The sequence below is a fragment of the Moschus berezovskii genome, chromosome X (assembly GCF_049115385.1).
Source record: "Moschus berezovskii isolate FMDL1 chromosome X, NW_MosBer_1.0, whole genome shotgun sequence".
Classification (NCBI taxonomy): Eukaryota; Metazoa; Chordata; class Mammalia; order Artiodactyla; family Moschidae; genus Moschus; species Moschus berezovskii.
The window spans coordinates 65,444,979-65,733,336 of NC_142488.1; the positions used below are offsets into that span (position 1 = coordinate 65,444,979).

The window sequence follows — 288,358 nt, forward strand, 5'->3', positions numbered from 1 at the left end:
AATCACAGCACGCCAGGCCTCCCTGTCCATCACCAACTCACGGAGTTCACTCAAACTCATGTCCACAGAGTCGGTGATGCCATCCAGCCATCTCATTCTCGGTCGTCCCCTTCTCCTCCCGCCCCCAACCTTTCCCAGCATCAGAGTCTTTTCCAGTGAGTCAACTCGTCACATGAGATGGCCAAAGTATTGCAGTTTATAAATATTGAAATCATACCAAGTATCTTTTCCAGCCACAGTAGAATATAACTAGAAATCAGTAACAGTAAGAAATGGAAAAATTCATGAATATTTGGAAGCTAAATGACATACTCTTAAAGAACCACTGGGTCAAGTAGGAAATCAAAAGGTTAAAAATGATTTTGAGACAAAAATAAAAATGCAGGATACCAACATGTATAGGATGCAGCAAAAGCAGTACAAAGGGGGAATTTTATGGTGAAAAATGCCTACATTAAAAAAGAAGAAAGACTCCTCTAGTAGTCCAGTGGTTTGGACTTTTCCTTCCAAATGCAGGGGCTGCAGGTTTGATCCTGAGTCAGGGAGCTAAGAACCCACTCGCTTTGCAGTCAAAAAACCAAAACATAGAGCAGAAGCAATATTGTTACAAATTCAATAATGACTTTAAAAATGGTCCACATTTTAAAAAACGAATGTAGGTGGAAAAGTTCTCAATAAAATACTAGCAAACTAAATTCAACAGCCCATCAAAAAATACCAAGTAGGATTTAACCCTGAGATACAAGGTTGGTTTAACATATGCAAACCAGTCAATAAGATTCACTACATTAATGGAATCAAAACAACATGATCATCTCAATAGGTTCAGCAAAATCATTTGACAAATTTCAATATCCATTCATGATAAAAGCTCACACACAAAAAAATAGGTATGGAAGGAACTTACCTCAATACAATAAAAGCCATTTTTGAAAACCTCACATCATAATCAGGGAAAATCAGAAAGCAAAGATGCCCACTCTCCATTCAATATAGTACTGAAAGTACTAGCAAGAGCAATCAGACAAGAAAAAGAAATAAAAGGCATCAAAATTGGAAAAGAAGAAGGAAAATTATCTGTTTGCAGATGACATAATCCTATATATATATAAAACCCTAAAGACTCCATTAAAAACTCTTAAAACTAAGAAACTGGGGGGAATGATAGAAGATGGTGGAGGAATAGGACGGGGCGACCACTTTCTCCCCAATAAAATCAGCAAAAGAACATTTGAACGCTGAGTAAATCACACAAAACAACTTCTGAATGCCAGCAGAGGACATCAGGCACCCAGAAAAGCAGCCCATTGTCTTCGAAAGGAGGTAGGAAATAGTATAAAAGATAAAAAGAGAGACAAAAGAGGGAGGGACGGAGCTCCATCCCAGGAAGGGAGGGCTAAAAAAAAAAATAAGAGAGAGAGAGAGAGAAGTTTCCAAACACCTGGAAACACTCACGGATGAGTCTGTGGTGAGCCTTAGAACCTCACAGGGCCACATAACCGGGAAATAAAATAAAATAAATAATTAAATCCCACAGACTAAATGCCCAGAGGAAATTCTCAGCAGAGAAGCGGCGCAAGCGGGGGTTGGGCAGGGAGGTGTGGGTGGTAGCGCTGAGAGAAAGGACCGGGCCTGAATGCCCTGAGGGCAATCTGAGGGCGCTAATGGGAGATAGCTAAGCAGACTGTGCAGCTTAAAGGCGAAAAGCTTGTGAAAAGGCGAAAAGCCCCAACCTAAGACTCCGCCAGCCCTGCTCACAGAACAAAGGACTGAGCAGAGTGAGCCGGCTGTGGGCGGTCCATTCCTCCATCCCCCGCCGCGACAGGCAAGGAGGGCAGCCAGAGCCGGAAGGGGTAACTGCGGCCCCAGAGAGGCTTCCCATACCAAGCTGCAGGCAGGCTTCATTGCTAACCAAGATTTCTTGGGTTCGGGCCAGTCAATTCTGCCTGAGCAGGTGTGCCGGTTGGACACCCAGAAAACCGATTGGCAGGGACCGGGGAGGCGATAAGTCTCAGCGACCATGCTCGCCAAACGCCTGGTCACCTGAGCTGCTCGGACCAGGGAAGGCACAAAACCCAGGCCCAACCAAGTCTGCGCCTTTGTGGAATACCCAAGTACCTGAACCTGAGTCACTCAGACCTGGGAAGTGCATGCAACCCAGTGCCGGCTGCGGACAACTCCTGGCAGAGCAACCTAGAGCCTGAGCAACATAAACAGGGAAAGCACACACGCGGTGAGCGGGAGCAATCCCAGTGTAGCCAAAACACTGTGAGCACTCCCCAAAGACGCCAGGGATATTTGTTAGCAGCGTTCCTCCCTCCCCACAGCAGGACTGAATAGGTGAGCCGAAAAAAAGTGTCCACCACCGCCCCCTGGTGTCAGGATGGGAATTAGACACTGAGGAGACCAGCAAACAGAAAAGTTTAATAGAAGGAATTGCCTTGGAAGTAACAGATGGAGAAGTCTTGAGCCTACTGCAAGAATAAGACTGAAAACCAGAGGCAGAGGCTTAAGTCCAAATCCTGAGAACACCAGAGATCTCCTGTTCCAGGAAACATTAACTGATAGGTGCTCATCAAATGCCTCCATACATACACTGAAACCAGGCACGACCCAAGGGTCAACAAGTTTCAGAGAAAGACATACCACGAAAATTCTCCAGAAACACAGGAGAGTAGCACTGAGCTTCAATATACAGGCTGCCCAAAGCCACTCCAAATCCAGTGACATCTCAAATTCAATACTGGACACTTCATTGCACTCCAGAGAGAAGAAATCCAGCTCCACCCTCCAGAACACCGACACAAGCTTCCCTAACTAGGGAACCTTGACAAGTCACCCGTCCAAACCCACACAGAGCGAGGAAAATACATAATAAAGAGAACTCCACAAACTGTCAGAAGACGGAAAGGCCATCCCAAGCACAGCAATATAAGCAAGATGAAGAGGCAGAGAAATACCCAGCAAGTAAAGGAACAGGATAAATGCCCACCAACACAAACAAAAGAGGAAAATATAGGGAACCTACCTGATAAAGAATTTCGAATTTTAATTGTGAAAATGATACAAAACCTTGAAAGTAAAATGGAGTTACAGATAAATAAACTGGAGAAAAGGATTGAGAAGATTCAAGAAATATTTAATAAGGAATTAGAGGAAATAAAAAAGACTCAAAATACAATGAATAATGCAATAGATGAGATCAGAAACACTCTCAAGGGAACAAACAGTAGAATAACGGAGGCAGAAGACAGGATAAGTGAGCTAGAAGATAGAATTCTAGAAATAAATGAAACAGAGACGGAAAAAGAAAAACGAATTAAAAGAAATGAGGACAATATTAGAGACCTCTGGCACAATGGGAAACGCACCAAAATTCAAATCATAGGAGTCCCAGAAGAAGAAGACAAAAAAAAAAGACCGTGAGAGAATACTTGAGGAGATAATAGTTGAGAATTTCTCTACAATGGGGAAGGAAATAATCACCCAAGTCCAAGAAACACAGAGAGTCCCTAATACGATAAACCCAAGGCGAAATACTCCAAGACGCATATTAATCAAATTAACAAAGATCAAACACAAAGAACAAATATTAAAAGCAACAAGGGAAAAGCAACAAATAACACACAAGGGGATTCCCATAAGGATAACAGCTTATCTTTCAACAGAAACTCTTCAGGCCAGGAGGGAATGGCAAGCCATACTTAAAGTGATGAAAGAAAGTAACCTACAGCCCAGATTACTATACCCAGCAAGGATCTCATTCAAATATGAAGGAGAAATCAAAAGTATCCAGAACAGTTCAGTTCAGTCGCTCAGTCGTGTCTGACTCTTTGCGACCCCATGAATCATAGCACGCTAGGCCTCCCTGTCCATCACCAACTCCCGGAGTTCACTCAAACTCATGTCCATCGAGTCGGGGATGCCATCCAGCCATCTCATTCTCTGTCGTCCCCGTCTCCTCCCACCCCCAATCCCTCCTAGCATCAGAGTCTTTTCCAGTGAGGCAACACATCGCATGAGGTGGCCAAAGTATTGGAGTTTCAGCTTTATCATCAGTCCTTCCAATGAACACACAGGATTGATCTCCTTTAGAATGGACTGGTTGTATCTCCTTGCAGTCCAAGGGACTCTCAAGAGTCTTCTCCAGCACCACAATTCAAAAGCATCAATTCTTCAGCGATCAGCTTTCTTCACAGTACAACTATCACATCCATACATGACCATGGGAAAAACTATAGCCTTGATTAGACGGACCTTGTTTGGCAAAGTAATGTCTCTGCTTTTTAATATGCCATCTAGGTTGGTCATAAGTTTCCTTCCAAGGAGTAAGTGTCTTTTAATTTCCTGGCTGCAATCACCATCTGCAGTGATTTTGGAGCCCAAAAAATAAAGTCTGACACTGTTTCCACTGTTTTCCCATCTATTTCCCATTAAGTGATGGGACCAGATGCCATGATCTTCGTTTTCTGAATGCTGAGCTTCGAGCAAACGTTTTCACTCTCCTCTTTCATTTTCATCAAGAGGCCTTTGAGTTTCTCTTCACTTTCTGCCATAAGGGTGGTGTCATCTGCACATCTGAGGTGATTGATATTTCTCCCGGCAATCTCGATTCCAGCTTGTGCTTCTTCCAGCCCAGCGTTCCTCATGATGTACCCTGCATATAAGTTAAATAAGCAGGGTGACAATATACAACCTTGACTTACTCCTTTTCTTATTTGGAACCAGTCTGTTCCACGTCCAGTTCTAACTGTTGCTTCCTTACCTGCATACAGGTTTCTCAAGAGGCAGGTCAGGTGGTCTGGTATTCCCATCTCTTTCAGAATGTTCTTGGTCCCAGTCTCCTGTACAGAGACAAAGATCATGCCCATGGAAAAGAAATGCAAAAAAGCAAAATGGCTGTCTGAGGAGGCCTTACAAATAGCTGTGAAAAGAAGAGAAGCGAAAAGCAAAGGAGAAAAGGAAAGATATAAGCATCTGAATGCAGAGTTCCAAAGAATAGCAAGGAGAGATCTTCTTCAGTGATCAATGCAAAGAAATAGAGGAAAACAACAGAATAGGAAAAACAAGAGATCTTTTCAAGAAAATTAGAGCTATCAAGGGAATATTTCATGAAAAGATGGGCTCGATAAAGGACTGAAATGGTATGGACCTAACAGAAGCAGAAGAGATTAAGAAGAGGTGGCAAGAATACACAGAAGAACTGTACAAAAAAGATCTTCACGACGAAGATAATCACGATGGCGTGATCACTCACCTGGAGCCAGACATCTTGGAATGTGAAGTCAAGTGGGCCTTAGAGAGCATCACTACGAACAAAGCTAATGGAGGTGATGGAATTCCAATTGAGCTATTTCAAATCCTGAAAAATGATGCTGTGAAAGTGCTGCACTCAATATGCCAGCAAATTTGGAAAACTCAGCAGTGGCCACAGGACTGGAAAAGGTCAGTCTTCATTCCAATCCCAAAGAAAGGCAATGCCAAAGAATGCTCAAACTACCGCACAATTGCACTCATCTCACAGGCTAGTAAAGTCATGCTCAAAATTCTCCACGCCAGGCTTCAGCAGTATGTGAACCGTGAACTTCCAAATGTTCAAGCAGGTTTTAGAGAAGGCAGAGACACCAGATATCAAATTGCCAACATCCGCTGGATCATGGAGAAAGCAAGAGAGTTCCAGAAAAAACATCTATTTCTGCTTCATTGACTATGACAAAGCCTTTGACTGTGTGGATCACAATAAACTGTGGAACATTCTGAAAGAGATGGGAATACCAGACCACATGACCTGCCTCTTGAGAAACCTGTATGCAGGTCAGGAAGCAAAAGTTAGAACTGGACATGGAACAACAGACTGATTCCAAATAGGAAAAGGAGCATGTCAATGTTGTATATTGTGACGCTGGTTATTTAACTTATATGCAGATTACATCATGAGGAACGCTGGGCTGGAAGAAGCACAAGCTGGAAACAAGATTGCTGGGAGAAATATCAATAACCTCAGATATGCAGATGACACCACCCGTATAGCAGAAAGAGAAGAGGAACTACAAAACGTCTTGATGAAAGTGAAAGAGGAGAGTGAAAAGGTTGGCTTGAAGCTCAACATTCAGAAAACAAAGATAATGGCATCTGGTCCCATCACTTCATGGGAAATAGATGGAGAAACAGTGGAAACAGTGTCAGACTTTATTTTTTTGGGCTCCAAATTCACTGCAGATGCTGATTGCAGCCATAAAATCAAAAGACGATTACTCCTTGGAAGGAAAGTTATGACCAACCTTGATAGTATATTAAAAAGCAGGGACATTACTTTGCCAACAAAGGTCTGTCTAGTCAAGGCTATGGTTTTTCCCGTGGTCACGTATGGATGTGAGAGTTGGACTGTGAAGAAAGCTGATCACCGAAGAATTGATGCTTTTGAACTGTGGTGTTGGAGAAGACTCTTGAGAGTCCCTTGGACTGCAAGGAGATCCAACCAGTCCATTCTAAAGGAGATCAATCCTGGGTGTTCATTGGCAGGACTGATGCTGAAGCTGAAACTCCAATACTTTGGCCACCTCATGCGTCGAGCTGACTCACTGGAAAAGAGTCTAATGCTAGGAAGAATTGGGGGTGGAAGGAGACAGGGACCACAGAAAATGAGATGGCTGGATGGCATCCCCGACTTGATGGACATGAGTTTGAGTGAACTCCGGGAGTTGGTGATGGACAGGGAGGCCTGGTGTGCTGTGATTCATGGGATCACAAAGAGTCGGACACGACTGAGCGACTGATTGAACCCAAAACCTCTGGGACACTTTAAAAGCAGTGCTAAGGTGAAGGTTCATAGCAATAGAGGCATACGTCAAGAAACAAGAAAAAAGTCAACTAAATAACCTAACTCTACATCTAAAGCAACTAGAAAAGGAAGAGATGAAGAACCCCAGGGTCAGTAGAAGGAAAGAAATCTTAAAAATTAGGGGAGGAATAAATGCAAAAGAAACAAAGGAGACCATAGCAAAAATCAACAAAGGCTAAAGCTTTTTCTTTCAGAAGGTAAATAAAATTGACAAACCACTAGCCAGACTCATCAAGAAAGAAAGGGAGAAGAACCATATCAATAAAATTAGAAATGAAAATGGAGAGATCACAACCGACAACACAGAAATACAAAGGATTTTTAGAGAATACTATGAGCAATTGTATGGCAATAAAATGAATGACTTGGAAGAAATGGACAAATTCTTAGAAAAGTACAACTTTCCAAAAGTGAGCGATGAAGAAATAGAAATTCTTAACAGACCCATCACAAGCATGGAAATAGAAGCTGTAATCAGAAAACTTCCAGCAAACAAAAGCCCAGGTTCAAACGGCTTCACAGCTGAATTCTACCAAAAATTTAGAGAAGAGCTAACACCCATTCTACTCAAACTCTTCCAGAAAATTGCTGAGGAAGGGGAACATCCAAACTCATTCTATGAGGCCGCCATCACCCTAATCCCAAAACCTGGTAAAGATCCCACAAAAAAAAGAAAACTACAGGCCAAATGAACAAAGATGCAAAAATCCTTAACAAAATTCTAGCAATCAGAATCCAACAACACATTAAGAAGGTCATACATCATGACCAAGTGGGCTTTATCCCAGGAATGCAAGGATTCTTCAATATCCACAAATCAATCTTTGTAATACACCACATTAACAAACTGAAATATAAAAATCATGATTATCTCAAATGATGCAGAGAAAGCCTTCAACAAAATTCAACATCCATTTATGATAAAAACCCTCCAGAAAGTGGGAATAGAAGGGACATACCTCAACATAATAAAAGCTATATATGACAAACCCACAGCAAACATTATCCTCAATGGTGAAAAACTGAAAGCATTTCCTCTAAAGTCAGGAACAAGACAAGGGTGCCCACTCTCACAACTACTATTCAACATAGTTCTGGAAGCTTTGGCTACAGCAATCAGAGCAGAAAAAGACATAAAAGGAATCCAAATTGGAAAAGAAGAAGTAAAACTTTCACTGTTTGCTGATGACATGATCCTCTACACAGAAAACCCTAAAGACTCTACCAGAAAACCACTAGAGCTAAACAGTGCATACAGTAAAGTTGCAGGATATAAAATCAACAGACAGAAATCCCTTGTATTTCTATACACTAATAATGAGAAAATAGAGAAATTAAGGAAACTATTCCATTCACTGTTGCAACGAAAAGAATTAAATACTTAGGAATATATATACCTAAGGAAACAAAAGACCTGTACATAGAAAACTATAAAACACTGGTGAAAGTAATCAAAGAGGACACTGATAGATGGAGAAATATACCGTGTTCGTGGATTGGAATAATAAATATTGTGAAAATGAGTATACTACCCAAAGTAATTTATACATTCAATGCAATCCCTATCAAGCTACCAACGATATTTTTCACAGAACTAGAACAAATAATCTCACAATTTGTATGGAAATACAAAAAAACCTTGAATAGCCAAAGCAATCTTGAGGAAGAAGAATGGAACTGGAGGAATTAACCTGCCAGACTTCAGGCTCTACTATAAAGCCACAGTCATAAAGACAGTATGGTACTGGCATAAAGACAGAAATATAGATCAATGGAACAAAATAGAAAGCCCAGAAATAAATCCATGCACCTATGGACAACTTATCTTTGACAAAGGAGGCAAGAATATAAAATGGACAAAAGACAGTCTCTTTAACAAGTGGTGCTGGGAAAACTGGTCAGCCACTTGTAAAAAATGAAACTAGAATACTTCCTAACACCATACGCCAAAATAAACTCAAAATGGATTAAAGATCTAAATGTAAGACCAGAAAGTATAAAACTCCTAGAGGAGAACGTAGGCAAAACACTCTCCGACATCAATCACAGCAGGATCCTCCAAGACCCATCTCCCAGAATATTGGAAATAAAAGCAAAAATAAACAAATGGGACCTAATTAAAATCAAAAGCTTCTGCACAGCAAAGGAAACTATAAGCAAGGTGAAAAGACAGCCTTCTGAATGGGAGAAAATAATAGCAAATGAAACAACTGACAAAGAATTAATCTCCAAAATATACAAGCAGCTTCTTCAGCTCAATTCCAGAAAAATAAACGACCCAACCAAAAAATGGGTCAAAGAACTAAACAGACATTTCGCCAAAGAAGACATAAAGATGGCTAACAAACACAGGAAAAAATGCTCAACATCCCTCATAAATAGAGAAGTGCAGATCAAAATCACAATGCGATACCATTTCACACCAGTCAGAATGACTGCTATCCAAAAGTCTACATGCAATAAATGTTGAGAGGGTGTGGAGAAAAGGGAACCCTCTTACACTGTTGGTGGGAATGCAAACTAGTACAGCCACTATGGAGAACAGTGTGGAGATTCCTCAAAAAACTGGAAATAGAACTGCCATATGATCCAGCAATCGCATTCCTGGGCATACACACCAAGGAAACCAGAATTGAAAGAAACACATGTACAATGTTCATTGCAGCACTGTTTATAATAGCGGGGACAAGGAAGCAACCTAGATGTCCATCTGCAGACGAATGGATAAGAAAGCTTTGGTACATATACACAATGGAGTATTATTCAGCCATCAAAAAGAATACATTTGAATCAGTTCTAATGAGATGGATGAAATTGGAGCCTATTATACAGAGTGAAGTAAGCCAGAAAGAAAAACACCAATACAGTATACTAACGCATATATATGGAATTTAGAAAAATGGTAACTTTAACCCTGTATACGAGACAGCAAAAGAAAAATAGGTGTATAGAACAGGTTTTGGGACTCTGTGGGAGAGGGTGAGGGTGGGATGATTTGGGAGAATGGCATTGAAGCATGTATATTATCATATGTGAAATGAATCACCAGTCCAGGTTCGATGCATGATACAGGATGCTCAGGGCTGGTGCACGGGGATGACCCAGAGGGAGGATATGGGGAGGAGGGAGGTGGGAGGTGGGTTCAAGAAGGGGAACACATGTACCCCTGGGGCAGATTCATGTCAATGTATGGCAAAACCAACCAATATAATATTGTAAAGTCATTCCGTTCCGTTCCGTCGCTCAGTCGTGTCCGACTCTTTGCGACCCCATGGACTGTAGCCTACCAGGCTTCTCCGTCCATGTGATTCTCCAGGCAAGAATACTGGAGTGGGTTACCGTTTCCTTCTCCAGGGGATCTTCCCGACCCAGGGATCAAACCCGGGTCTCCCACATTGGAGGCGGCGCAGACGCTTTAACCTCTGAGCCACCAGGGAAGCCCATAAAGCCTCCAATAAAAAAAAAAAAAACTAAGAAACCAATTCAGTAAAGTCATAGGATAAAAAGTCAACATATAAAAATCAGTTGGATTTCTTTAACCCAACAGTGATCAATCTGAAAAGGAAGAAAATCCCATTTAAATAGCATCAAGAAAATAAAAAGCTTAGGAATAAATTTAACTAAGCAGGTGAAATATCTGTTCACTCTCAACAAAAAAACACTGGTGACAAAACTGAAGAAGGCACAAATAAATGTAAAGGTTTCTGTTTTCAGGCACTAGAAGAATTAATATTGTTAAAATGTCCATAGCAATCTACAGATACAATGTAATCCCTAACAAATTCTTACAGCACTTTTCACAGAAATAGAACAATCCTAAAATTTTTGTGGGTCCACGAAAGACCCTGAATAGCAAAAACAATTGAGAAAGAATAAGGCTGGGAAAACTGGACAGCCACATGGAAGAAATCATTGCCAAGACCAATGTGAAGAAGATTTTTCCTTATGTTATCTTTTAAGAGTTTTATGATTTCAGGTCTTACACTTAAGTATTTGTTCCATTTTGGAGTTATTATTGTGTATGGTGTAAGATATGGGTCTAATTTCATTCTTTTGCATGTGGCTATCCAGTTTTCCCAGCTCCATTTATTAACATTAAAGAGAGTGTTCTTTCTTCATGGTGTACTCTTACCATCCTTGTTGAAAATCAGTTGATCATATATGCTTGGGTATGTTTCTGGGCTTTGTATTATGTTCCATTGGTCTATGTGTTTGTTTTTATTCTAGTAACACACTATTTTGATAGATTTCCAATGTGATTTAAAATCAGGAAAAGCCTCCAGATTTATTCTTTCTCAATTGTTTTTGCTATTCAGGGTATTTTGTGGACCCAAACAAATTTTAGCATCATTCTACTTCTGTGAAAAATCTCTAGTTAATTTTGCAGTATGATGCTTTCTGAATGTACCGAAAACAGAATTCCCCAGTGGTTTCTGCTCATACTTTGGCCCCGTCCTTGGAAATTCTCACCCATTTATCCTAGGTTCTTCAGATATATATCCAGGATTGAAGGAGTTGAGAACTACTCCTTGACTCCAACATAATTGAATAGCCTTTGTGGATCATTTGATGTGGATTACTTTGTCAACAAAGGTCCGTCTAGTCAAGGCTATGGTTTTTCCAGTAGTCACGTATGGATGTGAGAGTTGGACTATAAAGAAAGCTGAGTGCCGAAGAATTAATGTTTTTGAACTGTGGTGTTGGAGAAGACTCTTGAGAGTCCCTTGGACTGCAAGGAGATCCAACCAGCCCATCCTAAAGGAGATCAGTCCTGGGTGTTCATTGGAAGGACTGATGCTGAAGCAGAAACTCCAATACTTTGGCCACCTGATGTGAAGAGCTGACTCATTTGAGAAGACCCTTACACTTGGAAAGGTTGAGGGCAGGAGGAGAAGGGGACGACAGAGGATGAGATGGTTGGATGGCATCATTGACTCAATGGACATGGGTTTGGGTAGACTCTGGCAGTTGGTGATGGATAGGGAGGCCTGGCGTGCTGCGGTTCATGGGGTCAACTGAGCGACTGAAATGAACTGAACTGATGTGGAGCAGATTCTAGCTCTGCTTGGCTAACTCTGGGCTTGTTGCTCAGTGATTCAAGATCTCAAATTCATCATAGTTCTGGAGGCTTGATGTCCAAAACCAAGGTGTTAGCAGTGTCATGGTCCTTCCCAAGCCTCTGGGGGAGGATTCTGTCTTGCCTCTTCCAGTGTCTGGTAGCCTTGGGCATTCCTTGGCATGCAGATGCCATCACTCTAATCTCTGCCTCTCATCAAATGGCTATGTTCTTGTTTCTGTCCTCATGTTTTCACATTTTTCTGCCATATTTACTGAATGAGTGATATTCACACAAACCCTATTTATCAGGGCCTGAAAACTTTTCACTGTTAACCAGGAGAAGTTCATTAAAAAACTTTACCACACTTGTGTTAGAGCTGGTCATGTTAATCATCTTAGAACATTAACTATAATTTTAAAGATTAAATTAGGATGGCTACACAAATGGATGCAGAGACCACACAAACAAGATGTATTCTGAGCTAGAAGTTAAATGATACACTAATAGATTTCATGTGATCTTAAAATATGAAGAATAGTGTTAATACCTCTGAGACCTTACAGAGGGCATGACCACTTGAAATTATTATGAAAGCTTCACTTGATATTATTACACTTTTCATTTTTTTCTTTTTTTAAAATGCAGATAGAAATGGCAGGATGTTAGGGAAACCAAAATCCTGTAGTGAAATATTATTTTTGAAAAGGACACTCAGCAACAAGTCTAGAAAGTTTTTCTTTTCATTCTGCGTGTTCTGCTTACAAAAGCCTTAACACCAGAGTTTTAACAGGAAGGGAAGTCAGTTTGGAGAACAACTGGCTCAACCAAGTACTCACTTAGTTAATTCCTAATAATTCCATAGCTTAAAATTTTATTCTCAGATTATCAATGCCTAAACTTTCTTCTTCCTTTGTGTATTAGACCTTTGGTCATTTTGTCATTCCTCCCCCATTATCACTAGGCTAAAGTGAGATAAAAGAAAGGATAAGCAACTGATTTTCATATGTTAATAAATCTGGTGGTGGATAGTAAATTGAAATAGGAGTTAACATTTTTTATGAATTTCATGTATTTATGACAATTCCTGATCACCAGGAAGTTCACTGTTCTAGTGGCAGGTATTTACTGTTGTACAAATGAGTGATGTGTTGCATTAAAAGAAAAATAAACACAAGGAGGGAACATATAAGGCTAGAAAACCTACAAACTAAATTAAGGGAGTCAAACATGGGAAAAATCAGAAAATTTCAGGAGTGTGGAGTATTTAGATACTGCCTTTACAGGAAAAGTTTGCTGAACCCTGGACTAAACCACCTGAGATTTCTTCAAATTCTGATCATCTGTATAACTATGAGACTATTAATTTTGAAAGTATTAACTATAATTGCATCCTGTTTTTAAACTTGCAGCATCTAATTTATGCAGTGGCTTTTCTTTATAGACAACCTGGCATATAATATTACTGGTGGGAGAAGGGTTTGTTTTTCATGCTTCATGAGTACTGTTAAAGGCAGCATCTTGTAGAGGCTTTTTTTTTTTTTTTTAATATCACCAATATTTTAAGTAGGTAAATGAACCTTTGGAAATGGCAGTTGAAGATTCCTATAATTGAGACCAGAAGAAAAACTGAGGCTACTGATTTCTTACTTCAATGCACCTCTTGAAATACAGAAGTAACACACTAGCAACATACTACAGTGTCAGCATATATACAAAACACATCTGTGTCATGAACCACACAACACAGGCTATAGTCAATACACTTATCCTGTATCCATTATCAGTAACTTCCCATCTGCCCCCCCACCACACTATTTCTATGCAACTACTAATCTACCTTCTATCTTTATAGATTTGCATGTTCTAGAATGAAAGCACACAATATGTGGGAAACATCCATAAGTAACACAGATTTGTTCTTTTTCATGACAATAAAAATATTCCATGGTTTGGATAGAAAAGATTTTATTTACCATTCATCAATTGGTATATATTTGAGTTGTTTACATTTTTGGTAGTTTTTGTGTAAACATATATTTTCAGTTCTCTTGGGTAATATATCTAGAACTTCTGGGTCATACAGTAACTCTATGTTTAAGTTATTAAGGAACTGTCAGACTATTTTCCATAGCAGCCACACCATTTTACATTCCTACTAGCAATGTATGAGAGTTTCAGTTTCTCCACATTTTTGCAACATTATTATTTTCTTTTTGATTATAGTCAGTGTGAAATCGTATCTCTTTGTGGTTTTGATATGCATTTCTCTAATGACAATGTTTTCATGTTTTTATTTGATATTTGTATATCTTCTTTGGAAACTTTCTATCCGGCTCTTCTGCTCATTTTTAATTGGGTTATTGGATTTTCAAATTATTGAGTTGTAATTATATTCTCTATATATTCTGGATACAGCCTCTTATCAGATATGATTTGTAAATATTATGTCCCATTCTAAGGGTCTGTTTCTTCATGGTATCATTTGAAGCACAAAAGTTGAGTTGTTGAGTTGCTGATTTGATGATGCTCAATTCATCTATTTTCTCTTATATTACTTGTGCTGTTTAGGTCTCATCTAAGAAACAATTGCTTAATCCAAGGTTATGAAGATTTATTATGTTTTCTTCTATGAGTTTTAGTTTTCTTACATTTAGGTTTATGATCTACTTTTGACTTAATTTTTATATATCTGTAAAGGAGTTTACGTTCATTGTTTTGCATGTGGATACCCAGTTGTTGAAGCTCCATTTGTTGAAGAGAATGTTCAGTCTTTATTGAATCATCTTGGCACCCTTTGTCAGAAATCAGTTGGCCGTAAATGTAATGGCTTATTTCTGGACTCTCAGTTCTACTCCACTTGTATTTCTAGCCTTAGGTTAGTACTATATACATCTTAATTACTGTAGCTTTGGAGTAAGTTTTACAATTTGGAAGTTGAGTCCTCTAGCTTTGTTTTTATTACCTAATTGCCCTGACTAGAACCTCCAGTGCAACAGTGAATAGAAGTGGAAAGACCAAACATTCTTGTCTTATTCCTGATGTTAGGAGGACAGCATTCAGTCTTTCACTATTAAGTATAATGTTAACTGTTTTTCATAGATGGTCTTTATTAGGTTGACAAAGTTTCCTTGTAGCTAGTTTATCAAGCATTTTTGTCATGAGAGGGTATTGAATTTTTTCAAATGCTTTTTCTGCATCTAATGAGATGATCATATAGTTTTTGCTCTTTATTATGATGGTGTATTATGTTGATTTGTGGAAGTTTTATTAATCTTGTATGCCTACGGTAACTCCCACTTGGCTATGTTGTACAGTTGTTGAATTGTTTACCACTATTTTTTGAGGATTTTAGTATCTATACACATAAGGGATACTGTTCTCTAGTTTTCTTGTGATGTCTTTTATTTTGGTATCAGGATGATACAAGTCTCACAGAATGAGTTCAAAAGAATTCCCTCCCCTAATTTTTTTTTTGGGGGGCGGTGTTTATGAGGTATCGGTATTAATCTTTTCTTAACTCTCTGGCAGAATTCAGTGATGAAGAAATCTGGGCCCAGGCTTTTCCATTAGTTTTGGATTAGTAATTTAATCTCTTTACTGCTTATAGATCTATTCAGCTTGGCTATTTCTTCTTCAGTCAGTTTAAGAATTTGCACATTTCCTCTAAGTTATGTACTTTGCTGTCATACAATTTTTCATAGTCGTTTACAGTCTTTTTTATTTCTGTAAGATCAGTAGTGATATCTGCTCTTTCATTTTTTTACTATTAAGAATCTTCAGTATTTCTTACTGGTCAGTCTAGTTAAAAGAGTTAACAATTGTGTTGATCTTTCCAAAGAACAAGCTTGTGATTTTGTTAATTTTCCCTATTAATTTTATATTATTTCATTTCTTCTCCCTTTAGGTTCAGTTTGGTCTTCTTTTACTGGTTTAAGGCAGAAGTGTATTGATTTGAGATGTTCTTTTTAAAAAAATATAGATATTTACAGCAATAAACTGATCTCTAACAAAAATTTTAGCTGCATCCCATGTTTTTGTTTTCATTTTCATTCATCTCAAAGTATTTTCTAATTTCCCTTGTAATTTTTTGACGCATATTTAAAGTGTCTGATTGCCTTCTAAAGTCCCCAAGTTTTTTTCCTTTATTACTGATTTCTAATATACTGTGGTCAAGGAACACTCTTTATATGATTTCAATCTTTTAAAACTCATTGAAGCTTGATTTACGGCACAGCATATGGTCTGAGACTGTTCCATGTACACTTCAGCAAATTGCATTTTTCACTTTTATTTCCTTTTTGATCTTCTCTCTAGTTGTTCTATCCATTATTAAGTGGGGTCTTGAAATCTTCCACTATAATTGTTGAGTTGTCTATTTCTCTTTCTAAGTCTGTCAGGCTTTTGTTTCATCCATTTTGACAGGTTCTTAGGTGCATACATGTTTAAAATTGTTTTATCTTCCTGACAGACTGAATCTTTACTCATTGTGAAATATCCATTTTTATCTTTCAGTTCAGTTCAGTCACTCAGTCACGTCCGACTCTTTGTGACCCCATGGACTGCAGCATGTCAGGCTTCCCTGTCAATCATCAACTCCCAGAGTGATGCCATCCAACCATCTCATCCTGTTGTCCCCTTCTCCCACCTTCAATCTTTCCCAGCCCCAGGGTCTTTTCCAATGAGTTGGTTCTTCGCATCAGGTGGCCAAAGTATTTTTATCTTTAATAACATTTATTTAAGGTTTATTCCACCTGATATTAGTATAGACACTCTAAAATTTTCTTGACCTGTTTGTATCTTTATGGAGTATTTCTCCTATAGATAGCATATTTGAACAAATTTGACTTATGAATGTGCTCTTGGAATGGAATTTGTTCATATGTAGGAGACATACTGCATTGAGCTCCTCTAGTAAATTTCTTATTGTACTTCTCAACTTCATAATTTCCAGTTGGTGTTTTTTCCTATTTATTGACAAATCTTTGCTACATCCCACCATCTGGGTCCTTTCTAAGGCAACGTTTATTGCCTGCTCCCTGGTCCCTCCTCCCTTGTGCAAATGGGTGACTTTCTTGTTTCCTTTGCATAGAACTGGACATTTTATATAGTATCTTGTAATATCTGTAGATAATGATCCACCTCCTCTGGGGGACTATTTGCTTGGTTATTTTCCCTGCAGTGTGCAGTCTGATATTATCTTTCTCTTTAAGTCTAGGTACCCAAGGGTTGCCCCTGGGTTGGCATAAAGCAATTAGTGGTCAATAAGATTTTTACCTTTTACCATTGGATGTGTGTCCGCTTGGAGGGTGCTACCATAGTTTACTTTTGACCTATGTTCAGCCAGGGGCTAGTACTTTAAGGTTCCTTTTCTGTTCTGAGTGGGCACAGTCTTGGACATACAGTGTTTCAGATTGCCAGGAATGCGTGTGGTTTTATTTTTAAGCCTGCGTTCCTAGGTGTCATATCTGGGTGAGAGCAACTTTTTGCTCAGTCAGTATTTTCTCTAGTTCCATGTGCCAGTCAAACTTCTCCCATGTGCTGATGGTCTGCACGTATTGCAAAATACTTTTAAGTCTGTCCCATGTTCCATTCTGACTGTCCTGAGTGAGTGCAGCCCAGCACATGCACTCAGACTTTTCAATTCTCAAAGTTGCCTGTGTCCCCAGGAGGCACTTCGGGGCTCCCTCTGGTTTAACTTCTGGCTGCTCTACTGATTTGCTTGCACCAGTTCCTCCGAGTAGCTCTCCAGCAAGATCTCCATTGTTTTTGACATTGCCCTTAGGGATGGAGTTCTCCATGCTGTTTCAATAAAGTCAGTACCCTCAGGTAGACCTGTGGAACTTTTTGTATTCATTGAATGCCTTCCCCTTTGGAAAGAACCTCTGCATCAATGAACCAGAGCTGGGGGCAGGGGGCCCTGAGTGAAACCACCACTCTATGAAAAGGCACCAGGAGATGGTGGCAGTCCATGGTACTCTTGGTTTTTTGCTCCTTGAGTGAAACCTCTGAGTTAGTTGAGGTGGAAAAAATAAGGGTCCCAGTATTCTCAATCTGTGCATGGAGTGCTTCCACCCTAAGAGTGGGAGTTGGGTGGTAGAAAGGATCTCCAGTCCTCTTGTTTGTGCTTGCCTGGAATACATTTTTTGCAACACAGGGTTGGGGATTGAGAAATGCAGGAAGTTACCTTGCAGGGTGAAACTGTAGCCCCACAGTAGGAGTTGGGGAAAGAGGAGTCCTATCTCTCCCTAACATCTTCACCACACTTGAAAAGAATAGAGCACTGATGGAAGAGCTTCTGTAACAAAGACCTGGTGGAGAGTATGTGGGTAATTCCTCAAATGCCAGACTCTTGCTGTTCTTACTGAGACCTAATAGGTTTCTCAAATGAATGTTTCTCTGTTTGCTTTATGCCCTTTGGATAATTTCTAGATACTTCAAATGATTTTTTAAAAAATAATTTTTACCAGTTAAGTTGTTATTTTGTTGAAAAGGGTCTGGATGTCTCAATCTCAATATATTTTTGAACATAACTTCTGGGTGGAAATATGGTTCCGCAAAAAGCATCGAAGGTTGATGCTTTTGAACTGTGGTGTTGGAAAAGACTACTGAGAGTCCCTTGGACTGCAAGGAGATCAAACCAATCAATCCTAAAGGGAATCAACCCTGAATATTCACTGGGAAGACTGATGCTGAAGCTGAAGTTCCAATACTTTGGCCACCTGATGCGAAGAGCCGACTCATTAGAAAAAATCTTGATACTGGGAAAGATTGAAGGCAGGAGGAGAAGGGGATAACAGAGCACGAGACGGTTGGATGGTATCACCGACTAAATGGACATGAGTTTGAGCAAACTCCAGGAGCAGTCCATGGGGTCACAAACAGTTGCACACAACTGAGCGACTGAACAACAAAGAAATGGACCGAATGTCAGGACCCAGAATTTTCATCAACTTGGCTAATAGTAAGTTCAGTGACTTCTCCTGAAATACAGTTTCCTCATATTAAGAATGAAGAAATTTTATTAAAGGACCTCTGGGGGTCGCGGAGAGTCGGACATGACTGAGCGACTGAACTGAACTGAACTGAAACTCCTTCCAGCTCTAAAATCCAATGATATTATAAAACAGAAAGTCATCAGTGAAAAACATTCTACTGTAGCTGTGTGAGAACAGGAAATATGCAAACAACCCATTGCCTTTGTTTTAAACCAAAAATGTTCCAACCTGTTTCTAATTAAAGTTAGTACATTTCCAAATCTACCTAGCTAATCAAAATACTAAATTTAATCCACGGTTTGCAGTTAAGGCATTTTTCTACCCTAAAGGTTTCCTTCTTAGTCATTAGAACTGAGAAACTGGGGGCAATAGAAAGTTGCCTTTCACTGACTGGTCATTAAAAGTATGACAGCTTAATGCTAAGTGAATGCACTATAATTTGCTACCATTTTGCCCATATTATGAGCACTGGAAACAATTACTTTCTCTTTGAGATAATTTCAAGTTTTCACTTTTTGCATAAGGCTGTAAGGCCATACTCCCAGAGTGTCTATTAAATATGTACTTATTTGGAGTGTGTGAATAGCAAAATATTAATTCTCCCTATGCACTGCAAAAGAGTTGCTTCAATGGGACACCCATTTCGAGCCACAAAGACATAGTTTATTTAGTACTGATTATCTGCACAGATTGTTACAACAAAAAATCTGTGGTAAATAAGCTTCTGCATTGAGTTATTTTATCTTAACCAACTTTAACCAGCTGATTTGACTTCATACTGTCATTTATTATACAGTTTACATTCAAAATCTATATACTCAAAGCAGGAGAGAAGGGACCTTTCTATAAGAAAGCTGCCTTTGTAAACATATTTAAATGCTTTCAACTACCAATACACAGTAGAATATCCTATGATGAAGTTACAAGGTAAGACAATTATGAGTATCTACTGGTCAAAGTTGCATTTCCTGAGACATCCAGCAATAAAGAAGGATAGGAGCAAGATGGCAGTGTGTGCAAAGTGATCCAGAAATAAGGAATTATATTAATTTTAAATATCTTGCCTTTAAAAGCAAAACATATTTTTCAACTAACCATCTTCACAAACTGAGCTCTGTCAGCATCTAAGGGAAAAGGCAAAATATTTAACCAAAGGTATAGAAAAGGTTCAAATCCCCGCAGAGGAAAAGTAAATGCATATTTTGAGTTTATCCAAATGCTAAGGCCTCTTTCTGATTTTTACAAGTGACCATCAGACTTGAGCTGTTCAAAAATTTCCAAAGGAGCCCATCTCCTCACCAAAATATTTCTATGTTAAAACCTTCAGGAAGGCATCTGGCCCAGTTTTTATGATCCCAAATTATCTTGGTTTCAATGTAATCTTTGTAAACTGGGATTCCCTTAGGAAAAAGTAAAATTTTCAATCTTAAAAATAAAGGGATATTAAGAAACAAAACCCTATCCCCTGCTCCATTTTCAGAGCCCATATGCCAAAATTGTAGCTTATTCATCCCAAGACATTTTAAAAAATATTATTTTGTGATGTTAACTTTGAAATTTGTACTTTTGTGTGTAATATTTTAATGTAAAATTAGTACATTATGATAAATGTCCCTTTCTTGGAAGTCCCTCTGAGTGAACCATCCTAGGAAGCTCTTCTTTCATTTTGTCTATTATGTCAGTGTATAGAACCACCTTAACAAGATGGAGTTAAGAGAAAAAAATTTAAGACTTAGTTGTAGCCCCTACAGTAACTGCGTTTTTCAGGTAATTTAAGTTTTTATTAGCTGAAAATACTGGTTAATGACCACAGTGACCCAGTGGTCTAGAGACCACCTCCAATCACATGAAAGTACTTTCAAATTTCTTAGTGGGGAAATTATCTCCACCCTAAAAACATTCCTGTCCTTCTTTGACTATATGTTTCCCATATCACAGAATCACTTACTTTGAATACCACTATTCACATTCAAAATGAATATTACTAATGATTATTTCAATTTTACCTGCTTGATTATGCAACAAAGTTAAACATTTTCTATCAGCAACATTAAAAATATACAGAAGGAATTAACAGAAGCAGGATTTCTATCTAGACTAACCATTATTTCTAGTAATGCAGCTGGGTTATTCAAAGGACATGTTTTTTTGGTTGTTGTTCCTCAGAAAATCACATCTATTGTTTTAGAGAAAAAATGTCCTAAACCTTCCCTCATATTGCAGCTGATTAAGCATCTGTGTTAACTTCAACTCCAAAAGCAAGATCCTACCACTTGCTCTGGTATCAAAGACTAACCATAAAATACTAGCTTCAAGCTACTTATTTAATCACCTTTATATAAAAAAACTGGAGACTAGACTTAGATAAGCTTAGATATCTACCTACTAATGACAACAATATAAATCAGAAAAAAAATTAGTCATCCATACCAAATTATCATTTAAAACACAAAACCATAGACGAATAAAATAAATATTTTAACACCTTTTCTGAGAAATAAAGCCTCATTATATACAGTTATATGGCTGTTCATGAGATACACAATTTTTTCAAGCTGAATGAATACTACCAAACAAATTAAAGCAAATTCAAGTTGGAAAAGGAAAGGAACTTTCTAAGTGAATACATACCAACATTTTATTAACTATTTCTAGCCAGTAAAACTTAATTATCTTGTTTGGGCTCCTCCTTGTTATTTCAAGCTTAAACTCATTAAACTACTGAAAAAGGAAGGGAAGATCTGGTAATAAAGTAATTCTGAAGTATCAACACAGATTAGAGGCTTGATCATCTAAATATTTTTGTAATCCTCTATTTGTCTAAAGGTTATTAATAATTGCTAAATAGATTTTGTTTTATACACGTGTGTGTGTGTGCACACATCCCATTTGGTTGTTTCTTTGTATAACTTCAGATAGCAAAAGCAGTGCATTTAAGATGGAAACAGAACTCAATTAACATCCTAAGCTTTTTAGATCATTCCCAGCATAGTCTCAAATTATATCAAGGTTTGTAAGTCTTTAAAGACAAATTATGAATTTTTGTCCAAAACAAAAGCTACAATATCATTTGGTGGAAAAATAAAACTCCTGGAACTAGATGACAGTTAAAATGCTGGTTAATGATGAACATTCTATATACCAACATGAGAATCAAGGTTTTTCCTCTTAAAGATATATGGTGGCAAATATTTCTAAAAATTTAAGTATTGTTATCTATCATTCAAGTATTTCAATGGAGAAAGAAAATCTACACTTTTTAAAAAAGAAATAGATACTTTTCATCTAAATTGTCAGGATAAAGGAGGTATATGGCAAAATCAATACAGTAACGTAAAGTAATTAGCCTCCAATTAAAATAAATAAATAAAAAAAATGTTTGGAAACCAATCTGATTTATCTGGTTATGGCTATCAAACGACTGTCAGGCCTCAAAAATGGAAGTGGGGTAAAGTCAAGTAGTAATAACAATTATGTTTTGACCACAATTAAGGCAGTAACAAGAAAATAATTAGGAGATAAATATAGATGCCACATCAAATAGATTGTGAAAGATGTAAAACTCAATTCCTTTCTCAAATAAATCTTATCTAAAAGAAGGACTATAGAAAATGGGAATGTCAGATTTTTTTTTTTTAATAAAACAATTCTGCTTCAGTGCAAATTTGTAGGCAAGGTAAAAAGAGGAAGGAAGGAAGGAAAGAAGGGAGAGAGGGAGTGAGTGAGTGAGTAAGGGAAGGACAAAGGAAGAAAGGAAGAAAAAGAAGAAAAGAAAATGTTTCATGGGACTTAGCAGGAACAGTTTCCACAGCCTTTGACACTGTTGACAATTTCTTCTTGTAGTCTCTTCCTTTCTTCCTCTTTGGACACATTTTCTTTCTTTGCATCCCATTTGGGGTTATCATGGTTCTGCACACGGCTGCTCTGTGTATGCCACATCTCTGAATAGATACTGCTAGTGTTAGCAAGCAAATCATGGTGGGTACCACGTTCAGCTACCTTACCCTAATAAGCAAAAATAAGATAAACATAGACAAAGTCATATAACTAGCATAATACTTGAAAACACATAATACTTTCCAAGTAAGAATTTTGAAAGACTGCATTCATTAAAACACTTTTCCCAGTTTTTTAATTACAGTATATGTGGGAAAAATCAAGGTAGGAATGCCTTCATTACTGTTGAGCTACCAGTATGATAAAAAAACAAAAAGCTATGAAATTCTATATAACATAAAGTTTTTTACTTAAAGAAAACAAAGTCTGAATGTTTTATTTTTCATTTTGAAGAGCAGAAAAGAAAGGTGAAGATTTTCTAAAGGTGGTATTTTCTGTAATCAGTAAATCAAATTTAAATCAAAAGCACTGTTATACAGAGATTTAAAGGATTTAAAAATAATATGCCAAAACCCTATGTGTACTTTGAAATAAACAAGATTTCTCCATGATGTTTATTTCTTCCAGTAGCTATTTTTCTTAACAATAGCTATTAAACTTAACACTGCATAGATTTGGTATTGATGCCAAACTCTTATATCTACAATTAATTTGTTTCTTGAGAGCTACTGTTAAACATACTGGAAGACAAAAGTAATTTTATCACTTTCAGTGGTGCTCCTGGTGATACGACCTTTAAAAATATAACCTTAAGCTAAATAACTGAAATCTGTATGTGCCCACTTCTGAGTGGTTAAACATCTCCTTGATTTCTGGCTGGAGAGTCAGAATTATTTTGCTCTGCTATTTGAATTCCTCTGGATCCTGCATGTAGTCCTCAACCCCAAGGTGTGTAGACAACTTAATTGGCATAAAAGTCCCCATGGTTATATATTTTATACTTTTTTATTTACCACTGTAATAAAACAAAATAAAATTCTCAATGCACAGATACAGAAAACAAATTTATGGTCACTAAAGGGGACATGGAGGGGAAAAGGACAGTAGGATTATGGAGTTAGTAGATACAAACTACTATATATAAAATAGATAAGCAAAAAGGATTTACTTAATAGCACAGGGACTTTGCTGGTGGCTCAGACAGTAAAGAATCCACCAGTAGTGCACGAGACTCAGCTTCAATTCCTGGGTTGAGAAGATCCCCTGGAGAATGGAATGGCTACCCACTCCAGTATTCTTGCCTGGAGAATTCCATGGACAGAGGAGCCTGGGAGGCTACATTCCATGGGGTCACAAAGAGTCAGACATGATTGAGCAACTAACACTTTCCTTTCACTCACAGGGAATTGTATTCAATATCTTATAGTAACTTACAATGGAATATAATCTGAAAAAATAACCTGAATCACTAAGACAACATTGTACATCAATTATACATCAATTAAAAAAATTTTCTATGAAAGCTGCATCAAAAAGTATTAGAAAGAATGGAACTATTTTTGCAGAAAACTAATGAAATAAATTACAAAAATTTATCCTGTAGTAAAAATGTGTCATTTAAATTATTTTTACTTATATTAAAGCATAAATGTACATAGCTTAAAAATTACAAAGCTGATAAAAGTACATTCTTTTGTCTCTTCCTTCTCTACCGTTGAATACCTCCTTCTTATCCCCCAATTTGTAGCTATTTAGTCTGGCATTTACACACACAGATACATATTAATGAGGTCCAGCACTTTCAACTATTCCACTTCCCCTGTCTCAAATTCACTCTCCTAATTACATTGGCTATATCATAAATATTATTTAATATACAATGTTTGCTTTATCATAACTATATAAGTATTACCTGTTGTCAGGTACTAGAACTTTATATATATTTTCTCCTAATTTCTTATTCTTCCTGGACTTAGTAATTGCCTTGTTTTTTCATTTGCTTAGTTTTTTATGTCACTATTGGTAATTCGCTCTAAACTTTAAGTTTGTCTGAACAGTGTTTTTCTCATTATCAATTATGCTATGTAATCTATTATTTAGCACCCCCCACTGGAAGATATTTCTCTCACAGCTTTTAAGCTGTTTTCCTTAACCTCAATTCTGAAATTTTATAATAATTTGTGTATTCTTTTTCCTCCCTCTGTTTATTGTGGTGGGTGCTTGCTAGGCCCTTTTAATCTGAAAACTCATGCTCTGAAGTTCTGGACATTTGGGGGATATTAGTCTTTGGTTATATCCTTCCTTTTTCTGACTCCCTTTTTCTAGAACCACCGTTAAGTCAAATGTTGGACCTCTTAGACTAATTTTTTTAAAGAGATTTCCTTGACTTTATTTCAGCAATGACAGTTTTGATTTCCAAAATCTCTTGTTCTCCAATTGTTTCTTACTTATTTACCACCCCATTTCAAATTTGAAATGATGCAAGAATGGTAAAAATGAACAACTATATATGCTTCTCCTGGGTTAGCAACTGTTACTTTTTCCTCATTTGCTTTCTCTCATTTGATCCTATCTCTAAATTTATACTACTTTTTGCTAAATTATTTGAGAATGAATTGTGGACATCATAACATTTCACCCCTAAGTATTTTATTAGCATGTATCTCCTGTAAGGGCTTCCCAGGTGGCACTAGTGGTAAAGAGTCCTCCTGCCAATGCAAGAGATGAAAGGTTTGATCCTTGGGTCGGGAAGATCCCCTGAAGAAGGAAATGGCAACTTGCTCCAGTATTCTTGCCTGGAAAATTCCATGGACAGAGGAGCCTGGTGGGCTGCAGTCCATGGGGTCACAAAGAGTTGGACACTACTGAGCATGTACACACACACACCTGAAAACAAGGACATTCTCCTATATGACTAGAATACAACTATATCAGACCCAAGAAATTCATTTGATTTATAGTCCATATTCAGATTTTACCAATGATCCAAATAATATTCTTTATATATATATATATTTTTTTCCATCCAGGATCCAATCAGGATCAACATTTTGAATATATAAGTTTTCTATCTGTGTATGACAATAACATTTCTAAAATACCAGGCTTATTTTCTAAAGAATGCACTTCAAGTTGTATTTCTCAAGTTTTTCCTGATTCTTAGATCTAGGCTAAACATTTTTGTTGAAATACAATATAGGTGATGATATGTCCTCAGTGTATCATATTAGGAGATATATAATGTCAGTTTCCTCCATAATTAATGATATTAAGTTTGATCATTTGGTTAAGGCAGTGTCTACCAGATTTCTCGATTTTAAAGGTATTTTTTCTTTGTAATAGAAAAGTAATCTACGGGTTAAGTGGCTATTCTATTCCCCAGTAGTTTTGCACCATATGGTTTTAGCAAACAATGATATTTATCTAAATCTTTTACTACAATGGTGGCTGTAAAATGATTTTCTAAACGTATCATTCTTTATATGTGTGTTAACATTCTTTTATTTTTATTGAGTTACAATTACCATACAATATTGGGTGGGATGGAGGGCCATGAAGGAGAGGATATATGTATACATACAGCTAATTCACTTTGTTGTACAACTTTGTAAAGCAACTACACCCCAATTAAAACAAAAGAAAGCATACAAGTTTCAGATGTATAACACAGTGATTGTTTTTATATATTATGAAATGATCACCTAAGTTCAGTTACCATCTGTCACCATACAAAGTTATTATATTACTGACTATATTCCTTATGTGTAAATTACATCCCTATGACTTAGTTTGTACCTCTTAATACCCTTCACCTATTACATCTATCTCCCTACTCTCTCCCCTCTGGCAATCACCAGTATGTTCTCTGTATCTATGGGTCTGTTTCTGTTGTTTGTTCATTTGCTCAGTTTTTTTTAGACTCTACATGTGAGTAAAATCATATGGTATATATTTTTCTCTGATGTATTTTCATTTGGCTTGGCATAATACCCTCCAGGTCCATTAATGTTGCTGTAAGTGGCAAGATTTCATTTTTAAAGAAGAGTTTTCTCTAAGCATTACTATAGATTTACTTTTTATTCAGTGTGTTGTAATTCACAAGTATCATTTTTTTAATGTTCAAATTATCCCACATTTGGCCAGTGGGAATCCACTCAAAATGCTCCTTGATTCTTTTCGTTGAAGAATAGCATTTTGTGTAAGATCTAGGTGCTAGTTATACTCATTACTACTGGGATTTCATTGCTTCTAGACATTTTCCCCGAACAGAGTTAGGAACATTTTTTTCATCATAAACTAATATTGATAGTTCTGTTCCAATATAACATCACAAGGTTCTTCCTCCCGTTCTCCTATTCCATATCTCTTTCTTCTCCCAAGTAAGACCTTTATTTCTCAGCAACATCAATATATTAACTCATATGCTCAGCCTTACAATATACAGAAAATAGTTTTAAAATAGCTACTCCCATACTACCAACAACAAACTAAGTTCAAATCTGAGTTATCTTTATCCTTATATTCTACTAAGGCTAAAAAATAAGAGTAATGTGTTCAAAAGTTATTATTTGGGTTAGTTCTGCATGCTATTTTTCTTCTGGATGGTTATGTTATCGATTCTCTATACAGATAGTTTTACTTCTTTCCGTTTGCTTTAAATTCATATTTTTTTTTAAATTCAGTTTTTTTCACTCTCCTCTTTCACCCTCATCAAGAGTTTGAACTGTGGTGCTGCAGAAGACTCTTGAGAGTCCCTTGGACTGCAAGGAGATCTAACCAGTCCATTCTAAAGGAGATCAATCCTGGGTGTTCATTGGAAGGAATGATGCTAAAGCTGAAACTGCAATACTTTGGCCACCTCATGCGACGAGTTGACTCGAAAAGACTCTGATGCTAGGAGGGATTGGGGGTGGGAAGAGACAGGGACGACAGAGAATGAGATGGCTGGATGGCATCACCGACTCGATGGGCATGAGTTTGAGTGAACTCCAGGAGTTGGTGATGGACAGGGAGGCCTGGCGTGCTGTGATTCATGGGGTCGCAAAGAGTCGGACACGACTGAGCGACTGAACTGAACTGAACTGAACTGAAGAGGCTCTTTAGTCCCTCTTCACTTTCTGCCATTAGAGTGGTATCATATGCATATTTGAGGGTGTTGATATTTTTCCTGACAGTCTTGATTCAAGCTTGTGATTTATCCAGCCTGTCATTTCTCCTGATGTACTCTGCATATAAGTTAAATAAACAGGGTGACAATATACAGCCTGTCATACTCCTTTCCAAATTTTGAACCAGTCAGTTGTTCCATGTCTTGTATGCTTCTTGACCCACATACAGGTTTATCAGGAGACAGGTAAGGTGGTCTGGTATTCCTATCACTTTAAGAATTTTCCAGTTTTCTGTGATCCACATAGTCAAAGACTTTAGTGTAGTCAATGAAGCAGAGGTCAATGTTTTTCTATAACTCCCTTGCCTTCTGCATGATTCAGTGAATATTGGCAATTTGATCTCTGGTTCCTCTGCCTTTTCTAAATGAAGCTTGCACATCTGAAAGTTCTCGGTTCACATACTGCTGAGACGTAGCTTGAAAGATGTTGCGTATAACCTTACTAGCACGTGAAATGAGCTCAACTGTACAGCAGTTTAACAATCTTTGGCACTAGAATGAAAACTGACATTTTCCAGTCCTATGGCTTATACTTGTCAAGGTACTTTTAATGCTTTATATTTAGAAGAAAAGGGTCTATGTACATGACGGCATACAATTGAAAAGTTTAGTAACAAGCACAAGAGCAGATTTTACTTCAGATGCTTAAACATCAATGAGATAATAAAGCATATTTATAAAACTTCGCATTTGAGACATTCTGGACAATCATACTGAAAAAAATCATTTACTCTAATCGAGTGAATATTAGCATTTTTGAGCAAGTGGTAAGATAAAAAAGAAATAATATACATATCACGGAAGTAAACATCCTATAAGAAATTTTAGTGATGCAAAAAATTGTCTGTCAGTACAGAATGTAGGGGAGAATGCTTCTGCTCTCAACTCCCAGTACTTATGCTTTCAAAATGATAAAGAATTGAAGGTTTACTTGTTAGATGGTAAAAATAAACACAGAGAACATCATTAGAAATAATCAAGTACAAAGGTGGGTGGAGATAAAATATCCCGACAGAGAGGGGAAAAATAAAACTATTACAATTTTCAAATCTACCAATTGCAATAGTGGCACTCTGATCTGTTCAGAATATTTAGAGAGTACACTCTTATAGTAATTCCCTCAGAGAAATAAAGTAGGCTGTCGTTTTCCTTACTTTCCTCATAAGGAAAAATAAAAAATAAAAATGGCCATGTTTGAAAATGACCACTTTATTTTATGGTAATTTTCTTTTAAACATCAAGGGTGTATGCAGGTATTAGGAAAATGAAAATATGAAATACACTGAAGACATTAAGCAAATATTCTGTACAGAGCAAACGTGAATGCAGAAAAATTGTTTTAAATACAACATCTTTAAAACTGTTTCTAACATACTAGGATTTAAAACTTTCCTCAACTAACTTTGCTTTTAAAATGTTAATAAAGTGTGAATTAAGCTCCTCAACCCTCCTCCTCCTCCTTCCACTCCCTTCACAGCCTCCACCTCCACCTCCCTGTACCCTCTGAGGAGCTCTGGCAATAAGAGTGGTGGTGGTGGTGGTGGCAGCAGTGGTGGTGGCAGCAGCACCCGCAGCTCCAGCTCAGGTCCATCTCACTCTGCAGCGGCCATTAGACCCCTGCACTCCAGCTCGATGGGCTGGGAGCCACTTGCTCTGCTTGGCCACAGCGACAGCGCCCTCCCTTGGTGCTCCTCCCAGAGGAGCTGAGTTTGCGCCCGGCCTGCCTACCCACCTGGTGCTGCCCCGGCCCTCTCAGCCCACGTGAGGCTGCCCATGCCTGCCCCGCTGCCATGGGCTGTCTTGAAAACAGAAAGACTGAGGACCAGCACAATGAGGAGGAGGAGCAACATGAGCCCAACAAGATCAAGAAGCAGCTGCAGAAGGACAAGCAGGTCTATTGGACCATGCACCATCCGCTGCTGCTGGTGAATCTGGTAAAAGCACCATTGTGAAGCAAATGAGGATCCTGCATGTTAATGGGCTTAATGGAAAGGGCAGTGAAGAGGACCCGCAGGCTGCAAGGAGCAACAGGGATGGACTATATAATCCCTAGATGATGGCTTCAATTTCTCATCTTCCTGGCTATGTCCTATCACACTTCACATGCTGGAATTGCCAGTCTTAGGAACTTCTAATAAGAATACTATTCTGTTGTTGGTGGATGGGCCCCAACACCTAACCTCTAAAGATAACGGAAAAAAAATTTTTAAAACAAACAAAAAACAACAACAAAAGTAATCCCTAATTGAAAAATATGTAGTGTATCAACCAACCAAAGCATCTAAATAAACAGTGACTGACAGCTTACTGTACCAAAAGTTGGCATTTGAGAGCTATGACCCCTCTCTATTGAATCACCTTCCTATTGAACCACCTCCTGTGCACTTCCTAGATGCTATGCTAGATCCCTGACTGAACCCTACTAATACCTACTAACAGCCTGCTCATCTATTGGTGACTCTGTTCTACAAGTAAAACTTAAGTATTAACAAATGTGATAAATAAAAATTCACTGCATGTCTCAGCAAAAAAAAAGAGTGAATTAATATATTTTATTCATTTTTGTAAGTGGCGTAGGTTGTTCCTATCAATGGAGGTAAAAATGGTATCCTGCTGCTAAATCACTTCAGTCGTGTCCGACTCTGTGCGACCCCAGAGACGGAAGCCCACCAGGCTCCCCTGTCCCTGGGATTCTCCAGGCAAGAACACTGGAGTGGGTTGCCATTTCCTTCTCCAATGTGTGAAAGTGAAGTCGCTCAGTCGTGTCCGACCCCTAGCGACCCCATGGACTCCATCCATCGGATTTTCTAGGCAATAGTACTGGAGTGGCTTGCCATTGTCTTCTCCGAAAAATGGTATCCTATCAGGATTCAATCTTATTCAAAGAACACAAATTCTAAAAATTTCTTTAGAAACAATGTAAGTTGCTTGTGTTTGCAACAGTTTCTAATGTACTTCAAACACTGAACTTTAAAGTTAAATATCTTACCTGGTTCAAGACAATAATTTCATCTGCATCAACCACTGTTGACAATCTGTGTGCAATGAAAATAGAAGTTCTATGTTTCACTGCATCCCTCATGGCACCAAGAATAGTCTGCAAGTTTGACAATAAGAACAGTAAGGGGCAGAGGAGATTTATCTATTAGGTAAATGTAAATTAAAAGAACCATATATTTCTTAAAAGAACATATAAAATGCCAGTTAATTTTGTTATATAAACTTTATACCACTACCAAATATTCTACCCAATCTAACAGTTACGGAGAAGAGAACTAATCAATCAAAGAGGGATGGCAAATATGACCACATTATCATGAAAAAGTTAGCTTTAAGATAGGCAACCACTTCTTTAAATTAGTTTGGCATAAATAAGGTGGATATTTCCAATACTTAAAAACAAACAAATAAAATGAATCCACTGATGGCAGGAGCATAGCCAGATACGATGTTTATCTGGCCAATGAGAGCAAAAACAAAATAAGGAGGCAACCGAGTGATAGGATGCAGAGAAGTTAAAAAATAAAAATCAAGAAAAGACAGAAGACTCAAAGAGCACAGGAGCATTTGCTTTTCCTTTGTTCTAACTCAGAGGACAGAAAGATTGACAAGGACAACTGTTCATGTTTAACTTGAAGAAACTTCTTTTTCAGAAGTATTCTGACTTCTTAAGGTATTCTGGAAAATACACTTTTTTTTTTTGCTTACTGTCTGTAAAATGTAAGAGAGGGCTTCCCTGCTGGCTCAGTGGTAAATAATCCACCAGCAAGGCAGGAGACACAGGTCTGACACCTGGGTTGGCACAATTCCCTGGAGAAATAAATGGTAACCCACTCCAGAATTCGTGCCTGGGAAATCCCTTGAACAGAAGAGCCTGATGGGCTATAGTCCACAGGGTCACAAAAGAGACACGACTTAGCCACTAAACAAAAATAACAAAAAAGTAAGGCAGCTGTATATATATTCAGCTATACTTGGAAACCTGGGTCTAAGTACAACTAGCTAGATGGAAATAGCAATGTGGGGGATGGGGATAGGACCAACGTCTTCCTATAGGTATCTCCAATCACTATGTTTATTAAAGGAATAAAATTACCTGAGTAGATTGTTACCCAGGAAAAGAAGACCTTAAACTTTACCATGGCAGACTGAAAATCAAGTGCAGACTGAAAATCTTCTAAGAAAAACTATGATGCTTGAGGCAACTCCTCTATCTTACACTCAAGAACTTAAACTGCATCCTGATGATGCTCTGGACCTTTTTAAAAGGTCAATTCAAATTTACTAAATCTTCTGATAACTCATTCCCTCTTCTCTGCTGGCAATTAATGGATTATGCTCCTTGAGATAATAAAGGTATGTGACTCAAATAATGACTGTTGTGGGGACTGCGAATTTGCGATAAATGTGGATGACACATTTTTAAAGTTCTTGTAAGCAGATTCCTAGTCTGCTCATGAATGGGGTCTAATGCAGCTTAAGGTTCTCTTTAAATATAACAAATTGTCAGATTAGCTCAAGATGGCAGAGTAGAAAGACATGAGCTCACTCTTACATAAACACCAAAATCACAACGAACTGCTAAACAACCAAAGGCTAAATAAATAAATAAATAAATAAAAGCTTGAACCTAGCAAAAAAGATACCCTACATCCAAAGGCAAAGAAGACACAACAAGATGGTAGGAGGGGCACAACATGATAAAAATTATACCACAGAAGTTCTTCCACAGGAGTGAAAGTTCTAAGTTTCACGTCAGGCTTCCCAGCCTAGTTCCAAAGAGATGGAGAAAGCAGAAATGCCACTCTTGGAGGACAGACACAAGGTTGTGTGTGCACCAGGACCCAGGATAAAAAAGCAGTGACTCCATAAGCTACTATGCAAGACCTATCTGCTAATACTAGAGGGTCTTCTGCATAGGCAGGTGGCAGCTGTGGTTCACTATGGGGATAAAGACACTGGCAGAGGCAGATCTGTGGAGTACTCATTGATGTGAGCCTACCAGGAGGTCACCATTAACCCCACCCCACCACAGGCAAGTGGCTTGAAGTCTCCATGAGCATGGCCCTGCCCACCAGAGGGACAAGACCCAGATCCACTCACCACAAAGCAGGAACCAGCCCCTCCCATCAGGAAGCCTACACAAGCTCCTTAGAAAGCAGCATCCACCAGAGAGCAGACAACAGAAGCAAGATGAACTACAATTCTGAAGCCTGCAGAACAGAAACTACAATCACAGAAAATTAGATAAAATGAGATGACAGAGGAATATGTCCTAGATGAGAGAACAAGATAAACCCCAGAAGAAAAACTAAGTGGAGATAGAAACCTATTGGAAAAATAACTCAGAAATGATAGTGAAGATGATCTTGAGAGGAAAAAAAAAAATCAAAGATTGAGAAAATGCAAGAAAGGTTTAACAAAGACCTAAAGGAACTAAAGAACAGAGATGAATAATACAATAACTGAAATGAAAAATACACTGGAATGAATCAACAGCAGAATAACTGAGGCAGAAGAAGAGATAAGTGACCAGAAAGACAGAATGGTAGAAATCACTGATGTGGAACAGAATAAAGAAAAAAAAAATGAAAAGAAATGAAGTCAGTCTAAGAGACTTCTGGGCCAATATTAAATGTAACAATATTTACATTATAGGAGTCCCAGAAGGACAAGAGAGAAAAAGGATGTGAGAAAACATTTTGAAGAGACAAAAGCTGAAAACTTCCCTGGCATGGGAAAGGAAACAGTCATCCAAGTCCAGGAAGCACAGGGAGCCCTAGGGAGGATAAACCAAGGAGGGATATACCGAGACACATAGTATTCAACATGACAAAAATTAAAGACGAAAAAAAATACTAAAAGTAACAAATAAAATACAAGGGAACTCTTTAAGGTTATCAGCTTATTTCTCAACAGAAACTCTGCAGGTCAGAAGGGATTGGCACAATATATTTAAAGTGATGAAAGGGAATAACCTACAACCAAGAATACTCTATCCAGCAAGGTTCTCATTCACATTTGATGGACAAATCAAAAGCTTTGCAGAAAAGTTAAAGCTAAGAGATTTCAATAACACTAGACTGGCTTTGCAACAATTACTTAAGTTACCTCTCTAAGCAGAAAAGAAAAGGCCACAAATAGAAACAGGAAAATTATGAATGGAAAAAATCACTGGTAAAGGCAAATATACATTAAAGGAAGGAAACAATCTACACAAAAATATGATATCAAAGCCAGCAACTGTGAGGAGAGGAAAGCACAAATGCAGGGTATTGGGAACAAATTTGCAATTAAAAGACCCACAACTTAAAACAATCTTGCTAATATAAAGACTGCTTTATCAAAACCGGGCTTCCCTGGTGGCGCAGCAGCAAAGAATCCATCTATAATGCATGAGACACAAGAGACTTGGGCTCAATCCCTGGACTGGAAAGATCCCCTGGAGAAGGAAATGGCAACCCACTCCAGTATTTCTGCATGGAGAATCCCATGGGCAGAGGAGTCTAGTGGGCTACAGTCCATGGGATCACAAAAAGTTGGATATGACGGAAGCAACTGAGCATGACACATACCAAAACCTCATGGTAACTGCATATCACAAATCTAAAACATTAACAAATACACATACGAAAAAAAGGAATCCAAACACAATGCTAAAGTTAGTCACAAGAGAACAAAAGAGGAAGAAAAGAAAAAAAAACCTACAAAAAAAATCCAAAACAATCAAAACAGTGAATGAATGGCAATAAGGATATATATATATTGACAATTACCTCAAATATGAATGGATTAAATGCTCCAACCAAAAGACACAGACTGCCTAAATAGATACAAAAATAAGACCACTCCATATGCTGTTTATGAGAGACCAATTTCAGACCTAGAAACACATACAGACTGAAAGTGAGGGGATGGAAAAAGGTATTCCATGCAAATAATAATCAAAAGAAAGCTGGAGTAGCCATACTCCTATCAGAAGATGCAGACTGTAAAATAAAGACTTTTACAAGAGACAAAGAAGGACGCTACATAGTGATCAAGGAATCAATCCAAGAAGAATATATAATAATTATAAATATATATGCATCCAATATAGGAGCACCACAATATATAAGGCAAATACTAAGAGCCATAAAAAGGACAAATCACCAGTAACACAATAATAGTGGGGGGACTTTAACATCCCACTCTCATCAGTGGACAGAACATCCAGACAGAAAATTAATAAGAAAATACAAGCTTCAAGATGGACTTAACTGAGATTTACATGACATACCATCTGAAAGCAGCAGAAAATACCTTCTTCTTAAGTGCACAAGGAACATTCTTCAGGATAGATCACATTTTGGGCCACAAATCAAGCCTCAGTAAATTTAAGAAAACTGAAATCATATCAAGCATCTTTTCTGACCACACTATGAGATTAGAAATCAATTACAAAAAGAAAAACTGTAAAAAAACAAAAACACCCACAGGCTAAAATACATGTTACTAAATAACCAAGAGGTCACTGAAGAAATCAAAAAGGAAACCAATCAATATCTAGAAACAAATGACAATGAAGACATGATGACCCAAAACCTTTGGGATACAGCAAAAGCAGTTCAGAGAGAGATTTACACAGCAATTCAATCTTACCTCAAGACACAAGAAAAATATCAAATAAACAACCTTACCTTCCACCTAAAGCAACTAAAGAAAGAAGAACAAAAAACCCTTAAATAGTAGAAGGAAAGAAATCATAAAGATCAGAGCAGAAATAAATGAAATAGAAATGAAGAAAACAGTAACAAAGATCAATGAAACTAAAAGTTAGCTCTTTGAGTAGATCAACAAAATTGATAAACTGATAAAAGCCAGGAAAAAAAAGGGAGAAGATTTGAATCAATAACATAAGAAATGAAAAAGAAGTTACAACACTACAGAAACACAAAGGACCATAAGAAACTACTACAAACAACTATATGCCAATAAAATGGACAACATGGAAGAAATGAACAAATTCTTAGAAAAGTATAACCTTCCAAGACTGAACCAGGAAAAAATAGAAAATATGAACAGACCAATCACAAGCACTGAAATTTAAACTGTGATTAAACATATTCTAACAAACAAAAGTCCAGGGCCAGATGGATTCACAGGCTAATTCTATCAAATATTTAGAGAAAAGCTAACATCTATCCTTCTCAAAATCTTCCAAAAAAATTGCAGACGGAGGAACACCCCCAAGCTCATTCTACAAGGCACCATCATTCTGATATCAAAACCAGACAAACATATCACACAAAAAAAGAAAAGTACAGGCCAGTATCACTGATAAAAATATATCCATACATTCCCAACAAAATACTAGCAAACCTAATCCAACAACATATTGAAAGGATCATACAACATGATCGAGTTGAATTTATCTCAGTGATTTAAGGATTCCTCAATATATACAAATCAACCACTGTGATACACCATATTAACAAACTGAAGAATAAAAACCATATGGTCATCTCAATAGATGCACATAAAGATTTTCACAAAATTCAACACCCATTTATGATTTAAAAAAAAAAAACTCTCCAAAAAATGAGCATAGAGGGAACATAACCTCAACACAATAAAAGCCATATATGACAAACTCAGAGCAAATATCATTCTCAATGGTGAAAAACTGAAAGCATTTCTGTTAAGATCATGAACAAGACAAAGGTGTCCACATTCACCATTATTATTTAATAATTACTGAATTACTCCATTATTTGGAAGTCTAAGTCATGGCAATCAGAGAAGAAAAATAAATAAAAGGAAACCAAATGGAAAAAGAAGTAAAACTGTCACTGTTTGCAGATAACATGATTTTGTACATTGAAAAGCCTAAAGATGCAATCAGAAAACTACTAGAGCTAATCAATGAATTTAGTCAAGTTGCCGGAAACAGAAGTCTCTTGCATTCCTGTATACTAACAATGAAAGATCAGAAAAACAAATTAAGGTGGCAATCCCATTTACCACTGTAAAAAAAGAATACCCAGGAATAAACATACCTAAGAAGGCAAAAGACCTATACGCAGAAAACTATAATGATGAAGGAAATCAAAGATGACAAAAACAGATGGAGAGGTATCAAGTTCTTGAATTGAACGAATATTTTCAAAATGATTATACTATCCAAGGCAATCTAGAGATTCAGTGCAAGCCCTATCAAATTATCAATGGCATTTTTCAGAGAATTAGACAAAAAAAAATCTTAAAATTTGTACAGAGCCACAAAAAACCCTGAACAGACTAAGCTAACTTGAGAAAGAAAAACGGAACTGGAGGAACTGAGCTCCCTGGCTTCAGACTATACTACAAAGCTACAGTCATCAAAACAGTTATGGTACTGGCACAAAAACAGAAATATAGACCAATGGAACAAGACACAGAACCCAGAGATAAATCCATGCATCTGTGGGTACCTTATTTTTGCCAAAGGAGGCAAGAACTTACAATGGGGCAAAGATAGCCTCTTCAATAAGTGGTGCTGGGAAAATTGGACAGCTATATGTAAAAAAATGAAATTAGAACATTCTTTAACACCATACATAAAAATAAACTCAAAATGGATTAAAGACCCAAATTTAAGATCAGATACTATAAAACTCTTAGAGGAAAATATAAGCAGAACACACTGACACAAATTGCAGCAATCTCTCTTTTGATCCATCTCACAGAGTAACAGAAAAAACAAAAATAAATGAGACCTAACTAAACACAAAAGCTTTTGCACAACAAAGGAAACTATAAACAAAATGAAAAGACAACACATAGAAGAGAGAAAATATTTGCAAATGATGTTACTGACAAGGGATTAGTCTCCAAAATTTACAAACAACTCATGCAGCTCAATATCAAAAAACAAACAACTGAATCAAAAAATGGGCAGAACACATAAAGAGACATTTCTACAAAGGAGACACACTGATGGCTAAGAGGCACATGAAAAGATTCTTGACATCACTAATTATGCAAATCAAAACTACAATGAGATATCACCTCACAATAGTTAGAATGGCCATCATCAAAAAGTCTAGAAACAATAAATGCTGGAGAGGGTGTGGTGAAAGGAGAATCTTCCTACACTGCTGGTAGGAATGTAAAATGGTACAGCCACTATGGTCAACAGTATAGATGTTCCCTCAAAACCTAAAAACAGAGCTACAATATGATCCAGCCTACAGTCTGGAAAACAAAATGGTTCAAAATGATATATGCAGCCCAGTGTTCATTATGGCACTGCTTACACAACAGTCATGGCCTGAAACAGCCTAAATGTCTATTGACAGATGAATGGATAAAGAAGATATGGTATATACACACAATGGAATATCATTCAGCCACTAAAAAGAATGAAATAGTGCCATTTTCAGCAAAGTGGATGAACCTGAAGATTATCATACTAAGTGAAGTAAGTCAGAGAAACATAAACATAATATGATATTTATATGCGGAATGGGGGGAGGGTTAGGTTGGGAGTTTGGGATTGACATGTACACAATGCCATATTTAAAATAAAATGTCAGACATCCCTGGTGGTACAGTGAATAGGAATTTGCCTGCCAAAGAAGGAGACATTGGTTTGATCCCTGGTCCGGGAAGATTTCACATGCCATGGAGCAGCTAAGCCTGTGCACTACAACTACTGAGCCTGCATGCCACAAGTACTGAGCTCTAGGGCCTGTGAGCTGCAATTACCGAGCCCATGTGCCTAGAGCCTATGCTCCACAATAAGAGAAGCCTGAGCACCACACTGAAGAGCAGCCCCTGCTTGACACAACTAGTGAAAGCCTGCACATCACAACAAAGACCCAGTGCAGCCAAAAATAATTAATCTTTAGAAAAGTCATTCCATTAAAAAATATATAAATAAAATTTCAAATTTTTAAAATAAATAAATAGAACAAATCCTCATGTTAAACAACTGACTTGGAAACTAAGCTGTTTTAAACATATGGCAGAACAACTAGTATCCCCTGACCCTTAACTCCATATGCAAATATCAATATATGTCATACACGTTGTGAAGCTGAATTCATCCCAACCCTTCAACAACATGGTTTTACTACATATTCAAGTAAAATGTAAGTGAATGGAGGGAACTGACAAATTACATCACTCTTATCTTCAGTACTTGGAGAAGGAAATGGCAACCCACTCCAGTATTCTTCCTTGGGAAATCCCATGGACACAATCTTCAGTTCAAGATTAAGGGGATTCACTTATGATATTATGATTGCTGTCAAGTCTTTAGTCTAATACAAAGATGTTATGAAGTCTACTGTGGTTTCTGGGTAGTACCATGGCATCAATTTCATAACATCTTAGAGCTTCACAATACTTGTTGTAAAATGAACATAAATTGATACCAGCACTGTAGGCTGTGTGTGCCAAGTCTGCACCTTAGTGAGTTGCTCCATGATAAGTGAAAGTTTTTCTAGTATATACTGTGTCAGAACCATTTACATGACTTGTTTCAATGTGTGTTATGTGGCAGATTAGGTGATTCCCAGAGCTTTGCAAGATGCAAGCATTATACAATAAGAACAAAAGGTGCCACACAGTTTCAAAAGGAGATATATTTGCAAACAGACTTAAAATATGTGATAATATAATGCAACCTGGCATTCTTACTATGAACACTTCCTTTATCGGAGAAAAGGGCTAAGCACCTCCTTTTGAAGCTCGTTCAAAATACGAAAAAATGTAGCTACTTACTGAAATTTCCATGGAAAAAAGTTAAGCAATGAGAATTGAAGTTTTATGATTTCACCATCATTTACCTCTTCAGTAATTGAATCTAATGATGAAGTAGCTTCATCATAGAGAATGACTGGGGGGTTCTTCAAAATGGCTCTTGCAATTGCTACTCTTTGCTTTTCTCCTCCTGGTAAAAAAAATGTAAGAGAGTATAACATAAAGACATATTTTATATTTCTAGTATTTCCATTAATCATAACCACCAAGTAATACCTTCAATATTTACTTTTACTTTTGATTATTGTTCATTTTCCCAAGAGGCAGGTCAGATGGTCTGGTATTCCCATCCCTTTCAGAATTTTCCACAGTTTATTGTGATGCACACAGTCAAAGGCTTTGGCATAGTCAATGAAGCAGAAATAGATATTTTTCTGGAACTCTCTTGCTTTCTCCATGATCCAGCGGATGTTGGAAATTTGATCTCTGGTGCCTCTGCCTTTTCTAGAACCTGCTTGAACATCTGAGAGTTCACGGTTCACATATTGCTGAAGCCTGGCTTGGAGAATTTTGAGCATGACTTTACTAGCGTGTGAGATGAGTGCAATTGGGCGGCAGTTTGAGCATTCTTTGGCATTTCCTTTCTTTGGGATTGGAATGAAGACTGACCTTTTCCAGTCCTGTGGCCACTGCTGAGTTTTCCAAATTTGCTGGCATGCTGAGTGCAGCACTTTCACAGCATCATTTTTCAGGATTTGAAATAGCTCAACTGGAATTCCATCACCTCCACTAGCTTTGTTCGTAGTGATGCTCTCTAAGGCCCACTTGACTTCACATTCCAAGATGTCTGGCTCCAGGTGAGTGATCACGCCATCGTGATTATCTTGGTCGTGAAGATCTTTTTTGTACAGTTCTTCTGTGTATTCTTGCCACCTCTTCTTAATATCTTCTGCTTCTGTTAGGTCCATACCATTTCTGTCCTTTATCGAGCCCATCTTTGCATGAAATGTTTCCTTAGTATCTCTAATTTTCTTGAAGAGATCTCTTGTTTTTCCTATTCTGTTGCTTTCCTCTATTTCTTTGCATTGATTGCTGAGGAAGGCTTTCTTATCTCTCCTTGCTATTCTTTGGAACTCTGCATTCAGATGCTTATATCTTTCCTTTTCTCCTTTGCTTTTCGCTTCTCTTCTTTTCACAGCTATTTGTAAGGCCTCCTCAGACAGCCATTTTGCTTTTTTGCATTTCTTTTCCATGGGGATAGTCTTGGTCCCAGTCTCCTGTACAATGTCACGAACCTCCATCCATAGTTCATCAGGCACTCTATCAGATCTAGTCCCTTAAATCTATTTCTCACTTCCACTGTATAATCATAAGGGATTTGATTTAGGTCATATCTGAATGGTCTAGTGGTTTTCCCTACTTTCTTCACCTGACCTGCATCTTGAGAAACCTGTATGCAGGTCAGGAAGCAACAGTTAGAACTGGACATGGAACAACAGACTGGTTCCAAATAGGAAAAGGAGTACGTCAAGCTTGTATATGGTCACCTGCTTATTTAACTTATATGCAGAATGCATCATGAGGAATGCTGGGCTGGAAGAAGCACAAGCTGAAATCAAGATTGCCAGGAGAAATATCAATAATCTCAAATACGCAGATGACACCACCCTTATGGCAGAAAGTGAAGAGGAACTCAAAAGCCTCTTGATGAAAGTGAAAGAGGAGAGTGAAAAAGTTGGCTTGAAGCTCAACATTCAGAAGACAAAGATCATGGCATCTGGTCCCATTACTTCATGGGAAATAGATGGGGAAACAGTGGAAACAGTGTCAGACTTTATTTTTTTGGGCTCCAAAATCACTGTGGATGCTGATGGCAGCCATGAAATTAAAAGACGCTTACTCCTTGGAAGGAAAGCTATGACCAACCTAGATAGTATATTAAAAAGCAGAGACATTACTTTGCCAACCAAGGTCTGTCTAGTCAAGGCTATGGTTTTTCCCGTGGTCATGTATGGATGTGAGAGTTGGACTGTGAAGAAAGCTGATCACCGAAGAATTGATGCTTTTGAACTGTGGTGCTGGAGAAGACTCTTGAGAGTCCCTTGGACTGCAAGGAGATCCAACCAGTCCATTCTAAAGGAGATCAATCCTGGGTGTTCATTGGAAGGACTGATGCTAAAGCTGAAACTGCAATACTTTGGCCACCTCATGCGACGAGTTGACTCACTGGAAAAGATTCTGATGCTGGGAGGGATTGCGGGCAGGAGGAGAATGGGACGACAGAGGATGAGATGGCTGGATGGCATCACCGACTCGATGGACATGAGTTTGAGTGAACTCCGGGAGTTGGTGATGGACAGGGAGGCCTGGCGTGCTGTAATTCATGGGGTCACAAAGAGTCGGACACAACTGAGCAACTGAAATGAACTGATTGTTCATTTTACTCAGTTATCAGAGTCTGTGTTCACATATAATATCCCTTGACAAACTATATTCCCTGGAACATTAATGTAATTCTGGATTCTGACTTCATGGCAGGAGAAAAGAACAAAGAGGGGAGGTGACAATTTTGATTCTAGAATTACTTCTCTCACCAAAAATATGCTCATGACATACATTATTTTATATGTACTTTATATTACTTCCCAATGAACAGTGACTTCAGAAAGAAAATTTCCAATATGACAGAATACACAAAGCCAAAAACAAATCCAATATATGAAGTCTGAAAACTTAAAGACATGAAACTATGAATATCTAAATTTATTTCTTAATATAACAAAGCACCATTCAGCCAGTATTCCGAAAGACTTTTTTTTTTACAGAAAGCTATTATTTTCAAAGCACTCTTCATTGTTAAGGCTGTATCCTAGGACCTCTTATTTCACATAAGTTCTTTGCTAGAGGACTCTAGCACAGCAGAATTTTTAAACAGAAAGACTACAGGGGCCCAGAAAAGTTAAGTGATTTGCTTGAGGTCACAGAGCAAGTTCTGGCAGAATCTGAACAAGACTTGACTAATTCCCAGTCCAATGCTTTTTATTTCACAATGTACGAACCCACAATTATTCCTAAATATACTCTAAAGAAAATAAAGCAACCTTTCTTTCTTCATTGGGACTCTCATAGGTCTAAGGCCATCAATCTTACATAAAACTTTGGTTGGAAGTATAAAAGATTCCCTGGTGGCTCAGACAGTAAAGAATTTGCCTGCCATGCAGGAGACCAGCATTCGATCCCTGAGTTATGAAGCTCCCCTGAAGAAGTGAATGGCTACCCACTCCAGTATTCTTGCAAGCTGCTTGCACAGAGTATGTACCTAGTCAATGTTGTGATGCCAGTTTATAATGAGAAATAAGATCCATTAAAATTCATGTAGATATTCTTCATTCTTTTTTCTTACCCTCATCCCTAATCTATAAAGCTCCCCCCCAAACTAAACTAGAATGAAGAGTAAATGCAAAGAGTGTAGCATGTTTATATGAGTTACATTAATACTTTCAGGCACTAGATATCACCATACTTTCAGAATTCAAATAATTCAGGGCAAAGAATCATTTTTATGAATCCTCAATAAAATTCATTTTAGAATAATCCATTATAAAACTTAATAATCATCTCATAATTAAACACTTAAAATGCAGAAGCCCTAAAATTTACTTGGTCACTGAACCAACAAAGACAGGAAAACGAAGCTGGCTATCAGGATGTATACCAAGTATAAGGAAGTCTCAAGTATCGAAAACATCCCATAATAATCTAAGAAATTATGAGGAGATACACTGTGCTGTGCTTAGTTGCTCAGTCGTGTCCAGCTCTTTGCAGCCCCATGGCCTGTACCACGCCAGGCTCCTCTGTCCATGGGCATTCTCCTTGCAAGAATACTGCAGTGGGTTGCCATGCCCTCCTCCAAGATCCTCCCAACCCAGGGATCAAATCCAGGTCTTCCACACTGCAGGCGGATTCTTTACCATCTGAGTCACCAGGGAAGCCCATGAACACTGGAGTGGGCAAGGAATTGAACTGGGGTCTCCTGCATCACAGGAAGATTCTTTACCAGCTGAGCTATGAGAAGGTACACTGCTGCTGCTGCTAAGTCACTTCAGTCGTGTCCGACTCTGTGTGACCCCATAGACGGAAGCCCACCAGGCTCCCCTGTCCCTGGGATTCTCCAGGCAAGAACACTGGAGTGGGTTGCCATTTCCTTCTCCAATGTGTGAAAGTGAAACGTGAAAGTGAAGTCGCTCAGTCGTGTCCGACCCTTAGCGACCCCATGGACTGCAGCCTACCAGGTTCCTCCGTCCATGGGATTTTCTAGGCAAGAGTACTGGAGTGGCTTGCCATTGCCTTCTCCGGAAGATACACTATTTACTATCAAATTACTTGTCTCTACTCTTACTTCTTTCTCATGTGAATAATGATCGTGGCTTTCCTTTAAGATAATAAGTTAACACTGATCTCACCATCTATCAGTAACTTACTATTAAGCACTTACAGTGTTTGCAGCTGTGAGTGAAAAAAAAAGAGACCTGCATGATTTTGGAACAGTTACTTCTAGCACGTTGAACTGCTTACAGTGATAGACAGGAAACTGGGAACTTTGCCAAAAGAGACTAGATAAGCATTAGGTTTGTACTCTATCATTATATTTTCTAGTAAATGGTTCTGACAAATTAAAAGTTTGAAGGGTGAATATAAGTGGGGGCCAGGTCTAAAATCTTTGATTACCTGAAAGCTTGAGTCCTCGTTCCCCTACTTGGGTGTCATATCCATGTGGCATTCGAAGAATTGCATCATGGAGTCCAGCTAATTTTGCCACTGCATATACTTCCTCGGGTGAAGCACTGATGTTTCCATATAAGAGGTTGTAGTAAATGGTATTATGGAAGAGGACAGCATCCTGGACGTAGATTTATATATATACACACATAGATATGCATGTTTCATATTTTAAAAATTCAAACAATAGTAAAGACATAAAGAGTAAAATGTGATAAAAGGGGTCTTTTATTAATATCATCCCTCATGCCTGATCCATTTCCCTTCCCAGAGCTAATCACATATGAACCATTTGTTGTATATCATTCCAAACTTTTTCTGATACATTTATATGGTTAAACATACACCTTTTTTTTTTCCAACAAAAGTGGGGCCATACTATATAAGTTGCTTTATTCACTTCATGTCAATAACAGAAACCTACCTCATTCTTTTTATCAGTTCTAAGATACTAAGGATGTATCATATTTATCTCATCCATTCCTATACTGATGGATATTAATTAAAACTTTTGCTGATATTAATTAAAACTGTAAATAATGTTGAAATAAAATATCATTGTATAATGACTTATACACACCCATGTATTTCTGTAAGGATTCCCAGAAGCAGACTGATGGGTTACAAGCATACATTTACCCTTGGATAGTATGACCCAACTGTCTTCCAAAAATGCTCCAACAGCATATATTCCAACCAACAATGTATGAGGGTGCCAGGACCCATATCCTCAAGAACCCTGGATATTAATAAGTTTTCATTGTTGCAGCTTTTAAGGGTAAAATGTGGTTTAAGGGTAAAATGTGGTTTTTGTTTAAATTGGCATTTCTCTTATTACTAATGAAATTGAATATATTTTCATATATTAATATCTCAGAAGCTTTTAAATTGGACTTGAAACACAGAAAGCAAAGAATTTATGCATTATAGATTTTTGGGGGGAGAAAGTTCACTACACGCATTCATTTGATATTTCAATTTAATCTGACATGGCACTCTAAAGCTAATTTACTTAATGCGAGTATCTACATCGCACTTTTCTTTCAGTATCCAATGGTTGTAAGGCAATAGTTAGTAAGATGAAACAATATGACTCTATTGATTAACATTAACCAGTACACTCAATTAATTAAGATCTTCTTTAATATCATAATCAGCCCTAGAATTACAGATATTATTTCAAGTCATATTTTAATAACTTTTACACCTAATAATAATATAAACTTTTCTTGTATGGAGGTGGTAGTTCAATCCAATGAGTTTAAAGTTCTGCAAAGACAAAATACTTATTTTTAAATATTTAGAAAAAAAATAAAATAAATGCTAACTGGATGTGTTAAAAACACAAAATGTATGGTAACGTAAAAGTTAATTAAATAATCCATAATCCCACCAACTAGCAATAACTACTATTAACAGGCTGGTGTATTTTCTCAAATTTTTTTCTGTTACATGTATTTATTTAATATTATAAAATGGAGATATTACATTTTGTTTGGAAATTCTTTTTCAACAAACTTTGTATCTGAGTATTTTTCCATGATACTCAATACTCTTTACAAACATGATATTTATATTGTTCCTAACTTCTGCTATTATAAACAAACTATAATGAACAGCTTAGCATATAAAAATCTGTTCACTTCTGTTTATTTCCTTACTAAAACTTCCTAGAGGAAGAATTACTGTAATAAAGACTAAATATTTTTCAGACTCTTGTTATATACTGCCAATTTGCTCACCAGGAAAGCTGTAAGATTCCTCCAGCAAGAGACTGGCCATTTCACATAGCCTTACCCAAACTAGACATCATGAATTTTTAAATCTTTACCGGTCTGATAGGTGAAAAGTGGTATACCATTGTTGATTTAATTACTAAGATTTCTAATAAGGATGAGCATCTTTTCTTTCATTTATTGACCACGTATATTTTTCCTTAGTGAATAAAATGCTTTATTTTTCAAAATAATTCAACATATAGTCTACAAATCACCTAAATCAAAATCACGTAGGAGGCATATTCACAAATGCAGGTTTCTGGGGCCCACACTGCCCTCATAAAGAGTGTGTGAAAGGGAGTTGGAATTTCAATAATCTCCCTAGGTGACTCATGCACTCCAAATTTGGGATTCTCAGGAAAAGGGAGGACAGGGCAGAGTGGCATGCATCAGATCACTTGAGGACCGTTTACAAGCTACAAAACATGGATAGAGAAGCCTGGCAGGCTACAGTCCATGGGGTCACAAAGAGTTGAACACGACTTAGCAACTAAACCACCTATGCTACAACCAAGTCCCAGGTTTCTCTATTGGCTTTCAGCATAAGAAAAACTTATAACCTATAAGGCTATCTCCTTATTTCCTCAGAGCTTACTCTGAACTTGTTTCCCCCTACAGTCACTCAGCAAATACTTGTTAAATGCTCACTATGGGTCAGGCACTGTGCTTGTTACTTGGGGACAAGGCATACCAACTTGAAGTTGGCAGCCAAACTGTTTTATAATTTTTATATATTTACTATGTCAAAAACTGCTCAAATGATAGTTTACATTTACTGAACAGTTACGTGAGGGACATCGTACTTGGTGCTTTACACATATATCTCTAATCCATATTAATTCTGTCCTATAAGAAAAATGGTATCCTACAGATGAGGAAACTGAGGTCCACAACTATACAACATATAAGAGTTAAAGCTGGGCTTAGAATCCAATTCTGTCTAACTCCAGTCTGAGCTCTTTCCTCTATGTTATGTTTTCTTCCTAAGGCTTAAAAAAAATCTTCCCATCATGAAGATTTTTAAATTCATGTTTTTTTGGTAACAGAATATGGCCTGTAGGGCCTAATGCTTCCAACTTAATTAACATATACTGACTCCTTGGATCCAAATTATTCTAGTAAAAGATCCAGCAACCCAACAGATCTTCCCCCAAATAGGTTTTTTCCTTTTTTAAATACCTGAGGTACCACTCCCACTGCCCTCCGAAGGCTTTCCAGGCTCACATCTTGTATATTTTGACCAGCAAGGTAAATGTTACCCTTTTGAGGCTCATAGAAGCGAAACAATAGCCTCACTATTGTGCTTTTCCTGAAACAGAAAACAAGGAAAGGTTATATAGCTCCAACTGGCATTAAGGAACCCCTATTTTAAACTACAGTAATCATTTTATTAAGATAAAGAAAAAATATTACATTGGGAATCATCAATCAGTGATGTAAGATTTTATAAACAACTAAATTACCCACCCTGACCCACTACCTCCTACAATGGCCACTTTCTTTCCTGCAGGGACTTCAAAAGATATTCCATTAAGGACTTTCTGCCCCTCAATGTATTCAAAATGCACATTATCAAAGGCCACCGTAGCTGTCTGTGGTGTGATCTGAAGGGGAGATGCCATCGCTTTGTCCTAGCAGGGAAGGAAAAAAAAAGGCACTTTATACACCGCTTAGAGTATTGCTATGCAGATAATTTTCTAATTCAGAGAGATAAAAAGGAAAACAATGGGAAAGGAGAAAAAGTTTATAAGTGGAGTTAGACCACTTCTATGCATGCTTTTAAAGATCTGTTTTTCCCCTTACTGCTAAGGGCAAAAATCCTGAATGCTCTGATTTCTGATCAGTTTGTTTTGGGGAGGAAGAGAGATGGTGGGCAGGGGAAAGGAGGTTGAGAATATAAGGAGCGGCAACAACATTTTGTATCATTATTAGCAAAAGTAAATCAAGTGCAAGTAAAAATAATTGAAGTTAACAAGGTATAATATTCTTTGCTAATGTTGTTAAGGGTTCTAAACATAGAAGTAAAAGCTATAACAGCCTTTTAATACACATATAGCCCCAATTCCTGCAAAATACAAATTAGTTTGCTAACATGGTGATATAAGACTGTTATCCCAGAATAATACCATTATGGGATGATGCTTATATGCTTTTAAAAAGGTATTAAATACATTACTTACTTTAATTCGGGTGTCTACCTTGAGTAGAGTAAACAAGGTGTTCATATCTATAAGAGCTTGTCTAGTCTCTCTGTATACAGTTCCCAGAAAGTTAAGAGGTAATGAAAGCTGAAAAAGCAGTCCATTCACCATTACTAAATCTCCAACAGTAAGGGTACCTTAATATGCAGTTGGTAGAGAAAAAAAATACTTTAGATGTCATAACTTTCCAGTTTAAGATAGAGAAGTTTACAGTTTATTACTGTGGAATACAGTTCAAAATATACATAATCAGCAACGGTAAGGCCTACTCTAATTCCAAAACATTTTAACCCATGATTTAGGAATATATAGGGAACTAGATATGTGCTAAGTGGAATGGGAAAAGCCTACCCATACACTACACATGATATATAAGAAAAAAGAATGGTTTAAAAAATCAGAAAGAATGGTTTAAAAATGCAGACAGAAATGGAAAGCTGAAAATCTTTTCTTTCTTCCTAAGATACTAGCATAATATAAAATAGAATTTTTTAAAAGTATAAATTAAAACATTGGAGGAAATGGATATCATGATTGGGAATGATAAACCATATATTAAGGTCATAGTGAATGAAAGAATCCTAACTGAGCAAGCAAGTTACAGAAAGGAGGCAAGGATATTATTTATTTTTGAAATGTTTTACAAATGAACAGCTAATAGATAAAAGGGTTACTAGCAATAAGACTGCTCGCACTTTAGTCCTTTGGACTAAACACTAAGTTAATTACACTTCTTTCCAGGTCCACAAGAGAAATTAGAAATATTAGATGATACAAAGCATGTTACTCCTAAAAGAATCAGATTGTAGCCCCACAAACAGCAATCCCAATCAATGAGAAAATGAGTGCTAAATTTGTAGCGTTAAACAAAAGAAAACAACATACCATCAAGAAAACATATTGTGATACAAAAATGAAAGTACTCCAAAGATGTTATAATACCTTGTTAAATATGCTTTATATTTAAGACTAAAATACATATTCCTTTCATTAATATTTTTTATAAAGGTTAAGTAAAACACTGACGTGTTCACAAACGTGAAAACCACAGATCTATTACCTGCCACAATTCCCTGACTGGCGAGCACCATTATGGCTGTTAAGCCAACACTGAAAATAGCACTTTGACCAAAGTTCAGCATAGCCAGAGTAGAGGTACTTTTCAATGAAGCAGCTTCATATGTCTTCAAAAATCCATCATATCTTTGTGCTTCATAATTTTCATTATTAAAATACTACAAAATACATAAAAATAGTAATTACATACAAGTATAATTGGAATCAGACTTCATCTATGGATACAATTTTGTACTGCACAGGAAATCTTAAAAACTTAACTTTCAATGCATTGGACTATGGTACGCCTACAGTTTTCCACAATGGACAGTATTTTAAAAGTCCATAAAATTCATCCCCAAAATATTTAAAGAATGCCTAGTTAATTTAAATCCAGATCTATAAAAGCTGTCAAGGGACTTCCTTCACAAAGCCTTCCCTTGATCCCCTGAGACTATCTGAATTCACAATTTCATTGCTCCCATCACATTATGCCTTCTTGTGTCATCACTTGCATACTTTAACTCTCCCAATGCTTAGCAAATTCTGGGAGGGTAAGGATTAAACAGCAATCATTGATTTTACTGTCCTCCTCATTACAGGACTTAGCATAGTGTGTTGCACACAACAGGCATTCAGTAATATTTGTTAAATGGAAAAATGAACAAATAAATGAAAGAATTAGTGAAAAGCACTATGCTAGCTAGGCACTATGACGGATAGAGTCAAAACTCAGTGTGCCTATTATAAACAGTGCTGCAATGAACATTGGAGTATATGTGTCTCTTTCAATTCTGGTTTCCTTGGTGTGTATGCCCAGGAGTGTGATTGAATCAAATGCTAACTATACTGTCACTACCACTTATAAGTGAATTTAGAAGGTAAAGTTCTGATGGTGCCACACAAAAAATGAGGTAGAAAGAAAGGGCAATGCCTAAATAAAAGAAAAACAATAAAGTACTATTATTTCATCATACCAAGAGATCCTATCCTAATCCGCAGCTCTAACTTACAGCACCTATAATATTAAACGGCAGAACAAATCTTGGTGCAGTGTGAAAGGAAGAAAAAGTCAAATTAAACATATTACCTTCACAGTTTCATAATTCAGCAGCGAGTCTATGGCAGCATTGCCTGCATCATTATCTGCTTTGTTCATTTCTATTCTAAATTTAGTTCTGTAAGACAAAGATGTGCATAGGTATGGAATGTCTGCTATAGAAGCACAACTAATTTCTTCACCTTGACTGACCTCTGGGGAATACCTTACCTCCACTGTGTGATGGCAACTGTGAATGCTGTGTATGCACCAAGTGTCCCAAGGGTCACCAATGCAAACTGGGCACCACATCTATAATACTGGAAAAGGCAAAAAAAGAAATGAGCTTAGACATTATTCCTGTCAAATAGTTTATAATATATAATAGCAAACTTCAAAGATTCTAATTAAAAATATGTTGGTATAAAGTTGTATATATGAAAAACTAAGTAAGAAATACCTTAGAAAACCAACTTTAAATTATACACATACTTTTAATTATAAAATATGAAACGGTGAATCATTATGCCTAAAATGTTATGAATGGTGAATAGCAAGAAACCTAGATATTCTGAGCATACCAGTCCAAAGTCATATACCATAATATCTGCTAACAACAAAGAAACTGCAAGCATTAGCTAAATGACTGATCTATGTGTAGAACTGAACAACTCTTTACAATAACAACATAACAAAAGACTTTAGATACAGTCCCTTGAAGCTTGTGGTAAAATAATTAAACTGCATAATCCTTCTGGCATCATGGAATTTTGCTTTAAAATCATCAGCATGCAACAGTACAAAAGCTTGAAGTACTAAACATCTACTAACAAGAATGTATGATAAAAGGTTGTCATGAAAAATGTTTTACTTACCAAAACACCACTGACAAGAGTCACCTCAAACATGATGGGAAGAAGATTAAATACTAAAGCACTCAGGACAAAACTGATACCCCTTGTCCCTCTGTCAATAGCCTTTGATAAAGCTCCTGTCTGTCTGCTCAGGTGGAAAGCCAGATCCAGGTTGTGAAGATGGAGAAAGACATTTTTGGCGATTCTTCGGATTGAATTTTGGGCTACCTTGCCAAATACTGCATTTCGAACTTCATTAAAAAAGGCAGCTCCCGCTCTTGATACACCATCTAACAGTACATTCAAGAAAAAATGGGGTGCAAAAACATTAGAATTGTTGCAGTGCAAAAAACAGCAAGGGCTCAGAAAATGTTTGTACAATGAATGAGCATATCACAGAATACTTACACTAAAAGAAACCTAGAAAACATTTAGCCTAGTATTAAGTATTCCACCACTATGAAAATCTTTCATTGTTATTTACCTCCATAAGCTTCCAGATGTTAAAAGATTTTTTCCAAGTAAATACTTTTACTAAATAGCAACCCAAAAGACCCTGATGCTGGGAAAGATTGAAGGAAGGAGGAGAAGGGGATAACAGAGGATGAGATGGTTGGATGGCATCACCGACTCAATGGACATGAGTTTGAGTAGGCTCTGGGAGTTGGTGATGGACAGGGAGGCCTGGTGTGCTGCAGTCCATGGGGTTGCAAAGAGTTGGACATGACTGAGCAACTGAACTGAACTGAACTGAGCCCATAAGGTCTTATTATAGATAAATGCACAGTATCTGTTGAGGTTTTATGATCTAATTCAATTCCCCCAAGAAATAAATGATAAAATTGATATCCTGAAAAATCCAAGTGCTTTGACTAAGCATGCTCCAACTCAGGTCTGAATCTCACAGAGCATCCTTTCTATGGCATGGGGACACAAAGCATTATAGTCTTCATAATAATGTCTTAACTCATGCTATTGCCTTCTAGAACTTAGAAACTTTTATTATATTAATTTTTGGAAAGTATATCATACAAAGAACATTTAAAAATCACATATCAAAAAAAAATTGCACATAGCACAAATATCCAAAATGCTAAGTTGTGTTTGTGGTAAAAGGTCATATGCTCAAGTATGATGAAACCCTCCTGAAGAAAGTCAACACCTGTAGACAGATTAAAGAACCACACATACAACCAATCAGAACTGCTGTTGCCATGGTTGCAACTGTATTTGGTGCATCACTCAGGTTCAGCATGTTTCCCGACATCTGGTTGAGGCTGTCTACAGCATATTTAAACATGAAGGGAACCACAATATTCATGGCCTAAAAACATAAAAGTAGCAATTAGCCATCATATACAAATTATTTTTTTACAAAAGTACAAATATTTACCTTAAACTAGCATTTATGGGTATGTTTAGATATTAACCATTTACCATGGAATCATTTTTCCCAGTTTATAAAGATAAAATCTTTGGCAGTGGGAGAGCTGTCATTTCAGGATTCCTACCTTACACTGACTGTCATGTTAATATTCATTTACAAGCTATGTGCATTAATCAAATGCTCCCGCCTCCATGAAATCACCCCTGATCATCCATTCAAAAATGCTTTCTTTGTTATCTAAAATCCTACAGAGCCCATGGCATATACAGCAAATTGCCTTATGTTATAGTTACTTGTAAGAGTCGGACACGACTGAGTGACTTCACTTTCACTTTTCACTTTCATGCACTGGAGAAGGCAATGGCAATCCACTCCAGTATTCTTGCCTGGAGAATCCCAGGGACGGGAGCCTGGTGGGCTGCCGTCTATGGGGTCGCATAGAGTCGGATACGACTGACGTGAGTTAGCAGCAGCATAGTTACTTGTATATATATTTTTCTTTTCTACCAGATTCTTGACAGTCTGTATCATAGTCCTCTTTCTGTCCCACTTATATTGAGTACAATGCTTTGTAGGTAGAAGGTATTCAATAAATATGTGTAAAATTATTTATTCACCAAAATAATGGTAAAACTGAAATTACACAGCAAAAAGGATCTCAAAAGCAGATAAATTGTAAGCATCTGTGTTTGATTCATTCACCACTGGCAGGGGAAAAAGAAACAACACTGATACATACATTTGGCCCAGAAAATATCCCTTTACTCTAATACCATATAAAACAAAACCCAATGAATACCAAACTAAGGTTTCAAACACCAACCTATATTTCCATGAGAATACACCAAAGGAAAAAAAAATGAGGAGTATAATGCTTTCATATATTCAAGATAAGTTAGTCAATCACTCACATTTCACATTTTCTATAAAGTTATTATACTGTTAAAAACACTAACCATCATTTAGAAAAAGGAAGTTGGTAAAGCTGGCCGTTTTCTTTGAAGAAATTAAATTCATATACATTAATAATGTGAATACAATTTTATAAGACTTAACAAAAACAATGAAATCCCAGTTCTTGTTAGTTCCATTATTATATCATTCATCTTTGATAAACAGAAAGAATATGGTCAGTAAACCTAAGATTAGCTACAACTGACAGGAACTACATAAATCTTACCAATCAAGATTTCAAATGTATAAAAATGTCTTAGCGACCAAGTAGGTACTGTAACATTTAATATCATTCAAATAGACAGCAGATGTTGGAATATTTTTAAAACTCAATGCTATGGAAAAAATTGCTTAAAACTTTAAGATTTATAACTTCCCAAATATAATCTAATAAATAGTTGATTTCAAGTAACATAAAAATTTATAAATTCTGATTCCCATATAATCATATATTCTTAGGCGTTTTGTTTCTACTTGAAATGGTCTCCCTGCTCAATGTAACTCTCCTCTTTGTTCTTCAAAACCCACTTTGAATCTCGTTCCCATCATGACGCCTTCTCTAAAATCTGCAGCCCTTTTGGCACTTTCTATTTTCTAACCTTTCTATTTTTATAGTTTAAAGTACAGCATTTAAAATTTTTATCATATATTTATCACTCACTTTATCTCCAGGTACATGTATAGATAACTCAGTGGAAACCTTTTGCAACAAACAAACATTTTGTAAAAATAGCTATACGAGTCAGCAATGGTGCCTAGGTACCTATCAAAGGTGAGAGCTGAATGAAATGGTTATTACCTCTAAAATTGAGAAAACTCAGGTTCTATGATTTTTAATGACTTTTTTAGTAAGCAGCGGGGCTGGAATTAAAATCCAGATCTACTTTGAAATTCAGAATTTTTTCCAGTATACCATAACCATATCAGCAGCTTATAAGGCAGGGCCAAAAGTATTTAATTACTTTTGTACCCTAAAATGGCTGGAGAAGGAAATGGCAACCTACTCCAATATTCTTGCCTGGAGAATCCCATGGACAGAGGAGCCTGGCAGGCTACAATCCGTGGGGTTGCAAGAGTCGGACACTATTTAGTGACAAAACCACCACCACCACCACCCTAAATGGATACTCTTAAGTGTAATACTTAAAACAGTTACAGCTGGTAACAGCTGAAAAGTATTTAAATAAATTTGTACAAGTAATTTAAATAAACCTGAACAGATTCCAGGTTTTCTGTATAATAAGGCTAAATCCCCTCACTTGCATTCCAGTATACCAGGGACTCTTTGGTGGTTCAATGATAAAGAATCTGCCTGCAATGCAGGAGACATGGGTTCAATCCCTGTGTCAGGAACTTCCCCTGGAGAAGAAAATGGCAACCTACTCCAGCATTCTTGCCTGAGAAATCAAATGGACAGTGGAGCCTGGCAGGCTACAGTTCATGGGGTTTTAAGAATCAGTCACAACTTAGCAACTAAAACACCACCACACTTTTGAGTGCAAGAAAAGGTGATAGTTACAGCTAGCATGCAATTCTCACAATGCATAGCCCATTATATCTTTGCCATACTTAAGAGTAAATTGTCACTGAAACTAATGTATCACCAAGAAAATTGTGCAATTTTATTTTTTTTGAAAATGTATTTGCATTTGGTCAAATTGGGAGCATCCTTATAAGCATGTAAATAATTTGAATGTCATCTGTCTGTAGTTAGCACAGTGCTAAGAACATACACTACCTGTAATGATAACTGTTAATTACTGTCAGTTTCCCCATAAAAGCAATTTTTAAAAGGAAAACCACCAAAGAAATGGAAAAGATTACATGCAGATGTTATCTACATGTAGACCATTAGTATACCATTACATGTGGTTTCCACTGATCTTGTGATATCTTGAGAATGTGTTCAGTTGCTCAGTCATGTCTGACTCTTTGTGGCCCCATGGACTGTACCCTGCCAGGGTCCTCTGTACATGGAATTTTCCAGGCAGGAATACTGGAGTGGATTGCCATTCCCTACACTGGGGGTTTTCCTGACCCAGGGATCAAATCCATGTCTCACTGGGGGTGGTGGTGGTGGCAAATATTGATTTCCCCCTAATATTCTGCCTTCAGCAGAAGTAGACTTAAATCATCTCAGACAACTGTGATTTTTTAACTTTTCATTTTGAAATAATCATAGGCTGACAGGAAGTTGCAGAAGTAGTACAGAGACTCATAACCCTTCACCCAGCATCTCCTAATGATGGCATCTATTATATAGCTGTAGTTCAATATCAAAACCAAAAATGTACATTGGCACATTACTGTTAAGTAGGCTATAGAACTCATTCAGTTTTAATTTTTAAATGTGTATTAGTGTGTGTGTGGTTTGTATGTGTTATCTATATGGTTCTATGCAATTTTGTCCCATGTTCAGATCCATGTAATCATCACAACAATCAAGACACAGAACTGTTTCATCACTACAGAAGAACTTCCTTATGCTACTTATTTATATTCCTTCATCAAAGATGATGCATCTATCAATAGCTCATCTCTTTTTACTGCTGAGTATTAGTCCATGATGTAGAATAATTTATTCAACCACTCACTCATATCTGAAGGATATTATGGTTGTTTATAGTTTGGGGCTATTATTAATAAAGATGTTATGAACATTTTCATACAGGTGGTCATATGTTTTCATTTCTCTATGATAAATGCCCAAGTGGGTAATTGCTAAGTCATACGGTAAGCCTACACTGAACTTTTTAACAAACTGCCATACTCTTTCAAAGTGGCTGGTACCACTTTATATTACTACCAGTAAAGTATGAATGATCCAATTCCTGTGCATCCTCACCAACATTTGATATCATCACAGGTTTTTTTTTTTAATTTTGAAACTATTTTAACAGGTGTATAGTGATATTTCATTGTGGTTTTGTGTTTCCATAACAGCAAAGATGTTGAACATCTTTGCATGTACTCTCTGTTATTCATATATCCTCTCTGATAAAATGTTTGTGTCTTTTGTGCATTCTATATTCGGACTGTTTTTTGCTATTGAATTTTAGGAATTGTTTATATTCTAGATATAGCCCTCTGTTGGTTATGTGATTTATAAATACTTTCTTCCAGTACATAGCTTGTCTTTCATCCTACTGAGGCACCTGAATTTGTACCCCACCTAGAGTCATAAGGAGTCCCTTTCCCTAGGAAACAATGGAGGCCAAGGTAAGAACCAGGACTTTCAAACCCATTTGCAGAGCAGTGCCATGAGAGGCTTGCTAAACAGAAAGATTTAAATGAGATCCAGTCTCACAGTACCCCAAATGCCCAGGTTTTGATAAAAAAAGTCACTCATCATCCCAAGAATGCCTAAGATAGCAACTTGAATAAGAAAATGCAATAGACAGAAATATTAGAACTACCTGACTAGAATTTCAGAATAGCTATCATAAAAGTACTTCAAGAAACATTTGTAAACATGCTTAAATCAACAAAAATAGAATGTCTCAGCAAATAGAGATAAAAGAAGCAAACGAAAAATCTGAAACTGAAAAATATAACTGAAGTAAAAAAGCCTGAATGGATGGGATCCATGGCAGAATGAAGAGGACAAAGGAAAGAATATGTAAACTTGAAGATAGAACAATAGAAATTACCAAATATGAACAAGAGAGAGAAAACAGACTTAAAAAAAGAAACAAAACAGTAAACAAGTCCTAGAAACCTAAGGGACCATAAGAAAAGATCTAGCAATCCTTTTCAGAGTGCCAGAAGAATAAGAGAAAAAGTGTAAAACTGGAAAATGTATTCAAAGAAACAAAAACTCCTCTAATTTGGCAAAGACAAACCCAAGAATTCAAGAAGTTGAGCAACCATAAATAGGGATAAATCCAAAGAAATCGACACTTAGACACATCAAAATTAAACTTTTGAAAGTTAAAGACAAAAAGCTACTAAAAGAGTTCCGTTCCATTCCGTTGCTCAGTCGTGTCTGACTCTTCACGACCCCGTGGACTGTAGCCTACCAGGCTTCTCCGTCCATGGGATTCTCCAGGCAAGAATACTGGAGTGGGTTACCGTTTCCTTCTCCAGGGGATCTTCCCGACCCAGGGATCGAACCCGGGTCTCCCGCATTGGAGGCAGATGCTTTAACCTCTGAGCCACCAGGGAGTTAGACACAAACAATACATTAGGTATAAGAGAAAAACAATTTGAAGACAGAAGATTTCCAGGGAGGCTAGCAGGGAGTGGCATTTTTCAAGTGGTAAAAGAACTGTCAACCAAAATCCTATCACCACAAATTAGCCTTCAGAAATGAAGGGAATAGCAACACATTCTCAGAGTAAAGAAAACTAATAAGAATTAATTAACATCAGACCTGCTCTAAAAGAAATGCTAAAGGAAATTCTTCATACTCACGGGGAATGCTAATAGAAGCAGTATGAATCCCAGAACATTAGGATTGAAGGAAAAGTAACAGAAATGGTAAATATCTAAGCAAATATAGTAGCATATTCTTAAGTTCTATAAAATACATTTGATGGTTTAAAGCAAAACTTAAAACATTGACTGATGGGGTTTTCAATGTATACAGATATAACACATAAAATGATTTGTAAACATAAAAGGGGTCTTAGAGAGTGGTAACAATTTTACATTTCACTTGAAGCGATAATGTACTGATTCTAAGTAGACCATGAAAAGTATATTATAATTCCTAGTGAAGTGAAGTGAAGTTGCTTAGTCGTGTCCGACTCTTTGCAACCCCGTGGACTGTAGCCTACCAGGCTCCTCCGTCCGTGGGATTCTCCAGGCAAGAGTACTGGAGTTGGTTGCCATTGCAACTACTAAAAACTTATACAGAGATAGACCAAAAGGCATAAGAGATAAAATGGGATAGTAAAACCTGTTCAAATAATGCAAAATATGGTAGGAAAGGTGAAACAAAGCAACAAAATAAAGAGACAACTAGCAGAAAACATATAATAATATGGGAGACCACAATTTTCAATAGTTAGGACATGGAAGGAACCTAGTTGTTCATCGACAGATGAATGAATAAAGTAGTCATGGTACATATATGCAATGGAATATTACTCAGCCATAAAAAGGAACACATTTGAGTCAGTCCTAACGAAGTGGATGAACCTAGAGCCTATTTTACAGAGTGAAGTAATTCAGAAAGAGAAAAACAAATATCATATATTAATGCGTTGGTGATGGACAGGGAGGCCTGGCGTGCTGTGATTCATGGGGTCGCGGAGAGTCGGACACGACTGAGCGACTGATCTGATCTGATCTGATGGAATCTAGAAAAATGGTACTGATGAACCTATTTGCAGGGGAGTAATAGAGATGCAGACATAGAGAACAGATTTATGGACACAGTGGGGGAAGGAGAGGATAAGACAAATAGAGCAACATTGAAACATATGCATTACCACATGTAAAACAGATAGCTGGAGGGAATTCCCTGTTCCCAAGGAAGCAGTTCAAATCTGGTGCTCTCTGACTACTTGGGTGGGGGGAGGGGGGCTTAGGAGGATGGAGTGGGATGTGGGAGGGAGGTTTAAGAGGAAGGGAACATATGTATGCCTATGGCTGATTCATGTTGATATATGGCAGAAACCAACGCAATATTGTAAAGCAATTATTCTCCAATTAAAAATAAATTAAGATAAACAAACTCAACTCAGGTCAGCTCTCAAAAATAAAATGGTAGCCCAAACTCTGAATACATGAGTAATTACCAATACAATTATCATTCTAATGAGCAATATAAATAAACAATTATTAATGCATCAATAAACAAGCAATGAACAACTGGAAACCAAAATTTTTAAAAATTTACAACACCCCTCCCCACAAAAACAAATCCTTAAATATAAACCCAGGGTTTCTCAACCTTCAGCACTACTGACATTTAGATAATTTTTTCTTATAGGAGGGGCTGTTCTGTGTACTTCAGGATATTTACTGTCTAATCTTTACTGACCACAGGCTAGTAGCACTCCCCAGCACTATGCAAATGTGACCAATAAAATGCCTCTAAAGTGTTAAAGTGTCAGTCGCTCAGTTGTGTCCAACTATTCGTGACCCAAGGACTGTAGCCCACCAGTCTCCTCTGTTCATGGAATTCTCCAGGCAAAACACTGGTGTGGGTTGCCATTCCCTTCTCCAGGGGATCTTCCTGACCCAGGGCTTGAACCTGGGTCTCCTGCACTGCAGGCAGATTCTTTATTGTCTGAGCTACCAGGGAAGTCCTAGATACTGCCAAATGTCCCCTGAAGGGCAAGTTCAGTTCAGTTCAGTTCAGTTCAGTCGCTCAGTCGTGTCCGACTTTCCGCGACCCCATGAATCACAGCACGCCAGGCCTCCCTGTCCATCACCAACTCCCGGAGTTCACTCAAACTCATGTCCACAGAGTCGGTGATGCCATCCAGCCATCTCATTCTCCGTCGTCCCCTTCTCCTCCCGCCCCCAACCTTTCCCAGCATCAGAGTCTTTTCCAGTGAGTCAACTCGTCGCATGAGGTGGCCAAAGTATTGCAGTTTCAGCTTTAGCATCAGTCCCTCCAATGAACATCCAGGATTGATCTCCTTTAGAATGGACTGGTTGGATCTCCTTGCAGTATAAGGGACTCTCAAGAATCTTCTCCAACACCACAGTTCAAAAGCATCGATTCTTCGGCGATCAGCCTTCTTCACAGTCCAACTCTCACATCCATACATGACCACGGGAAAAACCATTGCCTTGACTAGACGGACCTTGGTTGGCAAAGTAATGTCTCTGCTTTTTAATATACTATCAAGGTTGGTCATAACTTTCCTTCCAAGGAGCAAGCGTCTTTTAATTTCATGGCTGCAATCAGCATCTGCAGTGATTTTGGAGCCCAAAAATACAAAGTCTGACACTGTTTCCACTGTTTTTCCATCTATTTCCCATGAAGTGATGGGACCAGATGCCATGATCTTTGTTTTCTGAATGTTGAGCTTCAAACCAACCTTTTCACTCTCCTCTTTCACTTTCATCAAGAGGCTTTTGAGTTCCTCTTCACTTTCTGCCATAAGGGTAGTGTCATCTGCATATCTGAGGTTATTGATATTTCTCCCAGCAATCTTGATTCCAGCTTGTGCTTCTTCCAGCCCAGCGTTCCTCATGATGTACTCTGCATATAAGTTAAATAAGCAAGGTGACAATATACAACCTTGACGTACACCTTTTCCTATTTGGAACCAGTCTGTTGTTCCATGTCCAGTTCTAACTGTTGCTTCCTGACCTGCATACAGGTTTCTCAAGAGGCAGGTCAGGTGGTCTGGGATTCCCATCTCTTTCAGAATGTTCCACAGTTTATTGTGATCCACACAGTCAAAGGCTTTGGCATAGTCAATGAAGCAGAAATAGATGTTTTTCTGAAACTCTCTTGCTTTCTCCATGATCCAGCGGATGTTGGCAATTTGATCTCTGGTGCCTCTGCCTTTTCTAAAACCTGCTTGAACATCTGGGAGTTCACGGTTTACATATTGTTGAAGCCTGGCTTGGAGAATTTTGAGCATGACTTTGCTAGCGTGTGAGGTGAGGGCAATTGTCCGGTAGTTTGAGCATTCTTTGGCATTGCCTTTCTTTGGGATTGGAATGAAGACTGACCTCTTCCAGTCCTGTGGCCACTGCTGAGTTTTCCAAATCTGCTGACATATTGAGTGCAGCACTTTCACAGCATCATCTTTCAAGACTTGTAATAGCTCAACTGGAATTCCATCACCTCCACTAGCTTTGTTAGTAGTGATGCTTTCTAAGGCCCACTTGACTTCACATTCCAAGATGTCTGGCTCTAGGTCAGTGATCACGTTATCGTGACTATCTTGGTCGTGAAGATCTTTTTTGTACAGTTCTTCTGTGTATTCTTGCCACCTCTTCTTAATATCTTCTGCTTCTGTTAGGTCCATACCATTTCTGTCCTTTATCGAGCCCATCTTTGCATGAAATGTCCCCTTGGAATCTCTAATTTTCTTGAAGAGGTCTCTTGTTTTTCCTATTCTGTTGTTTTCCTCTATTTCTTTGCATTGATCACTGAGGAAGTCTTTCTTATCTCTCCTTGCTATTCTTTGGAACTCTGCATTCAAATGCTTATATCTTTCCTTTTCTCCTTTGCTTTTCGCTTCTCTTCTTTTCACAGCTATTTGTAAGGCCTCCTCAGACAGCCATTTCGCTCTTTTGCATTTCTTTTCCATGGGGATGGTCTTGGTCCCTGTCTCCTGTACAATGTCACGAACCTCCGTCCAGAGTTCATCAGGCACTCTATCTATCAGATCTAGTCCCTTAAATCTATTTCTCACTTCCACTGTATAATCATAAGGGATTTGATTGAGGTCATACCTGAATGGTCTAGTGGTTTTCCCTACTTTCTTCAATTTAAGTCTGAACTTCGCAATAAGGAGTTCATGATCTGAGCCACAGTCAGCTCCTGGTCTTGTTTTTGCTAACTGTATACAGCTTCTCCATCTTTGGCTGCAAAGAATATAATCAATCTGATTTCGGTGTTGACCATCTGGTGATGTCCATGTCCCCGGCGGCGCAGACGCGACGCGAGAGACGCCGGCCCCGGCGGCGCAGACGCGACGCGAGAGACGCCGGCCCCGGCGGCGCAGACGCGACGCGAGAGACGCCGGCCCCGGCGGCGCAGACGCGACGCGAGAGACGCCGGCCCCGGCGGCGCAGACGCGACGCGAGAGACGCCGGCGCCGGCGCAATGAACCACACAAAGAAGTGCGGCCGTGAGGAGCTACCCCACGCCTGAGGCCAGGGCCGGCGGCCGAGAGGAGCTACCCCACGTCCAACAGGCGGTGGCTGCGCGGGCGCAGGAGGGCCGAGAGGAGCTACTCCACGTTCAAGGTCAGGAGGGGTGACCTTGAGGAGATACCCCTTGTCCAAGGTAAGGTACAGCAGCTGCACTTTGATGGGGCGGCTGTGAAGAGATTTTCCACGACCAAGGTAAGAGAAAACCAAATAAGACGGTAGGTATTGCTAGGGGGTACCAGAGGGCAGACAAACTGAAATCATAATCACAGGAAACTAGCCGATCTGATCACATGGACCACAGCCGAATGTGGTCCACTGGAGAAGGGAATGGCAAACCACTTCAGTATACTTGCCTTGAGAACCCCATGAACAGTGACAAAGGGCAAAATGATAGGATAATGAATGAGGAATTCCCCAGGTCGGTAGGTGCCCAGTATGCTACTGGAGCTCAGTGGAGAAATAACTATAGAAGGAATAAAGGGATGGAGCAAAAGCAAAACCAATACCCAGTTGTGGATGTGACCAGTGATAGAAGCAAGGTCCGGTGCTGTAAAGAGCAATATTGCATAGGAACCTGGAATGTTAGGTCCATGAATCAAGGCAAATTGGAAGTGGTCAAACAGGAGATGGCAAGAGTGAACGTCGACATTCTAGGAATCAGTGAATTAAAATGGACTGGAATGGGTGAATTTAACTCAGATGACCATTATATCTACTACTGTGGGCAGGAATCCCTTAGAAGAAATGGAGTAGCCATCATGGTCAACAAAAGAGTCCGAAATGCAGTACTTGGATGCAATCTTAAAAATGACAGGATGATTTCTGTTCGTTTCCAAGGCAAACCATTCAATATTACAGTAATCCAGGCCTATGCCCCAACCAGTAATGCTGAAGAAGCTGAAGTTAATCGGTTCTATGAAGACCTACAAGACCTTTTAGAACTAACACCCAAAAAAGATGTCCTTTTCATTATAGGGGATTGGAATGCAAAAGTAGGAAGTCAAGAAACACCTGGAGTAACTGGCAAATTTGGCCTTGGAGCACGGAATGAAGCAGGGCAAAGGCTAATAGAGTTTTGTCAAGAGAATGCACTGGTCATAGCAAACACCCTGAAGGGCAAAATCACCCCTAATTGGGAACCACTGATCTAATCAAATATGGACAGTATCTATATGCTGAAAGCCACAAATGTATATGAAATAAATTACAGAAGATCTAAATAAATGAGGAGACATACTGTGTTCATCAACTGTAAGAATCAACATAGTAGGGGGCATCAATTTTCCCCAAATTGGTCTAGAGATTTATTAAAATCCATTTAAGAGTCCCACCCAGCATGTTTATAGCAATGATTGAAGAAAAGAAATGCCAAAATAATTTTGGAAAAAAAATCAGAAGAACCATACTACCTCTCTTTAAGACACACTATAAAACTACAATACAGAAGGCATTGTGGCGTTGATGAATGGAGAGACACATATATCAAAGAAACAGAATTCAGAAAATGATGACATACAACTATCTATCTATTTGAGAAAGAATAATGGCTCCCTAAATATTTCCATGGACCAATATCCAGAACCTAGGAGATGATACTTTACCTGGTAAAATGGATTTTGCAGATGTGATTAAACTAAAGAATATGAGCTGGGGAGAGTATTCTGGATTATCTAGGTGGGCCACATATAATCAAAAAGGTCCTTATAAGTGGGAAGTAGGAGGGCCAAAGTAAAGAAAAAAACGATATGACTACAGAATCCAAGAGTTAAGAGTCAAGAAGACTGAAGATGCTGCTAGCTTAAAGAGAGGAAGGGGCCTCAAGCCAAACGATGCAGGTGACTTCTAGAAGCTGGAAATGAAAGTGAAAGTCGTTCAGTTGTGTCCAACTCTGGGACCACATGGACTATACAGTCTATGGAATTCTCCAGGCCAGAATACTGGAGTGGGTAGCCTTTCCCTTCTCCAGGGGATCGTACCAACCCAGGGATCAAAACCAGGTCTCCCACACTGCAGCGGATTCTTTACCAGCTGAGCTCCAAGGGAAGCCCCAAGAATACTTGAGTGGGTAGCCTATTCCTTCTCCAGCAGATCTTCCCAACCCAGGAATTGAATGGGGGTCTTCTGCATTGCAGGCAATGGATTGTTTACCAACTGAGCTATCAGGGAAGCCCAGAAGCTGAAAAAGGAAACTGATCCTCTCCCAAGAGACTCTGGAGGGAGCACAATCCTGCTAAATGCCTTTATTTTGATCTAGTGAAATCTAATTTTGGACTCCTGACTTTTAAAAACATAAGACAATAAATTTTTGTTATCTAAGTATTAAATTTTTGAAAAGTTGTTATAGCAGCAACAGGAAACAAAATTAAATGGGGAGAGGAGAGCCTTCATGTAGGAACAACCAGACAAAACCATGAAACTTCATTTAAATGTAAAACAATAATTAATGCAAAATGGAGCATAGATCTAAATGTAAATATAACTTTTAGACGAAAACACAGGGGAAAATCTTAATGACCTTAAGTTAGGCAAATAGTTCTTAGACATAACAACCAAATAATAATCCATAAAGAAAAAAATGAACTGAAATCTATTAAAATTTAAAACATTTATTCTATATAAGATACTATTAAGGGAACTGTAAAACAAGCTATACAATGGGAGAAAATATTTGCAAATTATATATCTGAGGAAGGTCTCATACAGAACATATAAATAACTCACTAATCTCAACAGTAGAAACAACAGTCCAAATAAAAAATGGAGAAAACATTTGCACAGACACTTCATCAAAGTGGACATATGGATGGCAACAAAGCACAAGCAAAGATATTCAACATCATTAGCCATTAGGGAAATGTATATTAAAGCCACAAGAAAGCACTAAGCCTGATGATACCAAGGGTAGTACTAGGTTTGTGCAAACGTAATCGTGGTTTTAGACCATGAACTTTAAATCATTATCAGTTCAGTTCAGTTCAGTTCAGTCGCTCAGTCGTGTCCGACTCTCCGCGTCTGCCAACATCCGCTGGATCATGGAGAAAGCAAGAGAGTTTCAGAAAAACATCTATTTCTGCTTCATTGACTATGCCAAAGCCTTTGACTTTGTGGATCACAATAAACTGTGGAACATTCTGAAAGAGATGGGAATCCCAGACCACCTGACCTGCCTCTTGAGAAACCTGTATGCAGGTCAGGAAGCAACAGTCAGAACTGGACATGGAACAACAGACTGGTTCCAAATAGGAAAAGGTGTACGTCAAGGTTGTATATTGTCACCTTGCTTATTTAACTTATATGCAGAGTACATCATGAGGAACGCTGGGCTGGAAGAAGCACAAGCTGGAATCAAGATTGCCGGGAGAAATATCAATAACCTCAGATATGCAGATGACACTACCCTTATGGCAGAAAGTGAAGAGGAACTCAAAGGCCTCTTGATGAAAGTGAAAGAGGAGAGTGAAAAGGTTGGCTTGAAGCTCAACATTCAGAAAACAAAGATCATGGCATCTGGTCCCATCACTTCATGGGAAATAGATGGAAAAACAGTGGAAACAGTGTCAGACTTTGTTTTTTTGGGCTCCAAAATCACTGCAGATGCTGATTGCAGCCATGAAATTAAATCATTATAATTAGGCTCAAATACATCTTTATTAATCAAAACAAGAACCACTACAATCAATATATTTTTGCCAATGAGAAATTAGTTTGTTTATTCTTATACCATAAAAATCTGTGCTTCAGGATTCAACAAACTTTTTGGAAAGTATTTTCTGCGCCTGCTGGTTATGGAATCATTTTCCCTGCAAAAATGGTGTCAAAATACTTGAAGAAGTGGTAATCAGTTGATGAGAGGTCAGGTGAATATGATGGATGAGGCAAAATTTCATAACCAAATTCATTCAACCTTTGAAGCACTGGTTGTGCAACGTGCAGTCAGACACTGTCATGGAGAAGACTTGGGCTCTTACTGTTGACCAATGCTGGCTGCAGGTATTGCAGTTTTTGGTGCATCTCACTGATTTGCTGAGCATACTTCTCAGATGTAATATTTTTGTCAGGATTCAGAAAGCTGTAGTGGATCAGACTAGCAGTAGAACACCAAACAGTGACCATGACCACATTTTGGTGCAAGTTTGGCATTGGGAAATGCTTTGGGGCTGCTTCTTGGTTCAACCGCTGAGCTGGTCATCATCAGTTGTCATATGAAATTCACTTTTCATCACGGGTCACAATCTGATCAAGATATGGTTCATTGTTGTTACACAGAATAAGAGAAGACGACACTGCAAAATGACAACTTTTTTTGATTTTTGGTCAGCTCATGAGGAATCCACTTATTGAGCTTTTTCACCTTTCCAATTTGCTTCAAATGCCAAACGACTGCAGAATGGTCAACACTGAGTTCTTCAGTAACTTCTCATGTAGTTGTAAGATGATCAGCTTCAATGACTGCTCTCAACTAGTCACTGTCAATTTTCAATGGCCAGCCACTATGCTCCTCATCTTCAAGGCTCTTGTTTCCTTTGCAAAAACTTCTTGAACCACCACTGCACTGTACATTCACTAGGTGTTCCTGGGCCAACGCGTTGCTGATGTTTTGAGTTCTCTCCGCTGCTTTACAACCCATTTTGAACTTGAATAAGAAAATAACTTGAATTTGATTTTTGTATCATTTCCATAGTTTAAAGTAAATATAAAATAAACAGCAAGTAATAAGTTATCAGCAAAAAACATAAAGTGAGAGATGTGCATTAATATGATGTATAACATAACCACATTTATCTAAGAATGTATTCCAATATCAAAGGTAAATTTCAACAATGCAAAAACCGCAGTTACTTTTGCACCAACCTAATGAACGACATCCCAGGTGGTGCCAGTGGTAATGAACCCCCTGCCAATGCAGGAGACATGAGTCTTTCAATCCCTGGGTCTGGAGGATGCCCTGGCAGAGGGCACGGCAACCAACTCCAGTTTTCTTGCTTAGAGAACGCAATAGACAGAATAGCCTGGGGGGCTAAAGTCCAAAGGGTTGCAAAGAGTCGAACAAGACTGAAGCGACTTAACATACACGCACGCACAATAAAAAGAAGTGAAGCAACTGAAACTCTAATATACTGCTAGTGGAAAGACAAACATAGCCACTTTAGAAAATAACCTGGCAGTTTCTTATAAAGTTAAAAATACACTTACCATAACCCAGCAATTCCACTCCTAGGTATTTATTCTGGAGAAATGAAAACTCAGATTCACACAAACACTTGTACTTGAATATTTACAGCAACTCTAGTTATAATTGCCAAAGAGTGTAGAAAGAAACAAAATATCCATCAGTGGGTAAATGGATCAATAAACTCTAGTATATCCATACTATGGAATACTGTTCATTAATAAAAGATAATGAACTAGTGATAGAATCAGCAACTTGCACGGATGACAAAGACATTACATTGAATTAGAGAAGCCAGCTCAAAAGCTTATATATTTTATCATTCCATTTATATGGTATTCTCAAAATTACAAAACTACAGTGACAGAGAACAAATGAGTGATAACTGGCAGTAAGGGGTCTAGAGAGCATATATCTACAAATGGGTTGCAAAAAGGAGATTTTTTGGAATGATAATACTTTTCTGGGCCATACTGTGACAGTAATTATACAAATATACACCTGTTAAAAATCATAGATCTATCTATAAATCAAACAGAGTATATTTTATTGCGTGTATACTAAAAATAAAGCCAGTATCACAGGTCACACTACATCCAGTTCGCTTAGGGGCTGGAATTATCTAAAAATAAAGCTAGATGATACTGTACTTCATAAAAAGTAACTCAATATGAACTTTCATATTAGGAAACTGGTTATTTTTACTAAATTATAACCATATGACAAATGAATATGGAATAACTAAAGTATCCATGAATTTAAGTTCAAGAGAAATAAAGGAACTTATTCTCACAAAACTTTTTTCTTTCCTAAATGAAAAACTTGAAGTTATATATATAAATAATCTGCTAAACTCCTGAATTTTCACAGAGACTGGTATATCATTAGGGAATTGAAATCATTTAATTTTAACATCCAAAGGTACAATTTGGGACATGGAAGAACAAAGTTAAGGAAAAAGTAAAGTCACCATAAACAATGGTCAAAGGTGCAATGTCAAAGATGACAGAATGATCTCTGTTCGTTTCCAAGGCAAACTATTCAATATCATGGTAATCCAACCCTGCCAAAACTACTAATGCCGAAGAAACTGAAGTTGAACAGTTCTATGAAGACCTACAACACCTTCTAGAACACCAAAAAAAGATGTCCTTTTCATCATAGGGGACTGGAATGCAAAAGCAGGAAGTCAAGAGATGCCTGGAGTAACAGCAAATTTAGCCTTGGAGTACAAAATGAAGCAGAGCAAAAGCTAACAGTTTTGCCAAGAGAACACACTGGTCACTGCAAACAACCTCTTCCAACAACACAAGAGACGACTCTACACATGGGCATCATCAGATGGTGAATACTAAAATCAGATTGATTATATTCTTTTCAGCCAAAGATAGAGAAGCTCTACACAGTCAGCAAAAACAAGACTGGGAGCTGACTGTGGCTCAGATCATGAGCTCCTTATTGCCAAATTCAGACCTAAATTGAAGAAAGTAGGGAAACCCACCAGGCCATTCAGGTATATCATAAATTATAGTAGAAGTGACAAATAGATTCAAGGGATTAGATCTGATATTCAGAGTGCCTGAAGAACTATGGATAGAGATTCATGTCATTGTACAGGAGGCAGTTATCAAAACCATTCCCAAGAAAAAGAAATGCAAATAGGCAAAATGGTTGTCTGAGGAAGCCCTACAAATAGCTGAGAAAAGAAGAGAAGCAAAAGGCAAAGGAGAAAAGGAAAGATAATACCTATCTGAATGCAGACTTCCAAAGAATAGCAAGGAGAGATGAGAAAGTCTTCTTAAGTGATCAATGTAAAGAAATATAGGGAAACAATAGAATGGAAAAGACTAGAGATCTCTTCAAGAAAATCAGAGATACCAAGAGAACATTTCATGCAAAGATGGGCACAATAAAGGACAGAAATAGTATGAACCTAACAGAAGCAGAAGATATTAAGAGGTGGCAAGATTACATAAAAGAACTATACAAAAAAGATCTTGTTGACCCAGATAACCACGATGGTGTGATCACTCACCTAGAGCCAGATATCCTGGAGTAAAAAATCAAGTGGCCCTTAGGAAGCATCACTAAGAACAAAGCTAGTGGAGGTGATGGAATTCAAGCTGAACTATTTAAAACCCGAAAAGATGATGCTGTGAAAGTGCTACACTCAATACACCAGCAAATTTGGAAAATGCAGCAGCAGCCATAGGACTGGAAGAAGTCAGTATTCATTCCAATCCCAAAGAGAGGCAATGCCAAAGAATGTTCAAACTACCGCACAACTGCAGTCATTTCACACACTAGCAAAGTAATGCTCAAAACTCTCCAAGTGAGGCTTCAATAGTACATGAACTGAGAACTCCCATATATTCAAGGTGGATTTATAAACGGCAGAGGAACCAGAGAACAAATTGCCAGCATCTACTGGATAATAGAAAAAGTAGGGGAATTCTAGAAAAACATTGATTTCTGCTTCACTGACTACACTAAAGCTTTTGACTCTGTGGATCAGAACAAATGATGGAAAATTCTTAAAGAGACAAGAATACCAGACCACCTTAACGGCCTCCTGAGAAACTGGTATGCAGGTCAAGAAGCAACAGTTTGAACCAGACCTGGAACAATAGACTGGTTCAAAATTGAGAAAGGAGTACATCAAGGCTGTATATTGTCACCCTGCTTATTTAACTTATATGCAGAGTACATCATGCAAAATGCCAGGCTGGATGAAGCACAAGCTGGAATCAAGATTGCTGGGAGAAATATCAATAACTTCAGAAATGCAGATGATACCACCCTTATGGCAGAAAGCAAAGAAGAACTAAATAGCCTCTTGATGAAAGTGAAAGAGGAGAGTGAAAAAGTTGGCTTAAAACGCAACATTCAGAAAACCAAGATTATGGCCTCTGGTCCTATCACTTCATGGCAAATAGATGGGGAAACAATGGAAACAGTGAGACACTTTACTTTGGGGGGCTCCAAAATCACCGCAGATGGTGACTGCAGCCATGAAATTAAAAGACGCTTGCTCCTTGGAAGAAAAGCTATGAGAAACCTAGACAGTGTATTAAACAGCAGAGACATTACTTTGCTGACATAGGTCCGTCTAGTAAAAGCTATGGTTTTTCCAGTAGTCATGTACAGTTGTGAGAGTTGAACCATAAAGAAGGCCGAGGGCCAAAGAACTGATGCTTTTGAACTATTGTGCTAGAGAAGACTTGGATTCCATGGACTGCAAGGAGATCAAACCAGTCTGTCCTAAAGGAAATCAACCTTGAATATTCATTGAAAGGACTGATGCTGAAGTTCCAATACTTTGACCACCTACTGCGAAGAGCTGACTCATTAGAAAAGACCCTGAAGTTGGAAAAGATTGAAGGCAGGAGGAGAAGGGGACCACAGAGGATGAGATTGTTGGATGGCATCAGCGACTCAATGGACATAAGTTTGAGCAAAACTCTGGGAGATAGTGAAGGAAGTGGAAGCCTGGCATGCTGCAGTCATCGGGTTGTAAAGAGTCAGACACGAATCAGAGACTGAACAACAAATGACTATTACTGTACCTAAAGATAATAGACTTTGCTGAGTTTAAAATCTGAATTAATTGAAAAGAGTTTTTCTTAAAAACCTGGTCATTATCCTAACTTTGCCTTATTAAAATGTGTTACTGCACAGTGATGAACTGAGGTGGCTTGTTGTTGTTCATTCGCTAAGTCGTGTCGAACTCTTTGCAACTCCATGGACTGAAGCACGCCAGGCTTCCCTTCACCATCTCATGGAGCTTGCTCAAACTTATGTCCATTGAGTTGGTGATGCCATGCAACCATCTCATCCTCTGTTTTCCTCTTCTCCTCTTGCCCTCGATCATTCCTTACATCAAGGTCTTGTGCCAGGCCTTTTTTAAGTTTTCCTATTTTTTTTCCTTTTCCCCCCTTCATGTAACACTGCTGTTTATCACTTATGACTATCAATGTACCTAAAATGGCTTCATCCTCTTTTCAATTTGCTAGGAACTGAGAACTAAGCTTACCAGAAATATGTATCAATAAGAGCCAAAGGACTCTGATGAGCTTCTTTTATAGTTTCTTTTGCTTTGTTACATCCAATGATCCTGCATCTTACATTGGTTTCAGGAGTGAATTCCATTAAGATGAGGCTGTTATAAGTCTGATCCATAGATAAATCAGACAGTATCATATAATTTTCTGCTGACTGCACAGAAGAGTTACATAAATTAGGGTCCTAAACGTTGAAAATACTACTCCAAAAGTGGCTTATATCAGCCTGAGTTTCATTATTAGAAAATTCAATGGTATTTCATAGCTATAGCAATAAACAAAACATAATTCTTATTCTTACCTTCGCTCCACCTAAAAATCCCAAGGAAATGGCAACTCTAGCTCGTAGATCTGGTCTGTCCTTGGGCCATACATAAGACAGCATTGCTTTTATGATTTTCTGAGTATCAACATCTTTTAACTGTTAGAAGAGAGAACAAAGCAGAGAGTGTAATATGCCATTCAAATATAAGTATAGTTTAGTAATATAGAATTATATAAATATTTGAGGAAAATACAAAAACATTACAAATATAACTTTTATTCTGAATCTAAGGTCAATATCCTTTAAACTGAAACTAATTCAATAAATTATAAAAAGCTACTTATTTCTCTTTATTTCTTACTTTTAGCTACAGCCATCCTCATATTGCCAAAAAGTTATTCATGTACTATACATTTATTTCTTATCTACTAAGCTATCAAAATATTATATAAAATTTAAGAAACATTTCTATATTTTCATCTTCATGGTCAAAATCTTACATATATATATATATATACACACACACACACACACACATACATACACACACACTCTTTATCTGTATGTTTATATAAAATATTTTGGAACCCTAAATCCAAATTCATGATACAGCAGAGTTACAATACAGTGTTTAGTAAAGTACGAGTCTTGGGATTGACTATATAGAACAGAAGTTGGGTTGCTGCTGCTGCTGCTGCTGAGTCGCTTCAGTTGTGTCCGACTCTGTGTGACCCCAGAGACAGCAGCCCACCAGGCTCCCCCATCCCTGGGATTCTCCAGGCAAGAACACTGGAGTGGGTTGCCATTTCCCTCTCCAGTGGGTCAGGGTTATTTAAAAAATTCAACAAAACCATATTTTTCCAGTCATACTTAATCTGACTTAAACCTACTCTACAGTTTTCTTTTTCCCAAGTTCCCAAGGCAACATTCCCATTAATAAATCTTTTTATTTTAGTTTCAGCATTTGGAAACAGAATATTAAGAATCAAAATCACACTTTCCAAAGCCAAAATAAGATCAGTGTGTGTGTATATACACACACGCACTCTCAAACTACTACATTATTTTAGTAAGTGAAATAATCCCCATTTTAAAACTTGAGGTATCTACTCAATTTCTCGAAAACATATTAAAAAAGAAAAGTAAGTTAATGCTCATTGTTGGTGAAAGCGTATGGAAATAGGTACTCTAATAAACTATTAATGGGAGAGTGCACTGAAATAATCTTTCTGCAAAGTAATTTGATATCTTCTATTAAGCTTTGAAAATAATTCTGCCCTTTATGTAAAGAATTCCACTTCTGGGAACTTAATGCTTTAAAAAAATATATGAATATTCTCCAAGTTGAATCAATCTTACTTCCTGAAAATCTCTTGAATTTGCCTGCTGCTGATGCTGCTAAGTTGCTTCAGTCGTGCCTGACTCTGTGCAACCCCATAGATGGCAGCTGACCAGGCTCCGCCATCCCTGGGATTCTCCAGGCAAGAACACCGGAGTGGGTTGCCATTTCCTTCTCCAATGTGTGAAAGTGAAAAGTGAAAGTGAAGTCGCTCAGTCGTGTCCAACTAGTAGCGACCCCATGGACTGCAGCCCACCAGGCTCCTCTGTCCATGAGATTTTTCTAGGCAAGAGTACTGGAGTGGCTTGCCATTGAGTTCTTTCTATTTCCACCACAAACGTAATCTATCACCATTTCTCACACAAACCACTGCAACAATCTCCTAACTGATCTCCTCCATCCACTCTGCTCCTTGTCCAATTAGTTCAGCCTGCAAAGAAATATTCTCAGTTTAAAACTCTTCAATGGCATCCTATCACTCTTAGGATTAAGATCAAAGTCCATAACATGGCTTTGGCCTGGCCCCTAGCTACCTCTTTAGTCATATCTTATACAACTAATTTCAGTGTTCATGCCACATTATACCTTTCTTTCAGCTCACAAAATAGACTATAATGTGTCCAGCCATGGGGCCTTTGCACAATATCTTTCAGTTTGTCTAGAATAATCTCTCTCTCTCTCTGTATTACCAACTTGCCCTCAACTCCTTCCAACTAGTTAAAACTGCCAGTTCAAGCAGCACTTCCTCAATGAGGTCTTCTTCCTTAATCCCAGTCAGGATCCTTGGCTCTATTCTCTCACAGAACAGTATTCCTTTTCTTTCAGAGAATCCATTTCAGTTATAAACTACATATATAGCAATGTGATTACCTGATTAACTGCTTTCCTGCTAGAATGTAAATTCCACGTGAGTAGTAACTTTGTGTTTTGTGCTCACTGTTGTTGTTCAGTCACTCAGTTGTGTCCAATTTTTTGTGACCCCATGGACTGCAGCACACCAGGCTTCCCTGTGCTTCACCATCTCCCAGAGTTTGCTCAAACTCATGTCCATTGACTCGATGACGCCACCCAACCATCTCATCATTTGTCACCCTCTTCTCCTCCTGCTCAGTGCTGTAACTCAATACTATATACAATGGCTGACACACAGTAGGAAGTCAGTGAATATTTATTGAATAAAGACATGAAAATTTAGCTATAAGGATATTTATTTCCATGCTGCTTTGATAGGGAAAAAATTGGGTTTAAACTAAATGATCACAATGGGGAATTATGTAAATAAGTCACAGTGAATGCATACAGCAAAATATCGCCATTCAGAAATATATACAGTGACACAGAAACATGTTACATGAAAAAAACAGAGAACAAAATGTATTTTCAGTGGAAAAAATGTTATATGAGTTTTACACATGCATACAAGTGGGTCTGGAAAGCAATACCCTTAAAGTGTTAACATTAGTAGCTTGAGTAGATGGAACCACTGATGATTTTTTATATTCTTTTTGCTTTCTTGTTTTCTGTAGTTCACATACAATAAGAAGAAAATGTAATTCATTTTGAGAGGGAAGAGTTAGATCATTTCAAGTAGATCTGCACAGCAAAGAATCAGGGGAAACTGTCAACATAAACCCAGGACAACATATTATACAGGGCAGTTTTTATATTGTAGTTATTTTATCCAAGGCTCAGTATACTATTTTTGTAGTCTCTTTTATTCAGTTTATGGAGTAAATAGTAAAAGAAACAAAACTGTCCATATTTATTGAAAACAAGACTACCTTCTTGAGCTGGTTTAAATAAACTGGATTACAAAGACAAGAAATGCTGAGAGTATAATTCTTAATGCTTTATTTTATACATGCATATAATCACAGATATGAGCTTTCATAACTGGTTGGGTATTTTTAAAAATGGAATAAGGCTGTAATTTCAAAATTCATGTTTCAAATTGAACTATTACTAAATAAAAATAATTTAATGTGTTACAACACAAAAGGGGATATTTCAACCACTCTCCCATTTCACAAGTTTCATCTGTCGTATTTTTCTTGCTGGAATAATGGAAAAAAGGCCTTGTTTCCACGTATCTTTAGAAACACTCTTTCCTGTTAAAAACCTTCTACAACACACCCCAAAATTTCTTCAATAAGGACACAGAGACGTTATGGTTAAGAGCAAGAAAATTATCCTAGTTGGCTTAATAGTGCATAAAATGTCACCACTTCATTCAACAAAATGGATTCTGAAGTTGTGTAATCATGCATTATGAGTCCATTAGGCTATAAGCACATGCCTTTCAGTTGCAGTGTAGATAATCGACTACAAAGTTTGGAAAATAATGCCTTTTTTTAAGGACAGGTCAATTCAAACAGTCATTTCAGAGGCTGAGGCACATTTTTAAAGTATTTTAAACCAATTTATTACTGCAGAACAAGAGTAAATAAAACTGAAGGCCTCAATATAGATCCTGAAATATACCACCTTTCAAAATTACCACAGTTAATTCATACTAGACACCCAATGGTAATCTTGAAAGACAAAAGATTATCTAAGCTAAAAAAAGACTAGTCACAGCTTAGAGACTGAATCAGATATAATCTTCACATCAACTAATCTTTTCACTTCAGTCTGAGCAACACAAATAGCATATACACCATTTTAAGATCACATTATTAAACAAAGGTAAAAATGTAGGAAATGGTCAAGAAGAATGACAAGAAACTGAATTATCTGAAAACACACCATGTGAGGAGTAATTATAGTATGGGGGAAAACCTCCAATTTTCTTAAGAAAAGAAAATTCTTTCTCAAGGGTCAAAATTCCTGAAGTAATCAATGTAGTTTCTCTTTAAGCCTTGTCTACACATAAACAGAAAATATGAAACTTTATGAAATTCTGTAACTTTTCTGTTTATAATTTTCACAATACAATTTAAAAGTCATTTTAAAAACATAACCATAACTATATATCATGACAAAAGTTCTCTAAAATGAACACTATAGAAATATCATTAAAAAGGCCTGTAAAAGTAGCAGTCAATCTGCTTTCCTACCCTGCTAATATATGCAACATGGCCTTCCTGCCATAGCTAGACAGCCTCAAATTCAAAACACGAACCTGATATTTTAAGCCCCATTAAACTAGACTACCATATTAGTATGAGGAACAAAAATTTTTAGAAAGGTCTCAACTATATACTGGAATTAGCTAGCCATAATAGAGGGAAACAATTAGATTCAGAATAAAACCACAAGAGTAACAAGGAATTCAAACTGGCTCACTAAGATCTCTGAATGGTAACAAAATTGTACTTATTTTTTTTCCCTAGAAAGCATTTTTGGAAGAAAAGGTTTGGAGACATCAAAAAGCTGTCAAAGAAGAGATGACAGTAAGTGAAAACAAGCTGGAAAAAAGAAAACAGCAGGTGTCAGAGAAAGAAGCTTAATTCATATTAGAAACAATGTCCATAAATATTTAATTAATGAATTAACTGTTCTTAAACACATGAGGACAAGTTCTAAGAGGAATACCTAAATGTATTCAATTTATCAATATACAGTTATCTTTAATATCTGAAAATTCTGAATACCTAAATGTTTGATTTATTAAGTTATCACAACTTTGTACAGATTTATAAATATTTACTTACTTGGTATTAATATACAGTTTAATAAGCTTTATGAGGCTGGGCAGATAAGAAAAATAATAAAAGGAATATCTACTTGTACAGAGGGAGCTGAAACTGCGATCATAGCATGGTAAGCCAAAAACAAACATGAAAGTAACATCAGAAGCACCTGACCCAATAGGGTATAACTACTGCTTACATGCAGCGGTGTTCAATTCAACAGGATGACCTGAGGGAAAGATACAGTTGCTCACAGTCATAAGTGTTGTAAGTGAATGTTCATGTGTGAAAGTTGCTCAGTCGTGTCCAACTCTTTGCGACCCCATGGACTACACAGTCCATGGCAATCTCCAGGCCAGAATACTGGAGTGGATATCCTTTCCCTTCCCTAGGGAATCTTCCCAACCCAGGGATCAAACCCAGGTCTCCTGCAATGCAGGCAGATTCTTTACCAGCTGAGCCACAAGGGAAGCCCAAGAATACTCCAGTGAGTAGACTATCCCTTCTCCAGCAGATCTTCCTGACCCAGGAACTGAACCAGGGTTTCCTGCATTGAAGCCAGATTCTTTACCAAATGACCTATCGGGGAAGCTCTTGTAAGTGAATACCTACAGCTAACAACCATGTAGACAGGACACAAAAAGAAAAATTAAAAAACAATTAAAACACGCCTAGAGTAGTTCACCTGGTAGAATTTTCAGATATTAAAGATAACCGTATATTGATAAATTGAATACATTTTGCTTCTCAAGTACGTAACTTATTTCTCACCAGAAAAGGCTGTCCAGCACTGAAGCAAGAGCATTTTTTTCTGCCAAAAGTCCATTCATTTAAAGGGAGTGGAGCAATCTGGTCTTTGATAGGAAAAAGTAAGAAAAGAGAAAATGATCTGTTGATAAAGATAGTAGAATCACCTTTTCTTGGGCTGATGAATTTATATACAAATTCTAGTTTTAGAGACATTCCTAAATTTCAATAGCAAGAAATGTTCTTACAGAATCCAGGGAATTTGTTCAGAAGGAAACTAGTTAGGGTAAACTTACGGAAAGGAAGAAAAATATACCAAAAAATTTTGGATGCTACTTGTTTTGTATAAATGTGGGTCATAGGCTGGATGTTTTCTCCCTAAAAACTAATTAAGGAGAGAATTTGGAAATGCCCACAATTTTGAGGATAAGCAAACGTTCCAAGTAACTGTCTTTTCAATCCAAGCTAAAGATAACTAACTCCAATTAAAGGAATAATTTTAACCACTACTTCAATAATCTCAGGGATAACAATAGCTTGATAAAAGTCAGGCAAAAGATAAGAAAATTTAGTAGATATTTAACAGAAAAAACTAGAAAGTATGTGGAAAACTTTCCCCACATTATTGGAGATATAAGTATAATGAAATTATGGGTGGAAGGGGAAAGATATATTAATTGCCAGGAAAAGCTTTGCAATTACTGTTAATTTCTCTATAACTCAAGGTTTGTTTTCTAGGCTCTGTTGGTCTGAAGCTGCAATGAAAAACTTATCTGGCAGCGAAAAGGCCCTAGGAAAAAAATGGCTTATTCTATGAGATAGAGTTGTACCCAAGACAATAGTTATAATTAAAAAAAAAAAAACTATGAAGTTGAATTATATTCGCAATGGCCACTCAGAGAAAACTCTATCCCAAAAGAAGGTCAAATCAAATAAAGATCACAAGGCTGCTTGATGATGGATGTTATCAGAGCTGCAAAACAGCCTCTCCATATCATCAAGGTATTCCTGTAAACTGGTCTGTGTGTCAACCCATTTTAACAAGTTTGAGGGCTGACTATTCCGTTCTGTCCCCAATCTTCAATTTTTTAATATTATACGTTGCTATTTCACTTGATTATACCAATATTTATATCAAAGCCTCTGACTGCTCTAGTAAATGCTCATCTCTCTCTTAATACTACTAGCTTCTGACAGAATTCAATCAATGAAGGTATCTTTACACTTAAAAATGAGCTAATGCTTTCACTGTTAGGGATAACAGTAGCTTGATAAAAAGCTAGGTCAAAAGATAAGAAAAAGGTGAGTAGATTTCTAATGGAAAAATTTACAAAGTAACTGGAAGACTTTTCCCACATTATTGGGGATAAAATGTCAAGGAAAATCTGGGAAGTAGCCCTTATATTAAGTTCTGCATTATTCATACATTTATTCAGTTCAGCTCAGTTTAGTCGATCAGCTGTGTCAGACCTTTGTGACCCCATGAACCAAAGCACGCCAGGCCTCCCTGTCCATCACCAACTCCCGGAGCTCACTCAAACTCATGCCCATTGAGTCGGTGATGCCATCCAACTGCTCTGTTGTCTCCTTTACTTCCCACCTTCAATCTTTCCCAGCATCAGGTTCTTTTCAAATGAGTCAGCTCCTCGCATCAGGTGGCCAAAGTATTGGAATTTCAGCTTCAACATCAGTACTTCCAATGAACACCCAGGACTGATCTCCTTTAGGATGGACTGGATGGATCTTATTGCAGTCCAAGGGACTCTCAAGAGTCTTCTCCAGCACCACAGTTCAAAAGCATCAATTCTTTGGCGCTCAGCTTTCTTTATAGTCTAACTCTCACATCCATACACGACCACTGGAAAAACTATAGCCTTGACTAGATGGACCTTGGTTGGCAAAGTAATGTCTCTGCTTTTTAATATGCCATCTAGGTTGGTCATAACTTTCCATCCAAGGAGTAAGCGTCTTTTAATTTCATGGCTGCAATCAGCATCTGCAGTGATTTTGGAGCCCTCCAAATATAAAGTCTGACACTGTTTCCACTGTTTTCCCATCTATTTCCCATGAAGTGATGGGACCAGATGCCATGATCTTTGTTTTCTGAATGTTGAGCTTCAAGCCAACATTTTCACTCTCCTCTTTCACGTTCATCAAGAGGCTCTTTAGTTCCTCTTCACTTTCTTCCATAAGGGTGGTGTCATCTGCATATCTTAGGTTATTGATATTTCTCCCGGCAATCTTGATTCCAGTGTGTGTTTCATCCAGCCCAGTGTTTCTCATGATGTACTCTGCACATAAGTTAAATAAGCATGGTGACAATATACAGCCTTGACGTACTCCTTTTCCTATTTGGAACCAGTCTGTTGTTCCATGTCCAGTTCTAACTGCTGCTTCCTGACCTGCATACACATTTCTCAAGAGGCAGGTCAGGTGGTCTGATACTCCCATCTCCTTCAGAATTGTGCAGTTTATTGTGATTCACAGAGTCAAAGACTTTCGTATAGTCAATAAAACAGAAATAGATATTTTTCTGGAACTCTCTTGCTTTCTCCATGATCCAGCGGATGTTGGCAATGTGAGCTCTGGTTCCTCTGCCTTTTCTAAAACCTGCTTGAACATCTGGGAGTTCACGGTTCACGTATTGCTGAAGCCTGGCTTGGAGAATTTTGAGCATGACTTTACTAGCGTGTGAGATGAGTGCAATTGTGCGGTAGTTTGAGCATTCTTTGGCATTGCCTTTCTTTGGGATTGGAATGAAAATAGAATTATCTAAATATACTAATATAAGTACTATCTAAATACACTAATAAGATTATCTAAATATACTAATAGATGCTTCTTTATAAGAGGGACATTAGAAAGTTTAAATGCAGAGGTAAAGTCCCAAAAACCCTTCAAAAATTTGAAGATTCTATTTTAAAACAAGCAATTCTTTAATTCATCTATTTTAAAAAGAGGAGCTTCCAAATAGTGAAACTGCCACTCTTTTTCTCACAAACCCTTCACTATAGCCACAATGGGTAAACAAATGATTTAAATGCATTCTGAGTAGAATTATTAATGCTTATTAAAAGTTGGGAACATACAAGTACAAATGCACAGAAAGTAAAGCGATAAAAATTTCAGTTGGTTATAAGGTAAAAACTATATTTTGTAGAGTGATAAAATTTCTATATGGTACTTTAGATATTCTGACATCTAAACTGTTAAGTTTCTGGGGATTTCCCTGGCGGTCCAGTGGTTAAGAATCCCCAGGGGATACAGGTTCAATCCCTAGTTCTACATGCTATGGCATAACTTAGCCTGTTTACAACAACTATTGAAGCCCACACACCCTATAAAGCCCATGTTCCACAACAAGAGAAGCCATTGCAATGAGAAGCCTATGCACCACAAGTGGAGAGTAGCCACCACTCATTGGAACCATAAAAAGACAGCAAGCAGCAACAAAGAGCCCATGCACCACAATGAAGACCCAGCACAGAGAAAAATAAATAAATAATAAATTAAAAAAGAAACTGTTAAGTTTCTCAATAGCAGGGACTATGTCTTGTTCATTATTGTATCTCCAGTTACTTAACATAGTTATGCACAAGATAGGTATTCAATAATACATAAATCTAAAATGAATGGATAATAGTAGAGTATAGGACTTATAATAATCTCACAGGAGGAGGGCTGAGAGGAGCCACTCTACGTTCAAGGTCAGGGGGCGGCCTTGAGGAGATACCCCTCGTCCAAGGTAAGGTGCAGCGGCTGCGCTTTCTTGGAGCAGCTGTGAAGAGATATCCCACGCCCAAGGTAAAAGAAACCCAAATAAGACGGTAGGTATTGTGAGGGGGCATCAGAGGGCAGACACACTGAAAACATAATCACAGGAAAATAGTCGATCTGATCACATGGACCACAGCCGAATGTGGTCCACTGGAGAAGGGAATGGCAAAACACTTCAGGATAATTGCCTTGAGAACCCCATGAACAGTATCAAAGGGCAAAATGATAGGATACTGAATGAAGAATTCCCCAGGTCGGTAGGTGCCCAGTATGTTACTGGAGATCAGTGGAGAAATAACTCTAGAAGGAATGAAGGGATGGAGCAAAGGCAAAACCAATACCCAGTTGTGGATGTGACTGATGATAGAAACAAGATCCGGTGCTGTAAAGAGCAATATTGCATAGGAACCTGGAATGTTAGGTCCATGAATCAAGGCAAATTGGAAGTGGTCAAACAGGAGATGGCAAGAGTGAACATCGACATTCTAGGAATCAGTGAATTAAAATGGACTGGAATGGGTGAATTTAATTCAGATGACCATTATATCTACTACTGTGGGCAGGAATCCCTTAGAAGAAATGGAGTAGCCATCATGGTCAACAAAAGAGTCCGAAATGCAGTACTTGGATGCAATCTTAAAAACGACAGAATGATTTCTGTTCGTTTCCTAGGCAAACCATTCAATATTACAGTAATCCAGGCCTATGTCCCAACCAGTAACGCTGAAGAAGCCAAAGTTGAATGGTTCTATGAGGACCTACAAGACCTTTTAGAATTAACACCCAAAAAAGATGTCCTTTTCATTATAGGGGACTGGAATGCAAAAGTAGGAAGTCAAGAAACACCTGGAGTAACAGGCAAATTTGGCCTTGGAGCACGGAATGAAGCAGGGCAAAGGCTAATAGAGTTTTTGTCAAGAGAACGCACTGGTCATAGCAAACACCCTCTTCCAACAACACAAGAGAAGACTTTACACATGGACATCACCAGATGGTCAACACCGAAATCAGACTGATTATATTCTTTGCAGCTAAAGATGGAGAAGCTGTATACAGTTAGCAAAAACAAGACCAGGAGCTGACTGTGGCTCAGATCATGAACTCTTTATTGCCAAATTCAGACTTCAATTGAAGAAAGTAGGGAAAACCACTAGACCATTCAGGTATGACCTAAATCAAATCCCTTATGATTATACAGTGGAAGTGAGAAATAGATTTAAGGGACTAGATCTGATAGATAGAGTGCCTGATAAACTCTGGACGGAGGTTCGTGACATTGTACAGGAGACAGGGATCAAGACCATCCCCATGGAAAAGAAATGCAAAAAAGCAAAATGGCTGTCTGAGGAGGCCTTACAAATAGCTGTGAAAAGAAGAGAAGCGAAAAGCAAAGGAGAAAAGGAAAGATATAAGCATCTGAATGCAGAGTTCCAAAGAATAGCAAGGAGAGATAAGAAAGCCTTCCTCAGTGATCAATGCAAAGAAATAGAGGAAAACAACAGAATAGGAAAAACAAGAGATCTCTTCAAGAAAATTAAAGATTCCAAGGGAACATTTCATGCAAAGATGGGCTTGATAAAGGACAGAAATGGTATGGACCTAACAGAGGCAGAAGATATTAAGAAGAGGTGGCAAGAATACACAGAAGAACTGTACAAAAAAGATCTTCACGACCAGGATAGTCATGATAATGTGATCACTGACCTAGAGCCAGACATCTTGGAATGTGAAGTCAAGTGGGCTTTAGAAAGTATCACTACGAACAAAGCTAGTGGAGGTGATGGAATTCCAGTTGACCTATTTCAAATCTTGAAAGATGATGATGTGAAAGTGCTGCACTCAATATGCCAGCAAATTTGGAAAACTCAGCAGTGGCCACAGGACTGGAAAAGGTCAGTCTTCATTCCAATCCCAAAGAAAGGCAATGCCAAAGAATGCTCAAACTACTGCACAATTGCACTCATCTCACACGCTAGTAAAGTCATGCTCAAAATTCTCCAAGCCAGGCTTCAGCAATATGTGAACCGTGAACTCCCAGATGTTCAAGCAGGTTTTAGAAAAGGCAGAGGAACCAGAGATCAAATTGCCAACATCCGCTGGATCATGGAGAAAGCAAGAGAGTTCCAGAAAAATATCTATTTCTGCTTCACTGATTATGCCAAAGCCTTTGACTGTGTGGATCACAATAAACTGTGGAACATTCTGAAAGAGATGGGAATACCAGGCCACCTGACCTGCCTCTTGAGAAACCTGTATGCAGGTCAGGAAGCAACAGTCAGAACGGTACATGGAACAACAGACTGGTTCCAAATAGGAAAAGGAGTATGTCAAGGCTGTATATTGTCACCTTGCTTATTTAACTTATATGCAGAGTACATCATGAGGAATGCTGGGCTGGAAGAAGCACAAGCTGGATTCAAGATTGCTGGGAGAAATATCAATCACCTCAGATATGCAGATGACACTACCCTTATGGTAGAAAGTGAAGAGGAACTCAAAAGCCTCTTGATGAAAGTGAGAGGAGAGTGAAAAAGTTGGCTTGAAGCTCAGCATTCAGAAATCAAAGATCATGGCATCTGGTCCCATCACTTCATGGGAAATAGATGGAAAAACAGTGGAAGCAGAATCAGACTTTATTGTTTTGGGCTCCAAAATCACTGCGGATGCTGACTGCAGCCATGAAATTAAAAGACGCTTACTCCTTGGAAGGAAAGTTATGACCAACCTTGATAGTATATTAAAAAGCAGAGACATTACTTTGCCAACCAAGGTCCGTCTAGTCAAGGCTCTGGTTTTTCCCGTGGTCATGTTTGGATGTGAGAGTTGGACTGTGAAGAAAGCTGATCGCCGAAGAATTGATGCTTTTGAACTGTGGCGCTGGAGAAGATTCTTGAGAGTCCCTTGGACTGCAAGGAGATCCAACTAGTCCATTCTAAAGGACATCAATCCTGGGTGTTCATTGGAAGGACTGATGCTAAAGCTGAAACTCCAATACTTTGGCCACCTCATGCGATGAGTTGACTCACTGGAAAAGACTCTGATGCTAGAAAAGTTTGGGGGTGGCAGGAGAAGGGGATGACAGAGAATGAGATGGCTGGATGGCATCACCGACTCTGTGGACATGAGTTTGAGTGAACTCCAGGAGTCGGTGATGGACAGGGAGGCCTGGCGTGCTGTGATTCATGGGATCGCGGAGAGTCAGACACGACTGAGCGACTGAACTGAACTGAACTGAATAATCTCACATTATAGTAAAAGCAGGTACTATTTACTGAACATTTCCCGTGACAGGCATTATTCAAGAGCTTTAAATGGTGTGAATCATTCAGATTCCCTTTGCTTTGTTATCATCCCCATTTTAAAGATGAAGAAACTGATACATACAGAGATTAAGTAACTTGCTCAAAGTCTTTCCAGTAGGAAGATTTGAGCCAAGATTCAAATCTAGGCAGTCTCCACAGTTCAGGCTCTTAAGTAAAACTCCCTACCGCCTCTTCCAACATGAGTTTGAACAAGCTCTGGGAGACAGTGAAGGACAGGGGAGCCTGTCGAGCTGCAGTCTATGGGGTTGCAGAGTCAGACACAACCTAGTGAATGATCAACAACAATATCACTGCCTCTTTTCTGGTGTGCCTTCATGCTTTATTGTTCTCTGATTACTTTTAGCTAATGAGGCTAAAGTAACACAAAGATGGCAGGGAACAGAGGAAAAAGAGACCAAATATAAAGATTGACAATGAGTTTTGCTTTGCTTTTATTTTATTGGAGAATAAAGAATCTATCTTGAAGTCTACATTGCTTGAGTCTAAGAGACATGACTGCTTTTCCTGCATTATTCAACATATTTTTGGTATGTTTAGAGCATTACTTATAAACTATCCTTAAGAGGCCTTGCTGACAATCCTGAAAGCTTCTATTTCATAATGTTCTAAAGACAATCAGGACAAATGTTAATATGTAAAAATGGGACAGAAACATGAATGTGATGTGTTTTAAATTCTGTGAGAGAAGCTACATGGGGGATTAAAGAAACAGGGAGAAAAGCACTGGAAAGGTTTCCTTACCAATCACCTCCCACCAAAAAAATGCTAAAATTTATTTACCTCTCTGAAATTTAGAGAACGCTTTTACATAAAATTTGTTCACTTGCCACTAACCCTGAAAATATCATTTCTCCTTAGAGATACCATGTATATACTTGTTGGATGAAGTTAGAGGAAGAAAATAAAGGCAAACTTAGAGAAAGAAGGTCAGATGGAGAATTGTATAACAGTACTCCAATGACAGTTCAACTCACTTAGAAAAAGCGTAGTCCAATTTCAATCTTTTGATTTCAGTGACCCTACTGTTTAATCTTGTCTGTATAATGATAATGATAAAGAATATGGATAATTAAATAAATGGATCTGGTAAATGGAGTATTTACCATGAAGCTAGGGGACATTATAGAATCTTTCTAAACCCAAGAATATAGAAGGGAAAATACTATCATTAACACACACACATACTACTTGTAAGAGCTAAACGTAATTTATCTCATAAGGATAGATGATGACAAATAACCTCAACAAATACTACTTAAAATAAAGAACTAAAATGTTTAGGTTGGTAACTAACTTTTTATTTTTTAGTCAATCATGACATTTTTTGTCTTAAGCCTGAGAAAAACTCATCTACATAACCATATGGTTTTGTATTAGAAAATCTGCATTACATGAGTCAATCAAAATATTCTGGAATATGACAATTATAGCTATCTTCCAATCAGCTATAAGAATTTTCAGGTACTTGTTATTGTCTCTTACCCCTTCTTTTGGATCTGTGTGGAGTCCTCCTCCTGCATGACCATGCCAACATGTCCTCTTTTCTATCAGTGGCCATGCCTGAAGAACCTAGTTGAAGATAATACCAAGCCATCTATTAGCTATTAAAGAATCTCAGATCGTTAAAAATTTGACTTAGGCAGTCTAATCTGATGAATGTCCCCCCAACAAATTCAGAGGCATAGCTTTGAGCCTAGCATAGTTAAGTAAAATACCTTCATAATAAGCTTACAGATACACTTACACAAAGAATATTGAGATATAACAAATTACTCATACAGAAGTTACTTTCTCTAAATAGTTTTTAATATTTAAAAGATTTAACTTGTAATGTATTTCTAGTTGATTTATACCAGCTTTCTTATTGTCATTTGCTACTAAGTACTGTGTAATTTTTAACTCATCACTAGCAAGTATATAATACAGTTAATTAACTATCCCACTTGCTTTCCGTGTGTATAACATTTTTACTTTATAATTCAATATAGTTGATTTTATATAACTCATTCTTATTATTTTGACTTGCATATATATATATATATAGAAACAAAGTATCTTTAACTATGTCACAGTCTATATTATGTTACAGTAATTTGTATAAATCTTTTGTTTTTACTCCTACATGGTAAATTTCTTAAGATTAGGGACAGTCTCTCACATCCTTGTATCTCCTATGGCCCATACCACCCTGTCTTGCAGATGGGCTTGTTGAATTAGTTTATAAAACAAAGCTACCTACAAATGTCTCAACTAGTCTTGAAAATACCCAAACATCTTACCTTTTATAATTTTTTAAAAAGTCCTAGATTACTACTCAGTTTAAATAAACAAAAATTAAATCATTTGGAAAATATATAATAGTTGAAAAGATAGTAAAGATTAAGCTTTTTAAAATTTTAGGCTTGCTAATTTGAAAGTGTTTCCTCAAAGAAATACTTAATAAAGTACATGGATACAATAATGCTTCTTCAGTAGCCATAATAATAATTAGTGAACAAGGGCATAGTTCTTTACAGTCACAACTGTGTATCAATACAGAATCCTAAGAGTATTTCATAGCTCAGGGCCAAGTTATGAAAGTGGAATTACAGAAATCAAAAGTACCTTCTTGTTCTCATCAGTTGAGACCTAAAAAGTAATTGCCATAAATGGGTCATTGATTTTTGGATCAACAATCGTAAAGCATTTTTAAAGGAAAAACATCAAAAAGTAATATTTACTGTGACAATGTCATTTTGTGACATTTTTTTCCCTTTAAAAGACTAATAAGTTATTTCAAGGGGTCTGGAAAATAACTCACAAGATAATGTGGTCATCAACAAAGCAAAATATTTTATATATTTATAAAATATAAATAAACAGTGGTGTCATAAACAATGAGAAGATGAAGCACATTCTCCCTTAACTTAAAACTTTAATAATGGAAAACCTAATTTATTTCTACAACTTCTACATAAATTAGAACAATGCCTTGTACCTTAATGGGAAATAACTGTTAAACAGAAAGAAAAAATAAAGGAAGTATAATACTCAGGAGGCAGACTGTCTTCTAATTTTCTTGTCTTTCTATCTTAAGAGATTTATTTGTCTCATTTTAAAGCACAGAATTTTTAAAAGTGTCTTTCACTTACATTAGCAATGAAAATCAACCCTCATTAACATGCAAACTCAGCATTACCTATCCCATGGACTCTAATAAGCTTAGAGTCCTTTGATATTCCGTTATGTGAACATTTTCTAAGGTAAAAAGAAACTTGACTCACTTAAAAAAATGTACAGCATTCCATACATCACATACAAATTACCAGGATAAATTTAAGCATCAACTAGCTGCCATTACATTTATAAAAGTTTTCTAAGGTGTACTAGGATGAACCAGAGGGATGGGATGGGGAGGGAGGTGGGAGAGGGGGTTCAAGATGGGGAACACATGTACACCCAGGGCAGATTCATGTCAATGTATGGCAAAACCAATACAACAATGTAATTAGCCTCCAATTAAAATAAATAAAAATTAAAAAATTTTTAAAAAATGTTCAAATATATCTCTCAGGGGTAGAAAAATAGCAAGATTTCTTTCTCCATTTCCAGTAGCAGAAGTATACCTTGTTATTCATCTTGCCAGTATTTAGAAAAAAAAATAAAAAGGAAAATTATTTGAAAAATATGTAATATAAATTAGAAAATGCTCAAAGGGCTTACACATTTTTCCTAGCTAGATGTAGAACAAATGTCTGCTTCATCTTACCCTTGTAGCATCTAATAACTCTCTTGAATTGCCTTTTCCTAGTCTCCGCCATGTAGTATGTCTTAATAACTCTGAGATCTGCAGAAGAGAATAAAAAAAGAGGTCAGAAATTTCAGAGTGGACAGTTAATATTCAAATATTTCTTTTATTCCAGGTACCATACTGTGCTTAGTCGCTCAGTCATGTCCAACTCTTTATGACCCCAAGTACTATAGCCTACCAGGTTCCTCTGTCCATGGGGATTACTGTTCATAAACATGCATAAACTAAAACCATAGCCAATATGAGAAAGATGCTTGTAATACATATCTAAAACGGAAAAAAATATGTGGTCCAGATATAAAGTAAATAATATTACCCACTGAAAGTATCAAATTGTACTTCCCATTTACCCTCTTTCCCCCTAGGTTTCTCTTTGATTCTGAAAGCCTGTGAAGTCTTCAACCCCATTTCTTTCTTAAATGGTTTCTCTGCTCTTTTCAAACACTCCTCCCTTTACTGCACTTTATTATGTGCTCCTTCTTTAGTCTTAATTCTGAATGCTAAATTTAGATTTTTGTCAAGGTTTATAACCAGGTGATGGACTCTTGGGCCAATCTGTTGTGTTGATAATATTCCAAAAGTGGAGTTGAAAGCAGAAAAAAAACAAGACATCTCTAAAATGGAAATACATCCTTCTAAAATGCACCATTAATTTAGTGAAGAAAAATTTGCATCTTAGGTTAAGAATCTCCCGAAAAGCAGGTAATACGTGGGCTTTCCCTAAGCTACAAATGAGTTGTAGAAATGATTAATGTTTTCATATAAAAGTCAATGCTCACCCGGGGAACTCATGTACACCCAGGGCAGATTCATGTCAATGTATGACAAAACCAACCAATATAATATTGTAAAATAATCAGCCTCCAATAAAAAAAAATTCAATGCTGTACACTGCAAAAGAGCAAAAATTAAATCAACCAAACAAACAACCTCCATACACACACAAAAAAAGCTAACCAAATTACTGAGAAAATTAACTCAGTTGCTTTCTAGAATGTAACAAGTGTGAGCAGTTTCTGTTTATGTATACTTGTAAATAGGGGCTTCCCAGGTAAAGAATCTGCCTGCCAATGCAGGACATGCAAGAGAAAATGTTCAACCCCTGGGTCAGGAAGATCCCCTGGAGGAGGGCATGGCTACCCGCTACAGTATTCTTGCCTGGAAAATTCCACAGACAGAGCAGCTTGGCAAGCTACAGTCCAGGGGGTCACAAAGAGTCGGACACAACTGAGCACATACTTATAAATATATAGGCATTCCCTAAATTATAAAAATTTCAAAAATACTAAAAGCTATTTGCACTGGCTTGCCAAGCCCAAGCTCCTACAACATACAATGTACCCTCAAATCTCTACAAGACTTCTATTGTCAATGATGCCTTTCTGCTGCTTATGTCAATTGTACTTCTTACAGCTTTTCACCATGCTAAGACCTCAAACAAGCTTTAATCCCTCATTTTCCTATTTTTCATAAACCCCCAATTCAAGTAACTATAAATCAAGTATGATATCGCACATGTTTACATATGCATATACAATTTAATCTTCTTTGCCTTTCAAAATTTGCCTCGTTATCTCATGATGACTATCTATCTTCTTCATTCTCTCTCAAAACACTGCTTCTGTATTGCCAATAGGTAAAAGATAAATGTTGGTGATACACTCAAATTAACAACAAAAACATACTTTCTAAAGTGACATTAGTCAGAATAAAGAAAAATTAAGTAAGGCCCTGAAAGTACCCATAAAATCTAAGTAAGGCCCTGAATGTACCCACAAAATCCCTTCAAATTTTCTAGCTATCTCTTTATCCTTCTCTAATCAAACCATATTTCCCTTATGCATCAGGATTCAAAGTAAATAATTTTTAAATGTCCATATTCACAACGAACTTCATACTAAGATAGCATTGTAAAATTATGAACTATTTCAGGCAAATAAAAAGCACAGAAAATAATGAATACAGACATGAAGGTGCCCGCAGCACAGGCTGCCTTGCAGGCAAGTTCGCAGCAATTCCGGTCGTTTGTGCCACCACAGAGGCTCATAGAGGCAGACGTTGAGCTAAAGAAGGGAGGCTCATAGAGGCAGACATCAAGCTAGAGAGGCCTGGAAAATGAATTCTTCTGGAAACAACGAAAATTTTGAGGGCAGTACCTCCAGACCTTTCTTCTATGTGCCGCTCATGGCCCAGCAGCCTCGCCTAGGTCCCTGGTACCAGAATCCTGTCTATAATCCAGCCTCCATTCCTGGGGCAGGAGACGTGGACTCTTAGTTTCCCGACCAGGGGTTGAACCAGTGCTCTCAGCAGTGAAGCACGGAGTCCTAACCACTGGACTGCCCAGGAATTCCCTGAATTATGTTCTTCTGTATGGGCTGATTTTGGTTTCACAAGTGGAAGTCTGTATTTTCCATGTCCTGTGTTGCTCATTGAGCATCCTACCTTCCTCATCCTTCAGTCGCTGTTACCCACTACTCTTGACCAAAGATCCATGGTCCCAGTGTTTTATAACATGGCACAGTTCCAACAATATGGTGGCTGCTGGAAAGAAATGAAAACAAAAGACACACAAACAGAAGCTGAACCTCAGCAGGCTGAAAATCTGGATAAAAAGCAAGATGTGAACTCAGAAGGCAACAGCCATGACATGCGAGTGGTGACCAGTATCCCTGAGAATGTGGCTGAAGAGGAAGAGGTGGAGAGCAATGGCCACCCTGAGGGAGGTATTCCCTCACCTACCTGGTTGGCTCAGGTCAACAAAGTAGATGAGGGCATCCAGGGTGACGTGGGTCAGTGCCATGATGCACAGCCTGGGTCATCATCAGAAAGCAGTGAAGGACCGTGGTGGGACTATCGGGACCTCTTTGAGTCTGTTGATGATGATGATGATTTTGATTCTGAGAGTTATGAGGAGTTCATTCCCCACCTCTCAATGTCGCTTGTTCCCCTGCCAAATGAAGTAGGTGAGGGCATACAGCTCAGGGAATATCCCCACCAAACATCCTCCAGAGGTGACACTCACATCCTCCGTGAAGAGTGTCATTATACCGCCCCTCATGCCACCCTGTACAGAGTGGATAAGGGTATCCAGGGGGAGATGAGAGGAGCAGCAGAGCAGATGGAGAATGGGTACCAGGGTGAAGATGAACACGTAGGTGAGTCTCACAATGACTGTGGGCAGCACAGTTCATCCCCTACCTGGTTGACCCTGCTCAGCAGAGTAGATGAGGCCATCCAGGGTGACATTGTTCAGTGCTGTGATAAACAGAATGAACCATCGTCCGAAAGCAGTGAAGGACCATGGTGGGAGTATGGGGATCTCGTTGAATTTGATGATGGTGACTATTCTGGAAGTCATGAGCAGTGTTTTTATTCCCCTATACTGTTCCCTGCCTCCCTGCAAAATGAAGGAAGGGAGGACATACAATTGGAGAGAGACCCCCAGCAAATACCATCTGGAGGTGATGATCATATCCTCCATGAGGGGTGTCGGTATTCCTCCCCACCTTCTACTCTGCATAGAGTGGATGTGGGCATCCAGTGGGAAATGAGAGAGGCAGCAGAGCCAACGGAGAGTGGGTACCAGGATGAAGATGAGTATGAATATGAAAGTGAGGTAGAGAATAACTGTGAGGGGCACGGTTCCTTCCCTTCCTGGTTGACCCAGCTCACCAAAGTGGATGAGGGCATGCAGTGTGACATGAGAAATGCAGCAAAGCAGACTGAGTGTAGGGACCAGGATAAACATGATTATGAAGGTGAGGAAGAGGACAGTAACTATGAGGGGCAGGGTTCCTTCCCTTCCTGGTTGGCCCAGGTCAACAAAGTGGATGAGGGCATCCAGTGCAACATGAGTTGCTATGAAGCCCAGGTAGAGAAATCTCCCCAGCAATTGCCCTCCAGGGGGGAAGAGACAGCATTAGATAGCAAAACCAAGGGACCATGGAAAAAAACAGTTAGAAACAGGAAATTAGGTGTGGATAAAGATGAAGTGATCTTAAATGATGAGATTGAGGAGGTATATAATGAGAACTTGAAAAGGTGTGCAAAAGTTAAAAAGACTGTGAAAGGCAGGAAGCTGAAAGACACGAGCAGCTTCTTAAATGCTAAGACAGCCTATCTGTTGAAGAAAACTACTGTCTTGACCGTTGTGCTTCCTGAGGATTCAGAAGACTCTGAGTTGGAAGAGGAAGGTGACATGGATGAGGCAGAATGCCTCCTTGAAGAAGTGAATCCACAGGGCTCTCTGACATCTTCCAAAGGAAGGTCTTATCATGAGGCTGGAAGGATAATCAGGATGCCACCTAAGAGCTCTGTCCCTTCTCGACTTGTGGTGTGGCCCACCAGAAATAAGTGCAAATTATTACAAGTTTGTGGTGAATGTGAGTGTGTCCCTGCAGTTTATCAGTGGAAACGACAGGATGGCTGTGAAAGCACTGGTGTCAGGCTCCGAAGCAGACCCACCATGACCAACAAGGAGGGACTGCAGTCCAGGAAAGCCTCTCACACATCACTGGAGTGATTACTGAAGCATAGACTCTGCAGGCAGCTACAGTCCAGTGGAAGACCAATACCCTTGCAGCCAGAAGCCCTGGAGTCAAGGCACTGCTCTGCCTCTTACCCAGATACTGACTAACAGTTGCAAGGTGGCTTCCTCATCTATCGCCTAGAGATCATGACCTGACTTTAACAGCGTGGTATGAGAATGAATTAAAAGTGAAATCATTTCTAAAAAAAAAAAAAAATAATGAATACAATATGTATTCACTACCCCACCTAAGAAATAACAGATAAGACGCTGAAACAAGATGGCGGAGGAATGGGACAGCGAGACCACTTTCTCCCCCACAAATTCATAAAAAGAACATTTGAACACTGAGTAAAGTCCACAAAACAACTTCTGAATGCTGGCAGAGGACATCAGGCACCCAGAAAAGCAACCCATTCTCTTCAAAAGAAGGTAGGAAAAACCATAAAAGATAAAAAGAGAGACAAAAGAAGTAGGGACAGAGCTCCGTCCTGGGAAGGGAGGCATAAAAAAAGAGAGAAGTTTCCGAACACCAGGAAACATTCTCACAGGCGAGTCTGTGGCAAGCCTTGGAACCTCAGAGGACAACACAACCGGGAGAAAAAGAAATAAATAAGCCTCACAACTTACGAGTCCAAAGGTAACTCCCAGCAGAGAGGCAGAGCAGACGCCCTCATCCGCCATTAACAAGCGGGGCCTGGGCAGGGAGGAGCCAGCTGAACTTCTTAGAGAGAGGACCGGGCCTGAATGCCGCGAGGGCAGTCTGGGGGAGCTGACTGGAGAAAGCAGAGCAGACTGTGGGGTAGCTACCCCGCAAAAAGGTGAAAAGCCCTAACTTAAGACTCTGCTAGCCCCGCTCACAGAACAAAAGACTGAGCAGAGCTAGACGGCTGTGGATGGCCCATCCCCCATTGAGACAAGCAGGGGAGGGCAGTCAGAGCCAGGAGGGGGCAATCGCGGTCCCAGAGAGGCATCCGATACCAATCTGCAGGCAGGCTTCAGTGTTAACCAAGACTTTTTGTGTTTCTGGCTGGTTAACATCCGCCTGAGAAGGTGCGCTGGTTGTATACACAGAAAACTGAGCGGGAGGGACTGGGGAGGTGGTAAGTTGCAGCAACTGCAATTGCCAAACACCTGGTCAATTGAGCTGCTCGGTCTGGGGGAGGCACAAAACGCAGGCCCAACCAAGTCTGCCCCTTTCTGGAGTACCTGAGTACCTGAACCTGAGTGGCTTAGACCTGGGACGTGCATGCAACCCAGCACCGGCCTCAGACAGTTATCAGCAGAGCAACTCAGAGCCTGTGCAGTGTAGACTGGGACAGCACACACGCCATGAGTGGGGGCAAACCCAGTGTGGCCGGGACACTGCGAATACTCCCCACAGACGCCAGAGATATTTTTCTGCAGTGTTCCTCCCTTCCCAGAACAGGACTGAACAAGTGAGCTTTAAAAAGTGTCCACCACCACCCCCTACTGTCAGGGCGGAAATTAAACACTGAAGAGACCAGCAAACAGAAGCTAAAACAGAGGGAACCACCTTGGAAGTGACTATACAGGTTGTCCAAAGTCACTCCAAACCAATTAACATCTCATAACTCATTACAAGTCACTTCATTGCACTCCAGAGAGAAGAAATCCAGCTCCACCCATCAGAACACTGACACAAGCTTCCCTAACCAGGGAACCTTGACAAGCCACCCGTCCAACCTCACCCATAGCAAGGAAACTCCACAATAAAGAGAACACCACAAACTGCCAGAAGACAGAAAGGCCACCCCAAACACAGCAATATAAGCAAGAGGAAGAGGCAGAGAAATACCCAGCAAATAAAGGAACAGGATAAGTGCCCATCAACCCAAACAAAAGAGGAAGAGATAGGGAATCTACCTGATAAAGAATTCCAAGTAATGATAGTGAAACTGATCCAAATTGGAGTTACAGATAAATAATCTGGACACGAGGATTGAGAAGATGCAAGAAAGGTTTAATAAGGATCTAGAAGAAATAAAAAAGAGTCAATATACACTGAATAATGTAACAGATGATATCAAAAACACTCTGGAGGGAACCAACAGTAGAATAACAGAGGCAGAAGATAGAATAAGTGAGTTAGAAGATAGAATGGTAGTAATAAATGAAGCAGAGAGGAAAAAAGAAAAACAAGTTAAAAGAAATGAGGACAATCTCAGAGAACTCTGGGACAATTTTAAACGCCCCAATATCTGAATCAGAGGAGTCCCAGAAGAAGACAAGAAGAAAGATTATGAGAAAATACTTGAGGAGATAATAGTTGAAAATTTCCCTAAAATGGGGAAGGAAATAATCACCCAAGTTCAAGAATCCCAGAGAGTCCCAAACAGGATATACCCAAAGCGAAATACCCCAAGACACATTTTAATCCAATTAACAAAGATCAAACACACAGAACAAATATTAAAAGCAGCAAGGGAAAAGCAACAAATAACACACAAAGGGATCCCGATAAGGATAACAGCTGACCTTTCAATAGAAATTCTTCAGGCCAGCAGGGAATGGCAGGGCATACTTAAAGTGATGAAAGAAAATAACCTACAGCCCAGATTACTGTACCCAGCAAGGATCTCAATCAAGTATGAAGGTGAAATCAAAAGCTTAACAGACAAGCAAAAGCTGAGAGAATTCAGCATTACCAAACCAGCTCTCCAACAAATGCTAAAGGACTTCTCTAGACAGGAAACACAGAATGAATGTATAAACTCGAAACCAAAACAATAAAGAAAATGGCAACAGGATCATACTTATCAATAATTACCTTAAACATAAATGGGTTGAATGCCCCAACCAAAGGACAAAGACTGGCTGAATGGATACAAAAACAAGACCCCCATATATGTTGTCTACAAGAGACCCACCTCAAAACGACGGACACATACAGACTGAAAGTGAAGGGCTGGAAAAAGATATTCCACTCAAATAGAGGCCAAAAGAAAGCAGGAGTAGCAATACTCATATCAGATAAAATAGACTTTAAGACAAAGGCTGTGAAAAGAGACAATGAAGGACACTACATAATGATCAAAGGCTCAATCCAAGAAGATATAACAAATATAAATATATATGCACCCAACATAGGAGCACCACAATATGTGAGACTAATACTAACAAGTATGAAAGGGGAAATCAACAATAACACAATAATAGTGGGAGACTTTAATACCCCACTCACACCTATGGATAGATCAACTAAACAGAAAATTATCAAGGAAACACAAAAGTTAAATGATACAATCGACCAATTAGACCTAATAGATATCTATAGGACATTTCACCCCAAAATAATGAATTTCACCTTCTTCTCAAGTGCACATGGAACCTTCTCCAGGATAGATCACATCCTGGACCATAAATCTAGACTTGGTAAATTCCAAAAAATTGAAAACATTCCAAGCATCTTTTCTGACCACAATGCAGTAAGACTGGATCTCAATTACAGGAGAAAAACTATTAAAAATTCCAACATATGGAGACTAACACACTGCTGAATAACGAACAAATCATTGACAAAATCAAAAAAGAAATCAAAATAAGCAGAGAAATGAATGAAAATGAAAACACAACAACCCAGGACATGTGGGACACTGTAAAAGCAGTGCTAATGGGACAGTTCATAGCAATACAGGCATTATCTCAAGAAAGAAGAAAAAAGCCAACTAAATAACCTAACTCTACACCTAAAGCAACTAGAAAAGGAAGAAATGAAGAACCCTAGGGTAGTAGGAGGGAAGAGATCTAAAAAATTAGGGGAGAAATAAATACAAAAGAAACAAGAGACCATAGCAAAAATCAACAAAGCCAAAAGGTGGTTCTTTGACAGGGTAAATAAAATTGACAAACCACTAGCCACACTCATCAAGAAACAAAGGGAGAAAAACTAAATCAATCAAATTAGAAACGAAAAGGGAGAGATCACAACAGACAATACAGAAATACAAAGGATCATAAGAGACTATTATAAGCAATTATATGCCAATAAAATGGACAACTTGCAAGAAATGGACAAATTCTTAGATAAATATAACTTTCCAAAATTGAACCAGGAAGAAATAGAAAATCTTAACAGACTCATCACAAGAACGGAAATTTAAACTGTAATCAGAAATCTTCCAGCAAAGAAAAGCCCAGGTCCAGACGGCTTCACAGCTGAATTCTACCAAAAATTTAGAGAAGAGCTAACACCTATTCTACTCAAACTCTTCCAGAAAATTGCAGAGGAAGGTAAACTTCCAAACTCATTCTATGAGGCCATCACCCTAATACCAAAACCTGACAAAGATGCCACACAAAAAGAGAACTACAGGCCAATATCATTGATGAACATAGATGCAAAAATCCTTTACAAAATTCCAGCAATCAGAATCCAACAACACATTAAGAAGATCATACATCATGACCAAGTGGGCTTTATCCCAGGAATACAAGGATTCTTCAATATCCGCAAATCAATCAACGTAATGCACCACATTAACAAATTGAAAAATAAACACCATATGATTATTTCAATAGATGCAGAGAAAGCCTTCGACAAAATTCAACATCCATTTATGATCAAAACCCTCCAGAAGGCGGGAATAGAAGGAACATTCCCCAACGTAATAAAAGCTATATATGACAAACCCACAGCAAACATTAATATCAATGATGAAAAATTGAAAGCGTTTCCCCTAAAGTCAGGAAAAAGACAAGGGTGCCCACTCTCACTACTACTATTCAACATCAGTTCAGTTCAGTTCAGTCTCTCAGTCGTGTCTGACTCTTTGTGAACCCATGAATTACAGCAAGCCAGGCCTCCCTGTCCATCATCAACTCCCGGAATTCACTCAAACTCATGTCCATCGAGTCGGTGATGCCATCCAGCCATCTCATTCTCTGTCGTCCCCGTCTCCTCCCACCCTCAATCCCTCCTAGCATCAGAAACTTTTCCAGTGAGTCAACTCATCGCATTTGGCATGAGGTGGCCAAAGTATTGGAGTTTCAGCTTTATCATCAGTCCTTCCAATGAACACCCAGGACTGATCTCCTTTAGAATGGACTGGTTGGATCTCCTTGCAGTCCAAGGGACTCTCAAGAATCTTCTCCAGCACCACAGTTCAAAAGCATCAATTCTTCGGTGATCAGCTTTCTTCACAGTCCAACTCTCACATCCATACATGACCATGGGAAAAAACATAGCCTTGACTAGACAGACCTTGGTTGGCAAAGTAATGTCTCTGCTTTTTAATACGCTATCTAGGCTGGTCATAACTTTCCTTCCTTAATTTCATGGCTGCAAACAGCATCTGCAGTGATTTTGGAGCCCCCCAAAATAAAGTCTGACACTGTTTCCACTGTTTCTCCATCTATTTCCCATGAAGTGATGGGACCAGATGTCATGATCTTTGTCTTCTGAATGTTGAGCTTCAAGCCAACCTTTTCACTCTCCTCTTTCACTTTCATCAAGAGGCTTTTGAGTTCCTCTTCACTTTCTGCCATAAGGGTAGTGTCATCTGCATATCTGAGGTTATTGATATTTCTCCCGGCAATCTTGATTCCAGCTTGTGCTTCTTCCAGCCCAGCGTTCCCTCATGATGTACTCTGCATAGAAGTTAAATAAGCAGGGTGACAATATACAACCTTGACGTACTCCTTTTCCTATTTGGAACCAGTCTGTTGTTCCCTGACCAGTTCTGACTGTTGCTTCCTGACCTGCATATAGGTTTCTCAAGAGGCAGGTCATGTGGTCTGGTATTCCCATCACTTTCAGAATGTTCCACAGTTTATTGTGATCCACACAGTCAAAGGCTTTAGCATGGTCAATGAAGCAGAAATAGACGTTTTTCTGGGACTCTCTTGCTTTCTCCATAATCCAGAGGATGTTGGCAATTTGATCTCTGGTTCCTCTGCCTTTTCTAAAACCTGCTTGTTTTGGAAGCTTTGGCCAAAGGAGTCAGAGCAGAAAAAGACATAAAAGGAATTCAAAGAGGAAAAGAAGAAGTAAAACTCTCACTGTTTGCAGATGACATGATGCTCTACACAGAAAACCCTAAAGACTCTACCAGAAAACTACTAGAACTAATCAGTGAATACAGTAAAGTTGTAGGATATAAAATCAACACACAGAAATCCCTTGCATTCCTATACACTAATAATGAGAAAATAGAGAAATTAAGGAAACAATTCCATTCACCGTTGCAACGAAAAGAATAAAATACTTAGGAATATATCTACCTAAAGAAACAAAAGACCTATATACAGAAAACTAGAAAACATTGGTGAAAGAAATCAGAGAGGACACTAATAGGTGGAGAAGCATACCATGTTCATGGATTGGAAGAATAAATATTGTGAAAATGAATATATTACCTAAAGTAATTTATCAGTTCAATGCAATCCCTATCAAGCCACCAACGGTGTTTTTCACAGAGCTAGAACAAATCATTTCACAATTTGTATGGAAATACAAAAAACCTCGAATAGCGAAAGCAATCTTGAGAAAGAAAAATGGAACTGGGGGAATCAACCTGCCAGACTTCAGGCTCTACTACAAAGCCACAGTCATCAAGACAGTATGGTGCTGGCATAAAGACAGAATTATAGATCAATGGAACAAAATAGAAAGCCCAGAGATAAATCCACACACCTATGGACACCTTATCTTTGACAAAGGAGGCAAGAATATAAAATAGAGAAAAGACAATCTCTTTAACAAGTGGTGCTGGGAAAACTGGTCAACCACCTGTAAAAGAATGAAACTAGAACACTCCCTAACACCATACACAAAAATAACCTCAAAATGGATTAAAGATCTAAATGTAAGACCAGAAACTATAAAACTCCTAGAGGAGAACATAGGCAAAACACTCTCCAACATAAATCACAGCAGGATCCTCCAAGACCCACCTCCAAGAATATTGGAAATAAAAGCAAAAATAAACAAATGGGACCTAATTAAAATTAAAAGCTTCTGCACAGCAAAGGAAACTATAAGCAAAGTGAAAAGACAGCCTTCTGAATGGGAGAAAATAATAGCAAATGAAGCAACTGATAAAGGATTAATCTCAAAAATATACAAGCAACTCCTGCAGCTTAATTCCAGAAAAATAAATGACCCAATCAAAAAATGGGCTAAAGAACTAAACAGACATCTCTCCAAAGAAGACATACAGATGGCTAACAAACACATGAAAAGATGCTCAACATCACGCATAATTAGAGAAATGCAAATTAAAACCACAATGAGGTACCATTTCACACCAGTCAGAATGGCTGCTATCCAAAAGTCTACATGCAATAAATGCTGGAGAGGGTGTGGAGAAAAGGGAACCCTCTTACACTGGTGGTGGGAATGCAAACTAGTACAGCCACTATGGAGAACATGCGGAGATTCCTTAAAAAACTGGAAACAGAACTGCCATATGACCCAGCAATCCCACTCCTAGGCATACACACTGAGGAAACCTGAATTGAAAGAGACACATGTAGCCCAATATTCATCAAAGCACTGTTTATAATAGCCAGGACATGGAAGCAACCTAGATGTCCATCCGCAGACGAATGGATAAGAAAGCTGTGGTACATTTACACAATGGAGTACTACTCAGCAATTAAAAAGAATACATTTGAATTAGTTCTAATGAGGTGGACAAAACTGGAGCCTATTATACAAAGTGAAGTAAGCTAGAAACAAAAACACCAATACAGTATATTAACACATATATATGGAATATGGCAAGAGGATAATGATAACCCTGTATACGAGACAACAGCAGAGACTTGGATGTGTGGAGCAGTCTTTTGGACTCTGTGGGAGAGGGCGAGGGTGGGATAATTTGGGAGAATGGATTGAAACATGTATATTATCATATGTGAAACGAATCTGAGGTTGGGGGCTCCCGACCTCAACACTCTGTGGATTTAAGAGGCCGTTCCTTCCAGAAGTGTATAAATTAGCCTGGGATAGAACCTGCATGCTGAATTTACTAATTAAGAAATGAGAAACCAGAACTATAAAGGTGGCATAGAAATACAAGAAACTATTCTTAAGTAATCTTTTAAAACTTTGAACAGAGTTACAGATTTTGCCATTTGTTATAAACTGGTATATGCAATTTAACCAGAACCATGAGAAAGTTGGTATTGCATGAATTCTGAGGCACTTTCGACATGTTGTAGGAGTGATGTGGACTTTCTTGAGTTTCACACATTCATAAGTGAATGGTCTGTATCTCGTGCCTTTGTTGGTTTTCTGTGAGCTGTAGTTTCTGGGAAATGATCAGCTCTCATTCCTGTAATTCTTGTAACCCAGTCATTCGTGTGCCTCCTTCATGAGGATTCAGTGCGGCTGTGGTGCTGCTATCCCTCTGATAGGAACTCTAACTCAGTGTAAAGCCCCAAAGATCTGTTACTTATTTTTTTTTTACATTGTACTATATTTCATTTACAGTGTTGTGTTTGTTTCAGGTGTATAGCAAAGTGATACAGTCATATATATATATATATGAATTAACAAAAGCAGTTCCCATCTTTTGATGGGGAGCTCGTGGTTTATAATATAAATGAGATTATTTTGAGAGAGGGATAACTGAGGTATGGCATTGGGTTTTTTTTCTTTTTGCAGCTTGAGGCAGTTGTAAAATAACTTAATGTAGCTTTTTGCAACTGTGTATTCTATAGTATTTTTTTTATTTGGTGAAATTTTAACGGTTAATGCTTTTGGCATTGTGCTTTGTACCATCTATTAAATAAAAATTTTAAAAAATAAAAATTAAAAAAAATAAAATAAAATTCATATAAAAAAAAAAGAAATAACAGATAAAATGAAAGACCTTGACATGCTCCTCTACAATGTCATCTCTTTCCTGATCCCCAGAGAAAATCATTTAAAACACCTTTCATTGCAAAAGCAAAAACAACAGTCACATAATGTGTTAACTCCTTTTGAGGGCTAGTCCCATCACTATTTAAAATATTATGTCTACCAAAAAAAATGATTTCTAAACAACAGACTTACAAACACCTCTGAAACACAACGTATTTGTAAGTTAGGGATTACCTCTACTATTAAAATTCTGGAGAAAGGAGTTTATAGCAAAAAAAATTACTTAAAAATGGAGAAGGCAAGACAGGGGACATATATATACCTATGGCTGATTCAGGTTTATGTTTGGCAGAAACCAACACAATTCTGTAAAGCAATTATCCTTCAATTAAAAAATAAATAAATTTTTTAAAAAGTCAAAAAATGAAGGAGGGCAATAAGAGAAAACAAAATGATTAATTCTTTAAAACTTGATTAGAAAATTAGAGAGTTGAACTAGATGCTCTAAGGTCCCTTTTACTTCTAAAATTCTGCAATTTTTGTGGAATAAAATGATAATGCTGCAGTTATTAACTGGATTTTAAAAAGCTTAGCGGGGATTATACTTATTTCTTCAACACATCTAGCATCTGATTTTATTTATAACCCCACCCCTCAAAAGATACACACAGAAATCAACCATCTATCACTGAAAATAATAGACATGACCAATGTACACAGATACTATACAAATGCAGTATACTGGAAATAACAATCCGCCAGTCTGTTTGAAGAGGCAGACAGGTTAAAACACTGGAGAGTCATGTTTATTTTACCTAAAAAAGAAATTCTGGCAGAGCCTAAAAGTCAAAGATTCTGTGGCATCCAAGCATAATAATGTATGCTCTCATTTTGATCAGCACTATTTGTCCACTAATTAATATAAATATTAATCTCTGATAGACAGTTGCATAGGCACAATATTTTACTATGTGTCGACATTTAATTATTACTTACAAAAATATTATCAAAACTAAAACCATCAATCTAGCAGACAGAACTACCTCCACATAATGAAACCAAGACTCAAGCAAGCAAACCTATTCCAATTACATTTTTCCTTTAAGATAAAAACTACATTTTACTAAAAAATAATCCTATTGGGCTTCCCTGGTTGCTCAGTGGTAAAGAATCCCCCTGCCAATGCAGGAGACACAGGTTCCATCCCTGATCTGGAAAGATACCACAGCTGTGAAGCATCTAAGCCCATGCACCACAACTACTGAGCCTGTGCTCTAAAGCCTGGGAGCCACAACTACTGAGCCCCTGCTCTAGAGGTGACCGTGCCACAACTACTGAAACCCACTCGCACTAGAGACCAAGCTCTGCACCAATAAAGCCACTTCAATGAGAAGCTTGCACACCACAACTAGAGTATCCCCTGCTCACTGCAACTAGAGAAAAGCCAATGCAGCAATGGAGACCCACCACAGTGAAAAAATAAATTAATTAATTAAATTTTAAAATAATCCTATTATATAATGCTTTAGTGATTATTAAATGTGATTGTATCCTTTTTATTTATTTGCTGCACAGTCTTTAGTTGCAGTGAGTGGGGGTTACTCTCTAGTTGTGGTGTGCAGACTTCTCATTGCAGTGGCTTTTTTTGTTGTGGAGCATGGGCTCTAGAGTGCTCAGGCTTCAGTAGTTGCAGCACATGGGCTAGCAGTTGTAGCTCCTGAGTTCTAGAGCACAGGTTCAATAGTTGTGGTGCACAGGATAAGTTGCTCCACAGCATGTGGTATCTATCCCGATCAGGGATCATACCATGTCTCCTGCACTGACAGACGGATTCTTTACCAATGAGTCCCCAGGGAAGCCCAAATGTATCCTTTTTAGAATAGTTATTTTTCATAATACAAGTTATGCTCAGTGTTTATGACACTTTAAGAATTACCTAATAATAAATTGATGCTTTTGAACTGTGGTGCTGGAGAAGACTCTTGAGAGTCCCTTGGACTGCAAGGAGATCCAACCAGTCCATCCTAAAGGAGATCAGTCCTGGGTGTTCATTGGAAGGACTGATGTTGAAGCTGAAACTCCAGTACTTTGGCCACCTGATGAGACGAGTTGACTCCCTGGAAAAGACTCTGATGCTGGGAAAGGTTGGGGGCGGGAGGAGAAGGGGACGACGGAGAATGAGATGGCTGGATGGCATCATCGACTCTGTGGACATGAGTTTGAGTGACCTCCGGGAGTTGGTGATGGACAGGGAGGCCTGGCGTGCTGTGATTCATGGGGTCACGGAGAGTCAGACACGACTGAGCGACTGAACTGAATTGTATTTCTCAATTGTAAGTTGAAGGATAAAGAATTTCCTTCATTATGTTAGATATTCAATAAATGTGTGTTAAATGAATGAATAAATGGCAACATAGCTCAAGGATCATGGGCAGCTCACATCACCTAAGTACTCATTCATTAAACCACAGAATCGTCGAACTACATCACTGTAAAATTTGATGACTCTAGAACAAGGGCTGTCAAATTATTTTTTCTCTCTAAAGGGCCAGAGAGCAAATATTTTGGGGTTTGCAGGCATACCATCTGTGTCACAACTACTCAACTCTGTCACTGTAGCATAAAAACAGCCACAGATAATACACAAATAAACATGTGGTTATGATCAAATAAAACTTTACTTATGGACACTGAAATGTGCATTTCAAATCACTGTCGTAAAAAAAATTATTCTTCTTTTGATTATTTTCCCAACCATTAACAAATGTTAAAAAAAATTCTTAGCACAAAGGCCTTGCAAACATAGAAGTCATATTGGACTTGGCCCAATGGCCATTAACTGCTGATAACCTGCTCTTGATGATTTCTAAAATTCCCTTCAGCTGCCTCCTGCTCTGAATGATTTCTAAAATCCCTGCAGTTTCTAAGGATTCTCATAATGACAATGCAAAACAAAACACTTCCACAAAAAAATCACTATCACAAAAAATAAACTCATGAACAAAAATTATCCACAGAATTCCCCTTTTCCTCAACCTATTTTCCTTTTTATCTATCAATTTTTATGTCTCTGAGGGCATAACAGCAGCAGCAGGCTTATTTAGTAGTCTGCACAACAACTCTTCATACGTTTGTTTAGGCAACTTCTGTGAAGAAAGTTTAGACTTCATTCCCCATTCATGTAAGAAACTCTTTGTCATCACATTTTTGTCATCACGAAACCTGTTAAATGTTTCATATGTTTCATCTAAGTGATGGGAAATTCCATGCTGTTTGCTAATAAAGTAATAAAGAATTACAAGGCATTTGCCAAATTCAGGGCAATAAAAACTAATGACTCAATGTTAAAAGGTAAAAAAAACAAAAAAACACACAAAACTTCAGAACCAGTTCATTTTTAAATCATGAAATTAGGGAGAAAATACACGAGGAGAACCTTATCATATTAAAAGTAATTCACCAAGGGCATATTTTAGAGACATTTAATTAATGGATTATTTCACTAGGCTGACTTCCAAGAACTTTAGGAAACTGGTATAAATCTCTGCGCTTCTAAGATTCCTAGCCCTATTGTGTTTGTGCACAGAATGGAGACATTACTACACACAGTGCAGCTGGAATACTGAGATAATATGAAAGAAGTTGAGAAAGTAGAATTGGACCTATTTTTTGCTACTTTACAGTTTCAACTTCCATTTTTTATATTTATTAATATGGACTTCGGAGAAAATTCTGAAGTACATTTCTTAATTCTAAGTTTCATTGCAGACAATCTGAATCAGTAGCAAATATGACATTTTTGTTTAGTAATATTTTTCTATAAATGCTCTCACTATGTTTTCTGCTTTTTACCGATATATCAGATTGCCACTGGTGAGCAAATTACCTGGGAAAATTACCTTAAACTCATACAGGATAGGGTTTTCATTTACTTTCGTCATTCTGCAAGGCTCACTTATGCAGGTAGTATCCAAAATAGTTTTCTTTACATGCATTCCAAAAAATATCTAATAACAGGCAGTTCTTTGGTAGAAAAGACATAATCTTTGCTTATAAAATAGGTAAAGATTTAAAATATTGATATAAACAAAACCAACCCCAGAACTTATAAATGATACCTAAAAAGCTTCAGACGAGCACTAGATGAAAAACGTATTTTAAGGAAGGTATTTGGTTTTGTGAATTTTAAATCCTTTTAGACTTATTCATATTTAGTTTCTTTCTAGCATGCTAAAAGTTAAGTTCTACTGTAGAGGTTGGTAAACACACACAGCTGGGGCTGATAGCAATCTGCCATTCCCTTCAACATGGGTGTCTCCTCTTTATCGTTTTGTTACCTTTTTGTTCTCTCTTATAATGTGCTAGTAGTAGAGTTTTCTTTCTCCTCTATCTGCCTATTTTGTTAACTGTTAGTTTAGTTCTTCTCGTGGCACTCAAACCTGAGAAGGTTGCTAGCCTCTACTCCATTATCTCCTCATGGTCTTATTGAACAGAAACAAGATGGAGAACAGAACTGTAATATTTCTGATAACACAATTATTGTCCAAAACAACTGACTTAGTTTCACAAAAGAAAAAAAAGGAAACTTTTCAAAAGATACTGCACCCATTCAAAAATACATACACAAAAATTTCTTAATTTTGCTGTCTTTCATTTCTCTCTTTGAGCCCTGAAAACTGTTAAGAGTTTTTTCTGAAACTATCCACTCTTCTTCTCAATTGCACTTTGAAAATTCATAAGGTGACCATAATACATACAATGGCTAGAACACTTGTTTTCATATAATGTCAGGAAGAAAACTAACAGTTCTCTTACAAGTATTTTATGAGCCATATATTTTTCCAAATGTCTTCAAGAGAAGCAACCTAGAGCCTTAAAGTCACTCTAAAACTGTTTCAAGAGTAAACAAACCTTGCTCTAAATTGCCATATTAAAGTTCTTAAATTGGGTACGCAGTTGCAATACAAAAAGGTTTTTATCTTACACACTGTACACAACAAATTTAAATAAGTATTCATTACATTTTTGAAGTTTATAGGCTAAAGCTAACAGATGTGGGCAAAAATATCACAGAAAGACCAATGCAAAGGTAGGATATATCTCAATCACCTTTCAACCATCATCCATCCAAAAACACCCTTAAATTTTAGTTCATTCCTTGAGATAAACTTAGCCCAGAACAGAACAGCAGATTAGCTGAAGGCCAGAGTAGTCAGCATTTTATCCTATTTTTGTATTTTAATTTGGATTTGTTTGCTGAGATACTTCTGCATTATGAAGCAACGTGGATTAGAAGCAGCTATACTATCTACAGACATACCACCCTGACCTCACCTGATCTTGTCTGATATTGGAAACTAAGCAGGGTCTGCCTGGATAGTACTTGGACAGGAGAAGCAGCTTTACTATAACCATTTTAAATAAGAACCAGAGCAGCTACCATTCACTAAACAATCATTATTTGGCTGGCCTTTTGCCTAATACTACATTATCTCATTTAATTTTCACTATAATCCTGCAGGGTAGCTACTATTATTACTATTCCCATTATACAAACTAGATACTGAGGCTCTGCTGCTGCTGCTAAGTCGTTTCAGTCGTGTCTGACTATGTGCGACCCCATAGATGGCAGCCGACCAGGCTCCACCGCCCCTGGGATTCTCCAGGCAAGAACACTGGAGTGGGTTGCCATTTCCTTCTCCAACGTGTGAAAGTGAAAAGTGAAAGTGAAGTCGCTCAGTCGTGTCCGACTAGTAGCGACCCCATGGACTACAGCCCACCAGGCTCCTCTGTCCATGCGATTTTCTAGGCAAGAGTACTGGAGTGGCTTGCCATTGCCTTCTCCGACTGAGGCTTTGAAAGACTACCAAATCCATATAGCTAGTAAGTGGTGGAAGGGAGATGGACATTTCTAACATTATCAATACTAACAATATCAACATTGTCAACTGTCATTGGATCTAGTGAGTTTACTCTAGATAATTGAAAAAGCAAGAGAATTCCAGAAAAGCATCTACTTTTACTTTATTGTACTTCCCTGGTGGCTCAAACGGTAAAGTATATGCCTACAATGTGAGAGACCCGGGTTCAATCCCTGGGTGGGGAAGATCTCCTGGAGAAGGAAATGGCAACCCACTCCAGTATTCTTGCCTAGAACATCCCATGAACAGAGAAGCCTGGTAGGCTACAATCCATGGGGTCGCAAAGAGTCAGACACGACTGAGCGACTTCACTTTTACTTTCACTTTCTTTATTGACTACGTCAAAGCCTTTGTGTGAATCACAACAAACTGTGGAAAATTCTTAGAGAGATGGACATATCAGACCATCTTACCTGCCTCCTGAGAAATCTGTATGCAGATCAAGAAGCAACAGTTAAAACTGGACATGGAACTACAGATTGGTTCCAAATTGGGAAAGGAGTACATCAAGGCTGTATATTGTCACCCTGTTTATTTAACTTATATGAAGAGTACATCATGCGAAATGCCAGGCTGGGTGAAGCACAAGCTGGAATCAACATTGCCGGGAGAGATATCAATAACTTCAGATATGCAGATGACACCACCCTTATGGCAGAAAGTGAAGAAGAACTAAAGAGCCTCTTGATGAAAGTGAAAGAGGAGTGTGAAAAAGTTGACTTAAAACACAACATTCAAAAAACAAAGATCATGGCATCCAACCCATCACTTCATGGCAAATAGATGGGGAAACAACGGAAACAATGACAGACTTTATTTACTTGGGCTCCAAAATCACTGTAGATGGTGACTACAGCCATGAAATTAAAAGACGCTTCCTCCTTGGAAGAAAAGTTACGACCAACCTAGACAGCATATTAAAAAGCAGACATATTGCTTTCCTGACAAAGGTCTGTCTAGTCAAAGCTATGGTTTTTCCAGTAGTCATGCATGGATGTGAGAGCTGGACTATAAAGAAAGCTGAGTGCTGAAGAACTGATGCTTTTGAACCGTAGTGTTGGAGAAGACTCCTGAGAGTCCCTTGGACTGCAAGGAGATCCAATCAGTCCATCCTAAAGGAAATCAGTCCTGAATATTCATTGGAAGGACTGATGCTGAAGCTGAAGCTCCAATGCTTTGGCCACCTGATGAAAAAACTGACTCACTGGAAAAGACCCTGAGGCTGGGAAAGACTGAAAGCAGGAAGAGAAGGGGACGACAGAGGATGAGATGGTTGGATAGCACCACCGACTCAATGGACATGAGTTTGAGTAAGCTCCGGGGGTTGGTGATGGACAGGGAAGCCTGGCATGCTGCAGTCCAGGGTGTCGCAAAGAGTCAGACATGACTGAGCAACTGAACTGAATTTACTCTTCCTGATTGATAACCCTGAAATGCCTAGGTTAATTTTCTGTTGTTAACAAGGAAGACATCCCATTGTTTGTTTGCTTTTTTTTTGGTAAAAAATATCAATGCAACTGTGTGTTAAACATAAAGGACAACCTCAAAAAAAGTGGCAGAATATGAAACTTCAAAAGTGTACCTCCACTCAATTATTAAGCTGTCAAAAACTGACAACAACAATTTTTCTAAACTTCTGGAATCAACCAAAAAATGTACAGCAAGCAGGGAATTGCATAATGAGGAAATAAATTGCTAAATTTCAGCCGAGAGCATTAGACATTTGTGCATACCCACCTACCATATCCCATTCCCCAGATCAGAGGTATCTCTCATTCCTCGTATGGCTGACTGCTACCAGAGGTGGAAATGTGAGGCTCCTTGCTCAAAGAATTGTGATTGTGTTTTTTAAACTGTCTGGCAGCTTCCTAAACACCTTGCTCAGGGGCTTCAGAACTCTCTTCGGGTTGGAAGTGTTTAATGCTGTTTGTTGTCAAGTGTATAAAGTACACATACTAGCTGCAGATGCCTGGAGCAAGAGATAATGGGGCAAGTAGGAGAAAGAATAAAAGTCTAGGAAGAGAGTCTGGGGCAGGAAGTACATGGGAAAATAAGGATTTCTTAAGAGTAGAAATGTTATATTTTTTAAAAAGTAATGAAAGATAAATACAGGAACACAAAAGTATATTAACATTATTTAATATGATGTGGATGGTGACTGCAGCCAGAAATTAAAAGATGCTTGCTCCTTGGAAGAAAAGATATGACAAACCTAGACAGCACATTAAACAGCAGAGACATTACTTTGCTGACAAAGGTCCACATAGTCAAAGCTATGGCTTTTCCAGTGGTCATGTATGGATCTGAAAGCTGGACCAAAAAAAAGGTTGATTTATTCTCGGCCTTTTGGCTAAGATCACATGTAGAAAGCTGACTGCTAAAGAATTGATGCTTTTGAACTGTGGTGCTGGAAAAGACTCTTGAGAGTCCCCTGGACTATGAGGAGATCAAACCAATCGATCCTAAAGGAAATCAACTGTGAATGTTCATTGAAGGACTGATGTTAAAGCTGAAGCTGCAATACTTTGGCCACCTGATGCAAAGAGCTGACTCATGGGAAAAAACCCTGTTGCTGGGAAAGATTAAACACAGGAGAAGGGGATGACAGAGGATGCAATGGTTGGATGGCATCATCAACTCAGTGGACATGAGTTTAAGCATCCTCCAGGAGATAGTGGAGGACAGGAAAGCCTGCAGTCCATGGGGTTGCAGAGAGTCAGACACAACTGAGCGACTAAACAACACTGACCAAAACACTTTTATGAGAATTCCATATTACAATGAAGAAGCTGAAGTAACCCCCAACAAGGACAAAGTTAAAAACAATGCAATGAAACAAAATGACCAAATTCACTTTATCTACATAAGCCCCTCCCCCAACCCAGCAGAGCTCAGTGCCAAGAGAGATCACTCAGACTTGCAACTTCTCCTTCAGGGAAAAAGAGAGAGTGCAACGTGTCACCCACATCTCAGAACTATAAAGTGCTCCCAAGGTACTGGATTCTCTCTCAGCTTACTCAGAATGCTGATGGACCAGAAGAGTTTAGATGCTTGCAGGCAGCTATGAACAAAGGAAACCTGGCATGGCTATGTGTAATTGGAAGGAGGCATGCATCCTGAGGCTTCCCTTCTGACAGTGAAGGAGAAGAGTGCAAGAAACATGTGTTCAATATACAACTTTCAGAGTGCTGCCCAAGAAACTAGTTTCTATCTCTCCTCACTTGAAGCTCCGACAGAACCAGCATAGTTTAATGCCTGGCGAATGCTGAGAATGATGGAAAGTGGCAAAGCAGTGTGCTGTGGGTGGCATACTCAGCTTCATTAGAAGGTTCACAACTCGAGGCTTCTACTTTTGAAGTGAGAGAAAGGAGTGGACCCTGCATCTAATATTCTGATTTTTCAGGGGGCTGACCTAGAGACTGGTTTCTGTCTTGACCAACTCAGAGTGCAGATTAGACCTGGCATATAATAGATACCTGGTACAGCTAAAAACAAAAAACTACCTTGATGATGTACAACTGTTTCAGAGAACCAGCAATACAGCATACAGACACCAGAGCAGGCAAGAGATTATGAGGTTCTGAAAAGAGAAACCAACAAATCACTCTCATTAGAAATCTACAAACACAGGTTGCCAGAATTTTGAGCTGGGATGATTGGTGTAGGTCTTTGCCTGTCAGTGCCATCACATAAAGACTAGATGACATGGCTATTTCTTCAAAGGTGCAGATATCAATACAAAGCTAAAAGGAACACAAAAACAGGGGAATAAGTTCCAATCAAAGGGACAAAATAAAGTTCCAGAAACTGATACTAATGAAATCAAGGTATATGACTATCCTGACAAAAAGTTGAAGATAACTGTCATAAAAATGTTCAATGAAAAAAAGTGCTCAATGAGGTTGGGAAAATTACAGATGAATGAGAATATCAAGAGAGAGAAAATTAAAAAAGAAAACAAACTTGGAGATATTTAATACAAAAACTGAACTAAAAAATCCAATGCCTGGGTTCAACAATATATGCAATATATATGATCAGATTTGACCATATAGAAGAATCAGCCAATATGAAGAAAGATCATTTGAAATTATCCAGTCAGATTAAAAATGAAAAAGAATGAAAAAGAATACAGAAAGATTAAGGAACTTAAATGACCACCTAAAATTAATCACCCTTCATATTATGGGAATCTCAGAACTAGAAGAGAGAGAGAGAAAGATACATAAAGGGATTATTTAAAGGATAAGAGCTGAAAACTTCCCAAATCTGGAAAGGGAAATGGACAACCAGACTCAAGAAGCCTAAAAAGAACCACTAAAGAGGAATCCAAAGAAGTTCACACCAAGACATAATCAAACTATCAAAAGTCAAGGACAAAGAGAATGCTTTCCAAAGTGAGAATTTTAAACACAGAAAGATTAAAGTGACTCATCACATAAAAGGGAGCCCCAACAGGACTTATAGCAGACTTCTCATCAGAAACTTTACAGACCAGAAGGGAGTGGAATGATGTATTCAAACTGATGAAAAGAAAAAAAAAATGCCTACCAAGAATACTATATCCAGTAAAACTCTACTTCAAAAAATGAGAGATAAAGACTTGCTGCTGCTGCTGCTAAGTCACTTCAGTCGTGTCCAACTCTGTGTGACCCCATAGACGGAAGCCCACCAGGCTCCCCCGTCCCTGGGATTCTCCAGGCAAGAACACTGGAGTGGGTTGCGATTTCCTTCTCCAATGTGTGAAAGTGGAAAGTGAAAAGTGAAAGTGAAGTCGCTCAGTCGTGTCCGACCCCTAGCGACCCCACGGACTGCAGCCTACCAGGCTCCTCCATCCATGGGATTTTCTAGGCAATAGTACTGGAGTGGCTTGCCATTCCGGACTTACAGATAAAAAAAACTGAGAGTGTTTGTCAATGCTAGACCTGATATAAATTATCATAAAAGGAATTCTTAAAGTTGAAACAAAAAGACACTAAACAACAATACAAAAACATGTGAAACTATGAAACCAGCTGGGAAAAGTAAAGACATAGATAAAGAGATGCTGCAACAATGTAAAAAGTGGTACAAAGACCACTTTTTCTAGTACCTGAGTTAAAAAAATCATAAACGATAACTATAAAAAAATACAATTCTGATATAAAAAATATAAGGTATGTGGGAGATAGTAAAACTAGCTTTTATAAATGATCAACGTGAAGTTGTTATTAGCATAAAATATACTGCTATGTTTAATGAAAGTTCATGATAACCACAAAGAAAATGCCTATATGATATACATAAAAGAAAACAAGGATCAAACAATATTACTACAAAAAACAGAGCAACCAACCAAAGGAAACAAGGAAAGTGGGACAAATGACCTATAAGACATAACCCAACACAAATGGCAATGGTTAAGTTCTTATCTATCAGTAACTACTTTAAATTTTAATGGACACATTCTCCAACCAAAAGACACAGAATGGCTAAATGGATTAAAAAAATCAGTATCTAACCATATGCTGCCTTACTAGAAACTCACTTTAGACTTAAAGACACATTTAGGCTAAAGGTGAAAGAACAGAAAAAGAACTATTCAATAAAAATGGTATCTTTATCAGACCAAATAAATTTTTACCAAAAAACTGTCACGGGAGACAAAGCAGGACATGATATAATAATAATAAAAGTTTCAATTCACCAGGAACATGTAACAGTTATATATATACCCAACATTAGAGCTCCTAAATACATAAAGCCAACTTTTACAGAAACAAAGGGAGAAATACATAGTAACACATTAACAGAAGATTTTAATATCACACTTTCAATAACTGATAAACATACACATATTCAACATGAAATGAGGAAATGTGAACACTACCACAGACCCTATGGACCTAACTGACAAATGAAAATGTTCCACCTAACAGTACCAGAATAGACATTCTTCTCAACTGCACAAAGAACATTCTCCAGGATAACCACATATTAGGTCAAAAACCAGAGCTTAACAAATTTAAAAAGATTAAAATCATACAAAGTATCTTCTCTGTTCTAAATAAACTGAAATTAGAAATTAATAAGAGAGGAAAAATACAAATAGAAACCACAGTAAAATCACTTTACACCTGTTAGAAATGGTCATTATGGAAAAATAAAACAAACAAAAAAACAAGTGTTGGTGAAGATGTGGAGAAACTGGAACTCTGTGGACTTCTGATAGGAATGTAAAATGGTGCAGCTGCTACTGCTGCTGCTGCTGCTACAGAACACTACATGGAGGTTTCTCAAAAAATTCAAAATTAAACAACCATATGATCCACCAATCCCAGATCTGAGTATTTATCCATAAGAATTGAAATCAGGTACTTGAAGTTATATTTGCATGCCCATATTCACTTCAGCATTTTCAGTATTGCCAAGATTCTGGAAGCTATCGAAATATTCACAGATAGATAACTAGATAAAATATGACATATCCAAACAGTGTACTATTTTTTATCCTTATAAAAGAAACTGGGAATTCCCTAGCAGTCCATTCGTTAGGAATCAATGTTTTCAATGCCTCGTGCCTGGGTTCAATCCACGTTTGGGATATTAAGATCACAGAAGCCATGTAGCATGGCCAAAAAAAAGGGGGAAAAATATCATATGTGATGACATGAATGAACCTGGAAGATATCATGCTAAGTAAAATAAGCCAGTCACAGAATGACTAATACTGCATAATACTTATATGAGGTATCTAAAGTAGTTAAACTCACAAAAGCAGAAAGTAATGTGCTTACCTGGAAATGGAAAAACAGACTGGTTCCAAATAGGAAAAGGAGTACGTCAAGGTTGTATATTGTCACCCTGCTTATTTAACTTATATGCAGAGTACATCATGAGGAATGCTGGGCTGGAAAAAGCACAAGCTGGAATCAAGATTGCCGGGAGAAATATCAATAACCTCAGATATGCAGATGACACCACCCTTATGGCAGAAAGTGAAGAGAAACTCAAAGACCTCTTGATGAAAGTAAAAGAGGAGAGTGAAAAGGTTGGCTTGAAGCTCAACATTCAGAAAACGAAGATCATGGCATCTGGTCCCATCACTTCATGGGAAATAGATGGGGAAACAGTGGAAACCATGTCAGACTATTTTTTTGGGCTCCAAAATCACTGCAGATGCTGTTTGCAGCCATGAAATTAAAAGACGCTTACTCCTTGGAAGGAAAGTTATGACCAGCCTAGATAGCATATTAAAAAGCAGAGACATTACTTTGCCAACCAAGGTCCGTCTAGTCAAGGCTATGGTTTTTCCCGTGGTCATGTATGGATGTGAGAGTTGGACTATGAAGAAGGCTGATCGCCGAAGAATTGATGGTTTTGAACTGTGGTGCTGGAGAAGACTCTTGAGAGTCCCTTGGACTGCAAGGAGATCCAACCAGTCCATTCTAGAGGAGATCAATCATGGGTGTTCATTGGAAGGACTTATGCTAAAGCTGAAACTGCAATACTTTGGCCACCTCATGTGACGAGTTGACTCACTGGAAAAGACTCTGATGCTGGGAGCGATTGGGGGTAGGAGGAGACGGGGACGACAGAGAATGAGGTGGCTGGATGGCATCACTGACTCAATGGACATGAGTTTGAGTGAACTCCGGGAGTTGGTGATGGACAGGGAGGCCTTTCGTGTTGTGGTTCATGGGGTCGCAAAGAGTCGGACACGACTGAGCGACTGAACTGAATGTGCTTATCATGGACAGGGAGAAGTGGGAAATGGAAAGTTGATGCTCAATACACATAGAGTTTCAGTTATGCAAAATGAAAAAGTCCTAGAGATTTCTCATAAAACAGTGCAATTAAAATTAACAGTACTGTACTACACACCTAAAAAATTTTTAAGAGGGTAGATCTCAGTCTACATGTCTTTTTTTTTTAAATCGTGATAGAGGAAAAAATAGTTTAAAAACTTATGGAGGAGACGACAAGGCAGTAGAAGCATAATATTTTCATCTTGAATTCTCATATTATAAACAGATAACTATACAAAACAAAGAGCAAAACTTATGAACAAAATACACACAAAACTTGGACACAGTAAAGTCTCCTTGCACCTCATAACACAACCACAAGGAGAGTTTGGTTCAGCAACATGATCTGCATGGTAATGGCAATTCTACAGCAATAAACAAATACCAATATACAGACCTGAGACCAGGAAAATACCCATACAGTACTCACCAGGAAACACATTGGCCAAATAAGGAACAATAGGTGAAACTGGAAGGGCTTTGGTCCATTCCACTAGTGGATGAATGCAGAGAGTATCCAATAATAAGTTCTAAAGGAGGTAGAACAGACTAATCCTATGAATGCTAAAAACTGACCAACAAAGGCTCCTTTTGAAGACACAATGAGGGACTACCCTGGTGGTCCAGTGGTTAAGAATCCGCCTGCAAATGCAGGGGACCCAGGTTTTATTCCTGGTCCAGAAAGATTCCCCATGCTGCAAGAGAACTAAGCTGTGTTCCACAACTACTAAGCCCACACTCTAGAGCCCACAAGGCACAATTACTGAGCCCATGTGCCTGCAACTACTGAAGCTGGCATGCCCTACAGCCTGTGCTCTGCAACAAGAGTAGCCATTACAATGAGAAGCCTGTGGACCACAACTAGAGAGTAGCCCTGTTCACCACAATTGGAGAAAGCATGCAAGCAACAACAAAGACCCAGTGCAGTCAAAAATAAATAAAAAATAAAATTCAAAAAAGACACATTGAGGACAAACTGCATGAAGTGGAATTAAAATTGAGCAGGACTAGGGCAGAAAGAAAAAGAAGACCCAGACAAAGGTAACAGTGGGAAAGAGAGACCAAATATCACCCCCCCAAAAAAAAGGTGAAAAAAAAATTTAGAAAAGCTCCGCAAAGTTAGAAACGCTAGCTGAACCAAACTTCCTTCTAAAATCTCAGCCAGAACAGTGTGGAGATTCCTTTAAAAACTGGAAACAGAACTGCCATATGAACCAGCAATCCCACTGCTGGGCATACACACCAAGGAAACCAGAACTGAAAGAGACATGTGTACGCCAACGTTCATCGCAGCATTGTTTATAATAGCCAGGACATGGAAGCAACCTATATGTCCATCAGCAGATGAATGGATAAGAAAGCTGTGGTACATATACACAATGGAATATTACTCAGCTATTAAAAAGAATACATTTGCACCAGTTCTAATGAGGTGGATGAAACTTGAGCCTATTATACAGAGTGAAGAAAGTCAGAAAAACACCAATACAGTATACTATCGCATACATATGGAACTTAGAAAGATGGTAACGATAACCCTATATGCGAGACAGCAAAAGAGACAATGTATAGAACAGTCTTTTGGACTCTGTACGAGAAGGAGAGGGTGGGATGATCTGAGAGAATAGCATTGAAACATGTATATTATCATATGTGAAACAGATAGCCAGTCCAGGTTCGATGCATCAGACAGGGTGCTCAGGGCTGGTGCAATGGGATGACCCTGAGGGGTGGGATGGGGAGGGAGGTGGGAGGGGGATTCAGGATGGGGAACACATGTACACCCTGGGGGAGATTCATGTCAATGTACGGTAAAAACCACTACAATACTGTAAAGTAATTAGCCTCCAATTAAAATAAATAAAATCTCAGCCAAAGTAATTTCATATGAAAATCAACAGATGGGCAGAGCCAAAATGTCAGTGAGGGAAGACACGGAATCTGTGCCACCCCTAGGATACCTAAACAGGCGCCAGTGGGGAACTTCCTGCAGACAAGTGGACCAGAAGAGACCCGGAGAGAACAGGTACCAGGTAGGAGGAAGTGGAGAAGCTCGAGGCCTGGGGATCAGAGATTGAGGGGCCAGTGGAGCAGGGGGGGGATCAGTTTTGGTGCTGAAAGAAATGTGGGTGCCTGGGGCAGTTTGAGTACCTTAGGGCCCTGGGAGCAGGCTGTCTGCTTGCCTGGGAAGGGTTGTATCCTTGGGGATTGGAAGACCTACTGGGAAAAGCCCAAGGGGTTCCCCCTTTCACTTTTCAGGAGTGAGAGGCTGCTGGGGAAGGGAAGTAGTTTTAATGCCATAAGTGGTTTGGGCGCCAGGGGCAGTTTGGGCACCTTTGGACACTAGGAGCAGTGTGCCTGTTTGCCTGGGAGAGGTTGGGATCCTTGGGGATCAGATGATCCACTGGGGAAAGCTCCTGGGTTCACCTTTAACTTTGCTGTGACTGAGGGGCTGCTGGGGAAGGGGGAGAAGTTCTGGCACCAGAAGCAGTTTGGAAGCTTCTAGGTACTGAGAGAGATGTATCTGCTCCACTGGGAGGGGGAGAGATCTCGGAGGGGACAGAAAGATTCACTGGGAAAGCCCATGTGGTTCCCCTTTCATTTGGCCCTGGGATGCGTTCTGGAGCCCAGGGGCTTGAACATCTGCCCTCCAGGGCCCTTTCTATTTACCTGCAGAGCTCTTCGCCCTCTGGGGCATACTACACTCTTCAGGGACCTCTCCACCTGGGTGGGCCCAGTGGATGTGAGAGGGAGTGGGGAGGCTCCTGCAATAAATGCCTGCTGACTTGGAAAGTCACCTGCAGGGTTGCAGGAACAGGGAACTGCCTAGTGTTACTCTCCTAACTCAGCCCTGGGGAGCCCATAGCCTGAGCCCTTTGCCCTTCTGAACCACCTCCACCCTTTGGGGCCACCTCCCCGCTCCAGAGCCCTCCTCCAGGCCCAGTCCTTTGCCATTTGGGAGCCCCAGCCCCAGGGTCCCACTCTATTCTCTGGTTTCCTCCCGCCTCCTAGGTCCCCATCCTCTTCAGGTCCCTTCACCCTTCCAGAGGCCCTGTCTGCCTGCTGGACTGGCCCTCCACCATCCGGGACTCTGCTCTGAACACTGAAAAGCAAAAAATAACACATAAAGGAGTACTCAAAAGGCCAACAGCTGATTCTTCAGCAGAACCTCTTCAGGCCAGAAGGCAGTGGCAGGATATATTTAAAGTGAAGAAAGAGAAAAGCTACAGCCAAGATTACTCTAACCAGCAAGGACCTTATTCAGATTTGAAGGTGAAATAAAAAGCTTTATAGAATAACAAAATTTAAAAGAATTCATCACAAAAAAAGAAAAAGGATTCAGCACCACCAAATCAGTCTTAAAACAAATGGTAAAGGAAATTATCTAGCAGGAAACACAAGAGAAGAAACAGACCCACAAAACCCTAAACTATTAAGAAAAATGGCAATAGGAACACACATATCGATAATAACATTAAATGTAAATAAATAAATGCTCCAACCAAAAGACACTGACTGGCTGAATGTATACAAAAACAAGATCTGTGCACATGCTGCCTCCAAGAGACCCACTTCAGATGTAATGACACATACAGACTGAAAGTCAGGGGATGGAAAAAGATATTCCATGGAAATGGGAACCAAAAGAAGGTGGGAGCAGAAAAAATAGATTTTGAAATAAAAACTATTACAAGAGATAAGGAAGGACACTACACAATGATCAAGGTATCCAGCCAAGAAGATAAAGTAATTATAAATACTTATGCACCGAACATAGGAATACCTCAATACATAAGAAAACTACTAACAGACATTGAAGGGGAAATTGACAATAACACAATTGTAGGGGACTTTAACACCTCATACCAATGGCAGATCATCAAAACAGAAAATTATAAGGAAACACAAGCACGAAATGACATATTAGATGAGATGAACCCAATCGGTATATTCAAGACATTCCATCCAAATGAAGAAGAACACACTTTCTTCTCAAGTGCACGTGGAACTTTCTCCAGATAGATCACATCTTGGGTCACAAATCAAGCCTTAGTAAATTTAAGAAAACTGAAATCATATCAAGCATCTTTTCTGAACACAATGATATGAGGCAAAATATCAATTACATGGAAAAAATTGCAAAAAAAACACATGGAGATTAAACAACACACTTCTACATAACAAGAGGTCACTGATGGAATTGAAAATACCTAAAAACAAATGAGAGTGAAAACACAGTGACCCAAAACTATAGGATACAGCAAAAGCAGTTCTAAGAGGGAAGTTTAGCAATACAATCCTACCTCAATAAACCAGACAAACATCAAATAAAGAATCTGTCTTTACACTTAAAGCAACTAGAAAAAGAACAACAACAAAAAAAACCCTCCAAAATTAGTGAAAGGAAAGAAATTTTTAAGACTAGAGCAGAAATAAATGAAAAAGAAATTAAGGAAATAACAGCAAAGTTAAATAAACCTAAAAGTTGGTTCTTTGAGTAGATAGCCAAAATTAACAAACCACACCAAGACTCATCAAGAAAATAAGGGAGAGGACTCAAATAAAAAAAAATTATAAATGAAAAAGAAGAAGTAAAACAGACAATGTAGATACAAAGAGTCATGAGAGACTACTGTGAGCAACTATACTCCAACAAAATGGACAAACTGGAAGAAATGCACAAGTTCCTAGAAAACTACAACCTTCTGAAACTAAACCAGGAAAAAAAACCAGAAATCATTAATGGACCAATAACAAGCACTAAAATCTAAACTGTGATCAAAATCTTCCAATAAAAAAAAGCCCAGGGCCTGATGGTTTTATAGGTGAATTTTACAAAAAGTATAAAGAACTAAAATTTATCCAGTTCAAATTCTTCCAGAAAATTACACAGGAAGAAAAATTCCCACTCATCCCAGGAGGGCATCACCACCCTGATACCAAAACCAGGCAAAGATACCATCTATATATATATATATATGGGCCACTATCACTGATGAACATAGCTGCAAAAATCCTCAAGAAATTTGAGCAAACAGAATCGAACAGCACATTAAGATGATCATACACAATGCTCAAGTGGGATTTTCCCAAGAATGCAAGGATTCGTCAATATCCACAAATCAATCAATATGATACACCATGTCAACAAATTGAAAGATAAAAACCAAATGGTCATCTCAACAGATGCAGAGAAGGCTTTCTACAAAACTCAACACTCATTTATGATAAAAATGCTCCAGAAAGTAGCCCTAGAAGGAACTTACCTCAATATAATAAAGGCCATATACAACAAACTCACAGCAAACATCATTCTCAATGGTGAAACACTGAAAGCAATTCCGTCAACATCAGGAACAAGACAATGGTATCCACACTCACCACTATTATTTAGCAAGGTTTTGGAAGTCCTAGCCATGGCAATCAGAGAAGGAAAAAAAAAAAGAAATAAAAGGAATCCAGATTGGAAAATTAGTAAAACTCAGTCACTGATTACAGATGACATGTAAACCCTAAACAATCCATTAAAAATTACAAAATTAATACACAGAAATCTGTTCTATTCCTATACAAAAACATGTGTAGTCTTCCCTTGTGCTGTTGAAAGAGGGTGTTTGCTATAACCAGTGCGTTCTATTGGCAAAACTCTATTAGTCTTTGCCCTGCTTCATTCCGTACTCCAAGGCCAAATTTGCCTGTTACTCCAGGAGTTTCTTGACTTCCTACTTTTGCATTCCAGTCCCATATAATGAAAAGGTCATCTTTTTTGGGTGTGATTCTAAAAGGTTTTCTAGGTTTTCATAGAACTGTTCAACTTCAGCTTCCTCAGCATTACTGGTTGGGGCGTAGGCTTGGATTACTGTAATACTGAATGGTTTGCCTTGGAAACGAACAGAGATCATTCTGTTGCTTTTGAGATTGCACTAAAGTACTACACTTCGGACTCTTTTGTTGACCATGATGGCTACTCCATTTCGTCTAAGGGATTCCTGCCCACAGTAGTAGATATAATGGTCATCTGAGTTGAATTCACCCATTCCACTCCATGTTATTAATTAACTGATTCCTAGAATGTCTACGCTCACTCTTGTCATCTCCGGTTTGACCACTTCCAATTTGCCTTGATTCATGGACCTAACATTACAGGTTCCTATGCAATATTGCTCTTTAGAGCATCAGACCTTGCTTCTATCACTGGTAAACATGAACATCACCAGATGGTCAACACCGAAATCAGATTGATTATATTCTTTGCAGCCAAAGATGGAGAAGCTATATACAGTCAGCAAAAACAAGACCAGGAGCTGACTGTGGCTCAGATCATGAACTCCGTATTGCAAAATTCAGACTTAAATTGAAGAAAGTAGGGAAAACCACTAGACCATTCAGGTATGACCTAAATCAAATCCCTTATGATTATACAGTGGAAGTGAGAAATAGATTTAAGGGACTAGATCTGATAGATAAGAGTGCCTGATGAACTCTGGACGGAGGTTCGTGACATTGTACAGGAGACAGGGACCAAGACCATCCCCATGGAAAAGAAATGCAAAAAAGCAAAATGGCTGTCTGAGGAGGCCTTACAAACAGCTGTGAAAAGAAGAGAAGCGAAAAGCAAAGGAGAAAAGGAGAGATATAAGCATCTGAATGCAGAGTTCCAAAGAATAGCAAGGAGAGATAAGAAAGCCTTCCTCAGCGATCAATGCAAAGAAATAGAGGAAAACAACAGAACAGGAAAGACAAGAGGTCTCTTCAAGAAAATGAGAGATACCAAGGGAACATTTCATGCAAACATGGGCTCGAAAAAGGACAGAAATGATACGGACCTAACAGAAGTAGAAGATATTAAGAAGAGGTGGCAAGAATACACAGTAGAACTGTACAAAAAATATCTTCACGACCAAGATAATCACAATAGTGTCATCACTCACCTAGAGCCAGACATCTTGGAATGTGAAGTCAAGTGGGCCTTAGAAAGCATCACTACGAACAAATCTAGTGGAGGTGATGGAATTCCAGTTGAGCTATTTCAAATCCTGAAAGATGATGCTGTGAAAGTGCTGCACTCTATATGCCAGCAAATTTGGAAAATTCAGCAGTGGCCATGGGACTGTAAAAAGGTCAGTCTTCATTCCAATCGCAAAGAAAGGCAATGCCAAAGAATGCTCATACTACCGCACAATTGCACTCATCTCACACACTAGTAAAGTCATGCTCAAAATTCTCCAAGCCAGGCTTCAGCAATCAGTTCAGTTCAGTTCAGTCGCTCAGTCGTGTCCGAATCTTAGTGAACCCATGAACCACAGCACGCCAGGCCTCCCTGTCCATCACCAACTCCCGGAGTTCACTCAAACTCATGTCCATCGAGTCAGTGATGCCATCCAGCTATCTCATTCTCTGTTGTCCCCGTCTCCTCCTACCCCCAATCGCTTCCAGAATCAGAGTCTTTTCCAGTGAGTCAACTCGTCGCATGAGGTGGCCAAAGTATTGCAGTTTCAGCTTTAGCATCAGTCCTTCCAATGAACACCCATGATTGATCTCCTCTAGAATGGACTGGTTGGATCTCCTTGCAGTCCAAGGGACTCTCAAGAGTCTTCTCCAGCACCACAGTTCAAAACCATCAATTCTTTGGTGATCAGCTTTCTTCACAGTCCAACTCTCACATCCATACATGACCACAGGAAAAACCATAGCCTTGGCTAGACGGACCTTGGTTGGCAAAGTAATGTCTCTGCTTTTTAATATGCTATCAAGGCTGGTCATAACTTTCCTTCCAAGGAGTAAGCTCTTTTAATTTCATGGCTGCAAACAGCATCCGCAGTGATTTTGGAGCCCAAAAAAATAAAGTCTGACACTGTTTCGACTGTTTCCCCATCTATTTCCCAAGAAGTGATGGGACCAGATGCCATGATCTTCGTTTTCTGAATGTTGAGCTTCAAGCCAACCTTTTCACTCTTCTCTTTCACTTTCATCAATAGGCCTTTGAGTTCCTCTTCACTTTCTGCCATAAGGGTGGTGTCATCTGCATATCTGAGGTTATTGATATTTCTCCCAGAAAACTTGATTCCAGCTAGCAATCTTGATTCCAGCTTGCAATACATGTACCGTGAACTTCCAGATGTTCAAGCTGGTTTTAGAAAAGGCAGAGGCACCAGATATCAAATTGCCAACATCCGCTGGATCATGGAAAAAGCAAGAGAGTTCCAGAAAAACAGCTATTTCTGCTTCGTTGACTATGCCAAAGCCTTTGACTGTGTGGATCACAATAAACTGTGGAAAATTCTGAAAGAGATGGAAATACCAGACCACCTGACCTGCCTCTTGAGAAACCTGTATGCAGGTCAGGAAGCAACAGTTAGAACTGGACATGGAATAACAGACTGGTTCCAAATAGGAAAAGGAGTACGTCAAGGTTGTATATTGTCACCCTGCTTATTTAACTTATATGCAGAGTATATCATGAGGATCATTGGGCTGGAGGAAGCACAGGCTGGAATCAGGACTGCCGGGAGAAATACCAATAACCTCGGATATGCAGATGACACCACACTTAAGTCAGAAAGTGAAGAGGAACTGAAAAGCCTCTTGATGAAAGTGAAAGAGGAAAGTGAAAACGTTGGCTTGAAGCTCAACATTCAAAAAACGAAGATCATGGCATGTGGTCCCATCACTTCATGGGAAATAGATGGAAAAACAGTGGAAACAGTGTCAGACTTTATTTTTGGAGGGCTCCAAAATCACTGCAGATGCTGATTGCAGCCATGAAATTAAAAGACGCTTACTCCTTGGAAGGAAAGTTATGACCAACCTTGATAGTATATTAAAAAGCAGAGACATTACTTCGCCAACCAAGGTCTGTCTAGTCAAGGCTATGGTTTTTCCTGTGGTCATGTATGGATGTGAGAGTTGGACTGTGAAGAAAGCTGATTGCCGAAGAGTTAATGATTTTGAACTGTGGTGTTGGAGAAGACTCTTGAGAGTCCCTTGGACTGCAAGGAGATCCAACCAGTCCATTCTAGAGGAGATCAATCCTGGGTGTCCATTGGAAGGACTGATGCTAAAACTGAAACTCCAACACTTTAGCCACCTCATGCGACGAGTTGACTCACTGGAAAAGACTCTGATGATGGGAGGGATTGGGGGCAGGAGGAGAAGGGGACGACAGAGAATGAGATGGCTGGATGGCATCATCAGCTCGATGGACATGAGTTTGAATGAACTCTGGGAGTTGGTGATGGACAGGGAGGCCTGGCGTGCTGTGATTCATGGGGTCGCAAAGAGTCGGACACGACTAAGCGACTGAACTGAACTGAAATGAAAGACAACAGACCAGTATACAGAAAACTATAAAACACTGATCAAAGAAATCAAAGATGATACAAACAAATGGAGAGATATACCTCGTTTCTGGACTGGAACAATCAATATAGTGAAAATGACTATGCTATTCAAAACAATGTACAGATTCTATGTAATCCCTATCAAACTGTCAATGGTATTTTTCACAGAACTAGAATAAAGAATTTCACAATTTATATGGAAACAAAAAAGACCATGAATAGCCAAAACAATCTTGAAAAAAAAAAGAATGGAATTGGAAGAAGTAACCTTCCTGACTTCAGTTGATCAGTCATGTCCGACTCTTTGTGACCCCATGGACTACAGCACGCCAGGCTTTCCTGTCCATCACCAACTCCCGGAACTTACTCAAAGTCATATCTATTCAGTCGGTGATACCATCCAATCATCTCATCCTCTACTGTCCCCTTCTCCTGCCTTCAACTGTTCTGAGCAATAGGGTCTTTTCCAGTAAGTCAGTTTTTCACATCAGGTGGCCAAATTATTGGGAGTTTCAGTTTCAGCATCGGTCCTTCCAGTGAATATTCAGGACTGATTTCCTTTAGGATTAACTGATTTGAAGTTCTTGCAGTCCAAGGGCCTCTCAAGAGTCTTTTCCATCACCACAGATCAAAACCATCAATTCTTCAGTGCTCAGTTTTCTTTCGAGTCCAACTGTCACATCCACACATGACTACTGGAAAAACCATAGCTTTGGCTAGACAGACCTTTGTCGGCAAAGTATTGTCACTGCTTTTTAATATGCTGTCTAGATTGGTCATAACTTTTCTGCGAAGGAACAAGCATCTTTTAGTTTCATGACTGCAGTCACCATCTGCAGTGATTTTGGAGACCAAGTAAATAAAGTCTGTCATTGTTTCCATTGTTTCTCCATCTATTTGCCATGAAGTGATGGGACTGGATGCCATGATCTTAGTTTTCTGAATGTTGAGTTTTAAGCTAACTTTTTCACTCTCCTCTTTCACTTTCAAGAGGCTCTTTAGTTCTTTGCTTTCTGCCATAAGGGTGGTGTCATCTGCATATCTGAGGTTATTGATATTTTTCCTGGCAATTTTGACTCCAGCTTGTACTTCATCCAGCCTGGCATTTCTCCTGATGTACTCTTCATATAAGTTAAATAAACAGGGTGACAATATACAGCCTTGACATACTCCTTTCCCAACTAGGAACCAGTCTGTTATTCCACGTCCAGCTCTAACTGTTGCTTCTTGACCTGCATACAGACTTCTCTGGAGGCAGATCAGGTGGTCTGGTAGGTGGTAAATATGTATTTCAAAATGGTGGAGCAGAAGGACATGTGCTCATCTTCTCCTGCAAGAATTCCAAAATTAAAACTTGCTGCTGAACAACCGTTGACAGGAAAATGTTGGATCCTGCCAAAAAACTATACCCCATGTTCAAGGGCAAAGGAGAAGCCCCAGTAAGATGGTAGGAGTGGCAAAATCACGTTTAGAATCAAACCCCAAACCTGCCAGAGATGCTCAGAGGGCTCAAACAAACCATGTGCGCACCAGGACCCATAGACCGCACAGAGACTGAACCAGAACTGTTTGAGTGTCTTCTGCGAAGGTACTGGTCAGCAGTGGACTGCTGCTGTGGCAGGATGTCTGGATGCATTAGAACTGGGTATAGAATAAGCCTTCTTGGAGGAGGTCGCCATGAACCCCACCATAGAGCCGTCAGAACTCCCCCGCCAGAGCTGGGGAAACAGGCTCTTGGCGGGCACAAACAAAACCTTGTGCACACCAGGACTCAGGAGGAAGGAGCAGTGACCCCACAAGAGACTGACCCAGACTTGCCTGTGAGTATCAAGGAGTCTCCGGCAGAGGCATGGGTCAGCAGTGGCCTGCTGCAGGGTTGGGGGCACTGAGTGCACAAGTGCCTGCATGGGAATTTTGAATCTTCATTACCTCCACCATATTTTGGCCCCAGGTCAAACAACAGGGAGGGAACACAGTCCCACCCATCAACAGAAAATTGGATTAAAGATTTACTGAGCATGGCCCTGCCCATCAGAACAAGACCCAGTTTTCCCCTTAGTCAGTCTTTCCCATCAGGAAACTTCCATAAGCCTGTTCTCCTTCTCCATCAGAGGGCAAACAGAATGTAACCACAATCACAGAAAACTAACCAATGTAATCACATGGACCACAGCCTTGTCTAACACAATGAAACTATGAGCCACTCTATGTAGGGCCACCCAAGATGGTCGGATCATGGTGGAGAGTTCTGACAAAACGTGGTCCACTGGAGAAGGGAATGGCAAATCACTTCAGTATTCTTGCCTTGAACAGTATGAAAAGGAAAAAAAAGATAGGACACTGAAAGATGAACTCCCCAGGTCATTAAGTGCCCAATATGCTACTGGAGATCAGTGGAGAACTAACTCCAGAAAGAATGAAGAGACGGAACCAAAGCAAAAACAACACCCAGTTGTGGATATGTGACTATTGATGGAAGTAAATTCCTGACTTCAGACTAGTACAAAGCTACAGTTATCAAGACAGTATGGTACTGGCACAAAAACAGAAATATAGGCCAGTGGAACAAGATACAAAACCCAGAGATAAATACACACACCTCTGGACACCTTGGGGCTTCCCTCATAGCTAGTTGGTAAAGAATCCGCCTTCAATGCAAGAGACCCCAGTTCGATTCTTGGGTTGGGAAAATCTGCTGGAGAAGGGATAGGCAACCCACTCCAGTATTCTTGGGTTTCCCTTGTGGCTTAGCTGGTAAAGAATCTGCTTGCAATGCGGGAGACCTGAGTTCAATCCCTGGGTTGGGAAGATTCCCTGGAGAAGGGAAAAGCCCACTCCAGTATTCTGGCCTAGATAATTCCATGGACTAGACAGTCCATGGGGTCACAAAAGGTCGGACACAACTAAGCGACTTTCACTTTCACTATGGACACGTTATCTATGACAAAGGAGGCAAAAATACACAATGGAGAAAAGACATTCTCTTCAACAAGTGGCACTGGGAAAACTGGTCAACTACATGTAAAAGAATGAAATTAGAACACTTCCTACCACCATACAGAAAAATAAACTCAAAATGAATTAAAGACCTAAATGTAAGAGCAGAAACTATAAAAACTCTTAGAGGAAAACAGAGGCAGAACACTTTCTGACATAAATCACAGCAAGATCCTCTATGACCCACCTCCAGGAGTAACATAAATAAGAACAAAAAGAAACAAATGGTACCTAATTAAACTTAAAAGCTTTTGCAAAACAAAGGAAACTATAAGCAACAAGAAAAGACAACTGTCAGAATGGGAGACAATAGTAGAAAGTGAAACAACCAACAAAGGATTAATCTTCAAAAGAGGCAAATAGCTCATGCAGCCCAAAACCAGAAAAACAACTCAATCAAAAAGTGGGCAGATGACCTAAACAGACATTTCTCCAAAGAAGACATACAGATGGCTAGTAAACACATGAAAAGATGTGCAACATTGCTCATTATTAGAGAAATGCAAATCAAAAGCACAATGAGGTATCACCTAATACTAGTTAGAATGGCCATCATCAAAAAGTCTACAAACAATAAATACTGGAAAGGGTGTGGAAGAAAAGGAACCCTCTTACACTGTTGCTGGGAATGCAAACTGGTACAAACACTATGGAGAATAGTATGAAGATTCCTTAAAACACTAGGAATAAAACTACCATATGACTGAGCAATTGCACTACTGGGCATATACCCTGAGGAAACCATAATTGAAAAAAGACACAGGTACCACAATGTCCATTGCAGCACTGTTTACAATAGCTAGGACATGGAAGCAACCTAGATGTCCATCGGCAGATGAATGGATAAGGAAGCTGTGGTACATATTACTTATACACAATAGACTATTACTTATTTATAAAAAGGAATGCATTTGAGTCAGTTCTAATGAGCTGGACAAACCTAGAGTCTATTATACAGAATGAAGTTAAGTCAGAAAGAGAAAGACAAATATCTATGGACACATATATATGGAATCTAGAAAGATAGTACCAATGATCCTATGTGCAGGGCAGCAAAGTAGACACAGGCATACAGAACAGACATATGGACACATTGGGAGAAGGAAAGGGTGGGATGATTTGGGAGAATAGCATTGAAACATAAACATTACCATATCTAAAAATGATAGCCAGTTGGAGTTTGATATATAATGGGAGTTTGATATATGACACAGGGAACCCAAAGCTGGTGCTCCGTGACAATCTGGGGGGATAGGGTGGGGTGGGAGGTGGGAGGGGATCCAGGAGGAAGGGGACACATGTATGCCTATGGACAATTCATGTTGATGTATGGCAGAGGCCATTAGAATCTTGTAATTATTGTCTAAATAAAACAAATTTTAAAAAAAAGAAAATATGGTACTGGCACAAAAACAGAAATATAGACTAACTGAACAACATAGAAAGCCCAGAGATAAACCCACTCACTTATGGGCACCTTATGTTTGACAAAGAAGGCAAGAATATACCATGGAGAAGATAGCCTCTTCAATAAATGGTTCTGGGAAACTGGACAGCCATGTGCAAAAGAATGAAACTAGAACACTTCCTAACACCATACACAAAAATCAACTCAAGATGGATTAAAGAATTAAATGTCAGGTCAGAACTACAAGTCTCTTAGAGGAAAACACAGACAGTATGCTCCATGACATAAATCACACCAAGATCCTCTCTGACCCACCTCCTAGAGTAATGGAAATAGAAAGAAAAATAAACAAATGGGACCTAATTAAACTTAAAAGCTTTTGCAAAGCAAAACAAACAGTAAATAAGATTAAAAGACAACCCTTACAATGAGAGAAAAATCACTAGAAATAAAACAACTAACAGAATTAATCTCCAGAATATATAAGCAGATCATGCAGCGCAAAACCAGAAAAAAAAAGTCCAATCAAAAAATGGGCAGAATACCTAGAGACATTTCTCCAAAGAAGATATAAAGAGGGCCAATAAACACATGAAAAGATGCTCAGCATCATTGATTATTAGAAAAAAGCAAATCAAAACTAGAATGAAGTATCACCTCACACCAGTCAGAGTGAAGTAAGCCAGAAAGAAAGATACCAATACAGTATACTAATGCATATATGGGCTTCCCTGGTGGCTCAGAGGTTAAAGCGTCTGCCTCCAATGCGGGAGACCCGGGTTCGATCCCTGGGTCGGGAAGATCCCCTGGAGAAGGAAATGGTAACCCACTCCAGTATTCTTGCCTGGAGAATCCCATGGACGGAGAAGCCTGGTAGGCTACAGTCCACGGGGTCGCATAGAGTCGGACACGACTGAGCGACGGAACAGAACAGAACAGAACAGAATGCATATATATAGAATTTAGAAAGATGGTAATGATAACCCAGCATCCCTGGTGGCTCAGAGGTTAAAGCGTCTGCCTCCAATGCGGGAGACCCGGGTTCGATCCCTGGGTCGGGAAGATCCCCTGGAGAAGGAAACGGTAACCCACTCTAGTATTCTTGCCTGGAGAATCCCATGGATGGAGAAGCCTGGTAGGCTACAGTCCACGGGGTCACATAGAGTCGGACACGACTGAGCAACGGAACGGAATGGAATGATAACCCTGTATATGAGACAGCAAAAGAGACACAGATGTATAGAACAGTCTTTTGGACTCTATGGGAGAGGGCGAGGGTGGGATGATTTGGGAGAACGGCATTGAAACATGTATATTATCATATGTGAAACGAATCGCCAGTCCAGGTTCGATGCATGATACAGGATGCTTGGGGCTGGTGCACTGGGATGACCCAGAGGGATGATATGAGGAGGGTGGTGGGAGGGGGGGTTCAAGATGGGGAACATATATACACCGGGGGCAGATTCATGTCAATGGATGGCAAAACCAATACAATATTGTAAAGTAATTAGCCTCCAATTAAAATAAATTAAAAAGAATGTCCATCATCAAAATTCTACAAACAATAAATGCTGGAGAGGATGTGGAGAAAAGGGAACCCTCCTAACTGTTGGTGGGAATGCAAACTGATTCGGCCATTATGGACAACAGTTTGCAGATTTCAGATTTCTTAATAAACTAGGAATGGATCTAGCATATGACTTATCAACTGCACTAGTCAGCATATACTCTGAGAAAACCATAACTGAAAAAGACAAATGTACTACCTACAATGTTCATAGCAGCACTATTTATAGTAGCCAGAGAATGGAAACAAGCTAGATGTCCATTGACTGATGAATGGATAAAGAAGATGTGGTACAGATATACAATGCAATATTCCTTAGCCATAAAAAAGAACAAATTTGAGACAGTTCTCGTGAGTGGCTGAACCCAGAGCCTGTTATAAACAGTGAAGTAAGTCAGAAAGAAAAAGACAAATACATATATTAACACATACATATGGAATCTGGAAAAATGATATTGATGAACATATTTGCAGGTAAGGAAAGGAGACGCAGATGTAGAATATGGACTTGTGGACACAGTAGGGGAGGAAGAGAGTGGGAGAAACGGAGAAAGTAGCATCAACACAAATAAACTATTGGGTGTAAGAAGGATAGCTGGTGAGGAGTTGCTGTGCAGCACAGGGGGCCCAGTCTGCTCTTTTGATTCCCTGGAGGGATGGGATGGGGGGAGGTGAGGGAGGCAAGGGAGGGAGGGAGGCTAGCGAGGGAAGGTGAGAATGTATATGTAATTATGGCTGATTTGCATTATTGTATGGCACAAATCAACACAACATTGTAAAAACAATTTTTAATTTAAATTAAAAAAGGAACAAAAAACAAAAACATACCAAAAAACCCCAATACAAAGCTATAAAGATCAAACTCCATACAAAATTAGTACAAAAATGCAAAATAATGAGCAGAATTGTACAAAGTTATAGAACAGGAAAGCACAACCAAAAGACATGCTTGTAACACAGATCAAAAGTAGAAATTATTTCAAAATAAGCTAAAAATTTTATGAAACAGACACAAAATATGAAAGAACATATATCAAAATTGGATAAACTCAGAAATGAGAATAAGAACACAAGAATTAGAAATTTTTTTTTATTTCAGAAATAAAGCCCAAATTAAAACGAACACAAGAGCAAATAGTAGTGCGAGTAACTCAGTTGTGTCTGATTCTTTGTGACCCCATGTACTGCAGCATGCCAGGCTCCTCTGTCCATGGAATTTTCAAGGCAAGAAAACTGGAATGGGTAGACACTCCCTTCTCCAGGGGATCTTCCTGACTCAGGGATTGAACCCTGGTCTCCCAGGTAGATTTCTTTACTATCTGAGCCACCAGGGAAGTCCAGTAGCAAATATACAATGACAAATAAGTTCAACAATTAATTAAGAAAAGCAGAAGGTGAAAAAGAAGAAAATGTTAACACAAAATAAATGAGATGAAAACGGATTCAAGAAAAAGAGCAATTTAATATAGAAAAATAAGATCCAGAGTATGAATAATAGATACCCCTGAAGAAGAAAATTAAAATGCATTTCTTGGAATACAAAGTAAAAACAAAACAAAAAAAAACTAAAAAAAAATGTTAGAACTAATAAATGAATTCAGTAAAGCTGGAAGATACAAAAATAACATATAAATCAGTTGTGGTTTCTATACACTAATAATGAGTTATCAGAAAAAGAAAACAATCCCATTTACAATCACATCAAAAGAATAAAATATCTAGGACTAAATTTAATCAAGGAAGTGAAAGACTTGTACTCTATAGACTTGAAATCTATAAGACACTGAAGAAACAAGGCACTAATAAATGAAAAGATTATACCATGCTCACGTACTGGAAGAATTAATATTGCTAAAATGTCCACACTATCAAAACTGATCTATAAATTCAATGCAATCCCTACTAAAGTACCAAAAGTATTTTTTACAGCACTTATATTTGTATTATTACAGACTGTGTATTATTAATACAAATAGTCCTAAAATCTGTATGGAATGAAAAAAGATCCAGAATAGCCAAAGCAATCTTGAGTAAAAAGAACAAAGCTGAGGCATCGTGCTCTCAGACTTGAAGCTATACTATAAAGCCATAGCAATTAAAAGTGTACAGTACATAAAAGCAGACACACAGATAAGTGAAACTAAATAAAGAACCTAGAAATAAACCCACGCATATGTGGTCGAGTAATCTATGCCCACTCCAGTGTTCTTGCCTGGAGAATCCCAGGGACAGGAGAGCCTGGTGTTTCCGTCTATGGGGTCGCACAGAGTCGGACACGACTGAAGTGACTTAGCAGCTTAGCAATCTATGACAAAGGAGGAAAGAACATATAACAAAGAAAAGAAAGTCTCTTCAATAAATAGTGCTGGAGAAATTGGACAGATAAAGGCAAATAAATGAAACTGGACCCCTCCTTCTTTTTTTTTTTTTTACAATATCCAAAAAAATTAACTTGAAATGATTAAAGATTTGAATATAAGAACTGAAACCATAAAACTCCTAGAAGGAAACAAGCAGCAAGCTCTTTGACACTGGTCTTAGCAACATATTTTTGATCATATCTCCTCAGGCAAAGGCAACAAAAGCAAACACAAGTAAATGGAACTACATAAAAATAAAGTGTTTTTGCACCATAAAAAATGAAGGAAACCATACAAAAAAGAAAAGTCAACTTACTGGATGGGAGAAGATTATTTTCAAATCATTTATTTGATAAGGAGTTAATATCCAAAATATATAACTTATACAACTTAATATCAAAAAAGGAAACAACCTAATTTAAAAATCAACAGAACACATGAACACACATTATTCCACAGATATATACATGGCCAACAGGTACAAAAAAGATTCTCAACATCACTAATTATCAGAGAAATGCAAATCAAAACCACAAGATACCGTCTCATACCTGTCAGAATGGCTATTACCAAAAAGCAAAAAGCAACAAATGTTGGCAAGGATGAGGAAAAACAAGAACCCTCATGCAGTACTGACTGGAATATAAATTGGAACAGCCACTATGGAAAAAGTTCCTCAAAAAGTTAAAAAATAGAACTACCATATAATCCAGCAATTCCACTCTCCTGGGTATTTATCCAAAGAAAACACTACTTAGAAAAGATATATGCACCCCTATGTTAGTTGCATTATTATTTACAATAGCCAAGATATGGAAACAACCAAAGTATGTATATACGTACACACACACACACACACACACACACACAGAATGGAACATTATTCAGCCACAAAAAATGAAATTTTGCCATTCATGATAAGATGGATTAACTCAGTATTATGCCAAGTGAAGTAAGTCACACAGAGAATGATACTATCACATAATTTCACTTGAAATCTAAAAAACAAAAATCTAAAAATACAAAACAAATGCATGACCAAATAAAAACATACTCATAAATTTATGAAAACGAAACACTGTTTGCCAGAGGAGAGTGGGGCTGATGCTGGGCGAGATATTTGAAGATTATAAGCAGGTAGCAGCTTCCAATTATAAAGTAAATATGGTAAGAGGATGTAATATATATATAGCATAGGGGATTCAATCAATAATATATAATAACTGTATGGCAAGAGATGAAAACTAGATTTATCATAGTTTATCAATGATGACCCATATTTACCATAGATTTATCAATGATGACCACTGCAAATTGTATATAATCAAATCACTGTGATGTATATCCAAACTTAATATAACGTTGTATGTCAATTATGGTTCAGTAAAAAAAAAAAAAGACTGGCTTAACTTTTCAGTTGGTTGTAAATGTCCTGATAACAGAGAAGCCCAGGAAAAAAGAGAAAATAACAGCTTTATCTATCCATGTGTTCCTCTCTCTGGATTTTCCTCTCTCCGTAGACCTTACATAAGAATCACTAGAATAGGTGAGCAAATGTTACAAACATAATAAAAGTATGCTAATTGAACTGAATAAAAATGCTAAAATGATGCAGTAAGCCATTCTATTAGAAATTAAGAGATTTTAGCTTTAACTCTGACTCATTCATTATCTCTTTATGCTACCAGGCATATGATTCTTCAGTTTCTCATTTGTAAGATTAGCAAAATGGAGTAGTTTATCCCTAAAAGCTATACATCCAAAGAATCTATGATTCATATGTAATCACTTCATGCATTTAAAAAAGCAACTACATTTGCGAGTAATTAAAATATTAGCTAACAGCCATTTGAAATGTCATCCAAAAGTAAATAAAGTTTACTTAAATGAAATTTGGATAGAATACAGTATCTGGTCTTCCCATATGACTATCAGTAAAAACTCTGATTCATAGAAATTTTATTTTACAAAGTGAAAGATCTTACATGAAGTTCTTTGGCAATTTCAAACATTACTAAATCAAAATTAAAAGTAAACTTCAGTTCAGTTAATTCGCTCAGAGATGTCCGACTCTTTGAGACCCCATGGACTGCAGCACGTCAGGCCTCGCTTTCCATCACCAACTCCAGGAGTTTCCACAAACTCATGTCCACTGAGTCAGTGATGCCATCCAACCATCTCATCCTCTGTCATCCCCTTCTCCTCCTGCCTTCAATCTTTCCCAGCATCAGGATTTTTTCAAATGAGTCAATTCTTTGCAACAGGTGGCCAAAGTATTGGAGTTTCAGCTTCAGCATCAGTCCTTCCAATGTATATTCAGGATCGCTTTGCTTGAAGATGGACTGGTTGGATCTCCATGCAGTCCAAGGGACTCTCAAGTGTCTTCTCCAACACCACAGTTCAAAAGCATCAATTCTTTGGCACTCAGCTTTCTTTATAGTCCAACTCTCACACCCATACATGACTACCGGAAAAAACATAGACTTGACTAGATGGACCTTTGTTGGCAAAATAATACTTCTGCTTTTTAAAATGCTGTCTAGGTTGGTCATAATTTTTCTTCCAAGTAGTAAGCGTCTTTTAATTTGATGGATGCAGTCATCATCTGCAGCGATTTCGGAGCCCAAAAAAATAAAGTTTGACACTTTTTCCACTGTTTCCCCATCTATTTCCCATCATTGATGTGATGGGACTGGATGCCATGATCTTAGTTTTCAGAATGTTGAGTTTTAGGCCAACATTTTCACTCTCCCCTTTCATTTTCATCAAGAGGCTCTTTAGTTCTTCTTTGTGTTCTGTCATAAGGGTGGTATCATCTGCATATCTGAGGTTACTGATATTTCTCCTGGCACTCTTGATCCCAGCTTGTGCTTCATCCAGTCCAGCATTTCTCATGATGTACTCTGCATATAAGTTAAATAAGCAGGGTGACAATATACAGCCTTGACGTACTCCTTTTCCTATTTGAAACCAGTCTGTGAACTATACAAAAAAGATCTTCACGACCCAGACAATCACGATGGTGTCATCACTCACCTACAGACAGACATCCTGGAATGTGAAATCAAGTAGGCCTTAGAAAGCATCACTATGAACAAAGCTAGTGGAGGTAAGGGAATTCCAGTTGAGCTATTCCAAATCCTTAAAGATGATGCTGTGAAAGTGCTGCACTCAATATGCCAGCAAATTTGGAACACTCAGCAATGGCCACAGGACTGGAAAAGGTCAGTTTTCATTCCAATCACAGAGAAAGGCAATGCCAAAGAATGCTCAAATTACCGCACAATTGCACTCATCTCACATGCTAGTAAAGTGATGCTCAAATTCTCCAAGCCAGGCTTCAACAATACATGATCTATGAACTTCCAGATGTTCAAGCTGGATTTAGAAAAGGCAGAGGAACCAGAGATCAAATTGCCAACATATGCTGGATCATTGAAAAAGCAAGAGAGTTCCAGAAAAATATCTATTTCATGCCAATGCCTTTGACTGTGTGGATCACAATAAACTATGGAAAAATTCTGAAAGAGATGGGAATACCAGACCACCTGACCTGCCTCTTTAGAAATCTGTATGCAGGTCAAGAAGTAACAGTTAGAACTCGACATGGAATAACAGACTGGTTCCAAATCGGGAAAGGAGTATGTCAAGGCTATTTATTGTCACCCTGCTTAATTAACTTATATGTAGAGTGAAAGTGAAGTCGCTCAGTCATGTCTGGCTCTTTGCGACCCTGTGGACGGTAGCCTACCAGGCTCCTCCATCCATATGATTTTCCACGCAAGAGTACTGGAGTGGGTTCCCATTTTCTTTTTCAGGGGATCTTCCCAACCCAGGGATCGAACCCAGGTCTCCCACATTGTAGGGAGATGCTTTACTGTCTGAGCCACGATGCGCACAGTACATCACGTGAAATGCTGGTCTGGATCAAGTTGGAATCAAAATTTTCGGGAGAAATATCAATAATCTCAGATATGCAGATGACACCACACTTATGGCAGAAAGCAAGGAGAACTAAAGGGCCTCTTGACTAAAGTGAAAGAGGAGAGAGAAAAAGTTGGCTTATAACTCAGAAAACTAAGACCATGGCATCCAGTCCCATCACTTCATGGCAAATAGATGGGGAAACAGTAGAAACATTGACAGACTATTTTTTTGGGCTCCAAAATCACTGCAGATGGTGACTACAGCCATGAAATTAAAAGATGCTTGCTCCTTAGCAGAAATGTTATGACTAACCTCGATAGCATATTAAAAAGCAGAAATATTATTTTGCCAAGAAAGGTCCATCTAGTCAAGGTTATCGTTTTTCTAGTTGTCACGTATGGGTATGACAGTTGGACTATAAAGAAAGCTAAGGGCCGAAGAATTGATGCTTTTGAACTGTGGTGTTGGAGAAGACTCTTGAGAGTCCATTGGACTGCAAGGAGATCCAACCAGTCCATCCTAAAGGAAATCAGTCATGAATATTCATTGGAAGGGCTGATGCTGATGTTGAAATTCCAATATTTGTCCACCTGATGTGAAGAACCAACTATATGGGAAAGACCCTGATGCTGGGAAAGATTAAAGGCAGGAGGAGAAGGGGATGACAGAGGATGAGATGGTTGGATGGCATCACCAATGCGACAGACACGCGTTTGAGTAAGCTCCTGGTGTTGGTGGTGGGCCGGGAAGCACGGCGTGCTGCAGTACATGGGGTTGCAAAGAGCTGGATACAACTGAGCAACTGAACTACTACTATGTTACATAGTTACATATATTTTTGTATCATATAATGAAGTAAAATGTATTAAGATAATATGTGCTCTGAATAATCATTTAAAAATCACACTAGCTCTATAAAATCATTATCACTTGCTATTCAGAGTTTTTCTATCATATGTGCCAAATTAAACTATCAAATTTAATGTTAAGGGATTAATAAACACTGATATGGTGATTACTCAGATATAAGTGCTCATTAATGGAATTAATGCCCTTATGAAAAAGACTCCAGAGAGTTCCTTAGCCCTATCTACCATATAAGGATACAATGAGAAGACAGCTATTTATGAATCAGGAAGTGGGCCCTCAACAAACAATGAATTTCTGTGTACCTTGATCTTAGACTTTCCAGACTTCAGAAGTGTGAAAAATAAATTTCTGTTCCTTATAAGCCATTAATCTATGGTATTTTATTAGAGCAGCCTCAACTCAGACAACCTCAAATAAACAACCTTAATTTTCACCTCAAGGGTTGACAAAGAAAAAACTAAATCCAAAAATAGCAGAAAGAAGGAAATAGTGAAGACTTGAGCAGAAATAAATCAAATAGAGAACATTTTTTTTTTAAATAGAGGGAATTCCCTGGCAGTCCAGTGGTTAGGACTCAGATCTCTCACTGCCAGGGGCCCAGATTCAATCCCTGGTTGGGGAACTAAGATCCTACATGCCACATAGAGTGGCCAAAGAAATTTTTAATTAGAAAAAATAAACAAACTGAGAAAATATTTGTAAATCATATATGTGATGCGGATTAATATCCTGAATAAAGAAATCCTACAAGTTAGCAACAAGAACAAAACCAAACACCTCAATCAAAATCTGAGTAAAAGACATCAACAGACATTTATTCAAAGAAGATATACAAATTGGCAATAAGCATATGAACAGATGCTCAACATCAGGAAATATTAGTAGAATGTAAATGAAAATCAGCATTAGATACCACTTCCCACCCTTTAGGGTGGCTATTATCAAAAACCAAGCAAACAGAAACCAAACAAAGCCCAGAAAACAACCAGTGTTGGAAGGACAATGAGAAATTGAAATCCTTGGGCATTATTGCTGAGAGTGTCACATGGTGCAATCACTGATGAAAATGCTATGGAAATTTCTCAAGAAATTAAAAACAGGGTTCCTATATAATCCAGCTGTTCCACTTCTGGGTATACAACCAAAACAATTCAAAGTAGGGACTCAGGCATTTGTACATCCATTTTTATAGCATTATTACTCACAACAGCCAAATGGCAGAAGCAACCTAAGTGTCCACTGACAGATGAATGGATAAACAAAATGTAGTATGTGCCTAAAATAGAGTGTTATTCAGCCTTAAACAAGAAGGAAATTCTGACACATGTTACAACATGAATGAACCATAGACATTATACTAAGTGAAAAAACACCAGTCACAATAAGACAATATAAATATTCTATGATTCTACTCATACGAGGTACCTAGAGTAGTCAAATTCAGAGACAGAAAGCACAAACACATGTTGTTTTGTTGCACTTCACAGAATTAAAAAAAAAAAAACCAACAAATTGAAGGTCTGTGGCAATCCACAATTAAGCAACTCTTACTGGCACCATTTTTCCAACAGCATTTGTTCACTTTGTTTGTCTGTGTCACACATTGGTAATTCTCACAACATTTCAAACCCTCCACCAACAAAAAGGTTATGACACACTGAAGACACAGATGATGGTTAGGATTTTGGGCAATACATTATTTCTAAAATTAAGACATATACGTTTTTCACACATAATGCTTTTGCACACTTAACAGGCTATAGTGTAAATAGTAACTTTTATATGCATTGAGAAATTAAAAATTTCATGTGACTTGCTAGGTGATATTTGCTTTATTGTGGTGATCTGGAACCAAACCTGCAGTATATTCAAGGTATGCCGATAGAATGGTACTTGCCAAAGGTAGGAAAGGGCTTCCCTGGTGACTCAGTTGGTAAAGATCTGCCTGCAATGCAGGTGACCTAGGTTCGACCCCTGGGTTGGGAAGATCCCCTGGAGAAGGGGACGGCTACCCATTCCAGTATTCTGGCCTGGAGAATTCCATGGACTCTATAGTCCATGGGGTTGCAAAGAGTTGAACACGACTGAACGACTTTCACTTTCAGAGGCAGGAAAATGGGGAGCATGGGGGTTAGTTTGTAGTTAATGAGTACAGAGTATCAGCTGGGGAACATGAGAAAGTTCTGGAGATGGATGGTGGTAATTACTGCACAACAATATGAATATACTAAATGGAGCAGAACTGTGTACATTTCAATATGGTCACAGTGATAAACTTAATGTTACATATATTTAACCACAAAAAATAACCAAAAATAACTGGAGGGGGGAGCTACACCATACAACACGTGGGATCTTAGTTCTCTGACCAGGAATCGAACTTGTGCCCCCTGCAGTAGAACTGTGGAGTCTTAAGTGCTGGACCACCAGGGAAGTATAAAAGAACCAAATTTTTTAAAAATACCAGAATTTATAGGATACAGTGAAAACAGTGCTCAGAAAGAATGCTATAGCACTAAATACACATTAAAAATGAAGAAAGGGACTTCCCATGTGATACTGTAGATAAGAATCGGCTTGCCAATGCACAGGACACAGATTTGATCCCAGGTCTGGGAAAATTCCACATACTGCTGAGCAACTAACACCATGCACCACAACTACTGATCCCGCTCTCTAGAGCCTGTGAGCTGCTACTGACCCCACTCTCCACAACCAGAAAAGTTAACACAATGAGAAGCCTGTGTACCACAATACAGAGTAGACCCTGCTCGCTGCAAATAGAAAAAGCCTGTCACACACCTACAAAGAACCAGTGCAACTAAATTAAGTAAAATTATTTTAAAAATGAAAAAAGATATCAAATAAATAACCTGACTTTACATCTTAAGTAACTATAAAAAAGAAGAGTAAAAACCTAAGGATACCAGAAGGAAATAGTAAAAATTCAAATGGAGATAAGTAAAGCAAAAAACAATAGAGGGAATCAACAAAAGCAAAAGTAGGTTCTTTGAAAACATCAATGAAATTGACAAACTTTTAGTCAGAATGACAAGGAGAGAGACAAGTAATTAAAATTAGAAATGAAAGTCAAAACGTTACTACAGGCCTTACAGAAATAACAAGGATAAATAACTGTATGCCAACAAATTAGACAACCTGGATATAAGGACAAACTCCTCTCATAATAAAAATTACCAAACATAACTTACTCCAAGAAGAACACAAAATATGAGGAGAGTGACAACAAATAAAGACACTGAATCAATAATACAAAAACTTCCAACAAAGAAAATCCTAGACTATATTGCTTTGCTAGTGATTTTCACGAAGCACTTTAAAAAGAAATAATTTAAATACTCCTCAACTGCTGCTACAGCTAAGTCACTTCAGTCGTGTCCAACTCTGTGTGACCCCATAGACGGAAGCACACCAGGCTCCCCCATCCCTGGGATTCTCCAGGCAAGAACACTGGAGTGGGTTGCCATTTCCTTCTCCAATGTGTGAAAGTGAAAAGTGAAAGTACAGTCGCTCAGTCGTGTCTGACCCTTAGCGACCCCACGGACTGCAGCCTACCAGGCTCTGCCATCCATGGGATATTCTAGGCAAGAGTACTGGAGTGGCTTGCCATTGCCTTCTCCGAAATACTCCTCAAACTCTTCCCCAAAAACTGGAAGGGAAGGAACGCTTTTGATCTCATTCTTAAAACTAACATTACTCAGATGCATGTGTGCTGAGTTGCGCCTGACACTTTATGACCCCATAGACCATAGTGCACCAGGCTCCTCTGTTCATGGGATATCCCAGGCAAGAATACTGGAGTGAATTGCCAATTTCTCCTCCAGGATATCTTCCCATCCCAGGAATCAAACCTGCGTCTTCTCTGTTTCCTGCATTAGCAGGCAGATTCTTTACCACTGAGCCATCTGCGAAGCACATTAGAAGAAAACTAAATACCAAAATTCCTTATTAATATAGAGGTAAATATTCTAAACAAAATACTAGCAAACTGAGTCAAAAAGTATGTTAAAAGGATTACATACAATATTCAGGTAGGATTTACCCCAGGAAAGCCACAGTAGTTCAACACAAGAAAACCAACAAACATACTACACCACATTAACACAATAAAGGGGAAATAAACACTTGATCATCACAACTGATACAGAAAAACAGCTAACATACCCAACACCTTTTTGTGATAAAAATACTCAGAGAACTGTGAACAGAAGGAAACTGCTTCAGCATGATATACCATGTAAAAATGACAGCTAACATCATACTTTGTGGTGAAAAACGGAGTGTTCTCCTTAAACATGTATGACAGCTTTTAACTACTGCTAATCAATACTGTAAATAGTCGATCTGATCACATGGACCACAACCGAATGTGGTCCACTGGAGAAGGGAATGGCAAACGACTTCAGTATACTTGCCTTGAGAACCCCATGAGCAGTATCAAAGGGCAAAATGATAGGATACAGAATGAGGAATTCCCCAGGTCGGTAGGTGCCCAGTATGCTACTGGAGATCAGTGGAGAAATAACTCCAGAAAGAATGAAGGGATGGAGCAAAAGCAAAACCAATACCCAGTTGTGGATGTGACTGGTGATAGAAGAAAGGTCCGATGCTGTAAAGACCAATATTGCATAGGAACCTGGAATGTTAGGTCCATGAATCAAGGCATATTGGAAGTGATCAAACAGGAGATGGCAAGAGTAAACATAGACATTCTAGGAATCAGTGAACTAAAATGGATTGGAATGGGTGAATTTAATTCAGATGACCATTATATTTACTACTGTGGGCAGGAATCCCTTAGAAGAAATGGAGCAGCCATCATGGTCAACAAAAGAGTCCGAAATGCAGTACTTGGATGCAATCTTAAAAATGACAAAAGGATTTCTGTTCGTTTCCAAGGCAGACCATTCAATATTACAGTAATCCAGGCCTATGCCCCAACCAGTAATGCTGAAGAAGCCGAAGTTGAACGGTCCTATGAAGACCTACACGATCTTTTAGAACTAACACCCAAAAAAGATGTCCTTCTCATTATAGGGGACTTGAATGCAAAAGTAAGAAGTCAAGAAACACCTGGAGTAACTGGCAAATTTGGCCTCGGAGCACGGAATGAAGCAGGGAAAGGCTAATAGAGTTTTGTCAAGAGAATGCACTGGTCATAGCAAACACCCTCTTCCAACAACACAAGAGAACACTCTACACAAGGAAATCACCACATGGTCAACACCGAAATCAGAATGATTATATTCTTTGCTGCCAAAGATAGAGAAGCTATATACAGTTAGCAAAAACAAGACCAAGAGCTGACTGTGGCTCAGATCATGAACTCCTTATTGCCAAATTCAGACTTAAATTGAAGAAAGCAGGGAAAACCACTAGACCATTCAGATATGACCTAAATCAAATCCCTTATGATTATACAGTGGAAGTGAGAAATAGATTTAAGGGACTAGATCTGATAGATAGAGTGCCTGATGAACTCTGGATGGAGGTTCGTGACATTGTACAGGAGACAGGGACCAAGACCATCCCCATGGAAAAGAAATGCAAAAAGCAAAATGGCTGTCTGAGGAGGCCTTACAAATAGCTGTGAAAAGAAGAGAAGCGAAAAGCAAAGTAGAAAAGGAAAGATATAAGCATCTGAATGCAGAGTTCCAAAGAATAGCAAGAAGACATAAGAAAGCCTTCCTCAGCGTTCAGTGCAAAGAAATAGAGGAAAACAACAGAATAGGAAAAACAAGAGATCTCTTCAAGAAAACTAGAGATTCTAAGGGAATATTTCATGCAAAGATGGGCTCAATAAATGACAGAAATGGTATGGACCTAACAGAGGCAGAAAATATTAAGAAGAGGTGGCAAGAATACACAGAAGAACTGTACAAAAAAGATCGTCACGAACAAGATAGTCACGATAACGTGATCACTGACCTAGAGACAGACATCTTGGAATGTGAAGTCAAGTGGGCCTTAGAAAGCATCACTACGAACAAAGCTAGTGGAGGTGATGGAATTCCAGTTGAGCTATTTCAAATCCTGAAAGATGATGCTGTGAAAGTGCTGCACTCAATATGCCAGCAAATTTGGAAAACTCGGCAGTGCCCACAGGACTGGAAAAAGTCAGTCTTCATTCCAATCCCAAAGAAAGGCAATGCCAAAGAATGCTCAAACTACCACACAATTGCACTCACCTGACATGCTAATAAAATCATGCTCAAAATTCTCCAAGCCAGGCTTCAGCAATATGTGAACTGTGAACTCCCAGATGTTGAAGCTGGTTTTAGAAAAGGCAGAGGCAACAGAGATCAAATTGCCAACATCCGCTGGATCATGGAGAAAGCAAGAGAGTTCCAGAAAAACATCTATTTCTGCTTCATTGACTATGCCAAAGCCTTTGACTGTGTGGATCACAAGAAACTGTGGAACATTCTGAAAGAGATAGGAATACCACACCACCTGACCTGCCTCTTGAGAAACCTGTAAGCAGATCAGGAAGCAACAGACAGAACTGGACATGGAACAACAGACTGGTTCCAAATAGGAAAAGGAGTACGTCAAGGCTGTATATTGTCACCTTGCTTATTTAACTTATATGCAGATTACATCATGAGGAACGCTGGGCTGGAAGAAGCACAAGCTGGAATCAAGATTGCTGGGAGAAATATCAATAACCTCAGATATGCAGATGACACCACCCTTATGGCAGAAAGTGAAGAGGAACTCAAAAGCCTCTTGATGAAAGTGAAAGAGGAGAGTGAAACGGTTGGCTTGAAGCTCAACATTCAGAAAACTAAGATCATGGCATCCGGTCCCATCACTTCATGGGAAATAGATGGGGAAACAGTGGAAACAGTGTCAAACTTTATTTTTTGGGGCTCCAAAATCACTGCGGATGCTGATTGCAGCCATGAAATTAAATGACGCTTACTCCTTGAAAGGAAAGTTATGACCAACCTAGATAGTATATTAAAAAGCAGGGACATTACTTTGCCAACCAAGGTCCATCTAGTCAAGGCTATGGTTTTTCCAGTGGTCATGTATGGATGTGAGAGTTGGACTGTGAAGAAAGCTGATCACCGAAGAATTGATGCTTTTGAACTGTGGTGCTGGAGAAGACTCTTGAGAGTCCCTTGGACTGCAAGGAGATCCAACCAGTCCATTCTAAAGGAGATCAATCCTGGGTGTTCATTGGAAGGACTGATGCTAAAACTGAAACTGCAATACTTTGGCCACCTCATGTAATGAGTTGACACACTGGAAAAGACTCTGATGCTGGGAAAGGTTGGGGGTGGGAGCAGAAGGGGACGACAAAGAATGTGATAGCTGGATGGCATCACCGACTCGATGGACATGAGTTTGAGTGAACTCTGGGAGTTGGTGATGGACAGGGAGGCCTGTCGTGCTGTGATTCATGGGGTTGCAAAGAGTCGGACACAACTGAGCGACTGAACTGAACTGATACAACCATAAGGATATCCCCATAAGGATAACAGCTGATCTTTCAATAGAAACTCTTGAGACCAGAAGGGAATGGCAGGACATACTTAGGAAGTGATGAAAGAGAAAAACCTACAACCCAGATTACTATACCTAGCAAGGATCTCATTCAAATATGAAGGAGAAATCAAAAGCTTTACAGACAAGTAGAACCTGAGAGAATTCAGCACCACCCAAATAGCTCTTAACCCAATGCTAAAAGGATCCTCTCTAGACAGGAAACACAGTAATGGTTCATAAACTCCAACCCAAAACAACAAAGTAAATGGCCAAGGTATCATCCTATCAATAATTACCTTAAATGTAAATGGTTTGAATGCCCCAACCAAAAAACAAAGACTGGCTGAATGAATACAAAAACAAGACCCCTATCTATGCTGTCTACAAGAGACCCAACTCAAACCAAGGGACACATATAGACTGAAAGTGAAGGGCTGGAAAATGATATTTCATACAAATGGAGATGAAAGTAAAGAAAGCAGGATTAGCAATACTCATATCAGATAAAATAGACTTTGAAATAAAGGCCATGAAAAGAGACAAAGAAAGACACTACATAATGATCAAAGGATCAATCCAGAAAGAAGATATAACAATTATAAATATATGTGCACCCAACATAGGAGCATCGCAATATGTCAGGCAAATGCTAACATGTATTAAAGGGGAAATTAACAGTAACACAGTAATAGTGGGAGACTTTAATACCCCACTCACACTTATGGATAGATCAACCAAATAGAAAATTAGCAAGGAAACACAAACTTTAAATGATACAATGGACCAGTTAGACCTAATTGATATCTATAGGATATTTCACCCCAAAACAATTACTATACTAAAGCTGAAGTATATAAAATTAATACACAGAAATCCCTTACATTCCTATACACTAACAGTTGAGAAAACAGAAATGAAAATTAAGGAAACAATATCATTCACCACTGTGACAAAAAGAATGCAATACTTAGGAGTAAAATCTACCTAAGAGAACAAAAGACCTATACATAGAAAACTATAAAACACTAATAGAAAAAAATCACAGATGACACAAACACATGGAGAAATGTACCATATTCATGGATTGCAAGAATCAATATAGTAAAAATGAGTAAAATACCCAAAGCAGTCTAAAGATTCAATGCAATCACTATCAAGCTATCAACAGTATTTTTCACAGAACTAGAACAAATAATTTCAGAGTTTGTATCAAAATACAAAAAACCTCGAATAGCCAAAGCAATCTTGAGAAAGAAGAATGGCACTGGAGGAATCAACCTGCCTGGATTCAGACTATATTACAAAGCTACAGCCATTAAGACAGTATGGTACTGGCACAAAGACAGAAATATAGATCAATGGGACAAAATAGAAAGGCCAGAGATAAATTCACGCACATATGGACACCTTATCTTTGACAAAGGAGGTGAAAATACACAGTGGAGAACAGACAATCTCTTTACCAAGTGGTGCTGGGTAAACTGGTCCCCACTTGTAAAAGAATGAAACTAGAACACTTTCTAATATTATACACAAAAATAAAATGGATTAAAGATCTAAATGAAAGACCAGAAACTATAAAACTGCTCAAGGAAAACATAGGTAGAACCCTTTGTGACATAAAGCACAAGATTCTCTATGACTCACCCCTCAGAGTAATGGAAATAAAAACAGCAATAAACAAATGGGAAAAAATTAAACTTAAAAGCTTTTGCCCAACGAAGGAAACTGTAAGCAAAGTGAAAAGACAGCCTTCAGCGTGGGAAAAAATAGTAGCAAATAAAGCAACTGACAAATAATTAATCAAAAAAATATACAAACAGGTCACGCAGCTCAATACCAAAAAAATGAACAACCCAATCAAAAAATGGGCCAAAGGACTAAACAGACATTTCTCCAAAGAGGACAGACAGATGGTAACATACACATGAAAAAATGATCAACATAATTTATTATCAGAGAGATGCAAATCAAAACCACAATGAAGTACCATATCATGACGGTCAGAATGACTGCTATCAAAAAGTCTACAAACAATAAATGTTGGAGAGGGTGTGGAGAAAAGGGAATCCTCTTACACTGTTGGTGGGAATGCAAACTAGTACAGCCACTATGGAGAACAATGTGGAGATTCCTTAAAAAACTGGAAACAGAACTGCCATAAAACTCAGCAATCCCACTGCTGGGCATGCAAACTGAGGAAACCAGAATTGAAAGAGATATGTGTACCCCAATGTTCATCACAGCACTGTTTACAATAGCTAGGACATGCAAGCAACCTAGAAATCCATCGGCAGACGAATAGATAAGAAAGTTGTGGTACATATACACAATGGAATATTCAGTTCAGTTCAGTTCAGTCGCTCAGTCGTGTCCGACTCTCCGCGACCCCATGAATCACAGCACGCCAGGCCTCCCTGTCCATCACCAACTCCCGGAGTACACTCAAACTCATGTCCACAGAATCGGTGATGCCATCCAGCCATCTCATTCTCCGTCGTCCCCTTCTCCTCCCGCCCCCAACCTTTCCCAGCATCAGAGTCTTTTCCAGTGAGTCAACTCGTCTCATGAGGTGGCCAAAGTATTGGAGTTTCAGCTTTAGCATCAGTCCCTCCTCAGCTAATAAAAAGAATCCATTTGAATCAGTTCGAAAGAGGTGGATGAAACTGGAGCCTATTATACAGATTCAAGTAAATCAGACAGAAAAACACCAATACAGTATACTAACACATATATATGGGATTTAGAAAGATGGTAACAATGACCATGTAAGTGAGACAGCAAAAGAGACACAGAGATAAAAGAACAGACTTTTGGACTCGGTGGGAGAAGGCGAGGGTGGGATGATTTGAGAGAATAGCATTGAAACGTATATTTCCATATGTGAAACAGATCACCAGTCTAAGTTCAATGCATGAAACAGGGCACTCAAAGCCCATGCAATGGGACAACCCAGAGGGATGGGATGGGGAGGGAGCTGGGAGGGGGTTTTGGGATGAGGGGACACATGTACACCCATGACTGATTCACATTAATGTATGGCAAAAACCACCATAATATTGCAAAATAATTAGCTTCCAATTAAAATTATTTAATTAAAAAATCAACATTCAGAAAACTAAGATCATGGCATCCGGTCCCATCACTTCATGGCAAAAAGATGGGGAAACAATGGAAACAGTGACAGACTTTATTTTGGGGGACCCCAAAATCACTGCAGATGGTGACTGCAGCCATGAAATTAAAAGACGCTTGCTTCTTGGAAGAAAAACTATGACCAATCTAGACTGCATATTAAAAAGCAGAGAGATTACTTTACCAGCAAAGGTCCATCTAGTCAAAGCTATAATTTTTCCAATACTCATGTATGAATGTGAGAGTTAGACTATTAAGAAAGCCGAATGCCGAAGAAGTGATGCTTTTGAACTGCGGTGTTGGAGAAGACTAGAGAGTCCCGTGGACTGCAAGGAGATCCAACCAGTCCATCCTAAAGGAAATCAGTCCTGAATATTCCCTGGAAGGACTGAAGTTGAAACTCCAATACTTTTGCCACCTGATGTGAAGAACTGACCACTGGAAAAGACCCTGATGCTGGGAAAGATTGAAGGCAGGAGGAGAAGGGGTTGACAGAAGATGAGATGGTTGGATGGTATCACCGTGTCAATGGACATGAGTTTGAGTAAGCTCTGGGAGATGGTGATGGACAGGGGAGCCTGGCGTGCTACAGTCCATGGGGTCACTAAGAGTTGGACATGACTGAGTGACTGAACTGAACTGAACTGACTGAAGGAGAGACACACAGAGACACACATTACTCTAACAAAAACTAAACACAAACAAAAATGATAAAAGTAGCGAGAAAAAAAGCAACAAATAACATATAATGATAGCCATATAAAACCATCACTGGATTTTTCAGCAGAAATCCTGCTGGCCAGAAAGAAGTGGCAGGACATATTTAAAGTTATGAAATGGAAAAATGTAAAACCAAGAATACTCTACCCAGCAAGGATCTCATTCAGATTCAAAGGAGACATCAAAAGCCTTACAGACAAGCAAAAGCGAAGAGGAATCAGGACCAACACACCAGCTTCACAACAAATGATAAAGCAACTTCTCAAGGCAGGAAACAGAAGAGGAAAAGAAAACAAAACAAAACCAAAACAATTAAGAAAATTGTAATAGGAAAATCCTTCAAGTCACATTTTGGCAATACGTGAACCAAGAACTTACAGATGTACAAGATGGGTTTTGAAAAGACAGCGGAACCAGAGACCAGATTGCCAACATTTGCCAGATCATGCAAAAAACAAAGGAGTTGCAGAAAAACATCTACTTCTGCTTCACTGACTATGCTAAAGCCTTTTACTGTGTGGATCACAAGAAACTGGGCAATATCCATAAAGAGATGGGAGTATCCAGAACATGTTAGCAGTCCTTGAGTAACATGTATAGCGGTCAAGAAGTAACAGTTAGAAACGAGCTTGGAAAAACTGACTGGTTCAAAATTGGGAAATGAGTATAACAATACTGTATATCGTCACCTTGCTTATTTAATTTATATGCAGAGTGCATGCTAAGTTGCTTCAGTCAGGTCCAATTCTTTATGACCCTATGGACTGTAGCCCACGAGGTTCCTCTGTCCATGGGCATTCTCCAGGGAAGAATACTGAAGTGGGTTGCCATGTCCTCTTTGAGGGGATCTTCCTGACCCAGGGATCAAACCCATGTCTCTTATGTCTCCTGTATTTGCAGGCAGATTCTTTACAACTAGCGCCACCTGGGAATCCCTATATGCAGAGTACATCATTTGAGATGCAGGGCTGGATGAATCTAAAGCTGGAATCAAGATTGCCAGAAGTATCAACAGATGATACTACTCTAATGATAGAATGTGCAGAGAAACTAAAGAGCCTCTTGATGAGGGTAAAAAGGAGAGTGAAAAAGCTGGCTTGAGACTCAACATTCAAAAAACTAAGATCATGGCATCCTGTCCCATCACTTCATGGCAAATAGAAGGGGGGAAAAGTGGAAGCAGTGACAGATTTTATTTTTCTTGGGCTCCAGAATCAGTGTGGACAGTGACTACAGGCATGAAATTAAAAGACGCTTGCTCCTTGGAACAAAAGCTATGACAATCCTAAGCAGTGTATTAAAAAAGCAGAGACACTTCACCAGTAAGGGTCTGTATAGTCAAAGCTATGGTTTTTCTAGAAATCATGTATGGATGTGACAGTTGAACCATAAAGAAGGGTGAATGCCAAAGAACTGATGCTTTCAAATTATGTTTGAGAGTCCCTTGGACTGCAAGGAGATTAAACCAGTCAACCCTAAAGGATATCAACCCTGAATATTCATTGGAAGGTCTGTTGCTGAAGCTGAAGCTCTAATACTTTGGCCACCTGACGCCAACTGTCAGCTCACTGGGAAAGACCCTGATGCCTGGAAAGACTAAAGGCGATGGAGAAGAGGGCAACAAAGAATCAGATGGTTAGATAGAATCACCAACTCAACAGACATGAATTTGAGCAAGCTCTGAGATAATGGAGGACTGAGGATCCTGACATGCTATAGTCCATGAGGCCTTGAACTGTTGGACACAACTTAGCAAGTGAACAACAACAGGAACATACATTATCATTAATCATCTTAAATGTAAATGGATTAAATGTTCTAACAGAAGGACACAGACTGGCTGAATGCTCACACACACAAAAAAAAAACCGTTTATATACTGTCTACAAGAGACCCACTTCAGACATGGGGACACATACAGATGGAAAGTAAGGGTGTAGAAAAAAGATCCTTTCATGCAAATGAAAATCAAAAGAAAGCTGGAGTAGCAATTTGCATATCAGATAAAATAGACTTTAAAATGAAGACTATGACAAGAGACAAGGAAGGACACTACATAATGATTAAGGTACCACTCCAAGAAAAAATAGAACAAATTTAAATATTTATGCACCCACAATGGAAGTATATCAATATGTAAGGCAAATACTAACAGCCAAAAAAGAGGAAATCTACAATAATACAATAATAGTGGAGGACATAAACACTCCACTTATACCAATGGATAGATTAGACAGAAAATTAAGGAAACACAAGTGTTAAATGGCATTAGAACAGGTAGACTTAACTGATATTTATAGGACATTCTATGCAAAAACAGCAAATAAACTTTCTTCTCAACTTCACAAGAAATATTCTCCAGGATAGATCACATCTTAGGACACAAATCCAGCCTCCATAAATTTAAGAAAATTAAAATCATATTAAACATAGTTTCTGACCACAACACTGTAAAATTAGAAATTACAAGAAAAAAAACTGTAAAAAAAATACAGACATATAGAGGCCAAACAGTATGACACTAAATAACCAAAAGGTCACTGAAGAAACCAAAGAAGAAATTAAAAAATACCTAGAAACAAAAGGTAGTTTTTGATGATGCAAAATCTATGCAATACAGCAAAAGCACTTTTAAGAGGTACATTTATAACAGTACAATACTACCTCAAGAAACAAGAAAAATCTCAAACTTCACACCTAAAGCAACCTGGACAAAGAAGAACCAAAAGAAAAAAAAAAACAAAACAAAGTTAGCAGAAGAAATAAAAAAGACCACAGCAGAAATAAATGAAATAGAAATAAAACAATAACAAAAGATCAACGAAACTAAAGGTTCTTTGAGGAGATAAACAAAATTGATAAATCTTTAGTCAGACTCATTAAGAAAAGGAAAAGAGAGGATACGTGAATCAATAAAATTAGAAATGAAAAAGAAGTTACAACAGACACCACAGAAATACAAAGGATCATAAGAGACTACTACTACAAGCAACTATATGTCAATAAAACAGACAATCTGGAAGAAATGGACAAATTCTTAGAAAAGTACAACCTTCCAAGACTGAACCAGGAAGAAATAAAAATTATGAACAGACCAACCACAAGCACTGAAATTGAAACTGTGATTAAAATCTTCCAACCAACACAAGTTCATGACCAGATGGCATCACTGGTAAATTTTATCAAATATTCAGAGAAGAATTAACACCTACTCTTCTCATACTCCCGGAGAAGGCAACGGCAAGCCACACCAGTACTCTTGCCTAGAAAATCCCATGGACGGAGGAGCCTGGTGGGCTACAGTCCATGGGGTCGCTACTAGTCGGACACGACTGAGCGACTTCACTTTCGCTTTTCACTTTCACGCGTTGGAGAAGGAAATGGCAACCCACTCCAGTGTTCTTGCCTGGAGAATCCCAGGGATGGCAGAGCCTGGTGGGCTGCCGTCTATGGGGTCGCACAGAGTCGGACATGACTGAAGTGACTTAGCAGCTTCTCATACTCTTCCAAAAAATTGCAGGAGATGGAACACTTCCAAATTCAGTCCTTGAAGCCACTATCACCCTGATGCCAAAACCTGACACACATCACAAAAAAGATTACAGGACAGTATCACTGATGAACATAGATGCAAAAAGCCTCAACAAAATACTAGCAAAACCGAATCCAACAACACATTAAAAGGACCATACACACCCTGATGAAGTGGGGTTTATCCCAGGAATGCAAGGATTCTTCAATATATGCAAATCAATCAATGTGATACACTATATTAACAAATTAAAGAAAAACCATATGATCATCTCAATAGATGCAGAAAAATCTTCTGACAAAATTCAACCCCTATTTATGATAAAAACATTCCAGAAAGTAGGCAGAGGGACCTGACCTCAACACAATAAAAGTCATATATAACTCACAGCAAACATCATTATCAGTGGTGAAAAACTGAAAGCATTCCCTTTAAGATCAGAACAAGACAAGGGTGCCCACTCTCACCACTATTATTCAATGTAGTTTTGGAAGTCCTAACCACAGCAATCAGAGAAGAAAAAGAAATAAAAGGAATCCAGAATGGGAAAGAAGTAGTAAAAGTCTCACTGTTTGCAGATGACATGATTCTCTACAAACAAAATCCTAAAGATCCCATCAGAAAACTACTAGAGCTAACCACTGAATTTAGCAAAGCTGAAGGATATAAAATTAATACATATAAATATCCTGCATTCCTGTACACTAACAATGAATGTTTAGAAAGAGAAATTAAGGAAACAATCCCATTGACCACTGCAACAACAAAGATACCTAAAAATTAAACTTCCTAATAAGTATCTGAATGCAGAGTTCCAAAGAATAGCAAGGAGAGATCAGAAAGCCTTCCTCAGCGTTCAATGCAAAGAAATAGAGGAAAACAACAGAATAGGAAAAACAAGAGATCTCTTCAAGATAATTAGAGATTCCAAGGGAACATTTCATGCAAAGATGGGCTCGATAAAGGACAGAAATGGTATGGACCTAACAGAAGCAGAAGATATTAAGAAGAGGTGGCAAGAATACACAGAAGAACTGTACAAAAAAGATCTTCACGACCAAGACAGTCACGATAACGTGATCACTGACCTAGAGACAGACATCTTGGAATGTGAAGTAGAGTGGGCCTTAGAAAGCATCACAAGGAACAAAGCTAGTGGTGGTGATGGAATTCCAGTTGAGCTATCTCAAATCCTGAAAGATGATGATGTGAAAGTGCTGCACTCAATATGCCAGCAAATTTGGAAAACTCAGCAGTGGCCACAGGACTGGAAAAGGTCAGTCTTCATTCCAATCCCAAAGAAAGGCAATGCCAAAGAATGCTCAAACTACCGCACAACTGCTCTCATCTCACACGCTAGTAAAGTCATGCTCAAAATTCTCCAAGCCAGGCTTCAGCAATATGTGAACCATGAACTCCCAGATGTTCAAGCAGGTTTTAGAAAAGGCAGAGGCAGCAGAGATCAAATTGCCAACATCCGCTGGATCATGGAGAAAGCAAGAGAGTTCCAGAAAAACATCTATTTCTGCTTCATTGACTATGCCAAAGCCTTTGACTGTGTGGATCACAATAAACTTTGGAACATTCTGAAAGAGATGGGAATCCCAGACCTCCTGACCTGCCTCTTGAGAAACCTGTATGCAGGTCAGGAAGCAACAGTCAGAACTTTACATGGAACAACAAACTGGTTCCAAATAGGAAAAGGAGTACGTCAAGGCTGTATATTGTCACCTTGCTTATTTAACTTATATGCAGAGTACATCATGAGGAACGCTGGGCTGGAAGAAGCAGAAGCTGGAATCAAGATTGCTAGGAGAAATATCAATAATCTCAGATATGCAAATGACACTACCCTTATGGCAGAAAGTGAAGAGGAACTCAAAAGCCTCTTGATGAAAGTAAAAGAGGAAAGTGAAAAGGTTGGCTTGAAGCTCAACATTCAGAAAACAAAGATCATGGCATCTGGTCCCATCACTTCATGGGAAATAGATGAAAAAACAGTGGAAACAGTGTCAGACTTTATTTTTGGGGGCTCCAAAATCACTGCAGATGCTGATTGCAGCCATGAAATTAAAACACGCTTACTCCTTGGAAGGAAAGTTATGATCAACCTTGATAGTATATTAAAAAGCAGAGACATTACTTTGCCAACCAAGGTCCGTCTAGTCAAGGCTCTGGTTTTTCCCGTGGTCATGTATGGATGTGAGAGTTGGACTGTGAAGAAAGCTGATCACCGAAGAATTGATGCTTTTGAACTGTGGTGTTGGAGGAGACTCTTGAGAGTCCCTTGGACTGCAAGGAGATCCAACCAGTCCATTCTAAGGGAGATCAATCCTGGGTGATCATTGCAAGGACTGATGCTAAAGCTGAAACTGCAATACTTTGGCCACCTCATGTGAAGAGTTGACTCACTGGAAAAGACTCTGATGCTGGGAAGTGTTGGGGGCGGGAGGAGAAGGGGACGACCGAGAATTAGATGGCTGGATGGCATCACCGACTCTGTGGACATGAGTTTGAGTGAACTCCGGGAGTTGGTGATGGACAGGGAGGCCTGGCGTGCTGTGATTCATGGGGTCACGGAAAGTCGGACACGACTGAGCAACTGAACTGAACTGAACTGAAGAAAGCAAAAGACCTGTAAGCAGAAAAATTAAGATACTGATGAAGGAAATCAAAGACGATACAAACAAATGGAGAGATACACCATGTTCTTGGATTGGAAGAATCAACATGGTGAAAATGACTATATTAGCCTAAGCAATCTATAGATTCAATGCAATTTCTATCAAATTACCAAAAGCATTTTTCACAGAATTAGAACAAAAAGTTTATAATTTGTATGGCAACACAAAAGGCCCAAAATAGCCAAAGAAATCCTGAGAAAGAAAAATGAAACTGGAGGAATCAACTTTCCTGACTTCAGACTATATGACAAAGCCATAGGCATCAAAACAGTATGGTACTGACACAAACAGAAATATAGATTAATGGAACAGGATGGAAAGCCCAGAGATAAACTGACACGCCTAGGTCACCTAATCTATGACAAAGGAGGCAAGAATATAAAATGGAGAAAAGACAGTCTCTTCAACAAGTGCTGCTGGGAAAAAGCAACAGCTACATGTAAAAGAATGGATTAGAACACTTCCTAACATCATACACAAAAATGAACTCAAAAGGGATTAAAGACCTAAATGTAATGCCAGACACTATAAAACTCTTAGAGGAAAACATAGGCAAAAGACTCTCTGACATAAATCACAGCAAGATCTTTTTTGACCCACCTCCTAGAGTAATGAACATAAAAACAAAAATAAATAAATGGGACCTAATTACACTTAAAAGCTTTTGTACAGCAAAGGAAACCACAAAGAAGAATGAAAAGGCAACCCTCAAAATGAGAGAAGTATCTGCAAATGAAGCAACTGACAAAGGATTAACCTCCAAAATATACAAACAGGTCAGGCAGCCCAATATCAAAAAAAGAAACAGCCCAATCAAAAAATCGGCCCAAGACCTATATAGACACTTCTCCAAAGAAGACATATGGATGGCCAACAAACACATGAAAAGATGCTCAACATCACTAATTATCAGAGAAAAACAAATCAAAACTACTATAATGAATTATCATCTCATGCTGGTCTAAATGGCCATCATCAAACAATAAAAACTGGAGATGGTGTAGAGAAAAAAGAACCCTCTTATGCTGCTGGAATCGATACAGCCACTATGGAGAACCTTATGCAGAACACTATGGAGAACAGTATGGATAGAACTACCATATGATCCAGTAATCCCATTATTGGGCATATACCAAAGAAAATCATAATTCAAAAAGATACATGCATCCCAATGTTCCCTGCAGCACTATTTACAATAGCCAGGACTTGGAAGCAATTTGAATGTCCATCAACAGAGGAATGGGATAAAGAACGTGTGGTACATATATACAATGGAATATCATTCAGCCATAAGAAGGAATGAAACTGTGTCATCTGCAGAGATGTGGATGAACCTAGAAACTGTCATACAAAGTGAAGCAAGTCAGAAAAAGAAAAATATCATAGATGAACGCATGTTGTATATAGAAAGATGGTATAGATGATCTTATTTGCAAAGGAGAACTAGGGACACAGACATAGAGAACAAACATGCAAATACCACAGGCAAATGGGGATGGGGGAGAGCATAAGTCAGATGAATTGGAAGACTGGGATTGACATATATACAGTACACTGCATAAAACAGATAGCTAATGAGAACCTATTGTATGGCATAGGGAACTCTACTTGATGCTCTGCTGCTGCTAAGTCGAGTCAGTCATGTCCAACTCTGTGCGACCCCAGAGACAGCAGCCCACCAGGCTTCTCTGTCCCTGGGATTCTCCAGGCAAGAACTCTGGAGTGGGTTGCCATTTCCTTCTCCAATGCATGAAAGTGAAAAGTGAAAGTGAAGTTGCTCAGTTGTGTCTGACTCTTAGCAAGACCATGGACTGCAGCCTACCAGGCTTCTCCATCCATGGGATTTCCCAGGCAAGAGTACTGGAGTGGGGTGCCATTGCCTTCTCCGACTTGATGCTCTATGGTGATCTAAATGGGAAGGAAATCCAAAAAAGAAGGGATATATGTATATGTATGGCTGATTTACTTCGCTGTACAGCAGAAACTAACACATCAGTGTAAAGCAAATATACTTCAATTTTAAAAATTAAAATATACTTTGAGACAAAAGTGAAAACAGAACATACTAAAACTTATGGGCTGCAGCGAAAGTAGTTCTTAGGCAAGTTTACAGTAATACACATTGGGGAAAAAGAAACAACTGAAATAATCAACCTAACTGTACACCTCAAGTAAAAAAATCAGAAACTAAGATCAAACTTAGCAGAAAGAAGAAAACAATACAAATTAGAGCAAAAAGGAATAGAGAAGAAGAGAACAATAGGAAAGATTAAGAAAATTAAAAATTGGTTCTTTGAATCCAAAACAAAATTGATAAACCGTCAGCTAAACTAGCCAAGAAAAAAAGACTCCAAATAAACAAAACCAGAAATGAAGAGACATTATCACTGATATCACAAAAATACAAAAGATCATAAGAGTTACACACCAACCAATCCAATTGGACAACCTAGAAAAATGGATAAACTCCTAGAAACATTAAATCTACCAAGACTGATCAGGAAGAAAAAAAATAGAGCATAGTAACTATAGATAATAATATTGTGTTCTATAACATTAACTTAAACAACAAGGGTCTGAACTGTGAGGGTACACTTATACAATCTGTGGTTGGTTGAATCCACAGATGCCAAACCATGGATATGGAGGAACTGCCTATACAGAAACCCTCCTGTATGTTACCTGCAGATTATGAACTGTGCAGATGGTTGGTTCGTCCAGCCCCTACATTGTTCAAGGATCAAGTGTATATCTGAAAGTTGCTAAGAGAGTAAATTTGAAAGTGTTTATCACAAGAAAAAAACACTGTCTATGTAAGGTGATGGATGTTAACTAATTGTGCTAATCATTTCACAATATATACATATACCAAATAATTGTTTTATATCTTAAATTAATATTGTTATATGCCAATTATCTCTCAATAAATCTGAAGAAAAAATTGAAAACAGGAATTCAAACAAGTATAATACATGTACATGCTTGTCTGTAACAGCACAATTCACAATAGTCAACAGGTAGAAATGGCTCAAAGGTCCTCAACAGATGAATGGATTAAAACTGTGGTATATGCATGCATATACAAAGAAATAATATCCAGCCATTAAAGGGATGAAATACTGACACATTCTACAACATAGATGAACCTCTGAACTATTATGTTAAGTGAAAGAAGCCAGACACAGAAGGTCACATATGGTATGATCTAATTCATATGAAATATCTAGAACAGATAAATCAAGAGACAGGATGCAGACTGATGGGGCCTGGGGGTGGTAGGAATGGGGAAAACTACTTAACAGATAAGGAGTTTTACTTTGGAGCAGTGGAAATGCTTCAGAGTTAAAGGTGATGGCTGTACTACATTGTAAACATATTAAATGTCACTGAATTATTGAATTTAAAATGGTTATTTTCATATTATACAAATTTCATCTAGTAATTTTTTAAAAGTAATCAAATACGGAATTATATCAAGGATATTTAATGAGAAGTAATAAATGAAAAGCTGGACACACATTTCTGAAGATAGTTTATCAAATAAAATAATAATCACAGTTAAATGGTTTTTCCAGTCTTAATGAAATTAATTAGCATTCCTAGTTTTGTTATCAAAACCAGTAAATACATTTATTTGTGGATCCTGGCAGTCCCTAGAACTTAGAAATTTTTTAAAATACACAGTCATCTAGCATCTAGATCTTCATTTCTACATACCATTTCCCAATAAAAGGCACAAGATTCCTGGTAGAAATGGATGATTTCAACACAAGGTCAGGGAAAATATAAGATGAATTTGGACACTGCGTGGTGTCAGAAAGTAAGGAAGCAAAGAAAAAGGATGGAGGTTGGTCCAAAGGACAAACAAGAGCCAATCTAAAGGAACTTCTAGTGGCCCAGAGCTAGGACAACTGGAGCAACAAAATAAAAGTTGAGATTATTAAATTATAATTCATAGAATACATTTTATTAACATCTGTGAGTTCACCCTGATATAAATAAGTGAATAACTAAATGAGGGAGAAGGGAACAGCTCTTCTTTACAAAAGATGTCCCATTAACAATTGTAAAATGAGGAAACAAAAAAAACAATGTATTTATTGCGATTTATTACTATTGTGATGCTGAACATCACAGTAGTAACTGTTGTAGGTACGCTAACAGTAGCTGGTCAAAGTTTAAGGAGAAACATGGTATTTGCATATTCTCAAAGAATTTACCTCAAGGTGTTTTTTAATTACAAAGGAGAAAATAGTACTTCTCACTGGAGAAACCCAGTAGACATCACCTTAATCATGCAATGGAGGTTAACATCACCAGTAATAAGACATATTAATACCATGCATCTCTGATATTCTTCTTCTTGTTCAGTCGCTCAGTTGTGTCTGACTTGTCACGAACCCCATGGACTGCAGCACACCAGGCTTCCCAGTCCTTCACCATCTCCCAGAGCTTGCTCAAACTCATGTCCACTGAGTCAGTGATACAATCCAATCATCTTGTCTTGTTGTCCCCTTCTCCTCCTGCCTTCAATCCTTCCCAGCATCAGAGTCTTTTCTAATCAGTAGGCTCTTCACATCAGGTGAAGTACTGGAGATTTGGCTTCAGTATCAGTCCTTCTAATGAATATTGAGGGCTGATTTCCTTTAGGATTGACTGGTTTGATCTCCTTTCAGTCCAAGGAATTCTGAAAAGTCTTCTCAAACACCACGGTTCAAAAGCATCAATTCTTTGGCCTTCAGCTTTATTTATGGTCGAACCCTCACATCCATACATGACTACTGGAAAAACCATAGCTTTGACTAGACAGACATCTGTCAGCAAAGTAATATGCTGTCTAGGCAATTTGTCATGGCTTTTCTTCCAAAGGAGCAAGTATCTTAATTTCATGGCTGCAGTCACCATCTACAGTGATTTAAGAACCCAAGAAAATAAAGTATATCACTGTTTCCATTGTTTCTCCACCTACTTGCCTGAAGTGATGGGACTGGGTGCCATGATCTTTGTTTTTTGAATGTTGAGTTTTAAGCCAGCTTTTTCACTCTCCTCTTTCACCCTCATCAAGAGGCTCTTTAGCTCCTCTTTGCTTTTGAACATAAGGGTGTTGTCACCTGCATATCTGAGGTCATTGATATTTCTCCCAGCAATCTTGATTCCAGCTTGTGTTTCATCCAGTCTGATATTTCTCCTGATGTACTCTGCATATAAGTTAAATATGCAGGGTGACAATATACAGCCTTGACGTACTCCTTTTCCTATTCGGAACCAGTCTGTTGTTCCATGTCCAGTTCTAACTGCTGCTTCCTGACCTGCATACAGGTTTCTCAAGAGGCAGGTCAGATGGTCAGGTATTCCCATCTCTTTAAGAATTTTCCATAGTTTGTTATGATCCACACAGTCAAAGGCTTTAGTCAATGAAGCAGAAACAGACGTTTTTCTGGAACTCTCTTGCTTTTACTATGATCCAATGGATGTTGGCAAGTTGGTCTCTGGTTCCTCTGCCTTTTCTAAATCCAGCTTGAACATCTGGGTGTTCTCAGTTCATATACTGTTGAAGCCTAGCTTGGAGAATTTTGAGCATTACTTTGCTAGCATGTGAAATGAATGCAATTGTGGGGTTGTTTGAACATTCTTTGGCATTGCCCTTCTTTGGGACTGGAATGAAAACTGACCTGATATGATGCAGTGAAAAGGACATAACATAATGTTTTACTGCTTAAGACACTGTAATATGGCTTCTACCACCATATCACCACAAATACTAAATAAGCTGCTGCTGCTGCTGCTAAGTCGCTTCAGTCGTGTCCGACTCTTTGCAACCCCATGGACTGCAGCCCACCAGGCTCCTCCACCCATGGGATTTTCCAGGCAAGAGGACTGGAGTGGGGTGCCATTGCCTTCTCCAACTAAATAAGCTGCTGCCGCTGCTGCTGTGTCACTTCAGTCGTGTCCGACTCTGTGTGACCCCATAGACGGAAGCCCACCAGGCTCCCCCGTCCCTGGGATTCTCCAGGCAAGAACACCGGAGTGGGTTGCCATTTCCTTCTCCAACGTGTGAAAGTGAAAAGTGAAAGTGAAGTCGCTCAGTCGTGTCTGACTCGTAGCGACCCCATGGACTGCAGCCTACCAGGCTCCTCCGTCCATGGGATTTTCTAGACAAAGAGTACTGGAGTGGCTTGCCATTGCCTTCTCCAAACTAAATAAGCTACTAATTGCTAAATGCAGTAACATTTTGCATATTCATCTTACATACCCTCTCTGTCATATACTACTATTGACCATCCCCTCCTTTCTGTTTTCTTTTTTTTTTTTTAATTTTCTTTCATGTGGACCATTTAGTCTTTATTGAATTTGTTACAATATTGCTTCTGTTGATTATGTTCTGGTTTTTTGGCCACTAGGCACGTGGTTTCTTAGCTCCCCAACCAGGGATCCAACATATAACCCTCTGCAGTGGAAGGCAACTTCTTAACCACTGGACTGCCAGGGAAGTCTCCCCTCCTTTCTATTGATAAAACCCTCTCATTTCTTGACTTCTAGCATAGCAGTCTATCCCTATTCCTTTAACGTCTCTGGCCACTGCATATTCTCCTTGTTGGACTATTCTTTCATTTAAATTTTGGCAGTCTTATGAGTGTCTTCCTTAGTCCTCTTTCTCCTTCTACATAGTCTGCAGAACTTATCCACAGCTACTATAAAAAAATTACCTCTATGATTCTCAAACTTTACTGCAAGTCTAAATCTCTTTCTAGAGTACCTACCCCACATATACAACTGTTTGTTAGACATTTTCATCATGATGTCTCATAGATAGCTTCAACTCAACATACCCTAGGCTGAAATCATCATTTCTCCAACTTCTTAAATTTGCTCCTCCACATCTTAGTTAATAGTATCACTATTCATCTCGCTGCCTAAGCCAGATACCTAGGAAGTATACTCTATTTTTTCTTTACTCTCTGTATTGAATCACACAGTAACTCCTGACCATTTTACCTCCTAAATAACTCTATAAACACTGTCATAATCTCCCTTGAGATTCTCTTCCCTTCTCTCCAATATTACCATTAAATTCTCTGAAGTTCCATCAAGTCAAGTGTCTCCCTACCTTCAATCTTGTCCATTTTCAATCCACACTCCAAACTACAGCTTTTACAAAGAAGACATGTTTAATATCTTTTGTCCTAAAATACCCTCTTCTCCTTCATCAACCAGACCAGTATCTACCTAGACAGCCTTCAATACTCATTCACAATTCTTTATTTAGAAAGTTTTCCCTGACTTCTCTAGACTGAGAGTGGTTCCCATCAAAAACCCTACACATACCTCTACTAAAGCACTTAACATGCTTTATTTTGAACAGCTGTTTACCTGTTTTCTCCTCTAAATTGTGATTTCCTGGAGAGCAAAGGCTATGTCTTGTTCACAGTTGTAGCTCCAGTACCTAGTACAATGTCTGACAAATGGCAGGTAACCAATAAATGTTTGTTAAGACTGACTGAAGACGGTATAATGTTCTTTTTGTAAATGTAAAGCTGTAACAAGCAGTAGTAAGCTCTAGAAACATTAGTATGATTTTGCTACTTTTATATGTATGACAATATTCTAAGCCAGTAATACTAACATATAAGAATTCATTTAAAAGATAGTTTTACAGTAGGCTTACTTAAATGCTATTCATTAAAGCAATAGATTATAGTTACACAAAAGATCCTAAATAAGAAGTAAAATTTATCAGTTTGAGTTGTGGAAAATAGAGTAAGCAAGATGAAGGGGAAAGAGATGAGTGAAAGGACTTGAGTTGTAGTGTCACTAATTAGTTGGACTGCTTAAACAGCATTCAAAACAGAAACAATGATAGCAGCCTAACCACACGAGCTGTATAGGCAGTCCTCACAAAATCCATTACCAAAAATCATGTTTTATTACAGAACCATAAGCCAAAATTGCAACAGCAAAATTTAAAGCACTTTACAATTCACAAACTGCTTTCATATCTATCTTTTCACTTGATTCTCCACAGAATAGTGGGTGATAGCTAAGTTTTATTCAAATGTCCATCATATAGCCTAAAAACATTGAGATTAAGGTAAACTAGCTAAGACAAAGTAATACTCTCATGCTTCAAAATCTTTCATAATCCTTCAAAACCTTTCAAAATTGTTTCATGACATTAGACTGCCTGGTGACAAATCCTGACAACTCTTCCTCATGATAAGACAGTGCAGGCCCTTATCACTTCTCTTCTATATTACTTCAATATCCTCCTAACTGATGTCCCTATCTCCAATCCCTGTCTATTTCCAATCTATCCCTCAAACTGCAGGCAGAATCATATTCCTAAAACAAACTTGATAATATCATCCCTACTTCAAATTATTTTCTAGGCCAGTCATATCCAGCAGAACTTTCTGTGATTATGAAAATGTTCTGTATCTATGTGGTCAAATAGCCACCTGGACACATGTGGCTATTGAACACTTATGATATGTCTTATGTGACTAAGCTACTAAGTTTTAAATTGTATTTACTTTTAATTGAAATTTAAATAGCCACATGTGGCTAATGTCTACTGTATTGAAAGTACAGCTCTAAGCAAATAGGAAGCCCTTTTTTTTCTGATCCTGGTGAAGACCGATGAATAAATAAATAGGTTATACCAAAGTGTTAGAGAATAGCTGCCTTTTTCTTTTTTCTTCTTTTCTGTTCTATGTTTTCTAATCTTTCAGTAGCTGGTATGTACTATTCTGGTAAGTTTTTTGGTAAATACAAAAATTTGATTTTGAAAAAAGAAGCATGAGTATAGATCTTTATTGAAGTGAAGTCATTCAGTTGTGCCCAACTCTTTGTGACCCCATGGACTGTAGCCTACCACGCTCCTCCATCCATGTGATTTTCCAGGCAAGAGTACTAGAGTGGGTTGCCATTGCCTTCTCCAGAGGATCTTCCCAACCCAGGGATCGAACCAGAGTCTCCCACATTGTAGGTAGACGCTTTACCGTCTGAGTTACCAGGGAAGTTATAGACCTTTATTAGGCAGCATCAAATATGTAGAATACCTATGTTACACAAATTGAAGAAACTGCTGAAATGAAGAGGAAATACTGGGAAACAATATTCAAAAAACCTCCAATTGCCTAGTAAAGTGACAACCAAAACTGGCTAAATCTAAAAGCTGCAGAATATTTCCAGGAAAGCTTCTTAAACTTGTTAAAGACTGTTTTACATGTTAAAAATTAATCATTAAGTCATATGCAAGAATACTAAAATGCATTACTAGTAGACAAAACAGAGTTCGTATGAAGATATTAATACAACCTATTCAAAAAGACCAGAGCACCAACTGAAAAATTTAAATATGAAAATTCTGTCATTATAAAAACAAGTTTACTAAATGCCAAACTAGAATAACAAGTGGAAGTTCCTTTGTACTGTCCTTTGACCTCCCAATCCATCTCCTCTCCAGAAGCATGTTTTCGGTATACTATTCCAGCTTTTTATGCATTTACATACACACATACTATCATGGACTGAATTGTCTCTCCTCCAAATTCCTGTTTAAGTCCTAACTCCCAGTATCTCAAATGTGACTGTATATGGAGATAGGACCTTTAAAGAGGTTAATTAAGATTAAACAGGGTCATTAGGGTGGACCCTAATATATGACTGGTATACTTATGAGAAGAGATTAAGACACAGACATGGACAGAGAAAAGACCTTGTGAGGAAACAGAAGACAGCCATCTAACAAGCCAAGGAGAAACGTCTCAGAAGAAATCAACCCTGCCAACACCTTATCTCAGACTTCTAGCCTCCAGAACTGTGAGAAAATAAATTTCTATTGTTTAAGCCACCTAGTCTATGGTACTTTTGAGGCAGGAGGCACATGGATCCCCCTAGGGTAAAGCAACTGGAGATTCATTCCCTATGGATAAAAACTCCAAGTCAATAGCAGGACAATTAAGGGACAAGGCTGGGCCCTGCCCAGACCACATATTTTCATTCTCAAAGTCAGGAGACCTCCCCAACCACACATGCACAGAAAAGTTCCTTAGAGGCCAAAGGGGAGTTATGCCAAGGGATGTTCCCTACCCATACGCCTTTTCGGTAAAATCCCTCTTGGCTAAGAGATGTGTGCCACACATGGGAGGATCCTGAGTTATACCACATATGGACTGTGAAACAGGCAAATCAAAATGATTGGCCAAAGGGAACATGGAAAAAATACCCCATAAAAGTAATTCAAACTGCCATCAGAGCACGACTCAGGGACTCCCCCTCTGAGTCTGCCCATGTGCCTATCCACACAGATTGTACTCTTTTTCCTCTTAATAAATATTTAACTTGTTTCACTGCTTTCCATCTTTGTGGGAATTATTTTCTGCAAAGTCAAAGATCCAGGGCCCTTATCACTGACCACCAGTCTTGTGGCTAGGATCTGGTGCTTTCACTGCCTTGACCCAGCCCAGTCTCTGGCTAGTAAACCAGCCCTGCTCCAAGCCATGGCAGGCTGAGGCCACCCAAGATCACTTTGTTACAGCAACCCTAGCAAACACATATGTATGGACAGCTGTTAAGCCACCACAGTTAAGAATGGTTGAAGAAAGAGTTCACACTTGGCAGATATTTGTATACTTAAAAATATGGATATATTACAATGACAAGTTACTCAAGATCAGTTAAAAATAATTTGATAAGTAAACCAAAATAGAAGCTTCAACTTCTCTTTTCCAGTATGCTTTTAAAAGCATGGTGAGTTAATTAAAAAAAGCCTACACTCTTAGGATATAGTTTCTCCATTCTAACATCTCTTTCACCCCGGATGTGGTAAAGAAAATTTAGAGAACTAACAAACTAATAAATAGCCTGCAGTTAAAATTGCTACAAGCAGTAAAATTTTATATATCTTATCCCTCAAAGAACTCCATCTTGTAAGTCATTTTTTAAGCAAAAGATGCCTACTAATAAAGTAACTCAAAAATTTTAAAAGCATATATGCTTTGGTTATCAAGCAAACACTAACATTCAGTGACACTACCGTACCACAGTACCACCTAGTGACAGAAAGGCAATGGATAAACTTAATAGGTTACCCTCAAGTTTAATAATTCCACAATCTGATTATGATTTTGCTGAAATATACACTTTATGTAGAAATGAGCCTTCTATTCTGATGCATGGTGTTCTGTTCCAATGTATGGTAGTAAAGCAAACATTATTTATGTTAGACTTTGTTTTGATTTGGTTATAGGATTTAATCACTCATTTCATTAGTATTCTCTGAGTGCTTGCTACATGTGAGACACTATGCCCTGTTCTGAGGAAGATAAAACAAGGTGATTGGAATGTACCTGTCTTTTGCTGCTGCTGCTAAGTCACATCAGTCGTGTCCGACTCTGTGTGACCCCATAGACAGCAGCCCAACAGGCTCCTCTGTCCCTGGGATTCTCCAGGCAAGAACACTGGAGTGGGTTGCCATTTCCTTCTCCAAGGCATGAAAGTGAAAAGTGAAAGTGAAGTCGCTCAGTCGTGTCCGACTCTTAGCGACCCCATGGACTGTAGCCTACCAGGCTCCTCTGTCCATGGGATTCTCCAGGCAAGAGTACTGGAGTGGGGTGCCATTGCCTTCTCCGACCTGTCTTTTAGGTGCATAAAATCTTATCTTCTCCACAAGACACACATGATAACTGTATTAGTAGAAAAAGGTGTTACAGGAATTCAGAGAAGGAAGAAATCAATGTCTTACAAGCTTATAAGGAACGGTTGTATTGGCATAAATTGGTCCTTGAGCTAAGATTTGAACAAAAGAAAGAAGTTAGAGGACATTTCAGACAGAGGGTATGATATAAATGAAGGAACAAAAACAACAAAGCACAAGGTTCAAGGAACAGTGAACAATCCAGGGTGGTTGGAGGGGCAGGGTATTTATAGGGAAATAGTTAATAATATGACCAGCAAGCTAGTTAGGTGAAAATTCTTTAGGGCCTTGAACAGCAGGCTAAGGTATAGAGTCCACTGAAGTCCACAAGCAGGGAAGTGATACTTAACAGAGTCATGTTTCAGAAAGAATAATCCGGATATTTTTTGTGTGGGATAGGATGAAAGGATGAATGCCTAAAGGTAGTGAGAGAAGTTATGCATAAACTTACATAGACCTAAAACTAGGGCAGAAGTTGAGAGACTGAAAAGGACAGAATAGGGCATTGCTACTACAATGAAGTATTCACCTACCTCACAGGGGTACTGTGAAAATCAAAGGATATAATAAAATATTTGAAAAGTTTATTTACTCACTAGTGACAAAACTTACAATGGTGTGGAGAGCAGAAAAGAAGACTTTAGGGAGATTTTAGAAAAAGGAGGAGAAAACAAAATGATTAAAAGACCTAATTTTGGTAAAGACTGAGTACTAAGGAAAATAATGCCTATAAATAAAAAGAAACAGGATATAAAATTATCTCAGCAATATAAAAAAAATGTACATATAAGAACTGGAATTCAAGGGGAAAATGGAAAATAAGAAGTGAGACTGTGGGTATTTTTCTTATGTTTTTATTAGATATGACTTTATACATTTAAAAAGAAAAATGTATAAATAAAATAAAAAGGAAAATTATAAGAATCACATACAGAACAGGCAACTTTGCCTCTATTATATAGTCTATTTTATAACATGGCAAGAACACACTTCACAGTCCTTTGAAAAACCAACAACTTTAAAATCACAACACTGAATATCAATGTATTACTGTATCTTCCATTTAATAAAAACAGGTTTTTATGCATCTGTGCATTTTTCTAGAGGGGAAGTTCATAGCCTTTATTAGATTCTCAAAGGACCTATTGTTCTAAATGAAAGTTCAGAACCACTATTATGAACTTTTATCCCCCCTACTATTAATTACCAATTCAAATCAGTATGTCAATGGTTTAGAGAATGCTATTTATTCAACTATTTCAGAATGAGGGGTCCTCTGAATTCCTCTTCTCAATCCCCAGTGCCACTTCTGCAAGTGGCAGTAGACCTTTAGACCTAGAAAGGTTTTAAGAGCTTTTTATTTCCACTCCTATCATTCACAGCCCATGTTTAAGCTTCATCTTTATTTTATAAAAATTTTTATAGTAACGCTGCTATTCACCACTTCCTTAGAACCTTTTCTACCTTTCCAGATGATTTTAGAGCCTAGCTTACTTTTCCTCCACTCTAATTCCATCTCCCCAACACTGGAAAATACTACACTCAGCATCAATCTCAGTTCTCCTACTCCTACACTTAGTAGTATCAGAAGAGACAGAATACAGTTTTACCCCATTAAAAATTCATGTGAACTTAAACGTAGCCTATGTTGTTCCTAGAAAACTACTACCAGTAATAAACTAGGCCCACAAAGTAGAGGTAGTATATATTCAAAAGGGTCAGTCAGTCAGTTCAGTTGCTCATCAGCTCCTTGTCACCAGCAGAAAACCTTTTGTAAAATGAGTGTTTGATTGAATTCAACTCCCTATTCACCAATATCTTACATACTGACCTTCCTCCATTGCCTTTTTGGAGCAGTTTCTCAGAGCTATCTGAGGTGCTGTCTCCCAAGTTGTTGTCCTCATTTGTGTATCTTTTTAGTTGACAGTTATAGAGACTGATGAAGGGATCCAGAGTGGACTTTTCTCTTTCACCTGAACTCCATGAGGAATCAGAGCTTGGGTACCAGCAGCAGCCTCTTGCACCAATCTGATGCCCCAGGGAGTGAGGACGAATTTGGGTAAGACTCGCCTGGTTCTCAGATCTCCTATATTGGTTGAGATCCTTAATTTTACTTGGTGGTGGAGCAGGTTACCTGTCCCCTCCCAGGCAAAAGATACTTGCAGGGGAGGGGCAGTTGAAATATACCAGGGCATACCTACTCAAGGTCTACATGCAAAGTGGGGCTCGGAGTGGGGATCAGTTGAAATATACTGAGGTAGCTGAAAGATACTTGGTGGGGAGGGTCTGGATGAAAGACACTGGGGGTGGGTGGTAGGTGCTGGTTGAAAGATACCAGGGAATACCCACCCAGTGGAAAGGTACTGATGGGGAGGCGCAGGTTGAAAGATACCAAGGTTGCTCAGTTGGAGGAGACTGAATGGTCTGTGCTGAGTAGTTTGCACACCAAGTAAGAGGCTGATATAATGCTTTTCCTCAATTTGGCTGCATTAATAGAATTTGTCAGGATAAAAGTGAAGGGTAAATTTTATCCACGACAAATTCAACTTAAAATGGAAAATAGATCCTCTCAAATACAGAAACAAGGGGCATCAGAAAGCAGCCTCTAACATTCCAGCCAGGGTTAATGAAGTGAAAGTTGCCCAGTCGTGTCCGACTCTTTGCGACCCCACGGACTTAGAATCAAGTTCTAAGTCCATGGAATTCTCCAGGCCAGAATACTGGAGTGGGTTGACTTTCCCTTCTCCAGGGGATCTTCCTGACCCAGGAATCAAACCAGGGTCTCCTGCACTGAAGGCAGATTCTTTACCAACTGAGCTATCAGGGAATCCAAGCATTATGTACGTACGAAACTCATACTTGCAAGTACCTAGTTAATTGGGGAAATTATACTAAAGGAAATCTCAACCGGAAATGTCCAAATTGGGATTCTTATGATATTCCAAGGAAAGGAAACGGCAACCCACTCCAGTGTTCTTACCTGGAGAATCCCAGGGACAGAGGAGCCTGGTGGGCTGCCATCTATGGGGTCGCATGGAGGCGGACACAACTGAAGCGACTTAACAGCAGCAGCAGCAGCATGATATTCCAAAATTGCTATTTTCACAGGCACCATTAGAAAAAGCCAGCTATAAGATCAAACAGACTGAATGGATTGCTTACTTTGCTATCTAGAAGGTTCTAAAAGAGGAAACAACAGAGTAACTTCTTTTCAGGAAACCAAGAAGAAATTGCTTGAAACTAAATTGGAGCTAAAAAAGGCTGCTATCACTAACTCTGCCAGGTCACAGGAGTAGTGGCACTGGGAACTCACGTTTGGGGAATTTATGCCATTTGGCTTTTGACTTCTGGGCATCTCTTTGCCATCCTCTTGGGGAATTGTTATCATTTGGCTTTTGGTTTCTAGGCATCACTTTGCTGTTTGTTCTGTTAGGCTTTTGATTTTTGGGCATCTCTTTGCCTTCTGTTTTATTTGGAGTGATGTAGGAGACAGGCGGAGAAGGCAATGGCAAGCCACTCCAGTACTATTGCCTAGAAAATCCCATGGATGGAGGAGCCTGGTAGGCTGCAGTCCACGGGGTCGCCAAGGGTCGGACATGGCTGAGCGACTTCACTTCACTTTTCACTTTCACACATTGGAGAAGGAAATGGCAACCCACTCCCGTGTTCTTGCCTGGAGAATCCCAGGGACGGGGGAGCCTGGTGGGCTTCCGTCTATGGGGTCACACAGAGTCGGACACGACTGAAGTGACTTAGCAGCAGCAGCAGCAGCAGGAGACAGGAAGAATAAAAGAAAAGCAAGCCCCGGCAAGGGACGCAAAAGAAACTGGCAATTATTGATAAACTGGATGCTATAAGGCATGAGACTCTTGGAACAAGTCCAGAGGGAACAGTAACTTGAAAACAAGATATGATCCTGGGGTTGGAAAACTGACCCCAGACTGTTTCTCAACTGGCGTCTCAGAGTATCTAGTGGAAAATCTATAGATAAAAATATTAGTCTTAGTTACTGATTTGTTACTGATTACTGTTTCCTAATTACTCAATGGTTAATGATCATTTTGTTCTTTGGCCCTGAAGGCCACATGAGTTATAGTTTAACTCCCCGCATATTCTTTCATTCACGGCTGAAAGTATAATAAAGCTGGCTTGGATTCACTTTCGGCACCTTCACCTTAGAGCAGTGTTGGTCCCCTGATCCTCGCTTTTCTCTGAATTCTTGTGTCTCATTTCTCATTCTCTCGCCGTATCGTGCTTTCGGAAATCCTGCTTGTCGAGCTGGTCTCGACAGAGTGTGAATTCCGGTGGTAAGGTTCTGGTTTGGTTTGGTTACTTTGGTTTGAGTGTACAGATATCAGGTACAAATTGCTCGAGATAAAATGGGAAGCACTTCCTGTAAGGTTCCACACCACACCTGGGACCTCTTTGTGGAAAATTTTAAATGACTGGTCAACCTTTAGCTGTGATCCTATGACAAAGAATAACCACCTAAAATTATTAGATCTTTATTGCCACAGGATGGGAAAATGGACTAAAGTTCCCTTATGTCCAGGACTCTTCTCCTATAATCAACAGTCTCAGTTCAGTTCAGTTCATTCGCTCAGTCATGTCCGACTCTTTGCGACCCCATGAATCACTGCACGCCAGGCCTCCCTGTCCGTCACCAACTCACGGAGTTCACTCAAACTCATGTCCACAGAGTCGGTGATGCCGTCCAGCCATCTCATTCTCTGTCGTCCACGTCTCCTCCCACCCCTAATCCTTCCTAGCATCAGACTCTTTTCCAGTGAGTCAACTCGTCGCATGAGGTGGCAAAAGTATTGGAGTTTCAGCTTTAGCATCAGTCCTTCCAATGAACACCCAAGACTGATCTCCTGGTTGGATCTCCTTGCAGTCCAAGGGACTCTCAAGAGTCTTCCCCAGCACCACAGTTCAAAAGCATCAATTCTTCGGCGATCAGCTTTCTTCACAGTCCAACTCTCACATCCATACATGACCATGGGAAAAACCAGACATCTTGGAATGTGAAGTCAAGTGGACCTTAGAGAGCATCACTACGAACAAAGCTAGTGGAAGTGATGGAATTCCAGTTGAGCTATTTCAAATCCTGAAAGATGATGCTGTGAAAGTGCTGCACTCAATATGCCGCAAATTTGGAAAACTCAGCAGTGGCCACAGGACTGGAAAAGGTCAGTCTTCATTCCAATCCCAAAGAAAGGCAATGCCAAAGAATGCTCAAACTACCACACAATTGCACTCATCTCACACGCTAGTAAAGTCATGCTCAAAATTCTCCAAGCCAGGCTTCAGCAATATGTGAACCGTGAACTTCCAGATGCTCAAGCAGGTTTTAGAAAAGGCAGAGGCACCAGAGATCAAATTGCCAACATCCGCTGGATCATGGAGAAAGCAAGAGAGTTCCAGAAAAACATCTATTTCTGCTTCATTGACTATGCCAAAGCCTTTGACTGTGTGGATCACAATAAACTGTGGAACATTCTGAAAGAGATGGGAATACCAGACCACATGACCTGCCTCTTGAGAAACGTGTATGCAGGTCAGGAAGCAACAGTCAGAACTGGACATGGAACAACAGACTGGTTCCAAATAGGAAAAGGAGTACGTCAAGGTTGTATATTGTCACCCTGCTTATTTAACTTATATGCAGAGTACATCATGAGGAATGCTGGGCTGGAAGAAGCACAAGCTGGAATCAAGATTGCTGGGAGAAATATCAATAACCTCAGATATGCAGATGACACCACCCTTATGGCAGAAAGTGAAGAGGAACTCAAAAGCCTCTTGATGAAAGTAAAAGAGGAGAGTGAAAAGGTTGGCTTGAAGCTCAACATTCAGAAAACGAAGATCATGGCATCTGGTCCCATCACTTCATGGGAGATAGATGGGGAAACAGTGGAAACAGTGTCCGACTTTATTTTTTGGGGCTTCAAAATCACTGCGGATGCTGATTGCAGCCAGGAAATTAAAAGACGCTTACTCCTTGGTAGGAAAGTTATGACCAACCTAGATAGCATATTGAAAAGCAGAGACATTACTTTGCCAACCAAGGTCCGTTTGGTCAAGGCTATGGTTTTTCCCGTGGTCCTGTATGGATGTGAGAATCGGACTGTGAAGAATCAACAGTCTGCTGCTGCTGCTGCTAAGTCGCTTCAGTCATGTCCGACTCTGTGCGACCCCATAGACGGCAGTCCACCAGGCTCCCCCATCGCTGGGATTCTCCAGGCAAGAATACTGGAGTGGGTTGCCATTTCCTTCTCCAATCAACAGTCTCAGTTCAGTTCAGTTCAGTTCAGTCGCTCAGTCGTGTCCGACTCTCCGCGACCCCATGAATCACAGCACGCCAGGCCTCCCTGTCCATCACCAACTCCCGGAGTACACTCAAACTCATGTCCACAGAGTCGGTGATGCCATCCAGCCATCTCATTCTCCGTCGTCCCCTTCTCCTCCCGCCCCCAACCTTTCCCAGCATCACAGTCTTTTCCAGTGAGTCAGCTCGTCGCATGAGGTGGCCAAAGTATTGCAGTTTCAGCTTTAGCATCAGTCCCTCCAATGAACATCCAGGATTGATCTCCTTTAGAATGGACTGGTTGGATCTCCTTGCAGTATAAGGGACTCTCAAGAGTCTTCTCCAACACCACAGTTCAAAAGCATCGATTCTTCGGCGATCAGCTTTCTTCACAGTCCAACTCTCACATCCATACATGACCACGGGAAAAACCATTGCCTTGACTAGACGGACCTTGGTCGGCAAAGTAATGTCTCTGCTTTTTAATATACTATCAAGGTTGGTCATAACTTTCCTTCCAAGGAGCAAGCGTCTTTTAATTTCATGGCTGCAATCAGCATCTGCAGTGATTTTGGAGCCCAAAAAAACAAAGTCTGACACTGTTTCCACTGTTTTTCCATCTATTTCCCATGAAGTGATGGGACCAGATGCCATGATCTTTGTTTTCTGAATGTTGAGCTTCAAGCCAACCTTTTCACTCTCCTCTTTCACTTTCATCAAGAGGCTTTTGAGTTCCTCTTCACTTTCTGCCATAAGGGTGGTGTCATCTGCATATCTGAGGTTATTGATATTTCTCCCAGCAATCTTGATTCCAGCTTGTGCTTCTTCCAGCCCAGCGTTCCTCATGATGTACTCTGCATATAAGTTAAATAAGCAAGGTGACAATATACAACCTTGACGCACTCCTTTTCCTATTTGGAACCAGTCTGTTGTTCCATGACCGGTTCTAACTGTTGCTTCCTGACCTGCATACAGGTTTCTCAAGAGGCAGGTCAGGTGGTCTGGGATTCCCATCTCTTTCAGAATGTTCCACAGTTTATTGTGATCCACACAGTCAAAGGCTTTGGCATAGTCAATGAAGCAGAAATAGATGTTTTTCTGAAACTCTCTTGCTTTCTCCATGATCCAGCGGATGTTGGCAATTTGATCTCTGGTGCCTCTGCCTTTTCTAAAACCTGCTTGAACATCTGGGAGTTCACGGTTTACATACTGCTGAAGCCTGGCTTGGAGAATTTTGAGCATGACTTTACTAGCGTGTGAGATGAGTGCAATTGTGCGGTAGTTTGAGCATTCTTTGGCATTGCCTTTTCTAGGGCTCCTCAAACTAAGACTTCCACCTGCCCTTAGTGTCAATCCCTGCTGGGACCAGTCCACCCTTACTCTCAGGGACAATTTGAGCACTATCTGGCCTAAATTTTGGTTATGAAACTATGACCACAGAAAAATAAAGATGATTTTTGACAGTGTGGTCACAATATTCTTTAGACTCCAGAGAAAGCTTGAAGGAAAAATTATCTCTTTAAAACTCCTGCCCTAAGGGAATAACTGCTACTATGCCTTGAGGACCAGCACTCTCTGAATCACTTATCTTATTTAGATCATCTCTAAATTCCTTAAACTTAAGAAAAAAAAGCGAACAAAGCCTTTTTAAAATTTTCCTATTCCAGCTGTTATTTACAATTCAGTTCAAGTCATGCCCAACTCTTTGCGACCCCATGGACTATAGCATGCCAGGCTTCCTTGTCCATCACCAACTTCCAGAGCTTGTTCAAACTCATGTCAGTGATGCCATCCAACCATCTCATTATTTACAATTAGTGAGTTTTATATTGTGATACCTGATTTATGACTAAATTTAGAAGATGAAGCTCAATCTCGCATTGTGCCTGCCAGGATATGTGTATGTCTCAGTATGTGTTTTTGTCTTTGGATAATATTGCTGAGGTTAATTTGTAAATGAGTTCTAATAATCTTATTGGCCTAAAGAAAAGTAAGCAGTTACAAACCAAACAACTCTAAATACAAGAGAAACCAACCTAAATGAGTTTTAGGTTCATGTGAACTGGGAAATATTCAGTATTAAATGAATAACTATTATTAATGTTTGTTTGTTGATCTAACTAATATAGACAGGTCTAAGAATTATTAACATTAAGCACAATATTTTCATTGTGCCTAGGTTTAATATACAAACACAAATATGTCAGCAAGGAAAGTAACTCAAGTAAAGAAACTTAAGGAAAGAAAATATAAATGATACATATAGGAGCTTTAAGATAAACTCTATTAAGAATAATTACACTTTAGGAATGTTTGTCTAAAATACTCTGTCCAGATTTTGGTAGCCTGAATTTCTAGTGGTGTGCTAAACTAAGTGATGAAAGTTTATAGAATAGCTAGGTTATTTCCAAACAAAATAAGACTCTGAAACAGTGACTACTGAAAACTAATTTCCTCTTACAGAGAAACTAAACAGATTTTGGACTATTAATGAATAATGTTTGGTGCCATCCTGAGATGTTTCCTATAAGAAAGCAAATGAGTTTTTTTTTTTTTTAAGAAATTATCACTGGCAGGGCAGTCCCAAGATGGCAGAGGAATAGGACAGGGAGAACACTTTTTCCCCCACAAATACATCAAAAAGTCATTGCATGTGCAGCAACTCCCACAGGACAACTTCTAAATGCTGGCAGAGAATCCCAGAAAGGCAAACCAATCTCCTCAGAATGAGGTAGGGCAAAGGATAAAGACAAAAAGTGAGACAAAGGATTTCAGGACAGAGGTCCATCCTGGGGAGGGAGTCATAAAGAGAAGTTTCCAAACAATAGGAAACCCTCTCACAGGCAGAGTCCGTGGGGAGCTTAGGAACCACAGAGGGAAGCATAACTGAGAAATTTCACCACAGAAATTGTGCCAAACAGCAACTAACAGTCGAGAAGTAGCTCACACACTCATGTCCACCCATTATCAAGTGGGGGCTGCGTGTGGAGGCGTGGGCTGCATCGTCGGTCCTCAGGGAAAGGACCAGGGTTGAATGCCATGAGAACACTTGCTGCTGCTGCTGCTGCTAAGTCACTTCAGTCGTGTCCGACTCTGTGTGACCCCATAGACGGAAGCCCACCAGGCTCCCCCGTCCCTGGGATTCTCCAGGCAAGAACACTGGAGTGACTTAGAGGGGGCTAATGTGACATACCACAGACAGAAAGAGGAAAACTGTGGGATCGCCATAGAAACAAAGGACTATTACCAAAGGAAGGCTCTAACACCACACTCTGACTTCTGGCACGCTCACAGAACAAAGGACTGTGCCCTAGTGAATACCAAAGCGGGGCAAGCTGGCTGCCATTTACAACCTCAGAGGCAGAAGGCAAGGGGTGGCTGCAATCTCCGCCCCAGAGATGGCATCTGCCACCAAGCTGTGAGAAGATCGCTAGTTACTACCCACATCTTCCCAGGATCTTGGACAGCTCAGATCTACCAGGAGTCAGGAGTGTCACAACCTAAGACCAGCTCCTCTGAGGAGACACATGGTCCACCTGGGACTATGCCCTTGCAGCTCACCTGGGAGCCCAAGTGGCTTTTCACTGGGAGGTGCACGCTCACCTTGGGCTGTGGCAACGCCCGTGTGCTTCAACCACTGCAAGTGCTCCACACATACGCCAGTGGTGTTTGCAGTGTCCCTCCCTCTCCAGAGCACAACTGAGAATTAATCTCCAAAATATTCAAGCAGCTCATACAGCTCAATACCAATAAAACAAACAACCCAATCAAAAAGGGGCCAGAAGACCTAAACAGACATTTCACTAAAGATGACATACAGAAGGCTAATAATCACATGAAAAGATGCTCAAAATCACTTATTGTTAGAGAAATGCAAATCAAAACCACAATGAGGTTATCATCTCACACTGGTAAGAACAGTCATCATCAAAGAGTCTACAAACAATAAATTCTCGAGAGGGTGTGGAGAAAAGGGAACCCTTTAGCATTGTTGGTGAGAATGCAAACTGATACAGCCACTATAGAGAACAGTATGGAGATTCCTTAAAACACTAGGAATAAAAAAAATCTTATGACCCAGCAATCCCACTGCTGGGCATATAACCTGAGGAAACCAGAACTGAAAAAGACACGCACACACCAAAATTTATTGTAGCTCTATCAATAGCTAGGACATGGAAGCAACCTAGATGTCCATCGGCCAATGAATGGATAAGGAAGTTTTGATACCTACACACAATAGAATATTACTCAGCTATAAAAGGGAACGCATTTGAGTCAGTTCTAATGAGGTGGATGTACCTAGAGCCTATTATACAGAGTGAAGTAAGAGAAAGACAAATACCATATATTAATGCATATATACAGAATCTAGAAAGTTGGTACCAACATCAACCAAATTGATGTATGACAAAAACCTATGCTTTACAATATTGTAAAGCAATTATTCTCCAATTAAATAAACTTTTTAGAAAAGAAATTATCACTGGTATTTATGTTCACCAATCTACAGAATGCTAATATAAATGACAATTCATGGTTGCTTAAGGAAAGTAGGATGTGTCTTTTCAGTATGGTATGAGGAATGGAATTGCATTTTATGAAGGGAAAAGGAAGTAGGTGTGACTTACACTGGGATGTTTCAGGATGGGAAAGCAAAGTAATGGAGAGTAATGGGTACAGAAAGTAATAAGGTTTGTTGAAAGTGGACCCTGAGAAAAGAGTTCCGTACATGGTCAGTACTAAGTTTAATAGCATTTGCTACTGGTCAAGAGAATAAATACACATAATTTCACAATACATAGTAATATATACCCCAGTTGTTGTTAGTTGGGGCTATGATACTGTAATAAAAATTTTTAAAATTTACATCCAGAGAGGAAGTCATTCATGATGGTTTTGTGCCAGCTGTTTTAGGGTTTTGGATCACATTATAGATATTTATCCTGTGACTTATGTAGGACACCTAATATGCTGAGTATCTAGCACTTGAAATCCTGTTTTTATTTCTGGAGGTCCACATCTGTGGTTGACCTCTGTTGTTTTAAAAAATGAATGAAAATTTTAAACTCTGAAAAAATAAATTTAAGTTTACTTTTAAATGAATTTAAAAGTAAACTGGTGTAAAAACTTGAATTTGGCTTTTCTACCTGTTAAAGAGTACACGCTTTCTTCAGATGTTGAATTGCCTTTGATAATAGACTTACATTTCTTTTCCTCTTAAATGATCTGTTCTGTATTTACTTTTGCAATCCTTTATTGTTACTTTGGCTAAGTGAATAGCTATTGTTTTAGAATGACCTATGATCTTATCTGACTTGAGTGTTCTAAACCCTTTGGATATTTATTGACAAAACTTCCTAAATCAAATTCTAATGAAGCACTTTTGAATTCTAGCTAACTTTGGGGTGTTTCAGAGGACCCCTGAAACATCCCAGGGAGATTACACCAATTAGGTTCATTTGGTATGTTGAATTACATGGGAAGTATTGTCAAATGAGTAATAAATCTCAGGTTATATTGGATGGTAAATGCTACTGATATCCTAGAAATTATATGGAGTTCCTAAAATTCTGATATGTCCTAGTAAAATATTATCAGTCATAATTCTAGTTTTATCTTAAAGTTTTGTCACAGCACTAACCAACTTTCAAAATATTGCTTCCTTTTCAAGAAGATTTACAGAAAGGACTTTTGGATAAATTCAAGTTTCTGAACTGGGTAAGACATTAAAGGATTCTCAAGGGAAACCTGATGGCTTCAAAGATTAACAAAAGGACTGAATGAACTGGTGAACATGCTTATAACTTTTATGGCTTCTATCTGAAAAATTACTGGTTTGAATCTGTGTTTTCCAGGTATAAGGAAACCTTCCCCTCAAATTGATTATGACTCACAGCAATTTGGTAAAATGATATTTTTGTAAGCAAAACTGAAACATTATCTTTTCTATCTGATCCCTCCAGAGATTGGAAATTCTTAGGTTTCCAGAACCTTTATCAGATAACTTAGGAAGGCTATCTCACTAACAGGTACAGAAAGTTCAAGAAACTTTGGAGACCTTGAGAAGGGAGGAATTCACCTAGATCTGTCCAGCAAAATCTATAAGCCTTTGGTGTTACTTTCCTAGCCCTGAGAGGATTTAAAAAGGAAAACAAGTTCAGTCTGAGACTCTTTTTTTTTTAATTAATTTATTTTAATTGGAGGATAATTACTTTACAATATTGTGATGGCTTTTACCATACATCAACCAACATAAATCAGCCATGTGTGCATATGTGTCCCCCCATCCTGAACGCTCCTCCCATCTCCCTCCCCACCCCAACCCTCTGGGTTGTCCCAGAGCACCAGCTTTGAGTGCCCTGCTTCATGCTTGCATTGGCCATCTATTTTACATATGGTAATACACGTTTCAATGCTACTCTCTCTAATCACCCCACCCGCGCCTTCTCCCACAAAATCCAAAAGTCTATTCTTTACGTCTGTGTCTCTTTTACTGCCGTGCATATAGGATCATCGTTACCATTTTTCTAATTCCATATATATGCGTTAATATACTGTATTGGTGTTTCTCTTTCTGACTTCACTCTGTATAATAGGCTCTTTTCATCCACCTCATTAGAACAGACTCAAATGCATTTCTTTTTATAGCTGACTAATATTCCATTGTGTATATGTACCACAACTTCCTAATCCATTCGTTGGCCAGTGGACATCTAGGTTGCTTCCATGTCCTAGCTATTGTAAACGGTGTTGCAATGAACATTAGGGTATGTGTGTCTCTTTCAATTCTGGTTTTCTCAGCATGTATGCTCAGCAGTGGGAGTGCTGAGTTCTATGGCAGTTCTACTTCCAGTTTTTTAAAGACTCTCCACACTGTACTCCATTGTGGCAGTACCAGTTTGCATTCCCACCAGCAGTGTAGAGGGTTCCCTTCTCTCCACACCCTCTCCAGCATTTATTGTTTGTAGACATTTTGATGGCAGCCATTCTGATCAGCATGAGATGATACATCACTGTGGTTTGACTTGCATTTCTCTAATAATGAATGATGCTGAGCATCTTCTCATGTGTTTATTAGTCATCTGTATGTCTTTTTTGGAGAAACGTCTGTTTCCTTCTTTGGCACACTTTTTGATTGGGCTGTTCGTTTTTCTGGTATTGAGCTGCATGAGCTGCCTGAATATTTTGGATACTAAGTCTTCGTCAGTTGCTTCGTTTGCTATTATCTTGTCCCATCCTATAAGGCTACCTTTTCACCTTGCTTATAGTTTCTTTTGTTATGTAAAAGCTTTTAAGTTTAATTAGGTCCCATTTGTTTATTTTTGCTTTTATTTCCATTGCTCTGGGAGAAGAGTCATAGAGGATCTTGCTGTGATTTATGTCAGTGTTCTGCCTATGTTTTCCTCTAAGAGTTTTATAGTTTCTGGTCCTACATCTAAATCTTTAATCCATTGTGAGTTTGTCTTTGTGTGTGGCATTAGAAAGTGTTCTAGTTTCATTCTTTTACAAATGGTTGACCAGTTTTACCAGCACCACTTGTTAAAGAGATTGTCTTTTCTCCATTGTAAATTTTTGCCTCCTTTGTCAAAGATAAGGTGTCCACAGACTTTATAAAATTTTTAGCAAAGCAAAAAAACGAAGTCTGTGATCAATTATGGTTATAAAATCATTAAGCAAAGTTTACTGAACCCAGATTTATTTCACAAACAAACTAGTCTCAATTTGGTTATATCTGGTAAAAACAGTGATAATTTTAGGGAGAAAAAGCTGTTTCAATGAATATTAAATCCCAGTTAATGGAGGTCTGTATCTGCTAAGACTCATTTCCTGAATAGTTCTTTGTTGTTGTGGTATATTAACATAAAACTTAATTGACTTATTAAAGGACATCCTAAGTTTGTTTTTGAAGCTTATCTCAGCAATCTATCTTTGGATGAAGATCAAATGCCTTACAACCTGCAACTAGGACTAGAAAATGACATAATTTAGGGGACTGTCTCCAACCCGGATCAACAGACTTTTTATCAAGTACTCTTAATTACCTCATGCACAGTGAAACTGAAGGGAAACTGATTCTTCAGTTCATATTTCACACTTTAAAAGGGCCCAGACACAAAACTGGACTGTAGAGAGGACTGCTGATCTCAAACTCACTTTCAAATCACACCTGAATAGAGGAGGAGCTACACTCACACCAGGATGAGAAGACAATGAAATCAGAAGTAGAGAGCTTGCCCAAAATGCTGGCCCTGATTCATATGATCATTTATAATGTTTTCTTGACTTCTTGGACCTTTGCTTATAAATCAAATATTTTCTATCATGGACATGAGACTACTGCTGCTGCTCCTAAGTCACTTCAGTCGTGTCTAACTCTCTGCGACCCCATAGACGGCAGCCCACCAGGCTCCCCCGTCCCTGGGATTCTCCAGGCAAGAACACTGGAGTGGGTTGCCATTTCCTTCTCCAAGACATGAAAGTGAAAAGTGAAAGTGAAGTCACTCAGTCACGTCCAACTCTTAGCGACCCCATGGACTGCAGCCAACCAGGCTCCTCCGTACATGGGATTTTCCAGGCAAGAGTACTGGAGTGGGGTGCCATTGCCTTCTCCTGGACATGAGACTATGCTAGCTTTAAAACTCAATCCAATTACTGGGTTTATGGCCAATTACATATGTCTAGTACGTCTGGTTTACCTTGGTGGATTTCCCCCCACCAAAGCTCTGATTGGACTGCCCCTAGGAAATTTATTTTAGAAGACAGTTCAGTCCTGTTCTGTCTACTCGTGATATTACTAGATGGCATCCTATCACCTGGCCAATTAATAATATCTGCTCTGACCCTGGCCATAGATTTAAGTTTTCTCCTAGGGTCACTCAAAGTCAATCAGTGCAACAAGCTAAGTCTCAATCAAAAACTGTAACCTCGTACCTACTAAAAGTAAAACACTCACAATTATGGGATGAATCTACATAGTTAACACCAGGCTATGGTCATTTAAGTTTAAAACTCTTCTATGTTGGAAACAATTAAATCATAATAAGAATGATCAAGTTAGTAACATTATGAAACTAGGCTGGTGCCTTTTTACCTTAGAGACAGTGACTGGTACGGAACTGACAAGGTCAGGTGACCAGGGATTCACTGGATTGCATCTAATGGAACTTGGTGGATTGTGGTACTAATTTACGGCCTTGGCTTCTACTGGGATAGATAGGAAGGTGTAGTCTGGGATTCCCCTGAACTCAAGGTTATATATAAAACAAATCAGAGGTAACCCCAGCCAATCTACCATTGCTACGAGTCTGATGAGTCAAGAGATCTGTATTCTACCGGTATGACCATTTAGCAGCTAATTTTTGTGCCTTCAATAGGACTGGAAAATGTGATTGACCACAGTGAAGCCTTAACAACTTTCACTCAACAAGCTTTAAATAATAGCAACCAGGCTATTAGCCTACTGAACTCTGAGGTCTCTATGATAAGGAAGGCAATGCTACAAAACTGCATGGCCCTTGACATTCTTACAGCATCTTAGGGAGGCACCTGTGCCATAATTCAAACTGAATGCTGTGTTTTCATACCTGATGAATCCTCTAATGTAACACATTTGATGAACCACAAGAAAAATCAGATTTCTACCTTGAGTGACCCATTCCCTAGTCTTGATCATCTTTTAAACTGGTTTCATGTGGGAGGCTCATGACTGAAACATTTACTTATAATTCCACTAATGTTATTAATTGCATTATTTGTATCCTGCCTGTTTTACAAGATAATATATACACTGATTCTTGTATTACCAAGTGTATGATTGAGCCTCCAACAAAAATGATGACTAGACTTGAAACAGTCAATCAAATGTTTAGCCCAATATGCGATCAATGATTGTAACAGTGTAACTTTAGATATGGGAGGATGTAGGCATCTGGTCCCATCACTTCATGGGAAATAGATGGAAAAACAGTGGAAACAGTGTCAAACTTTATTTTTTGGGGCTCCAAAATCACTGCAGATGCTGACTGCAGCCATGAAATTAAAAGACGCTTACTCCTTGGAAGGAAAGTTATGACCAACCTTGATAATATATTAAAAAGCAGAAACATTACTTTGCCAACCAAGGTCCATCTAGTCAAGGCTATGGTTTTTCCCGTGGTCATGTATGGATGTGAGAGTTGGACTGTGAAGAAAGCTGATCACCAAAGAATTGATACTTTTGAACTGTGGTGTTGGAGAAGACTCTTGAGAGTCCCTTGTACCGCAAGGAGATCCAACCAGTCCATTCTAGAGGAGATCGATCCTGGGTGTTCATTGGAAGGACTGATGCTAAAGCTGAAACTGCAATACTTTGGCCACCTCATGAGATGAGTTGACTCACTGGAAAAGACTCTGATGCTGGGAAAGGTTGGGGGCAGGAGAAGAAGGGGACGACAGAGAGTGAGATGGCTGGATGGCATCACAGACTCTGTGGACATGAGTTTGAGTGAACTCCGGGAGTTGGTGATGAACAGGGAAGCCTGGCGTGCTGTGATTCATGGGGTCGCAGAGAGTCGGACACGACTGAGCGACTGAACTGAACTGAATGAGAGGGAATATTTTCCTGATCTATAACTAGAAGACAGGTGCCCAGAGATCTTTGACTATTAAAACCAAGTCCCGTAATAGCACATTGAGTGACCTCCAGCAAAATCTTCTCGAGAACTAGGAATGAGCCTTGCTAGCAATGTGGGACAAAATGGTCATGAAATGCCTCCCAAAGTATGGTCGAATTTATTACCATGAGGAGGCCGTGTCAACTACAAATTAGCATTTGCCTGTCAACTACAAATTGGCACTTAACTGAACAACAAGAAGGACATTTGCCATCTGCCTGTGCTGCTGCAGCTGCTGACCTTCGACACTCCCTGAAGGGAATTCAGGGTGGAGAGTGATGCACTCTGTCCTCCAGAAAAACTGGTGGAACAAGTCTCTATAGATAGATATTTTCAGGAACTGGGTTCAAGACCCCAGTCTCTGCATCTCCTCATATATAGAAAAGCAATAAATCCATTCATGATGACATCAACTCCTTGTGACTAGCAGAAAACCTTTTGCAAAATGAGTGCTTGATTGCACTGAACTCCCCCTTCAGCAAAATCTTATATATTTACCTTCCCTCTCTGCCTCATTGGAGAAGTCTCTCAGAGCTATCTGAAGTGCAAACTCCCCATCTGCAGTCCTCATTTTGCCCCAAATGAAACTTAACTGGCAACTCTCACGAGTGCATCATTTTTAGTCAAGAGAAACCTGCAAAGAGATCCATGGACACATTACAGTAAAAATAATAAAGTCAAAAAAAGGGGGAAAATCTTGAAAGTTCAGTTCAGTACAGTCACTGAGTTGAGTCCGACTCTTTGTGACCCCATGAACTGCAGCATGCCAGGCCTCCCTGTCCATCAGCAATTCCTAGAGTTTACTCAAACTCATGTCCACTGAGTCGGTGATGCCATCCAACCATCTCACCCTCTGTCATCCCCTTCTCCTCCTGCCTTCAATCTTTCCCATAATCAGGATCTTTACAAATGAGCCAGTTCTTTGCATCAGGTGACCAAAGTATTGGAGCTTCAGCATCAGTCCTTCCAATGAATACCCAGGACTGATCTCCTTTAGGATGGACTGGTTGGATCTCCTTGCAGTCCAAGGGACTCTTACGAGTTTTTTTCAACACCACAGTTCAAAAGCATCAATTCTTCCATGCTCAGCTTTCTTTATAGTCCAACTCTCACATCCATACATGACCACTGGAAAAACCATAGCCTTGACTAGACGGACCTTTGTTGGCAAAGTAATGTCTCTGCCGTTTAATATGCTATATAGGTTGGTCATAACTTTCTTTCCAAGGAGGAAGCGTCTTTTAATTTCATGGCTGCAGTCACAATTTGCAGTGATTCTGGAGCTCCAAAATATAAAGTCAGGCACTGTTTCCATTGTTTCCCCATCTATTCGCCAAGAAGTGATGGGACCAGACGCCATGATCTTAGTTTTCTGAATGCTGAGCTTTAAGCCAACTTTTTCATTCTCCTCTTTCACTTTCATCAAGAGGCTCTTTAGTTCTTCTTCACTTTCTGCCATAAGGGTGGTGTCATCTGCATATCTGAGGTTATTGATATTTCTCCCAGCAATCCAGATTCCAGCTTGTGCTTCATCCGGCCCAGCGTTTCTCATGATGTACTCTGTATGTAAGCTAAATAAACAGGGTGTGAAAATATACAGCCTTGACGTACTCCTCTTCCTCTTTGGAACCAGTCTGTTATTCCATGTCCAGTTCTAACTGTTGCTTCCTGACCTGCATACAGATTTCTCAAGAGGCAGGTCAGGTGGTCTGGTATTTCCATCTCTCGAAGAATTTTCCACAGTTTCTTCTATCCACACAAAGGCTTTGGCATAGTCAATGAAGCAGAAATAGATGTTTTTCTGGAACTCTCTTGCTTTTTCAATGATCCAGCCAATGTTGGCAATTTGATCTCTGGTGCCTCTGCCTTTTCTAAATCCAGCTTCAACATCTGGAAGTTCACGGTTCATGTATTGTTGAAGCCTGGCTTGGAGCATTTTGAGCATGACTTTACTAGCGTGTGAGATAGGTGCAATTGTGCAGTAGTTTGAGCATTCTTTGGCATTGCCTTTCTTTGTAATTGGAATAAAAACTGACCTTTTCCAGTCCTGTGGTCACTGCTCAGTTTTCCAAATTTGCTGGCATATTGAGTGCAGCACTTTCACAACATCATCTTTTAGGATGTGAAATAGCTCAATTGGAATTCCATCACTTCCACTAGCTTTGTTCGCAGTGACCTAAGGCCCACTTGACTTCACATTCCAGGATGTCTGGCTCTAGGTGAGCGATCACATCATCATAATTATCTGGGTCGTGAAGATCTTTTTTGTACAGTTCTTCTGTGTATTCTTGCCACCTCTTCTTATCATATTCTGCTTCTGTTAGGTCCATACCATTTCTGTCCTTTGTTGAGCCCATCTTTACATGAAATGTTCTCTTGGTATCTCTAATTTTCTTGAAGAGATCTCCAGTCTTTCCCATTCCGTTGTTTTCCTCTATTTCTTTGAATCGATCACTGAGGAAAGCTTTTTTTGTCTTTCCTTGCTATTCTTTGGAAATCTGCATTCAAATGGGTATATCTTTCCTTTTCACCTTTGCTTTTCGCTTCTCTTCTTTTCACAGCTATTTGTAAGGCCTCCTCAGACAGCCAGTTTGCTTTTATGCATTTCTTTTTCTTGGGGATGGTCTTGCTCCCTGTTTCCTGTACAATGTCACGAACCTCTGTTCATAGTTCATCAGGCACTCTATCAGATCTAGTCCCTTAAATCTATTTCTCACTTCCACTGTATAAGGGATTTGATTTAGGTCATACCTGAATGGTCTAGTGATTTTCCCCACTTTCTTCAATTTCAGTCTGAACTTGGCAATAAGGAGTTCATGATCTGACCCACAGTCAGCTCCCAGTCTTGTTTTTGCAGACTGTTTAGAGCTTCTCCATCTTTGGCTGCAAAGAATATAATCAAGATGATTTTGGTGTTGAACATCTGGTGATGTCCGTGTGTAGTCTTCTCTTGTGTTGTTGGAAGAGGGTGTTTGCTATGACCAGTGCATTCTCTTGGCAAAACTATTAGCCTTTGTCCTGCTTCATTCTGTGTTCCAAGGCCAAATTTGCGTGTTAATCCAGGTGTTTCTTGACTTCCTACTTTTGCATTCCAATCCCCTATAATGAAAAGGACATCTTTTTTGGGTGTTAGTTCTAGAAGATCTTGTAGGTCTTTGAAGAACCATTCAACTTCAGCTTCTTCAGCATTACTGGTTGGGGCACAGACTTGACTAACCATGATATTGAATGGTTTGCCTTGGGAACAAACAGAGATCATTCTGTCGTTTTTGAGATTGTGGCCAAGTACTGCATTTCAGACTCTTTTGTTGACCATGATGGCTACTCCATTTCTTCTAAGGGATTCTTGCCCACGGTAGTAGACATAATGGTCATCTGAGTTAAATTCACCCATTCCAGTCCATTTTAGTTCGCTGATTCCTAAAATGTCGATGTTCACTCTTGCCATCTCCTGTTTGACCACTTGCAATTTGCCTTGATTCATGGACCTAACATTCCAGGTTCCTATGCAATATTGCTCTTTGCAGCATCGGACCTTGCTTCCATCAACAGTCACATCCACAACTGGGTGCTGTTTCTTGCTTTGGTTCTGTCTCTTCATTCTTTCTGGAGTTCGTTCTCCACTGATCTCCAGTAGCATATTGGGCACTTACTGACCTGGGGAGTTCATCTTTCAGTGTCTTATCTTTTTGCCTTTTCATACTGTTCATGGGGTTCTCAAGGCAAGAATACTGAAGTAGTTTTCCATTCCCTTCTCCAGTGGACCACATTTTGTCAGAATTCTCCACCATGCCCAGTCTACCTTGAGTGGCCCTACATGGCATGGCTCATTGTACCATTACACTATACAAATGGACATTTTTTTCTATTTTCTTCTTTGTACTGATTTAAAAAGCAATCATATAAAAATATTTATATAATGTATGGTTGAGCCTATAACATAGAGAGATACAATACACTTGCCAATAACAGCACAAAGGAAATGGGTGGCAGCACAGCTGTATTGGGCTAAGGAATGAATCCAGATGATAACTCAAACACAAGAGAACAAATGAAAGGAACCAGAAATGATAAATACGAAGGTTAAAGTAACAAAAGCCACAACTATTTATTTACCCTCCTTTCTTATCTCAACCTCTTTAAAAGTCATAAAGTTATATAAAGTCATAATTATCACAATATATTATTAGGACTGTAACATTTATAGATGTAATATAGAGAGAAGTAAAGCAATAATGTGGGGGAAGGAACCAGAACTATGCAAAAGTAATGTTTCTACAACTCACTAGAATTAAGTTATAAAATTCTTACAAGAAAACATAAGGGTAAATCTTCATTACCTCAGATTTGGCAATAGATTTTTAGCTGTAACACCAAAAGTATGACCAATAAAGGAAAAGAACAGATAAATTTGACTTCAACAAAATGAAAAACTTCTGTGCTTCAAAGGACACTATCAAGGAAAGAAAAGACAATCCACACAATGAGAGAAAATATTTGCAAGTCATATATCTGATAAGGGAATTGAATCTAGAATAAGGACTCTCACATCTCAATAATAAAAAGAATAATAATCCAATTAAACATTGGGTAAAGGACCTGAATTGACATTTCTCCAAAGAATACATACAAATGGCCAATATGGATAGTTGCTCAACATCTTTAGTTACCAAAGAAATACAAATCAAAACCATAAGGAGACATGACTTCACACCCACCAAAATGGCTACACTAAAAAAGTCAGATAACAACTAATAGCTAGGATATAGAAAAATTGGTACCCTCAGACACTTCTGAATGTAATGTAAAATGCTGTAGTCACTCTGAAAACCAGTTTGGCATTTTCATAAAGAATTAAACATAGAATTACTATATGACCCAACAATTCTACTCTTATGTATACACCCAAGAGAAATTGAAATGTTATGTCCATATAAAACTTTACATGAATATTAAGCACCATTATTCATAATAGACAAAAAATAGAAACAACCTGAATGACTATCAACTGATGAATGAATAATCTTACATCCATATCATCAAATATTATTCAGCTATAATAAGAAATGAAGTATTTAACGCACACCAAAACATGGATGAACCTTGAAAACATAATGCTAAGAAGCCAGTCTCAAGACCAAATATTAAAAGACTCCATTTATGTGAAATGTCCAGAATGGACAAATCTATAGAGACTGAACATAGATTAATGGTTGTATAGGCCTGGTGGGGAAGGGGGAATGAGGGTGATAGCCAAAAGGTTTCTTTTTGAGGTAATGAAAATGTAAAACTGGCTATGGTGATGGTATTGCTGAATATACTAAAACCCATTGAATACAATAAATCCATTGAATTGTACACTTTAAGTGGGTGACTTTTAGATATGTGAACTAATCCCAATAAAGATGTTTTAAAAAATGAAGAAAGTACATTATCAGTGTCAGGACCAAGAGTTAAAAAATCATTAAGCATAGATTAAAAAAGCACTATGGATTACGTATATGATGCCTCAGTTTCTAACATATCAATATTAATGAAATAAATCCAAAATTCCGTCATTCAAAACTTGTAAGTCTTTTTAATATCAATTAGTGTAATAGGCAACTGTATAATAATCATTATAATTTAGGTCTTATCATAGGAAATCTTTCCATTTTAAGAAAAACTTTTTCTTAATAAATAAACTCAAATAATAATAAACTCAAAATGGATTAAATACCTAAATGTAAGGCCAGACACTCAAACTCTTATCTTAGAGGATAGGATAGCCAGAACACTCTGACATAAATCACAGCAAGATCTTTTTTGATACACTTCCTAGAGTAATGAAAATAAAAACAAAAATTAACAAATGGGACCTAGTTAAAAGCTTTCTGCACAGGAACAGAAACCATGAACAAAACAAAAGGATAACTCACAGACTGGGATGTGACAGACAAGGAATTAATCTCCAAAATGCACAAACAGCTCATGCAGCTCAATAGAAAAAAAAAAAAAACAATGAAAATATGGGTGAAAGACCTAAATAGACATTTCTCCAAAGAAGACATACAGATGGCCAAGAGGCACATGAAAAAATGCTCAACATACCTAATTATTAGAGAAATGAGAATCAAAACTACAATGAGGTATTACCTTACATCAGTTAGAATGGCCATCATCAAAAGATCTACAAACAATAAATGCTGGAGAGGACTTCCCTTGTGGTACAGTGGATGAGAGTCTGCCTGCCAATGCAGGAGACATGAGTTCAATCTCTCGTCTGGGAAGATTCCACATGTGGTGGAGCAACCAAGCCCATGCACCACAACTACTGAGCCCACGCTCTAGAGCCTGCAAGCCCGCACCACAACTATTGAAGCCTGTATGCTCTGGGGTGCACGAGCCACAACTACTGAGTCCACATGCCACAGCTACTGAAGCCCTTGCACGTAGAGTCTGTGCTCTGCAGCAAGAGAAGTCACTGCAACAAAGAGTAGCCCCCACTCGCCACAACTAGAGAAAGCCTGCACGCAACAACAAAGACACAGCTCAACCAAAAATTAATTAATTTTAATTAGTTAATTAAAATTAATTAAATTAACTGGGAATGTAAATTGTTACAGCTACTGTGGAGAACAGTATGGAGGTTCCTTAACTAAAAATAGAGCTAATATGTGACCCTTCAATCCTGCTCCTGGGCAAATATTCAGGAAAAAACATAATTCAAAAAGATACATGTACCCTAATATTCATTGCAGCACTATTTACAATAGCCAGGACATGGAAGCAACCTAAAGGTCCATCAACAAAGGAATGAATAAAGAAGATGTGGTACATATATACAAGGGACTATTATTCATCCATAAAAAAGAACAAAATAATGCCATTTTCAGCAACATGGATAGACCTAGACACTGTCATACTGAGTGAAGGAAGTCAGAGAAAGACAAATATCATGTGATACTGCTTATATGTGGAATCTAAAAAATGGTACAAATGAACCTATTTACAAAAAGGAAATAAGAGTCACAGATGTAGAAGGCAAACTTATGGTTACTAGGGGAAAAGGAGGTAGGCATAAACTGGGAGATTGGGACTGACATGTACAAAGTGCTATATTTAAAATGGATAACCAACAAGGACCTACTGTATAGCACAGGGAACTCTGCTCAGTGTTATATGGCAGCCTGGATAGGAAGGGAATTGGAGGAAGAATGGATACATATATGGATGGCCGAATCCCGTTGCTGTCCACTTGAAACTATCACAACATTGTTAATCAGCTATACTCCAATATAAAATAAAAAGCTTTAAAAAAATAAAATAGACAACTAATAACCTATTATATAGTACAGGGAACTCTACTCAATACTGTAATGACCTATATGGGAATAGAATCTAAAAAATAATAGACATATGTATATGCATAACTGATTCACTTTGTTGTACAGCAGAAACTAACACATTGTAAATCAACTATACTTCAATAAAAAATTATTTTTAAAAATGAAGAAAGTATCAGTGTCAGAATCAAGAGTCAAGGACTCATTAAACAGAAAAAAAGGCACTGTGGATTAAATATATGATGCTTCAATTTCTAACATATCAATATTAATGAAATAAATATAAAATTATATCATTCAAATTTCTTAAGTTCTTTAATATTAATTAGTATTGTACAGAGACAAGTGTATAATAATCATTATAATTTAGGTCTTATCATATGAAATCTTCCCATTTTAAGAAAAAAACTTTTAAGCATTTCCCTCTATGAATAGTGGTCTAGTATAATTATTAGATAATGGGTTTCCAGGTGGCTCAGTGGTAAAGAATCTGCCTGCCAAGCAGTAGATGCAGGTTTGATCCCTGCGTCAGAAAGATCCCCTGGTAAAGGAAATGACAACACACTCCAGTATTCTTGCCTGGAGAATTCCATTGACAGAGGAGCGTCGTGGGCTACAGTCCGTGGGACTGAAAGAGTTGGACACAACTCAGTGACTGAATTATTAGATAAATATCTTTATAATTCAACACACATTCACTGTGTGATTAATGTCTGTCACAGTCTTAATTACCCTTATATAAATATCTAACACACAAAAGGCAATAAACAAATGAATGGCCTTAATGGCTGTCATTTATCTATACTAGAACTCAGTTTCCTCATCTGCAAAATCAGAAGGCCTGGATATGATCTTTTCTATAGTACCATTCAATAGAAATTTCTACAATAATGGAAACGTTCCATATCTATATGGCTACTCAGCCTTTAAAATGTAAACTAATGCAACTGAGGAATTAGATTTTTAATTTAAACAGCCACATGAAGCTAGCAACTACCACACTATACAGCACAGCACTAGGGCATAATCCTGTGTGAAAAACATGTTTCCCAATACATCACTGTGACCACATACAGGTGGGAATATATATGTGTGTGCATGGCTCAGCTTAAAAAAAAAAAAGAACTCCCATATGATCTAGCAATTCCATTTCTGGGAATATATACAAAGGAAATGTAAACACTAACTCTAAAAATATCTGCACCCCCATGTTCATAGTAGCATCACTTACAATAGCCAAGACATGGCTAACCTAAGTGTCCATCGATGGATGAATGGACAAAGCTATGAGATTATGCATGCATGCGTGCTAAGTCACTTAAGTCATGTCCAAAGTTTTGCAACCCTATGTACTGTAGCTTGCCAAGTTCCTGTCCATGGGATTCACCAGGCAAGAACACTGGAGTGGGTTGCCATGCACTCCTCCAGGGGATCTTCCCCACCCAAGGATCAAACCCGCATCTCTTAAGTCTTCTGCACTGGCAGGTGGGTTCTTTACCACTAGCACCACATACTAAGCCCCAGGAATGACACACATACACTCATAAAACAATACTTCCCTAAATACATATAAAGCATTGATATTTTCTCTCCTATTCTACTAAATTTCATTTAAAAACAGTGCTGATCCAACCACTAATATGACTTCATAACATAGCACTAAGGTTCCTTTCAGCTCTAAAACACACTATACATACTAATGATTTGTTCTAAAATTATGCACTCAGTATTTATTTTTTAATCTTAACCACTAATAACTAGTTAATCTGAAAATTTGCCTCAGGTTCTATCAGGGTCCACTTTAAAAGCCTTATATCATTCATCTCCCTGTTAAACCCACATTTTCAAAAAAGAGGCAAGAGCCGCATGCCTTTAAGAAGTAGAAAACAAAGGTAACATCTTTTCCTTGCTTTTTACACTTCAGAAATGGTAACCAAAGGAAATGGCAGGATATAGAGGAGAGAGTGGAGGAAATTGTGGGGATAGTGTTCATGTAAAGAGAAAGCTAACTTTTTTATTGCCATTACTTCTTCTGAAACTCTTAATGACTTCTCCGTCCCCCTCATTCTTGGAGCCTGAAAGTCCTACAGATTTTATCTTAACTTCATCTGGCTTATTAGAGGACTAGAGAACAAGACTGGTTCCCAAGAGATCACATGTTACAAATTTCAAATACAAAATGCTTTAAAAAAAACTTTAATAAAAGGATCCAATTTGCTTCTCTAGCCCAATCTGCCATTTCCTATCATGAACTCCTCACTAGTCTAAACTATAAGCAGTTCTACAAAAGGTTCATGCTCTCTCTTACCTGTGGGCCTTTGCACATGCTATTCCCTCTTTAACTTTTAATTTTTCAGATCTTGGCTTAGATATCAGTTACTCAAGGCAATTTTCTCCACCTCAAGATTAGTTTTGATGCCTCTCATGTATATTCTTCCAGTACTTTGTACCTTCCCCATCATTGCACTACTGTATTATAATTGCTTTAAATATTTATTGACAAAGAATCAAAACTTAAGAGGTTTATCATATAAAGCTGACAACATTTTAATGATCCAGATGAACAAGGGGTTCCAATTAAGCTTTTTGTCAATTACAGGCAATAAAAAGATATACTGAAGTACAAGCATTGTAAAAATAACAATTAAAAAAACTATTCTAAAATGAGGGATAATAATGAATACAAATATTAAGATGCACTGTAGCCACAGCTACATTCATTACTTAAAGATAAGATTATGGCTTCCAAAATGACCTGTGTACACACAGGAACACTATTTTCAGATCAAAGGATAAAGGTGTTTACATATAAATTTAGGGCGGTCTATGTTTTGGAGACAGAGATAATTACGGTTTGAGCCTATCGAGGAGCACTGTCAGCAAGGGAGCTAACTGGAGCTAACTCAATTTGCCGCTTGTTTATAGGTAGCTTGTAATCTTCCAGCGCCCTCCAAATGGCTACTTCCCGCTGAGTAAAATCTCAACCATTGGCAAATTGGTTCCAAACTCTAATACTAACTTTGGAAAGTAGCCCAGTTTTCCTTGCATTTAGAAAAATAAGCTGCGTGGGAATGGTGTCTCAGTGTGTGTGTTAGTCGCTCAGTCGTGTCCGACTCTTTGGACCCCATGGATTGGGGCCCGCCAGGCTCCTCCGTCCGTGGGATTGTCCAGGCAAGAATACTGGAGTGGTTAGCCATTTCGCTTCTCCAGGGTATCTTCCCCACCCAGGTATTAAACCCTGGTGTCCCGCACTGCAGGCAGACTCTTTACCGTCTGAGGCACTAGGGAAGACTATGGTGGTGTCTACCCTGCCTCTTTAATTCAGAGGAAAAACCGGAAATTATGAGCTTCACCAGTGCTCCAGGTGCGTGCTGCCCGAAACCTTACCTCCCGTTCTCATTTACTGTACCCTAAAGATTTTCTTCACCCTCTCCTCAAATTTCTAACCCTAATTCCCTTCACTAATGCTGCTCCAAGTTAGCCCTGACAAGCTTTCTTCTTTGCACTGTCTCTGACGCAAAGATACAAGAGCAATCTTTTCCCTATAGGTCCCCTTGTCCTTCACCCTACACATTCCAAGTGAAGGGCATCTCACCTGAGAGATTCCAGCAGTTCCCGAGCCGCGGAGCTGATGTGACCTCCAATGCGGACCTGGGCCCCGGAAAGAGACTAGAGGCCGAATCAGAATCACGGCGTGCCGGCGCTTTTCGAAAGCAACCGCCGCAGCTGCCCAGCGCCAGGAATGTATCGCGAGCAGCGCCATCTTGAGCGAGGAAAGAGGAACCGAAGTAGAGGATTGTGGGATGCTGGCGGTCGGAACTCGCTACCTTAATCCTTCTCCCCCTCCCTCTCTCCCTCCCAGGCGGAGACCGGAAATGGCTTCTCTGTGAAGATTCAGCCACTTTAGCGAAACTGCTCCCCTCCCCCGCGCCCCCCGGCTGGTTTTCGAGTGTTTTTCTTGTACAGCCGGGAATATCGGAATAACATTCTTTCTTAGCTTAGATTTATCAGATAAAACACAGGATGCTCAGTTAAATTTGAGTTTCAGATAAACGGTGAATCATTACTTAGTATAGTTATGTCCCAAAACCGTATTCGCTAAATCCAGCAACCCTAGCTTGTCAGTCATCTCACTCTTCTGCCGACTGCAACTCGGTGCAAAGATCCCCTCTGTCCATTTTCCCTCTGAATATTCTCATCACTCTCCAGTGTACTACTGATTAGGGCAGATTAAACTACAGATATTGATGTCACCAGGGAGGAAGCTTCATCTGTGAGATTCACTTGCTGTGTTGTTTTTGTTGTTTAGTTGCTAAATCGTGTCCGACTCTTTTGTGACCCCATGGACTGTAGTCCGCCAGGCTCCTCTATCCATGGGATTTTCCAAGCAAGAATACTGGAGTGGGTTGCCGTTTGCGTCTCCCTGCTGTGTTGTACGGAGAAGGCAATGGCACCCCACTCCAGTACTCTTGCCTAGAAAATCCCATGGATGGAGGAGCCTGGTAGGCTGCAGTCCATGGGATCGCTATGAGTCGGACATGACTGAGCGACTTCACTTTCACTTTTCACTTTCACACATTGGAGAAGGAAATGGCAACCCACTCCAGTGTTCTTGCCTGGAGAATCCCAGGGACAGGGGAGCCTAGTAGGCTGCCGTCTATGGGGTCGCACAGAGTCGGACACGACTGAAGTGACTTAGCAGCAGCAGCAGCAGCTGTGTTGTAAGCGCGCTTTCATTTGGCTGATTGTTCTTCTTCGCACAAACTTTGGAGCAGTTTTCCGTTGGTTTATCTGTTGCTCTTGGGAGGGTTTTATACGCACAGACACACACACCCTTTACTCTGCTAATTTGCCTCTGTACCTCTTCCTTTTGGTTTCTGCAGTATTATTGTTTTGTGAATTATTGTGAAACAGCTAGATTCGCTGAAGGATGGTAAAATGAAAATGTATGCAGAGAATCCATGTTTAAAGACGCATTTATATTCTTTTGTCACCACTATCATCCAACAAAATGATGTTGAAATATGTTTATGGTTATCTAGGAAACTATATTTCTAGCATAAATGCTACCTGAAACCCTGGAGACGGTAGTGTGGTTTGCAATATTCTATTCACTGCTGCATTCTCAAACTTTCGCACAAGACAGGCAAATAATTATGAACTAGTTATGTAGTTATGTAGAGGCACCAGTTAAGTAGAGGCACCATGGACTAATGATAAGTCTGATAAAGACAAAGGATATGCATGACCCATGCAGTTAGCTTTACTTTGTTTCAGGATTCATATTACACTCCAGGTTTACAGAGAAGAAGATGCTTGAAAGGAATTATTTACAGACTAAAGGAATTGTTTAAGACTGAAGTTTCCAGTTGAAGGGAATTCCATGTGAAGGAAATGGCATGTTTAACATCTAGAAGGCATGAAAAAACATCTTCAGGTTCAGGAGTCTAGGGAGTGTGCGGCAGAGTAGTAAGAGATGGGCCTGGGTGAGCAGAGATGGTAAAGGGACTTGTATTTCATTCTAAGAAGTAAATGCTTGAACCTATATGAGTGAATGGTTTTAATCAGTAAGAAAGTGAAAGTTGCTCAGTCCTGTCTGACTCTTTCAGACCCCATGGACTATATAGCCCATGGAATTCTCCAGGCCAGAATACTGGAGCGGGTAGCCTTTCCCTTCTCCAGGGGATCTTCCTAACCCAGGGATTAAACCCAGGTCTCCCACATTGCTGGCAAATTCTTTACCAGCTGAGCCACAAGGGAAGCCCTTAATTGGGAATGTAACATGATTATATTTGTATGTTCATTAAACCACTGTGGCTTAGTAAGGTTGTACTGGAGGGAGTTCAGACTGGAGTCATGAATTTAAGGCAATAGTCATAAAATAAAGGCCTGAACCTGGCAGTAGCAAGGGCAGTAGGTCAATTCCAAAGATACTATGGAGATAGAATTGACAGAACTTGATTCATGGGGTCACAAAGAGTCGGACACGACTGAGCGACTGAACTGAACTGAACTGAAGTGACTAACCCACTCCATTATTCTTGCCTGGAGAATCCCAGGGATGGGAGCCTGGTGGGCTGCCATCTATGGGGTTGCACAGAGTCGGACACGACTGATGTGACTTAGCAGCAGCAGCAGCAGCAGTGACTAATTTGATATTTCTGGCTTCTCATTGTCTAGTTGACAAATCAATAGTGGATTCTTTCATTAATGTCTACCTAAATCATCATTAATAAACATTTATTCAGCATCTATTCTGTGTTAACAATACTTTACACTAGAGAAGCCCTAGATTCTACCAATGATTTCTATGATAGATGAGTATTGCTACTGGAACTTTCTACCCAAGTAAAGTACTGTCCAGTAATGCTCTAATTTAAAAAAAAAATTCAGGAACCTAGGGATTCCCTGGTGGTCCAGTTGTTAGGGCTCTGTGCTTCTACTTCAGGGGGCATGGGTTTGATCCCTGGTCAGGGAATTAAGATCAGGCATGCTTCGGGGGGGAGCCAAAAAAAATTTAAAACTGTGGGAACCTATACAATATATATTTTGTGATAGGCTGTCAGATATAATGTGACAAGATAATATCTTAAATTTATATACTTTCAGAAACACACACATTATCTTGCTGGATCTTAGTAACATTTTTGTGGGTATTTCTTGTTGCTAGTAGATAAAGAAGACCAGGGCCATGTTGTGTTAGAGTCAGAACTAGAACCGTGGTATTCAAGCTACTATTCCACTGTTCTTTACACTAAAGATGTTACCCACACTCAGATGCAAGATTTAATTGAAAGTCTCTATGGGCCATATAGAATTCTCCGATTTTAAATAAGGCATAATCTCAGAATCTGATCCTACAGATGATTTCTCAGGAGTTTTGAGATGTTTCATTACAATCACCTATAGGCATTATTGTCATGGAGCAACAGTTGTCAGGTTTTTGACTGGAGTCACAGCATTTTTACCAAAGTAGTTTTATTGTAAATCACCTCCTCTGATTAAGAAATGTAAATAACATTGAAATAACAAAGTAGTTACTCTCTGATAAGCTAAAGTGAATAAAATATGAGCCAAATAAACCAAAGAAAATTTCCAGTGCACCCAGAAACAGAACATGAAGCATAACAAGAATTGTGCACTGGGGAGAACTGCAGCAATAGGCCAATTTGGCCTGCAGCAACTTGACACATATGTGTTGGAAATAAATGAGAGAGAGGAACACACAATAAAAGTCACTATAAATAGCTGTTTAAATTCATACCTTATTAATCCTCACATCAAGCCTGCAGAATATGTATTATTTATTCATATTCCAATATTTATGAGGAAACAGGCTGAGTCAGGTTGTAATTTGATAGAGGTCACATTGCTAATGGGACAAAGACCAAACCTAGGTTTCATGACTCTGAATACAGTGCTCTTTTCACTTAATTACACCTGAAATGTGGAAGAAACACTTGAGTACTTCAAGAACGCCACAGTAGTCTTTTCCAGCTCTAGAAAATGCCAAAACTTATTCCTACCTCAGTGCCTTTGCATTTGCTTTCCCCTCTAACTAGAACTTTCCCCTCTGCCTGGAACTTCTTCCTTCCTGGAGACTTTTTAATGACTCAAATATCACCTGCTTAGAGAAGCTTTTCAAAAGCATGTTATCTAAAGAAGTCACCCCCTGATCCTACCACTCTCTATCATTGCTTTGTTGTTTTGTGTTTTTTTTTTGCCCTAAAATCTTGCTATTCTAAGAGAGGTCCACAGACCACCAGCATTGGCATCACCCAGGATGCCAGTAAGAAATGCAGAATCTCAGTCCTCCCCCCCAGACTAATGATTCAGAATCTGCATTTTAATAAGAATCCCCCAATTTATTCATATACACATTAAACTTTGAGAAGCACTTTCACATTAAACTTTGAGAAGCACATATCACTTTCTGAAACTAACTTGATTTTGTGCGTTTTTAATGTTAAGAAATATTTCATCATAACTGAAGATTGTGAAGGAAAAGATAATGGATACCCACATACCTGTAACCTGGCTAGTCATATACTAACATTTTACTATATTTGCTTTATATTTTGAAAAGAATAGTTTAGTGAAGACCCTTGTGTTAGCCCTCTCTAGCCCTAGTCTCTTTGTCCATGTAGATTTATTCCTGTTTTATTCCTTCATGTTACTTTGGTGGAGCGTGGAGAGAAGGAGAGAAATAGATTTGAATAATTCACCATGATTATCATGATGTCTTACATTTTTTTATGAAGTGTGTATATCCTTAATACAGAGTGGTTTAATGAACATACAAATCTCATCATGTTTCTTTACTGATTGAAACCATTCACTTGCTATAGGACCAAGCATTAACTTCTTAGAATGAAATACAAGCCCCTTTACCATGGACAAGGATTGTATACTTACAGAGTGGTTTAATGAACATACAAATCTAATCATGTTTCTTTCCTGATTAAAACCATTCACTTGCTATAGGACCAAGCATTAACTTCTTAGAATGAAATACAAGCCCCTTTACCATGGACAAGGATTGTACAAGAAAATTATATGTCAGTTTTAAGACTAGATCTTAGTTCTCCCACCAGAGATCGAACATGAGCCCCTTGCAGTGGCTTCCCTGATGGCTCAGTACATAAAGAATCTGCCTGCAATGCAGGAGACACAGCAGATGCGGGTTCGACCCCTGGGTCACGAATATCCCCTGGAAGAGGAAATGGCAGCCCCTCCAGTATTCTTGCCTGGAGAATCCCATGGACAGAGGAACCTGGCGGTCTGCAGTCTATGGGGTCACACAGAGTCGGACATGACTGAGCAGCTAAGCACACACATCCCTGCAGTGGAGTGCAGGGTCCTGACCACTGGACCACCAGGGAATTCCTTGATAGACAAATTTTAAAAGATAGATATTATATAGAAACAAGATATATGACAACATCAGAAATATATTTAATAAAATTCAACACTCATCCAAGATTTAAAACTTTTTAGTCTTCTCTAAATTGGTAAAGGGTATCTCTCCCACCATAAATAAAAATATATTTCAAGCATTTAACTTAATGATGACAATTTAGGAGTGTTTTCCTTAACGATGGGACTATGCCAAGGGTGCTCACTTACCCAGTACTGTTTGACATTGTATTGGATGGAAGTAATGGTCAGTGCAATAAATGAGAAATAAAAACAAAAGGTTTCTATTCAAAGAGACAAAAAGATTCAAAGAGACAAAATGCAGTAAATTATAGATTATTTTTCCAGTTTAAAAAACAATCTATTGATAAACTAATAAAAAACTGTATAGTTATACAAGGTTGCTAAGTAGAAGGTTAAAAAATAATCAGTACCCTTTAGAGGATATAACAATTTTTTAACTTGTCTGAATTTTCTACACCTTTATTACTTATTTGTGTGCTGTGTTCTGTTAATATCAGTAGTAAAATGTAGCACAATGGATATGGATTTGTCAATTTCTTCTTGTAATTTGGTCACCTATTGTATATGTTAAGTTGATATTTTTAATATAAGGTGTATACAGGTTAATTATTGTTTTATCCTCATGGGGCTGAAAAATTATTAAGTCATTTCCTTTTTATTAATATTAATAATTTTCACCATGAGTTCTATTTTGCCTGATACTAATATCACCATATCATTGCCTAGTGCATTTTTTCTACACCTTTATTATTAGCCCCTCGTGTTTGATGGTTTTAAGTATGCCTTTGTAGCAACACACACCTGAATGTGTTTTTATATCCATTCTGAGAGTCTCTTTTAATAAATACCTATGATTAGTGGAAAAATCTGAAAGAGATGGGAATACCAGACCACCTGACCTGCCTCTTGAGAAACCTATCTGCAGGTCAGGAAGCAACAGTTAGAACTGGACATGGAACAACAGACTGGTTCCAAATAGGAAAAGGAGTACGTCAAGGCTGTATATTGTCACCCTGCTTATTAACTTATATACAGAGTACATCAAGAGAAACGCTGGGCTGGATGAAGCACAAGCTGGAATCAAGATTGCTGGGAGAAATATCACTAGCCTCAGATATGCAGATAACACCTCCCTTATGGCAGAAAGTGAAGAAGAACTAAAGAGCCTCTTGATGAAACTGAAAGAGGAGAGTGGAAAAGTTAGCTTAAAGCTCAACATTCAAAAAACTAAGATCATGGCATCTGGTCCCATCACTTCACAGGAAATAGATGGGGAAACAGTGGAAACAGTGTCAGACTTTATTTTGGGGGGCTCCAAAATCACTGCGGATGCTGATTGCAGCCAGGAAATTAAAAGACGTTTACTCCTTGGAAGGAAAGTTATGACCAACCTAGATAGTATATTAAAAAGCAGAGACATTACTTTGCCAACAAAGGTCCGTCTAGTCAAGGCTATGGTTTTTCCCATGGTCATGTATGGATGTGAGAGTTGGACTGTGAAGACAGCTGATCGCCGAAGAATTGATGCTTTTGAACTGTGGTGCTGGAGAAGACTCTTGAGAGTCCCTTGGACTGCAAGGAGATCCAACCAATTCATTCTAAAGGAGATCAATCCTGGGTATTCACTGGAAGGACTGATGCTAAAGCTGAAACTCCAATACTTTGGCCACCTCATGAGACGAGTTGACTCATTGGAAAAGACTCTGATGCTGGGAGGGATTGGGGGCAGGAGGAGTAGGGGACGACAGAGGATGAGATGGCTGGATGGCATCACCGACTCGATGGACATGAGTTTGAGTGAACTCCAGGAGCTGGTGATGGACAGGGAGGCCTGGCGTGCTGTGACTCATGGGGTCCCAAAGAGTCGGGACGTGCCTGAGTGACTGAACTGAACTGAACTGATGATTAATTTACGTTTATATATTAACTATAAACATATTTGGGCTGGTTTCTATCATATTATTTTGTATTTTATTTTTGCCGTAGCTTTTGATTGCTTCTTTTTCCCTTCTTTTCTGCCTTCACGTGAATTTATTGAAAATTTCCCCCCTACTGGTTTGAAAGTTATTATGTTATTTACGTTTCTTTCAATGATTATACTTATAACTTTAAAGATACTTATGTTACTATATATTTTTTAACACAGTCTAAAAGTAACCTTTCTAGCCTTCTCCCCAAAAATAAAAGAATTTTGGGACTCTCAATTTTCCCCTTCCATCTTCCTAGTTCCAGTATTTTCAATTTTTATCCTATCTACCTCTGAACTAATTATTATCATGATTTTTTATAGTCACTACTTATTTAGGTATTTTAACATGATTCACGGATGTTTTTGTTCAACATTGCTTAATTCCATCACACTTCTTACTTCTGATTTCATTTTCAGTCTTGCTGGAATGCATCCTTTCAGTTCAGTTTAGTCGTTCAGTCATGTCTGACTCTTTGCGACTCTGTGGACTTCAGTGTGCCAGGCTTCCCTGTCTATCACCCATTGCCATCACCATGCATCCTTTAGCAGTTCTTTTACTGAAGTTCCGTTGTAGAATAATTTGTGTCTTGAGTCCTGAAATATCTTTATTTCACTGATTATCAAATTCTAAGTTGATAGTTTACCTGATTAGATTTCCGTGGGCCTAATTTTTCCATTATTACATACTCTGGTTTTCTCTTTTGGTGGTAAGAGTCTTTGTATACTTTGTAATTTTTAGTTATGCTCTCTTTTTTCAGAGAGAGTTATCTCCTGTAAGAGTTCTGCACATACACTGGGTTGTAGAGGTGTCACTATGGAGCAGTTTTGTGTGTTTCCACAGTGCCCCTATAAAAGTTTGGGGCCAGTTTTTACAGTTTATTCTTTTAGCTTTTGTTTTCTATACCATATATGTAGTATGCATGTGGACCCCACACCCATGCATAGTGGAGATTTTTCATGGAGGACCTACAGCTGAGAATGGATTTCCTGCTTACAAATTCACATTCACAGGCTAAGGGTCAAAGTTTTAGCAGTACTTCCTATTGCAGGAAGCTCAGTTCCAGCTCACTACCCACGCACTGGGTCTGTGGCTTACCATGCATTTCAGCAATGCGTTAAAATTCCAGTCACATGAAAGTGGAGGAACAGTTTGACTGCAAAGAAACATGGAAGAATTTGGTGAGACTTTCATATCATGACTGCGGTAGTTGTTACACTACTTTATGTGTGTATTAAAACTTTGCAGAACTATAAACCAAAAGGGTGATTTTATTTTGTACCTAAATTTTAAAAAGGAAAAATAATACCCCAAACTTTGTATTATAACTGTCTGACTCCTCTTAGGAGCATTGAGCTTCAACTCTTGTTTACTCTTCTGACTGCATTTCCTCTTCATTTCTGACACATAGACAGTTTCTTTGTTTTCAAACTCAATTATGCATTTTTTAAAACTAGGGGGGGTGTTATTTTATCCAATTCGTCTGTGTGTTTGGAGGGTGTAGAAAAGTGTTTCTCACATTTTGTCAGTTAACCCTGTTGACTCCATTATATACCTCTTCATCACTTGACACTTATACTTTAAGGAAATGCAGCCCAAAAAGTACTCCAAAAGAAAAAAATAAGGGAAACTGCACAGAGATGCTTATATCAGTGTGAGTCATAATGACAACTTTTGAAAACAGTCCCAGCTCTTACATAAGCAGGTCAATGGACAACTTCAATGACAATTATATGAAAAGTATATGACTTGTTGGTATATGGAAGAATGTACATGAAATAACGTTGAATAAGACAGAACACAAAGATATATATATATACAGACAAACACATACATATATGTACACATAAACATATATATAAATATGTGTATGTATATATGTATGTGCATGCATACTAAATCACTTCAGTCTTGTCCAACTCTTTGCAACTGTATGGACCGTAACCCACCAGACTCCTCTGTCCATGGGGATTCTCTAGGCAAGAATACTGAAGTGGATTGCCATGCCCTCCTCCAGGGGATCTTCCCGACCCAGGGATTGAGCCAGCGGCTCTAAAGTCTCCTGCATTGGCAGGCAAGTTCTTTATCACTAGCACCACCTGAGAAGCCAGTATGTACATATACATGTACACATATCCACATTTATTATTATTAGGATATATCATACCATTGATATAACATTTTTCAAAGAACACAGTACAAAATAAATAATTGATGTTTTAAAGTTATGTTTATCACTCCCCCTCTTTTTTTTTTTAATTTATTTTATTGGAGGCAAATTACCTTACATTAATATATTGGTTGGTTTTGCCATACATTGACACGAATCCGGCCCGGGTGTACATGTGTTCCCTTTCTTGAACACCCCTCCCACCACCCTCTTCCCCATATCCTCCCTCCAGGTCATCCCCGTGCACCAGCCCCAAGCATCCTATATCATGTGTCGAACCTGGACTGGTGATTCATTTCACATATGATAATATACATGCTACAATGCCATTCTCCCAAATCATCCCACCTTCACACTCTCCCACAGAGTCCCAAAGACTGTTCTATATACCTATGTCTCTTTTGCAGTCTTGTATACAGGGTTAAGGTTACCATCTTTCTAAATTCCATATATATGCGTTAGTATACTGTACTGATGTTTTTCTTTCTGGCTTACTTCACTCTGTATAATAGGCTCCAATTTCAGCCACCTCATTAAAACTGATTCAAATGCATTCTTTTTGATGGCTGAACAATACTCCATTGTGTATATGTACCAAAGCTTTCTTATCCTTTCATCTGCAGATGGACATCTAGGTTGCTTCCATGTCCTGGCTATTATAAACAGTGCTGCAATGAACATTGGACTACATGTGTCTCTTTCAATTCTGGTTTCCTCGGTGTGTATGCCCAGGAGTATGATTGCTGGATCATATGGCAGTTCTATTTCCAGTTTTTTGAGGAATCTCCACACCGTTCTCCATAGTGGCTGTACTAGTTTGCACTCCCACCAACAGTGTCAGAGGGTTCCCTTTTCTCCACACCCTCTCCAGCATTTATTGCATGTAGACTTTTGGATAGCAGCCATTCTGACTGGTGTGAAATGGTATCTCATTGTGGTTTTGATTTGCATGTCTCTGATTATGAGGGATGTTGAGCATTTTTTCCTGTGTTTGTTAGCCATCTTTATGTCTTCTTTGGAGAAATGTCTGTTTAGTTCTTTGGCCCATTTTTTGAATGGGTCACTTATTTTTCTGGAATTGAGCTGCAGGAGCTGCTTGTATATTTTGGAGATTAATCCTTTATCAGTTGCTTCATTTGCTATTATTTTCTCCCATTCTGAAGGCTGTCTTTTCACCTTGCTTATAGTTTCCTTTGCTGTGCAGAAGCTTTTGATTTTAATTAGGTCCCATTTGTTTATTTTTGCTTTTATTTCCAATATTCTGGGAGGTGGGTCTTGGAGGATACTACTGTGATTCATGTTGGAGAGTGTTTTGCTACGTTCTCCTCTAGGAGTTTTATAGAATCTGGTCTTACATTTAGCTCTCTAATCCATTTTGAGTTTATTTTGGTGTATGGTGTTAAGAAGTGTTCTAGTTTCATTCTTTTACAAGTGGCTGACCAGTTTTCCCAGCACCACTTGTTAAAGAGACTGTCTTTTGTCCATTTTATATTCTTGCCTCCTTTGTCGAAGATAAGTTGTCCATAGGTGTGTGGATTTATCTCTGGGCTTTCTATTTTGTTCCATTGATCTACATTTCTGTCTTTATGCCAGTACCATACTGTCTTGATGACTGTGGCTTTGTAGTAGAGCCTGAAGTCCGGCAGGTTAATTCCTCCAGTTCCATTCTTCTTCTTCAAGATTGCTTTGGCTATTTGAGGTTTTTTGTAATTCCATACAAATGGTGATATTTTTTGTTCTAGTTCTGTGAAAAATATCGTTGGTAGCTTGATAGGGATTGCATTGAATGTATAAATTAATTTGGGTAGTATACTCATTTTCACAATATTTATTCTTCCAATCCATGAACACTGTATATTTCTCCATCTATTAGTGTCCTTTTTGATTACTTTCACTAGTGTTTTATAGTTTTCTATGTACAAGTCTTTTGTTTCCTTAGGTAGATATATTCCTAAGTATTTAATTCTTTTCGTTGCAACAGTGAATGGAATAGTTTCCTTAATTTCTCTTTCTATTTTCTCATTATTAGTGTATAGGAATGCAAGGGATTTCTGTGTGTTGATTTTATATCCTGCAACTTTGCTGTATTCATTGATTAGCTCTAGTAGTTTTCTAGTAGAGTCTTTAGGGTTTTCTGTGTAGAGGATCATGTCATCAGCGAATAGTGAAAGTTTTCCTTTTTCTTTTCCAATTTGTATTCCTTTTATGTCTTTTTCTGCTCTGATTGCTGAGGCCAAAACTTCCACAACTATGTTGAATAGTAGTGGTGAGAGTGGGCACCCTTGTCTTGTTCCTGACTTTAGGGGAAATGCTTTCAGGTTTTCACCATTGAGGATAATGTTTGCTGTGTGTTTGTCATATATAGCTTTTATTATGTTGAGATATGTTCCTTCTATGCCCACTTTCTGGAGGGTTTATTTTTTAATCATAAATGGATGTTGTATTTTGTCGAAGGCTTTCTCTGCATCTATTGAGATAATCATATGATTTTTATTTTTCAGTTTGTTAATGTGGTGTATTACATTGATTGATTTGCGGATATTGAAGAATCCTTGCATTCCTGGGATAAAGCCCACTTGGTCATGATGTATGATCTTCTTAATGTGTTGTTGGATTCTGATTGCTAGAATTTTGTTAAGGATTTTTGCATCTATGTTCATCAGTGATATTGGCCTGTAGTTTTCTTTTTTTGTGGGATCTTTACCAGGTTTTGGGATTAGGGTGATGGTGGCCTCATAGAATGAATTTGGAAGTTCCCCTTCCTCAGCAATTTTCTGGAAGAGTTTGAGTAGAATAGGTACTAGCTCTTCTCTAAATTTTTGGTAGAATTCAGCTGTGAAGCCGTCTGGACCTGGGCTTTTGTTTGCTGGAAGATTTCTGATCACTTCCTCTAGTTCCGTGCTTGTGATGGGTCTGTTCAGATTTTCTATTTCTTCCTGGTTCAGTTTTGGCAAGGTGTACTTTTCTAGAAATTTGTCCATTTATTCCAAGTTATTCATTTTATTGCCGTATAATTGCTGATAGTATTCTCTAATAATCCTTTGTATTTCTGTGTTGTCAGTTGTGATCTCCCCATTTTCATTTCTAATTTTATTGATTTGGTTCTTCTCCCTTTGTTTCTTGATGAGTCTGGCTAGTGGTTTGTCAATTTTATTTACCTTCTCAAAGAACCAGCTTTGGGCTTTGTTGATTTTTGCTATGGTCTCTTTTGTTTCTTTTGCATTTATTTCTGCCCTAATTTTTAAGATTTCTTTCCTTCTACGAACCCTGGGGTTCTTCATTTCTTCCTTTTCTAGTTTCTTTAGATGTAGGGTTAGGTTATTTAATTGACTTTTTTCTTGTTTCTTGAGGTGTGCCTGTATTGCTATGAACTTCCCCCTTAGCACTACTTTTACAGTGTCCCAGAGGTTTGGGTTGTTGTGTTTTCATTTTCATTCATTTCTATGCATATTTTGATTTCTCTTTTGATTTCTTCTATGATTTGTTCATTATTCAGCAGCGTGTTTTTCAGCCTCCATATGTTGGTATTTTTAATAGTTTTTCTCCTGTAATTAAAGTCTAATCTTACTGCATTGTGGTCAGAAAAGATGCTTGGAATGATTTCAATTTTTTTGAATTTACCAAGGCTAGATTTATGGCCCAGGATGTGATCTATCCTGGAAAAGGTTCCGTGTGCGCTTGAGAAAAAGGTGAAATTCATTGTTTTGGGGTGAAATGTCCTATAGATATCTATTAGGTCTAACTGGTCTATTGTATCATTTAAAGTTTGTGTTTCCTTGTTAATTTTCTGTTTAGTTGATCTATCCATAGATGTAAGTGGGGTATTAAAGTCTCCCACTATTACTGTGTTATTGTTAATTTCCCCTTTCATACTTGTTAGTAATTGTCTTACATATTGCAGTGCTCCTATGTTGGTTGCATAAATATTTATAATTGTTATATCTTCTTCTTGGATTGATCCTTTGATCATTATGTAGTTTCCTTCTTTGTCTCTTTTCACAGACTTTGTTTTAAAATCTATTTTATCTGATATGAGTATTGCTACTCCTGCTTTCTTTTGGCCTCTATTTGCGTGGAATAACTTTTTCCAGCCCTTCACTTTCAGTCTGTATGTGTCCCTCATTTTGAGGTGGGTCTCTTGTAGACAACATATATGGGGGTCTTGTTTTTGTATCCATTCAGCCAGACTTTGTCTTTTGGTTGGGGCTTTTCGCAAGCTTTTCCTAGCCTTTTCGCCTTTTAGCTGCAACTTCTGCTTTGGTATCTAAAGTTCATGCCCTCAGTTTGCCCTGGGGCGTTCAAGCCCGTTTCTCCCTCTAAGCGCCACCGCTAGTGCCTCCCTGCCCCGCCCCTGCCTGCTTGTGGGGGGCGTGGGCATCTGTGCTGCTTCTCCACTGATAGTTTCCTCTGGGTATTTAGCCTGTGAGTTTTAATTGTTTATGTCTTTTGTCTCCCAGTTATGCAGCCCTCTGAGATTCCACTCCCCAGTGTTTCCAGGTGTTTGGAAACTTCTCTTTTTTTTTAAGCCTCCCTTCCCAGGACGGAGCTCTGTCCCTCCCTCTTTTGTCTCTCTTTTTATCTTTTATATTATTTCCTACCTCCTTTCAACGACTATGGGCTGCTTTTCTGAGTGCCTGATGTCCTCTGCCGGTATTCAGAAGTTGTTTTGTGGGATTTACTCAGCGTTCAAATGTTCTTTTGCTGATTTTGTGGGGGAGAAAGTGGTCACCCTGCCCTATTCCTCCGCCATCTTCCCGTGCTCCCCTCCCCGTCTTTTTTTTAAGATTTGTTTTGATGTGGACCATTTTTTAAAAGTCTTTGTTAAATTTGTCATAACATTGTTTCTGTTTTATGTTTTGGTTTTTTGGCCATGAGGCTTGCGTCTCCCTGATCACAGATCAAACTGGTATCCCCTGCATTGGAAGGTGAAGTCCTAACCACTGGACCCCAAGGGAAGTCCCTTTTCCCCTTTGTGAGGGGAACATTTATTGAGCATTTGTTGTCTTCTAAGCACTCTGCTTTAACTGGTATCATCTAATCTTGTCCTCTCATAAGCCCATATAGAGTAGATTCTACTATAACCTCCACTTTTCAAATGAGGAAAAGGAAGCTTAGGGGTTACCCAGGAACACATAACTTGGATTTGGTTGATATCTAAACCCAGAGGGTCTTATTCCAAAGCCCATGATCCTTACCACTATGCCATTAGAGTGTTTTTTTTTTTAAATTTCCTTTCATTTATTTATTTATTTTTGGCTATGCTGGGTCTTTGTTGCTGTGTGCAGGCTTTCTCTAGTTGCAACTAGCAGGAGCTAGTCTTCATTGTGGTACCAGGGCTTCTCATTGCAGTAGCTTCTCTTGTTGCAAAGCACAGGTTTTGGGGCATGCACACTTCAGTATCTGTGGCACACGGATTCAGTAGTTGTGCCACAAGGACTTAGTTGCTCCACAGCATGTGGAATCTTCCCAGACCAGGGATTGAATCTGTGTTCCTTGCATTGGCAGGTGGATTCTTAACTACTAGACCACCAGGGAAGTACTAGAGTGTTTTAATCATAGTTGTTTATATTAAAAAAAATTTTAAACTCCTCTATCCATGGGATTTTTCAGGCAAGAATACTGGAGTGGGTTGCCATTTCCTCCTCCAGGGGATCTTCCTGACCCAGGGATTGAACCCACATCTGCTATGTCTCCTGCATTGCAGGCAGATTCTTTACCACTGATCCATTGGGGAGGCCCCCCCAAATTTAAAATTCATGCAAAATTTTAGTTATTTTTTAGCCTAATAAAAGTTTAGAGATTTTATTCAATTTTACTTCTTTACTTCCAGGGGCAAAATCTACAAATTTAAAAATGATCTGGTTCATTTGCATGTTATACAAAATAATAGTATCTTAATCCTTCTCATGTATAATAACAACAGAAATTAATTATTGAGAGCTTAATCTATAATAAGGACTTGCTATATGGTTTACATACATGATCTCATATAATCTTCCCCAGTGTTGTATGAGGCAGGTAATATTTTGATCAACTTTTATTTTCTGCTTAGGAAAACTGACATTTGCAGAAGATCAGGAACTTGCCCAGAGGTACTTACCTATTAAGAAGCAGAGCCAGAACTCAAACCTAAGCCTGACCCTAAAGTCTGTGCTGTCAACCTAAACTAATATCTCCTCATATGTTTGTCAACATGACCTGCAGAGTTTAAGGAGCATGCCAAAGCTGTTTTCACTTCCTAATATTGTGGGCAATCCTGTGTATTGTAAAGCAGCAACCAAGTTTTCCTTGGCAAAGTATGATCTTGTGGAAATTTTCATGGGAATGTGGGACTCCATGCAGATGGCACAGTAGGAATCTTTGTTTTTCTGAAAACTATGCATACCATTGCTCAGAGAATAATCAAGTGGATCTCTTAGAAATATTGCTAGATAAACCATGATTTCAAGTTTCTTCAATATCTATTTAACTTGCTAATTTCATAGCTCCATGATTTTACTCTGGTGTTAAGGAGCCAGTGAACTGTGAAAACGTTTTTTTAAATCTGTGTGCCATGTAAGTCCATGATGAAGCTGCATGCAGCATGATGTTTTTAATCTTTCAGAACTCACTTCCCTTTCCATCTTAAAGTGCCAGATCCAAAGGCCAGCAGAGTGAAATGAGAAAATGAGAATTGAAAAATCAGAGAGTGTTGCCTGGGAAATTACTTTAATGAGGCATGTTACAAAGGGGTTGGTAAACATGAGTATGACATCAATTTTTAGGCTGAGCTTGATGAAGATTCCTTTCAGATCTTAATGTAACATTTTGAATCTAACATCTCTGGCTATTAAAAATCATGATTATGTGACTTCTTGTTAATCAGAAAATCATTGCTCTCCTTATGTTTGAATGAGGTTTTCCAGCAAAATCAGATTTTTAAAAAGATCTATTAATTATCCAGGCAACTGCAATAATTATGACACAATGTCACAATTGTGTCTCTATGACACAGTCATGGAGAAGGAAGGGAACACAGGTACATGGAGGCAATTCTGGATGGTATGATTAAAAAAAAAGAGTCTATATGACACTGTATTCACTTCCTGTTGCTTCATAACAAATTAGCACAAACTTGGCAGCTTAAAACAACATACATTTACTAATTCACAATTTCTGTGGGTCAGGAATCTTGGTACAAATCAGCTGCATCTTCTGCTCAGAGCCTTACCAAGGTGTCAGTCAGGTCTGCAGTATCACCTGAGATGTGGAATCCCTCCTTCTTCCTAGCTCCCTGACTGTTGGCAAAACTCACTTCCTTGAGGTTGTATGACTGAATTCATTGTTTTCTGATGGATGTTGGCTGGGAGCTACTTTCAGTTTCGAGAAGCATCCTCAGGTTCTTTCTAGGTGACCCCCTTGATAAGCAGTGAGCTTAGTTGCTTTTTTCAAGGCCAGCAAGAGAATTTCTTTTGCTTATTTCTTAAATGAGATAAAATTGGTGTATAACATTGTATTAGTTTTAGGTGTACAAAACCTGATATGATATAAAATTGTTGCAAAAATGATTATTCCAATAAGTTTATTTAGCATCCATCTCCTCACAGTTAATAATTTTTTTCTTGTGATGAGAACTTTTAAGATCTACTCTCTCAGTAACTTTCAAATAAATATTGAGCACAATATAGATAACTATAATCACCATGCTGTATATTACATCCTCATGACTTATTTATCTTATAACTGGAAGCTTATACCATTTGACCACCCTTTTACTTTGACTCTTTCTTTCAGGAAAGGCCTGAATCCCCTTTTAAAGGGCTTACCTGATTACATGAGGCCCAGTCTGAATAATCTCTCTTTTGATTAACTTAAAGTCAACTGATTAGGGACCTTACCTACACCTATGCCTTCTTCACCTTTGCCATGTAACATAACCAGATTGAGAGAGTGCTATCCCATCATATACACAAATTCTTCCCACACTCAAAGGGGAGGAATTATACAGGGAATGTACACTAGTGGGAAAGAATCTTAGGGTCCATCTTTAAACTTTGCCTATGATGAAAAATTGGAGTTCAAGATCAAGTTGTAAATTAATACTTATGTCTGCAGAAAAACATACACATGAATGCTCATAGCAGCATTATTCATAATAGCCAAAAATACTCATCAACTAGTGACTGGATAAATAAAGTGTGATATATCCATATAATGGAATATTATTTGACCATACAAAGGAATGAGGTGTTGATACATTACAACATGGATAGACCTTGAGAGCATAATGCTAAATGAAAAAATTCAAAACATCACATATTGTATGTCTCCATTTATATGACATTCCCAAAATAAGCATATCTATAGAGACATAATGTAGACTAGTGTTTGCTTAAGACTTTGGGGTTTGGGGTAAGTGCTGGAGTGGCTGTTAATGAGGATGGAGTTTTCTTCCTTGGATAAAATGTTCTAAAATAGATTGTGGTGATGATTGTACAACTCTATGAATATAGTAAAAGCCACTGAATTATATTCCTTATATAAGTGAATTAGATGGTGTGCTCGTGCATGCATACTCAGTCATGTATGACTTCCTGCGAGGCTCCTGTGTCCATGGTATTCTCTAGGCAAGAATACTGGAATGGGTTGCCACTTCCTCCTCCAGGGGATATTCCTGACCCAGGGAACAAACCTGTGTCTCCTATGTCTCCTGCATTGGCAGCTGGATTCTTTACCACTGAGCCACCTAAGAAGCCCAGATTAGATGTACATGAATTATATTTCAATAAAATTGTTAATAAAAGATCAAGTTGTATTATTTGATAACTTCTTTGAAATTCAGGAATTTAACCTTAGTTTCCTCATCCTTAACAGATATAATAATACCTACTTTACAAGGTTGCTGTGAGGATCGAATGATATAATTATGGGGATTGATTTGTAAATTGCAAAATGCTATACAATTTTTATTTATTTACTTATTTTTGACTGTAGCACATGGCATGTGGAATCTTGGTTCTCCGAGCAGGGATTGAAACTGGGTCCCCTACAATAGAAGCACAGATGCAACCACTGAACTGCCAGGGAAGTCCATGCTATACAATTTTAAAAAATCATTATTATATAGTCTATAACTCTGCTATCAAAGCAAATCAAATTAATTCTTTTTCAGACTGTCTTCATGATAGTACTCAGTATAATAATTCTGATAGCTTCTGTCATGGTCTGGATGTAGGTTGGAAAAGAATTTCCAGACATGAGACAGAATGAGAGGGAAATAAAGTTTATGAGAGTGGGAGACACTGTTAGAACAGTGAGCCAGCTCAAGGGAGAACAGATGTTGAACAAGGGTACTTCAGTTCACTTCAGTATCTCAGTCATGTCCGACTCTTTGCAACCCCATAGACTGCAGAACGCCAGGCTTCCCTATCCATCACCAATTCTCAGAGTTTACTCAAACTCATGTCCGTTGAGTTGGTGATGCCATCCAACCATCTCATCCTCTGGCGTCCCCTTCTCCTCCAGCCTTCAATCTTTCCAAGCATCAAGGTCTTTTCAAATGAGTCAGTTCTTTGCATCAGGTGGCCAAAGTATTGGAGTTTCATCTTCAACATCAGTCCTTCCAATGAATATTCAGGACTGATTTCCTTTAGGATGGACTGGTTGGATCTCCTTGCAGTCCAAGGGACTCTCAAGAGTCTTCTCCAACACCACACTTCAAAAGCATCAATTTTTTGGCACTCAGTTTTCTTTATATTCCAACTCTCACATACGTACATGACTACTGGAAAAACCACAGTCTTGACTAGACAGACCTTTGTTGGCAAAGTAATGTCTCTGCTTTTTAATATGCTATCTAGGTTGGTCATAACTTTCCTTCCAAGGAGTAAGCATCTTTTAATTTCATGGCTGCAATCAGCATCTGCAGTGATTTTGGAGCCCAAAAAAATAAAGTCTGACACTGTTTCCCCATCTATTTGCCATGAAGTGATGGGACCAGATGCCATGATCTTAGTTTTCTGAATATTGAGCTTCAAGCCAACCTTTTCACTCTCCTCTTTCACTTTCATCAAGAGGCTTTTGAGTTCCTCTTCACTTTCTGCCATAAGGGTGGTGTCATCTGCATATCTGAGGTTATTGATATTTCTCCCAGCAATCTTGATTCCAGCTTGTGCTTCTTCCACCCCAGCGTTCCTCATGATGTACTCTGCATATAAGTTAAATAAGCAGGGTGACAATATACAGCCTTAACGTACTCTTTTTCCTATTTGGAACAAGTCTGTTGTTCCAAGTCCAGTTCTAACTGTTGCTTCCTGACCTGCATACAGGTTTCTCAAGAGGCAGGTCAGGTGGTCTGGTATTTCCAACTCTTTCAGAATTTTCCAGAATTTATTGTGATTCACACAGTCAAAGGCTTTGGCACAGTCAATAAAGCAGAAATAGATATTTTACTGGAACTCTTGCTTTTTAAATGATCCATCGGATGTTGGCAATTTGATCTCTGATTCCTCTACCTTTTCTAAATCCAGCTTGAACATCTGGAAGTTCACAGTTCACGTATTGTTGAAGCCTGGCTTGGAGAATTTTGAGCATGACTTTACTAGCGTGTGAGATGAGTGCAAATGTGCAGTAGTTTGAGCACTCTTTTGTATTGCCTTTCTTTGGGATTGGAATGAAAACTGACCTTTTCCAGTCTGGTGGCCATTGCTGAGTTTTCTAAATTTGCTGGCATATTGAGTGCAGCACTTTCACTTCATCATCTTTTAAGGTTTGAAATAGCTCAACTGTAAATCTATCACTTCTGCTAGCTTTGTTTGTAGTGATGCTTCCTAAGGCCCACTTGACTTCACATTCCAGGAGTCCTTAGTCCACCTTTATACACAGGGCACAAGGAATGGGATAGAGGCTTTGCGGGTCATTTGCTGATTGGATGAGGCACATATACTGAGTTGGAGGGGAGGAAGAGTAAGGCAAATATCTTCTCCCTATGGGGTAGGAGGGGAGACAAGTTATACTGTTCAGGAGGACCTGAAATCCTTTAATAGTTACAACATGGAGGAGGGAAGGACTATAAGGGTCTGTTTTTTCTGTTCCTGCATTCCAAGACCCCCCTTGGTTTTATCTGCTCTTTCGTCCTTGGGTCACCACATTCCTCCCTCTCTTTATTTTTAGGGCAAGTTCTTTGGCCCCTTTTGATACCTGCTCATGTCTGACTATCTACCTATTCCCCTTCTCAGGCATTTGTGAACCCAGTCTCGGGGGAAAAGGGCGATGACCACTCTGGCTTCTTCAGGCTGTACAGGGCCGTCGTGGGGCTCTGGGTTCCCTTTGCCTGCTTTCTGTCAGGGTGCATTTATGGAGGGAGATTAGAGTCCATGGAATGTTAAGGTGACTTGTTTCAGCATTGTCTAGGTGTTTGTTGGTCAGGGAATATTCTTGTAATACTACCACTTGGAGATTTGTTGTATCTAGAAGACACAGACTTAACAAGAAAGTTAAAGGTACGTGGCCCAAAGATTAATAGAAGTAGAAAAGTTGCTTAGGGGCTAGCCAGAAGAACCAGGACCAGACATTGGTTTGTGACATTAGTGTTTCTCTAGGTACAAGAAGATGCAAGAATTTGGGCTCATAAATCTTTACCTGAAAATATCTGACTATCTGAAGGCTGTTTCTTATGGGTTTTTCCCAGAGCATAGAGTGCCTTATTTCTGATCTCCACCCTGAACTCCTTTCAGGGGATATTGAAGGTCAGCAGCTTGCAGTGGTCATGAAGTAATCCTTGTAGAGGCAGCTGGCAAGTGCCAACTTCCAGTCAGCAGGATCCCTTCATAACCACATGAGGTTTGCGGGCATTACATGGCCATTGTGTCCTATGGTGCTGGGAAGGCTCATTCCCAGGTTTAATGAAGATTCCATTGACAGGCCACTCAGTGTTCTATTATTGGATCAGGCCTTGTGAGTAGCAAAAGTCTCTGGACCATACCTGTCTTACTAGCCTCTTGGTCTAGGAAAATATTCCCTCTTGTTGCTTCTTCCCATATCTGGAGTTACATTACTACAATCATTGATCTCATATTGAACTGCATATCAGCATTTTATCACAGACTCAGTTACACATTTGGTAACATAAGAAACAATATTCTGAAACAAGCAACATAGAAAATAATACGGCTAGCAGTTATTAGTAAGGTCACAAGCAAGCATTATAAGTCAAGAACTTTCATTAGGTAGAACCCAGTATACACTAGGTCATCTGACTTCGTTTGTTAAATAACTATTGCCTGGTGTTAATCTTCTAGTTGTACATTATGGAGTATCTGATCTTTATCCAAAGACTGATTACTGAGATAAAATTTAGAACCAAACTTAGAGTGTTCTTTTTAATAACTTAATTAAATATTTTAGCAATATAACATAACAACAAGGAACTATCTCAGAAGTGAGTCTTAGTAAACGCTAGACCTTAACTAACAATACTAGAAACTTAGTTTAACAATTAAGAAAACTTAATATTCAGTGAAACATGATTTTTTCATTATTAGGGCATTTACCCTATAGCCAGAGAAGGCTTTAACCCATCAAATATAAATGAGGTTTGTCAGGGAGCCCGGAAAAGCCAAGCAACCAGCCTGGATTTTCCATAGCCCTGACTCTTTGATTTGCCACCCATTTTTAATTCCCTGATTTAGGAGTAGACTGTTGCCATGTTTTAAGGACATCAGGATAGCAAAAGTCTAACCATGAGGGCTTATTTTTTGTAGAAGCAGAATGATCTTTGTCTACATGTACCATAATCTTAAATAGTGTTTCTTTACTTTACCAAAGTAACAAAAGATTTTTAAAACAAATATAAATCATTTAAAGGCAAAGAAATTCATAATCTGTTGTCGAAAGCTTCATTCTAAGAAAACTTTGTTCTCTTAACATAGCAAGTAGACTAAATTCCAGTCTGTTACCAGTTTACCAGATAACAAACAAACAAAATTTGTTTATTGCTTAATGTTAGAAAAGTATTTTCCATAAATCTTGAAGTAGTAGTATTCTTGCAAATGCGTCAGGGTGAACCCATAGAAGGCATGTTTAAAATCTGATTAAAAGACACTTACTCCTTGGAAGGAAAGTTATGACTGACCTAGACGGCATATTGAAAAGCAGAGACATTACTTTGTCAACAAAGGTCCATCTAGTCAAGGCTATGGTTTTTCCAGTGGTCATGTATGGATGTGAGAGTTGGGACTATAAAGAAAGCTGAGCGCAGAAGAATTGATGCTTTTGAACTGTGGTGTTGGAGAAGACTCTGGAGAGTCCCTGGACTGCAAGGAGATCCAACCAGTCCATCCTAAAGGAAATCAGTCCTGAATATTCATTGGAAGGACTGATGCTGAAGCTGAAACTCCAATACTTTGGCCACCTGATGCGAAGAGCTGACTCATTTGAAAAGACATTGATGCTGGGAAAGATTGAAGGGAAGAGGAGAAGGGGACGACAGAGGATGAGATGGTTGGATGGCATCACCGACTCAAAGGACATGGGTTTGGGTAGACTTCGGGAGTTGGTGATGGACAGGGAGGTCTGGCGTTCTGCAGTCCATGGGGTCTCAAAGAGTCAGACATGGCTGAGTGACTGAACTGAACTGAAAATCAACTGACAAAGTAACTTGGTCATTGCTGTGACTTATAACACTTTAGCACAATAACTAGAATTATAACTGACAACATTTTATCAGGGCATATCAGGTCTATATGAATTTCACGTAATTTTAGAATATCGATATTAGTAACGTCAACCATACAGTATAACCTGAGAAGATTTATCACCCCTTCAACAGTACTTCCCATATAATTTAACATGTCCAATGAACCCAGGTAGTTTAATAGCTCTTTGGGATGTCTCAGGGGCCCTCTGAAGCATCCCAGAGTTAGCTAGAAGTCAAGTTATTTAGGAAGTTTTTTCAATAAATATCAGAAGGGTTTATAACACTCAGTCAGATAGAATCGTATAGACCACTGTGAAACTATATATTCACTTAGCCAAAATAACGAAGATTTCAAAGATAAGCATAGAACAGATTACTTCAGAGGTAAAGAAACTTAAAATCCATTATCAAAGGTAGTTCAATATCTCAAGAAAACTTGTATTTATGCACAAAACTCTTCCCTTGAGGTGCACTTTCCATCAAACCTTCTTATCACTTTCTGTACCCATTACTTTGTTCTCCCATCCTGAAACAGCCACCTGTAAGTCAGACCTACTTCCTTTTCCCTTCATAAAATGTAATTTCATTCCTCATACCTTCTTTACTGAAAACACACATCATACTCTCCTTAAGCAACCAAGAACTGACCTTTATATTAGCATTCTATAGATTGGTGAACATAGATACCAGTGACAATTTCTAAAAAAAATTCTAGAGAACATCTCAGGATGGCATCAAACATTATTCATTGGTAATCCATAATCTCTTTAGCTTCTGTGTAAGAGGAAATTAGTGTTAAGTAGCAAATGTTTCAAAATCTTATTTTATTTGGAAATGACCTAGCTATTCAATAAAGTTCCATCACTTACTTAAGCACTACCCTAGAAATTCAGGTTACCAAAATCTACAGAGACTGTTTTAGACAGACATTTCTTTTTTTTTTTTTTTTTTTTGAACAGAGGAAAATTTATGCGTTGAACCTGGACTGGTCACTTATGATAATATACATGCTACAATTCCATTCTCTCCAATCATCCCACCTTCACCCATTTCTAAAGTATAATTATTCTTAATAGAGTTTATCCAAAAGCTCATATCTCATTTGCATTTTTTTGAAGTTTCTTCACTCAAGGTACTTTCCTTGCTGACAAACTTGTAACATATAACAATACCTAACTTATAATAAACCTAGGCACAATGAAAATATTATGGTTAATGTTAATGACTTTTAGACATGTCTATATTAGATTAGCAAACCAACATTAACACTAGATATCTAATATTGACTATTTCCCAGTTCATGTGAATCTGATATTCATTTTAGTTAATTTCTCTTGTATTTAGAATTGTCTGATTTGTAAGCACTTACTTTTCTTTAGGCCAATTAAATTAGAATTCATTTACAACTTCAGCAATATTAAAAAAAAAACACACCCAAAACACACACACTGAGACATACATAAATCCAGACAGACAGAAATCTCATAGTTTTCTGCTTGATATTTAAAATGTCTCTTTGACCCCCCCCCTTTTTTTTTTTTTTGAAGTTCTAATTTGCCCAAGGCTGAGGTCTCAGTCAAAGTGGGTTGTGTATTTCAGGGACATGGAAAGGGTTAATTTCAAGTGTTTCCTTAGGCAGGTTTTTAACAAGCTAGTTGTTTTTAATTGCATATGCAAAAAGAACTGGTTTTGAAGTATAAAGGGAAGTTTTTGATCCTTCAGGCTTTTGAATATAGGAAAAAGACCTGGACTGAAGGGAACCTCAGAATCCTTTCCTAGAGATCATGTGGATATGAAAGGTCGAGTAGGGGTCATCTAGGAAATATGATGGAGAGAGACAGAGAAGGGCAGGAGAGAGGGAGGCAACAGAAAGACACGTGCAGCATGAGTTCCTCAAGTCCGGATTCTGACCAAGGTCCATGAAGGACTGAATGTAAGGAAATTCTGAGTCCTTTCCCTGCTTTTGCCAAAAGCTAGTGTGCTATTCAGAGGCCATTTTTTTTGGCCCCCCCAGTTTGTATTGTGGCCAGGCCTTTTGCAGGGTCAAAATTTTCCAGTTTCTGAGAATGTAGCCAACGGGTGAGTCTGAGAGAGGCTCCCAAGACGTACCAGAACCCATCCTTAACCAATATGCCATAGAATGGGGGCACTGAGAGTCACCGACTGGCAAAAAGGCATCCCTTTTTGTCTCAGTGACGTCTCCATGCAACTAATGGCACAAAAATGGCCGACCGTCCCAACAGTCACATCCAACAGTGAGAGGTGACCTCTGAGAACCGTGCGGCTAAGGCACCATGTGATCCAGACAAAGAAAGACAGAGCTAAGGCATCATGTGACCCGGGCAGAGAAAGACAGATTCCTGGGAGCAACCAGGTGACTCACCTTTTGGCGATTCCCTGAAACATGGAAGGTACTCTTGGGATGGCTCAGAGGCAACACCTAGGCTCCTGTAAATCAATCCGGACCGAAAAGGGAAAGAAGTGAAAGTGACAGGGAAGAAGGCTGAGGAATCCGCCTTATAATCCTATTGGGGAGACGGTGGCCAGGGGATGATGCTGTTTTGCTTCAACCACTATGTTCCTGATATGGTGCACGGAAGTTGTCTTGCTGGGGGCGGATGCCCTTGTGGCCTAATCCATTCCTTGTGCCCCTTATCTTCACATGGGAGCCTTCATGTGGCAGGCGCCCTAATGGCTTTTAAGTACCTGACCGGTGCCCACACAACATTGGTTGGCCTAGTCCTCAGTTGTAACAAAGACAAAGGAGAGATCCTCACCCATTCGGGCAGCAGCTACTGGGGCTCCGTGAGCAGTGGGGCCTTTGGAACCCACCAGAGGGTAACCCTGGCCAGAGTTCCTCAGTTGCTTCCATAGCACTTGCCTGTTCACAGAGGGTCCCTATGAGAAAGGAGAAGCGAGGAGGTAGGGAAGTGACCCCAAGTCCCCATATGGGCCACCAAAAATGTTGTGGTCTGGGCGTGGGTTGGAAGAGAATTTCCAGACATGAGACAGAATGAGAGGGAAATAAAGTTTATTAGAGTGGGAGACACTGTTAGAACAGCAGGCCAGCTCAAGGGAGAACTGATGTTGAACAGGGGTCCTTAGTCCACTTTTATACCCAGGGTACAAGGAGTGGGATAGAAGTCTTGTGGGTCATTTGCTGATTGGCTGAGGCACATATACTGAGTGGGGGAGGAAGAGTAAGGCAAATATCTTCTCTCTATGGGGTAGGAGGGGAGACAGGTTATACTGCTTAGGAGGACCTGAAATCCATTAATAGTTACAACATGGGGGAGGGAAGGACAATAAGGGTCTGGTTTTTCTGTTCCTGTGTTCCAAGAACCTCTTTGGTTTTATCTGCTCTTTTGTCCTTGGGTCACCACAGCTGGGTTTCACCGTTGTATATTTACAGAAATAAATCCTTCTTGCTCTAGTATGTACAGTTCCTTTTATTCTCAACAAGAATTGAAAACAGTTGCTCAATACTATCTATCCTTTCATCTACCTGAAGTCTTATATTTAAAATTCCTTAATCTCACCCATACCAGCAAGCTAATTCAGTTTCAAAGCTAAATAGGCACAAGTTCTATAACCTTCACTAATGAATCTTCATAAATTAAAATACTATTGCCCCTCTTCTGATCCTTTTATATGTAGAAGACAAATAAGGACTGCAGGCTTTAAAGTAAGATCTGCCTTGAGGTCTAGCTATAACAAATAATGTTGAAAGCAAAGGTCATAGAAAGGATAAGAGATCAGGGACGGCAGGCAACATGTTATTTGGTTGAAACTAAAATGAATCTAGAGATTACAATTCTATGGTTTGAAGTAGCAGATGAAATCACAGAGGAAAAGATTGACAGGCATGTCAGTGACATCTTAAAATATAATACTGAAAGGAAAGGCTAAATTAAAAAAAATTGTAGATAAAGTATATTCATGTGGATAAAAATTGAAAGAAAAGTGATTAACAGCTAATTGATTAATTTTTTGATTAGTCAAAGATTTTAAAGTTTTCTAATATTATTTTCTGTTTTAAAATAATAAATATAACATAAAACAAAGAAATATTCTCATATCATGGAAAGTTCCTAAAATATAAGTTATTCTATAGTGTGATTCTGGAGACACATTATGAGTAAGATGAAAGTGAAAAATTATCAACTGAGCACATAAAAAATAAAAGACGTCTTAAATTTAGCATTTAAACATGATACCAAGTACATTGTAAAGTCATTTAATTTCAACTGCATTCCCAGTGGACATGACACATACTCATAAAAATGGTGCAAGGAGGGCAAGCATAATGAGGTTCTTTTTAGAAACTTTAAAAGATCATATCAAAGGAGAACTTTCAAGTCATTATCCTAATATCTCTTGTGACACCCAAAAGGTTTCAGTATCATAAATCATTATAGAGAAATTCAGTTCAGTTCAGTCACTCAGTCATGTCCGACTCTTTGCGACCCCATGAATCACAGCACACCAGGCCTCCCTGTCCATCACCAACTCCCGGAGTTCACTCAAACTCATGTCCATCGAGTCGGTGATGCCATCCAGCCATCTCATTGTCTGTCGTCCCCTTCTCCTCCCGCCCCCAATCCCTCCCAGCATCAGAGTCTTTTCCATTGAGTCAACTCGTCACATGAGGTGGCCAAAGTATTGGAGTTTCATCTTTAGCATCAGTCTTTCCAATGAACACCCAGGACTGGTCTCCTTTAGAATGGACTGCTTGGATCTCCTTGCAGTTCAAGGGACTCTCAAGAGTCTTCTCCAACATCACAGTTCAAAAGCATCAATTTTTTGGCACTCAGCTTTCTTTATGGTCCAACTCACACGTCCATACATGACTACTGGAAAAACCATACCTTCGACAAGATGGACTTTTGTTGGCAATGTCTCTGCTTTTTAAATATGCTGTATGGGTTTGTCAGAGCTTTTCTTCCAAGGAGCAAGTGTTTTTTAATTTCTGGCTGCAGTCACCATCTGCAGTGATTTGAGAACTCAAGAAAATAAAGTCTATCACTGTTTTCATTGTTTCTCCATCTATTTGCCATGAAGCAATGGGACCAGATGCCATGATCTTAGTTTTTTGAAAGTTGAGTTTTAAAAGTTTTAAGCTTTTTCATTCTCCTCTTTCACCTTCATCAAGAGGATTTTTAGTTCCTCTTCGCTATCTGTCATAAGGGTGGTGTGATTTGCATATCTGAGGCTATTGATATTTCTCCCAGAAATCTTGACTTCAGTTTGTGCTTCATCCAGCCTGGCATTTCCCATGATGTACTCTGCATATAAGTTAAATAAGCAGGGTAACAATATACAGCCTTGACATACTCCTTTCCCAATTAGGAACCAGTCCTTTGTTCCATGTCCAGTTCTGTTTTTGACCCCCATACAGATTTCTCAGGAGGCAGGTAAGGTGGTCTGGTATTTCCATCTCTTAAAGAATTTTCCACAGTTTGTCATGATCCACACAATCAAAGGCTTTAGTGTAGTCAAAAAAGCAGAAGTAGATGTTTTCCTGGAATTCTCTTGCTTTTTCTATGATCCAATAGATGTTGGCAATTTGGTCTCTGGTTCCTCTGCCTTTTCTAAATCCAGCTTGAGCATCTGGAAGTTCTTGGTTCATGTACTGTTGAAGCCTGGCCTGGAGAATTTTGAGCATTACTTTGGTAGCATATGAAATGAGTGCAATTGTGCAGTAGTCTGAACATTCTTTGGCATTGCCCTTTGGGACTGGAACGAAAACTGATCTTTTCCAGTTCTGTGGCCACTGCTGAGTTTTCCAAATTTGCTGGCATATCGAGTGCAGCTCTTTCACAGTATCATCTTCGAAATGCATAGGATTTGAAATAGCTCAACTGGAATTCCGTCACCTCCACTAGCTTTGTTCGTAGTGATGCTTCCTAAGACCCTCTTAACTTTGGACTCCAGGATGTCTGGCTTTAGGTGAGTGATCACACCATTGTGCTTATCTGGGTCATTAAGATCTTTTAAAAATACTTCTGTGTATTCTTTCCACCTCTTTCTTTGCATTCACCACTTATCTCTCCTTGCTATTCTTTGGAACTCTGCATTCAGATGGGTATATCTTTCCTTTTCTCCTTTGTCTTTCACTTCTCTTCTTTTCTCAGCCGTTTCTAAGGCCTCCTCAGACAACCATTTTTTGTTTTTGCATTTCTTTTTCTTGGGGATGGTTTTGATCACGGCCTCCTGTACAATGCTAGGAACCTCTGTCCATAGTTCTTCAGGTACTCTGTCTATCAGATCTAATCTCTTGAATTTATTTGTGACTTCCACTGTTCATAATGTATAATAATTAATATTAATGTGATTAAAAAAAAAACTGTGTCTTTCAACTTTCTTCTCTGTAGTTTAGGCATTTCCCTCTACCTTCTCCCTATTTACCAATTACCAACCTATTGCAAAAATAAATTGCATTTGAGAAGAATGATTTTGCAATAACAAAAATAGAAGTGTCACATTTTCCACTCAGTAGAAATAGAGCTGGAGAGCTAAAATTTGGTAGAATGTCCAAGGTTTTCTAAAGAAGAGGAAGCCTTGACAGAGTATTGTAGCCTCTTCCACAAATCTAACTCCATAATGCATGTGGGTACATGAGAATATGATATTTTATTTTCCAAGTTTTTTTTGAGAAATAATTGACATACATCACTGTGCAAGTTTAAGGTGTGCAGCACCTCAAAAGTGCTGGTTTTGCACCTTTAAGGTGATAGTTTGATTTACATATACTGTGAAATTACTACTACAATATATTTAAATAACAACCATTATCTCAAATAGATAAGATAAAAAGAAAAGAAAAAAATTTCTCCTTGTGGTGGAACCTCAGGATCTACTGTCTTAAAAACTTTCCTACATATTATGCAGCAGTGCTAACTATAGTCATCATATTGTACATTACATCCCTAGTGCTTATTTATCTTGTAAATGGAAACTTGTTTCTCTTGACCACCTTCTTAAAATTCCCTTTGCTTCACCCCCTGCCTCTGATAATCACACATCAGCTTTCTTTTCCTATGAGTTTAGTGTTTATTAGGTTCCACCTATAGGTGAGATCATACAGTATTTGTCTTTCTTTGGTTTATTTCACTCGGCATAATGCCTTTGAGGTCTATCTACTGTTGTCACAAATAGCAGAATTTCCTTGTTTCTTGAAGGTTGAATACATACTCAATTATCAAAAAAACAAGGAAAATAGATAAAGAAATTGTGAAATTGTATACACACACACACATATGTGTGTGTGTGTGTGTGTGTGTATAATGTTCTCACAGAGATTCCCAGGTGGCACTAGTGGTAAAGAACACACCTGCCAATGCAGGAGATATAAGACAGACGGGTTTGATTCCTGAGTTGGGAATAGCTCCTGGAGGAGAGCATGACAACCCACTCCAGTATTCTTGCCTGGAGAATTTCATGAACAGAGAAGCCTGGCAGGCTACAGTCCATAGGGTCACAAAGAGTCGGATATGATTAAAGCAACTTAGCATGCATCCATGCATGATCTCATAACTTTATCCATTCATCCATTGATGGACACTTAGATTGTTTCCATGTCCTGGCTATTGTAAATAGTGCCGCTATGAACATGGGAGTGCAGATATTTTTAGAGTTAGTGTTTACATTTCCTTTGCACACATTCCTGGAAATGGAATTGCTTGATGATACAGAAGTCCTTATTTTTTTGGCTGAACCATGCAGCTTGTGGGATCTTGGTTCCAAGGATTGAACCCTGGGTCTTGCAGTGAAAACAAAGAATTCTAACCACTGGACTGCCAATGAATTCCTGAGAGTTCTATTTTAAATTTTTTTAGAAACCGCCAGACTGTTTTCCATAGTGACTATACCAATTTACAATCCCATCACCAATTCACGGAAATGGCAACCGACTCCAGTGTTCTTGCCTGGAGAATCCCAGGGATGGCGGAGCCTGGTGGGCTTCTGTCTATGGGGTCACACAGAGTCGGACACGACTGAAGTGACTTAGCAGCAGCAGCAGCAGCAGGGGGAAAAAATCCGGAGAAGGCAATGGCAAGCCACTCCAGTACTATTGCCTAGAAAATCCCATGGATGGAGGAGCCTGGTTGGCTGTAGTCCGTGGGGTCGCTAAGGGTCGGACACGACTGAGCGACTTCACTTTCACGTTTCACTTTCACACATTGGAGAAGGAAATGGCAACCCACTCCAGTGTTCTTGCCTGGAGAATCCCAGGGACGGGGGAGCCTGGTGGGCTTCCGTCTATGGGGTCGCACAGTCGGACACGACTGAAGTGACTTAGCAGTAGCACCAACCTTATCTCCACATCTTTGTCAGCATCTATTTTCCTTTATTTATGTAATTTTAATTTTATTAGAATATAGTTGATTTACAATGTTGTGTTAGTTTCAGTGTACAGCAAAGTGATTTAGTTATACACATACATGTATTAATTCCTTTTTTAGATTCTTTTCTTATATAGGTTATCACAGAATATTGAGTAGAGTCCCCTGTGTTTTACAATAGTCCTTGTTGGTTTTCTATCTTATGTATTGTAGTATATGTAAGTTCATCCCAAACTCTTGATTTATTCCTCAACCTACCTTTCCCTTTGGTAACCATAAATTTGTTTTCTATATCTGTAACTCTGTTTTTGTTTTTTGCAAGTACATTTTAAAAATGTATCATTTAAAAAAATTTGATTCCACATATAAATGATATCATATGGTATTGTCTTTCTCTGATTTACTTTATTTAGTATGACAATCTCTAGGTCCATTCATGCTGATGCAAATGGTATTATTTCATTCTTTCTTATGATGAGTAATATTCTACTGTATATATGTATTACATTTTCTTTATTCATTCTTCTGTTGATGGCCATTTGGGTTGCTTCCATGTCTTGGATATTATAAATAGTGCTTCAATGAACACGTGTGCATGCATCTTTTTGGATTGTGGCTTTCTCCAGATACATGCCAAGGAGTGGGATTGCTCGATCATGTAGTAGTTTTGTTTTATTTTTTTAAGGAACATCCAAGCTGGTCGTACAAGTTTACATTCCCACAAACAGTGTAGGAGTGTTCCCTTTTCTCCACACCCTCTCCAGCCTTTATTGTTTGTAGATTTTTAGATGATGGCCATAGTAACCAGTGTGAAGTAATACCTCATTGTAGTTTTGATTTGCATTTCTCTGATAATTAGTGATGTTGAACATCTTTCTATGTGCTTTTTGGCCATGGTATCTCTTATCTTTTTGATGATGGCCATTCTAATAGGGGTGAGGTGATATCTCTTTTAAAAGAATATATATGATCTTAGAGGGAAAGATTTCAGCCTTTCACAATTGAGTATGATGATAGCTGTAGGTCTGTCATATACGTCCTTCATTTTGTTGAGATATGTTCCTTTTATGTCTAATTTGTTAAGTGCTTTTTATCATGAACAGATGTTGAATTTTGTCCTGTGATTTCCCACACATACTGAGATGGTCATATTCTTTTCTTTCATTTTATTAATGGGATATATCTTATTGATTGACTTGCATATGTTGAACCATTCTTGTATCTTTGCATCTCAGATAAAAATTCCACTTGATGATGAATAATCCTTTTGATATTCTGCTGAATTTTGTAGAGAATTTTTTCGTCTACATTCATTAGGGATATTGATCCGTAGTTTTCTTTTCTAGTCATGTCCTTCTTTGACTTTGGGATTATGATAATTCTGGTCTCATAAAATGAATGCAGAAGTGTCCCCTTCTCTTTATTTATTTTTTTGGGAATAGTTTGAGAAGTATTGGTGCTTTAAATATCTGGTAAAATCTACCACCGAAATCATCTGGTCATGAACTTTACTTAATTGAGAGGTTTTTGACCGCTGATTCAATCTCCTTACTAATAATTTGTCCTTTTTGACTTTCTTCCTGTTTCAGTCTTGTTAGATTGTATGTTTTAAATAATTTTTCCATTTATTCTAAATTGTCCAGTTTGTTGGCATACAGTTGTTCACAGTAACCCTTTATGATCCCTTGTATTTCTGTGGTACCAGTTGTAATGTCTTCTTTTTCTTTTATAATTTTTTGATTTGAGTGTCCTCTCTTTTTTCTTGGTTAGTCTAGCTAGCTCATCTTTTCAAAGAACCAACTGTTAGCTTAATTAATCTTCTCTATTGTTTTTCTCTTTTCTATTTCATTATTTCTGCTCTCATTTTGTTATTTCCCTCCTTCTGCTAACTTTGGGTTCAATTTGTTTTTCTTTCTCCTTAAGGCATGAAGTTAAGTTCTTCTTTTCCGTAAGGCATGGAGTTAGATTGTTTACCTGGGGAGACTATGATATCTTGGTTCTTGTATTCCTTGCTGCTGCTGCTGCTAAGTCACTTCAGTCGTGTCCGACTCTGTGTGACCCCATAGACGGAAGCCCACCAGGCTCCCCCGTCCCTGGGATTCTCCAGGCAAGAACACTGGAGTGGGTTGCCATTTCCTTCTCCAATGTGTGAAAGTGAAAAGTGAAAGTGAAGTCGCTCAGTCGTGTCCGACCTTTAGCGACCCCACGGACTGCAGCCTACCAGGCTCCTCCATCCATGGGATATTCAAGGCAAGAGTACTGGAGTGGCTTGCCATTGCCTTCTCCGCTTGTATTCCTTAAGACCATTCAAATTCCTCTGCTCAGATTCTCTGCTAACCAAATAGCTTTCCATCTAGTCATATTTTTTTGTTTTATGAAAGATAATAAATTAAATAAAATGTGCAAAAAGTAAATGACTAGTTTTAAGAATTCTTTTAAAGGTGAATACATTTTAAAGTGGAAGTAGCTACTATTCATGTGAAAAAATAGAGCAATGCCAAATTCCTAGAAACTCCCAATCACAAACCTTCCCTTCCCCTCAAAGGAAACTAACAAAATCCTTACTTTAGCTAGTTTTTCCTTGTTTTCAATTTTATTTAATGGAATCATACAGTGATTTCTGCAACTGGTGTTTTTAGTCATCAATTGTTTGCAAGATACATTGATGTTATTGCATGTAACTGTATAATTTATTTTATTAGTGCATAATATTCCACTGCATGTCTATGCCACAATGTGGCTATCTACTCTCTTGTTGAAGGATATTTGGATTAATTCCAGTTTGGGGTCATTATGAATAATGCTGCTGTAGACATTCTTATACATCCTTTGGTGCTTGTATTTCTGCTGTGAATATACTGATTAATGTATTTTTTATTTGTAAGCATCTTTATGTATTCTGCTATAAGTTCTTCATTGGTTATACGTTTTACAAAAACTTCTCTCACACTGAGTCTTTTAAAATTATAGTAACAGCTCTCAGCATACATCTTTTGTTGTTGCTGTTGTTCAGTTGCTAAGTTATGCCCGGCTCTTTGCAACCCCAAGGACTGTAGCCTGCCAGGCTTCTCTGCCTATGGGGTTCTCCAGGCAAGAATACTGGAGTGGGTTGCCATTTCCCTCTCCAGGGGATCTTCCTGAACCTGGAATCAAGCCATGTCTCCTGCATTGGCAGGCGGATTCTTTACCACTGAGCCACCTGGGAAGCCCAACACAACTTTATTATTGCTCTTTAATAGACTCATGGTCTGGACTATATATGTCTCTCTATTTTATCTATAATACGGGTTCAAGGGATATTTTAATTAAATAGATGAAGAATATGGTAAATTTATTTCAGCATAGTTTTTAATTGCAATGCTTGACCTTTCTTATACATGTAATATTATAATTTCAAAGATAATTTTCAAATACTACTATGCAACAAATTGTTTTCACTATCATTGTAAAAGGAATTGTCTAAGTCTTCAGGTACACAATGTCTCTGGGTTTGGAAAGATTGGGTCCTTAACTGAAAAGACAAGAAACAATATAGATTAAATAAAATATCATTTTTACCAAGAACTACATAAATCTAACAAGCCAATAAAGGACTCATGTAGCCTGCCAGGCTTCTCTGTACATGATATTAAAGCAATAGAAGTTCTCAGGTGATCAACCTCCTGGTTTGAACAAAGCTAACAGTTCCTTTGTAGTTCAGTTGGTAAAAAAAATTCTGCCTACAGTGCAGGAGACCTGGGTTGGATTCCTGAGTCAGGAAGTTCCCCTGGAGAAGGAAATGGCAACCCACTCCAGTATTCTTGCCTGGAGAATTCCATGGACAGAAGAGCCTGGTGGGCTACAGTCCATGGGGTTGCAAGAGTTGTACACGACTTAGCAACTAAACCACTGGCACAACAGTTGTCTAAGTTGTGGGCTTTAAATAGTAAAGCCTTTTAATAGTAAAGCTTAGCCTTAAAATAATTTTGCCCAGAGTGAGCTTCTTACTGTTTTCTTTTGTGCTTATGATGTGCTATAATTAAAATTAATATGAATATTTAAAACTCTTTCAACTCCTTTATATTTTGTATATTTTCTCCCTACCCCCTCACGGTTTACCAAATACAATAACAGTTTGCCCTGTTATTCTTTATTTTTCCCTTTGACCTTCCATACCAGACTCTTTTTTTGTGTGTGCAAACTTAATACCACACACACACACACACACACATCTTGGAGGTTGACTAATAGTGTTGCAGAGTGGTTTCTAAACATCTGGTATTATAAAAGGTGGCATATAACCAATGAAGGTTATACCAAAGGTGGTATAACCAATGAAGAACTTATAGCAGAATACATAAAGATGCTTACAAATAAAAAACAAGGAAAGAACAAGGAAATCTAAAATACTCATTTTTTCCTTAATATACAGTATGTGTTCTTTAATTCACTCAACATTTCTATAACAAAGCATGGTGACATTACAAAAGCACTGTAATAGGTGCAAAAATTAAGTGCCACAATAATAGGTCTTTTTCCTTTAGTTGAAGGAGCTCATAAAAAAATCGAGTAAAGAACATAGAAATATAAAGAAGCAACATGCAAAGTAGAATTATTAATAGTAGGAAGAGCAAAATGATGTTAGTGAAAAAGGGAAAAATAATTTTGACTGAGAAGGGGCACCAACCAGAGAAAATGTCACACAAAAAGTATTTGAACTGAGTTTTGAAAGATAGGATTTCAATAGAAGGAAAAGTAGAGGGGAGAGTATTTCAGGTTAATAAACTGACACAGGTGAGAGTACACACTGTGTACTATAATAAAGTCAGAGGAATGTAGCGGATGAAGCTACAGAAGTAAGACAGGTAAGATTATGGAAGACTAATAATAATATTAATAAAAACTAACATTTGCTGAACTTTTGTGTTATACAAAGCAAAAAGTATGATTTAATCAGCTCTATAGGATAGGTATTAACATTTAGTCCCATTTCATTTATGAGGAAATTTAAGTTCAGAGTGTTAAGTAAACATATTCAAGTTTAACAACAACTTGGTCTGAAAAGATTCAAGCCCAAATCTACTTTATTTACAGGCCTATGCTCTTAACCACTAGGCTGTACAGCTTAAAGATTTTGGAATTTATTTTGTAAGCAGTGGGAGGTCATTTGAGGTCATTTGAATCATATGATTCAACTTGTGTTAGGAGGCCAACTGACAACAGTGAGAAGGATGGATTGGAAGGGAGAGAGACTAGAGACAAGGAAACAAGTTAGTAGGATATGACAACAATTAAGTTGAAATATGATGAGGGACTGAAATAGGTAGTGGCAGAGGAAGTGAGAAGGAACAGATTTAATATTGTGAGAGTACACTGGATAACATTTGGTGACTGCTCAGATAAGAACAGGTTTCCCATGTGGCACTAGTGGTAAAGAACCCACCTGCCAATGCAGGAAACCTAAGAGACACGGGTTCAATCCCTGGGTCAGGAAGATCCCCTGGAGGCCCTGTACATGCTAAGTCACTTTAGTCATGTCAAACTCTTTGCGACCTATGGACCATCGTTGCCTGCCAGGCTCCTCTGTCCATGGGATTCTCCAGGCAATAATACTGGAGTGGGTTGCCATGCCATGCCCAAGATATCTTCCCAACCCAGGGGTTGGACCCACGTCTCCTGTAGCTCCTGCATTGCAGGCAGATTCTTTGCCACTAGGGAAGACCCTGGAGACCCTAAGGCATGGAAACCCACTCCAGTATTCTCGCCTGGAGAATCCCATGGACAGAGCAGCCTGGCAGGCTATAGTCTATAGGGTCACACAGAATTGGATACTAAAGCTAGTGGAGGTGACGGAATTCCAGTTGAGCTATTTCAAATCCTGAAAGATGATGCTGTGAAAGTGCTACATGCAATATGTCAGCAAACTTGGAAATCTCAGCGGTGGCCACAGGACTGGAAAAGGTCAATCTTCATTCCAATCCCAAAGAAAGGCAATGCCAAAGAATGCTCAAACTACAGCACAATTGCATTCATCTCACACGCTAGTAAAGTCATGCTCAAAATTCTCCAAGCCAGGCTTCAACAATACGTGAACCGTGATCTTCCAGATGTTCAAGCTGGTTTTAGAAAAGGTAGAGGAATCAGAGATCAAATTGCCAACATCTGCTGGTTCATGGAGAAAGCAAAAGAGTTCCAGAAAAACATCTATTTCTGCTTCATTGACTATGCCAAAGCTTTTGGCTGTGTGGATCACAATAAACTGTGGAAAATTCTAAAAGAGATGGGAATACCATACCATCTGACCTACCTCTTGAGAAACCTGTATGCAGGTCAATAAGCAACAGTTAGAACTGGACATGGAACAACAGACTGGTTCCAAATAGGAAAAGGAGTACGTCAAGGTTGTATATTGTCACCCGGCTTATTTATATATGCAGAGTACATCATGAGGAACGCTGGGCTGGAAGAAGCACAAGCTGGAATCAAGATTGCCGGGGTGCAGATGACACTACCCTTATGGCAGAAAGTGAAGAGGAACTTAAAAGCCTCCTGATGAAAGTGAAAGAGGAGAGTGGAAAAGTTGGCTTAAAGCTCTACATTAAGAAAACTAAGATGATGGCATCTGGTCCCATCACTTCATGGGAAATAGATGGAGAAACACTGTCAGACTTCATTTTTCTGGGCTCCAAAATCACTGTGGATGCTGATTGTAGCCATGAAATTGAAAGAGTTATGACCAACCTATATAGCATTTTAAAAAGCAGTTACATTACTTTGACAACAAAGGTCCGTCTAGTCAAGGCTATGGTTTTTCAAGTGGTCATGTATGGATGTGAATGTTGGACTGTGAAAAAAGCTGAGAATCGAAGAATTGATGGTTTTGAACTGTGGTGCTGGAGAAGACTCTTGAGAGTCCCTTGGACTGCAAGGAGATACAACCAGTCCATTCTAACGGAGATCAGTCCTGGGTGTTCATTGGAAGGACTGATGCTAAAGCTGAAACTCCAATACTTTGGCCACTTCATGCGACGAGTTGACTCAATGGAAAAGACTCTGATGCTGGGAGGGATTGGGAGCGGGAGGAGAAGGGGACGACAGAGAATGAGATAGCTGGATGGCATCACTGGCTCGATGGACATGAATTTGAGTGAACTCCGGGAGTTGGTGATGGACAGGGAGGCCTGGCGTGCTGTGATTCATGGGGTCGCAAAGAGTCGGACACGACTGAGCAACTGAACTGAACTGAACTGAACTGAACTGACTGAAGTGATTTAGCATGTGGGCAGATAGTAACTGTGAAAAAAAAAAACAGAGGATTTTTAATTATGATGATTGGGAAGATAATGTTCCATTTAAGCAAAGGGAAACAAAGAAAGTATCATAGGTCTTGGGGTGCACTGTGAAAAGTAGGATGGAAGAAAGCAATGAGTCTGGTCTGAAACATGTTGCATTTGAAGTCTTAGAAGGGATCACAGAAAGAAATTGGCATCTGAAGTAAAGTGAATAAATATTTCAAAGCTCTTTTACCACAAACATATGAGACTGCAAAGTTTCTATTATAACCTTCTCCATTTAAGTCAGGGTAGCAATTCATTCATTTTACATAGCGTTTTAAGTCATGAAGAGCTACTGTTATAACTATCACTATATAAAGTTGCAAGTTAAGTCCAAGACGTTTAATTCAGTGTATACAATCCATGAAAAGACAAAAAAATATGACACTGAAAGAATAAACTCCTCAGGTCGGTAGGTGCCCAGTATGCTACTGGAGAAGAGTGGAGATATAACTCCAGAAAGAGTGAAGAGACAGAGCCAAAGCAAAAACAACACCCAGTTGTGGATGTGACCTGTGATGGAAGTAAAGTCCGATGATGTAAAGAACAATATTGCATAGGAACCTGGAATGTTAGGTCCATGAATCAAGAAAACTGGAAGTGGTCAAACAGGAGATGGCAAGAGTGAACATCAACATCTTAGGAATCAGTGAACTAAAATGGACTGGAATGGGTAAATTTAAATCAGATAACCATTGTATCTACTACTGTGGGCAAGAATCCTTTAGAAGAAATGGATTATCCCTAATAGTCAACAAAAGAGTCTGAAATGCAGTACTTGGATGCAATCTCAAAAATGACAAAATGATCTCTGTCCATTTCCAAGGCAAACCATTCAATATCACAGTAATCCAAGTCTGTGCCCCGACCAGTAATGCTGAAGAAGCTGAAGTGGAATGGTTCTATGAAGACCTACAAGATCTTCTAGAACTAACACCCAAAAAAGATGTCCTTTTCATTATAGGGGACTGGAATGCAAAAGCAGGAAGTCAAGAAACACCTGGAGTAACAGGCAAATTTGGCCTTGGGGCACGGAATGAAGCAGGGCAAAGGCTAATAGAGTTTTGCCAAGAGAACACACTGGTCATAGCAAACACCTTCTTCCAACAACACAAGTGAAGACTCTATACATGGACAGCAACAGATGCCCAACACGAAATCAGATTGATTATATTCTTTGCAGTCAAAGATGGAGAAGCTCTATACAGTAAGCAAAAACAAGACTGGGAGCTCAGTTCATGAACTCTTTATTGCCAAATTCAGACTTAAATTGAAAAAAGTAGGGAAAACCACTAGACCATTCAGATATGACCTAAATCAAATCCCTTATGATTATACAGCGGAAGTGAGAAATAGATTTAAGGGACTAGATCTGATAGACAGAGTGCCTGATGAACTATGGACTGAGGTTCGTGACATTGTACAGGAGACAGGGAACAAGACCATCCACAAGAAAAAGAAATGCAAAAAGGCAAAATGGCTGTCTGAGGAGGCCTTACAAATAGCTGTGAAAAGAAGAGAAGTGAAAAGCAAAGGAGAAAAATAAAGATATAAGCATCTGTGTTCAGAGACCAAAGAATAGCAAAGAAAGATAAGAAAGCCTTCCTCAGCGATCAACGCAAAGAAATTGAGGAAAACAATAGAATAGGAAAGACTAAGGATCTCTTCAAGAAAATTAGAGATACCAAGGGAACATTTCATGCAAAGATGGGCTTGATAAAGGACAGAAATGGTGTGGATCTAACCGAAGCAGAAGATATTAAGAAGAGGTGTACACAGAAGAACTGTACAAAAAAGATCTTCACAACCCAGATAATCATGATGATGTGATCACTCACCTAAAGCCAGACATCCTGGAATGTGAAGTCAAGTGGGCCTTAAGAAGCATCTCTACAAACAAAGCTAGTGGAAGTGATGGAATTCCAGTTGAGCTATTTCAAATCCTGAAAAATGATGCAATATGTCAGCAAACTTGGAAATCTCAGCGGTGGCCACAGGACTGGAAAAGGTCAATCTTCATTCCAATCCCAAAGAAAGGCAATGCCAAAGAATGCTCAAACTACAGCACAATTGCACTCATCTCACACTCTAGTAAAGCCATGCTCAAAATTCTCCAAGCCAGGCTTCAACAATACGTGAACTGTGAACTTCCAGATGCTCAAGCTGGTTTTAGAAAAGGCAGAGGAAGCATAGATCAAATTTCCAACATCTACTGGATCATCATAAAAGCAAGAGAGTTCCAGAAAAATATCTATTTCTGCTCTATTGACTATGCCAAAGCCTTTGACTGTGTGGATCACAATAAACTGTGAAAAATTCTGAAAGAGATGTGAATACCAGACCAACTCACCTGCCTCTTGAGTCCTGTATGCAGGTCAGGACAGTTAGAACTGAACATGGGACAACAGGCTGGCTGCAAATAGGAAAAGGAATATGTCAAGGCTGTATATTGTCACCCTGCTTATTTAACTTATATACGGAGCACATCATGAGAAATGCTGGGCTGGAAGCTGGAATCAAGCTAGAAACAATGTGAGTACTTCCCACACACTGAAACACTGAGTACTCCCCCCCCACACCAGTGCTATTTGTTTGCAGGGTTACTCCCTCCCCACAGCACGACTGAACAAGTGAGCCTAAAAAAAGTGACCACCACTGCCCACCTTGTGTCAGGGCTGAAATTAGACACTGAAGAGACCAGCAAACAGTAGAAGCTAAAGTAAACAGAGGGAACTGCTCTGGAAGTTATAGGTGCAATAGATTAAAACACTGCAGTTAGCACCATCTGTATAGGAAGGGGTCTATAGACCTTGAGAAGTATAAGCTGGATCAAGAAAATATCTGAAAATGAACTCACCCCACACTGTCCACAAGAGCTCCAGAGAAAGTCTTAGATATATTTTTACTATTATCATTTAATTAAAAAAAATTTTTTTTATTTATTTTTAAATCCTCTATTTATTCTTTTAATATTCATTTTTATAACCTACTATGACCTTGCAAAAAAAGCCCCTATTATAAAGCAAACTTCATATATATATTTTCTAATTTTTGTGACTTTGTTTCTTTTATTTTTATATTGTATTTTTGAGAATCTAACCTCTACTCTAGATTTTTAATCTTTGCTTTTTGGTATTTGTTATCAACTTTGTACCTTTAAGAACCCAATCTTCAGTACCCATTTTTACTTGGGAGTGAGATTGCTGGCTTGATTGCTCTTTCCCTCTTTGGACTCTCCTTTTTCTCCACCAGGTCGCCTCTATCTCCTCCCTCCCCCTTCTCTTCTCTACCCAACTCTGTGAATCACTTTGTGTGTTCCAGGCTTTGGAGAACACGTAGGGAACTGAATACTGACTGGATCTGTCTCTCTCCTTTTGATTCCCCCTCTTCTCCTACTGGCCACCTCTGTCTCCTTCCTCCCTCTTCTCGTCTCTGTGTAACTCTGTGAACATCGCTGAGGGATCCAGACTATGGAGAGCACATACGGAAGTGATTACTGGCCAGTTTGCGCTCTCCCCTTTTGATTCCCCCTCTTCTCCTGGTCACCTCTATCTCCCTCCTCCCTCTTTTCTTCTCCATGTAACTCTGGGTATCTCTCTGGGTGTCCCACACTGTGGAGAAACTTTTCATCATTAACGTGGATGTTTTATCATCAATGTTGTATACATGGAGAAGTCTTGAGGCTACTGTAAGAATAAGACTGAAAACCAGAGGCAGGAGGTTTAAGTCCAAATCCTGAGAACACAAGAGAACTCCTGAATCCAGGGAACATTAATCGATAGGAGCTCATCAAATGCCTCCATACCTACACTGAAACCAAGCACCATCCAAGGGCCAACAAGTTCCATGAAAATTGTCCAGCAACACAGGAACATAGCCCTGAGCTTCAATATACAGGTTGCCCGAAGTCACTCCAAACCCACAGACATCTCAAAACTCATTACTGGACACTTCATTGCACTCAGGAGAGAAGAAATCCAGCTCCACCCACCAAAACACCGACACAAGCTTCCGCAACCAGGAAACCTTGAGAAGCCACCCGTCCAACACCACCCACAGTGAGAAACCTCCACAATAAAGAGGAACCACAAACTGCCAGAATAAAGGAAGCCACCCCAAACATAGCAATATAAACAAGTTGAAAAGGCAGAGAATTAAACAGCAGGTGAAGGAACAGGATAAATGCCCAACAAACCAAACAAAAGAGGACGAGATAGGGAATCTACCTGATAAAGAATTCCAAATAATGACAATGAAAACGATGCAAAATCCTGAAAACCAAATGGAGTTATAGATAAATAGCCTGAAGACAAGGATTGAGAAGATGCAAGAAAGGTTTAATAAGGACCTAGAAGAAATAAAAAGACGCTTACTCCTTGGAAGGAAATTTGTGACCAACCTAGATAGTATATTAAAAAGCAGAGACATTACTTTGCCAACAAAGGTCCGTCTAGTCAAGGCTATGGTTTTTCCCGTGGTCATGTATGGATGTGAGAGTTGGACTGTGAAGAAAGCTGATCGTCGAAGAATTGATGCTTTTGAACTGTGGTACTGGAGAAGACTCTTTAGAGTCCCTTGGACTGCAAGAGATCCAACCAGTCCATTCTAAAGGAGATCAATCCTGGGTGTTCATTGGAAGGACTGATGCTAAAGCTGAAACTGCAATACTTTGGCCACCTCATGTGACGAGTTGACTCACTGGAAAAGACTCTGATGCTGGGAAATGTCGGGGGCGGGAGGAGAAGGGGACGACAGAGAATGAGATGGCTGGATGGCATCACTGACTCTGTGAACATGAGTTTGAGTGAACTCCGGGAGTTGGTGATGGACAGGGAGGCCTGGCATGCTGTGATTCATGGGGTGGCAAAGAGTCGGACATGACTGAGCTACTGAATTGAACGGAGAAGAAATAAAAAAGAGTCAATATATAATGCATAATGCAATAAAAGATAAGAAACACTCTGGAGGGAACCAACAGTAGAATAACGGAGGCAGAAGATAGGATAAGTGAGGTAGCGGATAGAAAGGTAGAAATCAATGAAACAAAGAGGAATAAAGAAAAAAGAATTAAAAGAAATGAGGACAACCTCAGAGACATCTGGGACAATGTTAAACGTCCCAACATTCGAGTCATAGGAGTCCCAGAAGAATAAGACAGAAAGAAAGACCATGAGAAAATACTTGAGGAGATAATAGTTGAAAACTTTGTTAAATGGAGAAGGAAATAGTCACCCAAGTCCAACAAAACCAGAGAGTCCCAAACAGGATAAACCCAAGGTGAAACACCTCAAGACACATATTAATCAAATTAACAAAGATCAAACAGAAAGAACAAACATTAAAAGCAACAAGGGAAAAGCAACAAATAACACTCAAGGGGATTCCCATAAGGATAACAGCTGATCTTGCAATAGAAACTCTTCAGGCCAGAAGGGAATGGATGCTGTTGCTGCTGCTAAGTCACTTCAGTCGTGTCCGACTCTGTGTGACCCCATAGACGGAAGCCCATCAGGCTCCCCCGTCCCTGGGATTCTCCAGGCAAGAACACTGGAGTGGGTTGCCATTTCCTTCTCCAATGTGTGAAAATGAAAAGTGAAAGTGAAGTCGCTCAGTCGTGTCCGACCCTTAGCGACCCCATGGACTGCAGCCTACCAGGCTCCTCCGTCCATGGGATTTTCCAGGCAAGAGTACTGGAGTGGCTTGTCATTGCCTTTTCTGGAAGGGAATGGCAGGACATACTTAAAGTGATGAAAGAGTGAAACCTACAACCCAGATTACTGTACCCAGCAAGGATCTCATTCAAATATGAAGGAGAAATCAAAAGCTTTATAGACAAACAAAAACTGACAGAATTCAAACCACCAAACCAGCTCTCCAACAAATACTAAAGGATCTTCTCTAGACAAGAAAGCAGAAAGAGTGTAAAAACTCCAACCCAAAACAACAAAGTAAATGGCAATGGGATCATACTTATCAATAATTACCTTAAATGTAAACGGGTTGAATGCCCCAACCAAAAGACAAAGACTGGTTGAATGGATAGAAAAACAAGACCCCTATATATGTTGTCTACAAGAGACCCACCTCAAAATGAGGGACACATACAGACTGAAAGTGAAAGGCTGGAAAAGATATTCCACGCAAATAGAGACCAAAATAAAGCAGGAGTAGCAATACTCATATCAGATGACATAGACTTTAAAACAAAGTCTGTGAAAAGATACAAAGAAGGACACTACATAATGATCAAAGGATCAATCCAAGAAGATATAACAATTATAAATATATATGCACCCAACATAGGAGCACTGCAATATGTAAGACAAATGCAAACAAGTATGAAAGGTTAAATTAACAATAACACAATAATAGTGGGAAACTTTAATACCCCACTCACACCTATGGATAGATCAACTAAACAGACAATTATCAAGGAAACAGAAACTTTAACTAATACAATAGACCAGTTAGAACTAATTGATATCTATAGGACATTTCATCCCATACCAGTGAATTTCACCTTTTTCTCAAGCGCACATGGAATTTTCTCCAGGATAGATCACATTATGGGCCTTAAATCTGCTGCTGCTGCTGCTAATTCGCGTCAGTGGTGTCCCACTCTGTGCAACCCCATAGATGGCAGTCCACCAGGCTCCCCCATCCCTGGGATTCTCCAGACAAGAACACTGGAGTGAGTTGCCATTTCCTTCTCCAATGCCTGAAAGCGGAAAGTGAAAGTGAAGTCGCCCAGTCGTGCCCAACTCTTAGAGACCCCATGGACTGCAGCATACCAGGCTCCTCCATCCATGGGATTTTCCAGGCAAGAGTACTGGAGTGGGTTGTCATTGCCTCCTCCGGCCTTAAATCTAGTCTTCATAAATTCAAAAAAATTGAAATCATTCCAAGCATGTTTTTTGACCACAGTGCAGTAAGGCGAGATCTCAGTTACAGGAAAAAAAACTACTAAAGCTTCCAACATATGGAGGCTGAACAACACGCTGCTGAATAATCAACAAATCACAGAAGAAATCAAAATATGCATAGAAATGAATGAAAATGAAAACACAACAACCCGAATCTTATGGAACACTGTAGAAAAAGTGCTAAGGGGAAGGTTCATAGAAATAAAGGCTTACCTCAAGAAACAAGAAAAAAGTCAAATAAACAACCTAACTCTACACCTAAAGCAACTAGAAAAGGAAGAAATGAAGAACCCCAGGGTAAGTAGAAGGAAAAGAAATCTTAAAAATTAGGGCAGAAATAAATGCAAAAGAAATGAAAGAGACCATGGCAAAAATCAACAAAGCCAAAAGCTGGTTCTTTGAGAAGTTAAATAAAATTGACAAACCATTAGCCAGACTCATCAAGAAACAAAGGGAGAAAAATCAAATCAACAAAATTAGAAATGAAAATAGAGAGATCACAACAGACAACACAGAAATACAAAGGATCATAAGAGACTATTATCAGCAACTATATACCAATAAAATGGACAACTTGGAAGAAATGGACAAATTCTTAGAAAAGTTCAACTTTCAAAAACTGAAACAGGAAGAAATAGAAAACCTTAACAGACCCATCACAAGCACCGAAATTGAAACTGTAATCAGAAATCTTCCAACAGACAAAAACTCAGGACCAGACGGCTTCACAGCTGAATTCTACCAAAAATTTAGAGACGAGCTAACACCTATCCTACTCAAACTTTTCCAGAAAATTGCAGAGGAAGGTAAATTTACAAACTCATTCTATGAGCCCACCATCAACCTAATAGCAAAACCTGACAAAGATGTCACCAAAAAAGAAAACTACAGGCCAATATCACGGATGAACATAGATGCAAAAATCCTTAACAAAATTCTTGAAAACAGAATCCAACAATATATTAAAAAGATCATACATCATGACTAAGTGGTCTTTATCCCAGGAATGCAAGGATTCTTCAAAATCCTCAAATCAATCAATGTAATACACCACATTAACAAACGGAAAGATAAAAACCATATGATTATCTCAATAGATACAGAGAAAGCCTTTGACAAAACTGAACATCCATTTATGACAAAAACACTCCAGAAAGAAGGCATGGAAGGAACACACCTCAACATAATAAAAGCTATATATGACAAACACACAGCAAACATTATCCTCAATGGTGAAAAATTGAAAGCATTTCCCCTAAAGTCAGGAACAAGACCAGGGTGCCCACTCTCACTACTACTATTCAACATAGTTTTGACAGTTTTGGCCTCAGCAATCAGAGCAGAAAAGGAGATAAGTGGAATCCAGACTGGAAAAGAAGAAGTAAAACTCTCACTGCAGATGACATGATCCTCTACATAGAAAACCCTAAAGACTCCACCAGAAAAATACTAGAGCTAGTTAGTGAATATAGTAGTGTTTCAGGATATAAAATCAACACACAGAAATCCCTTGTATTCCTATACACCAAAAATGAGAAAACAGAAAGAAAAATTAAGGAAACAATTCCATTCACCATTGCAACAAAAGGAATAAAATACTTAGGAATATATCTACATAAAGAAACAAAAGACCTATATATAGGAAACTATAAAACCCTGGTGAAAGAAATCAGAGAGGACACAAATAGATGGAGAAATATACCATATTCATGGATCAGAAGAATCAATATAGTGAAAATGAGTATACTACCCCAAAGCAATCTATAGATTCAATACAATCCCTATCAAGCTACCCACGGTATTTTTCACAGAACTAGAACAAATAGTTTCACAATTTGTATGGAAATAAAAAAAACCTCGAATAGCCAATGCAATCTTGAGAAAGAAGAGTGGAACTGGAGGAATCAACCTGCTTGACTTCAGGCTCTACTACAAAGCCACAGTCATCGAGACAGTATGGTACTGGCACAAAGACAGAAATATAGATCAATGGAACAAAAGAGAAAGCCCAGAGATAAATCCACACACTTATGGACACCTTATCTTTGACAAAGGAGGCAAGAATATACAATGAAGGAGAGACAATCTCTTTAACAAGTGGTGCTGGGAAAACTGGTCAACCACTTAGAAAAGAATGATACTAGATCACTTTCTAACACCATACCCCCAATAAACTCAAAATGTATTAAAGATCTAAACATAAGACCAGAAACTATAAAACTCCTAGAGGAAAGCATAGGCAAAATACTCTCCGACATAAACCACAGCAGGATCCTGTATGACCCACCTCCAAGAATATTGGAAATAAAAGCAATAATAAACAAATGAGACCTAATTTAAATTAAAAGCTTCTGCACAACAAAGGAAACTCTAAGCAAGGTGAAAGGACAGCCTTCAGAATGGGAGAAAATAATAGCAAACAAAGCAACTGACAAATAATTAATCTCAAAATATACAAGCAACTCATATAGCTCAATTCCAGAAAAATAAACGACCCAATCAAAAAACAGGTGAAAGAAATAAACAGACATTTTTATAAAGAAGATATACAGATGGCCAACAAATGTATGAAAAGATGCTCAACATCACTCATAATCAGAGAAAGGCAAATCCAAACCACAATAAGGTACCATTTCATGCCAGTCAGAATGGATGCTATCCAAAGGTTTACAAGCAATAAATGCTGGAGAGGGTGCGGAGAAAAGGGAACCCTCTTATGCTGTTGGTGGGAATGCAAACTAGTACAGCCACTATGGAGAACAGTGTGGAGATTCCTTAAAAAACTGGAAACAGAACTGCCATATCACCCAGCAATCCCACTGCTGGGTATACACACCAAGGAAACCAGAATTGAAAGAGACACATGTACCCCAATGTTCATCGCAGCACTGTTTAAAATACCCAGAACATGGAAGCAACCTAGATGTCCATCTACAGACGAATGGACAAGAAAACTGTGGTACATATACACAATGGAATATTACTCAGCCATTAAAAAAATACATTTGAATCAGTTCTAATGCGGTGGATGAAACTGAAGCCTATTATACAGATTGAAGTAAGTCAGAAAGAAAAACACCAATACAGTATACTAACGCATATATATGGAATTTAGAAAGATGGTAATGATAATCCTGTATGCGAGACAGCAGACTCTGTGGGAGAGGGCAAGTGTTGGATGATTTGGGAGAACAGCATTGAAACATGTAAATTATCATAGGTGAAACGAATCACCAGTCCAGGTTCATTGCATGATACAGGGTGCCTGGGCCTGGTGCACTGGGATGACCCAGAGGGATGGGATGGGGAGGGATGTGGGAGGGGGGTTCAGGATGGGGAACACATGTACACCCATGGCAGATTCATGTCAATGTACAGCAAAACCAATACAATATTGTAAAGTAAAAAAATAAAATAAAATAAGCTAAAAAAATGAAGACTTCTTGCCCTGAGGGAATAATTCTTCCAGTGCTTTGGCCTTGAGACCAGATCTCTCTGAATTACTTACCTAGACCATCTCTAATTCCTGAATCTGAAAATTTTTAAAAAAGGGAATAAAGCTTTGATAAAATTTTCTTATCCCAATCATTATTTAAAATTAGTGAGCTTTATATTGTGATATTTGATTCATAACTAAGTTTGGAAAACAAAGCTACGAGATATCTTGTTGTGTCTATTTGGATATATCAGGCTTCAGCAATATGTGAACCGTGAACTCCCAGATGTTCAAGCAGGTTTTAGAAAAGGCAGAGGAACCAGAGATCAAATTGCCAACATCTGCTGGATCATGGAGAAAGAAAGAGAGTTCCAGAAAAACATCTATTTCTGCTTCATTGACTATGCCAAAGCCTTTGACTGTGTGGATCACAATAAACTGTGGAACATTCTGAAAGAGATGGGAATCCCAGACCATCTGACCTGCCTCTTGAGAAACCTGTATGCAGGTCAGGAAGCAACAGTCAGAACTGTACATGGAACAACAGACTGGTTCCAAATAGGAAAAGGAGTACGTCAAGGCTGTATATTGTCACCTTGCTTATTTAACTTATATACAGAGTACATCATGAGGAACACTGGGCTGGAAGAAGCACAAGCTGGAATCAAGATTGCTGGGGAAAATATCAATAATCTCAGATAGGCAGATGACACTACCCTTATGGCAGAAAGTGAAGAGGAACTCAAAAGCCTCCTGATGAAAGTGAAAGAGGAGAGTGAAAAGGTTGGCTTGAAGCTCAACATTCAGAAAACAAAGATCATGGCATCTGGTCCCATCACTTCATGGGAAATGGAAAAACAGTGGAAACAGTGTCAGACTTTATTTTTTGGGGCTCCAAAATCACCGCAGATGCTGATTGCAGCCATGAAATTAAAAGATGCTTACTCCTTGGAAGGAAAGTTATGACCAACCTAGATAGTATATTAAAAAGCAGAGACATTACTTTGCCAACAAAGGTCCTTCTAGTCAAGGCTATGGTTTTTCCCGTGGTCATGTATGGATGTGAGAGTTGGACTGTGAAGAAAGCTGAACGCCGAAGAATCGATGCTTTTGAACTGTGGTGCTGGAGAAAACTCTTGAGAGTCCCTTGGACTGCAAGGAGATCCACCCTGTCCATTCTAGAGGAGATCAATCCTGGGTGTTCATTGGAAGGACTGATGCTAAAACTTAAACTCCAATACTTTGGCCACCTCATGCGATGAGTTGACTCACTGGAAAAGACTCTGATGCTGGGCAAGGTTGGGGGCGGTAGGAGAAGGGGGTGACAGAGAATGAGATGGCTGGATGGCATCACCGACTCTGTGGACATGAGTTTGAGTGAACTCTGGGAGTTGGTGATGGACAGGAAGGCCTGGCATACTGTGATTCATGGGGTCGCGGAGAGTCAGACACGACTGAGCGACTGAACTGAACTGATGTCTCAGTATGTGTTTTTGTCTTTGGGTAATATTGCTTATTGCTGAGTTTAGTTTGTAAATGACCTCTAACTTAATTGGCCTAAAGAAAAGGAAGCGCTAGAGGTAAAGGGCCAGCCTGCCAATGCAGAAGACATAGAGATGTGGGTTTGATCCCTGGGTTTTGAAGAGCCCCTTGAGGAAGCCATGGCCATCCACTCCAGTACTCTTGCGTGGAGAATCCCATGGACAGAGGAACCTGGCAGACTACAGTCCATTGTGTTGCAAAGAGTCGGACACAACTGAAGAGACTTAGCACACACACATACCACTACCAAAGCAGGGGAAACTACCTGAAGCAGTGGACAAAATCCACTGATGCCGTCTCAATCCCAGAGGTAACAGCTACCACTAGGCTGTGAGTAGGCACAGGTCACTGCCCAAACCTTGCTAGGAGCTTAAACAGTTTGGTTCCTCCTAGGGATCCCCGATCTGGGGCCAAGTCCTTTGGGAGAGCACAAGACATCCCTCAGACTGTAACAACATCCAGGAGGTCTCTGTTGCTGTAGGCTCACCCTGCTACATCCCAACTGTGACTGCCATATTCTTCCCTCTCTCCAGCCCAAGTGAACAAGCGAGCCCTAATAAGCCTTGGCATTTTGCTCCCTCATGTCTGGGTGGGAAACAGACTGTGGACTTCAGGGGCAACTGTGAACTTTAGGAGCGAGTATAAGTTGGAGTCAAAGCTATGGTTTTTCTAGTAATCATGTGTGGATGTGAGAGTTGGAGTATAAAGAAAACTGAGTGCCGAAGAATTGATGCTTTTGAACCGTGGTGTTGCAGAAGACTCTTGAGAGTCCTACTTTTACCTTCTTGTCCCATCATTGCCAAAATAATCATTCTCATTTCCTTTTTTCAGAACACCCAGTAACTCATCTCCTACTGCATCAAGTGGAACAACCCTCTGCCTGGCTTTCTAGTCACCTATCCTACCTTACAATCTCATTTCTTTGAATTATGCAATAGCAGTGATTCTCTACTCCTCTACATCAGTGATTCTCAAACTTCAGCAGCATCAAAATCATTGGGTTGGCTTGTTAATATGCAGGTTTTGGGGGGCGACCTCTAGACTTTCTGATTAAGTCAAGTCTGAGTAGGGCTCAATATATACATTTCTATCAAGTTCCTTGGTGATGGTGATTCTGCTGGCTTGGGGACAACTCTTTGATAACCACCGCCTTCCATTATCTCTCTACTTGACCTAGTTTTCAGTCTTCTTGTATTCTGTCAGTCCCATTTCTTTTTCCAGCAGAGTGTATCTTGCCTGTCATATCTTCCCAACTTTGTATCTGTCTTAATGTACTCAGAATTACAAGACAATGATTATTTCAATGCTATTATATAGAAATAAGTGAATGATTGCAGCCTTATACTTAATGGCAAATAATAGCTGATTGTTTCATTCCAGCTTAGAATGAGGAAGTATGTAGTAAAAAAGCAATTTGATGCTGGTCACCACTTTTAAAATCTTCAAATCCTTTCGACATTTATGACACTGGCGGATAATCAAAAGACACAGAATTTTATTTCACTCCATGTTAGAGAGGTTGCAAAGTTATTTCTTTGGTCTATGTTGCTTTATTAAGCAGAAGATGTGGCATTCAGATTTTAAAAAAAGAACTTGCTGAAGTTTATAGTTGTTTGGGGCTGTGGTTTTTACAAAATGCATTCAACATAAAATTTAAAAAAATATATGTAAGTCAATCATGAAGCTCAGAAATTTGTTTTTATATTTGACTGCCAGAAATGTTATAATGCTCAACAGTGACTAACGAAGGTATAGCAAGACACCATTCAAGGAATACGATGTGTTCTAGATTTCTGGATTGTTTCCCTGAAAATAATGTGGTTTGCCTTGACACAATGAGCCAGCAAAGCAATACCACTTTATCTTCTGTTTTAGATACTAGAAAATTCTGAATTTCAATGGCATTTATTTACTTGTTAATTTTCAAAACATCAGGTTTTAAAAAAATGCCTTGGAGTTTATTGCATGTATAAGTAATTTCAATATCTTTAAAAACAACAGTAGCAGGAAAATAAGAACCACTGCTCCTTTGCTTGTACTGATTAAAACTTTGTAGTAACTTAAAAGAAGGATTTTCTTCTGCACTGTTCCCTAGAAAGCTGATTATCAGCTCATGGGTCAAGGGATTGCAAAAGGCAGTGTCACAGTATAAATATATTACAACAAATGTTTAGTAAATATTTATTAATGCAATCATGCCCAGTAGGTCATTGGAACCCCTGCCCATAAATATAGTCATAAGAGGTTCTAGTATTGCTCTGTGGCTGCTTGTCTGGAACTTGAAGAATTGAGGAAGAGGTGTCTTTTCAGTTTGGAGTGACCTTGGAAGATTCACTCTGGTACCATAGCTCTGAAAATCATATGAATTTATGAGTTATGTGTCCAAGTATACCTAGGTATACTTAAATATAGTCTTGCAATCTGTCAAATAATATTTACAATATAAATTTGATATCTTATAAGAAAAAATACTAACCCTTACTATATTCTTGTCACTTTACATGTATTTACAAATTTAACTGCAGCAATAACTCTATGATGCATGTAGTATTGTTAGCCTATTTTAAAGATGAGTAAAAAGGTACAGAGAAATTATTTCAGTTTCTCAGGGTAAAAGCCTCTTTACATTTAAATGTATGCTAGAGAAGGTTTAAAAGGTCTCTTTTTCTAGAAAAATATACTCCTCTTTTTCCTTCACTTAATCATGTCTAGTTGTTGAGACCACATGACTCTAAAGAAATTGCCACCATTTACTTGATGATGTGCATTCATGCTAAGTCTGACTCTTTGCAACGCTATGGGCTGTAGACCACCAGGCTCCTCTGTCCATGGGATTCTGCAGGCAAGAATGCTGAAGTGGGTTGCAATGCCCTCCTCCAGGGGATCTTCTCAACCCAGAGATCAAACCCTGTCTCTTATTTCTCCCACTGGCAGGAAGGTTCTTTAACACTAGCACCACCTCAGAAGCCCTTTACTTGATGACAGTATATAACCTAATTATAGGCTAAGTATATAGGGAGAAATTAGCAGCCACCCCAAGTGCTTGCTTTTTCAAACTTGAACACACAAAATTATAGGATAAGGAAGGAAAGAAGGAAAAGACAAATGTCACAGTCTATTTCCCACAAGCTCACTATTCAAGTGGGAGACTGAACCTAACCTACTGGGTCACTAATTATGAGATTTATGGAGGAAAACTGGGTCATCTCTAAAGCATAGATTCTCATTTAATTTGGGCATGGGAAGATAGTGGCCAGTAAAATAACGTATCTAAGTTTATGGGTTCCAGATTAGGACTAAATTGGGTTACAATCCCAGTGCCATCACTAATTACCTCTATATTCTTTGCTAAATTGTTTCATGTTTTTTTTTGTTTCATTTATTTATTTATTTTTAATTAATTTATTTTAATTGGAGGCTAATTACTTTACATTTTGTATTGGTTTTGCCATGCTGCTGCTGCTGCTGCTAAGTCGAGTCGGTCGTGTCCGACTCTGTGCAACTCCATAGATGGCAGCCCAACAGGCTCCTCTGTCCCTGGGATTCTCCAGGCAAGAATACTGGTGTGGGGTGCCATTTCCTTCTCCAAGGCATGAAAGTGAAAAGTGAAAGTGAAGTCGCTCAGTCGTGTCCGACTCTTAGCGACCCCATGGACTGCAGCCCACCAGACTCCTCCGTCCATGGGATTCTCCAGGCAAGAGTACTGCAGTGGGTTGCCATTGCCTTCTCCGGTTTTGCATACATTGACATGAATCTGCTCCGGGTGTACATATGCTCCCCATCTTGAACCCTCCTCCCACCTCCCTCCCCATCCCATCCCTCATGAAACAGTTTGCTCATTTATAATTATGGATGGCAGGGGCAGGTAATAATATTAGTAGTATCTATCACATCAAACTGTGGAAAGGATTGTTCAAAATATAGTGCATACAAGTTCTTAACCCAGTGTCTGACACCTGGTAAATAACCCCAAAGGTCATTATTAGCAAGTGACATGCCATGTAGAAGAATAAAATAAATAGGGGTCTGGTATTAGGTATACAGGGCTTCCCTGGTGGCTCAGATGGTAAAGAATCTGCCTGCAATGCAGGAGACCTGGGTTTAATCCCTGGGTTGGGAAGATACCCTGGAGGAGGGCATGGCAACCCGTTCCAGTATTCTTGCCTGAAGAATCCAATGGACAGAGGAGCCTGGCAGGCTACCGTCCATGGGGTCACAAAGAGTCCGACATGACTGAGCAACTAAGCACAGCACAGCACAGTACATTAGGTATACAAGGATGAGTAACAACAAATAAGACTAGCAAGAATTCACTGTGGGTCATAGGAAGACCCAGAATGTCATGCTAAAGAGTTCGGATTTATTTTATAGTCATGGGGAGGAATGGAAGGCTTATGATCAGGCAAATCCAAATACCATCAGATATAGTCTCAGAAAGATGTGTTGGTTTTTAAATGGAAAATTAAATCAATTCATTTTGACAGACTGAATCCACAAGTGTGAGAACATCATGACTGTCCAAACTCATTGTCAGTTCAGTTCAGTTGCTCACTGGTGTCCAATTCTATGCGACCCCGTGGACTCTAGCATGCCAGGTTGCCCTGTCCATCACCAACTCCTAAAGCTTACTCAAACTCATGTCAATCAAATCGGTGATGCCTTCCAACCATTTCATCCTCTGTCGTCCCCTTCTCCTCCCACTGTCAGTCTTTCCCAACATCAGAGTCTTTTCCAATGAGTCAGTTCTTTGCATCAGGTGGCCAAAGTATTGGACCTTCAGCTTCAGCATCAGTCCTTCCAATGAATATTCAGGACTGATTTCCTTTAGGATGGACTGGTTGGATCTCCTGGCAGTCCAAGGGACTCTCAAGAGTCTTCTCCAACACCACAATTCAAAAGCATCAATTCTTCGGTACTCAGCTTTCTCTATAATCCAACTCTCACATCCATACATGACTACTGGAAAAACCATAGCTTTAACTAGACGGACCTTTGTTGGCAAAGTAATGTCTCTGCTTTCTAATATGCTGTCTAGGTTGGTCATAGCTTTCCTTCCAAGGAAGAAGCGTCTTTTAATTTCATGGTTGCAGTCACCATCTGCAGTGATTTTGGAGCCCTCCAAAATAAAGTCTGTCATTGTTTCCATTGTTTCTCCATCTATTTGCCATGAAGTGATGGTACTGGATGCCATGATCTTAGTTTTCTGAATGTTGAGTTTTAAGCCAACTTTTTCACTCTCTTCTTTCACTTTCATCAAGAGGCTCTTTAGTTCTCCTTTGCTTTCTGCCATAAGGTTGGTGTCATCTGCATATCTGAGGTTATTTATATTTCTCCAGGCAATCTTGATTCCACTTTGTGCTTCATTCAGCCTGACATTTTGCATGATGTACTCTGCATATAAGTTAAATAAGCAGGGTGACAATACACAGCCTTGAAGTACTCCTTTCCCAACTTAAAACCAGTCTGTTGTTCCATGTCCAGTTCTAACTGTTGTTTATTGACCTGCATACAGATTTTTCAGGAGGCAGGTAAGGTGGTCTGGTATTCCCATCTCTTGAAGAATTTTCCACAGTTTGTTGCAATCTAGACATTCAAAAGCTTTGGCATAATCAATAAAGCAGAAGTAGATGTTTTTCTAGAACTCTCTTGCTGTTTCAATGATCCAATAGATATTGGCAACTTGATACCAGTTTTCTCTGGTTCTTCTGCCTTTTCTAAAACCAGCTTGAACATCTGGAAGTTCACGGTTCACGTACTGTTGAAGCCTGGCTTGGAGAAGTTTGAGCATTACTTTGCTAGCGTGTGAGATGAGTGCAATTGTGTGGTAGTTTGAACATTCTTTGACATTGCCCTTCTTTGTGACTGGAATGAAAACTGACCTTTTCCAGTCCTGTGGCCAATGCTGAGTTTTCCAAATCTGGTGGCAAATTGAGTGCAGCACTTCCACAGCATCATCTTAAAGGATTTGAAATAGCTTAGCTGGAATTCCATCACCTCCACTAGCTTTATTCATAGTGATGTTTCCTAAGGCCCATTTGACTTCACATTCCAGGATTTCTGGTTCTAGGTGAGTGATCACATCATCGTGGTTATCTGGGTCATGAAGACTTTTTGTATAGCTTTTCCCTGTATTCCTGCCACCTCTTCTTAATATCTTCTGCTCCTGTTAGGTCCGTACCATTTCTGTCTTTATTGTGTCCATCTCTGCATGAAGTATTCCCTTGCTATTGCTAATTTTCTTGAAGAGATCTCTGCTGCTGTTGCTGCTGCTAAGTCGCTTCAGTCATGTCTGACTCTTTGTGACCCCACAGACGGCAGCCTACTAGGCTCCCCCGTCCCTGGGATTCTCCAGGCAAGAACACTGGCGTGGGTTGCCATTTTCTTCTCCAATTCATGAAAGTGAAAAGTGAAAGTGAAGTCGCTCAGTCGTGTCCGACTCTTCGCGACCCCATGGACTGCAGCCTACCAGTCTCCTCCTTCCATGGCATTGCCTTCTCCAGAAGAGATCTCTAGTCTTTTCCATTCTATTGTTTTCCTCTATTTCTTTTCATTGATCCCTGAGGAAAGCTTTCTTATCTCTCCTTTCTATTCTTTGGAACTCTGCATTCAAATGGGTGTATCTTTCCTTTTCTCCTGTGCCTTTAGGTTCTCTTCTTTTCTCAGCTATTTGTAAGCCCTCCTCGGACAACCATTTTGCCTTTTTTCATTTCTTTTTCTTGGGGATGGTCTTGATCACTGCCTCCTGTACAATGTCACAAACCTCCATCCATAGTTTTTTGGTCACTCTATCAGATATAATCCTTTGGATCTATTTGTCTCATTGTAGTCTTTGCTTTGGAGAAGGCAATGGCAACCCACTCCAGTACTCTTGCCTGGAAAATCCCAGGTATAGAAGAGCCTAGTGGGCTGCTGTCTATGGGGTCGCACAGAGTTGGAAACGACTGAAGCAACTTAGCAGCAGCAGTCTTTGCTTATGATCATTTTTATATAATTACTAATACAGCAATAATTTGCATTTCAGTTTTATACTTTCTTTTATATATATATATTTTTTTAATTTTTATTGGAGGCTAATTATTTTACAATATTATATTGGTTGGTTTTGCCATATATTGATATGAATCTGCCCCGGGTGTACATGAGTTCCCCTTCCTGAACCCCCCTCCCACCTCCCTCCTCCCCTTATCCTCCCTCTGGGTCATCCCCGCACACCAGCCCCGAGCATCCTGTAACACGCATTGACCCTGAACTGGCGATTCGTTTCATATATGATAACAATGTTGAAACTTGAAAGTGCTACTAGGCCTGACTGTGAATCTCCAATTATAGAAGAATTTGCCCTGTTACTCTGACATTCTAAATTGTTCCCCAGAGTTAGACAATGCAGAGGAATAAAAGGCAAATAAATGTAGTGGTGGTGGATTTGTTGCTAAGTCGTGTCCAACTCTTTGCAGCCCCATGGACTGTAGCCTGCCAGGCTTCTCTGTCCATGGGATTTTCCAGGCAAGAATACTGGAGTGGATTGCCATTTCCTTCTGCAATAAATGTAGTGCTTGGAGGGAGAGATGATTTATTAGAAGAAAGTCAGGAAATTGCAGCTCATTCCCAGGTGGCACTAGTGGTAAAGAACACACCTGCCAATGCAGGAGATGTAAGAGACTTGGGTTTGATGCCTGGGATGGGAAGATCCTCTGGAGGTGGGCATGACAACCCACTACAGTATTCTTGCCTGGAGAATCCCATGGACAGAGGAGCCTGGCAGGCTACAGTCCATAGGTTCACACAGAGTCAGACATGACTGAAATGACTTAGCATGCGCTCACTTGATCCTCAGGGCTCAGGAATGCTGGACCTAACATGCCAGAGAAGATTTCACGGTCATTCTTGGGATGGTCTTTTGGTCAAAGTAGAGAGGTCCAAAAGTGGTGATTCTGAGAAACATTAAGCCAGGAGAGAAGAGGGACTGGAGAGAGGAGGGAAGAAATAAACCATAAACAGAAAGATGAAGTATTGTGTTGAAAGTCAGAGTAATAAATAGGAAAATAGCTAAGATTTTCAGGGCAGAGTCACCAGAAGCTAAGGGGAAAAGTTAGGCAGAGTGAGTTTGGATTAGGATGCTATGGACCAAGGGCTTATCTGAAGTTCTGTCTCAGAACATACTGAGGAAGGTGAGTGGAAGGCTGTTTATGAGCCCTGAATAAACGATGAAATTATATAAATTAAAGTCATGGCATCACACTTGAACTGTGAAACCTGTAGAAGGAAGAATTTTAGTTCATAGGCAATTATCAAATGGAAACAGTTTCCTTTGAGAATAATGACTATTTTTTTATGCCATGAAATTATTTATACACTAGTAGGCCTAAATTTGGAAAAGGCACTAACACCCCACTCCAGTACTCTTGCCTGGAAAATCCCATGGATGGAGGAGCCTGGAAGGCTGCAGTCCATGGGGTCTCTCAGGGTCAGACACACTGAGCAACTTCACTTTCACTTTCATGCATTGGAGAAGGAAATGGCAGCCCACTCCAGTGTTCTTGCCTGGAGAATCCCAGGGATGGGTAGCCTGTTGGGCTGCCGTCTATGGGGTCACACAGAGTTGGACACGACTGAAGTGACTTAGCAGCCGCAGGCCTAAATTATGCAGAACTGAATTTTCCCTCATTCTCATCACTGTCCTTAGGAGAGAATGAAGGGAAGCATCAGTCAAGTTCTTACTGATGATTTTTGAATTTATATTTGGCACAATAGGGAACTAAGTAAATTATGGTACATTAACCTTATGGAATTCCATACAGCATGAAAAAGGATATACATGGAAACCAAATTTAAATGAAAAGCAAATTGTAATAAAGGGCAAAAATCATATATGATCTTCAATTATAGTTATGTGAGCACATTTTGATAAAATATATGAGTAGAAACTGGAAAGAAACATAGAGAAATAAAAATAACTTTGTTATACCGGTGGAGATAGAATCTTTTCTCTTCAAAATTTTATTATGTATTCCTTTAATATGATGCTGTTCTCCTTTTTGTTTGGTTTTCCTCTTCAAGAGTAATTAATGCTTGTGACAAAAAATTTTAGGGAGTAAAGAATTATGAAAAGGAAAAAGGAAAAGTTCTCAAATTCAGTTTTCACTCACATGAATGTACGTATATTTCTCCATATAATAGTAAGATGAGCCCAGATCCCAGTTTGAGACAATTAGGGGATCACTGAAGATTCCAATATTGATTCCTTTCTTTACTTAGTCCATTCTTTCTTTCTGGCTGATGTCATACAATGACTTCAACTACCACGTTTTAATGACTTTCAAATCTTGACTTCTAGCCTAGCTTTCTTTCCTGAACTTCAGACTTCTGTAGCCATCAACTAATCACACAATTTCCACCTGGATATACCATAAGCAGGAGAAGGAAATTGCAACCCACTCCAGTGTTCTTGCCTGGAGAGTCCCATAGATGGAGGAGCCTGGCAGGGTACAGCCCATGGAGTTGCAAGAGTTGGAAATGACTTAGCGACTAAACCACTGCCGTACAATAAGACTCTCACATTCAAAAATTCTATTATCTCTGCACCTTCCAAACCTGCTTCTCTTCTTTATTCCCTACTTTAAATAATCATGGTTCAAATAGTTTTACAGATGAAATTCCTTGGCTCCTTCCTTTCCCTCACCAGCAACACTAAATTAATTTGCCTATTTCATTCACTCCACTTTCAGAGTATCTTTTTGATCTAGTTTACTTCTTCCCTCCTCTCTGCAATTGTCCTATCACAGACGATCATCATCTCTCACGTGACCTGTTGTAATAGCTTCTCCCTGCTTCTAGTATTGTTACCCCTTTACTCTAAGCTCCATATTTATGTCAGAATTATTCTTTTGGAACAGAATTTGAATCACATATTTTTTCTCAAAAATTTGCCTAAATTTTAAAAATCTAAGCACTTAATATGGCTTTTCAAGTATTTCAAGATCTGGCCCTGACAGTCAACTTGTATAGTAAATCTCTCCACTCATCCTAAACTCCTGTAGCTCCTTTTTGGAACACTTTCTAGTCTTTGTCCCCTGCCCTTGCACTTGTTCTCTAGTCACTAAAATCCTAAATTTCAGAGCCTAACTCAAATATCACCCTTTTCATGAAGTCAATGTTATGTGCCTCACTGGAAAGCAACTATTTTCCCCTTTCTATTCTCACTGAACACTACCTGAGTTTCTTTTATAGCACCTATTTCAAACTTCCTTGCATCATAATGATTTGTGTCATGACAGTGAACTTTACTAGACTGAAAGTTGCTTGAATACAGAAATAGTGTTGCACTGATTGCTTATCCCTGAAGATATCACAGTGCCTAGAACATTGAAGATACTGTTTTGAATTGAATTAAACTGAATCCATGACCTGAGACTGACGAGGATTTGTCCTTCCTTGCCTCTTCTCACAACAACTACAGGACTCAGGATACAGTTTGGTTATAAAGAAACCTGTATATCAGAGAGCTGTTCTTAACCAGAATGTATTCTGTTTGCCTCTGATCTGGAAACAAGTTAAATAGCCATGTTCTAGGTCCAAATCTCGAACTGTTTCTTCTTTCCACTAATAAGACTAGCCTGAGCACAGAAAGGCCAGCGGAAACAATCTTGTCAGAGTAGTGAGAAATGCATGATTCATTTATCAACTAGCTGGAGTTTGGGAAGGAATTGAGAGATCCATCTGTTGAAATCTCACCATTCATCAGCAGTACGTTGTCCTGGGCAGCCAGCCTGCTGTTAGCTACTTACTAATTTTAACTCATTTTCCTCTTCTCCCAAAGGTTCTTGGGTTAATTTATTGACTATATAAAAAGAATCAGAAAAACCACCACAAATTGTGGGATCAACATTGACTTGTGTCAGAAAACCTGGATCCTAATCATGATTCTGCTACTAACTTGCTATGAAATATTGGGTAACTGACTTCCTTTCTTTGGGCTGAGTTTCTCTAATCTGTAATCATTAAGAAATCTTTTTCTTTTTAACCTGTAATCTAATTTTCAATCTTTTTAAATGTGTAAAACAGTTTTAACTAAAGATAGCAACTCCATAAAAGGAGAGGATAAAGAATGAGATGACTTACACCAGCCAGAATTTCCAGCATCAAAAAATCCAAACAGTAAATGCTGGAAAGGGCATGGAGAGACAGGAACCCTCCTACACTGTTGGAGAAATGTAAATTGGTCTAATCATTATGGAGAACAGTATGGAGGGTCCTTAAAAAACTAAAAATACAGCTAACATATGACCCTACAATCCCACTCCTGGGCTTATATCCAGAGAAAAACATGATCTGAAAGTATACATGCACCCCAATATTCACTGTAGCACTTTTTAAAATAGCCAATATATAGAAGCAACCTAAATGTCCATCGACAGAGGAGTGGATAAACAAGATGTGGTACACACACACACACACACACACACACACACACACACACACACAATGGAATATTACACAGCCATTAAAAATGAAACAACACTCTTTGCAGCAACATGGATGGACCTAGGGATTGTCATACTGCATGAAGTAAGTCAGACAGAGGAGAAATATCATAAGCTATCACTTATATGTGGAATCTAAAAGGAAATGATACAAATGAACTTACAAAACAGGAGACTCACAGACTAAGAGAATGAACTTATGGTTGCTGGGGGGAAGGGATAGCTAGGGACTTTGGGAAGGTAAGGTACACACTGCTATGTTTTAAATGGATAACCCTATAAGGACCTACTGTATAGCACATGGAACTCTGCTCGATGTTATGTGGCAGCTTGGATGAAAGGGGGTTTGGGGGAGAATGGATACATGTATATGTATGGCTGAATCCCTTCTCTGTTCACCTGAAACTATCATAACATTGTTAATCAGCTACAAACCAATATAAAATAAAATTTAAAAATATAATGGGATGACAAGAAGTATTTGGTCTTCATAAAGCAGTACAGAATCGATCCATTATCAAAGATCATTTAATTTTTAATTGAGGTATGATACAGCATTATTTTGGCTTTATAAGTACAACAAAAGGAGAAGGCAATGGCAACCCACTCCAGTACTCTTGCCTGGAAAATCCCAAGGAAGGAGGAGCCTGGTAGGCTGCAGTCCATGGGGTCGCTAAGAGTCAGGCACTACTGAGTGACTTCACTTTCACTTTTCACTTTCATGCACTGGAGAAGGAAATGGCAACCCACTCCAGTGTTCTTGCCTGGAGAATCCCAGGGATGGGGGAGCCTGGTGGGCTGCTGTCTATGGGATCGCACAGAGTCAGACACGACTGAAGTGACTTAGCAGCAGCAGCAACAGCAGTACAACACAATGATTCAGTATTTGTATATGTTGTGAAATAATCACCTCAGTAATTCTAGTTAACATCTGTCACCATACATAGTAACAAAATTCTTTGCTTGAGACAAAAACTGTTAAGATTTACTCTCTTAGCAACTTTCAAATATGTAACAGTATTATTTACCATAGTCACCATGATGTCCAAAACATCCCATGATAACTGAAAGTTTGTATCTTTTGACTGCTTTCACCCATTTTGCCCAACTCCACACCCTGACTCTGGCAACTACAAATGTGTTCTCTGTATCTATGAGCTTGTTTGATCTTTTTAAGATTCCATGTTTAAGTAAGATCGTTCTTAAGTATTTGTCTTTCCCTGTCTGACTTACTACACTTAGCATAATGCTCTCAAGGTCCATCCATGTTATCATGAAAGGCAAGATTTCATACTTTTTGTGGCTAAATAACCTTCCATTGTATGCCTGTAGTCTGTTTATGACTGAATAACATTCCATTATATGAGATGTATTTTCTTTTAAAAAAATTATTTATTTTAATTGGAGGCTAATTACTTTACAATATTGTGATTTTTTTTCCCATACATCGACATGATTCAGCCACAGATGTACATGTGTTCCTCCATCCTGAATCCCCCTCCCACCTCCCTCCCCACCCCATCGCCCTGGGTTGTTCCAGAGCACCGGCTTTTAGTGTCCTGCTTCATGCAACAAACTTGCACTGGTCATCTATTTTACATATGGTAATATACATGTTTCAATGCAAATCAAAACCACAATGAAGTACCATCTCACGCTGGTCAGAATGGCTGCCATCAAAAAATCTGCAAACAATAAATGCTGGAGATGTATTTTCTTTATCCATTCATCTGTTGATGGACACTTAGGGTTTTTCCCCCTATATTTTGGTTATTATAAATATTTCTGCAATGAACATAAGGGTGCATATATCATTTTTAGTTAGTGTTTTCATTTCCTTTGGATAAATACCTAGAAGTGGAATTACTGGATTATATGGTAGTTTTATTTTTAATTTTTTGAGGAATCTCCATAGTGGCTAAACCAGTTTACATTTCCACCAACAGGCACAAGAGTTCCCTTTTCTCCACATCCTTGCCAATACTTGTTACTTTTCCATTTTTAATAAGTCATTCTCAAATGTGTGAAGTGATATTATTGTTGGTTTTGTTTGCATTTCCCTGATTATTAGTGATATTGAGCATCTTTTTATGTACCCCTTGGCCATTTGTATGTCTTCTTTAGAAAATGTCTATTCAGAGCTTCTGTCCATTGTTTAATCAGATTGTTTGTGGGGTTTTGCTATTAAGGTATATAAGTTATTTTTCAGATATGTCATTTGCAATATCTCCCATTCAGTAGACTGGCTTTTCATTTTGTTGGTTGTTTCCTTTGATGTGCAGAAGCTTTTTAGTTTGATGTAGTCCTATTTGTTTACTTTTGCTTTTGTTGCTTTGTCTGAGGACACAGATAAAAATTTTTTTTTAAAAAAAACTATTGATAACACTGAAGTTTTTGGTGACAAATCCAAAAACTCATCACCAAGACCTACGTCAAGGACCTTACTATCTCTGTTTTCTTCTAGTTTATGGTTTCAGGTATCACATTCAAGTCTTTAATCTATTTTGAGTTAACTTTTGTGTATGTGTAAAATAATTGTCCAGTTTCATTATTTTTCATGTGGTTGTCCAGTTTGTGACATCATTTCTTTAAGAGACTGTCCCTCTTCCGTTGTATATTCTTGGCTCTTATGTTGTAAATGAATTGACCATATATGCCTGGGTTTATTTCTGGGCTACCTAATCTATTCAATTTATCTGGGTGTCAATTTGAAATTTCAAACTATGTATCAGTTTGAAATAGAACAGAATAGATAGCCCATAAAAAAAAAAAAAACCATCAGAGAGCATGATGCCTCCAACTTTTGTCTTTTCCTCAAGATTCCTTTGGCTATTCAGGGAAAGACCATTTAATTTTTAAAGATCAACAATACCAAAACCATGAATTGAAGTGCAAGAAAAAACTTTTTATAAGTATGATTTAATTAAAGATTTAAAATTTATTTTCTCCCACAGTAGTTAAGCATGCCTTTTAAAAGAATAATAGCTGAGAAAAATTAGCACATGCATCATTCAGGATTAGAGGAGCCAACATGCAAAGTCTCTAAAAAGATGAAGTTTGACCAGGTCATGTGAAAAATCCTTTCATGCTTTGACATTGTGTAGGGTATGACAATGGTAATGAACCCATCAAAGTAGTAGGTGCTCAACAAACTCTTATACACATTGGGTAAAATTTATTAAGTGTTTGAGTTTGTGGCATAGGCTGTGAGTGCTGAAGAAATTCAGATAGAAGGTTTGCAGAAACAGAAAGTAAAGGGTTGGGATACCAAGAATATAATTTCTGTGTTCAACTTTGAGTTTTGGGATAAATTCTTGAGATGGTTCCCAAAGCCCTTAAAGAAGGGTCATTAATTGTATTACTTATTTTTGTGATTTTTTAATTCTTGTTATTTTTATACTTGATTGGTGAGAGAGATAAGGGAAAGGGAAAGGAAGAAATATAACTTACATTTATGAAGAGCCTTCCATATGGTAGGAAGTACACATATACTATCATGTTTAACCTTCACAACAACCACCAGAAGTGTGTAAGTCAGTATTATTATTTCTATTTTTCACATATTAAAAAAAAAAGCCACAGAGAGGTCTGGTAAATTCCCAAAGTTCATTTTCGTAGTATGAAAACAGATCCAGAAATAAAACCTAGATCTTTTTAACTCCAAAACCCTTACTCCTTCCACTACCATGCCACTTCCAGTTAGCATGCTTTCTGAAGACATTCTTCTCACATAATTTCAATGTGAATAACAAGAAGAATCCTCAGATAAGATTTTAGAGTTTAGGAACTAATCAATTCATTCACATAGAACTTTTGTTCAATAAGCTGTATTCAAAGCCTTTGGTACCTTCAGTATAATACTTGAACCTCATCTTGAGCTCTGAAGATCCTTTTATACACAATAGATTCATTCTCTGAGTTCCCCCAATATTATTTATCCATATCCATTACAAAAGAAAAATTAAAATGGAGAATTCCATGGTGGTCCGGTGGTTAGGACTCCATGCTTCCACTGCAGGGGCCTGGGTTGATCCCTGGCTGGGGAACTAAGATCCCACAAGCCATGCAGTGTAGCCAAAATACAGAGAGAGAGAAAATTCAAATGGCTCTCAAACCTAGGGGGAACATAAAATCACTCATAATTAGATACAATCAAATTAAAACCACACTGAGATACTATTTCTCAACTCTCAGACTGACAAAAATTAAAAGTTTGACAACAGATTATGTTTGTTAGGTTGTGGGAAAACAGGTACTCTGATATATCACTCATGGGAATTCCAATTGGTACAAGTACAACTTTTCTGGAATGAAATCTGACGATATCTAAGAAAACCATACATGCATTTTTAATTTGACTGATCAACCTTACTCCTAAGAAGGTAATCTGAAGATATACTTCCAACAACATAAAAATATGTATGTACCAAGTTGTTTATTCCAACACGCTTTTGCAATCGCAAAATACTGGGAAACAACCTAAATGTTCACACGTAGGACAGTGGCCAAATAAACTGTGGTATACCTAAACAATGAAGAACTGCATTAGTTATACATTTCAGTGAAATAAACTACCACAAAGTTAGTGGCTTTAAAACCACATGTTTATTGCTTCAAATTTTCTCTGGGCCAGCAATCCTGGCATGTTTTAGCTGAGTCTTCTGCTTTAGAGATTCTCACAAGATTCAGTTAAGGTGTTGGCCAGGACTGGGACTTATTTGAAGCTAAACTGGGGAAAAATCCACCTCCAAGCTTATATGATTGTTGGAAGGACTCAGATCCTTCTGGATTCAGTTTTTGCTAGTTGTCAACTGGAATATGTCCTTAGCAACTATAGGGTTACCATAAATTTTTGCTATGTGGTCCTCTCCATACAGTGGCTTCCTTCATTAAAGCCAGCAAGTTAGAGACTCAATATAGTCTTCTGAAAGATAGTCATTACAATCTCATTCAACATAATCATAGATGTAACATCCTATCACATTTGCCATATTCCACTGGTTAGAGGCAAGTCATAAATAACATCTACATTCGAGAGAAGGGAATTACACAAGGGCATTAGCATTAGGAGACAGTGATCATGGAGTACCTTCGGAGTCTATCTTGTTAGAAGTACTACGTAGTTGTAAAAAAAAGTATGAGGGCACTTCTGGTTCAAGATGGTGGGGTAGAAGGACGTGCACACATCTCCTCCTGTGGCAGTACCAAAATCACAAGTAGCTATTGAACAGCCATCAACAGAAGGATGCTGGAACTTACCAAAAAAAGATACCCCACATTCAAAGACAAAGATTAAGCTGCAGTGAGACAGTAAGAGGTGTGCAAACACAATAAAATCTAATCCCATACCACCCAGGTGGGCGACCCACAAACTGGACAACAATAAAACCAAAGAAGTTCTCCCACTGTTATGAAGGTTCTGAGCCTCACATCAGGTTTCTCAGCCTCGAGATCTGGCAAAGAGACTGGGAATCGCCAGAGAATCTGACATTGAAGGCCAACAGGATTTGATTACAGGATTTTTACAGGACTGGGGAAAAACAGAGACTCCACTCTTGGAAGACACAAAAAAATCTTGTGCACATCAAGACCCAGGAGAAAGGAGCAGTGACCTCACAGAAGACTGAACCAGACCTACCTGCTAGTGTTGGAGAATCTCCCATGGAGGTGTGGGTAATCAGTGACTAGCTGCAGGACCGCTGGCACTAAAAACAAGCAGTTCTGGAAGGGGCCCCTTGGCATAAATTCTCTTGGAGGTTGACATTAACCCTATCATAAAGTCCAAAGACACCAGGGCTGGTTGGTCTCAGGTCAAATAACTAACAGGGAGGGAGTGTAATCCCCCCATCAGCAGATACTTGGATTAAAGGTTTATTGAGCATGGCCCTGCCCACCAGAACAAGACCCAATTTTTCCCACTGCCAATCCCTCCCCTCAGAAAGCTTAGACAGACCTCTTATCCTCCTCCATCAGAGGGCAGACAGAAGAACCAAGAAGAACAACAACTCACAGTAGCTAGAATGAAAACCACATTACAGAACATTAATCAGAATGAAACAACAGAGGATTATGTCCCGGATAAAGGGACAAGATAAAACCTCAGAAAAACAACTAAATGAGGTGGAGATAGGCAACCATCAAGGAAAAGAGTTCAGAATAATGATAGTGAGGATTATCCAGGATCTCAGAAACAGAATGGAGAAGATGCAAGAAATGTCTCCCAAAGACTAAGAAGAAGTAAAGAACAAACAGAGGTGAATAATACACTAGAAGGAATCAATAGCAAAATAACTGAGGCCAAAGAATGGAAGTGACCTAGAGGACAGAATGATGGAAACTACTGCTGCAGAACAGAAAGAAAAAAGAATGAAATAAAATGGAAGACAGCCTCAGGAACTTCTGGGACAACATTAAACACACCAACATTTGCATTATAGGGATCCTAGAAGGAAAAGAAAGAGAGAAAGGACCTGAGAAAATACTTGAAGAGATAGTAGCTGAAAACTTCCCAAACATGGGAAAGGAAACAGTCAACCAAGTCCAGGAAGCACAGAGAGTCCCAGGCAGGATAAACTCAAGGAGGAACACACACAGACACATAGTAATCAAAATGTTGACAATAAAAGACAAAGATAAAATATTTAAAGAAATAAGGAGAAAAGGACAAAAAATATACAAGAGAACTCCCATAAGGTTATCAGCTGATTTCTCAACAGAAACTCTACAAGACAGAAGGGAATGGCATGATATAGTTAAAGTGCTGAAAGGGAAGAATATACAACCAAGAATACTCTACCCAGCAAGACTCTCCTTCAGATTTGACAGAAAAATAAAATAATTTCCAGACAAGTAAATGTGAAGAGAATCTACCAAACTAGTTTTACAACAAATGCTAAAGGAATTTCTCTAGGCAGGAAACACAAGAGAAGGAAAAGACCTACCAAAATAAATCCAAAACAATTAAGAATATGGTAATAGGATCACACATATCGGTAATTACCTTAAATGTAAATGGATGAAATGCACCAACCAAAAGACATAGACTGGTTGGTTGGATGGAAACATGGGTATGTATGCACTTCCACTTACCACATCACTCTACTTAACCCTCCAAACTGTATGTAATTATTTCATATTGTTAGGTTAATCATGTTTCCGTTATGGCTTGCAATTGTTGTTCAGTGGCTAAATCATGTCTGATTCTTTGCAGCCCCATGGACTGAAGCATGCCAGTCTCCTCTGTCCTTTACTGTCTCCCAGATTTCCCTGAAATTTATGTCATTGAGTCAGTGATGCTATCTAAACATCTCATTCTCTTCCATGCCCTTCTCCTTTTGCTTTCAATCTTTCCTAGCACCAGGATCTTTTCCAATGAGTTGGCTCGTTACATCAGATGGCCAACATATCGAGCTTCAGCTTCTGCATCAGTACTTGCAATGACTATTCAGGACATATTTCCTTTAGGATGGACTGGTTGGATCTCCTTGCAGTCCAAGGAACTATCAAGAGTCTTCTCTAACACCACATTTCAAAAGCATCAATTCTTCGGCAATCAGCTTTCTTCAGAGTCCAACTCTCACATACATACATGACTACTGGAAACACCATAGCCTTGACTAGATGGACCTTTGTTGGCAAAGTAATGTCTCTGCTGTTTAATATACTATCAAGGTTGGTCATAACTTTCCTTCCAAGGAGTAAGCGTCTTTTAATTTCATGGCTGAAATCACCATCTGCAGTGATTTTGGAGCTCCCCAAAATAAACCCTGACACTGTTTTCACGGTTTCCCCATCTATTTCCCATGAAGTGATGGGACCAGATGCCATGATCTTAGCTTTCTGAATGTTGAGTTTTAAGCCAACTTTTTCACTCTCCTCTTTCACTTTCATCAGGAGGATTTTTAGTTCCTCTTCACTTTCTACCATAAGGGTGGTGTCATCTGCATATCTGAGGTTATTGATATTCCTCCTAGCAATCTTGATTCCAGCTTGTGCTTCTTCCAGCCCAGCGTTCCTCATGATGTACTCTGCATAGAAGTTGAATAAGCAGGGTGACAATATACAAACTTGATGTACTCCTTTTCCTATTTGGAACCAGTCTGTTGTTCCATGTACAGTTCTAACTGTTGCTTCCTGACCTGCATACAGGTTTCTCAAGAGGCAAGTCAGGTGGTCTGGTATTCCCATCTCTTTCAGAATGTTCCACAGTTTGTTGTGATCCACACAGTCAAAGGCTTTGGCATAGTCAATGAAGCAGAAATAGATGTTTTTCTGGAACTCTCTTTCTTTTTCCATGATCCAGGAGATGTTGGCAATTTGAAATCTAGTTCCTCTGCCTTTTCTAAAACCAGATTGAAAGGTAGATACATACCTAAGTATTTTATTATTTTCGTTGCAACAGTGAGTGGAATTGTTTCCTTAATTTCTCTATTTTCTCATTATTAGTGTACAGGAATGCAAGGGACTTCTGTGTGTTGATTTTATATCCTGAAACTTTACTATATTCATTGGTTAGCTCTAGTAATTTTCTAGCAGAGTATTTAGGGTTTTCTGAGTAGAGGATCATGTCATCTGCAAACAGTGAGAGTTTTACTTCTTCTTTTCCAATTTGGATTCCTTTTATGTCTTTTTCTGCTCTGATTGCTGTGGCCAAAACTTCCAAAACTATGCTGAATAGTAGTGGTGAGAGTGGGCACCCTTGTCTTGTTCCTGCCTTTAGGGGAAACGCTTTCAATTTTTCACCATTGAGGATAAACTTTGCTGTGGGTTTGTCATATATAACTTTTATTATGTTGAGTTATGTTCCTTCTATTCCTGCTTTCTGCAGGGTTTTTTTTTTTTTAATCATAAATGGATGTTGAATTTTGTCAAAGGTTTTCTCTGGGCCTATTGAGATAATCATATGGTTTTTATTTTTCAGTTTATTAATGTGGTGTATTACATTGATTTGAGGATATTGAAGAATACTTCTTTCCTGGGATAAAGCCCACTTGGTCATGATGTATGATCTTTTTAATATGTTGTTCGATTATGACTACTAGAAATTTGTTAAGGATTTTTGCATCTATTTTCATCAGTGATATTGGCCTGTAGTTTTCTTTTTTTGTGGCATCTTTGTCAGGTTTTGGATTAGGGTGATGGTGGGCTCATAGAATGAGTTTGGAAGTTCCCCTTCCTCAGCAATTTTCTGGAAGAGTTTGAGTAGGATAGGTGTTAGCTCTTCTCTAAATTTTTTGGTAGAATTCAGCTGAGAAGCCGTCTGGTCCTGGGCTTTTGTATGTTGGAAGATTTCTGATTACAGTTTCAATTTCCATGCTTGTGATGGGTCTATTAAGACTTTCTATTTCTTCCTGTGGCCAAGGCCACAGGACTGGAAGAGGTCAGTCTTCATTCCAATCCCAAAGAAAGGCAATGCCAAAGAATGCTCAAACTACCGCACAATTGCACTCATCTCACACGCTAGTAAAGTCATGCTCAAAATTCTCCAAGCCAGGCTTCAGCAGTATGTAAACCGTGAACTCCCAGATGTTCAAGCAGGTTTTAGAAAAGGCAGAGGCACCAGAGATCAAATTGCCAACATCTGCTGGATCATGGAGAAAGCAAGAGAGTTCCAGAAAAACATCTATTTCTGCTTCATTGACTATGCCAAAGCCTTTGACTGTGTGGATCACAATAAACTGTGGAACATTCTGAAAGAGATGGGAATCCCAGACCACCTGACCTGCCTCTTGAGAAACCTGTATGCAGGTCAGGAAGCAACAGTTAGAACCGGTCATGGAACAACAGACTGGTTCCAAATAGGAAAAGGAGTGCGTCAAGGTTGTATATTGTCACCTTGCTTATTTAACTTATATGCAGAGTATATCATGAGGAACGCTGGGCTGGAAGAAGCACAAGCTGGAATCAAGATTGCTGGGAGAAATATCAATAACCTCAGATATGCAGATGACACTACCCTTATGGCAGAAAGTGAAGAGGAACTCAAAAGCCTCTTGATGAAAGTGAAAGAGGAGAGTGAAAAGGTTGGCTTGAAGCTCAACATTCAGAAAACAAAGATCATGGCATCTGGTCCCATCACTTCATGGGAAATAGATGGAAAAACAGTGGAAACAGTGTCAGACTTTGTTTTTTTGGGCTCCAAAATCACTGCAGATGCTGATTGCAGCCATGAAATTAAAAGACGCTTGCTCCTTGGAAGGAAAGTTATGACCAACTTTGATAGTATATTAAAAAGCAGAGACATTACTTTGCCAACTAAGGTCCGTCTAGTCAAGGCAATGGTTTTTCCCGTGGTCATGTATGGATGTGAGAGTTGGACTGTGAAGAAAGCTGATCGCCGAAGAATCGATGCTTTTGAACTGTGGTGTTGGAGAAGACTCTTCAGAGTCCCTTATACTGCAAGGAGATCCAACCAGTCCATTCTAAAGGAGATCAATCCTGGATGTTCATTGGAGGGACTGATGCTAAAGCTGAAACTCCAATACTTTGGCCACCTCATGAGACGAGTTGACTCACTGGAAAAGACTCTGATGCTGGGAAAGGTTGGGGGCGGGAGGAGAAGGGGACGACGGAGAATGAGATGGCTGGATGGCATCACCGACTCTGTGGACATGAGTTTGAGTGTACTCCAGGAGTTGGTGATGGACAGGGAGGCCTGGCGTGCTGTGATTCATGGGGTCGCGGAGAGTCGGACACGACTGAGCGACTGAACTGAACTGAACTGATTTCTTCCTGGTTCGGTTTTGGAAAGTTGAACTTTTCTAAGAATTTGTCCATTTCTTCCAAGTTGTCCATTTTATTTGCATATAATTGCTGGTAGTAGTCACTTAGGATCCTTTGTATTACTGTGTTGTCTCTTGTGATCGCTCCATTTTCGTTTTGAATTTTATTGATTTGGTTTTTCTCCCTTTGTTTCTTGATGAGTCTGGCTAGTGGTTTGTCAGTTTTATTTACCCTCTCAAAGAACCAGCTTTTGGATTTGTTGATTTTTGCTATGGTCCCTTTTGTTTCTTTTGCATTTATTTCTGCCCTAGTTAAGATTTCTTTCCTTCTGCTAACCCTGGGGTTCTTCATTTCTTCCTTTTCTAGCTGCTTTATGTGTAGAGTTAGGTTATTTAGTTGACTTTTTCTTGTTTCTTGAGGTATGCCTTTATTGCTATGAACCTTCCCCTTAGCACTGCTTTTACAATACCCCAGAGGTTTGGGGTTGTAGTGTTTTCATTTTCATTTGTTTCTATGCATATTCGATTTCTTTTTTGATTTCTTCTATGATTTGTTGGTTACTCAGCAGCGTGTTGCTCAGCCTCCATATAGTGGAACTTTTAATTGTTTTTCTCCGGTAATTGAGATCTAATCTTATTGCATTGTGGTCAGAAAAGGTGCTTGGAAAGATTCATTTTTTTTTTCTAATGTACCAAAGCCAGATTTATGGCCCAGGATATGATCTATCCTGGATAAGTTTTCATGTGCGGTTGAGAAAAAGGTGAAATTCATTGTTTTGACGTGAAATGTCCTATAGATATCAATTAGGTTTAACTGGTCTATTGCATCATTTAACTTTTTTGTTTCTTTGTTAATCTTCTGTTTAGTTGATCTAGCCATAGGTGTGAGTGGGGTATTGAAGTCTCCAACTATTGTGTTATTGTTAATTTCCCCTTTCATACTTGTTAGCATTTGTCTTACATATTGTGGTGCTCCTATGTTGGGTGCATATATATTTATAATTGTTATATCTTCTTCTTGGATTGATCCTTTCATCATTATGCAGTGTCCTACTTTGTCTCTTTTCATGGCCATTGTTTTAAAGTCTATTTTTTTTTAGGTAATTAATTTATTTTTTATTGGAGGCAAATTATTTTACAATATTATATTGGTTGGTTTTGCCATACATTGATATGAATTTGCCCCAGGTTTACATAAGTTCCCCCTCCTGAACCGCCCTCCCACCTCCCTCCTCCCTTTATCCTCCCTAAAGTCTATTTTATGTGATATGAGTAGACGAGTTGACTCCTTGGAAAAGACTCTGATGCTGTGAAAGGTTGGGGGCGGGAGGAGAAGGGGACGACAGAGAATGAGATGGCTGGATGGCATCACTGACTCTATGGACATGAGTTTGAGTGAACTCCGGGAGTTGGTGATGGACAGGGAGGCCTGGCGTGCTGTGATTCATGGGGTCGCAGAGAGTCGGACAGGACTGAGCAACTGAACTGAACTCCTGCTTTCTTTTGGTCTCTATTTGCATGGAATACCTTTTGCCAGCCCTTCACTTTCAGTCTGTATGTGTCCCTCGTATCGAGTTGGGCCTCTTGTAGACAACATATATAGGGATCTTCTTTTTGTATCCATTCTGCCAGGCTTTGTCTTTTGGTTGGGGCAGTCATCCTGATTACATTTAAGGTAATTATTGATAAGTATGATTCTGTTGCCATTTACTTTATCATTTTGGGTTCGAGTTTATACACCCTTTCTGTGTTTCCTGTCTAGAGAAGGCCCTATAGCATTTGTGGGAGAACTGGTTTGGTGATGCTGAATTCTCTCATCTTTTGCTTGTCTGTAAAGCTTTTGATTTCTCCTTCATATATGAATGAGATCCTTGCTGGGTACAGTAATCTGGGCTGTAGGTTATTTTCTTCCAATACTTTGAGTATGCCCTGCCATTCCCTCCTGGCCTTAAGAGGTTTTGTTGAAAGATCAGCTGTTATCCTTATGGGAATCCGCTTGTGTGTTATTTGTTCTTTTTCCCTTGCTGATTTTAATATTTGTTTTTTGTGTTTGATCTTTGTTAATTTGATTAATATGTGTCTTGGAGTATTTCGCTTTGAGTCTATCCTATTTGGTACTCTCTGGATTTCTTGGACTTGGGTGACTATTTCCTTCCCCATTTTAGCGAAGTTTTCAACTATTATCTCAAGTATTTTCTCATGGTCTTTCTTTTTGTCTTCTTCTTCTGGGACGCCTATGATTCAAATGTTGGTGTGATTAACATTGTCCCAGAGGTCTCTGAGATTGTCCTCATTTCTTTTAATTCGTTTTTCTTTTACCCTCTCTATTTCATTGATTTCTACCATTCTATCTTCTACCTCACTTATCCTAACTTCTTCCTCCATTATTCTACTGTTGGCTCCCTCCAGAGTGTTTTTGATCTCATCTATTGCATTATTCATTATATATTGACTCTTTTTTATTTCTTCTAGATCCTTGTTAAACCTTTCTTGCATCTTCTCGATCCTTGTCTCCAGGTTATTTGTCTGTAACTCCAATTTGTTTTCAAGATTTTGGATCATTTTCACTATCATTATTCGGAATTTTTATCAGGTAAATTCCCTATCTCTTCCTCTTTTGTTTAGGTTGGTGGGCATTTATCCTGTTCCTTTACTTTCTGGGTATTTCTTTACCCCTTCATCTTGCTTATATTGCTGTGTTTGGGGTGGCCTTTCTGTCTTCTGGCAGTTTGTGGAGTTCTCTTTATTGTGGAGTTTCCTCCCTGTGGGTGGTGTTGGATGGGTGGCTTCTCAAGGTTTCCTGGCTAGGGAAGCTTGTGTCATTGTTCTGGTGGGTGGAGCTGGATTTCTTCTCTCTGGAGGGCAATGAAGTGTCCAGTAATGAGTTATGAGATGTCAATGGGTTTGGAGTGACTTTGGGCAGCTTGTATACTGAAGCTCAGGGCTATTTTCTTGGGTTGCTGGAGAATTTGCGTGGTATATCTTGCTCTTGAACTTGTTGACCCTTCGGTGGTGCTTGGTTTCAGTGTAGGTATGGAGGCGTTTGATGAGCTCCTATCGATTAATGTTCCCTGGAGTCAGGAGTTCCCTGGTGTTGTCAGGATTTGGACTTAAGCTTCTGCCTCTGGTTTTCAGTCTTATTCTTGCAGTAGCCTCAAAACTTCTCCATCTGTCACTTCCAAGGCAGTTCCCTCTGTTTTAGCTTCTTTTGTTTGGTGGTCTCTTCAGTGTCTAGTTTCTGCCCTCACACAAGGGGGCCATGGTGGACACCTTTTTAGGCTCACTTGTTCAGTCATGCTGTGGGGAAGGAGGAACGCTGCAAACAAATATCACTGGTGTCTGTGGGGAGTGCTCGTAGTATCTCGGCCACACTGGGTTTGCCCCTGCTCACGGCATGTGTGCGTTCCCACTCTGCACTGCTCAGGCTCTAGGTTGCTCTGCCAGGAACTCTCTGAGGGCGGCACTGGGTTGCATGCACTTCGCAGGTCCAAGCACTCAGGTTCAGGTTCTCGGGCACTCCACAAAGGCACAGACTAGTTTGGGCCTGCGTTTTGTGCCCTTCCCCTGTCCGAGCATCTTAGGTGAACAGGTGTTTGGCAAGCATGGTCGCTGCGACTTATTGCCTCCCCGGTCCCTGCTGCTTGGTTTTCTGGGTGGACAACCGGCACACCTACTCAGGCGGATGTCAACCGTCCAGAATCCCAAAAAGTTGGGGTTAGCAATGAAGCCTGCTTGCAGTTTTGTAGATGATGCCTCTGTGGGGTCGCGATTGCCCCCTTCCGGCTCTGGAAGCCCTCCCTTGTCTGTCTCTGTAGGGGAATGGGCTGACCGCAGCTGGCTAGCTCTAGTCAGCCTTTTGTTCTGTGAGTGGGTCTAGCAGTGTCTTAGGTTAGGGCTTCTCAACTTTTCTTGAGGTAGCTATGCCAGTCTGCTTTGAAACCTCAAGTTAGTTCACTCAGATTGCCCTTGGAACATTCAGGCCCAGTCCTTACTCTAAGCAATGCAGCCCGAGCCTCCCTGCCCAGCCACTGCTTGCTAGTGGGGGATGCGGGTGTCTGGGCTGCTACTCTGCTGGGAGTTACCATGGGAAATGTAATCTGTGGGTTTTGATTATTTATTTATTTTTCCTCCTGGTTATGTGTCCCATCATTTCATGGGAAATAGATGGGGAAACAGTGGAAACAGTGTCAGACTTTATTTTGGGGGGCTCCAAAATCACTGCGGATGCTGATTGCAGCCAGGAAATTAAAAGACGCTTACTCCTTGGAAGGAAAGTTATGACCAACCTAGATAGCATGTTAAAAAGCAGAGACATTACTTTGCCAACAAAGGTCCGTCTAGTCAAGGCTATGGTTTTTCCCGTGGTCATGTATGGATGTGAGAGTTGGACTGTGAAGAAAGCTGATCACCAAAGAATTGATGCTTTTGAACTGTGGTGCTGGAGAAGACTCTTGAGAGTCCCTTGGACTGCAAGGAGATCCAAACAGTCCATTCTAAAGGAGATCAATCCTGGGTTTCATTGGAAGGACTGATGCTAAAGCTGAAGCTCCAATACTTTGGCCACCTCATGCGACTAGTTGCCTCATTGGAAAAGAGTCTGATGATAGGAGGGATTGGGGGTGGGAGGAGACGGGGACGACAGAGAATGAGATGGCTGGATGGCATCAGTGACTCGATGGACATGAGTGTGAGTGAACTCCGTGAGTTGGTGATGGACAGGGAGGCCTGGCGTGCTGTGATACATGGGGTCACAAAGAGTCAGACACGACTGAGTGACTGAACTGAACTGAACTGAATGTGGCCCTCTGAGGTTCCAAGACTCGCCACAGACTCACCAGTGAGTGTTTCCTCGTGTTTGGAAACTTATCTCTTTTTTAAGCCACCCTTCCCGGGATGGATGCCTGTCCCTACGTCTTTTGCCTCTCTTTTTATCTTTTATATTATTGCCTACCTCCTTTCGAAGACAATGGGCTGCTTTTCTGTGTGCCTGATGTCCTCTGCCGGGATTCAGAAGTTGTTTTATGGAATTTACTCAGCGTTCAAATATTCTTTTGATGAATTTGTGGGGGAGAAATGGGTCTCCCCATCCTATTCCTCTGCCATCTTTCTCCCTCTGCTCTATTATCATTTTTTTAAATTAAAAAAATTTAAGTCCTCTATTACTCCTTTAATTTTCATTTTTATAACCTACTATTACCTCACAAACAAAAACACCCTATTTTTAAAACAAACTTCATGTATATATTTTATAATTTTTGTGACTTTTTTTTATATTGTATTTTGAGAATCTAACCTCTGCTCTAGACTTTTAATCTTTGCTTTTTGGTATTTGCTATCAATTTTGTACTTTTAAGAACCCAATCTTCAGTACCCATTTTACTTGAGAGTGAGATTACTGGCTTAATTGCTCTCCCTACCTTTTGACTCTCCTTTTTCTCCACCATGTCGCCTCTATCTCCTCCCTCCCCCTTCTCTTCTCTACCCAACTCTGTGAATCTCTTTGTGTGTTCTGGGCTGTGGAGAACACTTAGGGAACTGATTACTGGCTGGATCTGTCTCTCTCCTTTTGATTCCCATTTTTCTCCTTCTGGCCAACTTTGTCTCCTTCCTCCCTCTTCTCTTCTTTCTGTGTAACTCCGTGAACATCTGTGAGGGATCCAGACTGTGGAGAGCACATACGGAAGTGATTACTGGCTAGCTTGCTCTCGACCCTTTTCCCCCTCTTCTCCTCCTGGTCACCGCTGTCTTCCTCTTCCCTCTTCTCTTCTTCATGTAACTCTGTGAACCTCTCTGGGTCTCTCTCACTGTGGAGAAACTTTTCATCATTAACTGAGATGTTTTACCATCAGTGCTGTATGGATGGAGTCTTGAAACTATTGTAAGAATAAGACTGAAAACCAGAGGCAGGAGGCTTAAGTCCAAATCCTGAGAACACCAGAGAACTGCTGACTCCGGGAAACAATAATCAATTAGAGCTCATCAAAAGCCTCTATACCTACACTGAAACCAAGCACCACCCAAGAGCCAACAAGTTGCAGAGCAAGACATACCATGCAAAATATCCAGCAACACAGGAACATAGCCATGAGCTTCAATATACAGGCTTCCCAAATTCACTCTAAACCCACTGACATCTCAAAACTCACTACCAGACACTTCATTGCACTCCAGAGAGAAGAAATCCAGCTCCACTTACTAGAACAGAAACACAAGTTTCCTAACCAGGAAACCTTGACAAGTCACACGTCTGAACCCACCCACAGAGAGGAACCTCCACAATAAAAAGGAACCAGAAACTGCCAGAATATGAAAAGGCCACCCACAAACACAGCAAACTAAACAAGATGAAAAGGCAGAGGAATACTCAGCAGGTAAAGGAACAGGATAAATGCCCACCACACCAAAAAAAAAAAAAAATGAGGAAGAGACAGGGAATCTACCTGTTAAAGAATTCCAAATAATGATAGTGAAAATGATACAAAATTTCGAAAGCAAAATGGAGTTACAGATAAATAGCCTGGAGACAAGGATTGAGAAGATGCAAGAAATGTTTAGCAGGGACCTAGAAGAAATTTAAAAAAAAAGAGTCAATATATAATGAATAATGCAATAGATGAGATCACAAACACTCTGGAGGGAACCAACAGTAGAAAAACGGAGGCAGAATATAGCATAAGTGAGTTAGACAATAGATTGGTAGAAATAAATGCAGAGAGGAAAAAAGAAAAGAAATGAGGACAACCTCAGAGACTCCTGGGACCATGTTAATCACCACAACATTCGAATCATGGGAATCCCAGAAAAAGAAAACAAAAAGAAAGACCATGAGAAAATACTTGAGGAGATAAGAGTTGAAAACTTCGCTAAAATGGGGAAGGAAATAGTCACCCAAGTCCAACAAACCCAGAGAGTCCCAAACAGGATAAACCCAAGGTGAAACACCCCAAGACACATATTAATCAAATTAACAAAGGTCAAACACAAAGAACAAATATTAAAAGTAGCAAGGGAAAAACAACAAATATCACACAAGGGGATTCCCATAGGGATAACAGTGATCTTTCAATAGAAACTCTTCAGGCCGGAAGGGAATGGCAATACATACATAAAGTGGTGAAAGAGAAAAACTTACAACCCAGATTACTGTACCCAGCAAGGATCTCATTCAAATATGAAGGAGAAATCAAAAGCTTTACAGACAAACAAAAACTGACAGTATTCAAACCACCAAACCAGCTCTCCAACAAATGCAAAAGGATCTTCTCTAGACAGGAAAACAGAAAGGGTGTATAAATTCCAACCCAAAACAACAAAGTAAATGGCAATGGGATCATACTTATCAATAATTACCTTAAATGTAAATGGGTTGAATGCCCCAACCAAAAGACAAAGGCTGGCTGAATGTATACAAAAACAATACCCCTATATATGTTGTCTACAAGAGACCCACCTCGAAACAAGGGACACATACAGACTGAAAGTGAAGGGCTAGAAAAAGACATTCCATGCAAATGGAGACCAAAAGAAAGCAGGAGTAGCAATACTCATATCAGATAAAATAGACTTTGAAATAAAGGCTGTGAAAAGAGACAAAGAAGGACACTGCATAATGATCAAAGGATCAATCCAAGAAGATATAACAATTATAAATATTTATGCACCCAACATAGAAGCACTGCAATATGTGAATTAAAGGGGAAATGAAGAGTAACACAGCAATAGGGGGTGACTTTAATACCCCACTCACACCTATGGATATATCAACCAAACAGAAAATTAGCAAGGAAACACAAACTTTAAATGATGCAATAGGCCAGTTAGACCTAATTGATATCTATAGGATATTTCACCCCAAAACAATGAATTTCACCTTTTCCTTAAGTGCACCCACAACCTTCTCCAGGTTAGATCACATCCTGGGCCATAAATCTAGCCATCGTAAATTCAAAAAATTTGAAATTATTCCAAACATTTTTTTCTGACCACAAGGCAGTAAGATTAGATCTCAGTTACATGAGAAAAACTATTAAAAATTCCAACATATGGAGACTGAACAACACGCTTCTGAATAACCACCAAATAACAGAAAAAATCAAAAAAGAAATCAAATATGCATAGAAATGAATGAAAATGAAAACAAAACAACCCAAAACCTCTGGGACACTGTAAAAGCAGTGCTAAGGGGAAGGTTCACAGCAATACAGGCATATCTCAAGAAACAAGAAAAAAGTCAACTAAATAACCTAACTCTACATGTAAAGCAACTAGAAAAGGAAGAAATGAAGAAGCCCAGGGTTGGTAGAAGGAAAGAAATCATACAAATTATGGCAGAAATAAATGCAAAAGAAACAAAGAGACCATAGGAAAAATACACAAAGCTAAAAGTTGGTTCTTTGAGAAGATAAATAAAATTTACAAACCATTAGCCAGACTCATCATGAACCAAAGGGAGAAGAATCAAATCCAGAAAACTAGAAATGAAAATGGAGAGATCACAAGAGACAACACAGAAATACAAAGGATCATAAGAGACTACGATCAGAAATTATGCAAATAAGTTGGAAGAAATTGACAAATTCTTAGAAAAGTACAACTTTCCAAAACTGAACCAGGAAGAAATAGAAAATCTTAACAGACCCATTACAAGCATGGAAATTGAAACTGTAATTAGAAATCTTTCAGTAAACAAAAGCCCAGGTCCAGATGGCTTCACAGCTGAATTCTACCAAAAATTTAGAGAAGAGCTAACACCTATCCTACTCAAACTCTTCCAGAAAATTGCAGAGGAAGGTAAACTTCCAAAATCATTCTATGTGTCCATCATCACCCTAATACCAAAATCAGACAAAGATGCCACAAAATAAGAAAACTACAGGCCAATATCACTGATGAACATAGATGCAAAAATCCGTAACAAAATTCTAGCAATCAGAATCCAACAACACATTAAAAAGATCATACATCATGCCCAAGTGGGTTTTATCTCAGGGATGGATGATTCCTCAATATCCACAAATCAATCAATAAAATACACCACATGAACACATTGAAAGATAAAAAACATATGATTATCTCAATAGATGCAGAGAAAGCCTTTGACAAAATTCAACATCCATTTATGATATAAACCCTCCAGAAAGCAGGAATAGAAGGAACATACCTCAACATAATAAAAGCTGTATATGAGAAACCTACAGCAAACATTATCCTCAATGGTAAAAAATTGAAAGCATTTCCCATAAAGTCAGGAACAAGACAAGGGTGCCCACTCTCACCACTACTATTCAACATAGTTTTGGCCTCAGCAATCAGAGCAGAAAAGGAAATAAAAGGAATCCAGATTGGAAAAGAAGTAAAACTCTCACTGTTTGCAGATGATTTGATCCTCTACACAGAAAACCCTAAAGACTCCACCAGAGAAATACTAGAGCTAATCAATAAATATAGTAAAGTTGCAGGATATAAAATCAACACACAGGAATCCCTTGAATTCCTATACACTAATAATGAGGAAACAGAAAGAGAAATTAAGGAAACAATTTCATTCACCATTGCAACTAAAAGATTAAAATACTTAGGAATATATCTACCTAAAGAAACAAAAGACCTATATATAGAAAACTATAAAACCCTGGTGAAAGAAATCAGAGAGGACACTAATAGATGGAGAAATATACCGTGTTCATGGATTGGAAGAATCAATATAGTGAAAATGAATATACTATCCAAAGCAATCTATAGATTCAACACAATCCCTATCAAGCTACCCAAGGTATTTTTCACAGAACTAGAGCAAATACTTTCACAATTTGTATGGACATACAAAAAACCTTGAATAGCCAAAGCAATCTTGAGTAAGAAGAATGGAACTGGAGAAATGAACCTTCTTGACTTCAGGCTCTACTACAAAGCCACAGTCATCAAGACAGTATAGTACTGGCACAAAGACAGAAATATAGATCAATGGAACAAAATAGAAAGCACAGAGATAAACCCACGCACCTATGGACACCTTATCTTCGACAAAGGAGGCAAGAATACTCAATGGAGAGAAGACAATCTCTTTAACAAGTGGTGCTGGGAAAACTGGTCAGCCACTTGTAAAAGAATGAAACTAGAACACTTTCTAACACCATACACAAAAATAAACTCAAAATGGATTATAGATCTAAACGTAAGACCAGAAATTATAAAACTCCTAGAGGAAAACATAGGCAAACACTCTCCAACATAAATCAAAGCAGGATCCTCTATGACCCACCTCCTAGAATATTGGAAATAAAAGCACAAATAAACAAATGGGACCTCATTAAACTTAAAAGCTTTTGCACAATGAAGGAAACTATAAGGAAGGTGAAAAGACAGTCTTCTGAATGGGAGAAAATAAGAGCAAATGAAGCAGCTGACAAAGAATTAATATAAAAAATGTAGAGGCAACTCCTGCAGCTCAATTCCAGAAAAATAAACAACCCAATCAAAAAATGGGCCAAAGACCTAAACAGACATTTCTCCAAGGAAGACATACAGATGGCTAACAAACACATGTAAAGATGCTCAACAGCACTCATTATCAGAGAAATGCAAATCAAAACCACAATGAGGTACCATTTCATGCCAGTCAGAATGGCTGCTAGAGGATGTGGAGAAAGGGGAACCCTCTTACACTGTTGGTGGGAATGGAAACTAGTACAGCCACTATGGAGAACAGTGTGGAGATTCCTCAAAAAACTGGAAATAGAGCTGCCATATGACCCAGCAATCGCACTCCTGGGCATACACACCGAGGAAAGCAGAATTGAAAGAGACACGTATGCCCCAATGTTCATCGCAGCACTGTTTATCGCAGCACTGTTTATAATATCCCAGACATGGAAGCAACCTAGATCTCCATCGGCAGATGAACGGATACGAAAGCTGTGGTACATATACACAATGAAATATTACTCAGTTATTAAAAAGAATACATTTGCATCAGTTCTAATGAGGTGGATGAAACTGGATCCTATTATACAGAGTGAAGTCAGCCAGAAAGTAAAACACCACTACAGTGTACTAACACATATATATGGAATTTAGAAAGATGGTAACGATAACCCCATATGAGAGACAGCAAAAGAGTCCCAGATATATAGAACAGTCTTTTGGACTCTGTGAGAGAGGGCGAGGGTGGGATGATTTGGCAGAATGGCATTGAAACATGTATATTATCATATGCGAAACGAATTCCCAGTCCAGGTTCAATGCGTGAGACAGGGTGCTCAGTGTTGGTGCACTGGGATGACCCAAAAATAATGGGATGGGGACGAAGGTGGGGAGGGGGTTCAGGATGGGGAACACATGTACACTCGTGGCGGACTCATGTCAATGTATGGCAAAACCACTACAATATTGTAAAGTCATTAGCTTCCTATTAAAATCAATAAATTTATATTAAAAAAAGAAGAAAAATAACAAAAAGACAATTATTTGGAAGTATCAAGAGTAAAGTCGCTGGCAACATACAATGGAATCTCCATGAAACAATCAGTGGATTTTTTTCAGCAGAAACCATGAAGACAAGAATGGAGTAGGATGACCTATTCTAAGTACTGAAAGAAGAAAAAAAAAAAAGCCAAGAATACCATTCCCAGTAAAACTGTTCCTCAAAAATAATGGAGAGATATTTTCCCAAACAAAAGCCGAGGAAATTCATCAACACTCAACCTACCTTATAAGGAAATGCTATTGACAATATATAGAAGCAACCTAAGTATCCATCAGAACAGAGGAATGTATAAAGATGTGGTATATATACAATGGAATGTTACTCATAGAAGAGAATGAAATTTTGCCATTTGTTACAACATGGATGGACCTGGAGGGTATTATGCTTGATGAAGTAAGTCAGACAGAGAAAAAGAAATACTGTATGTTGTCAATTAAAAGTGAAATCTAAAAAATTATTTAAAATAGCTATAACTAAAATATTTTTAAAGATACACATACGAACGAATGTAAATTGTGACAACAATAAAGTGGGAGAGAAGTTAAAGCATATGGTTTTTGTCTATGACTGCACTTAAGTTATTAATAAGTTAGGCTGTTATAAGATATCTTATGTAACTCCCAAGGTAACCACAAAACATAAATATCTCTAGAATTTACATGAAAGAAAAATAGAATGGAATCAAAGCATGCCAATAGAAAAATCAGCAAAACACTAAGGGAAACATCTCAGTTTTTAATATATCATTTTTATAGGTTCTCTTTTACACTTTTTATACAAGGTATACTCTTTTATACAACATGGTATAATATTTTAATACAAGACCTGCCTTTCCTGCCCCACACATCTACCAGAAATTGTTTAAGATTTACAGGAGAGGTTTTACACTCACAAGTAAACTAACTTCATAAGACTGGCAATATGTATTTGAAAAGTCATTCAAAAATATTGGAAGAATGGGGAGTAAATAGTAAATAAATTAAGATATAGAAACACTTTGCTAAACCGCAGAAATTAACAAACACTGTAAATCAATAACTTTTTTTTTCTTTTGACAAAAAAAAGATAAGATATATATCTGAAAAATATCCAAGGAGACATTTTGAGGTCATTGGAAACAACAGAATGAAGTCAAGGTATATATCTGAAAGGTGATACAGCTATTCATTTGGAAAGAAAAGTGAATCACACTATTTGTTCAGAACATTGGTTATCCTTTTAATTAATAGATTTTTTTCACAAGAAATTTAAAATTACAATGCAATGTTAATAAGCATAACCAATTCAACTTGAATTTAAGAACTGTTGAGTTTATGGCATGAAAGGATTGCCAAAGAGTTCATCAGAGTACTAAGCATTAATAGAAAATTGTATCAGAGTTACCCAGCTCAGTCATAATGTATGATTTTTGGTCCACAGGTTAAATCTGGTATTGCAGGTAAGACAGAAGAATATAATCTGGACGAGTCTTGACTATACAAGATGACTACAATCTGGATTAATCTAAGGACCTGGGCTACAGAAACAAATTGACTTGATCTCACTTAGGTTCCAATCTGGGCTCCAGCACTTTATTTATCACCTGTGTGACATTATCAAGTTAATCACATTACATCTGTTTTTCTATCTATAAAATGGGGAAAACAAAATAGAGCCTGCTTCCTAAGGTTGTTGAAAGGCTTAAATGAGATAACTGAAGCATATTACATGGAAAGTAAAGTTAATAATTTGATAAGAAATTAACTCTTCTGCCTTCTCTCAACTCTACTACTTTCTCTTTTTTTAAATTTATTTTAATTCTACTACTTTCATGTGGCTATAAATTAGGTTCCTAAGTTTCAAGCTGGAATCAAGATTGCTGGGAGAAATATCAATAACCTCAGATATGCAGATGACACTACCCTTATGGCAGAAAGTGAAGAGGAACTCAAAAGCCTCTTGATGAAAGTGAAAGAGGAGAGTGAAAAGGTTGGCTTGAAGCTCAACATTCAGAAAACAAAGATCATGACATCTGGTCCCATCACTTCATGGGAAATAGATGGAAAAACAGTGGAAACAGTGTCAGACTTTATTTTTTTTGGCTCCAAAATCACTGCAGATGCTGATTGCAGCCATGAAATTAAAAGACACTTGCTCCTTGGAAGGAAAGTTATGACCAACCTTGATAGTATATTAAAAAGCAGAGACATTACTTCGCCAACCAAGGTCCGTCTAGTCAAAGCAATGGTTTTTCCAGTGGTCATGTATGGATGTGAGAGTTGGACTGTGAAGAAAGCTGATGGCCGAAGAATCGATGCTTTTGAACTGTGGTGTTGGAGAAGACTCTTGAGAGTCCCTTATACTGCAAGGAGATCCAACCAGTCCATTCTAGAGGAGATTAATCCTGGATGTTCATTGGAGGGACTGATGCTAAAGCTGAAACTGCAATACTTTGGCCACCTCATGCGGCGAGTTGACTCACTGGAAAAGACTCTGATGCTGGGAAAGGCTGGGGGCAGGAGGAGAAGGGGACGACGGAGAATGAGATGGCTGGATGGCATCACTGACTCTGTGGACATGAGTTTGAGTGTACTCTGGGAGTTGGTGATAGACAGGGAGGCCTGACGTGCTGTGATTCATGGGGTCGCGGAGAGTCGGACACGACTGAGCGACTGAACTGAACTGAAGTTTCAATTTCGTCACCTGTAAAACAGGAATTATAATACAGCATCTAACTGCTTCACAATGTCGAATGAGATAACCTATACAAAAGTGTTCTGTACAGTTAGTATGTATATGCATGTGAAGGATATCCACTGATACATGTAATTGGTTAACCGCTTCCTGTACTTTCTAGTGAAAGTGAAGGTCGCTCAGACATGTCTGACTCTTTGCGACCCCACAGACTATGCAGTCCATGGAATTCTCCAGGCCAGAATACTGGAGTGGGTAGCCTTTCCCTTCTCTAGGGGATCTTCCCAACCCAGGGATTGAACCCAGGTCTCCCGCATTGCAGGCAGATCCTTTACCAGCCACAAGAGAAGCACACTTAGGTTTCATCTCAAATTTATAACTGAAAAGAATAAACGTTGATATCTTAGGAATCAGTGAACTAAAAGGGATGGGAATGGGCCGATTTAATCCGGATGACCATTATATCTACTACTGTGGGCAAGAATCCCATAGAAGAAATGGAGTAGCCCTCATAATCAACAAGAGTCTGAAATGCAGTACTTGGGTGCAACCTCAAAAATGACAGAATGATCTCGGTTGGTTTCCAACGAAAGCCATTCAACATCACAGTAATCCAAGTCTATGATCTTACCAACAATGCCAAAGAAGCTGAAGTTGATCAGTTCTATGAAGACCTAGAAGACCTCCTAGAACTAACATCAAAAAGAGATGTTCTAGTTATCATTGAGAATTGGACTGCAAAAATAGGAAGTCAAGAGATACCTGGAGTAACAGGCAAGTTTGGCTTTGGAGACAAAATGAAGCAGGGCAATGGCTAACTGAATTCTGCCAAGAGAATGCACTGGTCATATCAAATACCCTTTTCCAGCAACACAAGAGATGACTTTATACATGGACATCACCAAACAGTCAATACCAAAATCAAATTGATTACATTCTTTGTAGCTGAAGATGGAGAAGCTGTATACAGTAAGCAAAAAAACAAGACCTGGAGTTAACTGTGGCTCAGATCATCAGCTTCTCATAACAAAATTCAGGCTTAAATTAATGAAAACATGGAAACCAGTTGGTAAGCCAGGTATGACTTAAATCCCCTATGAATATGCAGTAGAGGTAATGAATAGATTCATGGGATTAGAACTTGTAAACAGGGTGCCCGAAGAACTATGGACCAAGGTTCATAATTTTGTACAGGAGGCCATGAACAAAACCATCCCAAAGAAAACGAAGAGCAAGAAGACAAAGTGGTTATATGAAGAGGCCTTACAAATAGCTAAAGAAAGAAGAGAAGCAAAAAGCAAGGGAGAAAGGAAAAGGTATGTTCAACTAAATGCAGATTTCCAAAGAACAGCATAGAGAGACAAGAAGGACTTCTTAAATGAACAGTGTATAAAACTAGAAGAAAACAACAGAATGGGAAAGACTAGAGATCTCTTCAGGAAAATTGGAGATATCAGGGAATATTTTGCTTAAAGATGGGCACAATAAAGGACAAAAATGGTAGAGACTAGTCAATGCTGAAGAGATCAAGAAGAGATGGAGAGTATACACGAAAGAACTGTACAAAAAAGATCTAAATGAACTGGATTACTACAATGGTGTGGTCAGGCACCCAGAGCCAGACATTCTGGAGAGAGAAGTCAACTGGGCATTAGGAAGCACTGCTGTTAATAAAGCTAGTGGATGCAATGGAATTCCAGTAGAACTATACAAAATCCTAAAGGATGATGCCCTCAGGTGTTGCATTCAACATGTCAGCAAATACGGAAGATCCAGCAGTAGCCACAGGACTGGAAAAGGTCAATCCTCATCCCAATTTTCAAGAAGGGTAATACTAAAGAATGTGCTAACCATTGGACAATTGCACTCATCTCCCATGTTAGTAAGGTCATGTTTAAAATCTTGCATGCTAGGCTTCAGCATTATGTGAACCAAGAACGTCCAGATGTCCAAGCTGAGTTTAGAAAAGGAAGAAGAACCAGAGATCAAGTTGCCAAGATTTGCTGGATTATAGAGAAAGCTAGGGTAGAAAAAATATCTACCTCTGCTTCACTGACTATGCCAAAGCCTTTGACTGTGGATCATAATAAACTGTGGAAAGCTCTTAAAGAGATGGGAATATCAGACCATCTTACCTGTCCCTTGAGAAACCTGTGAAGAAGGAACAGTAACAGCCCTGTACGGAACAACTGATTGGTTCAAGATTGAGAAAGGAGTATTATCAGGCTGTCTACTGTCACCGTGTTTGTTTAATCTATATGCTGAGCACATCATGAGAAATGCTGGGCTGGATGTTACAAGCTGGGATCAAGATAGGCAGTAGAAACATCAGCAATCACAGATATGTGGATGATACCACTCTAATGGCAGAAAGCGAAAAGGAACTAAAGAACTTCTTGATGAGGGTGAAGGAGGAGAGTGAAAAAGCTGGCTTAAAACTAAATACTAGGGCACAGGAAGATGGCGGAGGAAAAGGACGGGGCAACCACTTTCTCCCCCACAAAATCAGCAAAAGAACATTTGAACGCTGAGTAAATCCCACAAAACAACTTCTGAATACTGGCAGAGGACATCAGGCACCCAGAAAAGCAGCCCATAGTCTTCGAAAGGAGGTAGGAAATAGTATAAAAGATAAAAAGAGAGAATAAAGAGGGAGGGACAGAGCTACGTCCCAGGAAGGGAGGCTTAAAAAGAAAAAAAAAAGAGAAGTTTCCAAACACCTGGAAACACTGGCGAGTGGAATCTCAGAGGGCCACATAATTGGGAGACAAAAGACATAAATAATTAAAACTCACAGACTAAGTGCCCAGAGGAAACTCTCAGCGGAGAAGCGGGGCAGACGCCCGCACCCCTCACTAGCAGGCAGGGGCAGGGCAGGGAGGCGCCGGCGGCGGCGCTTAGAGGGAGAACCGGGCTTGAACGCCCCAGGGCAAACTGAGGGCATGAACTTAAGATAGCAAAGCAGAAGAGCAAAAAGCCTGTGAAAAGCCCGAACCCAAGACTCCGCCAGCCCCGCTCACAGAACAAAGGACTGAGCAGAGTGAGCTGGCAGTGGGTGGCCCATTCCCCAGCCCCCGCCGACACAGGCAGGGAGAGCAGCCAGCGCCAGAACGGGCAGCCATGGCCCCAGAGAGGCTTCCCATACCAAGCTGCAGGCAGGCTTCCTTGCTAACCAAGACTTCTTGGGTTCGGGCCAGTGGATATCCGCCTGAGAAAGTGTGCCGGTTGTACACCCAGAAAACCGAGTGGCGGGGACCGGAAAGGCGATAAGTCGCAGCAACCGCGCTCACCAAACGCCTGGTCACCTGAGCTGCTCGGACCGGGGAAGGCACAAAACGCAGGCCCAGCCAAGTCTGCGCCTTTGTGGAGTACCCAAGGACCTGAACCAGAGCTGCTCAGACCTGGGAAGTGCATGCAACCCAGCGATGGCCGCAGACAGCTCCTGGCAGAGCAACCCAGAGCCTGAGCAGCATAAACAGGGAAAACACACACGCCTCGAGCGGGAGCATTCTCAGTGTAGCCGAGACACTGCGAGCACTCCCCACAGACGCCAGGGATATTTGTTAGCTGTGTTTCTTCCTCCCCACAGCAGGACTGAACAGGTGAGCCGGGGGGAAAAAAAAAAGTGTCCAACACTGCATCCTGGTGTCAGGATGGGAATTAGACACTGAGGAGACCAGAAAACAGAAGAGCTTTTTCAACAGAAGGAACTGCCTTGGAAGTAACAGAGGGAGAAGCCTTGAGCCTACTGCAAGAATAAGACTGAAAACCAGAGGCAGAGGCTTAAGTCCAAATCCTAAGAACACCAGAGATCTCCTGTTCCAGAGAACATTAATTGATAGTTACTCATCAAATGCCGGGAGAAGGCAATGGCAAGCCACTCCAGTACTCTTGCCTAGAAAATCACATGGATGGAGGAGCCTGGTAGGCTGCAGTCCATGGGGTCGCTTCGACTCAGACATGACTGAGTGACTTCACTTTCACTTTTCACTTTCACACATTGGAGAAGGAAATGGCAACCCACTCCAGTGTTCTTGCCTGGAGAATCCCAGGGACGGGGGAGCCTGATGGGCTGCTGTCTATGGGGTCACACAGAGTCGGACACGACTGAAGTGACTCAGCAGCAGCAGCAGCAGCAGCAGCATCAAATGCCTCCATACATACACTGAAACCAGGCACCACCCAAGGGTCAACAAGTTTGAGTGAAAGACATACTATGCAAATTATGCAGCAACACAGGAGAATAGCACTGAGCTTCAATATACAGGCTTCCCAAAGCCACTCCAAACCCATTGACATGTCAAACTGATTACTGGACACTTCATTGCACTCAAGAGAGAAGAAATCTGGCTCCACCCACCAGAACATAGACACAAGCTTCCCGAACCAGGGAACCTTGACAAATCACCCATCCAACCCCACACACAACGAGGTAACTACAAAATAAAGAGAACTCCACAAACTGCCAGAAGACGGAAAGGCCACCCCGAACACAGCAATATAAGCAAGATGAAGAGGCAGAGGAATACCCAGCAAGTAAAGGAACAAGATCAATGCCCACCAACACAAACAAAAGAGAAAGAAATAGGGAACCTACCCAATAAAGAATTTCGAATTTTAATTGTGAAAATGATTCAAAATCTGGAAAGCAAAATGGAGTTACAGATAAATAAACTGGAGAAAAGGATTGAGAAGATGCAAGAAATGTTCAATAAGGAATTAGAGGAAATAAAAAAGAGTCAATATACAATGAATAATGCAATAGATGAGATCAGAAACACTCTGGAGGGCACAAACAGTAGAAAAACGGAGGCAGAAGACAGGATAAGTGAGCTAGAAGATAGAATTGTAGAAATAAATGAAACAAAGATGGAAAAAGAAAAAAAGAATTAAAAGAAATGAGGACAATATTAGAGACATATGGGACAATATTAAACGCCCCAACATTCGAATCATAGGAGTCCCAGAAGAAGAAGACAAAAAGAAAGACCATGAGAGAATACTTGAGATAATAGTTGAAAACTTCCCTAAAATGGGGAAGGAAAGAATCACCCAAGTCCAAGAAACACAGAGAGTCCCTAACAGGATAAACCCAAGGCGAAATACTCCAAGGCACATAGTAATCAAATTAACAAAGATCAAACACAAAGAACAAATATTAAAAGCAGCAAGGGAAAAACAACAAATAACACACAAGGGGATCCCCATAAGTATAACAGCTGATCTTTCAGCAGAAACTCTTCAGGCCAGGAGGGAATGGCAAGACACACTTAAAGTGATGAAAGAAAGTAACCTACAGCCCAGATTACTATACCGAGCAAGGATCTCATTCAAATATGAAGGAGAAATCAAAAGCTTTACAGACAAGCAAAAGCTGAGAGAATTCAGCATCACCAAACCAGCTTTTCAACAAATGCTAAAGGATCTTCTCTAGACAGGAAACACAGAAAGGGTATATAAACTCGAACTCAAAACAATAGAGAAAATGGCAACGTGATCATACTTATCAATAATCACTTTAAACGTAAATGGGTTGAATGCCCCAACCAAAAGACAAACGCTGGCTGAATGGATACAAAAACAAGACCCCCATATATGTTGTCTACAAGAGACCCACCTCAAAAGGAGGGATACATACAGACTGAAAGTGAAGGGCTGGAAAAAGATATTCCACGCAAATAGAGGCCAAAAGAAAGCAGGAGTAGCAATACTCATATCAGATAAATAGACTTTAAAACAAAGGCTGTGAAAAGAGACAAAGAAGAAAACTACGTAATGATCAAAGGATCAATCCAAGAAGAAGATATAACAATTATAAATATTTATGCACCCAACATAGGAGTACCACAATATATAAGACAATTACTAACAAGTATGAAAGGGGAAATTAACAATAACACAATAATACTGGGAGATTAAAACCCTACTCACACCTATGGATAGATCAACTAAACAGAAAATTAACAAGGAAACACAAACTTTAAATGATACAATAGACAAGTTA

At 39.0% G+C, this 288,358-nt stretch overlaps 2 protein-coding genes and 1 pseudogene across 2 annotated transcripts; 2 read left to right on the forward strand and 1 right to left on the reverse strand.

Moving 5' to 3' along the window:
- Window positions 1-22,515: 22,515 nt before the first annotated feature.
- On the reverse strand, window positions 22,516-195,483 carry ABCB7 (ATP binding cassette subfamily B member 7). Its single transcript, XM_055393959.2, has 16 exons — window positions 195,280-195,483; window positions 88,530-88,607; window positions 86,264-86,350; window positions 72,000-72,119; window positions 52,525-52,657; window positions 51,355-51,623; window positions 50,711-50,799; window positions 50,531-50,618; window positions 49,445-49,619; window positions 48,364-48,521; window positions 47,651-47,814; window positions 47,363-47,492; window positions 44,355-44,526; window positions 39,713-39,816; window positions 30,889-30,996; window positions 22,516-22,900 (listed from the first exon to the last, which is right to left on the reverse strand). Exons 1-16 carry the CDS (start codon window positions 195,445-195,447, stop codon window positions 22,685-22,687), a joined length of 2,259 nt encoding a protein of 752 aa, XP_055249934.2. The 5' UTR covers window positions 195,448-195,483; the 3' UTR covers window positions 22,516-22,684.
- On the forward strand, window positions 29,690-29,952 carry LOC148773338 (guanine nucleotide-binding protein G(s) subunit alpha pseudogene; annotated as a pseudogene).
- On the forward strand, window positions 90,687-93,093 carry LOC148773339 (uncharacterized). The gene is made up of 3 exons (XM_088833855.1): window positions 90,687-90,826; window positions 90,954-91,542; window positions 91,993-93,093. The coding sequence occupies exons 1-3, from the start codon at window positions 90,687-90,689 to the stop codon at window positions 93,091-93,093; spliced, it is 1,830 nt and encodes a 609-aa protein (XP_088689981.1).
- Window positions 195,484-288,358: the final 92,875 nt, after the last annotated feature.

What these genes read in the sequence shown, in the direction of transcription:
- LOC148773339 (XM_088833855.1), top strand. Translation starts at nt 90,687, where the DNA reads ATGAATTCTTCTGGAAACAACGAAAATTTTGAGGGCAGTACCTCCAGA. An exon ending in CCAGCCTCCATTCCTGGGGC is followed by an intron (nt 90,827 to 90,953) that starts AGGAGACGTGGA and finishes ATGGGCTGATTT; the next exon opens with TGGTTTCACAAGTGGAAGTC. An exon ending in CAAATGAAGTAGGTGAGGGC is followed by an intron (nt 91,543 to 91,992) that starts ATACAGCTCAGG and finishes GGAAGGGAGGAC; the next exon opens with ATACAATTGGAGAGAGACCC.
- ABCB7 (XM_055393959.2), bottom strand. Translation starts at nt 195,447, where the DNA reads ATGGCGCTGCTCGCGATACATTCCTGGCGCTGGGCAGCTGCGGCGGTT. An exon ending in GAACTGCTGGAATCTCTCAG is followed by an intron (nt 88,608 to 195,279) that starts GTGAGATGCCCT and finishes TCTCTTCTGCAG; the next exon opens with ATCTCAGAGTTATTAAGACA. An exon ending in CAGTGGGAGTGGTACCTCAG is followed by an intron (nt 44,527 to 47,362) that starts GTATTTAAAAAA and finishes ATCTACGTCCAG; the next exon opens with GATGCTGTCCTCTTCCATAA.